This window comes from Artibeus jamaicensis, unplaced genomic scaffold, assembly GCF_021234435.1.
Source record: "Artibeus jamaicensis isolate MK-2021 breed Jamaican fruit bat unplaced genomic scaffold, CSHL_Jam_final contig_465, whole genome shotgun sequence".
NCBI classification, from domain to species: Eukaryota; Metazoa; Chordata; class Mammalia; order Chiroptera; family Phyllostomidae; genus Artibeus; species Artibeus jamaicensis.
This window is the reverse complement of record NW_026521843.1, coordinates 17,122,294-17,391,757: the sequence shown is the minus strand read 5'-3', so window position 1 is coordinate 17,391,757 and position 269,464 is coordinate 17,122,294. Positions and strand designations below refer to the sequence as shown.

General features: G+C 44.0%; 1 protein-coding gene and 1 long non-coding RNA gene across 7 annotated transcripts; one reads left to right on the top strand and one right to left on the bottom strand.

Moving 5' to 3' along the window:
- Positions 1-44,921: 44,921 nt before the first annotated feature.
- LCLAT1 (lysocardiolipin acyltransferase 1) lies at positions 44,922-201,343 on the bottom strand. 6 transcript variants are annotated; one of them, XM_037146602.2, is made up of 7 exons: positions 201,191-201,343; positions 164,092-164,186; positions 142,192-142,360; positions 132,299-132,497; positions 111,718-111,864; positions 105,265-105,381; positions 44,922-48,687 (listed from the first exon to the last, which is right to left on the bottom strand). In XM_037146602.2, the coding sequence occupies exons 3-7, from the start codon at positions 142,354-142,356 to the stop codon at positions 48,185-48,187; spliced, it is 1,131 nt and encodes a 376-aa protein (XP_037002497.2). In that variant the 5' UTR covers positions 142,357-142,360; positions 164,092-164,186; positions 201,191-201,343; the 3' UTR covers positions 44,922-48,184. The 6 variants fall into 6 exon arrangements, with proteins under 6 accessions (XP_037002497.2, XP_037002496.2, XP_053523169.1 ...); XM_037146601.2 differs by lacking the exon at positions 164,092-164,186; XM_053667194.1 differs by lacking the exons at positions 164,092-164,186; positions 201,191-201,343 and adding an exon at positions 184,322-184,570.
- Positions 201,344-235,277: 33,934 nt separating this feature from the next.
- LOC128627681 (uncharacterized) lies at positions 235,278-243,202 on the top strand. Its single transcript, XR_008391955.1, has 3 exons — positions 235,278-235,480; positions 235,658-235,721; positions 243,017-243,202. It is a non-coding gene; the product is annotated as an uncharacterized LOC128627681 (long non-coding RNA).
- Positions 243,203-269,464: the final 26,262 nt, after the last annotated feature.

Below are 269,464 nucleotides of genomic sequence, written 5' to 3'. Positions count from 1 at the left end.
GCAGATTATTGTCCTACCTCACGGGGCTGAGCTCGGGGACCAGCACTGGATTTTCTCCTTAAAGGAACAGGATACAAATGCGCCGGTTGCTCAATGATTCCAAAAGCTGTCTCACAGCTGCACTGGGGCCAGAGAATGCAGGGACGCTCTGCATGGCAGTGGCAGAGGGACCGGGGCTGGGGCGGTCCTCGTCTCTGTCCCCTGCTAGGAGAGGAAGTGGGCATCCTTAGCCCCTGCATAGGGCTGACTGTCTAGCTCATCCTAGGCTGTACCTTCTCAGAGATCCCCACGCCCTTCATCCGAGGCCCACAGAGGCCTTCCAAGCAGGGCTGATGGCTCAGACCCCCACCCAGCCCCTCCAGCCTCCCACCTGTGGCTCCTGGAGCAGGTTGCATTGTTCCTGGAAATAAGGGCAAGCCCTACCGTGGGTGGCAGACATGGCGGGGAGGGGTGGAGGCCTTCAAGGAGGACCCTCCTCTCCATTTTACAGATGTGATCCTGGAGGCCCAGAGCAGACATGCCTACCCCATTAGAAGTGGCAGGCGCTGGACTGAAACCCAAGTCCCTTGCCTTGGTGACTATGGCCTCGGCAGCGACTGGATGTTAGGCTGGCCCGAGGCGGGGACAGTCCGCATCCCCAGAGTTGAGGGCTCCCTGGACCAGGTGAACATCTGAAAGCATCAGGCGGACTGCACGCACGCACGCACGCACGCACGCACGCACGCATGCATGCGCCCGGGACGCTGAGGCCCAGGAAGCAGCTCTGTGTGCACAGCGTGCTTTAGGAGTAAACTGTTTTGCTTCTCCCTGGAACAACAGTGGGCCCTTTTCCTGATGTGGTTCTTGGTACCCCCAGGCCCAGGGGCGCAGAGGCAGGATTTCCCTCAGTCTGTAGAGGGCGTGTCGTGCCTATGCGCTCCCTTCCCCCACTGTCCCCCCAAGTCCCTCTGCTCCATTGAGGGCCCTGACCTCCTAGGGCAGAATGTACAGAGGCAACTCAGTTTAATGGTGAGAAGGGAGGGGGTTCAACATAAAATGTTCAATGTACCTTTGTTTTCAATTAAGAGTGGAGATAATAGAACGTAACCTGAACTAAACATTGATGGATGGATGATGGGGGGGGGCTGATGGGTGGATGGATAGATTCAGGATTGGACATAGGAAGAAGGAGAGAGGGTGGAATAGAAGAAGGAAAGTGGAAGGGAAGGACAGAACGTGTCAGGCAGGAAGATGAAACCACACAAGATTTTCCCAGACAGGCATTTACCCAGGGGGTTGAGGTGCTTACAGAACTTTTGGATTGGCTAGGGGAACACAGGCCAGAGAAGTGACCACTAACTCCCAGGTGCACCACTAGCTTTTAGCTCCAAGGAGCTGAGGCTGCTGCCATCCCAGCCAGACACTGCAGGGACCTGCCAGAGATGGTCCAACTGCCGGCAGCCCTAAGGCAGCGGCTTCCAGGAGCAGCCGTGCCTGCCCACCTGCTGGAGGTGTGGTGTACGGCGCTGCCTCTCTTTGGCTTTGCAAAAGCCACATATGTGTATCTCTGGTGGGACTTAAAATGTATCTAAAACTCCTCTGGCGTGATAGTTCTCAGGCTCCCAGCCCCTGACAGGAGAGAGTGTAGAAGGGGGTGTACAGGTATCCCGTGACAACAGATAAGAGTCAGCAGAGCGAAAACAGAAAAATGGAGAGGAGGGAAGACAAGCAGATGAAGATGAAGAGCTGTAGGCAGAAGGAAGACTCAGACAGGGGCACACAGATGAGGCGAGGGAACAAGGTAGATGAAGTAAGGTGGGAGCACAGAAACCAGGGGACAAGACAGAAATCAGCAGGTTGAGGCGGGAGGGGGAAGACTGGTGTTCGGGAACGCTGCGGGCAGTGCTGGCCACAGAGCCCGGTCACCTGAAACCCCCCACCCGTGGAAATGTCCACTTGCACAACACTGATTGGTGCTGTGGCTGTGATCCTCAGACTTCACTGTGCCTAAAAATTAGCCGCAATCGGCATTGCAAACAAGCTTCAGAGAGTCTGACCCAGGAAGTCTGCGGCCAGGCCTGGCTGTCTGCATTTTTAAAATTCTTCACGTAGCGCCTGTGGCCCTTGGGTAACATTTCAGGAATCACACTGCTTTTGTAACTTCCCTGAACCATGGAGATGCTCTGGGCTGCAGCACCCTGAGCAGTGATGGACCGAACGCCTAATGAATTCAAGCTCTAGGCTTGCCTAGGGTCAGAGGTCTCCCACCTGCCCCACCCCCAGTCACGACGCTGCCTGGAACATCTTCAAGATCTCTTCCCACGTGCTCCTGCCTCCCTCCCTGGCTTCCTTCCGGCTCCCAGAGAACTGATGTCCTCGTTGGTTCTTACCTCTAAACAAGCTAATTAAGCAATATTCCTAGAAGAATCCATCACTCTGACAAGGTGGTTGATTAACCATCCCCCGGTTGAGCCAAAAGTGCTTAATATCCCAGCAGAACGGTCAATAATGAGCACGGCAGCAGCATGGTGCTGCTGCAAGCCAGGTGATGGCTGTATCTGCGGAGACAGCTGTGGGAGGGGCCCAGGGCCCTACGTTACACGGAGGTGGACTGGCTGGAGGCTGCACAGGCTGGGGTGTCTCTAACCAGATTCTGTGTTTCTTGCTGAGAATACCAAATGCCTCCAGAGAGTTTCTAAGGTTACGAACAGCTCTGGGCCAGGAGAGAAGGGCCCTCCCTGTGAAAGGAGCTGGGACATAAAGACATAATTCTCCAAGTTTACAGCTGTGTCAACTCTATAGCTGCTGGAGTGAGAGACGGGCGAGGAGGAAACGACTGCCTTTGAGAAATCAATTTCAAGTCCAGACTGATCTTTTTCTTTTCCACACTTAGATTGTTATCTTAAACACCGCCCCCCCCCCCGCCCCCCTTCTTAAAAGATATACTTTCTTTACTGCCAAGAATATAGCCCCTTTGACCAGGCAGGATGTCGTACAACACTGCCCTCTGGTGGTCACAGTTGTTGCGGCTTCAGGGTATCCACCTGCTTCATGAAGAATCTATGATTCTTTCCCATCCAGTATCCAGGGTGGGCCCAGAGGCAGGAACCTGCAGCCAGCCCGCGGAGCACCCACCATCTGGGCTGCCACCTCTGGGAATTGCCCTGTCACCTGTCTGACTCCCTCTCTGCCTGAGTTCTGGTTGCATTTTTGCTGTTTTGAACAAAGAGTGGATGATGCTGGCAAATACCCTGGACCAAGAGGAAAGAAACTGACCCCCAGCTGTGCCACCCTGACTTGGTCATTGATGGGCCCTGTCATCTTACGCTTTTAAGTGTTTCCAATGGCGTCCGGCTGCAACAAAAAGAAAATAGCGTATAGTCAGTGCCCAACCCGTGTTAGGAGGATGAATGAGGACGTGGGGAGTGCAGAGGCAGGGAGCATGGTGAAGTGCGTGGCGCTCCGGCCAGGACTCTGGAGCCTCACGTGTGAGTCCCGGTTCTGCCTCACCCTGCTGTGTGTGCCTTGGGGGATGGCCTTCTCTTTCTCTAAAACGAAGGAGCTGAACTCGAAGATCTCCAAGGTCCCTTCCATGTCACACACTTGGAGAGGGTGTTCCTCAGAATGCTAATCCACAGTCATCATTAAAGGGCGGCAATTAGCCAGGTAAGGCACAGCCAGCAACGCAGCAACAGCAGCTCTTCCTGGGACCCACTCTCTGGGGCAGTAAATCAGACAGTGATTTCCTCCCCGGCTCAGGCTGGGAGTTGCCGCTTCTTGTAAAGTGTTTGTGACAAGGGAAATTCCAAAGCCCCTTCACTCACCCCAAGTTGGTCATTAGCATTGACCTTGCCTCGGGGAGGTGGAGTCAAGCCTCAGAGCAGCTGCAGATGGTGGTGAGAAAGTGACACCTAGTGGTCATCTCCACTAATCACAGTGCCGCTCAGCGTTCGCCCAAGTCTCCCCTGCTCCCCAGGGCAAACGGGCTGCATTAACCCACAGCGGGAGTAATGAGTAACGCAGGGCCCTGGGCTGTACACTCGTCTTGCAACTGCCTCTCTGTCTGACCTTAGTTTCTTCAACTAGGAATTTGGCCCTTACCTTCTTCCCTTGCAATCGCCTGTTCTCTGTGACTCTGCCCTGGCTTATGGGGAACAGTCAGGGATCCTGGGCCCACGTGGCAAGCAGGATATCCGGGTAGAGCCAGGCAGGCGCAGCAGAGAGTTCACCCGGGCTTTTCTGGGGGATATAGTTGCCCACCCCCACACACCCGCACATGTACCTCCGCCTGCCTGTGAGACAGGACCACACGGCTTCCCTGATCGCTGGTGTTCCAGGTGAGGCCGGCCTCCCTCTCGCTGCACGAGAAGAAAGTGACGGAACCAGCCGAAGGAAGCCTTGTTGAGTAGCTCTGTGTTCATCTGGTGTCACCCAGCCTGGGTACCAGAACCCTGCCCTATTGGTGGGGGCCCTAGGGTCCACTGTCCTGTAAAGGACGACACAGATGGGTTCTTTTAACTCAGAGAGTGGAAGGAGGTCGTACGCAGAGGCTTCAGACCCTCCCTGTGGGGCCCAGATGCTCACCCTGTTTTAGGGCGGCTGAGCACACAGAGCCTGAGTTTGTCTGGTGTCTCTTGAGCCCCACGTTGTCCTTACCCCAGAGGAACGGGGCTCCCTGCTTCTTGAACCATGGCCCTTATCACTAACTTTTGATCTGTGCTTATTAATCTTTCTCAAAGTATAACCTTTGATTGCTGCGCGATTTCCGTAGAAGATCTTGGCGTTTTCCGATAGGCAAACTGCAAAGATGCTGCATGAGGCTGTTCGCGTGACTTTTACTGCCCATGGCCTCCCCGAGAGGTAGACAGTGCTGACAGTCTGGGGACCCTCGCAGAAGGGGGTCGTTCATTCAGGTGGAGGATGTGAACTCTAGAACCGCCACAGCTGCTGCTGCTGTGCAGTCATTTTGTTCCTTGCCATTAAATAATGGGTGTAAACATACTTTTTTGGAGATGGAGAGCAGGTGAACTATCATTTTAAAATACATCTATTAGTCAAGGTCCAGTCAAGAGACAAATAAAATAAAATAAAATAAAATAATAAAAATTACACCAGCACTTTGAATAGGGAACATTTATTTTATTTTTTATTTTATTTTTTAAAGGTTTTATTTATTTATCTTTAGAGAGGAAGGAGAGAGGGAGAGAAACATCAGTGTATGGTTGCCCTTCGTGTGTCCCCTTCTGGGAACTGGCCTGCAGGGAACCAGCCTGCAACCCAGGCATGTGCCCTGACTGGGAATTGAACCGTGATTGTCTGGTTCGCAGGCCCGCGCTCAATCCACTGAGCTACACCAGCCAGGGCTTATTTCTTTTTTAATGTACTAATTTGATTTATTTTTGTGTGTATTCCCATAGTGTTTCTTTTTTTTTTTCCATTTTTAAATTGTTGTTCAGTTACATTTGTCCCCATTTGCCCCCATAACTCTCCCCGCCACCCACCTCCCACATTCAATCCCCCCCTAAGAATTATTACTGGTGCAAGGTAGTTAACCTGGTGAAAGACCGATGTAGGCAGTGAGTCTGATGCCCTGTGGGTGCCCTAAGGCAGGGGCCCCCACAGAGGAATCACTGGGTTGGTGAAAATGGAGGCTTCTGCGCCTAGTGCTGCAGATTTCAAGTTAGCAGACTGGGGACAGGGGCTGGGGTCTGCATTTAGCAAATTCCCCGGAGTGCCCGATGCACCCCAAGAGAGGAGTGTGGACCTCAACTGGGCTGGAACTGGCAAGTGGGGAGCCGCTGGCTGGGGACAGGGGAGGGGTAACTGCATGCTAACAAGCTCCTCTCAGCCCCGGGGCCCCATGAGAAGGTCAATATTGAAACCTGGCTTCTGAAATGAAAATCAAACAGGGCACATGGATCTGCTTTATGGGTGATGAAGTTGTAATCACACTAACAGAGGCAGGATTGATTCCCGTTTGTCAGCCAGATAATTGGAGGACGGGCTCTGGGGGTCTTAGCCTCCCTGCCGGGCGGCCCCTTTGATTATATCCTCTGGACAAGGAGGTATTTGGGAGCTAGAACGTGCCACAGGTGTTCCCTTCTGGCTCAGGAAAAAGGGCCACCAGCTTCTGAGGGCCTACCATGTGCCAGGAACTGTGTCCCACAGTCTCCAACCCATTAAGCCTCTTGAGAAGATGAACACCACAACTATCAGAGGGGGAAACTGAGGGTGTTGCCCAAGGCTACACAGACTCAAGGAGCAGGGTGGGAATTCAGGTGCAGGTGGGGCTCTTCGCCTGGGCTCACTTGGCCTGGGGGAGGAACCAGCTCCTGGTGCAGGGTCCCTGTGGGAAGAGGGCCAGGCTGGTCTCCCAGGGGGCTGACCGTTTGCTGCCCTGGGAGGCTGGTTCAAGTACTTGGTCCAAGAGGGCCAGAACTTGGGCCAGGGGGGCCCAGAAGTGCCTCAGAGGGGAGAATGGGATTCTGAGCCAACTCAGACACCCAGATATGAGGTGAGAGCAATCAAGGGAAAGGCAGGGATGTGGACCTTTTAAAAAACAGTAACCCAGTTCACCAGTCATTGGGGCCCAGTGAGGTTGCAGGATCTGGTCCGTTCTCCTGAGTCACTGCAGAAATGGCCTCTCATATAATTACATCCAGGAAGGGGACACTTCAGAAATGTCTCAAGCGCCAGCCTGTTGAATCCTACGAAAGGGTGAGAACAGCTTAAGCACATCCGTGTGACCCGGCCCAGCCAGAGCCGGATGTGAGGTCGGCCAATGTGGCTACAAAGCGGAAACCAGCTGAGGGGCATCTGTGACGCCCTCCCTTCCCGCCCACCAGCTCTACCTGCTCAGGTCTCTCTCCAGTGGCCAGCTTGTGCCTGCTACATGGCAGGCCATCCCTAGCAAACTGAGTGGCCCGGTGGAGTCAGGCAGGTCCCGGCTCAGATCCCTACCACCTCTCGGCCATGCAAGACCCTCCAGGGCTCGCCGCCCTCCTCTGTAAACAAGCACTTAAAAACACCACTTCTCCACCAAACCCATGGGACATACATGCAACCGCAACCGTGAACCCTCATGCGAGCTGGGGGCTCCAGGTGGTGAGGTGGTGTCACTGTAGGTTCACCAGTTGTAACAAGTGTGTCGCTCGGGGTGGGATGCTGGTGGTGGGGAAGGCAGTGTGCGTGGGGCGGGGGCTGTGGGGCATCTGCTGTCTCCTCAAGTTTCCTGTGAACCCTATGCGGCTCTGAAAAACTAGTCTGTTTAAAAGGGGAAAATCGCTGGCTCTTAAGGCTGCGGCGAGAATTCACTGGGTAGGGTCATCAGAGGGCCCCATGTGGGCACACAGTGGGGTCCATGGTGGCCACATGAGGGGCGTCCCCTTGAAAGCGTGGCACAGACCCGGGAGGACCACCCTCTGTGGAAGCAGCCCAGTCTCATCTCCATCACCACCTCACCTCCCTCAGGGAGCCTTCAGGCAGGGGCAGGTACAAGAGCAGACTGGGCCAAGTACCTTGCCAATAAATCTGGAGAAGGGACAGCAAATATGGCCCAGGGGTGAGTATAATTAATAACAGGCCCAGGTCCAGGATCGGTGAGGTCAGCTCCTCCCTCTCTCCAGACTGACCTTCCTGTGGCCAACATAAGGATGGGAAAGGACTGGGCACTCTGGCAGCAGCACGTACCTGGCTGGCCACTGCCCTGCTCCAAAGCTCTCACTGGCTCCCCAGTGCCTTTGCCTGGCATACAAATCACCCCCCACCCCCAGTCGCTCACCCCTGCAGCCACTCTGCGTGCCTGCCACTCAGCGGAGCAGAAAGAGAGCAAGTGCGTGTCCAGAGACCCAAGGTTTAGAGCCAGCTCTGTGGTAGCCGTGTGACCTTGGGGATACCTCTCCCACCCTCTGCGCCTCGGGGTTCCGCAGTCCAGGTTCCTCCCCCCCCACTCAGTACACTGCTGGGTGCCAGCTACGTGCTGGGCAGACCTTACGCTCCTTCCCTCTGGGATACTTTTCTCTTCTTTTTTGTTTTTGGTTTTTTTGCTTTTTTGGGTTTTTTAAAGGATATTTTACTGATTATGCTATTACAGCTGTCCCAATTTTTCCCCTCTGTCCTCTTCTGACCAGAACCTGCCTTTCCTCAAGGAATCCCCCCTTTAGTTCATGTCCATGGTTCATACATATAAGTTCTTTGGCTTCTCCATTTCCCATACTATTCTTAACCTCCCCCTGTCTATTCTGTACCAACCATTTATGCTTCTTATTCCCTGTACCTTTTCCCCCTCTTCTCCCCCTGCCCCCTCCCTGCTGATTACCCTCAGTGTGATCTCCATTTCTGTGATTCTGTTCCTGTTCTAGTTGTTTGTTTGTTTGGGGGGGTTTGTTTTGTTTTGTTTTAGATTCGGCTGCTGATAGTTGTTTGTCATTTTACTGTTCATAGTTTTTTTTTTTTAGTTTGTTAATATTTTATTGAGAGATTTTGTTCCTACAGGCTCAAGTTGCACTGGCTCAGTTTTATATTCTTCTGCTCTCCTTTTTTGGTTTTAGCATTATTTTAAACTCTTTTATAAAACTATATTTTATTGATTGTGACATTACAGTTGTCCCATTTTCCCCCTTCATTCCTCCCCTGCACACCCCTCCCCCCACACTCCCCCCTTTAGTTCATGTGCATGTGTCATAAGTTCTTCAGCTTCTACATTTCCCACACTACTTTGCCCCCCTGTCTATTTTCTCCCCACCATCTATGCTACTTATTTTCTGTACCTTCTCCCCCCTTCTCTTCCCTGTTGCTAACCCTCCATGTGATCTCCATTTCTGTGCCTCCATTCCTGATCTAGCTGTCTGCTTAGTTTGCTTTTGTTTTAGATGTGGTTGTTAATACTGCGAGTTTGCTGTCCTTTCACTGTTCATATTTTTAACTCCTTTTTCTTAGATAAGTCCCTTGAACATTTCATATAATAAGGGCTTGGTGATGATGAACTCCTTCAACTTGACCTTATCTGGGAAGCACTTTATCTGTCCTTCCATTCTAAATGAAAGCTTTGCTGGATAGAGCAAACTTGGATGTAGGTCCTTGCCTTTCATGACTTGGAATATTTCTTTCCAACCCCTTCTTGCCTGTAAGGGCTCTTTTGAGAAATCAGCTGACAGTATGATGGGAACTCCTTTGTAGGTGACTGTCCCCTTATCTCTTGCTGCTTCTAGTATTCTCTCCTTCATTTTAATCTTGGCTAATGTAAATATGATGTGCCTTGGTGTGTTCCTCTTTGGGTCCACCTTCTTTGGGACTCTCTGAGCTTCCTGGATTTCCTGGAAGTCTATTTCCTTTGCCAAATTGGGGAAGTTCTTCATTATTTGTTCAAATAACTTTTCCACTTGTTGCTCTTCTTCTTCTCCTTCTGGTACCCCTATAATTCTGATGTTGGAACATTTAGAGATATCCTGGAGGTTCTTAAGCCTCTCCTAATTTTTTCTGAATTCTTGTTTCTTCCTTCTTTTCTGTTTGATTGTTTCTTTCTCCCTTCTGGTCCACTCCCTTGATTTGAGTCCCAGTTTCCTTTCCATCACTATTGTTTCCCTGTGCATTTTCCTTCATTTCACTTAGTTTAGCCTTCATTTGTTCCTCTAATTTGTGACTAAAATCAACCAGTTCTGTGAGCATCCTGATCACCAGTGTTTTGAACTGTGCATCTGATAGGTTGGCTATCTCTTGGTCATTTAGAAGTATTGACTCTGGGCTTTGAGCTGTTCTTCTTGAACCATAATGTTGTGGTCTGTTCGCGCCTGTTATGTATGAGGGGGAGCCTTAGGTGTTCACCAGGGTGGTGCAACCCAGGTCACTGGGTTGTGACGCTGTATGTGGGGGTGGGGTCAGAGAGAAACAATAGTGTTTGTTCTGCTCTCTCTCAGATTTTGGTCCCCTCTGCTGCTTCCCACAAGCAAACTGGGCCCTTCTGGAGCTTCCCCTTTAGTTCATGTCCATGATTGGACATGCTTCCCAGGTGTGTGGGCTTGTGCACCCTCCAGGACCCTGCGGGTCTCTCCAACGAACTCTCTGTGAGGCTGGGAGCCTCTCCTGGCACCTCAACTTTCGAAAGTTTTTCCAATTGGTACTTACATGCTTTATTTCTTGTCGCTGGGGCCCTGGGTTGTGTAGTCTGTCTCACTGCCCTTTTTTTTTTGCCTGGTTTATCTGCACGCGACTGTGTGACCACAGTCAGCCAGCTGCCTTGCGCACCTCACTGGGTCCACCCAGTTCCTCCCAGAGCCTGGGGTGTGCCGCCCACCGCCTTTTCCTGCCAGGACCCCTCTGCCAGCCGCTGAGTCCCCCCCTCTTACTGGTCTGGATGAATGGTTCATTGTTGTCGGACTTTGGTACAGTTCAATTTTCTGTCTGTTCTGGTTGTGTTTTTGTTTCTAAATCTTTGTCGTCCTTAAATTTGTGCAAGGAGGTATTTCCACCCACACCTCCATCTTGGATGGAAGTCTCCTTTTCATAGTTTTGATCTTTTTTTCTTAAATAAGTCCATTTAACATTTCATATAATAATGCTTGGTGATGATGAACTCCTAAAGGAGTAAGCTTTAATTTACCTTGTCTGGGAAGCACTTTATCTGCCCTTCCATTCTAAATGATAGTTCTGCTGGATAGAATGATCTTGGTTGTAGGTCCTCCCTCCTGGCCACCAGGTGGCAGCATGAAGCCGTGGAACCAGAGCCCTCTTCCTCTTGGGGCTGCCACCTCACAGACTAGTGTGTTGGTCTTTGAGTGACAATACCCACAGGGATGTTGATTAAGCTCGTACCCCACACGGTGCATTGGGGGCACTTAACAAACACTTTGTAAGGTCATGGGCGGGGGGTACAGCTATCCACCTTGTATGGGGAGGAAAATGTGCTCCAGCAGGAAGAGAGCTAATGGGGCAGAGCCAGGACTCAGGCCCAGTCCCCTCTGCTGGGGCACCAGGCGCTGGCCCACTGAGCCAGGGGCCCTCCAGGTGGGTTCTGAGATCTTCACTTGGCAGAGAAGGCAGTGAGGCCCCAGGCCTTGGAAGCCAGGGCCCAACGCCCAGGAAGGCGCCCTTGCCCACACAGCCTGGCATCCAGATAGTGTCTCATCAGTCGATGTCCCCGCTGCTGCAGTGCCAACCTGGGCCCCTGTGGGACACGGAGAACCCCAGGAAAGCCCTCGCCCATGTCTCCTTATCTCTGTCTCATCTAACAGGACCTCTTCAAACTCCCAAGTAACTTTGCCTCTGGAGACACAGTGATTTGCAGGAAATGCCCCCCAAACCCTGGTGAATCCCCCTGGAGTGAGCTCCTTCAGCAACTGTATTTCCGGATGGTGGCTTCTCATTCCTTTGGACCCACATGTTCTCGGGAAGGCACACATGCAGACGTGTGCCCTGCTGGGCCCCACAGCCCACGGGTCTGAGCCAGAGGCCGGAGACCACCAGTGCGTCCCCTCAGCGTCTACCTCCTTTTCTCCCCACTGGGGGTCTCACTGATGGCAGCCAAGGAGAACAGGCTGCCCCACCTCTCCACCCCGAGTGGCCCTCAGAAGGGCGCCCTTGTTAGACGTTAGGGTCTCCATTTCCTCCTCTCCACCTGGGGATGTTGACGAGGGTGCCCTAAGGTGAGCTAGTGAGTGAGCTGAAAGCTGATGGTCTGGTAACGTCAGGTCTGACGTTTCTGGTAACAGAAACGTGTTGCTCACAACCAAACTTCACGCAGGAACCCCAGTGTCTATAAAACAGTAAAAACAGAACTGCATGGCTGAGTCTGCCCGAGGCGGAGGGAAGGAGCGCTCTGGGTCCTGGGCTCAGATTTTACTGCCCACCCTGCCCCACCCCTGTCGCCACCACACACACCGGCAACTCAGAGGGATGGAAGGCACCCAGGGCCCTGGGGAAGGGAATGGGAAATTAAAATGTCTCTTCAACCAATGTCAGGACATTCAGCTTAACTCTTAGTAAGATAAACGCTAATCAGAACTGCACCGAGTTCCTCTTTTGCTCCATCAGATTAGCAACGATCCAGTAGGTTGGGAATGCTCCATTTTGGCCCCCGTGGAGGAAGCAGGCACCCTTACTCTTAGGCATTGTAGGTGAGAATCTCACCCAATGCACCATCTGTCTGCAATGGCAATGTGGCAATATCTGTAATATAACGCACATAATCAGAAGTTTCACAGGCAGGACTTTATGCGGCAGCTAATCTCTGCACAAGGAACGTGACCTTGGGCATTGACTGTGAACAAATTCAACCTCCGTCAATGTGGAGGGTGAACTGAATGGTGTGCCCATTCAACGGAGCATTTCCAGTCCGCTAAAATGAGGAAATCTTTTATGTTGATCAGGAAAAGATCTCCTAAACGCATGTTAAGCAAAATCAATCAATAAATCAATCAAATACTTTCACAGCCAAACACTTTTCTAAAAGAAAGAGGTTTTTTTCTTTCTTTTTTCTTTTTCTTTTTAGTCAAATGCTAGCCAGAAAAGGACTGGCCCCTGGGGCACGCACGTCTGAACCCCCAGCAGCAGGCGGGGAAGGAAGGACAAACATGTCCTGGAGCCCATCCTAGAGTGAGCGGGCTTCTTCATTATATATTCGGTTTTGGGGAGGAAAGATGCATGTGTTTTGAAAGAATTTACACTGGCTGCTGGTAAGGGGGGAAGGAAAAGGTACAGTGGGGGCAGTTCTCTGTTAGGTGCACAGTCTGTAAGGAAGACGTGTTTACTCCTGTGATTGGACGTAGGCAGCAGCCTTGAAAGTCGAGCGGATGCGGGATGCAGCGGCCTCTGGTGGCTGATGCAGAGGTTGCTTCAAAGCTTCCCACACACCTCTAGGCCCTGTGAGCGGGCTGCTGCGGCGGTGTCCCCTGTCTGTACCTGGGTGTAGCTGCCTTGTCTCTTTCTCTCACTCTGCAGCCAGCTGTGATTTAATTTAGGGCATCTCAGGATTTTTCTCTTTTCACGCACATTGCTAGGTGAAGAGGCAAAGTCACAGAACAGTGTGCAAAGCATGTTGCTGTTTGTGTGAAAATAAGTGTGGGAAGAATATGAAAGTATCATTTTGTAGTTACATAAAATATTTCTGAAAGCACAACCAGCAACTTTAACTCTGGCTTTCTGTGGAGGGAATGAGACGGTGAGGGAGAAGGGGTGGAGGAAAACCTTTCATTGTATGCCCCGTTGAATTTTGAACTGTGTGATAGTATATCCTATTCAAAACTTGAATTTTAAATCATACAAGAACAAAGAACTAAAAGAAAAACAGTTTTATGAGCTAAAACTAAGACTGGTCTTAGTCTCTTGCTTTAACTGTACACGGAGTGATTTGTACTCTCAAAGAACCCAAAGTCAAGAAGCAAATTCTATTTTTAAATACTTTCCAATGTTGCTCAGTAAATAAGCTTCCAGACTTCTAAGCTCAAAGACCTCTAGGACTCCTGGCTCCTGCTGGGAGCACAAGTAGTCTGCAAACGATCCTTTTCTTGGACTCATCAAACAGCTGAGACCCAAGTTTATCTGCCCAGCAGGACGGGACACAGGTACTTGCTTACCTGCTGTAGCTGGGAAGAAGAATGCCGCCCAACTTTTTAAGGAATCGTCATTTTTATCACATGCTAAAGGCCAAGGAGGGGACCTGCATGAATGTATAAATCCCTTGGGAGATGAAGACATGAGGGAAAGCCACACCCCCCACTCTCTTCTCCACGGACCACGCTGCACGTCCACAAGGACTGTGGGGGTGGGAGACACCTGAGGTTCAGGTCTGGGGGCTTGGGGGGAAACCAGTGCTTTCAGGAAATGCACGAAGTTCCACATGGATCTTTCTCCCTAAATCCCTTGTGGAAAAAAATAAATAAGCCTTTGGGAAGAGGGCAGCAAAGTGCGTTGTCCTTAGAGCCCAGAAGGAGACCTGCTGCAGCCGGGACCGGAGGGGAGCAAAACCCTCCCTACCCTTGTGGGGGGGGGTGAGGGGTAGAAATAAACACCTCCAGACTGTGAGTCTCCTGCAGACGGAGGGGGGGGGACAGCCCCTGAAACAGGCCCCCTCCAAGACACAGGGACACAGCAGCTGCCTAAGAGGGAAGCCAAAGCCCCCGCCTCCACCCCAGCCCGGAGCCCAGGCAAACAAGCGCTGAATAGTGCTAACAGCAATCTATCACTAGGGGAAGATCAAGGGCGTGAAGAGACATCTTCTCTAAGATACGGGCACAAAGGCAGCCCTAAAATTTGGGCTTATTAAGACGTCAGGTCACTCTGAATGGATACGTACACTTAGGTTAACTGCAGTAAAACTCCCTGCAAAATTATAATGGAAACCGATGAGCTAGTGGCCACACTGATGTGGGAAGGCAAAGGGGCTTCGGCGAAGCCTGCTCTCCCGCCCTCCCCGGGCTCCTCACACCCAGTGGGTGTTCCGTGTAGCTGGAAGTTGAAAGTTAATAAATGGCCTTATTGTATGAAATGCTAAAGGGACTTATCTAAGAAAAAGAAGAAGATCCGAACAATGAACAGTAGTAAAATGACAACTATCAACAACCAAACCTAAAAAACAAGAACAAAAACAAAGCAAACAACTAGAATAGGAACAGAATCATAGAAATGGAGATCACACAGAGGGTTATCAGTGGGGAGGGGAAAAGGGAGAATGGGGAAAAAGGTAGAGGGAATAAGAAGCATAAATAATAGGTACAAAATAGACGGGGAGGTTAAGAATAGTATAGGAAATGGAGAAGCCGAAGAACATATATGTACGACCCATGCACATGAACTAAGCGGGAAGAGGGAATGTTGGAGGGGAGGCGGGTACTGTGTGGAGGGGGAAAAGGGGAGAAAAAAATGGGACAACCGTAATAGCATAATCAATATAATATACTTTAAAAATAAAATTAAAATAATTAAAATCTTTAAAAAATCAATAAATAACCAAACCCACAGCTTCCTCAGTGCTTTTCTCTCTATTCCATCTGTCTAGCCACCTTTCTGTCTGTCCAACTTGCTACGCAGGCCTGAGTGGACACCAGAGGGTCTCGGGTGTTACTGAACCGAGGTCGGCCTCCCCGCGTGTGAGCGTGGGTGTACACATGTGTGCCTGCATGTGTTTATGGCAGAAGCAGAGACAGGCAGAAATGAGTAGAAATGAGAAATTCTTTTCTTGGAGGGGAAGAGCCAGAAATGACATCTGTTCAGAAATATCCTGCCTCTCTCACAGATAAATATAGCAATGTGAGTACAGGTGTGGCTGAACAGCACTCTCCAAACAAATCTGGGAAGAGCCACTTGAAGGGGCGGCCGCTGCTGGCCCTCGCCCTGCTCTCCTGTCCCCTGTGTTCCCAGACAGTGGTCAGGAGGAAGAGTGAGGTGGGCAGGGGTCAGGCAGTGCTCTGCGTCCTCAGAACCCTGGCAAAGCAGAAGAGCAGCAAGAGCAATCACGCTCCTTAAAGGGCTGCTGTCCAGAAGGTCCAGGTCACCAGATGTCCCTGTCTAGGAAGAGCCCAGAGGTCACTTGTCTCTGTGACAGGGAAGCACATCACAGGAGGCTGGTCCCACGGAGCTGTATTCACCAGGTGCGATGGCTGGAGCCGGTCACTGGAGCTAAGAACGAGTGACTTGAACCCAAATGTGCCATTAAAATCATTGGCCACCAGCACAGCAGAAGCACCTGCCGGCCAGAAAAATGGACTCAGCCCTTGACAAAGGGCAGAGGTATGGTGGCCACAGCATTTCCTACCGGCTGAGACTCGGCTCCCCTCAGAACCACATGCAATCGGTCCTTCCTGTGAGGCAGGCATTGTCGTCCCAGTTTTCAGATGGGGAGACTGAGGGCCGGAGCGGTTCAGTGATTTACCCAGGGTCCCACAGCCGGTCGTGGCAGAGCCGGGCTCGGCCTCTTCTGGGACCGCCAGGGAAAGGCCCCTGGCCTGACGGCTGCTCCACAGGAAGGGGGGTGAGCCCGCTGATGCCTGGGTTCAAGCCTGCCTGCCGGTTAGCTGTGGCGGCCGACAGGGAGCCCCTGGTCCAACTTCTTGCGGGAACAGAGTTGTCGGACTGTCACAGGTCCTCTAGGAGGAAGCAACTGTGAGCTCCTCCAAGTCTCAAGTTGCTCTCGCCCACACCTCAGCCTGGACCCCTCTCCAGCACCCAAGCATCTGTCCCTCCACCGCCACCGCAGGCCCAGGACACCTCTCTTGCCTGGCTAAGCAATAGCACCTCGGCTGCTGGGCTCCAAGCTCTGGCGAAAAGCTTCTTGACATCTTCTGGACCTGTGGAGTCGGACAGGCCTGGGTTCAAATCCCACCTCTGCCTCTCTCCACATTTGTAGCCTTGGGAAAGCCAATGCCCTCCATTAGTTTTCCATTGCCGTTGATGTGAATGACCACAAACAGTGCCTTAAACGACACAATGCATCGTCTCAGAGTTCTGGAGGAAAGCGGCCAACACCAGCCTCCCCGGACTAAGATCGTGGGGTCTGTCTGCAGGGCCGTGCCCCGCCGGCCCCAGGGAGAGCCCCTTTGCTTACCTTTCCCTGCGTCCGCTGGCCCATGGCCTCACGTCACCGGGACATCTGCCTCCATCATCGCTCCCCGTTCTCAGACCCTGGGCCTCCTGCCTCCTGCTTACAAGGACCCCTGTGACTACACTGGGGCACCGGGTAACCCAGGATACCCCTCTTCCCCAAATCCTTAATCACGTATGCGACGCCCCTGTGTCATGTCTGGGAACCTGACATCTTTGGGGGCAGCATTATTCAGCCTGCCGCACCTCCACGTCCTCACCTGTACCCCGGGGAGGACAGCCCGGACTTCACAAGGGCAGAGGGAGCACATTCTGGGTGGTGTGCAGTGCGCAGCCCACACCCGGCGGGAAGCTGCAAACGGGGCGTGGAAGGCGGCCCCTCCCGCTCCGTGTTGCTTTCCCTGGAGTGGCCGGTGCCTGTCCCAGACCCGGCTCTCAGCGGGACTTCCAGAATCTCCGCGGAAAGAAGACGCCCGCGGTGAAGCAGGGCTTTGACCCCCAGCTGCTGGGCGCGGCTGTGTGCTTAAAGGCTTCTAGGCAGCGGTGGGAGGGATTTGAGCGAAAACATGGAACGGTATGTTCAGGGACATAAATTCCAAGTGATTCTTGCTGGGAAAACTGAACAGAAAATAATTCCATCTGTGTTCCCCCATCGGAGCTGCTCTTTCCCAGGTCGGCTGGGTGGAGACGCCTTCCCGCAGCCCAGCCCGGGGCTGAGGTGACACCCTCTGCGAGGGCCTGAGCCCTCAGTCTCCCAGCAGTCAGTCATCCTGCTCCAGATCTGGGCGTGGGGACAGGGGCTGGAGCAGCAGGTGGCTAGTCCAGGAGCACAGACCCCATCTCCCGGGAAGGGAGTCACAGCCCGGGAGGGCTGGGTCCTGGGGCAGGGGGCAGGGAGGGCCCGACCCCCCACCTGACGCTCCCTTCACAGGGAGACTCCTACTGGTCAGTGTGGACCCGTCTCCATTCGTCCCCCTGCTTAGCAAAACACTTTCCAGCCCTTCAAGAAACGCTGGTTCATTTTCAGGTTGTGTGGTGTGCACTACTGCATGGATATATCATACACGTTAAAACTTTCAAAAATATAAAAATAGTAAAGTACAAGGCTATAAATAAACATAAATAGAAGATCGATAGTTTGATCCTGCACTGGAAGCAATGAATGGGTGGGCGTGCCCCACTTTGAGGCCTCTGCTACTAAAAATGCGCTTGCCTTCACTGCTCTGCTGCTTCCCTGAACCCGGGGTCTTCGCGTTCAGCTGAGTGCTCACCTCCCCCACCGAGCAGGCTCGTGTCTTGCTTCTCCACCTGGCTTACGGAGTTGCCAAAGGCTAAGGGCCAAGCACATGGCCCCCAGCCGCTGCCTGAGAAGTCAGTCATTCAGGAAATGTTTTCTGAACTGCAAGCCCGGCTCTGTGGGAGGCTCTGTGGCCCCGAAGAGCAAGGCGTGGCCCCACCCTTGTGGAGGGAGCTGCACAGAGTGGCAGGGTCTGAACTGGGCTTGGAGGCGGCTGGGCCATTGGAGGCACATGAGCAGAGGAAGAGAGGCGAGCAGAGGAGGAGCACGAGCAAAGGCCCAGCGGCCTGCAGGGGCCTGATGTGAGCCTGATGCGTTTCGGGTGTGGCCACTGGGCAGTTGTGGGCTGACTCGGTCCGGGGTGGAAGGGACGATGAGAGAGAAGGCGGTGCTGGGCGGGAGGTGGGCCACTGCGGCCTCGGGAGGAACAGTCTGAGGTCAGTCCTCCTCTGTGGCCTTCCCACCCTCGGGTCCCCTTGGAGGGTGCTCCCCTCCACCCTCCCCAGCACAAGGGTAGGAAGGGGACCGGAGGGCTGGTGAGGAAGCACCTCTCAGCCCTCTCCCCCTCCAGTGAGAAGGACGCAGGGCGAAGCCTGAGGCTCTGAGGTCTGAGTTTTCATCATAGATAGGCAGGCCCACCATCCCCACCGAGCCCCCAGTAACTGCCTTGTGAAGCCACTGGGGCGTCCAGGTTTGAACAAGGGGCCGCCACCCAGCTGCCCTCACAGTTCTGCATGGAAAACTTGCTTCCAGGCTGGCGGCCCCCACCTCCCCACACCCCCATGGATCCCAACCCCTTCCCCACTCCCCGAGGTGGGGGCTTGTGTTCTTTTCCGCTTTGGGCTCAGAGCCCTGGCAATGCCCCAGAGCTGGGAGCATTCCCAGCTGAGCTGGCCACATTCACCTTGAGTGAAGGAGCTTAAATGCTTTTGGAAGAGGCCAGAGGCTGGAAGGTCTGAAGACACTGGCCCCTGAGGCCGGAGGTGGGGGCTGCCCACAGGGAGAGAGTCCGTAAGGAGGGAGACAAGGTCCCCAAACCATTCCCCTAATGCACCAGAGACCACCTGCCTGGGGCCCCAGGCCTGGGTGCTTTAGGCCTCAGCGTGGGAGGGAGTGGACGGGAACTGGACACAGGACATCGGATTTGGGGAAGTTGAGAGGAAAGTCGTTTACTGTTTTTTCTCAGATCCATGAGACAGAGGAGCACAGAGGGGGCAGGAGCACCGCCCGGAGGTACCTGCTGGGGCCGCATCCCAGCGAGCAGTGCGCTCTGTGTGGTCAAGGATACGCAGAGAGCAGATTGCAGGTGGCTCATTGAGGGCTGCAGGAGTGTCGCATGTGAGAGAAATCGGGAGCAAGGGTCAGTGCAGCGCATTGAAAAGCACAGGCTGGACTGGCCCGCGCTGGTCGGCTTCAGAATACCCCCGCCCCACACACCCCGAGTCAAAGTCGCCCCTGGGGGTGGCCTCTTTCTGTGCACTGGGTCCGGGTGCTGCTGGCACAGGGGTGAGGAGGGCTTCCGACACCACTGCAGGAACACTGTCCCTCCACCTGGGCCGGGGCAGCTGACACGGGGGAGCCTGCAGGCGGACTCCGGGGTCCCCTTGTTCAGAGACTCAGACGCAGGAGCCACCACACAGCCCAGAAAGTTCACTGAGCCTCGGGGTGGGGGGTTAGGGGGCCCCCAAGGATGGGACTGGGTCAGGCAGGAGGAAAAGGAGTAAAGGCTGCCAGCATTGGCCCTGCCCCTGGTCCCCTGGGACCCGGCTTTGGGCCCCTTCCCTGGGCAATGACGAGGGTGGGCTGCGTGCCCTCTGGGTCCTTCCCAGGGGTTCTTGGCTCCGTCTGGGCTCGCCGGGCCCTGCCCTGCCCTTTTCATCTTCCAGCCTGAGCCAAGAGCCCGCTAAACCGTGCGCCACCTGAGAGGGGATTGGGCACCACCAGGGGGCTTTGGAGAGACTGCAAGCAAAGAACAGCCTCCTGCCTGAGGAGGAGCAGAGGTGCGCTGGACCCTGGGGCCAGCCCCACCCTCCCTGGGTGCAGGGAGACTGCGCTTTCCTCTCTGCGGCTCTGAGGCCTCCAGGGCCTTCATGAGTGACTCCGAAAACAAACCATCAGAGGGAGGAACAACCAGCCGCTGTCCCAAAATAGCTCCCCGAAGCCCTGCGACTGCCCAATCCCACGCCTTGGCAACAGAGTGGCTATTCTGACAGAGCCCAGCAGGCCACCTGAGGGCCAGCAGCGTGCACACGGGGGCTGGCTGGGTCAGCGGTGAGGGTTTGGTCTTGGGGCAAAGCACCAAGTCCTACGGACCCAGGATGGAACGCTGCCAACTTGCTTTTGCAGCTTTCCCTGGTGGTGGGACAGATAAAGGGACAGACTCTGGGGCTAGAGGCCCTTAGATCTTAATTCAGTGGGAAAAATATGAAGAGACATCCGCCCTTGCTGGTCGCCAGGCCTTAGAGCAGAGGATGAGCACTGCGGAGCTTGGCGGAGCCAGGCCACCGTGTCCCCTGCTCTGCAGGAACAATCAGGGAGGAGACCCCGAGTGCCCGAGATGTGGGTGCCGATGGATTTACATCACAGCCCACGGGGCAGGAATTCAAGGGGTCTGCGAGCTTGGATGGGAAAAAAATTTCAAATCTGCATTTTTATTAATGTTCAGCCAAAACTTAGCATTTCCTGCTATGAAGACTGTGGGCAACGAGCCTCAGACATTTTAGCAGCGTCTGGGACTTGTCACCAGTGGGAATCACAGACACTTTTTCATGTCACGGTGCACTGGTGGTAGATATCTTCAATTATTGTTTAAACTCATCACAGCTTTGGAATCATTGGTGGTTGGCAGACCTGTTTCTGGATCTTGCTGAATGTGTTAACGAAGCACGTGAGATACAATATGAAAAACTGGAGAGTTTAAACAATATTTTGGTCATTGCATTTCAATGTAATTCCTTTCCTTTGCAGTTCTATGTGTATCTTCTTTCGTGCATTTAAGCACGCTGCTCTGAGGAGGGGTTCAGAACTTCTTCAGGCTGCTTTAACGAAGGTAAGGATCCACTTTCCTGTATCCTATGGCATCACACTCCAACCCCACCAGCCAGCGTGCTGGGTGTGGGGCTGGGAAGGTTATCTGGTCCTGCAAACCAAAGTGTATGGGGAAGCTCAGCCCCTCCCGTGGAGGCTGCTCTGGCTGCATTTGGCAGGTTGGGTTTCTTAGAGCTACCTTACTCTACCACCCACCCCTGCCCTTCCCACCTTCTCGGGAGAGCCCCATGGACTTCTAGGTTTGCACGGAGCACCTCTGCAAATCATCAGCCTAAAGCAGCCCCTTCCTGGGGACCAGAGGGGCAGTGCAAAGCTCTCAGCTTGCAGGCGGCACACCTTCCCGTCCCGCTCCACCCAAGGAAGTCCTGCCTGTGGTCGGGGTCAGGGAGAAATCAGTTTTAAGCTCCAGGTGAGGCCTCCTGTGTGTGCTGGAAATAAACCAGGAGAGAGAGAGAGAGACCATGTCCTAGCCCGGGACACTCTTCACTGGGAGCTTTGGGCTCAAATACTGGTTCTACCACTTACCAGCTGTGTGGCCTCAGTTTTCAGCTGTTAATTTGTAATAATAGTAGCCCTCACCTTAGAAGGCTGTTTGGGTGGGGCATTCAATGAACTGATGCATGTGGAGAGCTTAGCTGGCTCAGTAAACTCTTTCTGCAACCTGACCCTTTTCTCCAGGAAAAAGGTGGGCACCCCCCACCTCCTCCACCCCACCCACTCTCCCCAACTCTGCCTCTGAAGTATCTCCCTGGCACCAGTCACCTGTGATCTGGTCTTCAAGGTCCAGGCCCGAAATACTTAGTCCTTCCCATCTTTCCAAATACGTCACCTGCGTTCACAGGGTGTTTTGGCAGCAGCTGCCGCTAACCCAGACAGCACACACTGTAGCTATTATCTAATCATCTAATAATTAGCCTGACATTTACAAAGGGCCTCGAGGGCTTGGGGATGACAGCACTGTTTTCAAATGCAAGGGTTCGGTAATTTCGCACCTGTGCCGGGCAAGATGCCAGCAGAAGGGAAAAGTGACCCAGGGTGTTACGTGCCCTCAGCAGTCCTTAGCCCGGTTAGGCCGCGGCAGAATATCAGGGAGCTGAGGGAGCCGAATCTGCAGGGGTCCTCCAGCTCAAACCCCCGTGTTCTCGGTGAAACGCGAGAAAGCAGTGCAGGTTTGCATGTTTTGTCCAAAAGATGCACTCCAGAATTACATAAACTCCACACTCTCATCTGACCCTGGATTTAAAGCCGGCCTTGGCTCCCGGGTCGGCTCTGCCTGGAAGCGGACCCTGCCTATTATTTCCAGTTTAAAACTGGCAGATAGATTTGGGGGTGCCAGTCACAGAGGGGGTTGCCTTGTGGGCTAGAGAGTTTGGTGATTTGTTGGAGCAGAACGGAGCCTGGGACTAGGGGGCCCTCAGGGAGTCAGAATTCCCTGCTCTGCCACCTGCTGGCAGGGAGGCTTGGGTGCAGCCGCGTAACCTCAGCCTGGGAGTCCCCCACCACAAAATGAACACTCTCCTTCAAAAGGCCTATGCGGCCCTTCGGTCACTGCCGCGTTGTTTACAATAGCCAAGGCCTGGAGGCAGCCTAGGTGTCCGCTGATGGAGGAACGGGTAAAGAAGGGGCAGCGCACATATGCGATGAAATATTACTCAGCCTTAGAAGAGAGCGAAATCTTGCCATTTGCAACATGGATGAGCCTGGAGGGTATTATACTAAGTGAAATAAGTCAGACACAGAAGGACAAATACCACATGATTTCCCTTACATGTGGAATTTTTAAAAATCAAAACAAATAAACGAAACCAAACCAAAGCAGACTCCTAGAAACGAAGAAGAAGCTGCCGGTTGCCGGAGGGGTGAGGAAGGAGGGCTCGGTGGGGAGGGGAAGGGGGATACAGTCGATGCTCGTGTGATCGATTTGCACAGTGACACCTGGTTACTAGACCTGGTGTGGTGGGCACATTGTAAAGTGCATAAGTGTCCGCGCTGTGTCGTACACCTGAAGCTAATGTTGTGTGCCAACTATAATAATAATAATAATAATAATAATAATAATAATAATAATAATAATAATATGTGATTAAGAGACCTGATGTGCCACAGCACGGGGTCGATGAAAAGAACAGCTGGGCTACCTGTCAGCTCACTGAGATGATGGTGTTGGTGGTGGTGCTGCGTCACATAGAACGTGGATTTAGGGATGAAAAAGCCAGAGAGAGACTTCCTTCCTCAGCCTTCCCCCCCACCCCAACCCAGCAAGTCTTAGAACAAGGAGCATCGCTCATTGTGCCTTACTCCGCTAAGAAATAGAATCAGGAAAACCCGAACGCCCCCCTCACCATCGGGACCAGCAGCACAGGGCCAGGAGGAGAAGGCAGCCAGAGTCCTCCTCCAGCCTCTCCAGCCGCAGACCTCGTGGAGCAGCCCCTGGAACCTAGCATCAGGGAGCAGGGTGTGGTTCAGCCAGGACTCGGAGGACAGAGGTCAGAGGTGAACAGACCACAAGGAGGCCTGGCTCCGTTGGTATTTCTGCTCATGGCCTCGCACCCCAGCTGCGCTCAGGCCCCACAGCCCTCTGACACAGCCTTCTCCCTCATTGTCCCCACATGTGATCTGTCGTGAAGTCCGAAATCACCACTTTGGTGTCTGCTGCTGTGTCCCCTCCTCTCTATTTCTGCAGGCCATCATCCACTTCTTCTCTGGCCAAGAGCAACAGACATCCGATCAACGCAGGACTTCCAACCAAATAGGGGCAGGTTTGCTGAGAGTTCCATCTGCTTCACCCTCTGGTGACCAGGCTGCAGGCGGGGGGGGGGGGGGGGGGGCGGGGGGGAGGTGTGATGCTAGAGCCTCTAGACTAGCATTTTGCAGCCTTGGAAGCCTTATTTGTTCATCTCAGTGTGCCATTCAAATGTCATCATTTTTCATGTTGCTTCCATGTGGGAGATTTGGGGAATCACCGGTCTCTCAAGTGGCCCCCTCTGCCCCCTCAGACTTACCCTGGGCATTGGGGTCAGATTCTTCTAATAGACTCCAACTACAATAGGGCAGCTGACCTTCAAGAATGGCCATCACCTTGGCTGGTGCAGCTCAGTGGACTGAGCACCGGCCTGCTTATCAAAGGGTCTCTGGTATGATTCCCAAGTCAGGGTACGTGCCTGGGTTGTGGGCCAGGTCCCCAGTAGGGGGCCCGCAAAAGGCAACCGAGTGATGTTTCTCTTCCTCTCTTTCTCCCTCCCTTTCCCTCTCTCTAAAAATAAATAAAAATAAAATCTTAGAAAAGAATGGCCATCAAGAGCCTACAGGATATGGAAGTTACTGGAAGCCACCAAGGGCAGGCAAGAGGAAGCAGCCACAGGGTCTTTCCCACAGTGTGGGCTGAGGAGCTGTGAGAAAGGCATCCCTGGAGGGTGTCTGGGATGGGGGTCCTCAAACTGTCCGGTGTCCAAGCACCACCTGCTACACTTTCAGGAAATGGAGATTCCAGGGCCTCTTCCTGCCCCACCAAGACGTTCAGTCAGTGTGTTTACAAGCAGGCCCCGCAGTGTGCGCCTTTCAGGAGCAGGCTGGTTGCAGACTTGGGGCTGTACGGACCCCCACTCTGAGACACAGTGCCCTGACGACCTTAGCTGACCACAGGTTTCACCCAGGTGGCTCATAAGAGAGGAAACAATGGCACATGGAAGGAATTTGTAGTAAAAATCTGTGTTTCAGCCTAAGTCCTCCAATCAAACATATCACTTTATATATTTATAAATATTATATATAATATAGATATTTAAATATATAAACATACACACATATATAGATATAGATATATATGAACAAGGGATCCTTAAAATAGGAAAAGGGGTTGGAAGGAAGACCATCTGGATGAACCAAAGTGACCCATCTCTAAGAACACTCTCCCAGAAAAGGCGCATGGTGTGGAAAATGCCAAGTGCAATCTTGAAGAAAATCTTAAAATCCTGGAAAGAAGTCATTTATCAACTATACCCCGGGCAGCACATTGGGCAGGCAAACCAGTCAACGAGTGCAGAGGTGGAAGGTACGCTGCAGACGCGGAGCAGTGCGTGGGCCGAAGGCTGATTGGCCGGGGCTGCACGTGCGCGTTCTTTAGGAGGTGCGTTCCTTAGGAGGCGTCCAGGGTGGAGAGAACTTATTTGAAGGCACTGCTGCCAGCAGGGCAGGCAGTGCCTCACCAACAGTTCCGGCTGACTCGGGGACCTGCCCTCACTCAGCCAGGTGGCTGCACAGGCCATCGGGACTTTTTCTGACTCCCAGATGCAGAAATGGTCTGGCTCGCAAGAATGCCGCAGGCACAGCAGGCCAGTGGCACTGGACAGGTGAAATCCAGACCCCTTTGAAAACAGGAATCCCCCGTTCACTATGATTTTGACAGGATGGGGCATCTTCCAGGTGATGCTGGCCATCCCTGCGGTTTGTTGCTGCTGCCTCTTTTATACACTGCATGGACCCTTTCACCACAGTTCAAAACTCCAGCCAGACCTGGAGTGGAGCCGAAGGCTCAGGTGTTCATGGGCCGTAGCTAAATGGGGACCCAGTGGCTTCCTTCAACCAGGACATAAGCCGTGGTCATTCCTCAGCTGGAGGAAGACTGGGAGGTGGTTCTGGAAGGGGCAGCTCCATCTGGCTGGGCCAGGCTGCTGCCATGCCAGCGGGACAGGCGCCCACGGACAGTTGCCCCAAGGGAACGTGGGACTGCTGGGCTGGGTTCCACAGTGATGATCCAGGAGGCGGCTGAGAACCAGCTCGAAGACGCGATTAAAGAAGTCTGTTCTCAGCTCTTCGGTGAGGCTCTATTTTTAACTGCGATAAAATATCTGTCAAAGAAAGAAACACAAAAGGCTCCTTTTAGAGACGCACCAAATACTCATGTTGGCCCAGGGTAGAATGGCCAAGTATTTGAGACCAAACCAGAGCCAAATATTGCCACCGTAGACATTCTTTGGGGATGCAATAATAAACACAAACTTATTTTACATGTGAAATTAACGCTGCACCTTAGTGATTTGCATGTTTAATAGTCAGGTGTTTAGGTCGACTTTCTGGTGCAGGAGCAACGTCTCGGCCTCGCTGTGATGATGTGCATGTGTATCTCGCATAGACACTCGTGCGTCTGAGGCCACTGCCAGTGTGGGCTGCTTGTGGTAGTGACGTTGTCCAGGCTAGAGGGCTTCCTTTTCTCTGGAACTATAACGGACTAACGACAGCTCTTAGATATAAAGAAGTCTCCACCAGGATTTCTTGAAAGATTCATGGACCATATGATCTATTATATCAAGTAACTAAAAATTAAGTGTGACTTTCATATGTTCATTTGTTGATTCAAGTGCTGCTTCCACCATTGAATTCCATCAGGGTTAGAATTGCAATCTAATCTATGTTATTCTGCCTGGTGTCACCGATTTACTTGCTATAAATTGCCCTACAGGTGGCTACAATCAATCCCTACTCAAGATCGTTCCCCCACGTGGAGCCCCGGGCAGGAGCACGGGGTGAAGCCTGGGGGCGGAGTCTGGCATAGGCTCGGAGCACACAGCCCTACCTCCTGCCGGCTGCTGCCACCATGTTGCAGGTGAGAACTCGGGGGGCAAAGAAGCCAGGGCTTGTTAGCTGTGGAGTCGGACAAGCAAGGGGCCCCTTGGGCTTGTCTAACACAAAAGAGCTGCCGCCTTTCTCCTGCTAACCAGAGAGTTGGTTTTGACTTCAAGGTGAAGGTTTTGGCTCGTTTGTTTGGACTTTGTTTTCTTTTGAAAAGGCTATTGAAGGAGGGAAAGGGGAGGGAAAGAAAATTACTTTTCTTCAGTGGTAGGACTGGTCCTGCCCTTCAATCCAGGCAAGAAGCCCCAGCCCTGGGCCACACCCATCAGGAGGACCCACTGTGGCCTCCACCGGCGGTCAGGACTTGATTGTGGATTGGATTCCACAATCCAATTGTTGGTATGGCAAGTAACCGCGACCGCAGTGGCCTAACGGGTCACGAGTTCATTGTCTTGGAGCTCGTTGGGCAGAAGTCTCATGGCACCAACAGGACTGCAGGCCTTTTTAGAGGCTCTTGGGAAGCATCCATTTTCTTGCCTTTTCCGGCTTTTAGAGGGTGTTGGTATTCCTTGGATTGTAGCCTCCTCCATCCTCAAAGCTGGTGTTTCTGACACAGCTTCGCCCCGACCTTGTCTTCTGTCTCTGTCTTCCACTTTTAAGGACCCTAGTGATTACACTGGGCCCACACTGGTCATTTATGATACGACATCCCCATCCTCAAGTCAGGTGGTTAGCAACTTCCATTCTGCCTACAACCTTAATGTGATATAGCACATTCCCAAGTGTCTGAGGTCAAGACTTGGGCATCTTGGTTAGGGGGTGAGGCACTATTCTGCCTACAGTTGCCAAAGGCAGAGGATAGGATACACTTTACTAAACAATCTGTCAGTGTCGCTTCTCATGTTAAGTATTTGGAGAGATGGTGGGTGGCCTCCCTGTGCGCTGGTGCCCCAGGTCCTGCAAATGTTAGGGCTGCTCTGGTGGCAGCTGTCACAGCCACGGTGAGTGGCACTGCGGCACTCAGTGGACTGAGGGACCTGAGTCCTTGTCTCTGGCCAGCAGCCGGCCCCTCTGGACAGTTTCCAAGGCTCCCCCGGCCCTGGGGGCCTGCTGAGGAACACGTCATCTTCATCGTCTTCCTTCTGATTCAAACTCCCAACACCTTGCTCTTCTTCCAATAGCATTCCTCCCAAAGAAGGTGAATTTCCAGTTCTTTTTGCTTTTTCCTTTTTATAAAAAGGAAAGAAGCAAGCAAAGGAACCTCCTACTCATCCCAGCCCAGCAGAGCAGACATATCAAAGGATGCCAGGCCCCTCAGGAAACCGGAGTGGCTTACATCATCCTGCAGCACATCGCTAAGCAACTGTGGGATCAACATCTGTTTCCATGGAGATGTCACTTCATCACCATTCTCCAGGCGGAGCAGAGAAGTGCATCTGGGAGGAATGAATATGCTGGGCTGTGCCAGAGAATAACACACTCCAGAGACCAGGAGCAAAAAAACTATAATCAAAATGAAAGGTTGATGAGAGAGAGTGGGCTAGAATGAGGAAGAAGAGGGATGGGCGTGCCCCGGATGTGTCCAGCGGGAGCCATCTGGCCCACCTGTCTCAATACACAGAGTACCCGAGGGAGGCCTCAGACTACTGTCCAGTCTGGAACAATGGTTCACAGGCTGAGCTGGGGCCAGAACCCAGCTTCATGCCTCCTCGGCCAGGATTCATCCCACATGGCGGGAGGCGCTACTAAGGAGCAGTAATGCTCCTCCCCCAGTTGGATCCAGGCAGGCAAAGACGGTTCTTGCTCCTTTTGCTCCAGCCTTACTTTGGCCTGCCTAGCACAGTGCTTTCCAGGGACAGTGGCTCCCACTCCCCTAAGACAAACCTGGTGGCTACAAGGCATGGCCTTCTGAAACGACAGTGGCAGGGGGAATGGAAGGGACCGCCCAGCGCTCACCATGTGCTTCTTACAAACTCTCTCGACTAATCCTCCAATTCCCACTTTGGGGTGTTACAGATTCATTCTATAGGCAAGAAGCTGAGGCTCAGAGAGGTGGCTTATTCAAGGTGATGATAATAACAAACTTTTAGAATTCACTTGCTATGTGCAAAGCCAAGGTCCTGGCCCCAGCTTGGCCTTGTACATGATGGACCATTGTACATGATGGGGCAGGAGTGTGAGGCCTCTCTCCACCCCTCTGTGTATTGAGACGGGTGGGCCAGGTGAAGTATCCCAGGGTCTGCCCCGTGACTCTCTGCTGGACGCATCCTGCACCTGCGCTCCCTCTCGTTCTATTCTCTCTCTCATCAACCTTTCCCCTTGATTATGTTTTTTTGCTCACAACCTCTTTACAAACACTAATTCATTTCATCCTCACACCGAATCTCTGAGAAGGTATTATTATCTATCAGTCATTAAGCAGCAGAGCCAGGCTTTGCAGCCTGGGATGCTCTTTCCACGGAATAATCTGACCCTGTTATCCACATCAAGGGTAGCAGGTCAGGAGGGGACACACAGGAATGAATGATGATGGACTGATGTTGAAACAGGAAGCCTTCTGTCACTTGCTTCTGTCACTGAGCATTGTGTCTTCAAGACTCCTCCATGCTAAAGAGTGATACGCTTGATTCATTTTTACTGCTGTAAATGAGCTATTTCGGTTAATGTATCCATTTCCCAGTGATAAGCATTTCAGTTGGCTCTGATTTTTTTTCCCCCAATCTCTTTCATGCTGCTTGTGCCGATGTACAAAGCTTCTTTGGGATCTACACTTAGGCACTGAATTGCTGGGTCAGGGCATGAGTAAGTGCAGCTCCAATTTCACAAAACAATGCCAACTTGCTCTCCAAATTCCTTGTGTCGGTTTATGCCTCCACCATTAGGGTGTTTGAGTTGTCTTTCCTTCACATCCTCACCCACACACGGAATGGGCAGAATTGGTATTTTTGCTAATCCGTTGAAAATTGAGTATCTTGTGGTCCCAAGTTGCATTCGTCTGAACACAGAGTCTATGCATTTTTTATATACATGTGGCCACTTAGGTTTCCTCTCGTGCTCATTTGGGAAGTTACATTATTGTTGATTGATTTGTGGAAGTTCTTTATTCTGGATATTAATTCTTTCTCAGTTTAATGGGTTGAAAATATCCTCCCTCAACACGTAACTTGTATTTGCCTTAATTTTGTGTTTTTTGAGCAACAGAAGGAGTTAATTTTCATAGAACCAATTCACAGTCTTTAAAGTTTGTGCTTTCTGTGGCTGATTGAAGAAATTCTTTCCTGTCTCAATGTGATATAAGATTTATAATGCTTTTAAAGTTCTGCTTTTCACATTTGGATCTTTTAATGCATCTGGAAATTATTTTTTGGTAAAGCAGGAAGTAAATATTATTTTCCTCTGTTCAGATAACCAAATGTTTTCACCACTTTGCCACTGCCCTGAAATATCTCTAGTTGCCACCTGATTATTGCTCTATCCATGTGCTGATACCACACTGTTTAATTACTGTGACTTTGTAAATCTTGTTATCTGGTCAGAAGAGTTCACCCATTCCTCTTCCAAGTACCTTTGCAATTTTGGGTCCTTCGTTCATCCAATTAGATTCTACAATCTATTGTCAGTTTTCATTTAAAAAGGGGGCTTTTTATTTGGATTGTATTGAAAATATAGATTAATTAGGAGATATATAACATTGTTAATATACTGACCTTTCTCACCTATGAGATATTGCACAAACTTCGTTCGGTTGATTTCCTTTCTCCAAGCTAGCTGATCATTTTTATTATGAATGGGTGGTGAGTCATAGCAAGTGCTTTTTCTGAGGCTTTTGAAATAACGACATGCTGTCTCTCTTTCATGTTTTTATGTAATAAGGTATATTAACACCTTATCTAATATTAACTTACCTTTATAATCCTGGGCTAACCTTGGTCATAAAGTGTAATTTCATTTATATATTAATTAATTTTTTAAAAAAGATTTTATTATGTCTAGAGAGAGGAGAAGGGAGGGAGAAAGAAAGGGAGAGAAAAATCAATGTGTGGTTGCCTCTCTCACGCCCCCTACTGAGGACATGCCCTGCAACCCAGGCATGTGCCCTGACTGGGAATTGAACTGGCAACCCTTTGGTTCACAGGCCCGTGCTCAATCCACTGAGTTGCATCAGGTAGGACATGCATGGATTTTTAATCTAATATTTTGTTCAAGATTTTTGCAACCATGTTCATAAGTGATATTGAGCTATAATTTTCTGTTCTTTTTTTCTTGTATTGATGACAGGTTCTACTGGCTTCATTAAGGAGCTCATCCCCATTTTAGGACAATTTGTGCTTTAAAAAAGGGTATATCTAGCTGTGGAATTTTGTATGTGTGGGGTGGGGAGGAACTAGCCTATTAAGCCAACTGAATGTTTCTTTTATTTTTTTAAATCATTATTTAGTCACCAATTTAATTTATTTAAATAAAAATTCAGGTTTTATGTTTCTCATTAAACCATACTAAATATTTTCTCTAGGATATTATCTATTTTGTCTATAATTTTAAATTATTCACATAAAATGATTAGTAACACTCATTTTTAACCTTTTTTCCCTAATACTATATATTTGTGCTTGCCTCTTTTCTCTCTTGATAAATCTTGCTAGAAATGTTTTTATTTATCTGCTCAAAGAACCAGATACAGGCCTGATTCTCTCTACCGTACATTTCTGTTCTATTGTATTAATTTCTGCTCTGAATGCTATTGTTTCTTTCCTTCTCTTCTCTATTTAAATTGATTGTATTGGTCTCAGGTTGGATATCTTCAGTCTTTTGATTTCCTAATATTAATATTAGATTCCACTGTAATTTCTGGCTTAGCTGCATCTCACAAGGTTTTGGTGTAATATTTTTTACTGTGGTTAAGCCATAATCATTTTCTAGCTGTCATTTTGATTCTTTTACCCGTGACTTGTTTAGAAGTGTCTGTGTGCCTGTGTTTATTTCCGGATACATGAGAGGTTTTGTGTTACGTTTTATCTCTGATTTCTCACTCATAGTCTGTGTGATGCTGGTCCTTTGAAAGTAGTTGAAGCTTGATTGGTTCACACATAGCAAATTTTTATAAATATTCTATATTGATATATGGGTAGATGGATAAATGGAAAGAAAGAGAGAAATAAGAGAACTGAGAACAGTACAATTTGTGCTAAACATGTTTGAGAAAAGTGTGTATTTTCTGATTAGTAAGAGGCAAATTCTACTTTTAAATCATGTCTGTTACTGAAGCTGTTTAGATCCTCTGTATCCTTACCTGTGGCTTATCTTTATGGCCTAACAATGTGACAGGAACGTGCTAAAGTGACTTGCTGTGACCATGGACTTGCCGGTTTCTCTCCTAAATGCTCTTCGGCTATTTTTCCAGCAGGACGATGGTTACATAAGATTTCTCTTTGCGGGATTTCACTGGTATACATTCTTCCATCTTTTCACTTGTATCCTTTGGCGCCTTTATATTTTATATTTTAAATACACTTCTTTGGATCCCTTATATTTTTTATATATTTCTTGTCAACAGCATATAGTATTATTTCTCTCTTCCAACCACTCCAACAATTTCCATTAAAACAAACAAGTTTAATCCTTTCAAACTTTGTGAGATGATTGATATGTTCAGATTCATTTCTGTCAAAGCTAAATTGGTTTATATATCTATATGTATATTGCTTCTTAATTTAATTTTGGTTTTTAAAGCTTTGCTGAGATGTAACTGACATACAATAAGCCACAGGGGGAAAATTGGCAGGGAAGGGTGGCTCTAGATTTGCAGAGCCAGTGAAATAAGCCATCCATCCTTGTCCCCGGAGACCAAAAGGTGTAGCCAGGCGGGGATCCCTGTGTGGAAGCCCCCCCTGCCCACCAGGACCAGTCAGCACACTGGCCTTAGAGGAAGACACCGCGGCCCACCGTGGACCCCCTGCCGCTGCTCTCTAGGCTAGATGCTCTCTCGGCCCTGCCTAGACCCCCTGTCTGCCTGGGGTCCTTGCCCAGAAATAGCACTTGCTCTGCTCCTTCCCCATTCTTCTGCTTCTAGGGCTAGATCCCCTGCAGGCCTTTGTCTCCTCAAGAATGACATAACACCCAAGAGACCAGGGGTCACACCAGCAGCCCCAAACCCGAATGGGGAGTCCACCCGACAGAGAGCAGACTCTAAGGGCCAAACATGGAACAGCAGCCCCACCAGGTACAAGGCCAAGGCTGGACAGAAAGACATGAAAGAAGCCCTCCCGAGACAGCTGTGGAATGCTGTGATTAGTGTGAGCCACGCTGTAAAAGCCAAGGCCAGGGTAGGGGTGGGGAGAGAAGGAAACTGAAAACATCTTCTTACCCAAGACTCCTATCCCCAGCCACGTGTCCAGGAAGCAAGCTCTAGTACCAGTGTTGTGTGAGTTGTCTTTCAAAGTTGTTCTGTACAGAAAGCAGCATACGCAGGGAGGGATAAAAGGAGGTTTACAGTTGTGACGATGTGAAATGCAGAGTTTCTTCCTGTATTGTCATTTATTAATTATTGCCTCCTTTTCCACACTAACAGGGACAAACCTACTCTGCCCCACCTGTACATGTGTATAAACAGGTTTCACGCACCCACCCACACATTCTGTTGGAGCTTCACCCCAAAGGGAGCCCCTTGCTCATTTGCTCACTTTAAATGCACGAGATGCTAAGGATGCACGCCGTCCCTGCTATCACAGAGTCCAGCAGTGGGTACAGTCACCAAAGAACCGCATACGTGAAGGTATAATCCAAAACTGGGATCCAGCGAGGGATGTGCGTGGCTCTCTGAACTGAGAAGTCCTCCAGGTGACAGTCACCATTGTTTCAGGGACAGTCACCAGCAAGCTGGGTGCCCCAGACCTGGTCTCTAACATGCTTCCAATCAAGAGCAGGCGCCCTCATCTGCCGCCTCGGCTCCCATGACTCAGAGCTCCGCCCCCTGCCCCCCTGCCCCCGGGACTGCAGTTTCAGAGCGACTGGAGACCAAACCATTCCCTGTGACTCAGGCAGAGAGAGGTGCAGCTTGGCCTGGCTCCCGCCCACTGCTCCCTCCCTGCCTGAAAAACGGTGGTGGGCACCGCCTCTGAGTGACACGTCCTTTCAGGGATGTGCTGACAGTGACAGTCCCTTCCTGGCAGGTGTCCTCAGAACACGGGCAGTGATTAGGTGATTAATTGCCCAGGCAGCAGCTGAGCTTGCCAGGGGAGAAGTAAGGAATCGAGTTCAAGTCCACCTCTCGCGGCTCAGAGTGCTCCTGACCTTTCTGTCGAGGGTCCCCAAGCTGGGTCTCTGGTGCCCTGCATGCCAAGGCTGGTATGTGTGGGGTTTGCGTGGGCTGCCCCTGCCCCACCACCTCAAAGTCCAAAAACCTGAGCCCAGCTCACCACGCTCTGCCAGAGCCCAGCCCTGCCTGCCCCCTGCAACTCCTCCTCGAACAACTCCCCCTGCCACCCCAAATCCTGGCCTTGAAATCCTGGGGTTCGCTTCCACTCCTCCCTTGCCCTCCCGCTCATCGTCCCAGTCTTCCCCTTCCTTCCATTCTCTCACTTCAGCCTTCTCTCACGCCTTTTCCTCCACGAGGGCTCTTTTGGGAGCTGTTCACTAGCCTTGACATAGTTTCCATAGTCTTGGGGGCAGTTCTCCAGCCTCAGCTGGCATCTCCGCAGGGCCTGCGGCAAAGTCCACAAACTCACAGGTCCACGGCGGGCAGACAGTGACAGGAAGGAGGGGAGCAGGCTGAGGGTGAGTAGATATGGGGCTGCAATAGGGAGTGGTGAGGACTGGGGAATATTGGAGAACGCCTATGTGGGACGGCCACCACCAAGCCACAGCTAAGCAGAGCCACAAGGGAGCCAAGGTCCCAAGTTGCTGGACCTCCAGGAGTTTCCTAACAACCCAGCTTTGTTTACAAAACCTCCTACTTCATGAAAGTCGGTAACGAATTCACATCTGAAGCACCGAAAATTTTCCTTGGTCCAGCATTTGGGAGCATCCTCTGACGGGACCCCACCTACGTTCCAGCACCATCGCCGCAGCCCTTCCTGGGCAGGGCCTAAATCACACCACACTCCAGGACACTAGGCTACAGGTCACTTCTGCCACACTGCCCCACTCCTGCTGATGCTGCTCCTCGCACTCTGGTCCCTTAAACATCGGTCCAAGTCCTAGCCGCCTGGGAAGGGTCAGCTAGGCCCCCTGCCTCAGCCCCACGGCCAGTTTCCCTGACCTTCTCTGCTTCGTGCTTCCCCCACGTGCTGCACTTCTGTCCTGGTGCAAGGCGCAGTCTTGCCGTGTGCCTGTGCTCCCCACACCGTGGGAGACTCTTAGGTAAAGACTCTGTGTCTCATTTGCAAACATGGCAGGCAACCACCCCATAGATAGCTCAGGAATCGTGCTAATCGGAATGGAGGAAGGTGAACTAACACAGTGTGTGTTTGGGGAATTTGGGGTGTTGGTGTCCCAAACCCACTGCACACCCAGGGCCTGCCTCCTGGGCTGCACCCCAACTTCCCCAAGGCCTGCAGCGCTCAGCCCCACCCCAGCCTGGCGGGCGTGGAGATCGGCACCTGTGGAAGTTCTGAGTCACCAGCTGAGCTTCGGCCTAATGCTCTTCGCAGGCCCTGTCGTTTGTAGCCTGGCCTGCTTCTGCTGCGCAGTCCCCCCTCCCCGGTTTATAGCTGAAAACATCTGCATGAAAACGGGCCTTGGCCCAGTGTCTGCACTTACTTCCCACCCTCCTCCCGCACCTGAGGTCCTGGCCCGCTTGCTTCCCGCTCTTTACGATTGTTTGCTGTGGAAACGGCTGGCTTCAGGGCCCGGGAGGGAGCAGGTGCAGAGGAGCCCAGCCAACCAGTTCCTGCCAGTCAACAGCCTGCTCCTCCTGGTGACCCCAGGGTGGGCGGGGAATGTGGGCCTGAGCAGCTGGGAAGGATGCAGAGCACAGTGAAAGGTGGGCTGACTTCCTGGGAGGTGTGAGCTGGGTGTGAGAGGGCGGGACATGCCAGGCTGAGTGGTCCCCTGACCACTGAAGCTGAGCTTCTAGCAGCCTGCCTGTGGGAACCCGAGGGGCCCTCAGGAGGAGGCAGCTCTGCTCATTCCTTTGCACACGGGCCTGTTCTCACTGCCCCTGGTGCCGCATGCAACTGCTGGGCCCTGGTGCTGACGCAGTCACATGGGCCGTTTAGATGTGAGCATCCAGAAAGCCACAAAAAGGTCCAGCCAGGAGTCTTAGTCATGACAAGCTTATAATCCAGTTTGAGATGAAATTGCTTTAAGGGCTACAGCCATGAGAAAGGGGCTAGGGAACCCATGAGGATGGCAGACGAGGAGTCTGAGCCTCACTTGCAGGTACTGGGGAGGGGTGTCAGCAAACAGAGTGCAGAGTGGCAGGGGGTGGAGCTGGGGGAAAGATGGGGGGCAGGGCTGGAACACCTGAGGAGGGCCTGAGAAGACTGCCTGGCTTAGTGAGTTTGGGAGTTCGTGGGAGTCCCTGAATGGTCATAGTGGTCAGTGAAGGAGCTGGCTGATGAGAATGGGGTCTTCTCCTTTTTGAGCCAAGAAGCTGTTTTGTTGCTGACGTGGAATCACAACCCAGTCAAGGACAAATGAAGGACTTAGATCCCATTTGCAGTATCTGTTTTGGAACTCCAATTGTGCTGGCCCCTTGGGACGAGGGTACTAACCAGAGGGTCAAAGCTAGTCCCTTCATCTCCTCCTTCGAGAGATCAGTTGCCAGGCTTCTCCCCCATAACTTTGGCCTTGACATTGCCAAGATGAAGGAGGTTCTCCTCCCAAGAAAATAATCATCTGGTCTCTATAGTTAGAGCCTCTGTAATCTCATAAAAAGTCAGGTTTCCACATGGGAAGCTAGACATTGGCCTGAATTGTTTTTATTATCCCTTCTCCTCAAGGCCAAGGCACTGGCTACACAAGAACTTACCCAATTTCTCCTTGCTAATTAGGAATCATCACCTTGAACAAGGCGGAACACACGTAGTCAACTGCTTCCCACTCCCTACCCTTCCACCCCTCTCTCCCTCGTGGTGAATTTCTGCCTCCTCTGAAGTTCTCCATCTCTACAAGTTGAAGAGCTGTTTTCGGTTGGGCTTGGGAGGGGATCCTTAATTCTCGCATTAGAGGGTTTAGTTATTGCTTCAAAGACTCCTTCCCAAGGGCTCCCATAAGGCCCAGGAGGTTTAATCAAATTCAGCTCTCCCTCCAATGTCCTGTCCCTCACCTCATGCCAGACTTCTTGGGCAGTTTGACAGATTGGGCTCCACTTTGACCCAAGGCCACACATCTGAGGAAGAACAGCTTCATGCTCTTTTACTTGATAAGCCCCCCAGCTCCACTAGTAACAGCTTTACCCAAACAGATGCCTCATGTGCCCTGAACTAACGAGTGCAGGACCACAGCTTCTGGATCAGAGGCCTGTGTTCTATGCAGACCACGTATTTCAAGAATGCTCTAGATCTCAATTAGCTGCTTTTGAGATCAACTGCATGTCAGAGGGGACCAGGTGCTTTTCAGAAGGATCCCCATACCCTCAGAGAAGCGAGGGACACTGACTTGCGTGTGTTCCCCATGAAAGGTTGTGTGTGACTGAGAGTCTGGGAGGGACAGCGTGCTGCCCGCGTCCATGACACGGGCCAAAGGAGTCATGCGTATTATCAGCCCCAACTTCCTGCCATTTACATATTCTTTGCCGATGCCCTTTTCAGAGTCTGGACTGCACTACAATTTGGATGAACCAAGACCATAAATTAAAAGAATTGCAACCCTGGGCTGAAATGATACCAGAACATGGTTGTCAGACCACTTGGGGGCCTCCGATAAAAGGGAGAGTCAACGTTCGCTCCCTGGAAGCACCCAGAGTGTGAGCCGGTTGGCTGGATGGCCCACAGGCTCCAAAGCTCTGTTCTCTGGGGTGGGAAGGAGTCTTGTCTTCTCCCCGGCCCCTCTCGGGCTTCCTTGAACACATCCATGCAGCCCATCCAACCACACCTTTCATGATTTTCTTTTCTCTTGACCATCGCCCTTCATCTTCTTGTCCCTAAGGCCCTAACTTCTCTGGGTGAGAAGGTACCAATTGGAAATTCTCTACGAGTGCACGCGGCCAGCCTCCCTAGTGGCCTTTGAAAGTCTCCGTAGTTCTGTGGGCAGGGTGCCTGGGCATTGTCCCAGCAGGAGGAGAGACAGAATGTCCAAGGGACAGGATGCCCGGCACTTGGAGGAGCCCAATAGAAGTTGCTGCCGCGTGTGTCCTTGGGCAAGTTGCCTGCCCTCTCTGGTGCCAGTTTTACCATCAGCTCCGGCTTTTGCTAATAAAGACAGAAAGGAAAGGAAGAGAACACAAAGAAGGCTGCGGGGGAGGGGAGACATTGCATGTGCTCAATTCAAACTGACCTCTACAATGCACCCAGCCCACGTTTTAGTTGTAGGGCTAAATCCAAAATTCTAGAGGGAAAATCCAGAGCCCGTGTGAAACTACCAAAAGGTAGGGGCAGGGAGCAGCATTTCCTCATCACACGTTTTACAGTTATCATTTCATCATCCTTCTGGTGGCCCCAAGCTGAGTATTAATCATCTCTATTTTCCAGTTGAGGAAACTGAGGCTCGGGAAGTTTAGGCAGCCTTGAGCTTCACTCAAGCTCAAGCAGTGGGCCCGCAATGACCTTGGGGGTAGACCCAGATTGGCCTGTGCCTAGAGTATGTGCCCTCCCCACAGCACCAGGCTGCCCATGGGGAAGTTCCACATCCCACCCATGACCTTTAGTCTCTGCTGAAGATCGGCAGCTCTCGCCTGAGCTTTACTGAGACCTTCCTGGAAGGTCTCAGGAAGGACAGAGGTGTTAGTCACCAGAGGGCAAGCTGTTGTGAGTGGTCAAGGGTGCAGATGAGGGCAGAGACACAGAGGCAGGATTAGCATGTCACATGCTGTGAGTCACTGAGCATTAGGACTCTGCTCCTTCTATCAGTGGTGGCTTGAGCATGAAGCTAGGAAAGAAGCCAGCCTTGCAGCCCGCTCTGTGGTACCTCATGGCATCCCTGAAGACTTTGCAAGTGAGAACATGTCTTTCCCCTTTGGTTTCCCAAGACTGCCCAGAACTTCGGAGATGCTAGCCATTGTGGGTTGTCCCCAGGACTTCTGCCATCAGTGGGTGGGGTGGAGACCAGCTGTGGGCCCAAGGGCAGTGTCTGGGGCCCGAGAGCCCTGTCGACAACCCGTGCCTTTGCCTGAGTCTGCACAGAGCAGACCTTTGACACGGAGGAGGAAGCTGAATGGCTGGGAAGATGGGTGACATCACCGGGCCACAGAATGAGGAATCTATGGGAGAGATTCCGGAGCAGGTTTGGCAGAGGGTAGGAGAGTATGAGATGCTGGTGCTCCTTATATGTGGAAAGCAGACGCCTCAGCTCAGTGGCCTCCCCTGAACTGATTGACAAGCTGATTTCCTGCAACCCAGCCTCCATGCAGCACTAGGGGAACCTCTTTATTTATAACATAAACCAGATTGTTTTTCCCTGTGCCCACTCTCCAATATGCAAACGCCACTCCACGTACATTGTGCTGTAACCTGCAAGGCCCTGCATGGACTGGCCCTGCATCCCCTTCCCTCCACCGCTCTGCACCTCAGTAGCTTTGCTGCAGAGCCACGGCCAACCCCACCACACCGGGTCCCCAGGAGACTCAGTACACTCTGGGAGTGAGTGAGTGAGCAAGTAGACCTGAGCTGCTGGGTGGATCTTGTCTGCCCTGCGATCTTTCCTTTTGCAGATCTATGGAGATATTATCGATGGATAGCATATATAAGGTTAAGGTATAAAACGTGATGATTCAATACACATGTATATATTGCAAAATGATTACCACTAAGGCCAGTTCACGTTTCCATCCCTTCACATAATGCCAATGTGCATGTGTGTGCATGTGTGCACGCGTGTGTGGCAGTCACATCTAAAATCTATTCTCCTAACCACTTGCAAGTATATACTGCCACGTTGCTCCTTACGGTCACCACGCTGCACATTCACCCCCAGATTTTACTTTTCTTACAGCTGGAGCTGTGCCCTCCCACAGACACCTCCCCATTTCCCCAGTCCCCAGCCTCTGGCAAACACGGCTGGACTCTCAGTTTGAGTGAGTTCACCTTTTCTGGATGCCACATATAAGTGGTGTCACGTGGTACTTGTCTTTCTCTGACTTGTTTCACTCAGCATGACAACAATGTCCCTTGTCACAAAAGGCAGACTTTCCTTTTTATGGCTGTGTAGTATTCCATCATGTGTTTCTGTGTGTGTACCTCACATCCCTACCCATGTACCCCTCAAAGGCACCCAGGTTGCTCCCACATCTTGGCCATCATGAACGATGCTGCAATAAGCTTGGGGGTGCAGCTCAGTGAGTCAGTGCTTTCCTAAGTGGGTTTGCTGGGTCATACAGCAGCTCCATTTTTAATGTTTTGAGGAACTCCTTATTGTTTTCTGCACGTTTATCCTCCCACCAGCAGTGCTCAAGGGCTCCCTTTTCCCACATTCCTGCCAACACTTATCTCCTGCCTTTTTGGTGGCAGCCATCCCGACACCTGCGAAGCAGTGTCTTCTCGTGGTGTTCATCATGGGCATTCCCCTGACAACTAGTGACGTTACACACCTTCCCCCGCGCCTGTAAAATGGGAGTGTGCTCTGTAAGGTAGTTCGTATTATGGCTCCCTGTTCATTTCTTGGATGTGCTGTGCTCTGGTTATGCACGATGGTGAGGTTTGGGGGATCTGTGTGAAGCGCCCACTCCTGCCTCAACATTCTTTGCCCTGTGGCTCCTTCTGCCCAGATGCCTTTTCCCCAGATAGCCGCACGGTTTGTTCATTCATCCCCTTCCTGTCTTTACTCAAGCATGTGGTGGCCTGAAATGTCATCGGTGTTTCCACGGTAGGAGGATGTCGTTCAGCCAAGCCACGCCCTTCCCATTTACTTTTTAGGAAATAACCCCACAATCCTCCCATTGAGACCAGGAAGGAAAACATCAGTGGTGGGGGAGGCTGAGTCAGTGAGTCATCTTTCTTTGCTGGAATAAATGAAGGTCAAGGGTAGGAGCCATGAGTGGGGCCTGCCAACGTCCAAAGGAGGGTGTTGTTAGGCAGGACAATAGGCAGCTGCTGCCCACCACTGCCCTGCACAAGGGCTGGCCAATGACTGAGGCCCGTGGCGCCCACTGTCCCGTCACCGCCAGGGGTCAGATGTTCCCCGACACTACGTGTTCAGAGGGCGGGGCGCACGGGTCCACTGCGCGCTCTGTCCCATGCAGGACCCACGCCCACCGCGGGGATGGGAGGGGGCTGGACCCTGTCAGAGAACTTCACAGAAGGCTGCTGAAAACCCTTTACCCCTTTCCATCCACTCTTTGATTCGAGTCTCACAGCAGTTTGTGATGGAAGGACGCTGGCCCATGAACATTTCCTCCATTCTCAGATGTGGAACCTAAGGCCAGCTTTGGGTATTTTGCTTAAGATCACACAGTCAGGAAGCTATCCCAAGTCAGCTTTTAATCAGGGACCACGACGCCTCCACACTGTTGCATTTCTTCCCAAGACTAGTCGTTGTTGCATGTGTGGACGTGTTCGGAGTTCAAGGGCAGAATACTTGGAACATGGGATTGTGTGTTTGAATCCTGCCTCAGCCACTTAGGAGCTGAGTCATCGTGGGCATGGCTTCCCCTAAACCCTTTTGAGGTTCATGCTGTCCTACTGTGGGGAAAGTCTGAGAAAGTGCTTTGCAAACTGCAAACCGTCTGCCTGTTGCTCACTAGTGGCTGTGTGGGGACAGTGAGAAGGGTTCGTATTCCACGGCTCGTTACAATTATCAAATGGCCACAATACAAACAGCAGCTGCGTTACGGGTGTGCGGTGCGGTGCGGTGCGTGGCTGGTGGATTACCTCCTTCAGTTTTCACTATAACTGAGCACAGTGTTGGGTTTTCTGCTGCTCTGTAACCAACTTCCCAAGCCCTGGCGACTTACATTCACAACAATCATGCATTCTCTCTCAGCCCCTGCCTCCTGCCAGCCCTCGGGATGGAAAATTCCACTGTGGGTGTGGTCATCTGTCGTTTTACAAGGGTTTCTGGAAGTTGCACCACCAGCTACTGTCGGCAACTCCTACTTAGCCATGTGCAGGGACAAAGTAGCCCCAGGGCTGGTGCCCTCTGCTGGCCAGCTGTGTGCCGGTGGCCTCCAGCCCTGGGGCACCCGCACTTTGGTGCCAGACATAAGCCTCTGCTTTGGACAGGACAGGACAGGACATTCAGTCTTACTTACCTTCTTCATTTCTGTCTGTTGGCTTCAGACCTACAAGGTGCTGCTTCTTTCTTCAACAGTGTCGTGGGTTTTTTGTTTGTTTATTGTTTTGTTGTGGAGGGAAGAAAAGTGTGTATGTGAGCAGGGAGGACAAAGAATAAAGCACACTTTGAGCCAAGTTTTTACTGTTAAAAGTTCATATACTAATATATTTTGGTAAATCATATTACTAGTCAAACATAATTTGATTCCTGTAAAAAAAAAGTCTAATTATTTTCTAGGCGTGGATGGATTTGCATCTCCATTTTTGTTGTTGTCTGTTATTTTAATTTGTAAATCTCCGCACCCAGTTCTAGGCTAGAAAGGGACCCCTTTCTGAGTGACTTCCAGGGAATCACTGTTAAGAATTTATTGTGCAAAAAGAATGACTAAGATGCTGGGCGGAACAGTTTGGGATCAGAGAAATGTGAGCCATCCTATCTTCGCTTTCCAGAACCTTATCATGCAGCCGAGGCACAAGACTGAAAACCAACTGTAACACAAGACAGAGTGCAATCCAGTCCAGCGGGAGTTGCCAAGGAGTGCACCACGACAGGAGGACACTGCAAACTGGACCGGTCAGGAAAAGCTCCAGAGAGAAAGCGGGATTTGACTAGACTGGGGTTGGCGGAGGAGGCGCCTTTCACAGGTGAGGGGGATATGAGCGAAGGTGGGAGAGGGCGTGGGGCACACGAGGTTTGGGCAATGATGAGATCTGCTCGGTCAGTTGTGTTGGTACAGAAAGGTTCACCTTACCTGGGGACATCCTGGGTCTGAGATTGGGATGGGTTGGGGAGTAGCTGGGATAGGTAGGGTGCGGGCTGCCTGAGTCAGCAGGAAACCACTGAGAGTGTGAGAAGAGGGGTCCCTTGATTAATCCGGGGGCCGTGGTGGGACCAGCTGGGGCTTCGGTATGGAGACTGGCACAGAGGCCCAAGAGCTGCCCCTGCAGAGGACGGCCCCGGTGGGCCACACCTTGACTGTCAGGCAGGTGAGGGAGGAATGGGCAACACGGCAAGATCCTGCGCCTGCACAGCTGGGAGAGGAAGTGCAGCAGCGACAGGCAGAGACGATGGGGCGGCAGCATTTATACTGGAACAGATCCCTGTGGGAAGAACAGCCTTTCTGCTACTGTGGTGCTCACGTCTGGGTGAGCCGGTGGAGGCGATGGCTGACGGACGCAGGTGACCGACTGTGGGCGAGGCTGTCTGTGTGCAGCCTGGTGTTGATGGAGAGTGAAGCTGCCGACCTGCTTTGTGGCGCACTGTGCAGGGGTCGGGGACCCTCTGGAAGCCACGCCGATATTCTCCAGAGTCCACTGGGGGGCTGGGAAGTTCCACTGTTCAGGTGGACATCTGGCCATCTGCATCATTTCATCCTATTCTCTTAAAATGACCTTAACAGTCTCCTTGAAATTCATCCCTCTCTTGCCCTTTGCCGCTGGTTGGGGTGGGGGAGCAGCGAGTAACCCCCATTGTATTTCTGGGCAAATACACAGTTCAGGAACGAGCACCGAAACCCAGTTTAGGATTTCTCTTGTGCCACTTGGGAAGCAGCCTTTCTGGCTCTTTCCCACTGGACTTGAACCTGGGAGGACGGAAGGCTGAAGGGGCTGCAGGCGTCAGGCTACACGTGGATCCGGCAAGTCACGTCGGCACAGCCCGGACACCCCAGGTGTCTCTTAGTAATTTACTTTCAATCGTTTCCGCGGGAGCACGGCCTTGTCTGTGCGCAGAGCAGCATCTGTGCACCTCCCAGGGCTTTCTGACCGGCACTGGAAGCCCCCTGGTCGTAAACCCACCCTCCACAGGGAGGCACGTGAGCCCTGTGCGCAAACTCACGGGTGGAATGAGGAAGGTGGACTACCCTCTCCTCTCACTCCCTGTGTGAACGGAATGTAGAAATCCCGCCAGCCCCATGGGCCAGTCCTGGACACGGGCTCTGCGGGTCTGTGCTCCTCTGGCCCAGGTGTCCGTCCCTTCGCCAGAGTACGACCCTGTGGGCTCCCCACAGAGTGCCTCTTTCAAGCCAAGGGCTTGCTGCAGAACCAGAAGACAGTGAGCCTCGCAGAGCTTGTAAGAATAGGTAACGTTGGGGAGGGAATTGCCCCTCCAGCCTTCTGAGCTCTTTGACTCAAGCCGCCTGTGGTAAAAGACAGATTAACAAGAGAAAAACAAACAGAAGTCTATTAACACGTGTCCCTAAGGTATACATGGGAGAAACTGGAGAGGACATGAGTAACTCCCCAAGGTGACATCAAATTCAGGATTAAATTGCATCTTAATAAGGGAAGGGGAAGTAGGCTCTTTGGGGAGACACTGACTTTTAGGAAAGGTGAACGAATGGGCCCTTGGAAGATGGCACGGCTGATGGTTTGTGACCAAGTGTGTCTCAGTGGGGTGTCGACTTCAGGTCTCCTCTCCTGCGACAGCGTCAGTCTTCCCTGGTTGATGAAACTCAGGGACGGGGCTGATGGCGCTCCAACTCCTTTCGGAGGATCTGTCTAGTTTAGGCAGGTAAGCGAAGATCAGTGAAAGCCTCTCACAGTATTTCCTGTTTCTCAAATGCCTGCAGCTCAAAATAATGTACCAAAGTGGCTTGTCTTGGACTGGTGTGCCCTGAGCTCCTACACACGTGGTTTGGGGTGTCATATCCTGCTACCCCCCAGTTCCATGATTTCTGTGTGTGTGTGTCTGTTTGCTAAGCACATTTTTATACATTTTTCAGGTGTGGGTTCAAGATTTGCTTTGTAGATCAAGCCCCTGGTAGCAGGGGGACGGAGTGTACACAGAGTCCCCATTTACCTCGTACAGCTAAGTGACGCTGATGTGACTGTGAGATCCCTGCACTTGTGGAGCCGTGAACTTGCCCTTGGGCTGAGCTGAGAGAGGGAAGGCGTCAGGTTCTGATAACATTCACTACCCCTGAATTCAGCTGTGACCTCTGGACCGTCCATCAGGGAGGCAGCACATTCCCTCCCTGCTCAGACACTTTTTAAAAATGCATCTTTGAAAGGGTTCTAACTGACTAGCTTTTGGATGACTGCCTATTGTAAGGGTAGAACAATGCATAGAAACAAAGTAGCACCATCATCCCTGCAAAGACCGAAACACCACACACACGTAAAAACAAACTCTGTTCAGTTGGCTCCACTTTATTCTGAGGTTTACATTACAGATAGCACAACTCACAAACGTACCAGTGGACACCGAAAACTAAGGCCATTCTGTGAGTTATTTTTAAAATTTGGTGTTTTGCACATAATGATCCTTTAAAAGACAAATTACCAAAACTAAGATTCTCTTCCGAAGTAAAAATGTAAGATGGGCACAGACCACTTCACAGCCATATCCAGTCTGAGGCCCCCCCACCCCCGGTGATGAGACCCCGTGCATTCTCGACAGCACACCTAATGGCGCTCAGGCGGCCGCTGCCTCAGCACCGTGCTCCCCTCTCCGAATGGCATCAAAAGTGGTGTTTACCGCAGTGCCCGGCGATCCATGAGCTGCTCCCCATGGGCAGCAAGGAGACTTCTACCTAAGAAACATGCTGCAGAATTCTTGGAACAAGTAAAAGAAAGGGACCTGTAACTAAGGCACTGAAAGCGCATTATTTATATAAAGAAATGTAAACAATTGAACACCATCAAGTTCCCTCCACTTAGTCTCTATTGGAAGCGTGCGGGCGTGGTGGTCGTGCGGGCGTGCGCGCGCAGTCCGGGCTCGGCTCCCACGTGCAGCTTCTGGCGAGGTGCTACGGAAGGAACCAATTTCCCAGTGACTCGGGAGGAGGCTGCTATTTCCCCCATCTGTGTTTTAACCGTGTAACAAACAGGGAAGGGTTTTCGCAGGGGTTTTACATTAGAGGCTCTATCACATGTTTCTCTAGTTAGTCTTTTACCGTGTTTGTTCTCCTACCGAATCTCCAGGTCCCCGGGGCTTGTTTCATCAGAGATGTCTGGTGCCCTTCCTCGCGGGGCCCTGTTTTCAGTGTAAGGGGGTTCTGGTCCTACATCCACCACACTCGCTGTATCTAAAACGTCCCTGCGTGGTCAAGATTTAGCAGGCGCACGCAGGGCAATGAGCTGACCTTCCAAGGCCTGATGGGAGTCGAGTGTGTGTCCCGCGCCTGCTGATTCTGCAGCGGTGGCCCAGGAAGGTATGGAGGGGTCTCTGCCGAGGCCCATGACCACGCTGAAGCTAACTTAATTCCGCTATTTTCCTATCGACTTTAGATAGCTTTCACATCATGAACTGCATTATTTCTTTCAGTTTTTTAAAAATAAGTACACGTGTAGGAAAACATATAAGCAACTCTTTTTTCTTTTTGACATTATTTCTAATTCTTATAAGGAAGTACATGCTCTCTCTATTCCCCAGTATCACTGCTTATGAATTTGGGGTAGGTAAAAAAAAGTTTGCATTTTATCTTAAACATGTTTGTCATGGTCAAAAAACATTTTTAAAAAGAAAAGGCTTTCCCTTGTGCCAGCTCCGACAGCTAAAGAGGACACAGACCTCGAACTGTGGGGCTGCAGGGAGGGCGGCAGGCTGCAGCGTGAACACCTGCAGGGCGGGGGCCCGGCTTTCCTCCCGTGTCCCGGACACACAATCCCGAGTGTTAGGACTAGTTCTGTGTTTCCAAATAAAACCAAAGGAGGTCCGAGAGAAACCTAAATTACAAACCTCCTTTATTCAGAAAAAATTAAAATAAAAAAGACACCCTAAGAAACCTATAGTCCTACAGCTGCGTTTGCAGCAGATGTACCCAATAACTGATTAGTAGCTCCCAGCAAGATTGCAAACAGCCCGCAGGCCGCAGCTACCCGTGAGCTGGTGCTGGTGCGTGGGCGTAGAAGCACTAGTTAGTCCTCTTCCAACAGGGGCCGTGTGTGAACAGCAACTGCCGAAAACAGCACTTTCTGAAAGAAGCTGCCCGGTAAGTTTGGCTCACAAAGTGCTTACCTCTCATGTTAACGCGCGTTTCGCTGTGGGGTCAAAGTCAGTGTGGAGCAAAATGAGTTGTAACGCAGGGGAAGGTGTTCACGCCAAAGCGCTGCATGAAGCAGAAGTGGCTCTGAGGCTGGGTGAGGTGGGGGTACCGCCGGCAAGTTTGCTAACAGCTAAGACTTTTAAAGGCCTCGGATTTTCTGCTGCTCTGACCAGCATCCTCATTACTGTCACCGAGAAAGCAGTGCGGGGGGGCCCCCAGCAGGGTGGAACTGACCCCGGTTTCTGGGCCTCAGCAGGAGGTCGGTGCTGTTGGTTTGCTGGGTTTTCCACTGACTCCAACTAACAGGAACATGTAGGTGAACTACTGGTTGGAAATGTTTAAATTTTACTATTGAAGGAGGAAGCCTGGGGCTAACAGTGAGACTCGCGCCCTGTTGTTAGAAAAGAAGGACCCGCTTTTACATCAGTTTACTTGGGGGGGGGGCAGGGACGGGGACACTGCAGAGGCTGCAAGGGCGGTCTGGCCAGGGTGAGCTGCTGCTTGGCTGTTGCCGCCTTCACGGTGGGAGTGAGAGCACCGCGCGCGTAGAAAACATATTCACCTCCCTTCTCGGGCGGGTTTCACAGAAGTATTTCAAAAGACACAACTTCAAAGGAGGGTTTCTGACTGCAATAACAGAATGTTCCATGCTTTCCTTTAAAAATGTTAAGTGGTTTTTACTGTTTTTAACAGAGAAGGGGCTACACCTGCCCACACGCCCTAAAGACACCAGCACTAGGCATGCGAGATTAAGTAGAAGAACTAGAATGTATTAATTTCCTACCTGTAAAAGTTCAAACTAAGGTTTCCAAGTGGGAGCCCGTGGCTGCCCCGAGACATGTCCAGGTCTCATTTTTCATGTGAGAACAGGGCACAGGTGGACTTCCTGTCAAAACGTTCAGTCAGTTTAAGGACAAGAGATGTCTGGTTTCTGGTCTTAAGGAAGGATGCGATGGTTTGACTGGCATGGCGGAGCTGAGGGGGCCAGGGCGCAGGAGGAGGGCCTTCACCCTGGCCTCGGACAGCCTAGCACCAGCATCTGAGCTGGGCTGGTGCTCAGAGCCCAGACCTGCCTCTGGGCTGGGTGTTGGTGAGGAAACGGGATGGAGCCCCTGGGAAAATCTTGTGTGTGCCTCGTCTGTGAACGGCCTGGTGATTGTTTAAGAATACTCTGGCCCGACTTATGTCATAGCGATTGCTCCCCGCTATGCGTATTGAAATTACATTAAGAGATTTAAGGGAAAAAACGTGTGTAGCAGTATTTTCCCACAAAACTAAGTGCAAAATATCTTTAACAAATAATGATGGTAGTAAGAAATATTTGATGTAGTCATGCAAAAACCCATCTTGGTTTACAAAGGCTTACACTTCCCAAGTACTCCCTAGCTTGTCACGCTGCGAACCTGATCTTACTCATCCTTATTTGCATTTAACTGTGACTGTTTGTGTAAAAGACGGTAACACGCAAGTTCGATGATCTCCAGTCCACCAAAAATTCTCTCTTGCAGCACGAAGATGACAATGGTGATGACAAAATACCACCGAACAAAACTGTACAGATAGATGAGGAGGCACATTGCAGGGCTGAACAGGGTCCAGTACAGGATAGAGAGACATTTGACCACAAGGACCCTGGGCTCAGACTTGCAAGGTGGAATCACGGTCTGTCCAGTGAAGTAAAAGTCCTTCTCCCCTTGGTAGAAGGAGCGCAGCCTCTCCTCCTTCTCCTCCCACCGCTGGTGGCACCAGACCTCCAGGTCCTCCTTGGCCGCGGGCAGGGTGTCCACAGGGTAGCGGCGGATGTGGAAGTGGATCTCCCTGGGGAAGTCCCCTTGCAGCAGGTGCCTCTCCGTCTGAGGGATGTTGTGCGGGTAGGCCACCGTGATGTCGTGCACGGCATCGAGGTTCCTGCCTGGGTTTGGAAGAGAGAAAAAGCAGCAGGGCTGATTCACACTGCAAGGCAGGACCAGAACAGGGAGAAGTCGGAACAGTGTGAACCCTGAGGAGCAGGCAGGGCTATAAATACTGGTGCTCTGGGCACTTGGGTCAAGATTTACCCGTCACTTGGGGGTTTCATCTGCTTGCTAATTACCACAGGGACCTTCCGAAAGAAATGGTCTTCCTCTGTAGAAGTGGTAATCTGCATTCTAGAGCTAAATAAGCACGTAAGTCAGACCTGAGACAGAAATGAAAGGGCACAGGGCCAGCTCTTCTACACCAATAGGATTCATGCTTTGAGGCCCCTATTCAAACACGCTTCTCTCCAAATAAAACACAAACTTTCTCATTTTTAACCCAATATTACGATGACAGCTATGGAAAGAAAAACTTGGAACCCGGCCTGATGAAATGGTCAGAAACTCATAAAAACTTTGTGATTTAAAAAAAATTTTAAAAACATGTTCACAGGAAGTCCGAGTAAGACCCTGACCTGGTACCACCATCACCTTTCCACGCACAGATACATTACTTGGGAGATGTTTCCAGCAAAGTCACATGCTTGATGCTGGAGAAAAAGAGGGGGCCTGACCTCGCTCAGGAGTTTGGGACCCAACCAGGGAGACAGGCACACGCAGAGCTCTAAACAGACCACAGAGCACCGGCGAGGAGAGGGGAGGCTGCCCAGGGGCAGCGTGCACCCCCTTGGCGCGCAGAGCGTGAAAGCAGGCCGGAGGCACACGGGAAAGGCCTCACCGAGAGTCTGAACCTAGCGCTGTAAGGTGGTAGAGAAGCCCCTCATATGGTGCAGAACCACTTCAAGATTTTTAACAGAAAAGGGATCAGATGGTTTCATTTTAGCAAGATTTGCCTTGAGGGCAGTGACAAGAATGGCTTAGAGAGGACCCAGGACAAGAGAGGCAGGTAGAGTGAGCTGAGGGTCATCACGAGGCAGGAAGGCAGGAAATAAAGAGCAGGTAGGGGTGGAAATGCCAGAGCCAAAGGGGGGAACGGAGGAAGGTTTTTATCCACGGTGGGGCCAGTCCGCTGTCCTGGTAACGCCCACACTTGTCCCGAAGTAAACGAAGGTCTCCAGACCACACAGAGCTGCAGGCAGCGCTGTGCTGTGGGCAGGAGAGCTGACTTCTGCGCTCATCCTATGGTGACCCCTGGCCCCAGGGCCTGTAGCCCGGGGTAGCCATCACCGGACCAGTTAACCTCCTCCTAGGAGGTGACCAGGCAGGGGTTGGCGTGGCCGACAGGGCTTGGTTCACATTTGAGTGACAACGATGAAATGAATATTCAAAAGCTGAGATGTGCCTTTATTTCATTTACCAATATATAGTGGAACTAAAAAGAGGCAGTAAAGAGATTCAGAAGAGAGAAATCCTTGCAACTGCAAAGGATTTATACTGTCTTCAAATCTTTCAGTATGAAAATAATTGACTTAAAGATGCAAATAAGTGGCTACCCTCAGTAAAAGCCACTTGAAAAGATCTCGTTGCTTTGTAGACAGTTTAAATTACAAATCTAATGCTGTCTGGGCACTTGTCACCCGCTCACCCGGGGCTCCGACGTGGATCTGTTCTGCTTCCGATACAGTGTATGGATAGGCTCATATTTTACTACTGCTTTGTAAATCCACCATCCTGTTGGGACAACCGTGCTCGCTCGGGTCCCCGGATTTTTCTTTTCTCCCCAGAGGGACTGAATGAGCACTTGCTCAACGCGTGTGTTTCAAATCTTAACTTTTAGTCTTGGACTGAAGCTGAGGGGATTCTGAATAGGTTCATCCTGTTTCATTAACCAAGAGAAGCCGAAAGGTATGACTGGAATTTACCAGTGTAATTACAGGAGGGAGTGTGTCCGGGCAGCCCAGGGGAGCCCCCTGGTTCCTGGAAGAGTCCCGCCTGATGAGAAAAGCTCCCTGGGAATGAATGGGAGGCAGCCAAAGCCTGACACATTCGTATGTTCAAAACGAAAGGACAAAGGAAAGAAAGCCTGGTTTGCCCATGGCTGCTAGAGAGCAGATCCAACTGCATAGTTCAGTGGCAGAGTAAAAGAAATGTAAGCTCTTCAATTTATTTTTAGCCCAAAGTGATCAACAAATTTTGATAACTGAAAATTTCCCCATTCCATAATTAAATATATGCTGAAAATGTAGTTTTTTGGATCTCATTTTAATAGCTGCTTTAAAAATTAAAAATTCTAAGCCTATTTTCTTTTTCTTAAATTTTTTTATTGATTATGCTGTTACAGTTGTTCTATTCCCCCCTTCATTCCCCTCCACCCTACCCTCCCGTCCCCACCATTACCCCCCCTTTAGTTTATGACTGTGTGTCTCAAGTTCTTTAGATTCTATATTTCCCATACTATTCTTGCCCCCCCCATCAATTTTCTATCTACTGTCTATGCTACTTCTCCCCCCTTCTCCTCCTCCCACTCCCCTCTTGCTAACCCTCCTTGAGATCTTCATTTCTATGTTTCCACTCCTGATCTAGCTGTTCTTTTAGTTTGCTTTTGTTTTAGGTGTGGCTGTTAATAACTGTGAGTTTGTTGTCCTTTCACTGTTCATGTTTCTTTAACTTCTTTTTCTTCGATAAGTCCCTTTAACATTTCATATAATAAGGGCTTGGTGATGATGAACTCCTTGAATTTGATCTTATCTGAGAAGCACTTTATCTGTCCTTCCATTCTAAATGAAAGTTTTGCTGGATAGAGCAATCTTGGTTGTAGGTCTTTGGATTTCATGACTTGGAATACCTCTTTCCAGCCCCTTCTTGCCTGTAAGGTCTCTTTTGAGAAATCCGCTGACAGTCTGATGGGGACTCCTTTGAAGTGACTGTCCCCTTAGCTCTTGCTGCTTCTAGGATTCTCTCCTTCATTTTAATTTTGGCTAATGAAATTATGATGTGCCTTGGTGTGCTCCTTCTTGGGTCCAACTTCTTTGGTACTCTCTGAGCTTCCTGGATTTCCTGGAAGTCTATTTCCTTTGCCAGACTGGGGAAATTCTCCTTTATTATTTGTTCAAATAAGTTTTCCACTGGTGGCTGTGCCTTTCCCCCTTCTGGTACCCCTATAATTCGGATGTTGGAGCGTTTCAAGATGTCCTGGAGGTTCCTAAAACTCTCCTCATTTCTTTGAATTCTTGCTTCTTGACTCTTTTCTGTTTGGCCATTATTTGCTTTCTTCTGGTCCACTCCATTGATTTGAGTCCCAGTTTCCTTTTTATTGCTATTGGTTTCCTGTGCAATTCCATTCATTTCAATTAGTTTCGCCTTCATATGTTTGTCTAATTTGTGGCTATAATCAACCAGTTCTGTGAGGATCCTGATCACCAGTGTTTTAAACTGTGCGTCTGAGAGTTTTGCTATTTCTTCATCGCTTAGATTTATAGGCTCTGGGGCTTTGAGATCTTCTTGAGCCATTTTTGGTCTGTTCGTGCCCTTTAAGTGTGAGGAGTGGAGCCTTGGACTCCCAGGTCGCTGGGTTATGATGCTGTATGTGGGGGCGTGGTCGGAGCAGGGAAATGGCGGCGCCCTCTGCTGTTTCGGTCGCTGGGTGAGGAGCAGAGGCTTAGGTGGTTCACCAGGGCGGGGCCACTCAGGTCGCTGGGTTATGACGCTTATGTGGAGGTGGGGTCAGACCAGGGAAATGGCGGCGCCCTCCCTGCTGCTGGCCGGGGGGACCTGCTGGGTCCCGGTCCAATCGCCCACTCCCTCACTTGTCTATCCACGCACAAATGCACGACCACAGTCAACCCGCAGCCCTGCTCCCTCGCTGTTTCTCTGCGGTCGCTCGCTTGGTCGCTCACTAGGTCCAACCCTGTGCCTGGATTCCGAGAGCCTGAGTCCGTCCGACTGAGTTTTCCTGTGCAACCCCACTCCGCCAGCTGCTGGTTTCGCCCCTTACCGGTCAGGCTGAAGAATTCGTTGTTATCAGACTTCCGAAAAGTTCAATTTTCTATGTTCTGGCTGTGTTTTCTGTTGCTAATATTTAGTTGTCTCTAAACTTGGTTGTGTGAGAAGGCACGGCGTCTCCACCTATGCTTCCGTCTTGGCGAAAGTCCTATTTTCTTTCTTTTAAAAAAATATTCTATTTATTTACTTTTAGAGACAGGGGACGGGAAGGAGAAAAAGAGGGACATCAATATGTAGTTGCCTGTCACATGCCCTCTACTGGGGACCTGGCCTGCAACCCAGGCATGTGCCCTGACTGGGAATCAAACCAGCAACCCTTTGCTTCACAGGCCCGTGCTCAATCCACTGAGCTACACCAGCCAGGGACTAAGCCTATTTTCTATTAGTCACATCCAAATCCATAAATCTGACTATACATTAATATGTAACATATTACAGTTTTAGATAAAGCAGCATTGTCATCTAGGATGCTTTGCATGAAAGGAAAATGATGAACACTCAGCTAAGGGGTTAGTTAGCATGTTTCTCAGATATGTGCACTGTTTTTAAGATTAAAAAAGAAAAGTACCCCAATTGGATAAAAGTTGGATTTAGTAACTAAACAATTACTCACTGTGACCCTTTGACACTGACATATAATAAATAGTGGATGGCTAATAAGTGTGACAAATCGGCACCACTCAGCACACTTTGGGGAACAGCTTTGAATAGACAGCTTTGGATATATTTAGACAAAAATACCAATGAATAAGACAACACCAAGCTTCAGAATAAAAGGGCATGCATGAGCCACTAAAATCAGCTGCTACTAGGCTCAAACAGCACTGTCTTCTTTACCAGAGGAAACAACACTGTTTCCTACCAGGAACACTCACTCCTTTTTCCTTCTGTGTCAGTTGTTGGATCCTCGAGGAACAAAAGGTGGAGCCAGACAGCTCCTGGTCCCGCCCCCTGTTGGCCGTGATCTTGAGGAGCCCACCCTAAACTCCCTCAGGATTTGGGAATAACAACACCTCCCCTCACAGGGCTCTGAAGATGAACTGGGATAAGGACTACGAATCCTTACAGAGGTGCCCGAATACTTTCTAGTTCATGGCAGATTTTACAGTGTTAACTATGATGCTGTTTTTAAACTGGAAGTCTGAAATGCAGTACTGAATACTTTCTCCATCACTTCCGGCTGACAACTGACACTTCATTGTGCATGCTGGAACTCAGCCTCCTCTTTAAGTCAGGTATCACTGCAGGAGCATTTGTTTCCCCATCAATTCTCAAAAGCCTGGCTTTAAATAGAACTACCAATTCCTCAGCGAAAACCTTGTAATTCTCCACTGTGCTACTTTTTCCTTTCTGCCCCTGAGAAACACAGAGTTCCCACTAGCTGGAAAGCACTCTCCCAGAGCTGGCATTCCCATCAGTGCAGAACGTGCTCTGCCACCAGGAGTGGCCCCCTCACTCACACAGCCCACCCTCCCGCTTCTGCTCTGCCTCTTCCCGGGGTGGGGGTGGGGAGTCTCCTCAGCAAACCCCCGCAGCTTTGCCTCAGTCACAGATCTGCACCCTATCGGTCCCTGCGGCCTCCTAAGCAGTCCAGCAACAACCCCCTCTGCTGACGGACAAGGCTGCTCAGAGCCCCTCTATCCCTGCCCAGACCTGTTAAGAGTCTCAGCCTGACCTGGTCTGAGATCCTCAGCTCCCAGTCCTGACCCCAAAACACCTTCCATCAGCCTTTGCCCAACCACTGACTCAGGTTCCTAGAGTACCACTGCCCTCACAAGAGAACATTTCGTATGGAGAAGGGAAGAAGCAGCACCCTCCGGAGCCTGGCACCTGAAGGAATGAAGTCGGAACTGGGGGCCTCAGGAAGTTCAGGATGCGAGAATGCCCCTCCCCTCGCCTGGCACTTCCCCTCTTCTTCGATTGAGAATGTCCTTCACCCTCTGCTCACAATGGACTCCCCTGATGTGCCACAAAAGCTAGCTTCAGTGTACTTGGGCTGTGGCAAGTTAGAATATATACTTTGGCTTCATGTGGTTAATTCACGCAGCTTCAGTCATTCACATGCAGAAGGTAAAGCAAACTTCACACACACACAGTGGGGAAGGCAGAAGGAAGAACAGACAAAAAAGGAAAACAAAAACCTGGACAAAAGGGTCAGAAGAAAAAGGCTAAAAAGTGTGCGAGCAAGTTGTGCGGCTAGGCCAAATAAAGGGAGGGAGGAATGTGGGGAAACTGATTGGGAGAAAAGGGAAAAGACCACGAACAGAACTCAGTGCCCGTCATCGAAAACCAGAGGAAAAGCAGAAGGAAGGAAATGGGTCAGGAGGCAAAAACAGTCAAGTCCAAGGAGTTAAAAAAAGATCTGTGGCCACAAAGATGGTCTTAATATTCCTAATCCTCTGCTGTAAAAACAATTTCCAGCAGACTTTAATATAAAAGTGGATCAATCATACGAAATCAAATCAGTCTGTACTTGGGGAGCTGTCTTAATCAGAAAGAGATTTAATGAAAAGCCTTAGCTTAGATGACTACTCTAATTATTACAGGCTAATATTTGTCCACAAAGAAGGATTTGTTTCGAGATTAGTCAGAGACCAGGAGAAGTCAGAGACACCGATTCAATAATGGAATGCCTAATTAAATGATAGCAGAATCCTAATGATAATGTATTGCTTTCCCCTGCACACGATTTATTTACCACAACCGATTTTCACTTGGTTCATTACAGAAAACTAAATAAAATGCAATTACTAAAAATAAATGGGAGAAGAAGAAAAGAACTGGTAAATTGAAACTTATTTTAATATGGAGAAATTCGGATGTAACAAACTGTACGGTGGCTAAGGAGCAGGCTGCTGTGACACGGCTGTGGCCAAGCCGTGCGTGGAGAAGCCGTGCGTCTGGCTACCCACCTCCTTCGGAAGCCAGTCGCTGCCCTTACGTGCTCACAGTTCTGTGAGGCGCTTTCAATGCAGCAAATCACAGGTGCTGACGAAAAGTCCAGGGAGCGCTCACCAGACCACGGTGACGGTGATGACCACGGATCCTGCACTGGCTGCGGCTACCGTGGGGAGTCAAGGACGGGAAGAAGTCCCTGCACTTTGGAAGTCTATACTCCAGTTCAAACACAAGACCTAAACATACGAAAAATTACGTAATAACACGTGAAATGATCAAACTGAACATAGAATTTTGAGAAGTGACGTCAGTGTAACAGAAAAGTGCTGTGAGCGAGTTCAGAGAAGGGCAGGATCACTGTGGGCCGGAAGGCCTGCCAGCTCTCAAAGCGAGAAGGTCGCCATCCTGATTCAGTGTGTGCGTACCTAAACTACCTAAACTACCTAAACTAGTTTCTTGAGACTTAGAAGAAACAGGGACTTCAACACTGTGACTAAATTCTAGGAAAACCAAGTAGTTATGGGAAAACAAACATCCTACAAGTATATCTTTAAAAAAAAACAAACTAATGCAACAGAACAGAGTTCAAAGCTATTCTGATGGGCATAAAAAACTTAATAGACAACAAAGGTGACATCACAGATCAGTGAAGGAAGGACAGATTGCTCAACACACAGTGTTGGAGAAAAATAAAGCTGGGCCCGCACCACCGACACACTTATTTAAAGGAGGGTTCCACATGGACAAAAACTTACATTAAAATGTACTTAGATAATTGACTGAAGAAAATGCTGACTGTTTTGATGATCAAGTTGCAAAAAAAGTTTTCTTAAAAATCAAAAAACTCTAAGAGCATAAATTATAAGGCAAAAAATGTATGATGTTGACCACATTAAGAATTTCTGTTCAATGAATATGTAATAGAGTAAGAGAACATTTACAATGTGCCAACACTAAACAAGGGACTGATATCTACAACACAAAAGAACTAGTGCAAATCAATATATCACTAGAATAATCTCCATAAAAAACTGGAAGATACAGGGTAGGGCAAAAGTAGGTTTCCAGTTGTGAGTGTGTGAAAGTTTATTATGCATTAATTATTGTACTATTTCCCACATGAACATAGAAAGAGGAAACCCGGAAACCCAACAGGCACATGAAAATCCTTGGTAATCAGACAGAAACAAAACAACAAGGCATTACTTTACCCATAGTCCACTGGCAAGAAGTAGAACTGAGTAACAGCAAATGCTGGTAGGAAAGGGGGGATAAAGGCACCCTCCTGGATGGCTAGTGTGAGTTTACGGGGGGATAACCATTTTGGAGAGTAGTTTGGAGTTGGTCAAATTGAAGTGACCTAATCCTGTGACTCAGCAATTCCACTCTTGGGCATGCACACTGAGGAGATGATCACACAGGTACGGAGAGCATCTCTGGGGTGTTCACAGCAAGTCCTCCCATGATGGTAAGAGTTGGCGGCTACCTGCGTGTCTGGGAGCCCCAGTAATTGAAACGTGGAAAGGACGCACCACGGAGAAGGCAGTAGTGGGAAGCCAAGGATTAGAAATATGCATAACAACGTGAATGTATTTTAAAAGCAAAAGGCTAAGTCCTAGGAACAGCAAGAAATAGAACAAGATACATAACAGTCCTAGTTATGTAAACTTGACAACACAGGAACATGAAACAAAACAAAAATTTGCAGGAACTCACAGAAGCAAAAAGATGCACCTTAAATGTATCAGAATGACCCCCTGTGGAAGGGGGAGGAAGTGGGAGCAGGGATGCAGGGGGATGCAGAACAAACAACGAACCAGAGAAAAGCTTTGCCGAGACCCACGACAGATAACGCTCTGTGAACTGAGGAGTGTGATCAACTCCATCCTCTGAATCTGAGCTCTTCATTAAGTAATAACATATTCTTAAATAAGTAATGACACTAGAAAACTGAAATCAGCCCGTTTAAAATAACAGCCTCCCCAACCCCTTCATCTAAATTCAGTAGCTTTTCCAGTATTAGCTACTGAAAAAACAGCATATTTAGACAGAAAGAGCTAACAAAAATAATATGCAAAGCAAAATCCCAGCATCAATCCCCACTGCCAGGGGAGCCCTACAGTGTTCATAACACGCGTCCCGGGACGGGACAGGGAGGGGGGCTTTGTCTCGCCAGTGAAGCCTACTCCAAACCGGGTGCTGCATACAGGTGCCGAGGACAAGGCTATTCAGATCTCTCTGGTATTTGTATGCATCCTTGTAGTTTCAAGTTGTAAGTCAAGCAAAACCTGTCAAAATATTTTAAAATTCAGGAACAGCTCCGCGGTGACCACTTAGCTCTCCCTAATTCTCATATATAAACCTAAAACAGATCTTTACTTCAGCTACCTTAATCTTGAAAGAATGTATATAATGTGAGAATCTATTATCTTTCGTCTCATTTTCAACTTTCACTTTGAAATAATTCGGGGCTTATAAAAATGTTGCAAAGTACTAACAAGACTTTCAGTTAACTTAAACAAACCTTAAACAAAACCAGATTAACATCGATACTTCCCTATTAGCTAATCTACATATCAAACTTCTTTAAAATTTCGCCGACTGTTCCACTATGATCCTTGTTTTGGTTCTGGATCAGTCCAGGAACTAATGTTGATGGCTGTTTTGTGGCTTTCTCAAGGTGGCTCCTCCGACGTGTCCTCATAATTAAATCCAAGTCAGGCCCTTTGGCGTGACTACTTCAGAGGTGACGACGTGCCCTTCTCAGTGAGTCCCTTGGGGTCTACTATCTTTCGGGACAAACCGACGCGGCACAGGAGGGACACCAGTCACTTCCTGTGTGCACATCACCACGGCTGGTGTTAATAACTGCACCATCCGAAGTTGTTTCATTTCTTCCCAGTCACCGGGACTCGGGGATCCCATGATAATACATACGCTGTCTCTCTTCCCTTTTCCTAGTTTTTATTAAGTGTTTATGTCATAATCCTATCTCTTGGATTAGATGACATATTCCTGAAGGGCGAGCTGCATGTCTTTCTTATCTTTGTACTCTCCACACGGCTATGAACATACTAGTCACAGAAATACCTGTTAGAGAGAGAAACACACAGAATGCCAAACAGTACGTAGGTACTTTTTCGTATTATTTTAGTCAATGCAATAACCCCATGGAGGGGATCTGGAGGTCCAAGTGGACTTCAGCCCTTGTCCGAGGCTACAAAGCCATTAGGGGCGAGGGATGGTTCTAGCCCAGTCAACCCGATTCTACAGCCCTGGGGTTAGGTTCAAGAATTTCATATCGGGAGCCAGTTCAGCACATCTCATTTTCAGTTTGGTAAACTGAAGATGAGAGAGATTAAGTCATTTTTCAAAGAAGCTTAGAGCCGGCTGAATAAAAGGTCTAAATTTAGAAGCCAGTTTTCCTGCCTCCTAAGCTTGAGTCAGCTCTTTCCATTGCATAAAAGAGCTGGAGCAAGGGCCCCCAAATTGCAATTCGGCATTCTCAGTGAGCACAATTTTTAAAAGTTCAAACCTGGAAGAACACAATTGGTCTTTACATTATCTTTTTAATAGTCTCTCAATATGTGAAGGTCAGCAGCAAAAGCCTTTTAGACAAACTTAAATATCTTAATTTAATTACACTGCAAATATAACCAAAATTCTTTCCATTTCTGAAACATATTACAAACAAAACACCAATTAATCAACATTCGCCCACAGCGGAAGAAACACACTGTTCTAATTGAGAATGTGTCCACTGGAAAAGGGCTGAATTACGGTATGTTTTCTTGCATATGGTTCTTAAATGGAAAATTTTCCATTACCCTTCTAGGTATGGCTATGAAAACCTAATTCTATTTGAGAGAATTATGGCTCACAGGTGAATTTTTAAATGCTTCCTTCAACCACCTGTAAAAAAGTGAGAACTGGTATATCTATCACATTCCTGGGTTGAACCAGGTTACCTTTTATTCCAGTGAATTGATGTTGCTTAGAGTAAATTTTCTATTTAATAATATGAATAAACTTTCTTTTACTAAGTATCTTTTATATCCAGCCTGACAGAGAACACTAAAGGTTTGTGAGTGGAATGACCGTATAAATGAATGTCCTCCAGCGGTTCATTTACCTCTGCCTAAAGTTCTTCCTTCATGGTGCTGCTACTGTTCATCATTTTTACGAAATCCATCAGTGACTCCTGGGGCAATATTTCTTTTTCTCTCTACAGACACAGAAGTACTGTTACAGTTGGCTCAGCTGGAGTCACGGTATGACTTACAGTCTCTCTGACTTGTCTGTCTTCAAAGTCCTTCTGGATGTAACCTACCTTTCTTAACCACTGCCATAAATATATAAATATTGTGCACACTGAGAAAGTTAGGAAAGGCAACGTGATAGCAAAAGTAAATTCAGTAAGACTCTCTCAGAAACACTAGTTTGCATATTTAAAGTGAATGTGAAACTCATTCTGGTGTATCTTTCAGTTCAGAAACAGCTCAATTATTCTAAGGCTAATTTAATTTGTCTCATGTACTGTTGTGCCACAACTTATTCTCACTTAACTGTGTGTGTGTGTGTCGGGAATCCTGCCGTAAGTGCCAAGGTCAAAGTCAGTTTCAAAGTCAAACTGAGCTGTCCCTGCTCTGGGGATGGGATGAGTTCCCCGAGAAGACATCATTCTTGACCCCATTAGTGTTTAGAAAGCCTTAAAAGAAGTCTCAGAATCAATAGCCCTGGCTGGCGTAGCTCAGTGGATTGAGTGCAGGCCTGTGAACCAGAGTATCTCGGTTCGATTCCCAGTCAGGGCACATGCCTGGGTTGCAGGCCAGTTCCCAGCAAGGGACGCATAAGAGGCAACCATACATTGATATTTCTCTCCCACTCTTTCTCCTTCCCTTCCCCTCTCTCGAAAAATAAATAAAAAAAAAATTTTAAAAAAAGAAGTCTCAGAATCAGCGCCGGACTCCTGTGCAAATAGGAGAAATGAAAATTAACACTTGAGACTTCCGAAAACTGTCACAGACCTTAGAAATTCACCACTGAGTCCTAGAGAAGCAGGAAGCTTTTAATCTCAGACTTTCTCCACTGTTTTTGAAAACTCATGAACTCAAACAAGAATTCTGCGAGACTGTATAGGTTTCTTAAGAGTAATGGGTATTATACTTTTGTATGTCCAGCAGCACTTGGTTCAATGCTGTCTCACTGAACATTTAGTCAATCAATAAATATTTCCTGAATAAATGGATAACTGTCATACTTGGCTTAATAAAAATGTCTCAGCCTTGTTAACATTTTCATTGAAATGTCAATGAAATATATTAAACTTTGTCTTAAAATAATGAATTTAAATCTAGGTGTCTCTAACTCATTATGAATTAGTGATACTTGTACCGGATTGGCCAGAAAACTGGGTGCTCATTTTTTATTGCATCCGAACTGTTGCCCCAGCGCGTCTGAACCTCGGTCACAAACCTAAAGCATGGCGGCACGAGCCACTCACCCGGGGAACAGTGGAATGGCGCTTGCTGAGCTATTTTTAAAAGTAACCAGGGAAGGTCTGTGTGCAGCCAACAGCCCTGGGGTGATGACTTGGCCAAGAGTAATTTCAGAGTAATCATGTTCCTTTTAATAAAAACTTCAAATGATCTGCAAAGTCTTGATCGAATTAATGCCCCACCCCCACCCCGGGGCCTCATGACCAAGAGCATAAATGTCTGCGTGGAGCTCTGGTGGGAGCTGAGGGGCACGACCGAGGACCAGCAGTAATTTCTGGGTCATTATTAATGGGAATAGACTCTTCTGGGTCTGCTTGGTCTCAGAAAACCTTAACTCTCCGACTGGCCTAGTATAAGACAATATTTGGCTTTCCTCAAAGGCGACAGGTTTGATTTTCTACATGAACTCTTTGCGGGCCACCTCCCGGAACATTTCTAGCTTGAGAGCACATAAGGATGGAGTCACGGAGCCAATGGAAATGGAGACGTTGGGAAGAAAGTGAGTTTGGGACTGGACCTATTTGAGGTGACAGACATGAATGAAATGATCCACTCCACTTACTGGAAGCACAGGCCAGACAGACCTCAGAGGACGCAGAAGGAGGGGTAGCCACGGCGTGCAGGTATATTCCAGGGAGAAACGAATACACTACAATGAGAAGAACCAAAAGCAGGCGACAGACTTTGGGGAATGGCTTTTCCACTGGAGACCAGAAAAGGAAGCCAGCAAAGGAGACTCGAAGGGAGAGAACAGTTACAAAGAAACTCAGCAAGATGTAAGGGTACTGGCAAACACATGGAAGAAGTCCAAGCTACCCACTGGGTCTGGGCGCGTGAAAGCGTTTTGAACCCCCTGCAGCGCAGCCTTTCTGATGACCGGTTCGGGGCCCTGACTGGGAGCCGCCGCTTGGCCATTTTTTTTGGTTAACCTTCCCTTCTGGCCAGTCGGAATTTAAGATTTTGGGAGTGAAAAATGGGAACCTGGTATTTAGGTTGGCACTTTCAAAACCTAAAGGATAATTTAGAGGGCAGGACAGGATATAAAAGATTCTGCGCGTCCATTTTTTTCTGCCCGGCACCATCTAGATTCCCTCTGACCATTCACTGAAACTGCAACTGAATCTTTATTTTTTTTAAAGATGGAGCTTCAGAGCTACGGGGAGGAAAAAGTAGAAGGTATGTGAGTGATAAGGAAAACTGATTTCAGAATCACTTTTAAAACTTATTTTGTTAGGCTGAAATTGCCTTAAATATCTCTAAAGATTTTAGATATTTGAATACTTAGAAACACAAAAGCAATTCCTAGAATAGCAATGCACAGAAATCTAGGGAAATAAATATACTAAAATGAGACATGCAATTTGGTCTTCTTAGAATAAATCTGCATATAGTGTCCTGCAATGAGTGGCAGACTTGACAAAGGAAATTAAATCCATGAAATTAACATTTTAATGAAGCAGACAGACTATTTACATCGAGACTGCCTACTGAGTTCAGCTTCCAGGTGGTCTAATGAGATGAAAATGAAGTCTACACCTTCAGCGAGTCTAGGCTAGGGAATGTTGGGAAGTTAGGACTGGATTTAAATTGGAAAACACTGCTGTGTACAAACACGTCTAGGCTGGCACGCCGTCTCTGCCAGCCCTGGCACCGCAGATGCTTAGTTTAAAACACCTACGGTGATACACACGTCTGCCTTTCCCTGAGAACTGTCCAAAAACCCATGGGAAGGGGCCGTCCTGTGGAGAGCATCAGAACAGCTCTCTCGGAACGATCCAATGAAGCTGTGTTACAGCACCAAGAACGTAAGAGTTCAAAGGGGGGTGTGAGGTCCAACCCGGTGGGATCTCCCACCTCTGTGTGACCACTGCAAACAGAGGGACACCCCGAGGCAGTCTTCTTCATCACAGGTAGCTCTGATTTGTGGAAACTGTGGGTACATGAGGAAACCTGAGGCTGAAATCGGTCCCCCCGACGCCCACTCTTCAGTTTCAGTGTGGCCTCCAAACCCAGCAAGGCGCCCTCCGCTTCTGTGCACGCAGCCCTTGAACATTCAAAGCAGGGCCAGCACCCTGAAACCCAGGAGCCAAAGTCCACTGTGTTTGCGCATCTTGTGAGCTAAGAATTTTTTCTTTATTTTCAAATGATTGAAAGCACTACAAATATATTTTATGGCACATGAAAGTTCTATAAAATTCAAATGTTGGTGTCCAAAAATGGAGTGTAATTGGAGCACCGACCTACCCACTGACCCGCGCTGCAACAGCAGAGCCACACAGCTGCAGCGGTGACTGCGAGGCCTGCACAGCCTAGACGATCTGGGAAAGTCAGCCGTCTTCTCTTACTCCTCTCCTCTCTAAGCGAAGGAGTCAGAGTTCTAAAGAACACAGGAAAGATTTCCAGACTGCTGGATGCACTATGGTTTGCCCTTGTCCCTTCTAGGTTGCTGAGGCACAGGAAGAAGGTGTGGAAGGGTCACACCATTGGAGCCCAGAGGTGACACCTCACTGCTGCTCTGTCTAGGCCAGAGCTAGTCACAGGGCCCCGACCAGCTGGGAGGGTGCTTGGAAGCAGTGTGCTTCCATCTGCCCAGGAGTGAGAGAAGGTGAGCATCAGCGATGTTTGCTGTGGCTTCTGATCACCACCAGAAACAATCATCGCTCAGTTGGTTGGGAGACATCCCACAAAGCAAAGGGTTGCTGGTTCGATTCACAGTGAGGGCACATGCCTGGGTTGTAGGCCCGGTCCCCAGTAGGGGGCACGTGAGAGACAACCACACAATGATGTTTCTCCCTCCCTCACCCGAAGAATAAATGAATAAAATCTTTAAAACAGCAATCACCCTCCCGATTTCCCCCTCATCTATGTCACTTCCCAAAGACAACCACTTCCAGCCTTTTAAATTGTTTATTGTGTTGACCTCCACATAGCTAAATAATAGGCGGACATGTCTTAATTCTATTTTCGCTTTTCCTGTCATCTATCAACTTCCTACTACAAGAAAACTAAGATTTTTCTCTTACATTTCTCCCCGTATCCCCTTCTTCCATAGTCCCAAATTAGTTATACCATAGTTCTCAGTGAGTGTTTGGTGTTCACATTACACTATGAGGCAGATATTAACAAAACAGCTGCGCGGCAGCTTTTCAGTGCTACTACCTTGGCCTGGAGTTAACAATGACCTCATCGTTCTCCCTGCGTACTTTTCTAAAGGCCGGCTACTAGAAACTTAGCCGGACTCAGCTGGAAGGGTAAACCTCCTTCCAGGACATTCGTGCACATCAGGCAGTCTATCAGTTTTGTCACTTGGTGACGTTCTTCCAGGAACCCGCCACCCTCTTGCTCCGACGGGACGAAAGTCACCAAGGTCCATGGCACAGCCGTTTTCCCGGACCTTTCACCACGTTCCTGGGGACCCCCTTCCTGGGGGGTTTCCCCTGTTCCCTGTATCCTCTGTCTTTATTTTTGGTTTACTTCTATCGTTAGGACTGACCCTCCAGTGGCCCCAGAGGCAGGCGCATGAGAGGTGAATTTTGAGATCAGGACTGTTTGAAATGCCTATTCCATCCTCTCACTTGGTTGAGAAGGCAGGTGTATTCAAGATTCTTAGTTGGAACCCATTTTTCTTCCCCAAATTGAAGGACTTCCTCCACTTTTTCTACCAGTGTTGCTTTGGGCGATGTGATGCTATTCTAATTTTTGATCTTTTGAATGTTATTTCCCCTCTCTGGAAGCTTTTAGGATCTTTGCTTTGTTTTGCTGTTGTGAAACTGAATAATGAGTATGATGTGTGGCAGTTTCCTTCTTTCACTGTAATGTACACTCACTAGGATTTCTCCATCTAGATATTCATGGTTTTTAAAAAAAACCTGGGATCATTTCTTGAATAATTTCTTTGATCATTTATTCCCTGTGGCAAAGACTGAAACTTTCAGGAAATAATTTTGTGTTTACTCTGAGCCAGGTACTGTTTCTTATGTATTTTGTTTCTTATGTGGTTTGCATTATATATTAGTGCTAAGCTTCTTGTATGTATATTATTTCACTGAGACAACACAGTAAGTATTAGGCAAATCTTTATGATCTTCAGTTAACAATGAAGTGATAAGTAAATCTCTAAGGACACACAGCTAGGAAGACATGGAATCAGGATTCCAGCTCAACTCTTTCTTAATTGAAATGCTCTTTTTCAATTGTTTGTTTTACTGTGCCTGATAGAAAATTGTAGTCTCCACTTCTAGAGATCTTACCTTTCTCTTAAATTTACACATGATCAGCCCTGCTGGGTGGCTCAGTCGGCTGGAGCACTGTCCCACGTACCAAAAAGTTGTGGGGTCGATCCCCAGTTAGAGTGCATGCGTATAGGAGGCAACCAATTGATGTTTCTCCCTCACAATGATGTTTCTCTCTCTCAAATCAATAAACAAACAAAAATATTTAAAAAAAAACAGATACGTGATCAAATTAAAAGACAAGGGATGCGAAACCAGGGCTGCCCTCACAGGGGAGTCAGTGATCGGAGGAGCACCACACGGGGACCAGCAGGCCACCAAGGCCTCCCTCGTAGGTGGCTGTGATGCTTAAACCTTCCACCGTCAGAATGTGCATAATACACAGGAAGGAAGAAGAAAGGCATTTGGGAGAAACAATGGATCGGATTAACTGTATTATGGAAAGCTCTCAGAGAATGAGACACAGTCTGATGATTTTGGGCAAGTCCAGGGGACAGGACAACCCCCAGGCATGCGTGTCCAGGGAAATGCCTAAGAAGGCCGAAGAACAGCAGGACCGCAGTCCAGGGAGGGGAGCTCTGAAACACACCTCGCCTCTTCAGCCGTTTTACCAAAGACTGGCATCACGAAAGAATACTCCAAGTTCTAACCTCGGAGCTGAAATCCTTTGGACCTGGTTGTCTGGTGCAGAAGGAAAGAACTACAGACTCTCCCGAGGGGCATTTTCCAAGTTGCTGGTGAGATCCAGTGAGATCCACTGTAGCAGAGACGTGCTCAAGGCTTGAGAAGCTCAGCAATCTACTTTGCTGTACTGTTAACACAGCTGCGAGCAAAATCCCTCTCAAACACATGATCGGCCCATTATTTCCCAATGACAATCCTACACGTCTTCCATTTGTCTATTTGAACCTAACTACTGCAGCAAGAGAGATCCTTCTGGGAGAGAAGCTGGGTGGATAACAGACGACCCGCTCCCTGTGACCAACCGAGAGAGGTCTGGCAGCCGCCCCTTCCCTCGTCACTTACATTCATCCTAACAGCTCACTGTTGAAGTTGGCCCCAAATATGTCTTGTTCTAAACCTTTGCTATTCCTTCCTTCTGCATTTTTGAAATTCATAGAGTTTGACAATTATTTTACTTGCTGTACCAACTGAATTAATTATACTACTTACAAAGAACTTATACACAACATTTATATCACTGTTGGTATGTCTCTGGCACTGCATAAAAAAAAAAACAGAAACCTTGCCAAATAACTTAAATGCTTTCACTGAAATGTATTATTTTATGCATTTGCTAACCTTGGGATATGAAGCTTGTACCACTGACCATGATAAATGGGTCTGCGTTGAACTAGTCACATTCATGTGAATATGGAAAGTATTCACTGGTGGGAAGTTAACTGGCCCGCATGGGATTAAACCTACCATCTTGGTCTTACTGGTTTTTAACCAAAAGAAATAATATACTGAAGTAAAGCTAGTGTTCTGCTTTGGTTGTTGTACCACTTTAGAAATGATCCTCACTCGCTGAGCAACTCGGTGCTGAAAAATTGCCCAGAAATATTACAACAGTTCTTGGCATGCAGTAAAAATATTTGAAAAGTGATAACATACCACATTCAAATTTAGAATCCCAAAATTCAGGCTCACTTCTGGAAAACTATGCAGACCTATTATTTAAAACCCTTGGTATAAATATCACATTGATATAAATGAATAAATAAAGCTTTCTAACATTAGTTTTATTTTTTCTTTCATTTTTATTGAATTCATTGGGGTGACACCGGCTGTTAATAAAACTGGATAGGTTTCAGGCGTACAACCCTACAACACATCATCTGTATGTTGTATTGTGGGTTCACCACCCTAGGTCAAGTCTCCTTCCATTACCATCTATACCCCATATCATCTTCCACCTCCCCCGCCCCCATTCCCTCTGCCAATCACCATGCTGCTGTCTGTGCCTATGAGTTGTTTTCCTTCTCTGCTTAACCCCTTCGCTTTTTTCACCCAGCCCTGCAACCCACCTCCCCTCTGACAGCTGTCGGTCTGTTCTCCGTCTCTATGAGTCTGTTTCTGTTTTGTTTGGTAGTTTATTTTGTTCATCAGATTCCACACATGAATGAGACTGGTCTTTCTCTGACTGGCTTATTTCACTTAGCATGCATTACTTTTTAATGTACCGACTAAGGTCAGTAAAAGCTCCAAGTAGCTGGGTGCTGAGGGATGGATGAGAAAGGCATTGCAAAAAAGGGCTACTGTTCCAGGTGGGAATGGGTGCACTGCTCTCAGGAGGCACTGAGACTCTAACTTTAGCAGAGCAGCGATAACATGGAGGTATCTTTGTGTGGCTCCAGTGAGTGCTGGCATATAACTGCACTCAATACATTAGTGACTTGAATGAGTAACTAAAGCTGGGTCTCCTCTGGAAGGCAGGGTAAAGATGGACCTAAGCAAGAGACAAGGAACAGGCAACCACTCGAGCAGGGAAAAGGCAAGGAGGGCTGCTGTACACCAGTAATAATGTATAACAGAGCAGTACCCAGAGAGAAAGACGGTAAAAGATGAGGAGGATTCAGTGGTAAGAACTGAGTGTATTCCAGACGACAAAATGAGAAATGATTCTCTTCAGGTTTCAGGGAATAGAAGATACCTAATAAACCTCTTATCACAAAAAGATTATAATGAAAACTGATCTTTAAAGAATATAAAAGAAGGAAAAAGGTCAAAGACAAACCAATAAAATCTGTAGGCAATCATTTTTGAAAACTAGCATAATCAGGGTTAGGTTCATGATTTATGGAGGAAATATATATATATATATATGTGTGTGTGTATAATATTTAATGCTTGGTTACAATATTTGAGAACTATATAACAAGATTCCAATAGAGCATAAACTTAGTAGAGACACCTTTAAAAATATCCAATACACTTTGCTTCATTTCTTTGCCTGGAGAAGAGTTAATTGTGTACTGTTCCATATGAATTAAAATGGAATTCCTGAGATGAGTAGACTAAGAAGGGCCATCACACTGTCACACGCTGTGCCGAGAAGTAGGAGACCTTGGATGTGACTGGATGCTTTGGGGCCGATGCCTGGAAACTCTGATTCTGGAAATGTGTGCGCACTCCTACAGACACTTGCGTGCACACACACACACACACACACACACACAATATTAAAGGCATCTCAGTAAATAGGACTAAATGGAAGAGCAATACAACTTGATGCACATTAAGAAAATTAAGCCAAAAAAAAAGAATTCAAAGAAGATCTAATCAGGGATTATGGTCAACTAATCAATTATCTAGCAGATATGTGATCAAGAAGAGTAAAATGTTTAGGGTAGAATCTAGATGGTAAGTGGAGAGTGTTCACTGTAAACTTCTTTGGACTTTGCTGCATGTTTAAAATTTTTCATAATAAAATGGGGAAACAACAGGTGAACTGGTAGGACTATGTGAATACAGAGAAAAATATGTATCTGTTATAAATAAGTTTACGAAGTGTTTGGGTTTTCCCTCTTAATTTTTATTAGAATAATGTATATGCTTAGATTAAAAAATCAAATGGCACAAGCCTTCTAATGAAAAAATAGCAGGCCCCTACTGTGTCCTGAGTTTTCCGGTCCTAAAAACACAGGGTGAAATTATTAAAACTGTGTTAAAATATAAAGCCTCTTACAGCCTTTGTGTAAGTTTTTTTTTATTTTTAATGATTGTAGGGGGAAATAAAACAAATGGAGAGTCATGGAATAACAAAATTTTAGAATTTTATGTATTCCGACGAAACACAAAACTGTCTTCTAAAATAATGTCACAGAAATGTCTTCTGCATGTAACTGGAATAGGATGAAGAAGTCGCAGTGAAACACAGGGAAACTTGTATGGCCAGGGTTTCTTAGTGGTGCTGCTTATACCTTAGGCAAGAGAAAGAGGAGAAAGCTCAGCTGATTAAGAAACCAGAACAACTTAATTATTGAGACTTGAAAATTTACTCATTGTCCAACCAACTGATGAAAAGAACAGCTGAGTGAAATGCTACATGAGACGACTAGGTTAAATTTCCTTGAAATTTGTGTTAGGCAAAATTTTCTACTCCCCACCTAGATAGATGCTTGGATTGATCCCAACTAAAATATAAGGGTGATAAGCCATTTTGCCAGAATTAAAAAATTTTCTCATAGTGAAGTTTGAAAACATACTAAGATTTAACTAGTATAGTCAAATTCTTGATTAGCTTGCTAGGGACATTCTTTTTAACAAGTGATATTAAATTCTAATTAATTTGTTCTGCCAGTAATTGAACAATTCACCGAACACAGGAAAATATTTCCTTGAATGTGACTTTCTTTGGAAAGACAAAATATAATCAATCTGATATTTAACTGAAGTTTCAGTCTAATATCCTCTTTAGAGTGTTGGCCTTCTCCTAATAAAGTTTAACACTTCATTTCACTTTGCCTTGGGTAATTTAGACAACCGGAAATAGCTCCTGACTCCTTGGCCATCCGCTTACATGAACCGAAAGGAGGGAGAAGAGAGGCTGGGCAGGCAAGTAGACGGATGTGAAGTTAAGTAAATGGAAGTCCAGGAGAGTCACAATAGATGGCAGCTCTACAACTGTTCTTTTTAATCTACTCCAACTTTGTCATGTAAAATAAACCTTTTAGTATAAATGTAAAATATACCTTAGTTTTCAAATAACAAATATGGTTGGCCAGGAAAAACTTCTTAAGAGATACAGAGCAGTACCCTAAAATATTTAATTTTGTTATATAGAATCATAGAAAGGTCAAATCAGGCAACATTAAATAAAAATGAGCCATTAGTGGTAAAAGCAATTCTCTTCCCTAAAAGGAACTGAGACCTAGATCATTAATTAATTTCATCTCACAAAAAGTAGGTTTTGAAGTATTGAAAATAATTCTTGAATAAGTTTTATGAGATACATCTGCTATAGTCCTTATAAAATAAACCATCCCTGCCTTGGTTGGTATGGCTCAGTGGACTGAGTGGCAGCCTGTGAACCTAAAGGTTGTTGGTTCGATTCCCAGTCAGGCCATGTGCCTGGGTTGCAGGCCAGGTTCCCAGTTGGGGGTACACGAGAGGCAACTACACTTTGATGTTTCTCTCCCTCTATTTCTCCTTCCCTTTTCCTCTCTCTAAAAATAAATATTAAAAAAAATTTAACCACCAATGAAAGCTTATCATAAATACTGAATATAGGTTTTGAAGGGATATATGGAATCTGTGATCCATATGGCAGAATATACTGATAGATTGGATTTGATTGTAAATTAAGAAAGTCCTTCAACTAAATCTTTATTCTGTACCCACTCATCACTGAGGGTAGGAAGTTCAAGAGCTCTTTACTTCGGATTAAGTGGAAGAATGGGAAGTCTTCCACTTCAGATTCCTTCAAGGGCATTTTCATTGCTTCAAGTGTATTTTGTTGAAGAAAACTACTGATACCAGGTTGGAAATAATAGCTCCTATTGGATGTACTGATTATTTTTGTTTCTTCCCCCAGCTCACTCACTTGCTTGCTTTTTTACTTGGTCTTCTTTTGAACATTAAAAAAATCTTTACTGTATTTTTTTCACTACCATTTAGTCCTCTTATACCCACTCCCTGCCACAATCACCCCACTGTTGTCCACGTACGTGAGTCCTTTTTCCTTTCTGCTCAATCCCTGCACCCCGACCCTCCCCCCACTGCCCTAGCTGTCACCCTGCGCTCCAGCTATGAGTCTGTCTCCCTTTTCCTTGTTCGTTCATTAGATTCCACATATGAATGAAGCCATGTGGTGTTTTTCTTTCCCTGACTGGCTTATTTCACTTAGCATAATGTTCTCCAGGTCCATCCATACTGTTAAAAAGGGTAAACTTTTCCTTTTTATGGCTGAATAGTATTCCACAGTGTAAATGTCTTAGTTGTTTTATCTACTCATATGCTAATGGACACTTGGGCTGCTACAGTATCTTGGCTATTGTAAATAACACTGCAATGAACATAGGGGTGCGTATGTTCTTTCAAATTAGTGTTTTGGGTTCCTTCAGACAAATTCCCAAAAGTTGGATGATGGATCAAAAAGGAAGATCCCTTTTGACCCTTTCGAGGTATCTCTATGCCACTTTCCACAGTGGCTACACCAGCCTGCACTCCCACCAGCAGTGCTCCACTTTCTCCACATCCTCGTCAGCACTTCTTGTTTGTTAATCTACTGGTGACAGCCGTTCTGACCGGTGTGAGAATATCTCATTGTGTTCTTAAATTGCATTGCTCTGGTGATTAGTGACATAGAGCATCTTTTCTTATGTCCATTGGCCATCTTTATGTCTTCTTTGGAGAAGTGTCTATTCAGGTCCTTTGCCCACACTTTAACTGGGTTGTTTGTTCTTTTGGTGTTGAGTTTTGTAAGTTCTTTATAAATTTTGGATATTAACTCCTTATAAGATGTATCAGCAAATATGTTCTCCCATTCTGTGGAGTGTCTTTTTATTTTGTTGATGTTTTTCTTTGCTGTGTGAAACCTTTTTAGTTTGATGTGGTCCCATTTATTTATTTTTCCTTTTGTTTCCCTTGCCTGGAGAGAGATATCTGATAAAATATTGCTACAAGCAATGTCTATGGTTTTGCTGCCTATGTCTTCTATGATTTTAATGGTGTCAGGTATAAGATTCAAGTCTTTGATCCATTTTGAATTTATTTTTGTATGTCCTGTAAGAGGGTGGTCTAGTTTCATTTTTCTGCAGGTATGTGTCCAATTTGCCCAACCCCATTTATTGAATGAACTACCTTTAGTCTGTTGTATGTGTTTGCTTCCTCTGTTGAGTATTAATTGACTGTAAAGGTGTGGGTCTGGGCTCTGTATTCTGTTCCATTGATCTATGTGTCTGTTCTTATGCCAGTACCATGCTATTTTGATTACTACAGCCTTATGGTATAGTTTGATATTAGGTAGTGTGATTTCTCCAACATTTGTTCTTTTTCAGGATCACTGTTGCTATGCAGGGCCTTCTGTGGTTCCATATAAATTTTTGAAATATTTGTTCTAATTCTGTGCAATACATCATTGGAATATTGATAAGAATTGTGTTAAATCTATAGATTGCTTTGGGTAGTATGGACATTTTAATGATGTTAATTCTTCCTATCCATGAACACTGTATATGCTTCCACTTATGGGTATCTTTCTTCAGTGTCTTATAATTTTTCAAGTACAGGTCTTTTACATCCTTAGTTAGGTTTATTCCTAGTTTTTATTGTTTTTGAAGCAACTATGAATTGAATTGTTTTCCAAATTTCCATTTCTGTTAGATCATCATTACCATATAAAAATATAACTAATTTCTAGATATTAATTCTGTATCCTGCTACTTTGCTGAATTCATTTATCAGTTGTAGTAGTTCCTTGGTGCAATCTTTGGGCTTCTCTATACACAGTATCATGTCATCTGCAAATACAGTTTCACTTCTTCCTTTCCAATTTGGATGCCTTTTATTTATTCTTTTTGTCTGATTGCTGTGGCTAAGATTTCCAGTGCTATGTTGAATAAGAGGTGAAAGCAGACATCCCTGTCTTGTTCCTGATCTTAAGGGGAATGCTTATAGTTTTTGCCTGTTGAGTATGATGCTGGCAGTGGGTTTGCCCTGCATTATGTTTACATATGTTCCCTCTAATCCCACTTCACTGGAGTTCTTATAAATGGGTACTGGATTAAGTCAGCTGCTTTTTCTTCTAGTGACATAATCATGTGGTTTTTATCCTTCATTTTGTTTCTGTGGTGAATCTCATTTATTGATTTGTGAATATTGTACCAACCTTGCATTCCCAGAATAAATCCTACTCGATTATGGTGTATGATCTTTTTGATGCATTATTGTATTCAGTTTGCTAATATTTTGTTGAGGATTTTAGTGTGTATGTTCATCAGGAATATTGGGGTATAATTTTCTTTCTTTGTAGTGTCTTTATCTGGTTTTGAAATTAAGATATTGCTGGCCTTGTAAATGTGTTTGGAAGCCTTCACTCCTCTTCAATTTTTTTTGAAATAGTTTGAGAAAGAGAGGTGTTAGTTCTTCTCAGAATGTTTGGTAAAATTCACCTGTGAAGCCATCCAGTCCAGGGCTTTTGTTTGTTGGGAGTTTTTTTTTGTTTTGTTTTTTTTAAATTAATCCTTCAACTTCACTAGGTGTAATCTGTGTATTCAGATTCTCTGATTCTTTCTAATTTAGTTTTGGAAGATTGTATGTTTCTGGAAATTTATCCATTTCATACAGGCTGTCCAGATTGTTGGCATGCAGTTCATAATGTTTTCTTACTATCCTTTGTATTTCCTTGGTGTCAGTTGTTATTTCTCTTCTTTCATTTCTGATTTTATTTGGGTTCCTTTCTCTTTTTTTTCTTGATGAGTCTGGTTAAATGTGTGCCAATGTTTATCTTTTCAAAGAACCAGCTCTTAGAAACATCGATCTTTTGTGTCACTTTTTTACACTCTTTTGTTTATTTGTCGTAGATCTTTATTATTTCCTTTTTTCTACTCACTTTGGGCTTTGTTGTTCTTTTTCAAGTACCTTTAAGTGTAAGATAGTCTACCTGAGCTTTCCCTTATTTTTTAAAATGCCTATAATGCTGTGAAATTCTCTCTTAGGATTGCTTCCCCTGTGTCCTATAGATTTTGGATTGTTGTGTCCTCATTTTCATTTGTTTCAAGGTTTCTAATTTCCTTGATCTCGTTGTTGACTCATTCGTTGTTTAATAATGTTATTTAGCTTCCATATCTTTGCATGTTTTTCAGTGTTCTTATGATTGATTTTTACTTTTATAGCACTGTGGTCAGAGAAGATGCTTGATAAGATTTCAGTCATCTTAAATTTACTGAGACTTGTTTTGTGTTCTAACATGTGGTCTATCCTAGAAAATGTTCATCTGCACTTAAAGTATGTATATTCTGCTGCTTTGAGGTGAAACACTCTAAAGATATCAATTTAATCCATTTGACTAAATGGAATCACTCTCTCCTTGTTGATTTTTTGTCTGGAAAATCTAACTATTGAAGTCAAGGGGTGTTAAAATCCTGGACTATGTTTGTATTTCTGTCGGTCTCTCCCCTCATGTCCATCAAGGACATTGCTTCACATATTTACGTGCTCCTGAGCGGGGTGCAGAGATGTTTACTAGGGTTATATCCTCTTGTTGGATTGTTCCCTTTACTGTCAGGTACTGTCCTTCTTTGACTCTTTACTATAGCCTTGGTTTTAATGCCTGTTTTGTTGGCTGTGAGTACTGCTACCTACCCCAGCTTTTTTCCTTTCCATTTGCATGAAATATCTTTTTCCGCCCCTTTTAGTCTGTGTATCTTTTGATCTGAGATGGCTCTCTTGGAGGCAGCATATACAGTGTCCAGCAGAAGTAACACCATTGACTGTGGTTGGTAGAGTATGTGACTGTCTCACATGAGATGAACAGCAATTTGAACATTTCATCTAAAATGTCATATGGTGTGCTTGAGTGTGATATTGTTATGTTACAGAACTACATGCTTATGGGTTTGTAATAAAAGACTGGGTATAGATTGCCAGTTCATAAAAAAGGGGCATTAGTGGTGCTGGACCCTGTATATGAGTCTTGTTTTCCTATCCACTCAGCTACCCTATGTATTTTTATTGGAGCATTTAAGCTATTTACATTCAAGGTGGTTACTGGATACTTATTTAGTGCTATTTTATTTTTACACCATTTTTCTCTATTTTTTTTCTCCATAAAGCAAGCCCTTTAACATTTGCTGTAGTACTGATTTGGTGTTAACAAACTCTTTTAGCTTTTTCTTGTCTGGGGAGCTCCTTATTTCTCCTTCAATTTTAAATGATAGCTTTGCTGGGTAAAGTAGCTTTGGTTGTAGATCCTTGCTTTTCATCACTTTGAATATTTCATGCCGCTCCATTCTGGCCTGCAATGTTTCTGTTGAGAAATCAGATGACAGTCTAATTGGTGCCCCTTTGATGTAACTACCTGTTTTTCTCTTGAGGCTTTTAGGATTCTCTCCATGTCTTTAATCACTGTCATTTTAATTATGATGTGTCTTGATGTGGGTCTCATTGGGTCCAACTTGTCTGAGACTGTCTAAGCTTCTAGGACTTGTGTGTCTTTTTTCTTCACCAGATTAAGAAAGTTTTCCATCCTTATTTCTTCAAATACAACCTCAATCCCTTTCTTGCTCTCTTCTCCTTGTAGAAGTCCCCTGATGCGGATGTTGTTGTGCTTCATGTTTTCCAAAATGTTTCTTAAGCTCTCCTCATTTTTCAAAATTCTTTTTTCTTTTTGTTGCTCTGCCTGGGTGTTTTTTCCTACCTTGTTTTCCCAAATCACTGATTTGATCCTCTTTTTCACCTACTGTTTATTTCTTCCAGTTTATTTCAGATACTGCATTCTTTATAACTTGTTGTTTTTCATGGTTTCTATGTCTTTTTTCATGGTGTTGAGTATCCTTATAATCATTACTCTAAACTCTCTATCTGATAAATTGCCTGCCTCCATTTCATCTAGTTCTTCTTCTGGAGAACTCCCTCGTTCCTTCATTTGGGGTCTGTTTCATTGTCTTCCCATTTCGGCTGCTTCTTTGTTTCTATGCATTAGGTAGATATGCAGACTCTGGTGTAGGCCTTTGTCAGATGCTGCTTGTGACTTGCCCTGGTCACCCTGTTTGTGTTCAGGAATAACCAGGCTGCACACCAAGGTGGGCTTTTATCCACACCAAGCCTTGGGGGGGGTCAGCTGAAGTTTCAGAGCTCCTAGAGATGATGTGCCTTAGTTGTTAAACTAATCAGTAACATAGCCTCAAGCTGTACTCAGCAGCCCAGGTTAAGCTCCACAGGGTAGGGCTCTTGGTTCCCCTCAGGCTGATGCCACTTGGAGGGGAGTGCTGTGCCTAAGAAAGATGGCTTCTGCAGTGGGGTGACAACTCAGCACAGGGATCCTGGCAGCTGTTCCTTCTATTTTCTTCCCAGACTCTAAACTCTCCTCGAATGTCTCTAGTCCACTCTTCCTTCCGTCAGAGCCCAGGGTGTCTGCCAACGTAATTTTGGCATTGGCCCTTCCAGAGGCATCTCCAGCCGTCTTTCCCTGGCAGACAGAAACCGTGCTGCGTTTCACAGCTGGATGTTATTTTAGTTCCTTTCTTGCTTTAGTGCTGTAGGCTGGGGAGCCCAGCTTGGGGTTTAGATTCCACATTTCTCAGGCAGAACCCTGCTGGCTGCTGAAATATCCCTCTGGCACTTAGGCTGCCACCTGTGGGAGCCCAGCCAGCCCTCTCTCGCCTCTGCACTCCCTGGAAGTCACGTTGTGGTGAAGTGGTTTCTTCTGTCTGTCCTTGGTTATGAGGCTCCTCTCCAGCTGGTGTTCAGTTGGCTACTCAGATGATTTCTCTACAATTGAGTTGTAATTCCTGGTTGGTCCTGGGAGAAGGTTATGTTGCTTCCACTTACTCCTCCACCATCTCGGGACCCCTACTAGATGCACTTAAACAGATGACTCTTATTATCATTTGCAATCAGTCAATTAACTGAATATATTTAAATGGATGCTACTAAAATGTATGAAATGGATGACACGAGCCTCCAGCAGTTTTATGCACACTGTCCTCTGCTTGGCAAGTCCCTTTTCACACAAGAAATAGTGATATATTTCAGTCCTGTTCTATAAACCATGTAATTCATTCTAAATTGAGAATGTCACTTTAATAGGCCTTCACTATACATGAATGCAACTATTAAGCTAGAAAAATGTTTTCTTATTAATCAATTTGTCTATTTGCTATTCCTTTCTATTAATGAGTTTTGGTTCATTTCTTTGATGTTCCATTGCTTCTTTTCAAGGTGCATGTTGGAATATGGGAAAGGGATTGGAGAGGGAAGAATGGACAGTAACTATTCATCCCTATTTAGGAAGTGCTTGGTAGATACTAAACCCTGTGCCTGCAGTTAGGACACAAAGATGAATGGAAGCTCATGACATTAACAGTCTGGTAGGAGAGATAGGCATGTAAATAAGTGAATTAGTATGCTATCAACATAAGAATGTAGAAGTTACAGAAACATTCAAAGGAAGGAATGAATAACTATGGTGATGGGGGTGCAGAAGAGAAATTTTTTTTTAGTATATTTTATTTTTTTAAATTTTTTATTGATTATGCTGTTACAGTTGTTCTATTCCTCCCCTTCATTCCCCTCCACCCAACCCCCCCATCCCCACCATTACCTCCCCTTTAGTTTATGACCATGTGTCTCAAGTCCTTTAGATTCTATATTTCCCATACTATTCTTACCCCTCATCTATTTTCTATCTACTGTCTATGCTACTTATTTTCTGTATCTTCTCCCCCCTTCTCCTCCTCCCACTCCCCTGTTGCCAATCCTCCATGTGATCTTCATTTTTATGGTTCACTCCTGATCTAGCTGTCCTTTTAGTTTGCTTTTGTTTTAGGTGTGGTGTTAATAACTGTGAGTTTGTTGTCCTTTCACTGTTCATGTTTCTTTAACTTCTTTTTCTTCGATAAGTCCCTTTAACATTTCATGTAATAAGGGCTTGGTGATGACGAACTCCTTGAATTTGATCTTATCTGAGAAGCACTTTATCTGTCCTTCCATTCTAAATGAAAGTTTTGCTGGATAGAGCAATCTTGGTTGTAGGTCTTTAGATTTCATGACTTGGAATACCTCTTTCCAGCCCCTTCTTGCCTGTAAGGTCTCTTTTGAGAAATCCGCTGACAGTCTGATGGGGACTCCTTTGTAGGTGACTGTCCCCTTAGCTCTTGCTGCTTCTAGGATTCTCTCCTTCATTTTAATTTTGGCTAATGTAATTATGATGTGCCTTGGTGTGTTCCTTCTTGGGTCCAACTTCTTTGGTACTTTCTGAGCTTCCTGGATTTCCTGGAAGTCTATTTCCTTTGCCAGATTGGGGAAATTCTCCTTTATTATTTGTTCAAATAAGTTTTCCACCGGTGGCTGTGCCTTTCCCCCTTCTGGTACCCCTATAATTCGGATGTTGGAACGTTTCAAGATGTCCTGGAGGTTCCTAAGACTCTCCTCATTTCTTTGAATTCTTGCTTCTTGACTCTTTTCTGTTTGGCCATTATTTGCTTTCTTCTGGTCCACTCCATTGATTTGAGTCCCAGTTTCCTTTTCATTGCTATTGGTTTCCTGTGCAATTCCATTCATTTCAATTAGTTTCGCCTTCATATATTTGTCTAATTTGTGGCTATAATCAACCAGTTCTGTGAGGATCCTGATCACCAGTGTTTTAAACTGTGCATCTGAGAGTTTTGCTATTTCTTCATCGCTTAGATTTATAGGCTCTGGGGCTTTGAGATCTTCTTGAGCCATTTTTGGTCTGTTCTCGCCCTTTAAGTGTGAGGAGCGGAGCCTTGGACTCCCAGGTCGCTGGGTTGTGATGCTGTATGTGGGGGCGTGGTCAGAGCAGGGAAATGGCGGAACCCTCTGCTGTTTCGTGTCGCTGGGTGAGGAGCAGCGCCTTAGGTGGTTCACCTGGGCCGGGCCACTAAGAGTCACTGGGTTATGACGCTTATGTGGAGGTGGGGTCAGAGCAGGGAAATGGGGGCGCCCTCCCTGCCGCTTGCTGGGGGTACCCACTGGGTCCGGGTCCAATCGCCCACTCCCTCGCTTGTCTATCCACGCACCAATGCACGACCACAGTCAACCCACAGCCCTGCTCCCTTGCTGTTTCCCCGAGGTTGCTCGCTTGGTCGCTTGCTTGGTCACTCACTAGGTCCAACCCTAAGCCTGGATTCCGCGAGCCTGAGTCAGTCTGACCGAGTTTTCCTGTGCAACCCCGCTCCGCCAGCTGCTGGTTTCGCCCCTTACCGGTCAGACTGAAGAATTTGTTGTTAAGGGACTTCTGAAAAGTTCAATTTTCCGTGTTCTGGCTGTGTTTTCTGTTGCTAATATTTAGTTGTCTCTAAACTTGGTTGTGTGAGAAGGCACGGCACATCCACCTATGCCTCCATCTTGGCCAGAAGAGAAATTTTTAAGAAGAGCAAAAGCCAAGCTCAGTTTTCAAGGTGTATAGGTAACATCTCCACGCTAATTGGGGTATTCAAGAGAAAAAGAAAGATGAAATGATGTCATGTGTTATTAATCATTCACATGTTTCTCTCCCTTTAATTACCTGTAGGCTTTAGGCTTTTAGAGAAGATAGGTCTATGGTTTATTAGCTATTGTTGTTTCAAAGCCTGATTATAGCAGGTGCTCAATAAAACTTTTGGAAAATTATTTCCTCCATCACTTAACATTCCAAATCTAACACCTGTTTTTTCATGTCTGTAGATGATAACCCTAATTTAAAAATTAATAAAATACATTGTTTACTTAATGCAATAAAAAGTTCTGAATGGTCTTTCATGTGATGACCTTAAAGAATGCAACATAAATATTCTATTTAAGTTCAATGCTAAACTCAGAGCTCAGCAGCTGAAATCCATACTTGAACACATAATTAGTGAAATTTGTAACGATTTATTCATGGAACACTTAAGTATGGTCCGGGCACTGAGCTGAAGCCCTCTGCATGGACTATGTCAAGTGTTTCTGACGATAATCCTGTGGGGCAGGTATCCGCACTTCGCAGACCTGATGGAGATTAGCACTCTTCTATCTGATAAGTGCAAAGCAAACAGAGTGTCAGGTATCCAGTTCTGCCTCTAAGTTGAAGGACTAAACAGAAGGGAAGATTTACACCTTAAACATCACAGCACTGATGTCTCAAATCCTACAGTGTATTTCACTTGTGATATCTAGACAAGTAATGGGTGGCATACTAATTAGTTTTGGCTGCGCAGATCCTTACTGGTTTATTAGTACTTACTATATTTTCTCATTTTAATATAATATTTGGCACCCTTGAACCTTGTTTTATTTGTGTGAAAATAAACCGACCTTGCCCATCTGAGTTTTCTGTGTATATTTAATATATTTCCATGTCACTACCTGCTGCTAGATAATTAGTTCCCGAAATTCTTACTGAGTTTCAAACAGTGAAACCTAAGATGATTTGTCTTAATGTCAAGTTTCCTTTCCAAAGTAAATCTGTAATTTGCTTATTAATTTGCCTCCTTTGTGTATGAGCCATGGCTCATCACTCCCAGAACATGTACAGGCCTACCTTCACATAAGAGCAGGTAATAGAACACTGACTCTCAGTTGGGCAAATCAAATCTCTCATCCTTTGTAATGCATTCTTCACTTAAGAAATCAAGTGATTTTTCTTTGCCACCTATAAATTTAGCTTTAACAAAAGGATAACTAAGCAGCTTTTTTTCCTACCTGAAAGGCAATCTCTCAATCACCCTAGAGTAATTATAATGTCAATGATGGAAGTTTAAAGTAAACATCCGGCAAAAACTATTTTTAAATTTCTTCACCCACAAATGTTCTACAATCACTAGGAGTTTGTTTGGATGAAGGCCCTTCCTATGCAGAAGATTCCAGAACTCTTTATAGACACAGCAGGTTCCAAATGTCTTCTCTAGATAAAGTCTAAGAGTAAAATGACTATATAAGTGAAGTCAAATGCACCAGAAGGGCAGCACTGAAGGCAGATGCCCTCAAACTCTTCTTGCTCATAAGGAAATATAATTATTACCTGTTTCAAAATAATTCAATAAAATAAAATTGAAAATGTCACACAGAAGGCAGAATGCTTAGTCTGAATCACCTCTTGGACGCTGCTGGGTTTTATTACAAGGGACCTTTTTCAAATGCTGGATGAGCAGCAAAAAAGAATCCTGTTGTTTTTTTTTTACCAAATATTTATCAAAGACAACAAAAGGGACAGAGAAACTTGTAGGAACAACAGCAGACCCAAAGGGCACTGCACAATTACTGGGTAAAAGTTCATCCTTCAGAGCAGGATACTTGAACATGCTCTGAATAACAAAGATAAACAGCGTTTATTTATAGTTGTATCTGTGTTTTCTCCTTTACATGGTATCCCCTGGTTATTCTCCAGGCTTAGGATAAATACATATTTCAGTTAGCACCCTTTCCTCAGTGCAACCAATTAAAAATAAAGCAAGTTTAGTTTCCAGCTATGCTGGAGAGTGCTCTAACATTATATCCCAACAGAACTACTGTAATTGTGTTGGGTACATTGATTATAAACTTCAAGGCAATGATAACATTTTGTCCTCCACAAAACTAAATGTGGAACAATTATTTCAATTGGGAGACACCACATAATAATTTTAGAAGTGTTCTGAAGCTCACTGTCATGAACAAGCTATGGCAGTAGGAAGTCCCAAGTGACCTGAGACTTAGCATCTGATGAACTGGCCAATGTGCTAAAGAATCCATGTGCCAAATAACCAATTTGCAAAATTTACAAAATGTACTGTTTACCAAAATCTTGTTTAACTGCCAGTTAATGTTGGAAAGGAATCATTTTTGAAACAACATTTGAAGATTCCTGCAGTTTTACTTTACAGGATATCATGGGTGTTTTACTGATCTGTGGCAGCTGGAAAAAACGAGCGGGCGGAGGGGCTGGAGGGAAGGAGAGCCTGAAGCCTCAGGATCCCGGGGCTCTGGCCTCAGACAGTGTGCTGCCCTCTCTGATGCCTTTCCATCCACACATGCTTCCTCCCACCCCCTTCGTGAGCACGGATAATAATATGGCAGTGCGGACAGGCCTCTGAGTACGTTCAGGGCCTGACACAGGAGCAGAAATGGTAAAACGTGCAGAAGAGGTGGGCGAGGGGTTTTCTCCCGAGGAGTAGGTCTGAGTCCCAGGAAGGGAGAAGATTCTAATTAAAAGCTGAAGGAACTCTTTCTAGGAGGGACTTCCATTGGGGCAGAGAAGTATAGGGCCACCCAGCCCCTGGCAGAACAGGTGGCAGCTGGGCAGCACGTGAAGCCCTATGCAGCAGGGTCTCGTGGCCCGGGCCAGCCACGAGACGACATGGTCAGGGTGGCTTTCCTGCACGGGTTCCAGAGCAGACTTCAGACCAGGGAGACAGATATTTGGACATTATTGGTGGCCTGTTAGGAAAAGATGCTGAAGCTTGCTGGCCAGGTTGGACGGGGCTTCGAGACAGGACTTTTTTGGTATTAACAAGATCTCATCTGCACGTTCAGGCTAGGAAAGACTTGGGAACATTTGGGATGACTACGACAAGACTAGTCAGTTATCTTGTAAACACTATTCTTGGATAAAATCAAACTCCATTTCTCATAGAGGTAAACTATTTATCAAAAAGTAGAGCTGTTTAAAAAAAGCATTTACCATAAACAACTGCGTTCTTCATACAACAGATATCTTTAGAAAAGGGAGAGAACTGTAAACTATTCAAGTTTTGCTTAACTCTTTTATACCATTTTTCATTTTCTCTTATATTATTACCTTGTTATTCTACTCTTTTTGAAAAATTAAATTGAATAATAAGCCTTTTTATAGGTATACAAATCTTACATTATTCTTGGCTGGTGTGGCTCAGTGGATTGGGTGCCAGCCCGAGAACCAAGAGGTTGCTGGTTTGATTCCCAGTCAGGGCGCATGCCTGGATTGAGGGCCAGGTCCCTGGCTGGGAGTGTGTGAGAGGCAACCAAATCTCTTGCACACTGATGTTTCTTTCTCTCCCTCTCTTTCCCTTCTCCTGTCTCTAAAAGTAAATAAAATTAAGTATAAAAAAATCTTATATTACAAGAGAATTTTTCAGCCTTCAGAATTTTAAAAGATAACTTTACACACCAAAGTCTGTATCTTCAGATCTCAGAATTCTAAATTCAGTACAGCAAGTTTCTATTTAAAGTTTCCCCAGTGTGTTTTCTGAGAAATTTTATAATAACAAATACTTACTAAAAATAACCTCTTTGAAATTAGAGTAACCGCATGAGAAAGATGATGCATTCTATAGTTTCAACATTATTTTTTCAAAGCACTACTATGTTTAAATAACTACAGATTGCCTAACTGTTTTATAAACAAAGAGAACTGAAATTCCTGAAATCTCAGAAAAATTGTCAAATCTTAGAACTAGAAGAGGTCTCTGAAATCTTGTTGTTCTATGTAGTTCATTCCCAATTCTCCCTAAATTCCCCCCAAGGCAGGGGATGTTTCTAGAGGAAGGGACTGTCCATCCGGGTCAAGTGACAGTGGAAGGAACAAGGTCTGGGTTTGTGACCAGGAGGTCACTTGAAAGACTGTTGGGTTCCGTGGAACACCGCAGGTGGCAGACTGAGTGCACGGCCTGGGAGCTACCAGGACACAGGATGTGGTGACAGGGAGGTGACATCCCTTCTGCGGAGTCTGTGTCGGTGGGGGAGGAAGAGGTGGAATGAGAGCTGGAGTAGCGGTGGAGAAAAAAATTCTCTGTAGTTGTACAGTTTTCTCTTTGTCTTTTTAAAGACTGAAGATATCTGAATGACATGAAGTGCTGAAGACAAGTAACCGTTAGTAAGTTAAGAAGCTTAAAGATACAGAAAAAAGGGGGGGCACAAATTTAGAGGGAGCTCTCCCGAGGGGACATGCGGGTCCAGCCTGGAGGTGGGGAAGAAAGAACAGGTGTCGATTCAGGTGATCTGCAGGCCTGAAGAAAGGGAGGGGTTCTGGTCGGATGGTGTCTGATTCCTCCGGAAGAGAGATGGGTGGAAGGAGGACTGACGTGCCGAGGAAGGGCGAGGCGGCGGGGCACTGCGGGCAACACTGAGGGTCCTTCTGAGATCAGCAACTATACTGGACTGAAAAGTCTCTCTCTCTCTCTCTCTCTCACACACACACACACACACACACACACACACACACACACACAGAGTTCAGGCCCACTGAAACCTCAGAACAGGACCTGATTCGGAAAGAGGATCTCTGCAGAGGTAAGCAGTTACAATGAGGCTGTCCTGGATGAGGGTGGGCCCTAAATGCAGTAGGAATGCTACCTTTATAAGGAGAGGAGACACAGGGAGAGTGGAGTCCAGGCATGGAGAGTGGAGTTACGTTACCACAATCCACGGGTTGTCTGCAACCACTAGAAGCCAGAAGTGTCAGGGAAGGAGTCAACCCCAGAGACTCCAGAGGGCATGGCTATGACAGACACCTTGACTTCAGGATTCTAAACTCCAGGCTGTGAAAGAATACATTTCCGTTGCTTTAAGCCACCCCACTTTGTGGTAATTTGTTCCAGAAGCCCTAGATAACTGATTTAGCAACCAAGAACTGACTGTGGCAGAGCTCTGCATGGGTGGGGGCATTTTCTCCAGCAGAGCTCAAAGCCAGTGCAAGTGCAGAGAAGGCAGCCTCTGGCTAGACCCAGGTCCTCTGCCAGGTGTGGGCGACAGGATACCGACAAGATGTGGTTTTAAAGGATGGGCCTCAGAACGTAACTGAGATGGGAGAAAAGAGGGAAGGCAGGAGGCTGATTATGAATGGAGAAAAAGAATAAAGGCAAGAGAGATCTTAATGAGACTAAAGAACAGCTGTAATATAAGAGACTGTGGTCAGAGAATGAGGTGTTTAAATTTAACATTTAACAGATCAGTCACAGAAGACAAAATTCAAAATATGAAGCAGTGTGGGTAATGGGGAGGTCACGGAACCGGGCTAAATGCGTCATCAGGAATGAGAGGCCGAGCCGAGGGCTGTCTCCGCTGTCCCATGAAATGAGGGCTGAGGCAAAAGACGAACAGCAGGGTCGACTGACATCCGAGAGTAAGTGAAGGTGCAGTTATCAGATGCAAAACACTCAGAGCAGGGTACTTTCTCAACTCCAAAGTACAGAAGTAAGAAGTGAGTTAAGAAGATCAAAAGGTAAATAAGATGTAACAATAAACAGCTTTCATTTAAGGACGACAGGGAGGAAGCATGAGAGCAGCAGATGGTTTTTTAATGAAGACAATAATGCCCTGGCTGGTGTGGCTCAGCGGACAGAGCGGCGGTCTGCAAACCAAAGGGTCGCCAGTGAAGTTGAGTCAGGGCATATGCCTGGGTTGTGGACCAGGTCCTCAGTAGAGGGTGTGTAAGAGGCAACCACACATTGATGTTTCTCTTCCTCCCTTCCCCTCTCTAAAAACCAATAATTAAAATCTTTAAAAAATAAAATAACAGCAATAAGGCAGACAAAATGGTCAACAGAGGGGCAGTTGTTTGAAAAACGACCCATCCCCTAATGATTATTTCTTATTTCTTATCTTACCACATCTTTCTTCTATAAATGTTGTAACTTGGCTATTACAAAGTTACTCTGCTGTTCATGTCCTTTAAAGAAGCCTAGAGTTTTATAAATAGAGCGATGTTGGTTCCTCAGTCAGGAGAGCAGTCGGTTCTTCATTTCCCAACCCCTCAGTTCGTGGGTACCAAATAACACCTGCTGGGAAGATCACTGATGCTTTGAGATGTGCTTGAGAAGCACAGGACGCCACTGAAGTCAAAAGACCTTTACACGAGAGTCCAGAATACAGCCAGTTCTAATGAATTCTAATCATTACAGAGGTCAGATGACCCTAAAATAGAAAACAGTCAGACTAACTAATTATCAGCTTGGAAAGATTTTTTTTTCTAAGCTGAATCAGCAACTATGACCACATTCTGCTACTTGGAAAGGTCACTGTCCAATTACAGACAGTAAACTAGAAAAATACAAGAAATCCAGAGAACCTTCCAAAATACTGTCAGGGTTTGTATGGCCATATGCTATTGATCTGTGAAGTATAAAAAGCAGTGGTCCTCTTTAAGACTGTGGCATCTAGTCCTGGCTAGTGTGGCTCAGCTGGTTGGAGCACCACCTCATAACCAAAAGGCCGCGGGTTCAATTCCCAGTCAGGAATTGCACATGTCTAGACTTCAGGCCTGATCCTCAGTCCAGGTATGGGATCCTTAGATTTTCAGATGGGACACAGCCAAACAGTGCTTCTCTCTTACATCAATGTTTCCCTCTGAAGGAAGTGTCCTTGGGCAAAGATTAAAACAAAGAAAGAAAAAAGAGACTGTGGCATCTATATCTACAAAACATATCTTGAATGAATTCACTAAAATCACCAAGAGTACACTTTAATATTACTAAAACCATCCCATATAAACTGGCCGTGCAGACTAACAAACAAGAACAACAATCACTACGACAAAGCTCATTTGGCTCTATGTACTGAAAGTTGGAAAGGAAGCGAGAGCAGACCAGCCGACAGGCCAGTGGTGCAGAGAAGCCAGGTGTGGGAGGTGCCCTACTGGAGCACAGTCAACTGCTAGCGGAACTAGGGGAGGGAGAGACTACTTCGGGCTGACAGCAGCGGGAAGTCTCCTGGAGAAATGGCTACAACTAGTAGTTAGTGTTTCTCATCTTTCTGCCCATTTCAAATATCCCGACATACATGGGGTCCTGTTTGAAAAAACACTCAGGGTTTTATCACTGTTTTGGTTTGATTTTTTCCCTATGAAATTGTTTTACATACATACCAAGCCAGAGGAATGTGAAAAAGGCAGTGAGTGGAAACTTAGCACAGGCAGAAACTGCCCCGGAAATGATGGGAGTTTACGTGGCAAGACTTTTTCTTCTTTTCTCTGCACGTTACTCCCTCCCACCGAGAACACACTGCCCCACTCTGGACAACTTCAGCAGACACACTTAGAATTAAGGGTTTTATCTGTCCTCAGCATCTTTCCAGAGCCTGTGCTGGGGCTGAGGCGACATTCCCTGGGTGTAAGTGGATAGATCAGCCTCACTGACACGAGGAAACTGTTCAAGTGTGTGCTCTCCAAGCCCTGGGAAGGAGCAATGGCAGTCCAGGGCGAGGCCGCTACCTTTGTGTTGATGCAGAAAAATATGCCTTACTGCACTTTGGTGAAGCAACGGTGCCCGTGATCTTGGGAGTTCACAGCCACGGAGCTGAGTGATGACTGCTGTCTGTATTTCTACACCCAGAATGGGAAAGAGGCACCTGGAAGCCTGAGAAACTCCCCGTTTAACTCCTCAACTGATTCACGCAAATACAGTTGTCATGCAAAACTAAGATCTAAATGCTAAGTTCTTTTTTAACAAAGAGCCATAATAATAACGTCCTTCTAATTAACACTCAATAAATAAGCAGTTATTTCTGCTGGCTAATTTAGCTGTATCTGAAATTTGTATGGGCCAACACTTTCAATAAAAACACCAAGAGAAATAGTTAGAATATACATGAAGTGATCTAGTTCTTAGGGCAGAAAAATGGTCAGCAGAACACATATCTGAATTATTAGAAATCCTACAGTGACATAAAAGAGATGACCTTTACAAGAGAGAACAGCAGTCTTCGGGTTGTGGAAATGTCACGAGCTCCCAGACGACAGGGCTCAAGGCCCCGGCGAGCCAGGAATGCTCAGGCCGCTCCGCCGCGTCTGGCTGGGCCCAACACTGCCATGTTCTGTAACTGCCACCTCCCAGTTGTTCCCACCGTGAGTTTCCTGTCCCGACCAAACGCAGCACGAGATGTCACACTGGCACTCAAGGTTCCTTCAGCACAGCACAGTGAGTCACTGAGTAAGAAACTAAAAAGGGATCTGAAAAGGAAGTGGAATCTTTGGGGGTGTGGCGCGTTCCTGGCACAGCGTCTTCGCCATTAGGAAAGCCAACACGAGAGCTGCATGATGAAAAAAGGTGGACACGACAGAGACTGTTCGGTGTGAGCTCTTCATGCCTAGGAGAGTACAAATATGCCAAATACTAAAAAACACGAGCCACCAAGCTGCAGCAACCATCTATAAACACAATATAACTCACTGCTACTGTGAAAGGGGTGCTCAACAGGTACACAAAATAGTATTTTTAAGTTGATGCCTGTGGATTATTGACCTGATAAAAAATTCGGACAAACTTTGCCTTCCTATAGAGTCCACTGCTCGCTCATACAATTTGGTAGCAGTGGATTTGCTTTGCTCATTAATTTAGTTGTTCAGTATTTAATGAACGTTATAGCAGCACTGCCCTACACAGAGAGAGAGAGAAACAGACACTAGAAAAGCCATGATTACTCCCCCAAAGGAAACGACAATTTAGGAAGGAAGATAAAGTATATTTGCAAATTCTGTGATTCTTAAGAGGGGTCCAGTTGCTGTGGAAGACTGGAGAGGGCACTTCCAGCGGAACAGGTCAAGAGTTAACGCACCTGAGCTGGGCAGAGGAGACCAGGCAGGTTCGGTCAAAGGCGGAAGGAACTGAGTGTTGCGGGAGTGTCCTGAGGGGGGGAAGGAGCAGGGCAGCGCGGGCCACATGAGTCACCGCTCTGGACGGAGCTGACAGCTGGTGGGAAGTCAGCCTGGGCCTGGAGCCTGAGTCAGAGAGCCCAGCGATGCTTTCACATGTTTTCATCAGCTTCCTTTTCTCATTTCCCCAGCAACTATTCCCAACTCTCATGGATCAACCTGTCCTCCACCCACCCAACCAACATCATCCGGTTACGTAACCTCTGATCCCACAGAGGGAACAGTCTTCCAATCAAATAACCCTCCACGTTCTCACGTACCTCCTCCCCAACCAAAATATGTCATTTATTTCTCCAGCCTTGCTTTAGAAAATGAGAAATTCCCTTGTTTCTATCCATTCCTAATTTCTCAGAAAATCTGCTCCATCATCAGTCCATTTCACTTTCAGCTTGTCCTCCACTGAGTTTTCTCAGCCTTTAAAAACACCCACCTCCCTTAGTCACCCCTGAGACAGCTTCTTCCTGGGGCTACTCCGGTTCACCCCTGAGACAGCTTCTTCCTGGGGCTACTCCGGTTCTCTCCTGCCTTTTGGCAGCAAACTCCCTTCCTACCTCAACGTGCATCAGTCTTCACTCCACTCAAATCTGGCTTCTGGCACCCCCGTTCCTGGGTACCTGTTCTCTGCAAGATCAACAAATACATCCCAGTTGCTGGACCCACGGACTCTTCTCAGACATTATGTCCAAAAATTCCACTGGCACCTAGAATTTCAGATTCATCGCTGATGTTTTAGTAAATGAATCTATAAAGTCCATGAGTATCTGACTTTGCAAACAGGCCAATACCACTGAAAGAGATTAATTTACATCAAATCAAAATCTGTAAATATCAAATCAAAATCTGTAAATATCAAATCAAAATCTGTAAATATAAAATTATGACCATTTACAGCCATACACAATTTTAAAAAAAAATTTTTTTTAAGTCTCAAAGCCCTTTTTTAAAAACAGAAATAAGATATTTTTTCCAAGGGCTTCTTCCTAGGAAAAAGCTTTGTAATTAGGATGAATCATACTTTTTCCTACTATATGCCATTATACAGTCTGTAAATATCTCACTTGTGGATTAAAATATATAAAAAAAACATGAGATGCAATTACTTCACTGTCTTCCTTTGACCTGAACATAATTAATGCAGAAATCTCAAAAGAAGACTATTTTGGGACGACTGTAATGATGATAAAGCCAGAAGAACTTAATCTATCTGAGAACAAAGTAGTTAAGTTGCTTAGGAAGACAATCAACTCTCTCAGAATTCTAAAAAGAGAACAATGCGCTCAGCAGTCCTAGAGTGTTCATAAACTCATAGACGCCACCTCACGATGGCCATGGAGACCCACGGTGCTGCCACTGAGAAAGGCGAACACGGCTCCACTCGGGGCGGTCTCCACTGGTGGATCTGCAACGCTGACTGTACTCGTCCGATTTTTTCAACCAAATCAAATCCTACCATTCTTCAAGATCTAGTTCACGGTTCAGTTCCCCACACCCTCCCCCGTATCCCACTGCTCACTACGACCCTCCTCTGCCTCGCCCTGCTATACTGTCTCTGTGGTACTTGGTCCATGAGGATGTGGCACCGGGCTCACCATAAATCTGCGGCCGCCACCCGCACGCCCTGATCGCAGAGTATGAACCACAAAACACAGACCTTCCCTAAGATTCAGATTATGTGCGTTTATAAAGGTGACGTTTTCTTTAGAATTTTTACATACCAACACCTTTAACAGGCACAATTTTGGTGATAGTATGTGCAAGGCAAACTCTGTCTCCCTTGGAGTAAATTCTGTCCGTCTGCGAGGTCTAAGCAGACGTCGGCGTTGCCCACCCAGTCTTCCCGATCTCCATCCTGACCAGTGTCCATCCCTGAAGTGCTTCAACGTGCAGCTTTCTGTGACTTTACGATGGTGCAGAACCAATACAATGAATTGCACAGGATGCAGCACTTAAAACAGGGTTTGTAGCAGATGACTTTGCCCAACAATTGGCTAATCTAAGTGTCCTAAGCACGTTTGTGGCAGCCTAGGCTATGGAGTTCTGCAGGTTAGGTGTATTAACTGCATTTTCAACTTACGGTATTTTCAGCTCACAGTGGGTTTATCAGGACATAACCCCTCAGAAGTCAAGGAGCAACTGTACTGAAATGTAAGCCTTCATTTTGACTGATTTTGTAAATAAGAAGTAGCTATGGTCTACCTGAATTCCTAAAGAAACTAATATTGGAACCAACACATTAATGATGTTTTCCCTGATCAGAAAGGTTATTTATTAGTAATCTCTTTAACAAAAACTAATTGGTAAACCATGTGAAAACTCTGTTTGGGTTTACTATTCTGAATCTCTTGTGGTTGCCAAAATTCAGTTCTAGATGAAAGTAGGTCTTGTGACCCAGAACAGAATGTCCAGAGCACAGCAGGTCTTCAAATAATGTCATTTTGTTTGTTGTTTTGTGAGGACACTGGTAAGAGCTTACCGGAACTTAAGCCTTGTTTGTATCAATTGGCCCACGGTGAAACTGGTTTGTCATATATTGTCCTGCCACACTGCCAAGAGTCTAGTGACAATGTTAAGTGAGGACTTCCTTTACTCTCCATGTACTCAAACCAACAGTGTCAAGTTCCTCTCCTGAGTGGAAGTGTATCATGGCCAGTGGTAGACCTTTTACAAGAATGACATCTAAGAGCAGTCTGTGAAAATCGGAAGTTTGTTGTCTAGATGTGAGCAATGCCTGTCAACAGCACTCGGTCGGATCTGCTGCCCCAGAGCAGCAGTGGCTGTGCCTTGGACGGACGGCACTTACACTTCTTCCACTATAACTGAGCTCATCACCACTGCAAATCACCAAGAACTTAATGCAATGAGTAAAATGTAGGAAGACCTTGACCTCTAAGAAGGTCACCGCTAAGGTTCACAGATGACTACAGCAGCTTTTCTTAGCATGGGTAGGAAGCCCTACACACACATCCTAGTACTTGACCTTGGCAGTGTGAGCCATGTTCTCCTTACTTTATCTTCTGCTAAAGCCACTTCAGATCAGTGAGGGAGCAGGGAGGATGTAGACCACACATAAACTAGGAATACCGGAGTTTTAAACTTTGGCAAAACGTCAAAAGTTCTGTCAAAGTTTCTACGTGGAACCCCAACTACTTTCAGACTACATTTATACAACACAAAATTAATCCAAAGAATGGAGGGTTTTGACAGATAAACTCTATCACTTCAAAGAACGCAGCTATTAACCTGCAAAAATCAGTGATAATGCAGACAACACTCGACGCAAATTTCTCACATTTAACATCAAAGAAATTGTTCAGCACCCTCACACTATCAAAGGCTGGTGGCTTAAAAGTCTAAAAATCTCCACGCTCTATAGTCTTTTAAAATGTTACACATAATAAAAAGGAATCACAAGACAGCTGTATACTTAACAGCACTTAAGTATTAGTTAGAAAAGTATCTTGATTCCCCACAAGCAGACATGCAACGCAAACAACAGAGTGAAAAAGACAAAGACACAAACATGATGCTTGTCAGATGTAGGACAGAGATTTGTTTCATGTAAAATGTTACAAAGGAAATAACCCAACGCATCAGATTCCTGGTAGTTCACTGCATTCACATGAGACTCTAACTGGAAAAGGTACTTTACAAAACAAAGACTGAGAAATAAATGTGAGTTCGTGGTTATATTACTTTAATTTCTCTTTCAATTTCCATTCCCTGTGAAAAATATGACTAAGCCACAACGCAAAGTATCTGCATATGTTGCAAACGTCAGAAAATAAACACACTCAAATCGGCATGTCGTGTGTTACACATGCTCTGACAGCTCCTCCAAGTCAGTCTACCGTGTAAGAGGACACGTGGAATCGCTCTACATGGGCAATTAACACTTAGGGGCAGAGAGTGGCAGTCACTGGAGACACGTATGCTTTCTTCTCCCACACAACCTCACTGGGGGAAAGCAGGTGAACGGGAAAGTCACTAACACACTGTCGACACCCTGTGCTTCCTGAAACTCTGAGCAGCCAGCTTACGACAACTGCCAGGGCCTGTTCTGCTCAGCCCAGATTCCAGGGCACAGCGAGTCTGGGCACTGTTAGCAACTGAGCATGAGTGTAGGGCACCTGTGTTATCACACATATACAATGGTGTTAGCTATACCCATAATCATGTAATAATTTTATATGTAAAATTATGCAGAACAAAACGGAGAAGACAATTCACTTTAGAAACTGTTCAAATAATTTTCAACATTAAGAGGTAACAATTTCTATATTTAGTTTCATGTTCTTATGGGACTACCTTTGATCAGAATATATTTTTAATAAATAAAGACACAGGAGCTTGTTTTACACGTGCACACACACACACCCCGGCAAGGTCAGTATCGCTTTGATGATACCCTTGAGGTACATAAAACAAACATCAATTTAGTTCTTTTTTTTATGCAAAAGGGCCTAGCAACTGGAAAAAATACAGAGAAGGTATTCCAAAAGAGAAAAGGCACAACTTCTATAAATAATGAAATGGATACATGCCCAGAATAAAGAAGAAACAAGGTAATGCTTTTTTGGACAAACCCAAAAAAGAAACATAATATATACACAATGAAATTGTATACTAGATAAAAGCAAAAGGCAAGTGTACGTTCCTGTTCAGATGAATGTCTGTATTCAAGGATCCAAGGGGTTTAGATTCAGGCCAACGTCTCACCTTCAGTGAGAATAAATTTTGATTTTTCATATGAACAGGACGCTAGAGCATATTGTTACATACATTTTGCACACACACTGGAACGCGTGTCCTTGGTTTCAAAGCGGCATGACGAGGACCCAGGGATGTGAGTCACCGCACCGGCGGTGTGGCCGGCACCCCCTGCCGTCTCGGCGTCACGTTCAGAGGGAAAACTGACGGAGTGTCGAGTGCATGTAACAATATCCTTTCTAGTCAGTATACAATCTACGGACGGGTGTCACTCAAAAGCAGTTCCACAAATTTTACTTACAAAGCTGCTTCCACAATCCTGAGATTTTAAAATAAACATATTTTGTGTCAGTTATCAACATTTTTCAGCATGTTACTCAAGAAAATATATAAACAGAACAGAACAATTTTGAAGCACAGACAACTCTTTCAAATGAGCAAAATACATGTACCTATGTCCGCTCATCTATGAAAATAATCTAACCAAAAGAGAATGTGGTTTTGAGACTTTCTTACTAATGGTGCCATGAGACACGCGCGCGTCATCACCGAGGGCCCCCCGCACACTCACATTGATTCTAGCTGGGTGAGGTGGCAGACAACTTCAGGAAAAGGCCTTTCTCCCACTGCACTCACTGGTCCAGGGGGGCACAGGCTGCGACTACTGTCTCATTAGCACTATTTTAGAATCAAAAGCTCACCGAGTAGAATTATTAATGAACCACAACTCCACACTGACTTTTACATGGTCAAGTGACAAGACCCTGTTCAATTAAGTTATAAATACCATGCTTCTGTGGTATCTTAATAGTATAGATACTATTAAGATAGTATAGATGCTTCTATACTATCTATAAATTCTATAGATAGTATAGATACTTCTATACTATCTTAATAGTATAGATAGTCTAAAACACAAACAAACAAATCACCCCTTGCCCTTCAGTAGTTAACAACAAAGAGGAGACTGTCTTGAGACACCACTCTTGATCACGTGAGCACCTGCCTTATGCGGCCCCTGAAACTGCCATAAGTCTAACATCTGGGACAAAGAGGGTCCGAGTGAGTGACATCTGCCAAGCACCTGATGTCCAGGCTGGAGGCGATGGGGGCCTTACTAACCAATATGCACGTACATGTGAGATGTGAGATGCTGAGACCAGGTCACCTACAAAGTGTGTGCAGACCTACACGGAGCACCGAGTACCAGCATATTCATGACACCGTCCCAGAGCCTCAGATACAGAAACAAACAAGACACAGTAGCCACCCTAACGGAGCTCTGAGTCCAGGGGAGAGACAGAACAAAAAATTCACTGATTATAAAAGCATATGAAAGAAGTGACTGAGACAAATGCATAAAGTATGATGAGAAAGAAGAAGGAAACCCAGTGACCTGGAAAGGGCAGCGGCTGTTTTAAGTGGAAAAGCGACGGAACTGTCTCGAAGGACCAACGGGATCTAGCCAGATGACCGGGAACAGTTTATAAAGAGAAACGGCATGAGAAAGTGCATCCACCTAGTGGACTGAAGGAAGGTACGGAGTCACAGCAAGAAACGAGACCGAAGGGCCGCACCGACGGGATGGAGCCGGGGCGACAGGACGCGGTACGCAAGGCCACAGTCTGCTCAGCACTGCGCGCGGCACACAAAGGCGCGTCAGCCCCAGTCGTTTTCTGAGGGTCCCACTGGCCGACCTCGGTCAGAGGTGAGGAGGCCTTCGACTCACGTGCGCAGTAACAACAGGCTCTTCAACTGCCCTAAAGGAATCCTGCTCCCAGCTCCACCCACAGTAAAGCCCCTGGCACTGAGCTTGTGACACAAATATCCTGTAGGGAGAGTAACCAATTCTCACCCATGCAGTCTCTCCATCACCTGTAGAACGGGGCTACTTGAAGTCCACACGCTGTACAATGTTTGGACTCCTTATGAGGCGGCTTTTGCTGAACTCCTTGCTTTTGCTCATTCTGCCATTACCAACATGGACGGGGACCCTGGGGCTGCGTGGAACACATCACGGGAAGATGCTGGGGGGGATACCAACCAGGACAGTGCAGTGCAAGGAACTGTGGGACATCTTTCTCTCAAGTCCTTCCGGAACGGCCACGCTCTTTCTGAGCATGTGGTTTGCTTTAATTTTATGGACTTTGTCAAAGATACCCTTCAGTTTCCCTCTACCGAAGGTGCCGAAAAGCTCAGGGCCAATTTCTGGACCTGCATTTTATAGGAATATAGAACCTTGTAACACATATATTTTGCATATTAACCCCATAACATGTACACCAAGCTTGTAACACACATACTAACCTTACGTATTTTATGTACTAGCCCCACACCCTTACTTTACCTAACTTTCCTATGTTATGGCGCTGCTGTTATTGTAGCATCCATATTCATGTTTAAATCTTTATTCAAACTTTCAACCTTTATTGGGACATAGCAGGGTATAAAATTACATCAACCAAATGGCTAACCGGTTCAAAAACTGTAAAGGGGCCCTGGCTGGTGTAGCTCAGTGGATTGAGCACGGGCCCGCGAACCAGACAATCACGGTTCGATTCCCAGTCAGGGCACATACTGGGGTTGCAGGCCGGTTCCCTGCAGGCCGGTTCCCTGCAGGCCAGTTCCCAGCAGGGGATGCATGAAAGGCAACCATACATTGATGTATCTCTCCCTCTCTCCTTCCCTTCCCCTCTAAAGATAAATAAATAAAATATTAAAAAAAAAAACAACTGTAAAAGGTATTTATTATACGCCAGGCCTGTGTTGAGGGCTGGGGATAAAACCTGCCAACGGGACAGACTTGACGCTCTAGACACTGAGTGGATGAAACAGACAATGAAACAAGTGATAATACTGTAGGAAAAGCATTTACATAGGACAAGCGTAGTAGGAGATGCATTCACACAGGGACATGGGGGTCTGAAATAGCTGGGAAGGCTTCCCAAATGAACTGTGTCCTGAGCTGGGACCGAGAGTGTGCGTGCGAGAGAGCGGCCGTGCTCAGGCGGAGAAGGCTCGGGGACTGTGCATTCTGGGAAAGGACAGGTCTGGCTGGGACGCTGGGAGCAAGTAAGAAGGAGGGTGGTAAGGCCAGGGGGAAATCGAGGACCAGGTGAATCGTGTTAAGGAAAGTGGGTTTAGTCCTCGAGCACTGTGAAATTCGGGAAAAGTCTGGCTGGCAGGCAGTCGACCCAATCAAATTTGCCCTGAAACATTTACTGAGTGCCTGCTGTTTTCCAGGACTGTGCTAAATGTTTTACGGACATGACTGCAGTGAGTCCTCATGAAGGTCCCACAAAGCCATGTGCAGTAAGCACTATTATTATCCCTTCAATAGGTGACGAAATGGAGGTTTGCTCATGGCAAGTAATCTGACCAGTCACCTGCTAATCTTGGTGAAGCCGGGCTTCTAACTCAGGTCCTTTGATTGCGGGGCCTAAGTATGTATCTTAGTGCGCTGCCAACCACCTTTAGAAAAAGGCTTGATATTCTAGGTACCATGTGCAGAAAGTACAGGTTAAGAAGAGACCAGAACTAGGAGGACCAGCTAAGCAGCTGTATGAGAATTCAAGGGAGATATGATGACAGTGAGAATAAAAAGAAAACGATTAATTCGAGAGATATTGAAGAGACCATCAAAAGCCTTGGTTGGGACTTTAGTGTATATGAGAAAGGCAGAGAAGGGTGAGGCAAGAATGACTCCCAGGTGCATGGCTGGAGCAACTGCGTTAAGGATACATTAACTCATTAACCACATAACATAGTGGTTAAGACCAAGTCTCTAAAACCAGATTTCCAGCTCTGCCATTTAAAAGGTGGGAATCTTGCCCTGGCTGGTGTGGCTCGGTGGATTGAGTGCTGGCTGGAGAACCCCAAAGGGTCACTGGTTTGATTACCAGTCAGGGCACATGCCTGGGTTGTGGGCCAGGTCCCCAGTTGGGGGTGTGCAAAAGGCAACCACACACTGATGCTTCTCTCCCTCCTGTCCCCTCTCTCAAAAATAAATAAATAAATAAAATATTTAAAAATAAATAAATAAAAGGTGAGAATCTTGGACTATTAGTTAAATTCCCCATCCTTCAGTTTCCCGCTGCATATAATAGAGATGATAATAATCCCTCCTCCAAGAATTAAGTAAACTGATTCATGTGAACCTCTTAGAATAATACCAGTAAATGAACACTCGATATCACCATTACCGCCACCGCCACCATCACCACTCCATGGTGTAGGGATTATAGAAGCAAAAAGCAGAACAAGTTCAAATTGAACATACTGAAGTTCAGGTACCTATACAACCTTGAAGTGGCAACAGTCACATTTATGGCTCCAAACTAAGCAAGGGCTTTGGACTGAGAATTTAAACTTCAGAGTTACAAGCAGGTGGATGGTCATTTAAGCCACCAAGCGGAATGACATGGCCCAGGGGGAAAGCGTGCAGTGAGGGAACGAAGGAACCCAGGAGAGCCTTTGGAGGGACCTAGATGTTTAAGAGACAGATAGGTATAAGAACCTGGAAGAGTCTTGAGAAGTGACCAGAGAAGTCGGAGAAAAAACAAGAAGCTAAAGGGAGAGTATTATTTCAAAAAGAAGCAACAGTACCAAATGTTGCTATGAGGGAAATAAGATAAGGACGGAAAGGTATTCATTGGATTTAGAAAGAAGACCCTTGCCTTTCATGATCTAGGCGACATGGCCACTGCTGTCCTGTTAGGAAGGTAAAATGCAACATGTATTAAACAGCTATTAATATAAGGTCCGCTCTGCTAAGGCCTATTAGAGAAGAAAAAGATCTTCGGTCTAGATGACTGCCAGCTGGGGGAAAGAGGGGTGACCTCTTAGAAGATGATCACGAAAAGAAGAGCAGTATTTGCAGTTTAAAGAAACCATCAAAGCACTGCAGGTTTTGGACTTCACAGACACAACCAGAGGCAAAATTCAGAAAGTGTAAGGCGCAGTCAGGAACAGTCAATTAATTCAAATAGGCTGGCTCCCACTGCCTGAAGGGGGCTTCTGAGTGGTTCTGAGTGGTAAAGTTTAAACAGCAGACAAAACCATCATTAGACAAAGCCCTGACCAAGGAATATGGAAGCAATGCAAATATTTAAATGCCTTTCCTCCCTGGAAAACACCTAATTATTCCTTTAATTCTCTGCTTACATGCTGCCTCTTTAGTGTCAATCTAAGCAAAGATGAACTAACCTTTCTTTATGTCCTCGAGTTACTTGCTACTCAGATCTCTTACGACATTGCATGTAATTATGTTTCCTCAATCTTCTGCTACTCAAGAGAATGGGCTGTGCCCCGGTATTTCAGCAAGTCAGACAACGTTAGGGTGGTGCTTCGAGAAGACGGACAACTATGTGCAATATGGATTAGCCAGGGGGAAAGCAGAGGCGGGCCAGTCAAAAAGCCAGGAAGAGTGACAAGTAACGAGATCCCACCTGCGGGGCCACTGGGGAAGTACCGGATGGTGGGATGTCTCTGAGAGATGCTTCCAAGGCAGTATCAGTAGAATTTGGTGACCAAATGAAATGGGACAGAGCATAAGACTAACAAAGCATACCCCCCGGCTCAGTAATCAGACCTGGAACTATATCCTAAGGAAACAATTACAGAGAGTCACACATACTTGGTATTATTTATAAGGGTGAAAAACTGGAAATAACTTTAGTTTTGAACAACAGAGGATGAGTTAAATAAACAGCGGTCTCTCTAGCTGACAGACTACCGTGCACACATCAATATCACACTTACAAAGTTCTGTGAGTGAGAACATGTGCACATTGTAGTGAACCATGAAAAACTTTATGCACAAAACATACAATTGGGCCCTAATTTTGTTTGATCTGTATAAAAACGTGGAAGAACACAGGAAGACTCTATGTCAAAGGCAGGCACTGGATTTTTCTAAGAAGTGACTGACAAGGCTATAAATGTCTTTTTCTTCTTCGTAATTAATTTTCCAATTTTTTAACAATAAATATGTTGTTTTTATAATAAAAATGAAATATCCTTTTTTTGTAGGAAGTGAACTCATGTAAGAAAACCAAGTTGTCAGGCTATTTTTCTCTGAGAGGTGGTGGGGAAAAAATACAACCAAAATTTGGAAGGATAGCTAGTCTGAGCATCATGTTTGTTTTTCTTAGATTTTGTTTTACTTTAAGGATTAGAGAAATGAATGAGAAGCTAGAAAATACAGGATCCAGAAAAATAAAAGAGACACTTACAAAAGGATATCCTTGATGTAATTTTCCATTTAAACAGAATGTACAGTACAGCCAAGGACACGAGGGAGAAGTCTTGCAAAGAGAGAAAAACCCTACAAAGATGACATTTCTGGAGCATTTGAGATAGAAAACCTGTTAACTCATTACAGAGTGTGAAAAGCCCTGGGCTTTGGCATCCAACAGACCTGAGTTTAAGGCATGACACCTCTACCTGGCAGCCATATGACCCTGGGCCAACTGCTGAAGTGAGTCGGTCTCCTTGGGTGCAGCACGGCGCAAAACTGCGTCTAGCACCGTGACGAGAACTAGGTGGTCTGTATGGAAGTGGCTGTTGGGGTGGCTGTGAGCCCAGGACCCCGTCACCCAAGTGTGACTCAGCAGGTCTGAGACTGACCCTGAGTGTCGGTGTTTAGGTTTCCTGGGTAAGTCTACTGTGTGGGCAGGGGGAGAAACGTGAGAACAACTCCGTGCCTGGCACATGGAACAACGTGGTAAATGTTAGATGGTCGGTTCTGTGTACAGAATACAGGACTTCTAGCACTTTTTTGTGAGGCTGTCACGACTTTTTTAATTAAACAGTGACAAGATCTGTCCTGGGTGTCTCAGACTTTTTTGCTGAGGGAAGGTGGGTGGAGAATGAACCGAAACAAACAATAAAACAATGCAAACGCCATTTATGGTCCAGAACAGCACCACAGCATTGGAACACTCAGTATGAGTGACTCCGAATGTCTCTGACACGAGGTCGTGCATAATCCTGCTGAAGCGTATCTGAGTCATCTCTGCTTCATGATGCAGAGGACCAAGTCACTTAGTCCATCCGTATGCTTTCCCACTAATCAGTACCCGAAGTTCATTTAGGTTTGGCTGTATTCTGTTCATCACCAGGAACAGAGAAAAGTATCACTCTTTGTAAAATGGCCTGAAAAGAGAGTCTACCACTATGCAGCAGATGTATCTGCAAATTTGGGGAAATGTGAAAGGTCTCAGAAAATATTCAAAATATTCTAGAAATGTCAAAGATCTACTATACAATTGCATTTCTTAACATAAAGGAAAGGTCTCATCCTATTTCATAAATAGTTTCTAGCAATAAAAAGTCACATGAAAAGGTCAGAGTACACGGCATTTAGTGCACCCAATAACTCAACAGTTTGTCTGCCTTTCGGCCTGGCCTCCTAGAACAAGCTGGCTGTTCGAGAGGATCACGGAAATGCAATCCTGGGGGAGGCTCACCAGCTGAGACGAGTGCAGTGTTAGCCACAGAGAGTGGTGGCTGCTGGCCAGCTTCACTTCCCACTACATGTAGCCACTGTAGGCAGGAGACAGACTGAGTTATCAGTAGGTACTTGTGTATAAAGCAGAAACTTCAAGAAATTAAATGGTCTAGCCATGCTGCCGAAGACTGAGCTGTCTATCATCAGTGCCCTGCGTTGCCTTCTTAGGTCCCAGCCAGCTTTTTCAGAGCAGATGGGAACCACTGTCGACCAAAATGAGGGCACCAAAGACAGTACGATCAGATACTGCGTCTGTAATCTGGGTGTTAAGTCAGCAATCCTTTCTCCCTTGATATAGACCAAAGAATTTTGATCAGATGTGCTGACCCAATTTACCTAGCAGGAATCTATTTTTCTTTTAGTGGTTAACCCTCTGTCACCTAGATTAGTGGAAAGACAGTATCCTTCACACCTTCATATTTAGAATTTAGGCATATGAACTAAATATGGATTGAAATATGGACTGTTCTACTTTAAATTCAAAACCATTTTATTTATTTCAAACCCTAAACCCATAAATAGATGCATATGATGTTTTAGTCTTAATACATGAGCTGACTTGCTTGAGTGGCTTGATCTGGAAATGGATAAACTAAAAACATGACTATTCAGGGAGGGGAATTAAGTTTTTCCAACAATGATGGCCCCACACAACCTTCTTAAATGTTGTATGTTACTCTACACCACAAGCCTTCAGCTCAGCGAGACTGGTTCTGCCCAGCTGACTGCTCAGCTCTGCACAGGCCCAAATTCTGTGCCCCTTCTTAAACTCTTCTTTTTCTGCCCTCGGCCTTACTTGTTTTTTTTTGTTTTTTTTTTTGCCTACCCAGTCACATAGTCTCTGAGGTCTAAGGAAAATTCAGCTTGAGAAAGCCTTACCCGAGTAGTTCAACACGATCTGATCTCTCTCCACTGAACACGCCTGTAACTACTCAGCCACATGTCTGTATGTCACAGACCATATGTTAGTGTGTAATTATAGTGTCTTACATTAGTCTTCAGATTTTTCCCACGTGTGTTATTATCAATCCATGAAGACAGTAAAGTTCTTGAGGGCAAGGTCAATCTTAAACAAGACATACCTTCAAACAAGTACCATGTGTTTTATCTTTACTCCCAACTACTTGAACCTAATTTCAACCTGTTTCAAATGTGCACACTTGTGCCGCCTCACGGTAAAGGTAATTATTGCATGGTTACAATTAATTGGCTTACAAAACAGCAAACCAAATTAATGGTTGGACCAAATCATTATTTCTATAAAATGAAGGAAGAATAAAGCTACTGTTGTTAAAAAATTATGAAGCACCAGAGGTGAAATGAATATAACAAATTTTTGGTGCAGTAAAAGTTGATTATTAAATGTATAATAAACAACAAAAAGGTCTCTTTTCTCTAAGTTAACAACTTCCTTTTGGGTTTGGGTTAATCTTACTGAAAAAAAGTTACATGATCACATACTGAAATGCCCTATGATTTGAGGTATATGTGAAATAAACCATCCACGACAAATGCGGATCTCGGATACTGTGCCATCTTACTTTTCAGATAAAAGAAAATAATGTTCGACTCAACGAATACTGATTCTCTCTTATGTGCAGCGCGCTGCACAAGCTTGGGGTGGTCACGACCTAGGAAGAGCACAGAGCAAGCGCACTGACGATGGGGAGCAAGGCCCTTGGCTGGGGTGGGGTCTGTACTCTTTGCAGCTATTACTCCAAGAACAACATATCTATGTGGTTATAAAGGGTTTTCTGTTTCAGGGTGAGTGTATATTTTCCAAATATTCTTCATCTCAATAAAGTATATTCTAAATAGAGGAACAGAAACTACTTTCCTTGTTTTGCTTTTTCTTTTCTTATCCAATCCTTCCTAGTAAGACCTTTTATCCTTAACCTCTCGATGTCATAAATTCCTCATTTTCCCGTTCGTTCTATCCGATGTCAACACCACTGAATTCGGTTATGTGTGGGCAGTAACAATGTTATTTAATGATAAATGGTTTTAGGATGTGGTCTCCGGGGTTCCATTAAGTATATTTATTTCTATTAGTCATTCGTTTTAACAGCAAGCTTCTTTTCTTCTTTTTAAAAAAATGTTTATTGAATGTATTGGGGTGTCATTGGTTAATAAAATTAAAGGTTTCAGGTGTATCATTCTATTTCAAATTGATTATCAAAAGCAGATCTCAGGGGCCGAAAGATCGGGAAGTGGTGCTGGGACCTTCTTTTCTGACAGGATATTCTGGCCTAGGTGACCTCCTAAGACGCCCTTCACCCCTGACTCCCGATGCACTTTGTTCTTCCCGTTCCCTTGACGTCCCCCTGCCCCCAACCCTCCTAAAGCACAGCCGCCCTCCCACGCTGCCAGATGCGTCCTTGGGCTGCGCCTGCTCCCCTCGCCATCTCAGGCAGCTTCAGAACCACCTGCCTTGTGACCGGTATCTTTTTTTCTTTTTAAAAAATCTTTCCTGAAGAAAACCACCCAGATCACTATTATCGCAAAGGTACTCTATTAACTAAAATCACACTACAGATACAAAAGGCACCAAGTTCCAGTAAAAAGAACACGGCTATTCAGTCAAATTATATTCCAATAACTTCGACAAGCTGCTTCACCACAATTTCCACTTCATTTTTGCTCTACAAGTTAAATATTAATAGTAGAAACTATTATGAGGGATTGTTGTGAGGACTGACAGAACATTTAGCATAATGCCTAGTATTTAGCAAATAATAACTGTTAACTGCTGTTCCTATAATAGTTATCATCATCATATCTCTTACGTCTATTATAGTATTGAGGCCCCGTTATGCTTTTCTAACTAAAGCAAATAGTCATCTGTGTTTCTCGTTTTACTGATATAAGGGCAGTGGGGGGAGGGGGCAGATATGCCAGTTTTGGCAGGAAAAATTGCACACTGTGGTTGCTGACTAGTACTCTGTGTGATGACTAAGTAATACGCATTCTCCAAAGTTACAAATCAGTTCTCTACTAAAATATTTTCCAGATTTCAGAACTACAGATATACCCTTATCCACTATAAAATGATCTCTCAATTATCCCGCCTACATCTAGAAAGATTTTTATTAGCCAAGGATGTGTTCTAACAGCACACTTGTGTTAACAGAGAAATCCAGTAAATAGATAAATGTGTTCCCTGATGTCAGAAATGCCTTTAATAAAATCATGAAATACTATGAAGTATTAGATGATGTAAGGAAATTAAAAAACACATTGCTAAATGAGAAGGGGAATTCTGAATGGGAAGCCACCGTAAGTGGTGCCACAGTGAGAAACGAGAAGCCTCGCTGCTTCAACGACTCTGTGCCTCCCACGCCTGTCCCGGGCACGGAGGACACGTGTGCTGCCACAGGCGGGCGGGCACGCACTCGTCACACACACACAACTGCCAAGTCCATTTCACATTCATTACAAACACAGAATTCCAAAAGCAAGCCAGCCACGAGAACAGGGACGACATTTTCAATTTGTAATGTAATTTTGGACTGACTATATTTCTCTAAAATTGTGGGCACTTAGTTATAACCATGCTTCATCTTGGCAAGGTTCATTAACTAAGGTTATAATGTACTTAGTATCTTAAAGCACATTAAACCCTAATGAAACAATAATGCCATTTAGAGAAAGAAGAAAGAACTTTATACTTACATAATGTTAGGAATGATCAGCTTTGTGGATTATTCTTGTGCTAGGTGACTTTGGGTTTTGAATTTCCCTTGTGATACTAATAACACTTCAGCATGTTTCCTCTTCAAATACAGTGATGTATGTGCTATTCATTTGTATGTACATGTGTGTATGAATACATACATATATAAATCTGTAGCTATAATAAAATGTAAAACTTTTACATTTAAAAATATCAAATAAAAATATCAAGACATAAACATTTGGGTGGGTGGCAAGTGTGATACCGTCAGTGGAACCACCTTGTCCCCACAGGCTCTTCAACAGACAAGGCCCTAGAAGGAGGGAGTGGGAGGCGGGTGGCAGTTTGAGACACAGACTCGGAGGAGAGCAAGGTCCTGTCCCCGACCTACGAACATGTACTGACCACCCTAGATGGCAGTTCCATTTAACTATAAAAGGAAGGTGGCATTACTGCCTTCCTACCAACCAGAATCATTTGTTGGAGTGACTAGAACAATAAATGCAAAACTATTTTTAAGCTATAAAGGATTAGAGTGCAAGTAATAAGATACTTTCAGGACAATTTTGCTGCTTTGAGAAACATCTAAAAATGCAATGACTGTTTAACTGTATACATCATTTTGTCTATTCCAAAAAAGGGGGAAAAGTGTTGTTTTTATAAAGACATCTTTTCTATTTCTAAAGAATATATAACAGAACATTTTAGTGCATGGGGTCAACTTAGTATAAAAATACAGACTCTCATTTCTTGAGATAAAATACAAAAAAGTGCTTTGTAAGTGCTATATATATATATATATATATATAAAGTTTAGCAATTTTTGCCACTTATATAAAAAGTATACTTTGAGATGGGTGCTTACCTTCTCTTAGACGATCTACCACAAAAGTAAAGCCTGTAGTTCTTGGATGTAAGACATACTCATATTTCTGAAGTCCATTCTTTTCAGCAAAATCATTACTCCGAGCCTTGCTGTTTTCTAAACAAAACAACAGAAAATCAGAAGCAATAAATAAGGGAAGATAATGTGAGCTAAGAAAATAATACAGAATTTCTTTGATAAAAATGGCAGTTAATTTTTCTGTAACTACTGAGTATGTAAACTGAGTCAAATAAGAAGATATAAACATTTATGTAAATCCCTAACAAAGATCTCAGAGTATGTATTTATTGGGATTTTGAAATTTTTTATGAGGTATTAACAGACTTTTTATAATGCTTTATAAATTCATACTCAAATCTTTAAAATTCTTTAAGAGATTTCATAAAAGTCAATGCACAGTGAAAACTAAAATGCAAATAAATTCCTAATAAACTAAATTTTCATAAAATCTTTACATAATAAAAACTTAAATGCTAACTATAAGATGCCAATAAAATAAAACTAAAATAGTATAAAACATAAGGAGATTTATACCTCCAGAAGAAATAACTAGTAATTTGCCATATATATCAGATCAACATTTTCTTTAACCCGGTAATTTAGGGCTTCAATGCAAAGTGAAGTATCTCCCTTGCCCAGGCACAGAGCAGGCTAACATCACCAACCAAAACCACGCCACAGCAGATCGGGCCCGTGATTAGCACATCATGTACAGACATCTGAACATGGTTTGGCTGAGCAGAGTTACAAAGTCAAGTATATGTTCCAAATTTTGGCAAAAACTTCTTTTTCCATTCCATGAGGTAAGTTTATAAGTTCCAAGAAGAACCAAACCCATTACTCAGCAAATATATTTGGAAAATGTAAAGTGTTCAGAAATCTGGCCTCAACCCCTGGGGGAGATCATGAAATAGCTTTTGATGACAGCAGATGTTAGAACATGCAATCCTCAGCTGCATCCTGAAATTTATAGACTACTCTAAGTCGCAAGAAAAAGACACATATATTTATATAAACACAGCTTTCCTAGGAGTAAATTTAAGACCCTGGAACCCTCAAAACCTCAAAAAAACCACAGATGGCTTCAAAATATTCAAAGAACACTCCTATAAAAGAGGTTACTTTTTTATTACTATTACAAGGGAGGAACTGAGTCAAAGAACTAAATGCCCACAGATCCCCAGCAAGTCAGAGTAAAGGCTCTACACATAAAAAGTAACAAGCTCCTTTCACATTCATTTGAGGAGAATACCCGGCCCGGGAGTACAAAGCAGTCCTTTACCGAGGGCGGACAGGACCTGACACAGGACGAGGAAGCCCCGGGACACTAAGAGATGAGTGTTTGACTGCTCTTCAGGTTGCTCGTCCAGCTCATCGCTGACTTTATGGAACTGAAGACTGAAGTAAACCTGCTGTGGAATGTGTATGCCAGTCCAGGCATCTCTAAAACACAGCCACAATGCGGAAAGGCAGAAATGATGGGAGACAGCCAGATGGAGATGCAGGCTTTTCCCTCCACGCCCAACTCACTTATCCACCCCTGGACTCTGTGGTGACTGGTAACTACACAAATACCCCACTTTCTGCCCACAGTCTCCTGTCTTGTCAGCCCACTCCCTGTAACACTCCAAGGCCGGCGCTCCTTCCACTCCAACGGGCCAACCGGCCACTTCGCTGTTCTCAACAAGTCAGGCATGTTCCCACCTAAGGGTCTGTGCATCTGTTCTTCCCTCCACCCAGAATGCCTTCTACCCAAATACCTGCATGGTTTTCCACTCTGTTCATTAAGTCTCTGCTTAACTAGAAACTTACAGGGCTTTCCGTAACCCCGCGTCCCTGTAACAGCACCCTGTGTCCCCCTCTTCCGTTACCCCTCCTCATCTTTACCTTTGTGCACAGCACTTATGAACGCTGGGCACAGTTTCATTAACTTATGTGTCTTTTATCTATTTTTCCTCATAGAGTTTAGGCTTCATAAAAGTAGGGCTTTGTTTTGTATATGAAGTTCCAGGCACTTATACACTAAACAAAGAAGTTTTATGTACAAGGGTGATTAACCGCCCATTAACAATTTAATGTTATAATTGTTAAAACCTAGAAAATCTTTTCAAATCAGAGAAACAGAACCCAGAATTATGGTATGCCAATTGTGATGGTAAATTTTATGTGTCAAATTGGCTAAATGTTATTCCAGATACTTCTGTGAAGGTATTTCTGATGAGATTAGTATTTACATCAGTAGACTTCAAGTAAAGCAGATTACCCTCCATAATGTGAGTAGGCCTCGCCTCTCTCTCCCCACCCCCCCCACATACACCCTTTTGTTGTTTTTCAAGACAACCCTAACCAATAACCAATATAATGAAAAATAAAAACCTACCCAATCTTTAAATCATGTTTTCAAAGAATATAATGTGAGAAATTACAAGTACAAGAAAAACTATAATTCTAATTTTCCAATTCTGTTTAAAGATGTATGCGTGTGTTTATGTGCCATACACATGCCTATATGTATGTGCACACATGTGTATGTATGTATGTGTGACCAAAAGACACAAAAGCAACAGAGTAAAATTAGAACAGGTTTTTTATGGGCAGTAGGATTAGACTAGTTCTTGTACTCCTATACTTCTAAATTTCCCCAAATTAATATAAATTACCTCCATAAGCGAGAAAAAAGTTACAACTAACAATAACATTTAAAGACAGAATATATGTAAAATGACATTTAAATATACCTATCTGAAAGTACGTAAGCAAGCTGGGTTCAGAACTTAGAGGATTACAAAACTTTCTTTGGCCTTAAAAGACCAAATTTAGAGTTAACTGTGGTTAACTAAAAACACCTTTGGCCCTGACCAGTGTGGCTTCAGTTGGTTGGACACCGTCCTGCAAAGCCAAAGGCTGCTTGTTCAATTCCCAGTCAGGGCACAGGCCTGAGTTGCACGTTCTGTTTCCAGCTGGGGTACATACGAGAAGCAACCAATCATTTTTCTCTCTTTCACTGATGTTTCTCTTGCTCTTTTGCTCCCTCCCTTCCCCTATCTCTAAAAAAATAAATAAATAAAATCTTTAAAAAATAAAAAATAATTTAAACAACCCTTCAAATTAACAGACGCTTTTTCGAAATTGAAAGTATATTGGTAGCCTATTTAAAAACATTTTTATCCCAACTTTAAACCATCTGCATAATGCTATGTTTTTTAAAAGCTTTTTAAAGCTTCAGGATTGCTCTGTTTTCTCTATTTGGCAAATAGTTTGTACATGCCATTTTAACTTAGAAAATATGCAGCTACATCACGTAATGGTGAGTACTCTGGACCCTGAAAATATGCAACTAGATGTTAATTAAGTTCATCACCTAAAAAAGACACGAGAAAAAACAGAGTGAAAAAAGTTTTAAATATATGTGTTTGGCTCTGAAGGTCTAATGCATGAAAATTCTAAGAACAATACAACAAAAGTAGCAGCAATCTGCGAACTTTTACCCCATTAGCTTCTAATTACTAAATAACCCCCAAAAGTGCCACTGCTTACTTAGTGCGCATTATGGCATTCACAAATATAAATTAACCTATCATTTCAGTAAATCACACACTAATATAGCTGCTATTTCAATATCCAAGTTTATGTACTATACTTTCTAAGTATTACAGAATTTAAATATGGCTCTGTTCATTTTAATTTCCCAATGACAGGTTAGCTCTGGTGATCAATCAAGTTATATTTCTAAGCTTCAACAACATGCAGACAATATTATCCATTAGTGACCAACTACTTCTAGAATTTTAACCATAAAAATCAAGCATATAGTATACAGTAAGCATACATTTTAGTATACAATGCTGGTTACATTAAAATCGCCATAATTCATCTGACTCAGTTCCATCTGCAATAAATGAGTCAAAGATCTCCTCCTTGCTAACAGTGTTTCCCGAAGTACTTTGAGTTCCCGCATTCACACACTATGGCCTAGTCACCCACACAATTACTTAAACAGTTGTGTAATTTGTATTTCCATTACACTCTCTTTGGTGCTGGCTCCATATACCGCTATGTCCAGAGAGTGAATCAGTTTGCTCGTTTACACATTCTCCTCTCTTAAACTCTAAGTGGTACCCTCTTAGTGGCTCTTAGTGGCCTGTATATGGTATTGAGGATTCAAAAGACAAGTTCACAGTCCACCTCTCCACACTGTGTGATCATTAGATTTCAGATCTGTCCCACTTCAGTCTGTCTCACCCACAAGATCCTTTTCAAATTCTGCTCTTTCTTGAAGTAAAAAAAGTTTTTAAATTTTGCTTTTCTGAGTCTAAGAATTCTACAGAACTTCTCCTGCAAGCTTGCTCCCCCACCCCTACCCATGTTCCACCACAGCTCTTCCTCAATCTGCCCTAAACCCTAAACTACAACTGAAGGTTTCATCTACAAAACTCACCCACAGTTTAAAAACTTGTGAAGAATATTAATTTAGCAAGAATGAAAGACTCTATTTTGTTTTTAATCTAAAGAATTCCTTGAAATCCAATGGCATTCTTGGCCTATCTACTATATAATGCTCAATTTTTGCCCAAATTTCTGAGGGAAAAATAAGTATGCACATTATATATAGATAATACTAATTCCGTGTATATATACATATATATATATATTTTTTAAATTCTTTTATTTATACTTTTGTGTTAAAAGAATAACTCTAGAAAGCAATACCTGTATATATAATAATACCCTGGAATATGATAATCAGCTTTGTTTCTAAATATATATAAATAAAAAACTGAATTATAAAATTAAAATATTTTTCCCTGAAAGTTTTGGCCAAAAACATGGGTGCACATTGCTGAAAACTGCCCTGCCTGGTTTCAGAAGCTGTAACCCGGCCATGGCTAGGGCTGAGAGAGACTTTGGGACCATAAGCCACTAAGGAGACAAAGCTTATCTCCTTGGCAGGGGGGCTGCCTCTGCCCCCTTTTAATTCACCCTGCTTGGCCCTGGGCTAATGACCAGTTGGCCAATGACGGGTAAGATTCCTCAAGGGAGGGATGACATAAGACAGGTGCAGTCACAAAGGGGCCGTCAGGGAAGGACTTGGGAGGCTATAGAAAAAAGGGGTGATGGACCCTCAGCCCTTGGCTTTGACATAGCCCGAGTCCTCTTTCTGTCTGGGAGAAGCATCCTAATCTCTTGGCTGCCTTACTTCCCCTGCCTGACTTAAGCCTAAAACAATGCCAGAGGTGGGTGCAGCCCTGGGCAGGAATGGGCAGTTCCCCGGGCCAATCAGGCCTAAGAAAGAATGCATTAAATCTTGTGAAACCTGCTTTGCTAAGAATGCCCTCAATTTTCTGATAAGGGTCCAAGCAGGAAAGGAGTTTGTTTCCCAAAGTTTTATAGCCCTTTAGCTAATTGACCCTGACTCAGAATAAGCCCTGGTAATTCTTGGTATGTTATCTGATGGACCTGGTTTGATCATTACTGCCTGACAATGATTGATGAGCTTTACCTGCATTCCTGTGCAAACTGAACCCAATCAAAGCCCACTGAGGAACAGGCTCCTGGCCCTTCTCCTCTGATATAGTTCAGCCACCTTTCCTCCCCAAGCACATCATGTCTTGGAAGACATATTCTCATCTGTGGCAGAGGGGGGGGGCTCTGTGGGCAAAGCTCCCCCACAGCACATTACGCACGGCAAACCATGACAGTTTAATATCTTGGGAGGTCGAAAATCCTGTGTCCTTCTCTGTCTCCTCCACAACTTAATTATGGCTAGTATTCTTGAGAAAGGACAGAGCCTGTCTTGCTTATAATAAAGATAAGGCTTTAAAATACCAGGAGAAAGGCAATATATTAACTTAAATCAATAATAAATGAGGCTATCCGGTGCTTTTCTAATAAGGAAGAAATTGAGGAAAACAGGTCTAATAGGTGAATATGTACCTGGGAAGAAATCAGAAAATATAAAGTACAGAGAGAAGGTTCTTCTTTCTCAAAATTGCTTTGGCTATTCAGAGCTTTTGTGGTTCCACACAAATTTTCAGAAAGCTGATAATTAACATACATACTGAGACTCAAAATACAAAGGTCTAGGATGGCAAGCAAAAAAAAAAAAAAGTAATGATCTCTCAGGGTTGCCCAGCATAGATTTTGTGGGTTGGAGACCAGGAGTGTTGGGTTCTGGTCTCCAGAATCCAATGTGCTACTGGGTTCTGATGAACTGAGTGACCAGTTAATCAGTAACTAACGACCAGTCAATCAGTAACTGAGTGACCAGTTAATCAGTAACTAATGTGCTACTGATTAACTGAGTGTCCTTGGGAGTGGGACATTAATCTTGTTAGTATTCAGTAACTTCATCTAAGAAATAAGTTTAGACTAGATGATTTCTGAGCTCCTTCATTTTTAAGAATTCTGTGATCCAAACCCAGGTTACCTTACCCGTGAGATCAGTCCCTTCTGGGAATATGAGGAGTTGAAGTGGTTCACGGATGTCACAGAAGTAATCGATCATGTCTTCAAAGTGGCTCTTGTCATCCTTCCATTTCCTGTGAATGAAGATATAGGCAGCAGCCTGCATGGCCCAACCTAGGATCAATTTAACAAGTATTTACACACAGTTTTACTCCAATATCCTATTATTGAATACAACATTTTAGTGTTTTCATTTTACTATGAATGATTTACCATCATAATAAAAATCTCATAATATAGCTTAAAGTAGCCCTGATCTTGGGTTAAAAGCAATATACCAGAGAATATTCTTAAAGGAGTTTGCTAAATTCTGGGGTTTACAAAATTCTCAAAAGCCTCTTTCAAGCCAAGTCTAGCTATTAAAATATCAAAGAGCCCTGGCTTCTGTGGCTCAGTGGATTGAGGACCAGCCTGTGAACCAAAGGGTCACTGATTCGATTCCCAGGCAGGGCACATGCCTGGGTTCCCTGCTAGGTTGCCAGTTGGGGGTGCATGAGAGGCGACCACACACTGATGTTTCTCTCCCTTCCCCTCTCTCTAAAAATAAATAAATAAAAATCTTTTTAAAAAAATAAAAAAAAATTCCCTAACATTTACCAATAACTCATCTGACGTTTTTACAATCCCAATTAAACAGGCACTTTAACCAAGCTACCTGTAAGAGACAGAAGACTATGTGTTGTCAGGCTTATAAAGCAGTAAGCAAAGGACTGTTCTCCAGTGAGAACAGTTGAGCATGTTTTACTATTTCCTTTCTGTACTATTCCACTATAAATCCAAATGCTATTTTCAATTCTAGCCACTTCTTTAGATTTTATTTAAAAGGGAAAACGTGCAGTGGCTATAAACATGTTAGCCAGAGTATAGGCTGTGACCGCATTCCCTTTCTCTAGGGCAAATCAATCTTGTCTCCAAAGAGGTAGTCCCTAAGAGAGCCATGTTTTATCCAAGCAGCCATCCCTCCCTGGCCAGAAATGACCAGAACTGCTGCAGTGAACACCTGTCTTAAGTCAGCCAATCAGCAGTCTAGTCCATAGTCTACGGGGCGTGAAATGCATGGCCCAAACACAGTAACTATCTTAGCCAATTAAATGTTCTCAGAAATTCTACCTGGGATCATGGAGACATCAAGTTGGCAATTTATATAAATGCAAATGGACAGACGAAAAAGCATGTAACAGAGACAGCAGCAGCTGAGGCGAGACAGAGATAGTACACTGTAGTAAAAAGCTTAAAAAAACAATCTTGCAGCTGAGGTGCCTAACGCTGCTTTTGACTGCGAACAAAAGACAGTTTTAGTCTCCACAAGCACCGGCCAGTCTGTGGAACCACCTCTTACACGTTGCTCAGAGTCCATCCCCCTAAATACCCAGTGTGTCTTTACAACGATCTCCCACTATTTCAGCTCACGGGGGTGAGCAATTGTTTCTTACAGACAACGCAACTAAAACAAGAGCTATCAGCATTCTGTGAATATAGCAGCATCTGAAAATACATAAAATTATCAAATCATCTCTGAGTGATTAGAAAACTACAGAACTTTATTTGGTTTGAATAAGTTCAAACTAGAATACAGATTCCTACAAATATAAATAAGCATATACCAAAAAATCCACTTTAGTATAGGTGTTGCTGTTATGCATCCACTCTCACTGCTCACCCACCGTCTGCCAGTCACATCTATCAGCACTGGACCTGACCCCACACCAACCATCCTGCACGGCTCTCCCCCATCCTCGGACACCCAGGCCAACAGTGCAGTGTTTGCAGGCAGGGCAGCTCTGGCGTGAGGTTGCCTGGGTTGGAGTCACGACCCCACCAGAAGCCAGCTGTTCAGCCCGAAGTCTTTGTCCCTCACTGACCCCAAATGTAAAAATTAGCCTAATGTTGTAACAGTATTTACCTGACACTATTACATGAAGTAAGAAAGATTATTTAGCACAGAGTACTCAATAAATAATAGTGACTAGTATTATGATTAAGAAGTTCCAATAATACAAAGGATACTGTATCAAGAAACCTAAAAATGTAACAAAGATTCCATTCACAATAGCAAAATAAAAATGTAAAAAACCCAAAACCTGCACACATCACATGAAGACAACTACAGAACCGGGCAGAAACTGGGATGTACAGGGGTTCTGAACTCAACCCACATGCCAATGACCTCCAAATTTATAATTTACTAGTTTCATGTAATTACAATCGAATTCCAGTGGCATGAGGGTGTGTGAGAATTTGGCTAGTTGATCCTAAAGATTGTCTGTAATAACAAAGAGGTGAGAATGGCCAAGATAATTTTAGAGAAGAATAGTAGGAAAAGATTCACACTATTAAAGGTATTCACTAAATGTATACAAAGCAACAATGATCAATTCAGAACAGTATATCTGCAAAAAGAGACACCTAAAAAAGAAGGCAAGACCTAGAAGAAGGCCCTTGAATATGTGAGAAATTTGGTATAAGATAATGACAGTTTTCAAATCAGAGGACAGAGAATAGGTTGGCTGGCTTTGGGTTCCTTTTTACATTTTCACTGAGGTGTGACAATAAACAACACGTATACTAAGTGTGTAGGTGCAGAGCTTAATAAATTGTTACATGTATCTATGTGGCCGCCATCCAGATTAGAACCTTTCTGGCATCCCAGAATGCTCTTATGTGCCCTCTGCCAATCAATGCCACCCCACCCCAGCACAGGAAACCATTATTCTCCTCTTTCCCCATAAATCACAAAAGTGAAATCACGCAGCAGATATTCTTTTGTCTTTGGTTCAATATTGTGTCGATGAGATTCATCCACATTATGTTATGTGTAGCAGTATTTCCTCCTCTGCATTGCTTTGTGGTAGTTAAATACATGAATATATTACAACTTATACTCTTGATGGAAAGATTCTGACATATGAAGAACAGAGTTTATACAGACATTCTCATAGCACTCTTGCTGACCACAAGCATTCAATTGTATAGAGTGAATACTCAGGAGTAGAGCTAGCTACTGCATCATAAAATTTCCAGCTTTGGCAGACGACACATTTCCCAAAGTAACTCTACTCACTGACACTCCCACCAGCAATGTATGAGACTTCTAATTGCTCTTCTGGTAGCCTCACCAACACTAGGTCTTATGAGTCCTGTTAGTTTTAGCCATTCTGATCCAGGTTCAGAAGTTTTCATTTGCATTTCCCTTATGATTAATGATGTTGAGACCATTTCCATTGCAAATTGGCCATCTGACTATCTTCTTTTTGAAGTGCTTCTTCAAACTTTTTGCCCATTTTTAATGGAACTGTCTTTTATTACCTTGTAGGATACAAAGTTCTTCATGAGACACATACATACACAGGAAATAGGTAATTTTAGGTTTCACATATATTGAACATATTAAATATCTTCTTCAACCTGTAGCTTGCATTTTCTTTCCCTTAATGGTATCTTGTTATGAACCTAACACTCGGTATTAATGAAACCCAATATATAAATCTTTTCCATTGTGCTTGGTCCTTTTCGTATTCCATTTAAGAAATCTTTGTCCACTTCAAATTCATAAAGACATTACCCCAGGTATTCTCCTAGGAGCTTTACTGTTTTAGCTTTCGCATTTTGGTTTATGATCATCTCAAATTAATTTCTGTATATTGTGTAAGGTAGGTAAAGGTCCTTGTTTTCCACATGGATATTCAATTGACAATACCACTTATTGAAAAGACCCAGAGGTTATTAATTTAAGTAAGACATTACACTGCACCGTAGGTGAAAACAGTGCGGTGAAGTGTATGGACTAGAACACGGAAGCACTCTCTTATCTCCCTGCCCTTCAACCCCAACACACCAACATCATCTCTCTTTTGTAATCCTGGTTAACAACTGGATGTGAATTGTTCCATATTTCAAAATCTGTTACATACATGATTGGCGGTTTTTAAAAAATACAATGAATCATACCATTACACTGTTCTATTATTTGCTTTTTTCCATTTAACATGTCTATAAATATAGATCTATTTTTTAATATCTGAGTTGTATTCTGAGAGTGCTTCTCACACGAGTTGTTTTAAATTCTCAAACTATTACTGACTGACAGTCCTGTAAGCTACAATAAATTATCAGAAAGACGATGACACAGGAAGTTGTGACAGTGTCACAATACTACAGAAGTTTCCAGCTACTCTAGTTCTGTACTTACGGTGGACTTGTAACAGTTTGCTAACTGGCGCTGTTACACAGACCACGTTTTAAGAAGCACAGTCCTACCATGCAGCTATGGAATGACCTGGTATCCTAGTATTATCTACAATATGTCCCATCTGAGAGTCTGACTTTAGCGAAAAAGTTTAGTCCATTCATTTTACTAGAACTGTTTCTTTTTCTTTTACTGACTTTTTTTGTTTCCTATTTGTTAGACTTCTTTATGGTTTTTGGCCACCTTTCTCCCCTTCTGTGTTTCGTTCAAATGACATTTTCTTTACCCCCTTCCTTTGTTCTGTGGTGCAGAGGCCAGCAAAGCACAAACCAAATCCACCACATTATCCACTCAGTTTCTTTGGCCCACAAATTAAGGTGAATATTTTGAACTATGTGAAAGTTATGTGAAATCAAGTTTTATTGTTCACAGACAAAGTCTGATGAAAACTTAGCCACACTCATTTGCGTATGTGTATCATCTACGGCTGCTTCCATGCTGCGGCGGCAGAGGGGACAGGCGCAAGGGGACAGCACTGCCCGCAAAGCCCCAGCCTGTTACCACCGAAAAGTCCGCCAACCCCAAACAAAGACGTCTGCTTTCCTCTGTCCCTCTTCAGAGATTTACAGAAATATCCAATAATTCCTCAAAGTTGCTGCTGTTATTATTACTAACACATTCCTTATGCTTCACAGAACAATTTTTAACTATTTAGACTCAACCCTGAGTGTGTTGGCTTCTTTGCTTATCGGCATTTCTTGTATCCTACGCTCTCCTGTTAGTCCTCCTGAAGGAATCTCTTTCAAAATGTTTGTCTCTGCATTTCCGAAATGTATTGGTTCTCACTCGTGGAGGCCACTAGAGCTAAAAACGGAATTAGGGATTCCAAGTCATCTCCCCTCAGGATTTCAAAGCTATTTTCCCAGTTTCCTATCATCTAATACGGCTCATAGAAGAAGTCTGACATGAGACTGATTTATGTCGATAACTTAATTCCTCCCTCGGGAAGCTTCAACGACGCCTGGTGTTAGGGAGTTGCACGAGTGTCGGTGTGGAACTTCATCAGTTCTGTTCAGCAGTGGGTGTGCCGTTCCCACCCGCGTCTTTAACACTGGGAGTATTCCTCCCATTCTTTAATGTAGTTTTCTCCCCTTCATTCTCCCAGCCTTTCCGTCTGTTAGATGCCAGCTTTCGTTAGTTAGCTGTCAAACTCCTGGGTCTGTTCTCTCATACTTCCCACCTCCTTTCACTTTACAACATGTCCAGAAAAAATCCCTCGTCCTGACTGGCCCGCCCACTAATCCGGTCCTCACTGAGTATGGCCTGCCAACTGAGATTATTTCGGCAATCATATCCTCAGTTTTCAATATTTACAACTGGTTCTCTTTCATGGCAGCCAGAATTTATGAATAAATAATAATGAAAGTTATCACAAATATAATTAAAATGTTTATTGAATGATTACTATGTGTCTAGTACTGTTCTAAGCATATTTCTTTAATTCAACTGGTTCTCAAGACAAGCTTATGAATTAGGTAAAATTATTATCCCTAGTTTATGGATGAGGAAGCCAAGGCACACTGAGATTCAAAGGACTAGCAGATAGCGAAGCCAGGTTTCACATGTGGGCAGCCAGGCTCCAAGGCTGATGTTTTACGCAGTGTACTAAACATGCTCTCTGTGATATATTCTTGCTTAGAGGGTACTTCCTAGTTAAACATAATTTAGATTTCCCTCAGAGAACTCCTCAGAGGCTATACTTCGCATTTTTTAGTACCAGGCTATCTTTAAAGTGGTGCCTTTTCCTAAAACGCTAGTTCTGAACTGTCTTCACGTCTGTAAAGGATGTTCCACACGGAACAGCCCTGGCAGGCAGAACGCTGTTCCAGTCCAGGAGCGGATGTCCCTTGCTCCCCTGCAGGAGGGGCCGAGGTGACACCTGTGCGGGGCACCATCCAACTTTGCTGCGTTCTGGTCCGTGGGCCTCAGAGATCTCAGAAAGGGCAGCTCAATGGCTGCACCTGTCGGCCTCTGGGGCCTCCCCTGTGACAACATGACGGTCCTTCCCCTTCGTGCCTCTGCCTTGTCACGTTCCTCTTATGCATCCTCGTGCTTTTGAATTGTTGACTGCTTTTAGCTTAAACATTTTTCTCCCTTTCATAAAAGTCACTGGAACACCTTGTGAGGTTTCCCCCATTTCACTATCAAAGCACGTTTTATTCTTGTGACATTTATTTCATATGTCTGTGAACTGACAAATGACAGTGCAAGTGATCGTGTCACCTGAAACTAGGCTGTGTAACTTTTTGCTTTCATACTTTTCCACCGGCGGACATTCTGTTTATCATCTCAATTTCTCAGACAAGGGCTGGGCATCTGGCAGGCTGATAAAGACAGGTTCTGCGCATGCTGGCACGGTGCTGCTACCACTGTCTTCTTTCTGAAACCCCACTGACGTTATCGGCACTGCCGTCTCAAAGCAGACAGGAGCAATCCCTGAGCAAACTCCACTGCTCAAATCTATTCCATAATTTTAGACCCTGGTTTGCCTTGGCTTTAATTCTTTCTTATCAAGTTCTAGTGGTGGCTGTAGAAAAAAGGCAAACCTATTTACTTGAGTATATTTCTAACATTCGTTCTTTCTCAATAAAAAGTAAACTATTTTTATCCTTTTTCATTATCATGGAGAGAGATGTAGTTAAGGGAATCATAAAAATATCTGCACTACTTACCTAATGTTGTACAAGCTGAACTTCAAGGGCAGATTAATCTGATTTATCACTGTTGTCCACACAGATTAATTCATTGTCGTATCTACTGTACTATGGGACTATGAATACAACACCAGAAACAAAAACCAGAGTGGAAGACACAGACAAGCAGTTCTCTCCAATGTATTTTCAATCCTGAATACTGGGTGCGGATGCAACCAAGGAAACGCTACGGTCAGGCCTCCACTAAAGGAGAACGAGTGATAACATTAATGGATACAAATTTTATATAAACTTGTATCACAACAATCGTGATCAAACACTGTACTTAGTGAGTATATACAACAGTAATCACCCAAATAGCCCTGACTGGTGCGGCTCAGTGGGTTGGGCATCATCCTGCAAACCAAAGCATCACTGGTTCAATTTCCAGTTGGGGCACATGCCTCAGTTACGGACTCAATTGGGGGCACTCGAGAGGCTACTTGATCATTGTTTCCTTCCCATATCCATGTTTTTCCCCTCTCTTTCTCCCTGCCTTCCCCTTGATCTAAAAATAAATAAACTTTAAAAAAATAGTTACATAAATAAATCTAGAATAAGTAATGACATTTCTCAGAATTTCAACCTCTGCCGGAGAACTAAATGCTACACAAAGTCAGGAAAATTCTATCTTTTCTGAACTCTATTCTAGATTAAGAATGTGCTCTACAGCCTTCTCCTAAGATGATTAACTTCCACGAAGGCTCTGGCTTTTAAACAATGCGAGGAGGCAGACAATCAATTTCGTTAACTCTTCCTGCACAGCCTGGACAGGATGCCTCCTGTCATTAGGTTTCAGATGTGTCTGCTGAGAATGCAAGACAGAAATTGAAGTGTAAAATATGAGCAGGCAATTAAGTAATATTCTCAGTAAACTTAATTCTAACTGTAATTTCAAATCTGAAAAGCCAAAGAATGGAGAAAAATGGATAAAACCACCCTTAAGGCAAACATCACTACACTCCAAGAGATTCTACTGTCTGCAGGTATGTATGGCAAAGTCTTGCTTCACGCTGAAGAAATGCCTGTTTATTGGTGGGTTCTGGTTGACGAGATGAGGCTTCTTGGTTGTGATCACAGTTCTGAGGTTCACAACATTACGGGGCCAAAACCGATGTCTCATCCCATGTGAGATTTGCCGTGGAATCACTTTCCTGACACACTGCCATCTGAGATACCTCTGCCCCTGTTGTGAAACTGACCCCTAAATTAAGTGTGTTACCACCTCTGTATCCCAAGAGGGTTGATGCCTACTAGCAAGTGGTAAGCAGATGTCTACATACCTAATCCCTATACCTTGGAATAATACGTCGCAAGGCAAAGCAGCTAAATTTAAGATACAGACATTATGCTGATAGGCCCAACGTAATCACAAGGGTCCTTAAATGTGGAAGAGGGAGGCTGAGAAAGACTCGGTGTCAGAGAGAGGTCACGTGAGAAGGACTCAACTAGTCCTGGCTGGTTTTTAAGATGGAGGAGGGGAGCCAAGAGCCAAAGAACTTGGGCATCCATTTGAAGCTGGGAGAGTCAAGGAAATGGATTCTATTAACACACAGAGAAAGAATCCAGTCCTGCCCACGCCCTGATTTGAGCCTAATGAGACCCGTTTCACAGTAACTACGTGTTACTGAAACCACGCCATTCACGGTACAAGCAGCCAGAGGAGAGTGATACGGACCATAATCACAGCCCAGATCTTAGTTTCCACTATTGTTTTCTAGTAGTTGGTGTTGCTTTCATTATTGCTTTCGGGTTTTTTTGTTTCAATATTCCAAAACTTTAATTTGCATTGTATTAGTTAATATAGTAATTTTTACTTTTATTTATTTTAAATTTTCGCCTGGCATACAACATCAGTTTCAGGTGTCCAACACAGTGATTAGACATTTGTATTATTTACGAAGTGATCACTGATAAGCCCAGCGCCCGCACCACCACACACGGTTACTACACTTACTGACTAGACTCCCTATGCTGCAGGTAACTGCCAGTGTGTACCCCCGGATCCCTGCACCTTTTACACCCAACCCCTCAGCCCCTCCCAGCTGGCAACCATCGGTCTGGTCTCCGTGTCTGAACTTGTTTCCGTACTGCCTGTTCATTTACTTCTTAGATTCCACCTTTAAGTGAAATAATGTGGAATGTATCTTTCTCTGACTTATTTCACTTAGCATAATAGCCTCTACATCCATCCATACTGTTTCAAATGGCAAAGTTTCATTCTTTTTATGGCTCAGCAATGTTCCACTGTATAAACTCTTATGTACCACCTCTTTCCTATCCATTCATCTATGGACAGACACTTAGGTTGCTTCTGTCTCTTGGTTGTTGTAAATAACACTGCAATAAACATAGGGGTGCATATATCTTTTCAGTTAGTGTTTTGGATTTCTTTGGTTAACATCCAGCAGTGGGGTTGCTGGGTCACATGGCAGTACTTTTCGGAGGAATGCCGTACTCTTCCCTAGTGGCTGCACCAATTTACAATCCCACTGAAAGTGTGTGAGAGTTCCAGTTCTCCACTGCCTCTCTAACTCTTGTTTGTTGATATATTGATGACAGCCATTCTGACAAGTGTGAGGTGATACCTCATTGTGGTTTTAAGTTGCATTTTCCTGATGACTAGGGATGCTGAGCTTCTTTCTATATGTCTATTGGCCATCTGTAGGAGAAATATCTGCTCAGGTCCTCTGCCCATTTTTTAATCGAATTGTTTGTTTGGTGGTAAGTTGTAATATCCTTATTTTTTTGGACATTAACCCCTTATAGGATGTATCCTTGACAAATATCTTCCACTCAGTGGGTCATCCTTTCATTTTGTTGATTGTTTCCTCAGCTGTACAAAACCTTTCTAGTTTGATATAGTCCCATTTATTTATTTATTCTTTTGTTTCCCTTACCCAAGGAGACATATTCAAAAAACATTCTAAGACTGATGTCAAAGAGTTTTCTTCTGGGAGTTTTATGGTTTCAGGTCTTACATTTAAGTCTTTAATCCATTTGAGTTTATTCTGGTATATGGTGTAAGAAAGTGACCCAGTTTTCCCAACATCATATAGGCATGGGTTTATTTCTAGGCTCTCTTTTCTGTTCCATTGATCTATGTGTCTATTTTTTTGATGCCAGTACCACGCTGTTTTCATTACTACAGCCTTGTGGTATAGTTTGAAATCAGGTAGCATGATACTTCCAACTTTATTACTCTTTCTCAAAATTGCTTTGGCTATTTGGGGTCTTTTGTGGTTTCATGTAAATTTATTTGTTTATTTGTTTTAGCTCTGTGAAGATTATTTGTTTTAGTTCTGTGACAGATGCCATGAAATCTATAGCTTGCTTTATGTAGCATAGACATTTTAACAATGCTAATTCTTTCTATCCATGAGCATGGTATACTCTTTGATTTATTTGTTTCCTCTTCCAATTCTTCAATGTCTTAATATTTTCTGACTACAGGTCTTTTACCTCGTTAGTAGAATTTATTCCCAGGTATTTTACTCTTTCTGATGCAATTTTACATGGGATTGTTTCCTCAAATTCTCTTTCTGATAGCTCGTTATTGGAAAGCTCAGATTTGGCACTGGCCTCTCACTGGCAGGCTGGATGGGAGGAAGCTTCAATACGGGGACAATGGCCTCTGCTAGAGGTTCCGTCTGGGAGAAAGCTGCCCCTCCAGCCCTCGCCCTAAAGCTAGTTGGTTTAGTTCCTCCTCGTCTGTCCATGGTTCTGAGTTGCTGCCCCTATGCTGGGGGTTAGAGCAAGTGAGTTTCTGAGCAGCTGAGTCCAAGTGTGACCCCTTAAAAGAACTGCCTAGGTCTCCAGAAGCTCTCCTCCTCACTGGGACATAATCCCTGCTGGTTTTCACAGCCAGAGTTACAAGGAACCCTCTTCCCAACACTGAAGCCCTGGGCTGGGGAGCCTCATGCAGGGCTGGGACTCCTTGTTCCTTGGTGGGACCACCACAGCCAAGACATCCCTACTGATTCTTAACTGTCCCACCATGGCTGTGGGGCCTGCCTGTTCCACTTCTCTGTCCCTCCTACCCATCTCAACATGGGTTCTTCTTCATATCCTTAGTTACAGGATTTCTGTTCGACTAGTTTTCATGTGGTTCTCACTGATGGAGGTTTATAATCTAGTTGTAGTTCTGATGTGGTTGTGAAAAAAGGCAAGCACAGCATTTACCTAATCCGCCATCTTGACTGGAAGTCCCCCCCATGCCATTCTCTAAGAAAAGGAACTAGGGTTCCTTAGAGAAATGCTGAGCCCAGGCTTAGGGCGGGGAAAACACAGAGTCTTGTACCAAGAGAAAATGGGAAGTAGTTCGAAGAAAAAAAAGATGGGGCCCAAAAGGACAAAAGAGCCAACTTGCAAGGACTCCCAGTGGCCAAATCTGGAACATTTCAGCAACAAAATAAATGACAGTTCTGGATAATAACCCAACAAAAATTAATATTGACAAGTTTATATTGCCATAATTAATTGAATCAATCAACAAACGGGAAGGGACAAATCCTTACAGAATTGCAAATATGTTGACAGTCCCCACTCCAGGAGGTAAAGCTTAATTCTCACCCCACCCAGCCCTTGTATGTGGGGAGTCCCTAGGGAATAAAATACACAGGGGTGGGCAAAAGGGGGTTGATACCTGTGAGTACCAGAACCACAGAGTTTATTTTGGCATCAGTATTTATTAATTGCTGTATTATGTATTTGCATTACAACTGTAAACCTACTTTCACCCACCCCTGTATACAGAAAGGAGGACACGGAGCAACCTGGCAGCTGCCACTTTCACCAAATGATCACTATTACCGTCACCAGGGAGGAGCCACACTCACACTGAGGGACAGTCTACAAAGTGTCTACCCAATATCCCTCAAAAACGCCCAAACAAGGGCAGACTGCCACAAAACAGAGGAAGACTTGGGACACATGGTGACGAAAAGAAATACAGGATCCTCAGCTGGACCCTGAAACAGAAAAGGGACATTAGTGGAAACACGGGTGAAACCTGAGCCAAGTCTGGAGTTCAGTTGGTAGCTGCACACCCACGTTCTTCTCTCTTTCTGACACACGTCCCCCCACTATGCGAGAGGCTGAGGCGAGGGGAAGCAAATAGAAATTTTTCTATACTATTTTTGCAGGTTTTCTGTGAGTCTAAAATTATTCCATATAATGTTTAAGAGCACCTATTTGTTGATGCAAACCTCCGCTTGATTAAAAAATACATGAGTAATGAACACTTTACATTCTAAAATCAAAGACCTAAATATTCTTACTTAGGATTTATATACTATACCATTTACTTGATTGTAATAGTTACTAGTATTATCAACCGTTCTAGGGTGTACTTTTGGTACTATTTTTATTGAGGAAGAACACTTTAAGTTCTTGCCCACATAGTATGTCCCCACCAGGTATTTGTCACACAATCGTGTAACTCAGATATACCTGCTTTAAGCACACAGAAAATATTTTCTGTAAGATTTACAATAAGCCACATAGGCTTTTAAAACTCCCCTCTGAATACTGTGTATAATACATACAACAGCTAGGTCAGCTCACCCTAGTAGCAATGTTGCTTCCTCCTTGAAAACGCCATTACCACTTTGCGGCACTTTTTTATCACCACAAGACAACCAAAGGCACTGGAGTCAAATGATCGACTGAAATTAAGGTAAAAAAAACAGACTATAAGGTACACTGTGTCCCTCTCTCCTATCTTTTTACTATTATCATAAATACCCTTTTCAAAGTTGGCTCAAACTGATCACTGTAAGATTTATTCTATTTTGTTTGTACCTCTTCACTCAATGCAAAGTATACACAAAGCCCTGACGTTACCTCAGAATTATTTTACTGCTTTCTCCTAAAATTACCCTGCTTTAAAAGCATTCCTTTTAGGTAATTTTTAGAATCTACTTATTAATTTAGGCAAAGAAATTCCCTAATTTACGGCAGACCTGAGGGTATGGAAAGGCCTCGGGTCGAAATGTGCCTCACAGCTGACACCTGGGATGCCCAGCAGCCTAAAGCAATGCACATCTGACTGCAGCATCAGAGCAGCACACACTGATGTGATACCCAACTAAGGAAACCAATTGTATTAACTTCAGTAAGTGACTGATTGGATAGCTTCAAAACCCAGAGCCATTTCTCTCAGCCAAAGAAACTGTCAACTTCCATGCAGCTCAGAGCTTGAGATTTGTCAAGAAGTCAGCTAACACATTCAAAACAAAAGCTTCATTTAAATTACTTAGCTCTCAAGGCAATCCTAAAAAGTACTTGGTTCTCAATGTAATCCTAGAAAGAAGTGTAATCCTGGTATACCGCCTGACACGTGATTTAGCTGAACTGAACCTTTGCTCCCAATGCGTTTCCGCCCCCGAAGGAAAAATAAAAAACTGAAACTCATCTCAGTCAAGCAACTCTGGCAACTGAAACTGCAAAAGCCACAGTTACAAGAACTTATTTTTCATCTGGCAGCAGACCTGCGAAGATGAAACTGGTCTGTGCTGTGTACCTGAAAATACACAGAGGTGTGTATGGGATTATCTAGCCACAGAACTAAAATGTGCTCAGTATACTCTATGGTGTTTCATTTGAGAGTTTTCATTAAAATCTTGATTCATAAGCATTCAGGACGATTTACTGAGTCAATCAATCACTAGATACTTTTCTGTATAGATTGGTGGAACGGGGGAACACAGTCATAGCAGGACGCTTTTGGCTACAAGTAATGGGATACCATCTGAAAGTCACCTAAGCAACCTGGGTTCGCGTTTCTCACACAGAACGAAGCCCGGCCCGAGGCTGGTTGGGGCGCCAGGCTCTCACATTCTGCCCTGCCTTCCTCTCGGGCTCCAGGTGGTTGCAGCGGCTCCAAGTATGATGTGCTCTCACAACAAGGTCCCAAAGCAGGGAAGGAGCGCATCCACCCTTCAATCAACCTTTCCCCTTAGTAAAGTGGAACATCTGCGTCCTGGCAGACTCCGCATTAAGTCCCCTCTGGGAGACTAGCCAAGGGGGCTCAGAAGGCAGGATCGGGTATTTTCACCCACAGTTTACAATGTATCCAAAATTCACTGCTAAACTTAGTAAAACATTCAAATATGCTCACTGTAGAGTCCTTCCAAAAAGGCCCAGGCAGTTCAGTTCTTAGTTTGGTGATGAGAATCGCTTACCTAATGTTAAGTAACCAAACTGATACACCTTGGCTGCACCAAAGACACTGACGAGGGTGAAGTGGTACTGGAACTGAATCTTGTGGAGAGCTTTCTCCAATTTAGAAATGTATTGGTCTTCTTTTTCTGAGTTGTGAAACAGAAGAGCAGCATAAAATGTTGTGAACTAAAACAACAGGTCTACCAAAAGGATGGCGTCTGTTACTTGTAGCGAAAAGCGTCCTGCTGTGACTTGTGTTCCCCCGTTGCACCAATCTATAAGACTTCTGAAGTCTTATAGATTCACCAACTGAAGACTTCTGTGGCTTACAGATGGTTCTACTTTTAGCGAAGGTCCAATTTAAGTAGGAGGAGCTACATGGAAGAGGGAGAGTTTTCCTTCTCACAGTAAAGTCTGCTATTATTATAAACTGTAAATATCTCAAATAGAGAAACATTCATTTTTATGCTTAATATGCAGTACATAACACAATTAAGTGACTTCGATAAACTTAGTATTAAAACTGAGCAACAATATCTTTAAATACATCTACGGCTTATGAACATTTATAAATACATTCATGAAATACAATTAAAGCTGCAAATCTGAACACACAAAGTGGACGCTCTTTCCAGTCAACATATGGTCCCCGTGTTGCACCAGCTTCATGTTTAATAGCAACACGCACTATCGTTGTTTCCCCAAGTGTTCTGGTGAGGTAGGTACACAACAAATATGGACCGACTGGAGTTTTATTCACGATCTTTAGAAAGAGAAATGCTTATAAAATACCAAAGACGTTTAAAATAAAATCCCAGTTATTCCTGTAAATCAAGTGTGACCGAAATTTTTTCAATGTTTTGGCAGACAGATGGTACTCTGGGAGACTGAATTTATGAAGAGCCTCCTACCCAGTGTCAAACATGCTGCTAAGGCGAACAGCGCAGGACCTCATGTGCACACACACACACACATACACACACGCACGCTCTAGCCGCCTTTAACAAGCAGATTCACAGAGGGCCACCCTGGTACTCAGACTTCTCCCTGACTCATTCCAAACACTCTGGATGTATTTCGGAACTGATGATTTTCCTGGCTTTCACCATTACATTATGTTGCAGTTTTAGAACTGAGTTACAATTTACTTTGTCGGGGAGATTTTTAGCTCAGTATACGATGTGGCCACTTTTTAAATCATAATCTCTTTAATTTTACCACATTATGCTTTCTAAAAGCCTCAAACTCCTCTGCTACTCTAGTGTGATTAATTAATGATCCAGAAAAACCAAAAAGCCACAAGCTGGGCGAGCACAAATGGCACAGGCATTTCCTAGTACAAGCTCAACAGGCAAATGGACTTTTTATGACACCTTTGGGTTTAATATTTCCCTTCATTAGACTTTGCTAAGTGGTTACAAAGTTGTTTAAAAATAAGAATCTATGTGTATGCCACCAATGGAAACAGCTGACATCTAAGCATAGGGCATTTTTTTTTCTTAAAATCTAATTGCATATCTCTTAGTTAACTTACTAAAACTCTTTGAAACTTGACCTGGAATCTAAACACTCTTAGTGATTTCTTTCCTAGCTTGCTACACAAGTGTGTTGCTTTTATACTTTAAGAACAGAATTTTCAAATTCCCAACTCTCTCATCCATTCCCCAACCTGGTACTATAGACATAAAATACTATTTTCTTTAGTTATTATATTCCAAATATCTGGTAAGCAATATTTTATTTAAAAATAATTATAAACAGCAATAGTGAATACTCCCTAAAGTCATGCTAAAAATGTCAACAAACTAAGTCTAGCATAGTCTGAAGCCAGACAGAGCTGTGACCACTAAGACGCATCCTATTTTCCTCCTTTTCTTTCATTGCTTCCTGCAAATTCCAACTGTAACACTCTCATTGGCAAACGAACTTTGTTCTGGGTTGGTTTTTTGCTGCCTACACTGTTGCCTTGCTCAGTTTACTTTGCACTGATTCACTGTAGAGATACTAAAATCTTTTCTCTCCAATCAAAAATTGGTTCTCATTAGTGGTTTGCATTTTCATGAAATTCTATCAAGTCTGCAAATATTTAAGAGTCTACAATACGTAAGACATTCGAAGATGCTTATAACTCATGTGAGAAAAGAAAGTAGGCAAATGGAAAAGCTAAAAACGGCGTACTTGCATGGAAACACATGGTGAGAGAAGGGACAGGTTTGTGATGGTATAGATGGCTATGCCAGTGCAGAGTACGTGGAAGTAAAGATGAGAAAACCGAGAGAACACGAGTCTGTGAGACACTGGAAAAATCAGAGGTCTCATACGGATCTCCACAAGGCAAAAGGTGGATGCTTCAAACAGAACTACAGAAGTAAGAGGCAGTAGCAAGTAGTAACATCGTACTGGCATTTAACTTAATCCTCACAACCACCCAGTAAGCAGCACTACTCTTTAAATGTTGAGATATAATCTGATATATAACATTATTAATTTCAGGTGTGACAAAATGATTCCATGTACTATTGGGCAAAAGTAGGTTTATAGTTGTGTGTGTGAAAATAACCTAACAACTCTTCGTTTCACATACTCGCAACTGTAAAACTCCTGTTGCCAATCCCATGAGCACACAGCAGTGATTTCAACCATTTCCTCTCATGGCACACACGAACCAGTTACTGAAATTCTGCAGCACACCAAAAAATGTATTTTTGCCAAGATGACCAAAAATGGGCATAATTTTGATTCATTCACACCCAACAAGTGCTGGCTGTTGTCATTTTTTTATCTGACAACCCAAGAGAAAAGAGGTCAGTCCCACCGACTAAAATGTCAGGTGTTGCATGCTTTGAACATTCTTGTGGCGCACTGATCGAAAATGACTGGCATGCAGGGAGACGATCACCACAACATGTCTAGTTAACACCTGTCACCACACAGGTACAAAATTGTTTAGGATGAGAATTTTAGAACCTACTCTCTCAGTAACGTTCAAATACACACTACAGCGTTACCAACTGTGTCACCATGCTGCACATTACTCCCATGACATTTATTTTATTCCCAAAGAAGTTTGTCCTTTTCGACCACTTTCACCCATTTTACCCACCCCACTGGCCCCCAGCTTCTGGCAACCATCAATCTGGTCTCTGAATGTATGAATTCATTTTGTGTGTGTGTGTGCTTGTTTTAATGCCACACATAAGTGAGATCATATGTGTATGTCTTTGACTTACTTAACGCCCTCAATGTCCACCCATGTTGTCACAAGTGGCTGAGTTTCCTTATCTGTTATAGCTAAATATTCTCTTTTGTGGGTGTGCATGTGTATACCACTTTTATCCATCAATTCACCTATCGAGTGGCAATTAGGTTGTTTCCATGTCTTGGCTATTGTATATAATGCTGCAAAGAATAAGGTGGTACAAAAATCTTTTTGTGTTACCCAGAAGTGGAATTGCTGGATCAAATGCTAGTTCTATTTTTAATACTTAAAAAATTTTCTTCCATATTGTTTTCCATATGAGCTGCAAGTTACATTCTGTCAACAGTGCATCAGGATGCCCATTTCTCCACAGGCCTGCCATCACTTACTGTATTTGTCATGTATAATGCACACTTTTTACCCACATTTTTGAGGGATAAAGATGCATGTTATACATGGGCATAATGATTACATACCATGGCTATAATAATCTGGTGTATAGTGCACACCAAACCATGGGTGCATATTATACATAGGAGGACATTATACACAGCAAAATGCGACATTACTCCTCAAGTGTTTGAAAACAGCCATTATGAAAGGTGTGAGGTGATATTCCATGCTGAGGTTCTGATTTGCATTTCCCTGACAATTAGTGATGCTGAGAATCTGTTCATGTGCCTGCTGGCAGTCTGTACGTCTTCTTTGGAACACTGTGTATGCAGATCCCCTGCCCATTTGGTCATCAGATTCTGTTTTTTGCTACTGAATTATACTCATTCTTTATATTTTATGGATATTAACCTCTTATCACATACAATTAGCAAATATTTTTATCTCACTCTATAGGCTGCCCTTTCATTCTGTTGATGGTTTCCTTTGCTGTGCAGAAACGTTTTAGTTTGATGTACTTCCGCTTATTTACTTTTGCTTATGGTGTCAGATGCAAAACGCATCACCAATCCAATGTCAAGGTATTGTTCTCTTTTAGGAGTTTTATGGTTTCAGGTCTTACATTCAAGTCTTTAATCATTTATAGTTAATTTTTGTGTTTGGTGTAAGAAAATGTGTCCCGTTTCATTACTTTGCATGTGACTGTCCACTTTTCCCAACACCATTTATTTAAGACACTTTCATTTTCTCACTAAACAGTTTTAACTCCTTTGTCTACATAGGTTTATTTCTATACTATATATAGGTTTATATATAGGTTTATATCTGGCATCTCTACTCTGTCCCATTGATCTGTGTGTCTGTTTTTATGCCATTCCCACACTATTTTGATTGTGATAGCTTTGTAATACAGTTTGAAATCAGGACCAATTATACCCCCACCTTTGTTTTTGTCTAGTCAGGGTCTGATGTGTTTTTATACAAATTTTAGGACTTATTTTATTTTTGTAAAAAAAAACTGCACTGGAACTTTGGTAGAAATTTCACTGAATCTGCAGACCTCTTTAGAGAGTCGGAACATTTTAGCAATGTTAATTCTTCCAACCCATCGACACAGAATATCTTTCCATGTATGTGTGTCTGCTTTAATTTCTTTCATTAATATCTTATAGTTTTCAGTGTGCAGATCTTTCTTTCACCTCTTTGGTCAAATTTATTTCTAAGGTATTTTATTCTTTTTGATGACACTGTGAATGAGACTGTTTTCTTAATTTCTCTTTCTTATAGTTCACTGTTGGTGTACAGAAACACAACATATTTTTGAATATCAATTATGTATCTTGTAGCTTCACTGAATTCACTTATTATAGTTTTTTGGTGGAGTATAGAATTTTTTATATATAATGTGATCTGCAACTAGTGAACAGTTCTGCTTATTTTCCATTTTGAATGCCTTCTGTTTGCTTTTTGGCTAACTGCTCTGGTGGAGACTTTTAATACTGGGTTGAATAAGAGTGACAAGAGTGGGCATCCTTGTCTTATTCCTGATCTTACAAAAGAAGCTTTCAGGCTTTTACCACTGAGCATGATGTTAGCTTGTCATATGGCTTTTATCATGCTGAGATACATTCCCCCTATACCCACATCACTGAGAGCTTTTAAAATAAACAGATGTTGAATACTGCCAAATGTTTTTTCTGCATCTATTGAGATGATCATATGATATTTATCCCTCATTTTGTTAATGTGGTATATCACACTGATTGATTTATGAAAACTGAACTATCCTTACATCCTAATTGATCATGGTGTAATTTTTTTCTCAAGTTGCTTGAATTGGAAGGAAATAATTAGAACTTTCATTATTTGCAGATGACATAATACTGTATAGAGAGAACCTTAAAGCTTCCACCAAAACTATTAGAATAAATGAACTCAGTAAAGTAGGATATAAAATTAATATTCAGAAATCAGTTGCATTTTTATACACCAATAACAAAATAGCAGAAACAAAAATTAAAACAATGTCATTTATAATTTATTCATCAAAAATAATAAAATATCTAGAAATAAATTTAACCAAGGAGGTAAAAAACTTGTAGTTGGAAAACTGTAAGACAGTGAGGAAAGAAACTGAAAAAGATACAGATAAATGGAAGTATACACATATACACTTCTCATGGATAAGAAGAATTAACATCATTAAGATGTCTATACTACCCAAAGCAATCTACAGATTCAGTGCAATCACTATAAAATACCAATGGCATTTTTCACTACCTAGAACAAATAATCCAAAAATTTATATGGAACCACAAAAGACCCTGAATAGCCAATGCAATCTTGAGAAAAGAAGAACAATGTTGGAGATATCATGCTACCTGATTGCAAACTATACTACAAGGCTACAGTGATGAAAACAGCATGGCACTGGCATACAAACAGACACACAGATCAACAGAATAGATACAGAGCCCAGGAACAAACATACACCTAGACTATTAAGTAATCTATGAAAAAAGGCAAAAATATTCAAAGGGGTAAAAACAGGTTCTTCAGATGGTGGTAGGAAAACTGGATCATGTTCTTACACCACATACAAGAATAAACTCAAAATTGATTAAAGACAAGTAAGCAGTTTATTCTCTCTTTCAACGTTGTTTCAAAAAAGAGACTCAAATAAAATAATCTGTTATGATCCACTAAGTAAAAAATGAAACTGGTGATTGTTTTTAGGCCAATAAAGAAAAAACGGTAATGGCTCTTATATCCCAGTGCATTTTAGTAAATTACTTTTTTAAGTTGGTGTATCGCATATAAAATGAATGAACAACTTAATTGCGAATAACTTACCAAATCCAGGGACACTTTTGAGACTGGCTTTGAGACACACTTTCTCCAGCCTGAGGTAGCTATACCTCACCAGACAGTTCCACAGGAACATCCAGTCCATTCTCGTCCGATGGTTCATGATAATGACACTTCTTTCTCCAGGAATAAACGCGTCACCTGTTATAGTCACTTTTACACCAAATATGGTCTCCAGCAATGCCTAGGGCAAAACAAAATAGATACATAAGAAATTAAAGTTATTATTTCCCATATGTAACTAAGTCAGAAGCATAGTGTTTCCCATAAGTCTTCTGTGATAAATCAGGAAAAAGAAATTAATCTGGAAGAATGAGAATGTGAAGGCACCACTTCTATTTTGAGTTTTAATTTAAGTGCCTGACAGTTTCCCAATTAAAAAGTGCTAACTTTCATTGAAATCTTGATGATACTATTTTAAAAAGAAAAAGACACACTAAATTCCACTGTGATTTTTTAAGGGTAAATGGCTGAGGAAACAGAAAGTCAAAATTTTTATTTCATACCTTCTACACTATGATCTTTTTAAAAACAAATACATACCTGTTTACTTTAACACTATGTAGTGACTAAAAAATGTATTTGACTAGTCTTGGCACTTACAGCAGTGCCTGGCACAGAAAATACTCAAATATTTGCTGAATTCTTAAATGAACTTTTCTGATTAATACTACGAATAAAATATTTAAAAGAAAAGTCTCTTACAGACTGGAGTTCTCGAAAGAAAAATAATAGATACTAAGAAAACTTGATTGCTAATTTCAATCCCCCGTTAAATCTTCAAATAATTTTAAATTTACTAGTTAATATTTGACTTCACTACTAATAGAGAGAAATCTAGTCCAAGGCTGATTAAAACAAAAGTAAATTACAATTTCCTTGGCAGTATCGCGAAAACCTTGATCAAACTGTAGCGAGTAGCCTGCGGTAGAGTTCCACAATGGACCACAACACAACATAAGGAAATGCGGCTACCTACAACGATATTGGTAACACACAAGCATCGTACCAAGAAACAGAAGCGAAGCAAACGAGAAAGAACACGTACAGTAAGCACCCACACACAAAACTCTGTAACTCAGATACCGACAGTAGCTCAGATAGTTCAGGGGGAACTTGGTGGGGAGTGAAATTATAAACATCAAGGAAATAACTGCCTTACGAGCCAGGCTGGTGGCTGCTTCTGTCCGACAGCAAGGCGGCTGCCGGAGGGCTGCCAGTGCGCTATTTCCTGACCTGGCTGGTAGTTATACTTTAAAACTGGATGTTAAAGTGTGCATTTATGTTTTACTAACTTTTTGGTATGTTTGCTCTGTTTCACACACAAAAAGCTATTTTTTGAAGAATATAATATAAAGAAAAATAGGACTTCAACAACATAAGAATAAATAGGATCAAGAATAAAAGGTTAAAATGAATATTAGCTAAAGGAAAAAAGAAACGTGAAATGCTGTATGTCCAAAGCAGTGCCGAGTCAGAGTGTTAAGACACTAGCAGGTGAAAAGGGGTCGTTTCGGCTAATGCAGCCATTGATTTCCCGGAGGTCCCCTGAAGTTACTTTCCCTTGGCTGAGAGTCGCTTTAGGGCCTGGCTATTTAACCTGGCATTTATTAAACCCTAGAAGAATGGCCTACGAGAGGTCAATAAACACGTACCTTTCTTGAAATTATACACAGAACGTTGCTAGGCAAAGTGGCTATAGTATGTATCAGATTTCCAAAGGGGTCCACAAACATTCAAATAATTATAACCCCTACGCCAAAGTCTCCGGGAAGGTCAGTCCCTGCGTAGAAGACTATGTGACGGAGAGAATCGTGGCAGAGACTGCTGCAATGAGACACAGCTCTCTTTTTATACTTTCTAAGCATAAAGGATCATCAACCACCGAAATGAGTCACTCCATTTTATGTCTTAGCCAACAGGGTATGTGTGACTTCACCACCCAAGGTCACTGTATTTTGCCGTGTGTAATGCGTTCCAGTATATAGTGCTAACCCGAGTTTTAGGCTCAAATGTTCAGGAAAAAAATCTACCGTTTTGTTTAATTCAATTTTTTACTTATTTATATATAGAAACAAAACCAATGATCACATTCCAGGGTATCAGCTTGCATATAGATATGGTTATTGCTTTCTAGAGTTACAATTTTAACACATAAGTGTAACTAAAAGAATTAAAAATATTTACATAGAAACGGAACTAGTACTATCCATGCATCCTTATTTTTCGTTCAAAAATTTGGGCAAAAAAGTGTACACTATACGCGGTAAAATACAGTACTTTGCATCAACTCCACTCTACTTTACAAATATACTTTTCAGATTTGCAGGGAAGTGAGAAGCAGATACCCTTCCCATTACTGGTGGAAAGAGGGACTTGAATATCCATTGTGGCCTATATACACCCAAAGCCTCAACTCTAACCTTTTATGTGCAATTTCTAATACACGTTTCCTATGGATACCCCCAAACAGTCATTTGCTTTTCATTAAGAAAACGTCAAAAATAAAAAATCCCAGACTGTTTTTCCAGGAGCCTATCATATGACATTTTCTCCCTTACCATCTAGCTCTCTATCAGAGTGTGCCTGCAAGTTATATATAACCTTTTGGGCAGCCCAGATCTCAAGCTCACAATAATCATTTTTAATACCAGACAAGACTTACCTAGTCAACATTATTTACAGCTCCCCTGCAAGGCGGAGGAGCAAATGTACCACACAGAGATAAGTTGTAACATCTACAAAACACTCCAGGATTCAAATAATCCATATTCAAAGCTAGAAAATGGACACTATTCTCATGTTTCTCATATTTGTAGCATTCCTAATATAGAAGCTACTCTCAGCAGTTAAGAAACTAACCTTATAAAATTTTATAATGCTTTGTTTCTTCTGCTGAACTAAGAGCTACCCTGTCATAACTTTAACCTAATTGGACAAATATTTCTGCTAGAATTAGAAATATAAAGGCAATTTCTGAGTAGCTTTTATAAAGCACTATTTACTACCTCCAAGAGTTCCACCAGATACGAAAACAGTAAAAGGAGAGGACCCCTCACGATCAAAGAATGGGTTTTTACACCCTGCCCGAGGCGCTCACTCATCATTCCAACGGATCTGCCTTAAGTCGAGGTAAAAACAAGTAAGTTCCTCATCTGCTTGTCTTTCCAGACTTGGCTGCAGCCTGGCTCCCCAAAACCTTAGCTTTTTAAGGCCTTGCAGTCCCAAGTCACTCATCAAGAGCCAAGCACCCCCTTTCTGAAGAGAAGCAGGCTAGACAGAAATGATATCCATTAGCCTGTGTTTGTGGGACACCTGTTTGTTCTGGGACTGGAATGAGGCCAGCAGGCTGCGGAAGAGACTCACATCCTCGGTGGGGAGTTAGAAAATGACCTCTAAACTCCTAAGTTGTGATTTCTGATGAATGGACAGAACTCTAAGTCATTTTCATAATCCCAGGTAATTAACTAACACTGAACTGCTAAACAGCCTCAATTTTGAAAAGCAAAAACTGCTCTGGACACATGCAAGGTTGGACCCTGTTAGTACCATGTTGAATAGAACTCTCTGAAAATGAAATAAACGGAGACACGCACACCCCACCCCCATTGTAGAAATGTTCCAAGAGAGACCGAAAGGTTCATACACACACTGTTCTAGAAAGGGTTCTTGCACACACAGGTAGGTCAGGCTCCATAACTTCTAAGTTTCCTCTAAGATGCTAAAAGTTTTACTGTGGTACCCTCATTGAATACAGAAAACGTGTTCTTTGAAAATATTACAGCAAGAAAAATCTTGCCAATGAAATCATTTTAATGCATAAAAGCTTACAAAAGTGGCCATTTTGTGATTATTTCCATGAAAAACAGTCTAAGTGCATTTACCCTAATTTATCTGTAGTGGAAATGGTTTTTAATGCTTTGGGATTGCTTAAAATAAAACACACCTACTACAGGGGAATAATGATTAAATTCCTTCTAAAGAAAAAAATGACCTATCTGCCTCAAAACAAAAACTCCTCAGGACTTTATAAAAGTATGAAATACACAGTCGTAAGAGACAACCTGACAGTTTTGCTCCGTGTCTTTGAACAGAGGTGTTCACTATCTCAAATCTCTAACATCAGTTTTCTGTAACCAGCCATTGGTTTGATGGTGATAAATTTCTTAACTGACTCCCCATCTGTTAAGGCGCTGAGTTAAACAGCCAGGTAACAGAAGTTTTGCAAATACAAACCAATACAAGACTATGATGGTGGTTGAATCCTGCCTATGTGTTATGTTCTCATATCACGTGATAAGGCAGAAGTGAGGAACAGGTGGAATTACCCGTGAAAATCTATGGGAAGGTGCCTCACAAGAAACCAGCACACTGCTGATGAGTCCAGCTCAGCCAGCTTTTTCTGAATGTTGGACTCGATTTCTGCAGCTGGCCACTCAGGTGAAGGGATTGGTCGCTTGCTGTTTTCACCACGAGTCATACTCAGCACAGGCCCACTCACAGTTCCCATTTCACCTCACATGGAGTGGGGGTTCGGGAGGGACCCTATATTCTCTCTCCACTTTCCCTCACCCATCCCAGCATATGTGATCGAAGTTGTATTGCGTAAACAGATGCACAGTGTAATTCTGTGGTAATAGTAACAGTACCAGCAGTAGCAGCAGCTGCGGCAGAATTTGTCAAGTAAATTCCAGCATTTCTTCCAGAACAATACAATGTAAATTGTGTGCATGACTGACTGGTCAGGAAAGAAGAGACTATATTTCCCAGATTCTGTTACAACTTTTAGCTGTTCTCACCAATGGGTGAACAAGAGAGACATGCGTGCCTTGTAAGGCACTGGTCTAAAAGAAACGTGCCCTGGACTTCTCCCCTCCCCACTGACTGCAGAGTGGAGACATGGCCGGCCCTGACCACACACAGTAGGATAACTATGCCAGGCTGGGTAGAAGGAATCTCAGGAATCTTAGCTCCCCGACATCAGGGAGCAGAGCAACTCTGCCAACCTGGACCTGAGGATAAATAAAGTTCTATCTTACTCAAGCCACTGTATTTTAAATTTTTTCTCTGATAGTACAGTTGAGCCTACCCCTTAAAATGAAGACAGGAGCAAACATTTGCTGCACAGTTTACAAAGGCTTTATTAGCACCCCATTTAGTTGTCAAAATCACTCTCTGAGGTGTGTAGATAGTATCAGTACCCTTTTTTACAGTGAAGAAAGAGAAGTTTAGAGAGCTAAGTAGCTTAGCCAAGTTTAAATAGCTAGAAAGCAGTAAGGCCAATAGCGAAACCAAACATGCCAATAAGCACTCTGCTTATATTGGCTCTCCAAGGAAATCTGACTGGACACTGTAAATCATTATAACTGCAATGAGTTCTACCATGTAGCAAGTACAAGATCTCAAATCTCTTCAGGTTTTGGTAGAGAGGTTCAGCCACAAACATGAGATTCAAAACCAAAAGATTATATACTAGAGAAAACTGATGACATTAAAGAAAATGAAGTATAAGAGCAAAATAAGACTGTTACCAAAAAATCATTTACCTCCAAATGTGTGTTTTAGAAACCTATATATAATGTGGAATCTGCATTGGATCTCAGAGATTACCTACTCTGAATTCCTTATTTTACCGATGATGAAACCTAAAAAAATGTTACATAAATGACTTAAAAGAGTTAAACATTTTCAAAAGGAAATGTCTATGGTTTTATTAATGACTATAAGTGGGGGATAACTGAACATGTAGACAGCTTGTAGGTGACTTTTTAGAAAAACTACTCATGACAGTTAATTTTATGTGAACTGAAAGTGTGCTTGTTTTACTTAATATAAACATTTTATAGAGAAATACTCTGTAAATAAGTGAGGGACAGTGCTATACAATACAAGGTAAATATTTTATATTAAATGGTATGTATCTGCTATGAAACAATGGACTTTGTCATTCTAAAGGTGATTTAAAAATCCAACTCTAAGAATCCATGGCCTAGAGAGTCAACTTCTGTCCTCTAACAAAGGAAGTCGTAGTCTTTCAGCCGAATATAAGCCAGAAAAGAAGGTGGTCGAGCTGAGTAAATCTAAATTTGAAAAGACGTTTTAGGTGGAAGGACTACTACAGAGGTCCTGTCTGTCCTGTTCGCCACTGCATCCCAGCAAAACGTCCGGCACATGGCGGACACTTAACAGTTGCTGGGGGACTTGGGATCCTGCTGACTGCTTTTGCAATAAACAAAAGTTACAACAAAACATCCTCCCATTAAAAAAATAAAACGAAATTTCACCTAAAAGAATAAGAAAGATCCATACCAAGAGCATAGGGATAGTACAAATATTCACTGCAAAGTTTTTCCTACAGGAAAGGAAAGGGGGAAAAAAGCAAGGACTGCTTCCAGCCCCGGCAGAGTAAGTGGTACCAGACTCTCCGCCCGGCTGACTTATGGCACATATGGTCGTAACGAATAAATCGAGGAAGAACCTCAAGAAAGTCATGAAATCAACACGGAACAACAAATTCTAGAATTTAAAAGTACAGTATTTTAAACAGAAATGCACTATGAAGAAAATAGGAGAAAGAGTCAGAGAACTTGGTATCCTGTGTGACACTATTCCAATATAAGAAATCTAACATACAAATAACTGTAGTCCCAAAAAGAGAGAAGAGAAAGAATTAAAAAAAAATACATGAAGAATTAATGACCCAACTTGGAGGAAACAAACTAAGCTGCAGATCCAAGGAGCCAAATGAACACAACAAATTAAAAATAAAGAAAACCCTATGTATCATGATGAAATTGCTAAAATCAAGGAAATCTTGAAAGCGGTCAGAGACAAATGACACATTTCATAAAGAGAAGCAACAATATGTATGATGGCTAATCGTTCATAAAATATCAAGGGAACCATAAGACGGCAGAACTTTAAAGTATGAAGAGAAAAACAATGGTATAGCCAGCAACACTAGCCTTCAAAAATGAAGGCAAAATAAGGAAAAACAATGAAATGAAAACAGTTCACCTACAGGAGCCCTCACTATAAGAAAAGCTAAAGCCGGTGACGTAGCTCAGTGGATTGAGCGTGGACCTGTGAACCAAAGGGTTACCAGTTCAATTCCCAGCCAGGACACATGCCTGGGTTGTGCACCAGGTTCTCGGTAGGGGGCACGTGAGAAGACACCACACATCGATGTTTATCTTCCTCCCTCCCTTCCCCTCTCTCTAAAAGTAAATAAATAAAATCTTTTTTAAAAAAAGCGAAAGGGAGTTCTTCAGGTTGAAGAGAAACGACACTAGATGGAAACTAATATGCAGGAAGAATAAGAAACACTAGAATGGAAAACGGTTAAATAAATGTAAGAGACTATATCTTTTTCCTTCTGGTTTCTTTAAAGGACATGACAATTGAAAGCAAAACAAAGTTCTAACGCTGCAGTTTGGAGGCGAATATGTGACGCACAGATGCGGTCAGATAAAGCAGCACAGAGGACGTAAGAATAAATGCACTTCACATCCACATGGCTCTTACATCTTACATGACACAGGAAATATTAATTCTAAGGTTGCATTAGGTAATCCCTAAGCCATGACTAAAAAAATGACAGTCACACCTCAGGACGCGTCAGATTCAGCACTTGTCAAACCCTGTCCTGGTCGCATCTGGATGAGAAAGAAAGGTTTCAGCACTCGCTGGACTCACCGCCCCTCGGGGGGGAAAATGCTTCATCACTGGCTACCTGAAAAAAACCTCCGGTACTTGTCGGTTTCGGCACTCGTCATGAGTTCCAGAACAAATGAACAAGTACTGAGGTACCACTGTGCAGAGATGTAATTTTCTTTCAAAAACAGAGGAGAGAACACTGCACAACTCATTTTACGAAGCCAGCCTGATTCTGACACCAAAGTTTGGGCAGTTTGACCTTGAAACTTCTTTATGTTTGCCTACTCATTCAACAAATATTTACAATACCTTGTTCCAGGTATTTCAGCAATCTGTGTCTTTGGCTTCTCTACCAAAAGGGAAGGCTTTCTTGCCAACTTTCCTCTTCTTCTGTGATGGAGTCGCACATTACTGAGACTGATTTTATTACTAGTATCGGTCTCTCAGATCATTTTTCTCGCTAGGCACCCCTGGCTCAAAAGAACTGCAAACCTCCTTTTGAAACAATCAGGAGGTACCAGTGAACTTCTTACCCCTGGGGAGTTGTTAAGGCTCCCTGAGACTCTGACCAATCCTATCACCTGAGGCTCTAAAGGCAGCAGACAACTTGGGTTTAATCTCGGCTGTGTTTAAATAATTCTCTTCCGTGTGTGACCTTGGGCAAATTAACTAAGTTCTCAAAGCTTCTGTTTCCTCTTCTGTAAAATGAGGGTAATGGTCACACCTGGAATGAAGCCACCTTTCCTAAAGCACAGTATTTGCCACACAGTGTCAACAGCCAGGATCATCATTACCCTGGGTTTTTACTTTGATTTTTTCCTTTTTAGGAAAATCTTCTAATTCTTCCCCTTGTATCTGAATTAAATATGCAGCCACACCAGTTCGCTGTCCCTTTCCTTGTGCTGGTAGAACAGGCAGCCTTGAGGGCACACGCAGAAGAGAGGGGAGAGGAACGGTGGACAGAGAGAGGCGGGGGGGGCTGCTTTTACTTTAACAGTATCACATTTCATGAACATCTCTGTGAATAATAATTTACAAACAAATTAATCTTGTAAAGGGGAACAAATGTAATTTCTAAAATTATTCACAGGATTCCTTTTTAAACATGAAACAGGGTAAACTGTAAAGGATTTATTAAAATTCCATTTACAGGATACTTAAGAAACATCTACTCCATCAAGACAGGTCCACCCATCCCTGTCTCTGGAAATATCCCCCCCTCGGTCTCCCCGAGGGGCCATATCATGGCGCCACACTCTCCTCTCCACTGACGACACCGTGGTGGCAGTCCGCCGAGGGAAAACAGACCACCCACCTCAAAAGAACAGGGTAAAGAGGATCCTGGGGCAACTGGGTGAGGAGGATGCCACCCTAGTGGTCTTCACGTATAGCCTCCACCATAACGAGTCGATAAACCAGTAAACACTAAGCTCTGGGTGTTGCTCAGGAAAAGGAAGGAAGGTCACACTCAGGAAATACAGCTCGTTCGAGGTAAAGGCAGCTGCATGCACAGGCCTCTGTTTTTTGAGGAGGCCCTGCAGATCAGCAGCGAGAGAAGGATGGAAGCCCCTGCAGCCCCAGACACAGAGGAGTCTGGTGCGGGACCCTCCTGGACCTCCCCGGCCGGGATGGCGGGGAGTGTGCTGCCGGCAGTTTGTATGCGCTGGCCCGGCAGGGAGAGCCTGGCAGCTCCAGAAACCTACCACGCACTGTGTGTGTGCTTTTACTTACAGATGTTGTTAACCTAGCCTGCAGACAGGAAACCACTTTATTTCTTATTCTGTGCTTCCTGGGAAGAATTAAATCAATCACATCAATACCACAAATTTTTATAAGTTTGTTACTTCAATCTTAATTTCTGTCGTTGTTTTGTAAAATAAAGGGAAATGCAAAATAAAATTAATGATGCAAAAAAACCCTTCAATATGTATCTTCAGATTTGCTATTTTGCTAGACATAAAGCACACCTCAATGCAAAATTTTTAAAAAGAAAAAATTTAAATGACAATATAAAGAAACTATTTTTAAATGTCTCTTACATGTTTTACTTCAAAGGACATAAATTATTTTTATTTCCTGCTAGCTCCTCCCCCCCTTTAAATTCTAATGCACCTCTTGTACAACAGGGAAGACTTCTGAGGTCTAACATTGGACTGAATCCGATTCTCACAAAGTGAAACTCAATAGGTCAGGCCACTCTCCCGCTCTGGCGTGTAGCTTACCATGGGAAGCGTGAGCCAGGTTGCCACGAGGCGGTTGTTGATCCAGCGATACCAGGATGGGTTCACAACCATCAGAGGTAAAAAGGGACCGATCATGAAGATGCTTCCAAAAAAGCTTCCCCAAAACAGAGTAAGTATGAAGTAAATCCCTTTCCATGACACCATGATTCTGAAAGAGATAAAAAGAAGGTACATTTTGTTACGACACATAACTGCCCAAATTCAATTTCAGAACGACGCCTACACAATCTTTAATTACAGGGCCACAGCACAGGCTCTGACAAACGCTGTGGGAACGTGAACACCGCAGAGGTGACCCTCCTACATGACCGACTGGTCTAACAAGTGGTGAGTGCGTTCGAAATTCACATTTCTGAAAGAGTAAATGGCCCCCCAAAATAAAGCTGGTCCAGTTTATGAAGCCTGTGTTTTCTGTTTATTAGTGTTAACATAAACCTGTATATTTTCCTTTCCAGGATATTATCCAACACAAAATCTTAAAATAGTCCAAAACTTTTTTTATATCCCACTGTAACAAACAGACTTCATGGACTAAAAACTGCAGAACAGCTTCCTAAAGGTGACTATGCCTAAAAGTGATGACAACTTTACAGCGCGCTAAAAAGTTTTTTGATCTAGAAATGTTAATTATTTACATTAGAATCTGAAAGTATATCTTTGGTCAATTAGTCTTAGACTGGCTCTTCATGAGCTAAAGATTAAACAGAAGTCGGACTCCTCACTCTCTTCCCTAAACTATTTGCCAAAGGGTTATAGGCAGTCATCCATACCTGCAGTACTGTAACTGTAGACAGAAAATATCTGGGGGGAAAAATGTTACTTTGTTGCTGAAGTACACAATGTAGTTAGTTAGGCCCGTGATGGTTGTGTCTGTATCAAACAGGCACAGACTTCTTCTTCTTGTCATTATTCCCTTAACAATTCAGTGTTAATAACTATTCACATAGCATTTACACCGTATTAGGCATTATAATCTGGAGATGACTTAAAGTAATGAGAGGATATGTGTAGATCACATGTAAATACTATGTCATTTTATCTAAGGGGCTTGAGCACCCTCAGATTAGTGGGAACGAACACCTATGGATACTGAGGGACAGCTGTGCTTTTGTGTAGCCGAATAACCAAAAGAACAGAATATTGGTGTTTTAAAATGAACTATTGGAAACAGTCTAAAATAAGTAATCAGACATTTGATTTTACAACCTGAACTATATTAGGGCAAAAATATGTTTGCCTCAGAATAATAAAACTATCGGAAATATTAAACTATGAAAATAATAATGATTAAGAGAATAAATCCTAGGAATTCTCATCACAAGGAAAAAGAAAGAAAACAAAAATAGCCTGAAAATTTATGTATTAAAAGAGGTATTCTAGCAATCAAGACCTCTGAATATTTAAAAAGAATCACAGCAGGAAACAAATAACAATTTCAAATGCCATGGTGCTTTAAATAATGTCAGACAAACAACAAAATAGACCAAATCCCTTAACACAGAATAATCAAGCTTATCTGGGTACTAAGTATATTATCAAATCTCTACCAATACATGTATACAAAACGGGCCAAAGTACAAGCAGAATAAACATCTCACGAGAACTCCTTTTCTATCTCAGAGCTGAGATGTGCGGGGGGAGAGAGAGAGGGCAGAGACACAGGCCACTGGAAGGCAGTGGCCAAACAATGTGTTCACACAAGGCCCAGAACTGTCGGTGCCCCTGCACTCCCTCGGCAGTGCTTTCTCTGAGGCTCAGGCCCTCCGCTTTGCATTGAAAGATGTTATAGGCTGCTTCTCTCCAGTCTTTAGATTAACTTAAAGCTTTTCTTAATAGGGAAAAAAATCTTCTAAATTCAGCACTCTCAACCCCTAATTCCTTTTATACCCTCAAAAAAAAAAATTCCAGCACTGCTGCCACTATATATTTGAAAACCCATAACTACCTTTTTCTATCTTTGCTTGTTTCTGCCCATTGCTCATTAGCTGGTTCTATACTTAGACATCCCTGAACTCCCTGTGAGATGTAAGATGCATTTCACAGTGTATTCATAGATAACTCTCCCCACCAGGCCCCATCAAAGGCTCTGACATGCTTCTTCCTCACCTACTGAACAATTTTGTATTTGATGCCATTACAAAAAAATATATATATATATGTTGGGAACCGCCCTTTCCTGGTTTCAGAAGCTTTAACCCTCCATAGCTAAGGCTGAATGCAAGACCTTGGGACCATAAGTCGCTAAGGAGACAAAGCTTATCTCCCTGGCAGGGGCACCACCTCTGCCCCCATTCCTGCTTGGCCCTAGGCAGATGACTGGTTAGCAAATGATGGGTAAGATTCCTTAAAGGAGAGACAACCTAAGACAGGCACAGCCACGAAGAAGGCCTCAAGGAAGGACTTGGGGGTCTATAAAAAAGGGGGTGATGCACCCCTATCCCTCAGCTTTGACATAGCTTGAGTCCTCATTCTGTCTGAAAGAAGTCTCCTAATCTCATAGCTGCCTTACTTCCCCTGCCTGACTTAAGCCTGAAACAATGGCAGAGGTGAGTGCAGCCCTGTGCTGGAATGAGCGGGTTCCCCGGGGGGGCAATCAGGCCTAAGAAAGAATGCATAAAATCCTGTGAAACCTGTTTTGCTAATGTCCTCAATTTTCTGATCAAGCATGAAATGAGTTTGTTCCCCGAAGTTTTACAGCCCTTTAGCTATGTGACCCTGACTCAGAATAAGTCCTCAGAGTTCTTTGTATATTATCTATTCTTTGATCCTTACTGCCTGACAATGATTGATGAGCTTTATCTGTATTCCTGTGCAAACTGAACCCAATCAAAGCCCATTGAGGAACAGGATCCTGGTCCTTCTCCTCTGAGAGTTCGGCACCTTTTCTCCCTAAGCAGATCATGTCTTGGTAGACATATTCTCATCCATGGTGGCTGGGGCTGGCTCTGTGGGTGGAGCCCCCCCATTTACGTGTGTGTGTGTGTGTGTGTGTGTGTGTGTAAAAGGAGCTGAGATATAATCTAATAAAATCTTTTCATTTTTACAATAATGAAGCTGAGGACCAGGAGATGACTTTCCTAAATCCATATAACAAGTTAGGAGCATCAAGTCTTTTTTTCTGCCTTGTGCTTTTTCCTGCCAAGGGGCTGGGAGTGAGAGAACGGAGTCAACTTGAAACATATATTTAAACACGGACTTAAAGGCCTGTGTCACATGAGTATACTGGGATTACTCACATGAAGTCTAATCTAAAATTATTTTCCATCCTATTCCTGTTTCTTCCCTAACCTCTCAAACATTTGCTCCTGATTCAATAAACATACACTAAACATACCCACCGTGTACCAACTACTGTGCTAGTCATTTGGGGATACAAGAGTGACTGACAGACACACCAGCCTCTCAAAAATCTAATGGTCCCTCCACCTCCTCCGTATGAACACCTCCCTGGTTCTGCATCTAACCTAGCCCTAGTCTGCAATTTCTCCCAAGTCTCAAGGCTCTGACAGACAAACATGGTTAAGAATTATGCTACGCACTTATTTAGGGTAGCTAAAATTTTCTTAAAAACGGGCAATATCAAGTGCTGACTAGGATACAGAGCCGTCAGAACTCACATATATATTGCTGGGAGAAATGCAAAACGGTATGGCCACTCTGGAAAAGTTTAGGCAGTTTCTTAAAATGTCAACTGTACATTTACCCCAAATTGCTACTGCTGAATATCCAGGACAAATGAAAACTTATGTTGAACCAAAAACCTGCACATAATTGTTTATAGCTGTATTATTCACAATTGCCAAAAATGCAAAGAACCCAAATGTTGGTCAGGGATGAATGGATTAACAAATTGTAGTAAATCTATGGAATGGAATACTATTTAACAATAAAGACAAACTGCTGATACAGACAACAGCTTGAGTGAATCTCACATGCATCCATCAGGCTGAGTGAAGGAGGTCAGACTCAAACGGCATGACTTCTTTTTTACTGATTTCATCAGATGACTTTCTGGGAAAGGCAAAACTCTAAGAGGGGGGAACGGATCAGCGGCTGCCAAAGGCTGGGGGTGAGGAGAGGTGTGACTGTGAAGGGGTGGCACCAGGGAAGTGTTGGGGGTGAGGAAACAGTTCTTTTTCCCGATCGCAATGAAGTTATGAGACTATGCTTTTGTCGTAACTCGTAGAATGTACAAGTGATTTTTTTACTGTATGTAGATAAAAAAAAGTTTTAAAATTATGCTATGTGAGCTTTTAGATTATGCCAGGCACTGTCTCACACTTCATATCTTTTCCATGAGTGAGCTTGTTTGACACTCACAGTAATCCCCTGCTGTATGCATTTTCATTGCCCCACCTTTGATACATAAGGTTACTGAGACACAAAGTGATTAAGCAGCATCTCATGATTGATACAGCAGGCTCAGAAATGGCAGAGCAGGGATCTGAACCCAAGAATTCGGTGTCCAAGTCCACCTTCAGTCTACAATGCTAGACTATGTTTCTTTTTCAAGAATAGATTACTTCTGTAATCTATTAGACATGCACACTTTAAAACAATTGGTCTATAAAATAAGATGTAACAATTCTAAACAAAATTTTTAATGCCTCGTGCAAAAAGTATTTCATATTTTGGAAGCTCACGGGGACTTAGTGAAGAAACCTAATGCCTTTTGTACATTAACATCCCCGGCACCTAACATAGTGTCGAGCACATAAAAACCTGGGGTGTCGTGGGGGGTGGGGGTGGAGAACTGGGGCTGCCAGCTTCTGCTGGGAAAAGAATTCCATAATTGGTAAATTAAACACCTCATCTTTTTAAATCTTTTAAAATTAAAAAAGAGGTTATATCACTGAGAAGTAATTACAGTCACTGCAATTTCATATTACTGTGTATTCTTTGTATAATGCTATCAGTATTCTCATTAAAAAAAAGCCATTTGGAAAAGAAATAATCCTAGTTTTAAAATGGCACATCCATTTTATTGCCCCAAACAGATACAGACACAAAACTCTCGGTCACCTTGAAAAGCTACGCCTACACCTCAGTGTAGCCCAACAACCGTTTCCGAGGCACTGCTTTCCCTTCGGTGAGTGAACAAGCACTCTGACCCCGCCAGCGCCTTAGCTCACCCTGTGATTCTGATGCCGATGCTTGCCCATGCTGTCTAACCATCTATGGTTCAAATGCTCACAACACCACACAGAGGCGAAACAGAGTACAGGAACCACAACAGCCCCCTGGACTTCTACTTGAGTCTCGTATGTTATCCCAGAAGTATGACCGTGTGGGATACTCCTTGACAAGGATAATTGGAATCCACTGGGAACACTTCCAGTTCCTGACTCGGGAAGAAAACCACATTCACTTCGTAAAATCTTATTTTATCACATAACAATTCCAATATTAACCACTATCGCTCTTACGGTCTAATACTGAAGCTACGTATGCTAAAGAAGTATTGTAATTCAATGTGATACATGCTGTAATAGAGGTATAACAGAAGTATGCAACATGAGTAAGAGTAGATCAAAGGAAGACCAGATGGACTCTGCTAAAAGGGATTAAAGAAGGCAACAGACTCTTGGAGGATAAGAGTTTGGGGGAAGGGAGAGAATATTTCAGGCGGTAACACGTGCAGAGTCGGAGAAATCTGAAAGGGCATGGCCACAGCAGGGAGCTGCAACTCATAGATACTGAGGTATACAGAACACACCCGGAGCTGCAAGAAATCAGGACATGAGTCCTAGGGACGAAGTGCACACACCTGGGCCGGGATAGGACAGGAAGACATACGACTCATGTTTGGGGATAAATGTTAAAAGTAATATGGTACACATAAGCATGGAGTCAATCAGCACACAAACTAGTTTTAAAAAGAGCTTTAAGAGCAAAGAGCATCTCTGCCCTTCAAAACAGACAGTGCACGGGCACGTGGCAAAAACGCCAGCACTGACGGACCTGGTATCAGGGAGGGCTGTGAGGGCTCTGCCGCTCAGCAGCCTGATGGCCGTGGCCCGAGTCTTATCTTGGGGGCTTACAGATGGGAAGTTGGGAAAACCACGTCAAAGGCCGACTTTCTGGCCACTTTTTAAGCACCTGCTATTTACATACTAGGCACATTATGGAAGGCTCTTGATATTTATTCATTTAACACCTAAAAGGTCAACTACCCACAAAACAACCCAACAAAGGTCCGTGACATGTGAGTTATGTGTAATTTTGCTGAAATTCAAAGTTGAAAGCTGAACACTGCAAGGCTGGTGTCAAAAAACAAATCATGTCAGCATTGGTGGAAGAATGGTGAGCACAGCTGCCTTCCAAAAAAGAAATCATTAGATAGTAATAATCTGGCCAACTGTCCAGTATCCGAACTCAATGGGCCTTTATTCTGTTTTGCTTACCTTATATGCACTTGGGTTGGGGGAGTGATATGCCACAGATTTGTAAATTCGAGCTTTTAGAAGGACCCAACCAACAGCTGCAGAGCCCTACCAGACACCCCGACTGCAGTGCACTCTTCCTGGACTGTGGATTTCCAGAAGTCATTTACACATGAACTTGACCACTGCCTTCCCAGAAAAGGATCTTGTCAACCCTCTGGGAGGCTGAGGTCAGACTAGCACTCGGAAACTCTGTATTTGTAAAAGTCTTCATCTAATAATAATGGCAATGTTAGCTGGATTATGCCTACTTTTCAAGTTTTCAAGAAAAATTATAAATAAATTGTGTAGGGATACACACATCTATTTGAGAATATGATACAGACTTCTAAAGAAAAACAACGAGTAACAAAAGAACGGAACTTGTCATGGTAGGAAGACACAGGAGGCCTCTCAAGGTACTGGAAATGCTCCTTCTTTTTTTAATATTTATTTATTTATCTTTAGAGGGGAAGGAGAGAGGGAGAGAAACATCAATGTATGGTTGCCTCTAGTGTGTCCCCTGCTGGGGACTGGCCTGCAGGGAACTGGCTTGCAACCCAGGCATGTGCCCTGACTGGGAATTGAACCTCGATCCTCTGGTTCGCAGACCTGTGCTTAACCCACTGAGCTACACCAGCCAGGGTTCTGGAAATGCTCTTTCTTAAGGACAGGGAACACTTATGTGTTCACCAACAGTGACTTTTAAAGTATTCCATCAAAGGCTAGGCTTAGACGTTTTTGCCAATCTGTACACATGCCATGTACCACAGGCTGTTCTAACTATACGATACATTAACAATGTTTTTAGTGATTACCATTCTTGGTAATAGGAAAGGAACAGAGCTTTTACTTTTTAATTCATGTACTATTATATTACTTTAATTTTTTATAAAGACTAAACATGTATTACTTTATAATTAAAATATTTTAATTATAAAGTTTTTAAGAACATATTCATTAATCCAGGTGAGAAACAATTACCTCTCTTTGTTTTAAAGCCTAATTAAATACTTCACCATAGAAAACAATCCTTGGGAATCAGATGAAACACACATACAAGTTTTTTCCAACATATACGAGACAAGTTTTTTCCAACATATACAAGACAAGTTTTTTCCAACATATACAAGACAAGTTTTTTCCAACATATACAAGACAAGTTTTTTCCAACATATACGAGACAAGTTTACTCCAAAATAAACAAGTAACATGTTGATCTCAATTCAAATGCCAAAATCAAATACATACAATAAAAGTGCAAAAACTAATGTCAATGACTGCATATATGCACATGTAATAATAATAATCTTTATTATTATTTATCCTCACCCAAGGACATGCTTATTGATTTTAGAGAAAAGAGAAGAGAGAGAAAGAAGGAAAGAAACATCAGTGTGAAAGAGAAACACTAATCAGTTGCCTCTCATACACGACGACGACCCTACCCAGGGACCGAACCCACAACATGGGCATGTGCGCCAGCTGGCCATCGAGCAAGCCCATGACCTTTTGGTTTGGGCGACAATGCTCCAACCAACTGAGCCACACCGCTACACCTGTGTATGTAATAATTATTGCAGAGTGGTCACTTAGCAAGGAAAATAAAAATATTTTAACATACAGCTAAAACAATTAACCCTGATTATTGAGATTACACAATGTGGAAGAATTTAACTGTGTTCGTTACTTAAAGAATTTAAGTGACATGCTCTTTATGCATTACTCTTGTAAGCTAGACGGATACTTAACACCCAGACACAATAACACTGATTTAGTTTTTACACAAACATTAGTGAAATATTTGAGCTAATTAATTCCTTTCAAATTGATATATTTTTAAATCCCTAAATGCATGTTAATTTGCATGTCCTGATTCTGATGAGCATTTCTGCATTTTGCAGAATTCGGTAACATAAGCACATCTGTCTGGCCTGATGAAGTGCTATGCCTTATTTTCTCACAAGCACTGAATTAGTTTTCCTTTCCAATCTCAAAAGACAGTGGCTCACAGATAAATTTAACATTCAATTCCAGAAGCAAAGATTATGGTTATTATTATCTGTCTCCTCTTACAATCTTTTATTTGTATTCTTATTGGCATTATCGCCTCTGTCTTTCATTGCAAATCACTTTAAATTATTTTATGGAACAGACTATTAATTTAAAATAAATGTAAAAGAATGCCACCATTAGTAACTGTATTCATCTTTACTTATTTTACTAAATTTTTTAAAAAGTCTCTTACCACAATAAGAAAAAGAAAAAAAAGTCTCTTCTAACCCATGTCAGAAATTTACTAAAAATTTCTATTTTAGAATTTATGTAAGAGATATTCTGAAGACAAAAAGGTACACTCCTTTAATAAGTAAATCACTAAAAGAAATAAAAAACAAAAATAAGCCAGAAAGCACTTAAAAGGCTTTTCCAAGCCCACTAAGGATTTATAAGACAGGTGGCTGGGCGGGGCGGGGGGGATGCTAATGTACGAAGTCTGCACGGGCACCTTCACCTGTTTGGAAAATGACAGCAACAGTGACGGGAAAGGGACAGACCACACGGTTTCATGCTTTCTGAAGCAGCATCAGAGAATAGTATTTTCCCAAGTACAAGAAGAAGGTACAAGGTAAGCAGGCATTCTAGTTAGAGAGCACTAGACAAAATATAACCACAGTTCACCAATTTTGATAAAACACGAGACAGTTAAAGAGCAGAAGGCTTGGTCTGACCGTTACAGAGCAGATCAAACCTCAGATCTACCCAAAATTAAGCAAGGACTTTCAATAATCCGCTGGATTTCAGTAAACACGTGTACCAACTGCCAGGGGAGGGGAGGGAGTCCGCTCTGACAGTTCTTAGAAGGGGGTGAGGACATTGAGGGTGATACTGGGTCGGCCAAAAGTCTGTTTAGTTTTTTCCATAAATGAAAGACACATCTTTCATTTTCACCGATAACTCGATTGATTTGGGTATTCTGAGTATTTCACTATCTCCTACTATTGGCTTCTAGTGGGTAGAGGCCAGGGGTGCTGCTAAACATCTTCCAATGAATAAGACAGCCCCACGGCAAAGAATTGGCCGGAATGTCAATAGGACCAAGAAACCATTTAGACACGTTCGATCAGTCACAGCACTTTCTCCATACACCACACAAATCTTTTTTCTGTGTGTTTCAGTTACATTTTTACCTTTCTGGAAATAAAGCATAATATACCAAAAATGTTGCATATCTTCTTCCGTCCTCAATATTAAAATGGCTACACAAAAATTCACCACTTTGATAATTTTCTTTTAAATGCATGTTGATGTGAGACAGCTGTCACGATACAATCTAACAAAACTGTTTTGAATGAAGTTAAAGACAACTAAGCACTACTAGAGCCATCGTACAGAAAAACCCTCAACCCTCAACGAACTTTTTGGTCAAGCCAATATGAAACTAATCTCTTCAAGTTTAGTGAGAGAAGAAATTATCTGTATCAATAGTAATAGTTCTCTGAACTGTGATGCGATTCTTAAAATGTATTCAAAAGTTAATACATAAAAGATGAGAGTATGTCCTGTATGATTCTATTTATCTAAAGTTCCAAAACAGAGAAACTGATGTACAGTTAGAAGTAAGGGTGACGGTTGTCCCAGGAAGGGTGGAGCGGGGCAGTGACTGCCAGGCGCACCAAGGGGCGTCAAGGGTCTCGGGGAGGCTCTGTGCTGACCTGGGCGGTGGTTACACATGGCGCAGTCACTCAGTCGAGAGTCACCGAGCCGTGTGCTTATGATTTCTGTGCTCTTCTACAGGGAGGTTATATTTCAATATTTACAAAAAGTTGTATATATAGTAATTTAAACTGGGTACTTTATAAGTAATCCAATTCAATATATACAGTTAAAGGAAGAAAATATAAATGGTCAGTAAACATAAAGAAATCTTCAACCCCACTATTTTCAGAAATGTAAATCAAAACAACAAAACACCATTTTTCCTCACAGACTGGCAAAAAAGTCTCACATTTTTCTTTGCTTTTCTAAAAATCGTTTGTTGATGCCTTTGCCGTCCCAGCTGGTTGCAGTGACACTTTATGCTAAGAGGCTGTGCTGACGAGAGCTACTGTGACTGCCAGCACACCCGCCACCACGGACTCCTGCCCAGAGTCCACCTTAGAGGAACTCGCGACTGACTGCAAGGATAGAGAGGTTTCATTTCTGCATTGCCTGTAACAAGAAAATCAGAAACACAAATGTCTATTAACAGAGGAACAGCTAAATAAACTGGTACATTCAACATTATGAAACACTATGCGGCGCCAGAAAGAGGAAGGTCGAGCTGTATTTTCTAACATTAACAGCTGTCCAAGACTCACTGCTAGGTAAAAGGAGTATTTACCATTTTTGGAAGGGGAGAACCATATCCCCTGCCCCCACCAAAAAGCCCTATGCTATATGGTCTGTACGGATAAATGTAAACACGTAAATCAGTGTAGAAGGATTCACACCAAGGTTATTACGGCCACCTCTAAGAAGGTGGAAGGGCTGTGACTAAGGATAGTGGTCAAAGAGGAACAGACCTTTCTGTAATGTTTTAAAAAGAGAGTATTTTCATTTCATTCTTACACAGTCTAAAGGAAAGGGAGAGAGAAAAGAAGGAGGGGAAAAGAAGCTTAAGCAGAGCCGAAATGCATCAGCTGGCCAATAATGCCAGTTATGCCTGTTTCCCCATTATCCCACGACCAGAGATAGAATGGTTAAATGTTGAGGCAGAAATAACCCATACCTTGGAGGTGCCTGTGGGCGAATTACTGTTTGCCATACTTTAAACTCAAAGTAAGTTTTTACAAAGTAAAAACACAAATTGAGATAAGAATGATAAAGTACCCTGGGAAAACTAAAGCACACCGGCACCTCCAAGCATCCTTGGCCTAAAAACAGTCTCTTAAAACCATCATTCAATTTACTTTGGTGCATTTATCTCTGTTAACTTGACGTTTAAGCTCATGTTTTGCTCTCCCTTCATGAGACACATAAGACAACCCCACAGGAATATACTGTATATAATCGCACAGGATCAATAATGTTCTAGCAAAAAAGATAAGTCATTTTAACTCTGTTTATTTTTAGAGAGAAGGGAAGAGAGGGAGAAAAACATCGATGTGAGAAACATCAATCATTTGCCTCTCGTACGCACCCCGTTCAGGGACCAAAACTGCAGCCCAGGCGTGTGCCCTGACCACCAAGAGTCAGACCAAGGGCCTTTCTCTTTGTGAGATGACACCCCATCACCTGAGCCACACCAGTCAGGGCGATAAAAGTGGTTTTAGAAGTCAGCAAAAACAGAATCTTCATTTTGAATATACCCATGTCTGGGTATAGTTCAAAAGCATGCTGATAAAAAGAGAGAAAAGGGGAAAAGTGAAAATATCTGCCTAAATTTACCAAGTTACTTCAATCATTTCATTTAAACAGAAAATAACTACCAAGTAGAATCATTGCACAGTCCTTAAAAACCCAGCACTAACCATCTTCTGGCAAGGCACTATGAAGGGTGGTATGCGGCTTTCCCTCCTAGAGCATTGCACCTAGGTGTAGAGAAGAAGAAATTCGAAAAGAAGGGAGGGAAGGAGGGGGGCGATACAAGAGAGTGTATAAACACCGAATCCATGAAAAATCAGTATGCATAACAATCATTGTGTCACTCTCAGAAGTCTAGAGCTGGAATTAAGATCACAGAAACAGACTCACGGATACAGAGAACATTTTGACAGTTGCTAGACGAGAGCGGGGTTGGGAGACTGGATGAAAGGAGTGAGGGATTAGGAAGTTCAAACTGGTAGTTACAGAACAGTCACGGGGATGTAAAGTAGAGCACAGGGAACATCGTCAATAGTACTGTATTAACTATGTATTATCTGGGTGATTACTTTGTAAGTTACGTAAATGTCTATGCACTGGGTTGTACACCTGAAACTAATATAATATTGTATGTCAACTGTAATTGAAAACTAAAAAAATTATTTAAAAAAAGATCACTGAGCTCTAAACATCTGTTGGTTAAACAGGTGATTCTCTCGTTATACCAGGGAAGAGAAAGTGGGGGACAGAAAAGATGAGGGACCTGGCACGTGCTCTCAGTGGCACAGCCTGTAGGGACACAGAGAGGCCAGGCCCACCCACCTCCAGTTACCGGCTGAGCATTCTTCCCATTAGGAAGGGATCGGAGAAGGCTGAGATGCTCAGCTAAGACAGGCAGAGGGACTCAGATGCCAGCAAACCCGGCCCGGGCAGAAGAACTGCACTCAGTCACGCGGAGACAGAAGAGAAGGACACAGAGGTCGATCTCTTGACATTGTCTACTCTTCAAGGGCACTCTGTCCTGTCACTGGTTAAAGTCTCGGGATTTCTGTTGGGTTTTGTTTCTTCCCAATTGTTTCCAACAAATGAATTATTAACAGCAAGCATTTTTTAATGAAAAGTCACCATTTTTTTTCCGAGTAAATGGCAAGCACATTCACTATATTTCAACAATTTCCTGTTATTACATAAGGCTCCCCTAGAAGACATAAAAGTTAAAACCACATACACCCACACTAAGTGGAACATTACTACATGAAACCGTTTCAGACAGACTGGTTAGCAGAAGTCTATTATCCCTCCTACCTGTTATTCAAGACCACCTTCCTTGTTCAGATTACTTGTTATAGTCCTTCAAGTGTTAAATATACCATACAACCCAGCAATTCCACTCCTAGATACATATACCTAAATTAAACAATAATGTATGTCCACATAAAAACATACACACAAAATGTTCACAGCAGCACAATTCATCATAGTCAGAAAGTGGAAACAACCAGAGCAGTCTTCATTTGAAAAATGAATTTAAAAAGTGGTACAGCCATCAGTGGGTATCACTCAACAAAAAGGAATGAAGTACTTGACAGAGGCTACAGCACAGAGGAACTGACATTACATTAAGTGAAAGAAGCCAGTCACAAAAGTCCACATACTGCATGATTTCCCTTACATGAAATGTCCAAAATAGGCGCATCAAATGAGACAGAAGGTAGATTTGTGGTTTCCCAGGGCTGGAGGCAGGTGGAATGGGGGTGACTGCTAATGAGCACTGTTCGTTTTGAAGATTAAAAAAAAGTTCTAAATGTTGATGAAAGGACATCCCCTTTAAGAAAAAGTCTTAGAAGAGTTTATTTGAGCCAAACTGACAATTGCTGGGAAGAAAATTCTCAACAGATTAAGCAAACACTTAGGAGAATGGCAGTTTTACATCTTATTTTATACACTGAAACCAAAGGAGATGTAAGGGGGTTACACGAAATCCGCTGGTGGGAGATTAGGGAGGTGGAAGAAAGAGAGCAGGGAAACCTCTGGGACTGAGGAAAGAGAAAACATCAGAAAGACAAAGAGACACTTCTTTGACATCGGTGGGTACAAGACAGTTAACATCGCAGCACGCAGAAATGGTATGTGGGCAACGAGATAACAAGGGGTTCGGTGCTCTCTTGCTCTGATGGGCGGCTGTGCTCTAAGGGGTCTGGAAAAAAGGGGACTGGTCTGACCTTCCAAAGGTATGTCTTAGATGCAATAAGACCACACACAGGCTCACTTAAAGACTGACCTTTGTCAAGGAAGCTACAGACCCAGAAGCTACAAGACTACCTGCTATGACCTGCCTTTAGGTAGGAATCCTTCCGTTCAGACCACCCTGCGGTAGGTAACACAGGCCTCCCTTGCACTAGTCAGGTCGAGCGTGTGGTCCTCTGCTGTCCACACACTGTCAGGTAATGGTGGTGGCTGCACAGCGGCGAACGGTCCAACACCCGCCACCTTGTGCACTGCAACTGGGTAAAGTGTGCGCTATGTGATCACAGCTCCAAACAATGAATCACCTAGAGGAGAGGCCACAAAGACCTGAACAGCTAACCCACTCTACGCTGGTGGTTACAAATGCTGATGGAAAACAGACATTGGAAAAGAACAAACACAAGCAAAGCCCGAGAACGCCGGGGTCCAAGCTACACAGAATGAATCACTGAACAGAAAAGAGACTAGACAGAAATGTGTCAAAATGTTACCAATAGGGGCAGAGTAAACCAGTAAGGAGGAGCACAAAATATGGATTATACAATATCAATGCACTGGTCGGCTGTCTTTCATATCTAAGAGTTAATACTCTGACATCAGTAATTTTCCCCTAATATAAATTATGGTACTCCCTGGAAGGCATAAAATACCACTGTTTATGGGGGCATCTAACAAGTAATTTGACTGGACAAAGAATAAAATGTCTTTCTTCCTATTTCACTTTACACTTTGTCAAAACAACACAAACTGATCACATTATTTCTAAATTCTATGGTTATATCATTACCTTTCTCAGACTTTTTAAAGTTACAAATTAATATAAACTGAATGAAACCACCATCATTTTGTCAAATAGTCAACTATCATTTATAGTATTTTTTTCTTTTAACGGCATAAGCACAATGAAGACGAAATGTAAATCAGTTTCTTTCCTACAATGTAGTCTTCACACGGAGCAAAGGGCAGTTTACCCACAGATGATTCATGGAATGTATTTAGTGGGTTAATAAATCCACTAAAATTGTATGCTACATATATATAAAAATATATAATTTATATGCATATATATATGTGTATTTTTCTGCAGAGAGAGCTACCAACTTTTATCAGAGGCATTTGTAACTCGAAGAAAGTTAAGACACTACTGCTTTAGAGAAATAACTATTCGTAGCCTAAAACGGTCTTCTGTTGTGAAGGAAGTCTGGAAATGCCCTTCATTCTCAAGAAATTATTTTGTGTAATTTTCATTTATGAAATACATTAATGAAATATCTGGGCAATGAGACAGAAGCAAGGATAAATCATATACAGTCACTATTCTTGAAAAAAACTTTTAAGCTGGGAAGTGAAAAAACCTACAAATTATTGTAAGCAAAGGTAGAAGTATTATAGATTATAGTATTACTTTATTTGTATTTGTTTGAACTAGGCTTTGTCTTAAAAATGTTTGAGATGTATTTATTTTTTAGTATTTCATAATATGAATTAAATAATTTTTATTCAAACTGTTTCATATTGAATCCATTAATACTACTGGTATTCTACAGCATGGAATTCTGGGTGAAGGCTACAAAATATAAAAGTTTTTTTCTGACTTATTCTGAAAAACAATCACTGGGTTTTGGTTCACGTGTAAAAATATATTCTGTACAAATAATAACACAATTATTATCTGGAATATCTACTCTGCTATTAAAATATTGCTTCTGTGACCTTTTTCTTCCCTAAACTTGTAAAAGTTAAAATAAATAACAGGTGAAGGAGGACTCTAGTACTCTCCCCATGTGTTCTAAAGGGTTTCAGGTAGCATGTTCTCACCATCAATAAATAAAAACACAGATGGAGAAATATGAATGCCAATAAAAATATTTCATTTGATAACAGAAGTTCATGAAGACTTAAGAACAGCAACTGATAATAATACTGATTTCTTAAAACTTTCTATAGAACTTATAAATGTAATTAGTCTATTAGATGAACAAAAGAGATAGTTTTTTCAGAACAGTATAATGCATAAATTACAGTATAATGCATAAATCTATGCATAAATGCATAGATTTGTAATCTCTAAAACCTGATTTTAATATCTCACTGCCTATCTCTAAAACCTGATTTTAATATCACACTGCCTATAAAGTCATCTGTAATGGGAAGTCGGTTGAAGGGGTTTTTGAGATAACTTAATTCCACTGGCTTGCAAAGTTTCCTGATATTCAAATCCTTCACTCTAAAGCCTCACCGAGACACAGGTGCCTGGACTCTGAGGGACAGGATGGAGGCTGCCCTGTGCTGTCCACACAGGCCATCGTTTGATGGATTCCGACTGGCTAGTCCCCATTTGTTTTTACTGTACATTTATAGTAATCAAATCATGCAGCCCCCCCAAAAAAATTTTTTTACCAGAAGTCTCATATATAAAACAAGAGCAGAGCAGCTCCGTTCTCAGCTGTCCTCCACCCCCAAACCTGACCTCTCACCCTGACCTGGACCTCTCCTCCCTCAGGGACACTAAAGAACAGCATTTGGAACCAGTGGCCCAGGCAAGCCCTTTATGTCCCAGACGATGCAGTGGAGGTCTAGGTTCACCTTTCCTTACTGCGAAGAGAACCCGGTGCGTAGACTGCCTGGGAGTTTGTTGGCTCTTCAGATGATTTTCACATGAAGTTAATCACAAACTCACATAATTTCTGAGATAAAAGGGGCCTTAGCACAGGCCAGGACTTCTTGCTCTCAGTTTAGTCCATTCTGCTTCTCTTTTTCAGAGACTGCTAATACACATGGGAGAGAGAGAAACACTATATAAAGTGCTTTATATAAAATATTCCTAACCTCACAACTCTGGAAGTAGGTAAAAGTACACCCATTCTACAGCTGAATAAAGTGAGCTCAGAAACATTCAAACATGCCCAGGCTATAAAACTGGCAAGGTTGTGGCAAAGCTAAGATTCAAACCTGCATCCTTTTCACTCCAAAGCTTGTACTCTTTCCAATAAAATGCATTATGTTTGGATAGCACAGACAACAAACTAAAAGAGAAAGTGAGAATCCATGAGCCAGGCAGAGGAAAACACCCAAACAGTACCAGAGTGGGAAGTGCCTGTTCACACAAGCACCCTAAGTTAGCAGCACTGAACTGGGGTTATAAAGAATGTGGTTGCCAACACATTAAGAAAAAAAAGAAATGAAATAACCTTAAGACCCACAAAACAAAGCCAGGTTTCAATTAACGAGGCATAGCTGCTGAATGTAAAGAAAGCTTCATGAACCATACTGAGAAAATTAATAAGGAACTGTTGCATTTAAGCAAAAGCATGAAGTCCAAAAAGAAAAAAACTACAAAGTCAGAAGGCTGCCACAAAAAAGTAAATTATACTCTTCTTTAAAAAAAAATTACCAAAAAATGTCTTTCAGATGTTTAACAGAACACCACAAAAGTATTAGTTCATAGTGCAATGTCTACCATTTAAATAAACAAAATTTCAGTTTTTCTCTAAAACATCACTGACCTTGATTACCTGGAATGTTGATGAAAAAAGAATTCAGTGTATATGTGCTACATCAAAAGCATCAAAGTTAAGTCCCTAGAGAATTCATTCCACCTAACTGATAAACTTCAAAAGCAACATTCCAGAAGTCAGAGGGGACAATGCTCCTCCCAGGAACTCAGTGGTGCGTGCAGAGAGAAACTGGAACCGGTGCTGGAGCACGTGGGACTGTGCCCCATCCACTCCAAGCACCTCTGGGACGGCAGGATGAACCCAGCGCTTCTCCCCGAGTCCGTTTCCATGTATACTGAAAATAATATTTTTACCTTCAACACAAGCCCACGTGGTAGATTATAAAATTCTCACGGCACCTATAGTCCGCAGGGGAATCAAGTACTCAGATGTGTAAACGGTTATAATAAAGGCTATGAGAGAATATAATAAATGCTGTTTATTGTATTGTATAACATATTATATTATAAAAATTTCTATTTTGTATTTTATTGTATAATATTATACTGCATTATATTGTACATTATATTATTATATTACATGTTGTGCTCTTCTAAAAGGCCAGACAAGTCCTCCATGACTAAGTAAAGTAGTGAGGCTAAAATAGAAAACTTTTGTATTGGTTTTGGCTCTTTGGTTGTGCGTTTACCTGGGGAATGGAGTGAGTGGAGGCAGGTGCTGGGGAAAGGACAGTACGTGTGCCACCCATGTCTCCAAGGCAGGAAGGTGTTTTCCGGGTTCAGCAAATGAAGTAAGATTCTCATTAGAGTTTTCATTATAATAACATACCTGGGTATATAATATAACTATGATGTCAGATCGGTAGGAGGTTCATCAGGGTAATCACTTCGTAAGTTACCTAAATGTCTAATCACTATGTTGTACACCTGAAATATCACTTATAATTGAAAAATAAATTTAAAATTCATAAATTAGTAATAACAATCATATACAAACTGCAGAGTATTAAAATAGGACCATCTTCTCTTTATGACCTTGGGGAGGGAGAATGCCAGGCTTTCAGCGAACACAGGCCCGTTGAATTTGGGGATCACACAGCACGATATACCGCTTTCCTTTGCATTCCTGCGTCTGACACTGTGGCAGCCCGTGAGAAAGAAAAGGCAGGAATTTTACAGAGGAAGCAATGAGTTTAAGCCCCAGGTCAATAAAGCCAGCACACCAGAGCTCTGGAGGTGGCTATGAACCTGTAGGATGTCCTCCAGAGTTGTTATACGGGTCCGCTCATCTACTGCCTACACACTAGCCAGCAAAAAGACCCCAAGTAACCCTGCTCACTTCCTGGGAGGCCTGTGGGTGCCAAAGGTTAAAGACACAGTGGTGCTGTCACTGCATCACACACGGCACTTCCCTCAGCCAACTAATTAATTCAGTAAGAGCAGCCCTGATACCTGATATGTATCTCTGCAGCAAGCGGCAAGTCAAGAATATTACCTCACTTAAAAACAAGAAACGCTGTCACATAGTTCATCAGAAAAACCGTGAAACAAGTTAAGTTTCCTGCCTACTGACGGCTCATATACCGCCCCTGGATTCACCGCGCCCAGGGTTCATCCCCTCTGACAAAGAGGGGCTTCAGAAACACCAGCCAGAGCAGCAGAGCAGCTCGCAGAACCTGGGTTCCCTGTTCAAACTCTACTACTAACCACACTTGTGTAATTCTGAGAAGGTATTAATCCCAAGTCCGGTCGTCCAACACCTCTCCTCTGCTCTTCCCCCACCCCTTCCTTCTTTACTCACGAAATGGGAAAACTGGGTCTCGCTTGTGGTTGTCCACGGAACAGCGCTTGCCCAACAAGCATGTTAGAAATGTGTTGTTCTTTGTTTTCTGTCTTCTAGCATACTCATACCTCATACTGCATTTTATTGTCCTTTATATTACAGTTTGGGTATTATATTGACTTATTTAATTATGTGGGTAAAAAAATCAGTAACTGCCCTGGCTGGTGTGGCCCAGTGGATTGAGTGTTGGCCTGCGAACCAAAGGGTCATCGGTTCCATTCATAGTCGGGGCACATGCCTGGGTTGCAGGCCAGGTCGCCAGTAGAGGGAGCACAAGAGGCAACCACACATTGATGTCTCCCTCTTTCTCTCCCTTCCTCTTTCTCTAAAAATAAATAAATAAATAAATATCTTAAAAAAAATTTCATTAACTGTGAATTTCATTCCAGGACACTAAAAAAAAAAATCACAAAATATTTATTATGAAGAGGGGACTTTGGGTTAGATAGAATTAAGAATTAATTGACTAGAAAATCTCAAAGGTTCTTTCCAGTCCTATAATTTACTGATTCTATTAATACTCTGAACACTAATAATGAATGATAAAGTCAGTGTACATTATGATTTGTGGGCAAGAACAAAAAATACTAAGTCTGTCTCTGCACTTGATTAAATAATTAAATTTGTAGAATAGCAATTCTATGACATTATCTAGGATGTTATTTATTGCAATACTGTGTACTTTACTATTAAGAAAAAGAAAAAGAAAAAACAAGGTTAAAAAATCACTATTACTTTATTTTTAAGAAAAAGAGAAAATGGTAAAAAAAAATCAGGTTAGCGATACAAGTTCAAAAGGAACCCCTGCCTTGGCCGGGTGGTCCAGTTGGCTGGAGTGTCATCCCGCACACCAAAAGGTTGTGGGTTCAATCCCCGGTCAGGGCTCATAGGGAAGGCAACCCAGCAGTGTTCCTCGCTAACATCAGTGTTTCTCTTTCTCCCTTCCTCTCTCCACAATCAATAAACATGTCCTCAGGTGAGGATAAATTTTTTTAAAAGGCCCCAAGTTTGATAAAAATTCAGCCCATATGTCCAATTATCAATTTAAAAAGTATTTATTAAAAAAAAGTGTTTTATGAAATGGACATAATGTGAAATGAATCCTGAAATATCAAGATAAAGTTGCATAGATTTGGTTTATTCTCCTCCTCCCCAAAACAGAGAAATTGTGATATATTTCAAATGACATTTATCAAAAATTATTAAAACAGAAAAGTGATGCTTTATGGACCAACCCTCCCGCCACCAGAAGCCTGGGCGTGGGAGGAAGGGAAGAGACCCAGACAGCAAGAGGACATGGTATCCATTTACCACGCCTCTGTGAAACTTACTAGAAACCATAATTTTTATAAAGTATATATTCTTTAAGAATCGATAGAATATCTACTATGGGCCACGCCACGCACACATGTGCAGAGACACACACATGTGCAGGTGTATTTATATTTTTATATATGATCCCATTTGGTTGCCATAACAACTCATCGAGGTAGATTTTGTTGTCCACTTTTTCTCATGAAGAACAGGAGGTTAAAAGACATTAACTAACACAGAGACTTCCAGCAATCAGGGCCTTGTGCAACAAAGGCCTTTTGAAAATAAGCCTAAAGCTCTAAGTCAGGACAAAAAAGTTATCAAAGATTACACAAAGCTGACCCCATAAAAGAATCAGTTAAGCTTCATCCACGACTTCATTTTATTTATGTAACTATTCTGTATTAAATACTTCATGCCTCTATATGCTAAGTCCTTTCACATACATTATCTTACTTGATATTTCTTGTATTTTATCTCTGTTGATATACTTGATAAGATATTTATCTTTTGATGGCCTCCACTAATCCAAACATAAGGATGGAAAGAAAAACAGCCCAGTGGTCGCTACGGGTCAGGGAAAGAATGTGACGTGAAGAGTTATGGGCCCAAGGGAGTCTGGGTGAGGAAACGCTCCGATACCCCACTGTGGTGGGCGCTACACAACTGTACGCATTTTAACACTCGCAGATGCACACCAACAGAAAAAAAGGCAGTTAAAAAAAACTTCCACTGCATTTCCTTAACAGCGTGACACGGAAAATGGTAGGTACAGAACACGTCTCCCAGACTTCACTTCCTTTCAACGCCACGGAGGATGCTCCTACTTCACAAGATAAAGTAACTTTGTGGAAACACTTCAGTCCTTAGTTCACTTTTTATGGAGATGCTAATGAAACAACTACAAACTTATCTTCTTTAAATCATAAGTTTCTCTTGATGTGAAATGTCTCTTAACATTTTTAAAAAATCAAGTTGTTATAACAAATAAAGACTTTATGAAAGTAAATGCCTTCCAAATTTCTTTATGAGTTTCACTTCATGGAACTTGGTATTTAAACTAAGTAATAAGTTTCTACTGACGACCATTTCAAAGTCAGGAAGGAGTAAGAAAAAAATACTGAGTATCTTCCTCTACAATGTGCCAAGTACAACTGCGTACTTTTGAAACTGTCTTATCTCACTGGATACTCTCTTGATCCCTGGGAGGGAGAGATTTTCCCACTTTTGTGAAGGGAGAATACGGCACTCACCAGGTTAAATTACGCAGCCCATGGCTCCGGGGCCGGTGAGACAGTGGAGCCGAGACAAACCCGAGCTTCAAAACAAGAGCAAACTGCAGTGTGCCCTGTGAGGGGACAGAGTCACAGTATGTGGAAATTTATAAATGGCATTAATAACCTGTGCAAAATACTGATTTCTCATCTCTAAAATAGACAGCTGTCAAGTATTTGCTATGTTACATAAAATTCTCCCAACCAGGAAGTCTGAGATGATGCTAACAAGCCAATTTCATGTACTGGATTTGACTGAAAAAAACAAAACAAAACAAGCTCTCCAGTGTTTCTTGTTACCAACAACTAAAAATATCTAGCATTTTAAGTCAAGAACATAAGTTATTAGTGATACCCACCACAACAGCAGTGACTCAAGGGTAAAGTGTCATAAACCCCAAGCCTTTTCTTCTCCCTTCAACTTGAAAACTTTGAGTCTTTCAACTCAAAGACTCCAAATTCCTAGAACACAGGGTCTTCCACAGTCTGCCCAAATTTCCCCAGCTACCCAGCTTCCTAATGCCCCACTATAGCCATGGCCGGACTCCTCCTGCTCACTAAACTCAACGTGTCCGTCTTCGCGTCTAAGTGTCTACTCAGATGCCCTCTTCACTGCACTTAAGGGAATTCACTCCAGCTTACAAGACCAGCTTAGTTCTCTCTCCCTCCAGTCACCCTTCCCAAAGATTAGTTTAAAACAATTTCCTCCTTCCCGCAGGACTCCCACAAGGCTTATTTGTCCGTCCATGGTAGACACAGTTATTGAATCAAACTAATACTTATTTCATTTTTTTCATGTCTGTATTATTTCTACAGGACAGAGACCTGTGAGATCTATTCTTGTATTATTTATTTACAGCATCTCATACCTACTGGTAGCCAGAAAATACACACATTTCTTAACTTAAGGTTACAAACTAATTAAGGATGGTACCTAAGTGTATATATATCATATATGTGATATGTATATATCTAACTAATGCTTATTAGGCCTAGACAAAGCATCATAGTTTCCCTTTCAGAAAGAAAACTTACAGAACAGGTTATTGTTCTGACAGCTGACACCTAAATGACAGCCTCTCAGCAAAGAAAATCCAACATCCAATTCCATATTTCCTTTTGACACCACTCATTTAAATTGTAAAAACTTCACTGGTTGTCCTTTGGCCATATACACTGGCCGCAGACATTCCTGCCCACTGGGGCCACACCCTTCTCTCTCACGTATGACTCTCCACGACAACACTACCCAAAAAAACAGAATGTGAGCCATGATGTAATTTGTATAGGAAAACTGATAAAATTAATTTTAACAGATTAACCAAATATCTAAAATACCATTTCCACATATAACCGACTTAAAGCACACTATTACTAAGCCACTTTACATTCGTTTCTTTCACACTACATCTGTGAAATCCACCGTGCTTCTCCATCTGCACCAGACACGTGACAAGGGCTCAGTGGACACCATCTTGGGCTGTGCAGCTTAACCCGCTTCTACACTCAGGAGTGTGTCGTGCATACTGACGACTACGAGGGGAGATTGGATCTATAAAAAAAATTTCATGCTGCATTAAAATAAATCTGTTGAAAAGTAAAAAGAATAATTTAGGATACATTTGTGAGTTCAAAACCTCAGTCTTGTTCAACAGGAAGCACTTCAAGGTCCCAGTTTCTTCAAACTCTTTGTTACAGATGAAGAAACCCAGAAAAGTAAAGTAACTTGGTATATCTGTATAGGACCTCCCAGGAAAATCTCCTTCATGGCTCCCAGGCCACCTAACATGAAACATCAGGCTTACCCACAATTTAGCCAAACCCTGATTATCTGGGTTTGAATGCCAGATGTGCCAGTTAATAACTGTGAAATTTCCAACGGGCTACCGCTTCAATTGTAAAGATAGGGGCAACAGCAATACCGGCCAAGACTTGTGAAAATCAGGTGGGTTAATTCATGTAATATGCTTGAAGCAGCAGTTGGTGGGCACACAGCACACAGTAAATCCTGGTTATTATTATCACTACTAAAAGTAAACTGATACAGCTAGATTAAGATCCATCACATAAATTAGATGCAAATGCTTCATCTGAAAGATAACAATGTGACCAGCTCCCTGCAACATTTTAAGAGTAATGGCTGGTTTCTTGTGCACAAGCAGGTGGCTCTCTTCAGGGCAGGAAGAGGCCACAGGGCACTCGCCAAGCCCTGCCGTGGGAAGACCTGCAGGCGGAAGGACCCCTTCCTCCTTCCCCGAGGCACCCTGCCTGCGTGGTAGGAAGCTGTGAGGCTGCTTCCTCCATGGAGCAGAAACCCATTCTTTTCCTCCCTCGTGGGTCTTAGGGAGGCAAAGAAGAAACACTACATTTGCTTTTATTTTACTCACTCCTGTGAATTACATTCTCTGATTACAATCCATTCACTTAGAAGGAGAAAAAATATAGCTTTATCAGATGTACTTCTGAAATACAAAATTCATTTTTGCTCAGGCTAAGATACTTGCCAAGGTCACATAATGACTTAGTGGCAGAGCTGGACCTAGTACCACAAAGTCAAGTGTTCCCAACTCCAAACTACAGTGGGCCACTTCATGACTTATCAATGCAAGGGAAGACTGCTTGTGTGGCAAAGAGTAAGTACAGATTGAGACAAAGTGATTTTGATGGTTTATTACATGAAATACATATTTAGAATCAATGATTTTAAACACTGCAATAGAATCTAAAGAATCTCCTTAGGGTCAATGGGATGCTGCCTTTGATGAGCATTATTTAGTCCCTTATGGAAATACAGTAATGGCATTAGAAAAAGACACTGAGGACACAATTCAGGATGTTGAGAATGTAATACTAGCAATGCAGTGACTAGGTATATAATTCCATTCGGAAGCTAACACAACTGTGCAGCGACTAGTTATATAATGCTGAACTCTAAGACCCTTTCTAGCTCTAAGAGATCTCTTCCTAGATACTTAGAACTTAAGTCCATGCGGCCTAGGTGGGTGGGATCCAGTTAGACTTGGGGCACAAAAGACACACTCACTGAGAGCTAAAGATTGATTCCAGAGGGGAAAAATGGAAGATGATATCTAAGAGCCAGAATCCGAAAAGTCAGGAGCCAGGGAGGCAGCCTAAGACGGCCGCTCTATTTTGAATATAAACTATGAAAAGGAAACAGAAAGCAAGTGTGACGCTACGGCAACGCTCTCAGGCACCTGCCATGTTGGCGGGCCAGGCGGTGGCAGAGTCGGCACAGGCTCGGCCCCCGAGACTGTGCATTTATGAGTGTGAAGCAAACCTTACCTTTCTCCCCAAGTGGATAATATTATTGCTTTAGCAGCAAACAATGAAAACTGCATATACACGAGCAGATTTTAGTGTTGGAATTTTTACTTACAGCCAAAGTAATCAGATACGAGTTTGCTCATATTCTTAATGACCGTTGTGCTTCGCCGTATCCAAGTCTACCCGGACAAGATGGATTTGATTTGCTGTAATAACTGCGCCCACATAACCGAACCCTTCTAAGGAGAGAGCATTAGGAATAAAAGGGATTTTCCGGGGCTGATGCTGAAGACCTTTAAAAGCTTTGGCGGTTTCGTTTGCGGTGGTTTCATTGAGGTATAATCCACACACCATAAACTTCATGCACTTGAAGCCTGCATTTCAGCAGTTTTAGTAACTCACAGAATAGTGTGACAATCACCGCAACCAGTGTCAGTGCGTTTTCACTGCTCTCTCCTCTGGCTGGAGGGCACTTGTGGTGTCTTCCATTTAACAGCTCTTTTTGCGGTAAGTCACACATTCCTGTTCACCTGACTCAGGTCCTAGCCCAAAGTCACTTTCATGGAGAGACCTCCCCTGCCCGCCCAGCTGAGAACGGGGACACCAACCCAGGACAGCACACGCACCAAGCATCAAACTCCCACCTGCCACCCCCCCACCCTCAACCCCCACTTTGTTTTTTCCAGATGTAGATCACACTCGGCATTCCAGATGTTTGACCTGTTTACTGTCTGTACATTACAAGAAGGCAATTTTGTCTGTTTTATTTACTGCTGTACCCCCAGGGCCTAGAACGTGACAGGTTATAAAAGTCTAATGTTTGTAAAAGGGGAAAAAGGGAGAGGGAGGTGAGAAAAGGAAGTGGCCTCACTACTTCGAATTTCACTAGTTTGTAAGATCTTTGTTCTCATATATTAAATCATGGGTTTTCTATAACATGTTTCTCCTTTAGAATGAAAACCTAACCAGAGACAACAAAAATGAATGAATTTAACCAAATTCAACACCAGTGCAGACACCAGTATCTCTGCCTTATTTTAAAGATCTGTTGCCAGCGTTTTACTCCTGTGGTCTTTGCTGAGTGCCTAACCTGTGCACCAAAGAGAACACAAAAGAAACACCAGACACAGCCACTCCAGACACGCACAGATTAAATGCATGTTGCCTTTTTTATGTGAATAGCAAATACCTAATAAGTACCATACAATTTTGAGAAAAAAAATAATCGAAGTGAAATGGAATAGTTAGAAACCTCCTCCCAGAAGTAAGCACTGAACAGTATTATTAAAGCAGGTAAAACTGAGGTAACAAATTTCAGAACCCAACTTAACACAATAGTTTATTTCCTGCACGTGTAACAGCAGAGGGGAGGGAGGAAGACTCAGGCTGGTGGGCACTCTCTCCCACACAGTTCTTCAGGAATCCAGGTCGCCTCACTGTGGCCCCGCATCCCCCATCCTCCACACTGTGGTGCCCATCCAGCAACAGAAGAGAAAACACAGACAACCACCACCTGCCATTTCCACTCACGTTCCACTGGCTAGAACTCAGCCACATGGGACACAAGAGCTACCTCCAGGTTCAGGAAGAGGAGGACAAATTTTGGTGGACAGCTGGTAGTCTCTGCCCCAGGGGGATCTGAAATGAAGCAGGAAGGACGGGCAGAATGGAACCGGGAGTGAGGGAACCACATGAATGAAAACAAGCAAGTCAAAACCAAGCAGAAGTCTACTGGCTACATTCCGAAGAGCGGTGAGAGAAGACGAAGCTGGCTGGGTCGACGGTTCCCGGGTGTACACGGAAGACCAATCCCAATACATGTCAGTTTCCATAAGGAAGTGAGAAAAATAACTGCAAGTTGATGACTTGTTAAGAAGGCTAAATTCACTGTATTACAATTCAATTTTCTGCAACTTACATACAGTGTGATACCATAAAGTTACAATTTCATAATTTAATTTCTACAATAAAAATGTTTTTAGACATGGCGGTTAAGGCTATCTACAGTTCTAAGATAATGCTCTTTCCTTGATATAACAGATTCAGCCTTTGTCCTGTAAGCAGTGGAGATTTACTTTCACTTTTCCAGTGTTTTTGTATATTTTTAATGCTTTAATATTTTCTAACAAACGTGTATTGCTTTGGAAACTAGAACGGACTTCTTGTCCTAAACACATAAGGGTTATGTCTAAACAAATAAGGCTTAAAATATAAAAAACAGGAGCTACATGAAAGTGGGCAGAAAGTTTAACATATGTAAACTATGCCCAAAATACATGCTCCAAAGACTGAAAAAAACCCAGCGGACTCTTTGGTACCCAAGTACTAACTTTTAGATAAAATATATAACATTCATTAGAAGTGTTAAACTCAAAAGAGGAATTTTTAAAAAATAGCAAACAATCTGCTACTGCATTAACCCCAAATGTTCTTTTTTGAGTTAAGTACTTTTAACCTAAAAATGGTATAATCTTTTATTCTAATTTATTTAATATAAATTGAGGGACTGTGAATTATCATTGAAAATAGCAATAAAGCAAATGCTGTTTTTACTAGAAAAATTCAAATGTCATCATTTAACTCTGAAATAGCAATAAAAATTTTATTTGGAATAAAGAAGTGTTAAATTTAGACACTAAAGAAGTGCACAGTCAGAAACTACCATGACCAATGGAAATATGTGCTTATTAAAGACAGAAAACTAATTCCCAGTCTCTACCAAAACCAAAGCTTTATAAAAATCACTTTTTCTACCTTGGCCCCTATATATTTCTTAATGGCAAGAGTTGAAAAAGACGACAGATCACAGCATGCCTCCTTAAAAATGGAGAGAGAGAGAAAAACAGCTGTCAGAAGCATTTAAAGGGTGCATATTCCGTTTAGCGGAAGCCGGCTTACCAAGTTCTCATGAAGGTCAGCCACGCATCTTCCCCGGGAGCTCAGACTGACTTATGCAGCTAAGGGACGACTAAACCAAGGGAGAGCAACCAGGCAAGGAAAACGTCTGCTGAGAAGTTTGAAAGTTAACAGTTTCCGATAGTAGCATGTATCTCTCACAATAATGCTTCCCATGGAAAATAGTCAAGTATTCCTGGTGAAAGATCAGCCTAAGTTAAGCAGAATTATTATCAAAAACCACTTCTACCACAGAGCAGTCTGATAATGTTTAGATAACATAATTAGTCGGCCTCTAAAGAACTTTCCACTTAACTGAGTTACTGGTTTTTTTTTAAATTTTAACACACAACATGCTATTACCATAGTAAAAGATCTGTGAAGTTATTTCTACAAAAAGAAAGAATTTCAGTTCACGGAAATCCAATTTGCCACACATCTGAAAAATGAAATAGTATTTGATGAATAATTCAATTTAATTATTTTAAAATGAGCCACTTCTTTTAAAATGTCTGGCAAATGTTACTAAATGTTACAGCCTTAGGCAAACATGCACATATTAAACACCCTTATCCTACCAGTGGGAATCATATTAAAATGGGTGACTAAGATTTACTAAATGTATGGACAAGCTTTAGCTTTCCCCTAAGTTCTGGACAGAGAATTGAGATCTGCTGTCCTAGTGCCATTATCTTAAAATTACAGTAAAATAACACTGGCTAATGGCAAAGCTATGAGTTATATGATACTGAGAAAATACTAAATCTTAAAATAAGAGTCTCAAATCTAGGGTCACAGAGTACAATCGGAAGTCCCATAAAGTAAATCAACTTGAAAAAGAAAAAGAGACAAATAAAACAGAAGTCATCATTTCCAAATGAGGCCTGTAGGCGTCAGAACACCTGACTTGGGAGGCTCCGATACTCGCTCCGACCGGGCTGTTAATGCTTAATATAGTGTCAAAAGTCCTTTCTGGAAAAGTCCCTACAGAACCTTCCACGAGCACACTCCATTAATTACCCTCAATGAATGGTAACACAGCTTCAAACTTGGAAAGCGAACTTCGATTTTTGAAGCAATTACCAGTCACACAGGCACTGCTCTGTGAGAATATGATGGATCATCAAGCAGAGTAATGAACTTGGTCAAAACGAGAGGTAAACGTATGCGATGACAGTTTTCTTATGAGGCAACCCTGGAAGGTGACACTTCCCAAAGAGACTGCTCTCCGCACACGCACACTTCACAGCTGGACGTCAATGTAAATCAGCTTCACCACAAATTATCACTCAATCCAACTCTCATTTCACCAATGAAAAAGCTAAGTTTCTAAGGTAAAGGAAATTGTCCCAAATTACCTAAGTATTTTATTTAGAGCCAAGCTAAGGACTAAAAGTCAGGTCTCCTGAATTGGCAAATTAATCACATTTGGAAAGCAGACCCTTCAGTAATACCCCAGTAGCGACATTAATACATGGTGTACTCCAAAGAATATATGAATGTGCTGTCATGGTACATTATGGTACATTACCACATGATTCTAAAATGTAAGTAACAGCATCCCCAGTGACAGGACCAGACAGGCACTGCATTAACTTCTCTCTAAGCAGCCCTGCTTTCCACACTATTATGGAAAAACAAACTAGAGAATTTTTAAAATATCCAAGTAATTCCTATTTGCTTTCATTTAACAACAGGAGTGCTTACAAAAAATTAAATTTATTATACACATTTTAGGATTAAGTTGTAGCCAGTGCTAATTATAACATGCCTGGGAAAAAAGATTAGCCTACACTGATTAAAATTCTATTTATAAAGGAAAAATCCAAAACCACAGAACCAGTGCTCAGTTTAGAACAAGAACATGCACATAACTGCCAAATGTAATCCCTGTTTAGATGTCTCTCTTGCTGAAACACTGTAATTACAAAAAACCAAAATGAATTTTTAAGTGTTTCAAAATGAAACAGTCCTTGCATGATTTTCAAGGCTTATAATTACTTTCCTGAAAAGGTAAACACTCCAAGTTCCAACTTAATATAACACTAACTCTAGAGGTTAACACAGACTGCACCTTCGATTCTACTCTAAAATAGAGGTCAGCTATGAAATCCAGAACCATTTTAAATGCACAATCGAATGTTAACTAAAGAAAACACATTTGGAAGCAGAGGCCCATGCTAACTCCCCGCTGCCATTTATGGACAATGCAAAACCCCCAAGCTTGCTGAAAGGGCTTCTAAGACTGACTCCTCATACACATCAAGTGATTGTTTCCATCTGGCTCTCATTACAACTTGCAATTATTTTATTGGCTTGTCTGTTCTCTCCTCTTTGGCCTGTCCGTCCCCCTGGAAGTTTAGTTCTATAGCTCTACAGTTGTGCAGACCATGCTGATATCGTTCACTGCCACAGCCTCAACGTTAGACCCAGCACATTTGGCAAGAACGTGATTACTGCTTGTTGAATGGCTTAGTATTAAAAAGGAGAAAAGGCAAATAAACTGCCAGACCATTGTATATTTTTTCAGGAATTCGAAAGCAGTTATAAACAAAAATGTTTCAGTTTATGAAAATGTCTTTCAATTACTAATCCTTTTACTACTTTTAAGTTGATATGGGGTCCATTCTATGTGAGAGTAACAGCACAACACACATAAAAGGAGTATAATAAAAATAATGCTTCAGAGAGCATTTTCTAGTCTCCAGTGTGTTTCAAATGCTTACCTCAACTGAAATACCAAAGGCAGGCATTATTGTGATTTTACAGATACAATCATTAAGATTCACCGAGGTCAATGAATTGCCTAAAATGGTTTTTCAGTCAAACAGATGAGGCTTGAATGCAGTTCTCCTGGTTCCCAGTCCAGTCAGTCCTTGTTTCTTTTACTTTTTCTATTTTGTGTTTTCTTTAGGTGCATAAAAATTTTCAGGCTTTTTAAAACTAAAAAAAAGAATAAAGTGTACAAATCCAAAGTGTGTAGCTTGACGAATTTTACACAGTATACCCACATCAACACAGAACATCGCTTGCGACCCAGAGGCCCCCCTCTCTCCTGCCGCCTCCCAGTCATTAACGACCTGGAAGGTGACCACTAATCTGACTCCCAAGACCACAGTTAGTCTTACCTGGTTTTTAACTTTATTTGAATGGAATCAATAAGTATTTACGCTACTGCATCTGGTTTCTTTAATTCAAAATTGTGTTTGTGAGATTCATCTATATTATAAAGTATGGCAATGGCCCATTCTTTTTCATTGCTGCAGAGTACTTCCTTATATAAATGTACCAAAATTTACTTATTCTACTGCTAGACATTTGAGTATTCCAGGCTTTAGCTGTTATGAATAATGCTGTTATGAACATTCTTCCTTTGTAGATGAAGCAGCTAAGGCCCAGAAAGGAGAAATGACTTAGTCAAAGAAACACGGCAACTGGACAACCCGGCCAGACCCCAGAAGGCCTCATTTTCGCTTCTCTACATGAGATGGCCGTCAGAAGTCTGTCTAGCCCTTGAAGACTTCTGTTTAACACTCACACTGTGCAACAGCACGTCTTTAGGCACAAACACTGTGCCGTATGTCACTGTACTTTCTGATGCCCAGTTACGTCTCTGCAAACTTTAAAAATAAATGGAATCTTCCCTAACTTCTGTCGGTCGGCGAGAATATCATATTTGGGGTAGAGGTTGCTGATTTTCATACATATCATTATTCCACAAAGGTTTTATCTAACTTACAGTCAAATAAAAATTTGCTTCCCAGATTAGACATGTCCCACACTGGGAATTCTATCAAAATATGAACAGAGGCAATGGTCCCAGATTGTGAGCAGGTAGAATTCCAAAGCTTTGCATTTAAATCAGCTGTTGGGAACTCAGAGGCATTTTCTTAAATTATATGCTACATAGTGATAAGGGTTTCAGATAAGCCTACAAAAGTCAACTTCACTCAAACGTATCTGAAAATAGCACTACTAATAATACAGCCTTTAACCACTGTGAGTAAAAACCTAGTTTGGAGTAATGATTTATAAACTGTATCTTAATATCCCAATCTCTTGTATGAACTCTCATAAACTGTGGGAGACCCACTCCAATCTCCCTGGCTTTTTTCCATATACCCTGTGACCAGCTTATGCCTCTATTTCCATCCCTCACCAATACTCTTCACTCTATGCCCCCAGATTCTGGGCCACAGGATTCAGACCATAATTTATCCCATAATTCCCATCCCTTAAATAATCCTTTGAGATTTTCACTACTAGAAAACCTTTGGGAGGAAAAAGGTAGAAAAATAAAAACAAACAAATAGGAAGGAAAAAAAATCACAACAATCTCAATAAATCCTAAAAAGTAGTTATTCTGTTTTCATTGAAAGGCACAAGAAGCCACATGGAATTTTTCTAAGCCCCTACTTTCACCGAAATAGCCCTCTACACTTTTTAAAATGCTACACTAGGCACCTTTAAGTATCTCCCCTTCAAACAGTAAAGTCTGCTATTTCATTCTGTTCCACATTCTCTCTCATTTCTCACGGGGACCCTAAATGGAGAGATGGAGGGGCACGCTGACAACGCCAAGTCTTTGCGTGCACACTGAACCCAAATACGGGGGAGATGGGGCCTAAGGAGTGGTCAGGCCACTAGGGTTGCCGATTACATCTGTAACTTACTATATGCAAGTTGGGGACCACATAAAAATGCTCTGGAACAAAGAAATAGGTTCATAAACTAAGACCAGACAAGTTTCCAGAAATTAAAAAAAAATAACTACCTTATATCATACCTTATAAAATCCCTTTGTGTTTCTAGCTTACCCTATCTTTCCAATAAACCGACCGCAGACGTATCCTTCATTGTCTCTGTACCACTGTCACTGACCCGAGTACAGATGAGGAGAACCTGGGGTTATCAAAACCCAGCTCCTGATCTGATGAGCTTAACGCACCAACAAATGGAGAAATCAACATCTACCTAGTCTTCGTGATGAAAACCAAAAGGAAAAGCGCTACACTGGCCTTAAAATCCAATGAAGACAGTAAAAGACTCTGAAAGCCAAAAGAAACCTAAGTCATTAATGCCCTCAAAAGAAGTCTCTAACACAGAAATGAGCAGTAGACTCTCTAACCTTTAAAAAATGGATGTTTTCCAGAAAGTAAACTAGGAAGGTAAGACTGTATCATTCCATCAAATAAGTCTTAAAATAATAAGTACCATATGGGCCAAAAATCTTACGCAGACTAAAAAAATTAGGTACAAATTATTAAACAACCACATCTGTGATCGAAGGTCACAAGAAACCACATACTTAGTGCTGCAATGTAAAGATAATATATCCAAAAGTAATTATTATAGCTTGATACAGACAACTAAGTGTCCTATCAGAGAGCTGCCAACAACTAACAATGACCTTAACCTCTCCACTACTATCTGATACAAGCTGGTCCTGGTCCTACCCCTTACTGTAGGACTTGGGGCAAATTATTTAACCTCTCTGGATCTCAACTGCTGGAGCAGTAAAACAGAACTAAAGACAGTAGCTACTTCATGATTTTGTGAAGATTAAATAACAAAGGCACACTGTTTTGAGCAGCAGAAGAACAAAATAAATGTTCAATAAAGGTTACCCACTGATGGTTTCTCCAAACTGATGAACACATGTTACTTGAAGTCGCATCCATGACTTAACACTACCTTGGAAACTTTCACACCCTCAGACTGATGGCTAATGGCTCTTATGAATCTAGAACCTCGAAGCTGAAGAAAACTGTAGACGTCCTCTGGAACAATTACACTTTATTCAACAATGAGACTCCCGAGAGATTACTTCCAGGGGCAGAGACTCGCCACCTCAACAACACACACAGGAACAGTTCTAATTACTGGAATGTTCTTTTTGAAGATTTCATTGTACTGATTACTGCCTCTCATAAACTTATATGAAGGCTGAATTCACTAGAGGGCATCACAATATTAGGAAAAATTATCTATTAGACTGAATCACGAAAAGGAAAGAATCATTTAACATTTATTCTGTCTAGTAGAGAAATACCGCATCCAGTTGTATAAAGCATGCATGTTGATTTAAAAATTATTCTGTTTAAATATACATTAAGATGTTCAAAAAGAATTAAAAGTAGATTAGGTTATAAAATCATAAACACTTACATGTCCTTATATATATGATGATTCAGATCCTTATAAAGCTTTTTCCAAGCCCACAATAACGCCTCCCAATTTTAAGCAAATTAATCATCATATACTTATTCAAGCAAAGCATACAAAACCAGATTACATTTATTGTTGCTCCTTGTGGTATACTGCAAGTCAACACCAGCTTATCATAAAAAGACCCAGTGGCAAAAAGAAAATTTCCAACTTCTGTAAGAAAAGCCAAACCTGGATCTCTGTATAACCAGCTATTTAAATTACCCACTTAAAACCAAATTATCTTAAAATGTGCCATCACTTTCAAAACAAAGTCATGGCACAACTGTAAAGGTTCATCAGGCTTCAGGAGGGTCCAGAAGAACTGTCCTCGGACGTCCTCTAACTCCTGCTTGTCACTCCCACCAACACGCCCAGGAAAGACCGCGGAACAGCAGGCACTGTTCCCTGCGCACCCTTTCATCGCGTCCGTTCCGAGTCTTCGTGAGGCCGCCCAACTCTCTAGTTGTAGGTAACAGGTGTGCGGACCCTACGCCGTCAGGCAGAGGTTTCAACTGACTTCTCTGACTGCTCCCTGGGTCCCCCTCCCACAAACCATTTCTGAATTTATTTCAACATTCCTTAACTTCATATAAATTTGTGGGCTATTTTTTTTTAACTTTTCCTCTGAACCAGTTATACCATTTGTCTAATTCCCTCATTATGAATTAAATAAAATCCTCAAAGCAGCACTGGCTGGTATAACTCAGTGGATTGGGCACTGGCCTGTGAACCACAGGGTCACCTGTTCGATTCCCGGTCAGGGCACATGCCTGGGTTGCGGGCCAGATCCCCAGTTAGGGGCATGAGAGGCAACCACACAACCACACACTTCTCTCTTTTTCTCCCATTTTTTCCCCATCTAAAAATAAACAAATAAGATCTTTAAAAAAATCCTGAAAGCATGTTTATCTTTACGCCATTATATTATCTCTTGGCACATTAGTCAACTTTCTTACCACTGTTAAGACATTATTCAGTACTTAGATAAGACATTATTCAGTACTTAGATTACCAACACAAAAAGATACTACGAACTGTGAAGATGAACTGAACTGGAAAGGTCCATCTCTCCATGTAAATTAATAACCAGACCCCGGGCTTCTTTAAATACCCATCCCTTCTGAATTTCTAGGGCATGAATGAAGTCATGGGCACTGAATGAAGCACGGGAATCAGGTTTCAGAATCCGCAGAGCTGAATGCAGACCACAGATAATGGTGAAGCCAAGGAATAGCAACCACACCTGCTGCCGTTCACCTCCACCATCCACCTAATCATCCCCTTGAAAGAGTTAAAACAACTGAGGACAGCAGTCAGTTTAAAAGCAGAATTCGTGTGAGAAGACACATGAAGAAGCATGGTCATCTGCTGAAAGTTTCTGAAGTTTGCCAACACTCTGAACAAGTCCACGTTCCTCTCCATCCATAAAAGTAGGGCATTTTCACGTCACTTCAGAAGAAGTCAACACAAAAGTCTCTGTTTAGTTTCATAAGTTACCAGGAATAATTTATGTAAAAGTCTCCTTCTCCACCATCGTGGTCTGTGAGGCTGATTCATCTTTGCCATGTCTTTTCACAAGACCTTCAGGATCATGAGGTTCCTGGCCAAGAAATTAAAGCAGAATCAGCCCACTGCCCAACGATTCGGGTGAAACCTGGCAATACAATCAGGTACGACTCCAAGAGGAGACACTAGAAGCACCAAACTGGGCCTAGAAGGAGGGCACATCGGAGCCGGCCGACATGCTCTCTCCGTGCTGCCTGCCTCTGGAAATCACTGAAAAAATCACTACCGTCTGGGCAGTTTGGCGTTTTCGTTGGGAAATTACTGGAAAAATGATTTTTCTCTGCTGACTTTTTTTCTGCAGTAGTAGTTTGGTTCATTAATAAATGTGAGGGCACTTTAAAAAAATGTATGTAAAGGGATGAGAAATATATAACAAAGTCAAAGAAGATGTTCCAGATGCAAGTGACCCAAATTCAGGACAACTGGGTGGCCTCTAAGTCCACCAGATTCTTCTCCATACACCTGCTCGTTTATCCCTGAGACACTAAGTAGAATAAAATAAAAGAATCCTAAAATATATATGTACACACACACACCCCACACATATTAGATAGAGAGCGAGACCAGGCAAACTATTTTCCAAGAGAAAACCCCGCTCTCCACTGACTGGTGAGGCCATGGGCGTGCGGTACACAAATGACAACTGGTCGTTGTTATATTCAGAGATAAGAAATCGCTTTGCAATTTTTTCAATTCCAGAGAGAATGCTGAGAAAGGCATAATTCTAGTTTGTTTAATGCAAAAGTGGTTTTAGGCAACCCAGCAATCCAGAGCCTCTCTCTTCTCCTCGTCTCTGACACGAAAGTCTCATTTAACATATTAACCAAATATGACATGAAAGAGTCCATTGTAAGACAGGAGAGGGGACAAGGCTGCCAAGGCTTACAGAGCAAAATTATTCTAATAGGGCTCTTGGGTTTTTCCCCCAAAACATACTCAGGGAAACTTAAAATATCGGAAATGAGAATGAAAGAACACAGCAGACTGCCTCGCTGCAAAATATATTTCTAAAACCTGGCCAATCAAAAATATTTTGCATAAAACTTACCTGACTATCATTATAATACCTATAAAGAAGACAAGTAATGAAGACAGTTTACCAAATGCAAGAATAATGTGCATTCTGACTCTAGGAGCACTTCCGTTTTTTACAAGAGAAGAAAACAGGCTTTCATTTTCCGGAGCAACTTGCAGCACAGCCATTGGTCCATTACCTTTCCTCCTGTGCAGGCCTCAGAAAAAGAAAATTATATTTACAAACATTTCTTTCAAGTCAAGGAAGAAATGAACACATGAGAAGTTATTAAACTTTAAAAGGCACGATCTGAGCTAACTCTGTTTTTCCACAAGCCAATGGTAAAAAGCGAAGCCTTGGAAGTAGACGGAATCATCAACTGGGACCCTTCAGAGTCTGAAGGCTCCGTCTCCCTCCGTCCCTTTCTCCATTAAGGCGTTCTGTCCATTCCTGACCACGAAAACGCTAAATGCAAAAATCACTACCATCTGAACATTTCTGCTGTTCTCAAATTTGAGACTAGTTCCCATAAATTAACAAAAATGTTATAGTTTGAAAAGTCCTTTGGTCAGCTCAGGTGACACATTAAAAAAATAATTCTTGATCTGTTCACAATACCACCTTTCAACGCAGGCCCGACAATCTCCGCCATTCCTTTGTACTCACAGGCTCCCTGCCTAGAACGGTCCCCTCCCCAGCCACGACAGTTATCGCTACCCTACCACTTCCTCAAGACCTACCTCAAAATATACCTGCTCTGTGAAGCTGTTCTTCTTCTGAACTTCAGACACATTCTGATTTCTGTACAGCTCACTAGGTTAGCACGTGCTATTTTTATGCTGACGTTCTTTTAATCTATTCTGACTTTCCAATTACAGTTTACAATGAACTGGAAGATATACCTTCCATCTCCAATGCAGCTGACTGGAGATACACATTGAATCGTTCATCCAAGAAGCACAATAGATATTTTTCTTCTATACAAAAGCCTGGAATAGTATTATTGGTTTGGACTTGATGGACTATGGTGAGCCTTGAATGGCTGCCTAAGAAGTATGGGTGTTATCCTGCAGGGATGGAGAACTGAGAGTCCTTGAGTTCAAAAATGATGCGAGGAAAAACAAAGTGTTTCAGAAAATGCAGTCCTTGGGCCCCAGCTGCTAGTGGGAGGTGGGGGAACGTGCGGCAGGAAGGCAGTGGGCTCAGCACACGGGGCTAAGTAAGGGCTTTAAAGTCAGGAAGCACTGGGTTCTCCAACCCTTCTAGCTCTGTGACTGAGTAAGTTATCTGTCTTCTAAAAAGCTTCATTTTCTTTATCTTATAACAAGGATGATAAAAATAGAACCTACCTATCTAGCTGTGCTGAGTACTACATTAAAGAAAACCTCAATTCCTGACAAAGGGTAAGCATAGTGCATTCTGACACCAATTCTCTGACACCAACTGGGTGTCCTACAATTCAGTTCTGACAGTCACTACGTGCATTAGCATCAGATCTCACAAATTAAAGCACAATGTACCAAACAAGTCTGCCCTTGCTTCAGACCTCCACAAGCTATCAGAATTTCTACCCAACTTAGCTACAAATTCAGCATTCCAGCAACCCTCCTTCAAGTATGATAATGTGCTAGAATGACTCACATGACTCACTGAACATGCTATACATCAATGATAGTTTTATTACGAAGGACACAACTCAAGAACAGCCAAGTGGAAGGTGTGTGGAGCCAGGTCTAGGAGGAGAAGACGAGGGGACTCTGAGCTTCCATGCCCTCTCCAAGAAATTCAGGTGTCACCCTCCCAGCAGACCCGTAAGTTGACCAACCTGAAACTCCGCTGTCCTAGAGCTTACATAGGGCTTTTATTACAGAGGCGCGATTAATTAAATCACGTGAGCGAACTCAGTCTCCAGTCCTTCTCCCTGCCCAGAGATAAGGGGGCAGTCAAATTCCGACCCTCTCTTTCTGGTGTGCCTAGCCCCCAGCCTGGAACTCCCGTGGAGCCCACCCTGAGTCACTCTAGTAGTGTAAACTCAGGTATGGTTTAAAAGGGCTCGCTCTGAATAACAAAGGACACTCCTCCCACCCAGGAAAGTCCAAGGGTTTTTGAAGCTGTGTATCTGGAGACAGGGTCAATGACCAGATACAATTTTTATTATATCACATACACAATAAATGAAAGCTGTCATTTTAGAAAACGAGGAGTGAGCTATTAAAGTAACGCAAGCATAAAGACGAGGAGAGAAAATCATCAAAAGCATCACAAAAGAAGAAGCAGTGGAAAAAGAAGGAAGAGTGGTCATATTGAGTATGAAGGTTCAAGTCCAAATAATTAAATAGGTGGAAACAGACACATCCAAGCAGAAAAAAAAAATGGGACTGAGGATGAACTTGGTGCGAGCCCAGCTAGACAAGAGGCAAAGACCGGGGATTGTGAAGAGACACTGGACAGAACATAAATCTAGAGGTGGGAGAGGTCATGGCCAGAATCAGGTGTCAGGGTTACCCACACAGTTAAGACACCCGAGGCCCCCATGAAAGCCCTCACTGCTCAAAGGGTACAAGCTAACGGTGTCACATAGTTAAGTAAGAACAAGGTACTGTATACAGCATCAAATGTAAGAGCTGAACTCTAGAACACATTCCCTTTAATATTTGGGAATCTAAACTAAACCTTATTTTTAACGTCAATGTTCAAAAAGAATCACATGACCAAATGCCAAACAGAAATGCCAGATTTTGTTCTTTGACAGAAACGTATCATTTTCTTTATCAATAGGAAACTTACAATGCATCTCTGTAATATCTCTTTAACTTGTTTATTTTTCAAAGACAAGTTTATGAAACAACCATAGAACATTTTAACAACACAACAACATAAACAGAACTGTGTATGATCAATTCACGGAAGCTTCCTGCTCAGTTTATGAAACAGGATAAACACCTGAGGCATAGAAACCATCACAAGGACTTACTCAAAGCTTTCAGGAAGTATATTCAATAACTAGAAACTGCCTTGTTAATTGTCCATGGTTCAGAAGCATCACAATTTGGTTTTCCCCTCAAGGCACACATCGTCTCATCCTTTTGTTGCTAGATTCCCAGAAAGCCAGTCCCAACTCTTCTTTTAGCCAGTGAAGGTGACAAATGGGAGAAGAAAGGGAAAGCAGAGTATGGGGGACAGCATACTGGGCTGGTCAGATGGTTCACAGTGTAAAAGGCTGTAACGGACCCACGGAACTGACTGAGACATTCAAGTACTGTCGGGATTAATTAACAGGCTTATTCACTCAGGAAGCCAGGAGGATGCTAAGGGTCAAATGCTTGGGACCCGAAGGCCGGAAGAGTGCAGTGAGAGCCCTATGTATGCCATCCATCCATCAGCCTCCCCATTCCTGTCTCCCTCCCCTTCCCCATCGCTCCAGGGGGAGCAGGAGCCAGGTCCCTGGAGCAGCAGCTCTGCCCCCCCCCCCCCCCCCGCAATACCCCTAGCCAGAACAGGACAGTGAAGGCAAAACCTGAGCCCACAGGCCACTCTCCAGAAGAAAGAGAGTAAGGGGCGGGACCCCTCCCACACTCCACAACACCTGGAGCATTCAAGTTCCAAAAATGGCTTACAGGAGCTCAAAGGCTTTCCCTGAAGAAAGCAGGCATGATTCTAATTTACTCGGATTCTAAAGCCAAATTACAAGAACCATCTTATTTTCCCTAAGACTTTAAAGTATGTCTGTATTCGGCAAACTGCTGCTTTTGTTTATAGTAGTACTTACTTTTGTTTTATCAGTTATAACCATAGATTATCTACCTATGTATAAACCCCTTGTGTTTACAAAGTAGACATTTTCCACTGGGGCTTATTTTCGTTATCCTATACTGATAGCAGCTGAGGGCACCCCGGATTGGACTATCCCCCAACTTGCTCCAATTAATACACACCCCTCAGAAGGCCAGGGTCTGCCCAGATCACTGCTAATTCCCCAGAAACTTAAATTCTCTCAGCCTCTGAGGATTCCCTCTTCTAACTCAACCAATTCACCAATTCTACCATGCTCTCTGTCTGTAATGGGGTGCACAGTGGGGGGGTCCCCACAGTGGGGGGTCTGAAACTATCAGACCCCAGAACCCGTGACTGGGGGAAGTGGATGACAAAGCAATTAAGATACTTTGCATAACAATGGCAAGTTAATAGCCATGCCTTTCCTGAAGGAAGAGGACTGCCACCCAGGGCTAAAGGTGTACGTGACTTGAAGAGAGTACACTGACTGGTGGCCTAGACGGGGAAGCAGATGCCCACCCTGAATGTCCGAGAGTCACTGGGAACTTCTGCCCCAATTAAAAATGGCAGCCAAAAGAAAGCAAAAGATACAAGTGAACTGGCAAAAATGGCAGACACTAACACACCATTCGAGAGGATGGGGTCACATAGGAAGTTCCCAGCCAAGCTTTTAAAGGAGGACAGACTGAAAGAGAAGGGGGTCTGCCAGGAGGTCTGGAGTGAGGAAGAGGAGGCCCTCGGGGAAGCCTGCCTGGAGAAGCCAGGGGCAGAGCTGGCAGAGCTGCATGGCGACCCGCCAAGCCAAGCAGGGATCGGTGAGGGATGTCGGACGCTGAACTGGGACCGGGAATGCTGAGCTGCAGACTTCTGCTTTCCTGAAAGACGTACCTCTGACATACATTCTAGACCTGGCCTGGTTTTGCAAAGAGAGGCAGGATTATGTGCTTTGGGGTGTTTTAAAGGGAGTGGGGCTTGATGACAGAAATCTGCCATTATTCCAAACCTGTATAACCTTTAAATAAATGATCCCTTTTGTTTTTCACCAAACTCTTGCATTAGAGGTCACGCTTCTTGGTGACAGGCGATAGAACCCCACAGCTGTTCCAGAACAGCACTGGTGAGGTTCTGTAACATGTCCACTCTCAACCTCAAGCCCCCCCAAAACACCCTTAAGTAAAGACATTTGTAAATACTTGGGGTGAGAGAGAACAATCAATTTAAATAAGATCCTTGAGCCATTTTTCCTGCCCTTCTCCCTTCTTCAATCACCCCACATCCCTACTCACCTAAAAATTGTCCTGGAAACTCCCACTGCTTACCCCTAGGTTAAGCAAAAACCAGCCCTTTCCAGGTCATACTCCCTGGTGAGCATGCCCACAACTACCAAGGTGCTCAGCTCTGAAGCCTTGCATCTAACAGGACCCACTCTCCAAAATGTTTAAGGCAAAAAGACAATTCTGTTACCCTGTGGAGTCGCACGTCCAGCCCTGATGCTTCTTCCTCATACAAAGGCAGGCAGGGCAGGGTCTTCTCCATCGATCACCATGCGTGGAGCTGAACGGGCAGGCTGCTGTTCTCACTAACCGCTCGGCAGATCTAACTGCATTTCCCTTTCTCAGAACGGCAAGGTCACTTGCAGGTTAAAAATGTTCTCCCCTCCAAAGGCAACTATCCAGTTACCTCCATCGCTTCTTTCTGGTTATTGCCAGGGAAACTTTGCATCCTATCAACCAAGTAAAAAGTTTCTTTTTTTTCTCTCACAGATTAAGATATTAAGTCTCAGAAAGATAAAATGAGTTGCTCACAACAACAACTACAACAGACAGAGTTCTTACCAAGTATGCGGTACAGTGAGGAGCGCGCTGTGTGCGATGTCCTTTCTGGCCCCCACCACAACCGCAGCGGAGGCGCAGCACTGCGACCCCTTCCCACCGCGGGCAGCCAGACTCCGGTTAAAAAAAAAGATTCCCTGCTCCAAATCAAGTGCTGCACTGGGATTCAAGCCCATCAAGCTAAGTTCAAGTTCTTAAAGGGTAATTTAAACAAAAAGACAACACTGAGTCTACCATACAAATATAAAATGAACACCTACCTATGAACTCACTAATTAATTATAAAACGAACAAGATGTTCCATCACATTCAAAAGTTAAAGGGCACAAACATAGAAGCGACGGGGAATGACGACACCGGTTTGCTTCGCAGATCCAAAACGAGCTTCTTCCACAAAGGAGGAAAAGGAATCAACTGTACCTGCAACCAACAAAATTCATTTACGTGCCTAAGGACAGGAATTGTTTGCAATGCTGTCAGTTATTCACAATTGATATAGTTGTAACAGAAAACTTAGAAATAGTAAAAGCTGCAGACTAATGATTAGATCTTCAGGAAAAGCACTCCGGACACCACCCAGTAATCCTTTTGCACACTTCACAGATTTTCACATATTCCCCTTATATTGCTCTTCGTCACTATGAACAACACCTTTTTCTTCGTTTAGAAAAGAATCCAAGGCTTCAAGATCTCTGACAATCACTAGAAAAATAGTTAGTCTCGTACGTAAAACTAATCTTTCACTAAGATAAATTTTTCTCTTATCACATACTAAGCCAGAAATTTAAGCTTACTATGAATTTATAAATAAATGCAGATATGAATTAATTCATTGGATAGTGAAATTTCCGAAGAGTCTTAAAACAAATAAGCATTTGGTTTTACAGTATAACAACAGAATTACTCTCTGGAGAAATAAAGACATAGTTAAATGGTCACTTACAAGTAACAGACCCCAAAATTAACTTCATTAGTGTCTTAATGGCCAATTTATGCATCTTAATTTCCAGTTTTCTTCCATAAGAACGTGTAAAGAACTAGTGAAGGAAAACCGCATTTAAAGTGACCAAAAGTGGGAGCTCTCACGCCCTACTCTACAGTAAAGAACAGGAAGACCTCTTCGTAACAGCCCTCCCAAGTTCCCCCCCCCGCCCCCACCCCCAGAAAGGATTTCCTCCACTTTAGCACCCCTGCAAGTGGCCCACCATAACTGCATATTCCAGATGGTAACTCTCCGTTGTTCCCAAATAAACCCATTTTGCTGAAGAAACATATGGCTGTCTGTTTAAGGTTCACAGAGAGTAACCCCAGTCTAATTTACACCTCCAGTAAAATCAAGTAAATGTACTTTCCCCCACGGCTCTGCCTCAGTGCAACCCGCGACCTTGAACATTACACACAAAAAACAAACAAATGACTCTGAAGCTGGAGAGAAGGCAAACTGGCTAGGGGTCTTGGGAACCACACAATGACACAATGGTGAGTTCCCTGGCTTTTCCTTGGGCATCAAATACCACATGGACACAGAGCTCAAGAAGCCAGTCATGCAGAAATGCCAAAAGGGGGTGATTTAAAAAAGTCCCTGCTCTGTCAAAGAACCAAGAAAAGAGGGGAATAGCGAAACAGAAAACATTTATATAATAACCACTGCACTTCTGAGAAATACACACACACACACACACACACACACACAGAGCAAGAATTGTGGTCCGCCCCTACTGTGACAGCAAAGGCCAAGTAGGGGTGCTAAACTTTCATTCTCACCAGGCTGTAAAGCCTGGTGCCCTCATTGTGCCCCACATGACCCACCGGAACCCCCCATCCCTGCAGGGGCAATATCAAAGGCCAGACCTTCCCTGCCAGGTGGTAGGTAGTAAGACCCACTTCCCCTGCCACCAAGTGTCTATGGAGACCACCTGGAGAGCCTGGACCTCATGCCTAGTAATGCGTGTAAAGTACTGAGGTGCCCCCCTCTAAGCCTCATGGGGATGGCATGAGACAAGGCCGAGCAGAGTACGGACTTTCACGACCTCCCGAGGTTAGGAAGGCCAGCAGAGGCCACGTGGAGGGCAGTAAGACAGCAAGGCGGCACCGGGGGAGGGCTAGAAAGAAGTTGAAACTCCCACCCCTGCCTAGCAGCACTTCCTGTGTCAACGGACCAATTCCTTGAAAACTCACAACTTACTCAAAATGAAAATAGATCATCTGAATAGCCCTGTAACAATTAAGGAAATTGAACTTGTAATTAAAAACTTCCTAGAAAAGATATCGCCTGGCCCACACTGTTTCATTAGAGAATTCTACCGTTTAAAGATTAATGCTATGTCTTCCAGAAAACACAGTAATACAGAAACTCCATTCACTTTATGAAGCTCACATTACCCTGGCAAAACCTAGAAAAAGAGGGTCCCAAAAATGAAACTACAGACCAATACACGGATAGAGACATCAAACTCCTTAACATAACAGCCAACGTAACTCAGCGTATACCAAAAGCTGAAGTTAATCCAGGGATGCAAGTTTATCTCAATGTTCATGAATCCATTACTATAATCCACAATATTAACAAACTGAAAAAATATTTATATGCGCATTATGCATCTATACAGAAAAACTATCTGGTAAAATTTAGTGTCTGTTCCTGAGAAAAAAATCTGAGGAAAAAAAGAAAAATGGGAATAAAGGGGAACTTCCTCCATCAGATAAAGAGTATCTACAAAATCGCCCAGAGTGAACGTTACCGCGCTCAGTGACACGAGACGAAACGTGTGACGCACGACCTGTCATCAGGCGCAGACAAGGGTGCCCACTCCCACCATTCGTGCCTTACTCAGCAGAGTACTGGAAGTTCTAGCAGTGCAAAAAGGCGAGTAAAGGAAACAAAAGCCCTGTAAAAAGAAATAAAACTGTTCCTATTTGCAGATGGCATACTATTTATATACAAAATCCCAAGAATTTTACCCCCACAATCCCCTAGAACTAGTGAGTTCAGCAAAGTTGCAGACACAAGATAACATTTTAAAAAAAGAAAGCACCTCCACATGAAGTGAAAAGACATCTTACAGAATAGGAGAAAGCTTCTGCAAATCATATATATGATAAGGCATTTGTATCTACAATATATAAAGAACTTCTACAACTAAGTAATAAGATGTACAAATGGCCAACAGATGTATGAAAAGATGCTCCAATTCACTGGCTATTAGAGAAATGCAAACCAAACTACAGTGAGATTCCACCTCACGCCTGTTAGAATGGCCATCATCAACAAGACAGGCAATAAGTATGGGAGAGGTTGTGGAGAAAAAGGAACCCTCATTCACGGCTGGTGGGAATGCAAAATACTACAACCACTAGGAAAAAGAGTATAGAGGCGCCTCAAAAAATTAAGAGTGACCATATGACCCAGCAACACCTCCCCTGGATATCTACCCAAAAACTTTGAAAACACTTATTCACAAAAATATATGCACCCCCATGTTCACTGCAGCATTATCCACAGCGCCAGAGACACACGAAAACAACCAAAGCGCCCTTCAGTAGTGGATAATGAAGAGGTGGTGCATATACACGAGGGAATACTACTCAGCCATAAGATTAAATAATGCCATGTGCAACAACGCGGATGGAACTTGAGAATATCATGCTAAGAGAAATGAGTCAGACAGGAAAAGTTAAGAACCATATTGTAGTGGCCTGCCCAGGAGGGGAGCTAGCTGGTGAGTCAACAGGATCAGGGAGAGCAAGTAACTAAGTAACTGAGGAGTAAGAACAAAGAAATTCCTATTAACTCCTATCAGCAGCTCCGCTTTCTTGCTTCTGTAAGCTGCTTCCTGCTTTCTCACCAGAAGTAAGGGTCCGAGTGACAGACTGCCCCCCTCACCCTATATAAGCCATTACTCCCCACTGATTGGGGCCCAGAATTTGGAGACTTACTCCTCTGGGTCTGCGCTTGAAAATAAACTTCCACTCCGTACACCCAAAAGCGGCTGAGTTGTTTTCTGTAACAATATGACTTCAATCACTGATGGGATATAAAACTAAAAGCAACACATGAACAAAAAGAAGAACAAACACTCATAAACACAGAGAGCAGTACGGTGGTTATCCGAGGGAAGTGGGGTGAAGGTCGTAAAGGGGTCAAAGACACAGTGATGGAGGATTTGATGTTGGGTGGTAGGCATACAATGCACAACTTACAGATGATATACCTTAGAACTGTACACTTGAAACCTATGTAATCTTATTAGCCACTGTCACTCCAACAAATTGAATACATAAAACAAGGAAAAAAAAGGCAAATAACCCAGTTAAAAGATGGGCAAGGGATCTGAATAGAATTCTCCAAAGAAAATAAACAAACGCCTAATAAGCACAGAAAAAGATGCTTAACATTATTTGCCATCAGAGAAATACAAATCAAACACCAGAGTGAAATACAATCTCACACCCAACAGGACGTTATGATATTGGGCTGGCCAAGGAGCCAGCTTAGTTTCTGCAGTGCCATGGCTTCAGCAGTGCTTACCTGTCTTTAACTTCATTGGAAACAATTTTGTTAGACTGTATTGTAACAGCTGTCATATCAGTGTTCATTCTTAAAAAACATCGAAATTGGTGAATATTTGTGCAGCCATTTTAATACTGAAGATGGAAGAAAATAAGCAACATTTTTTGGCATATTATGCTTTATTATTTCAAGAAAGGTAAGAACACAACTGAGATGCAAAAGAAGATTTGTACAGTGTTTGAAGAAGGTGCTGTGACTGATTAAATGTGTCCAAAGTGGTTTGCCAAGTTTCTTTGTACTATTGACGTTTTAGTCAAATAACTCTTTGCTGTGGGGCTGTCCTATGCATTGGGAGATGTTTAGCAGCACCCCTGACCTCTACCCACTAGAAGCCACTAGCGGGAGATAACTGACATACTCAAAATACCCAAATCAATCAAGTAATTGGTAAAAATAAAATATGTGTCTTTTATTTTATAGAAAAAATGAAACGGACTTTTTGGTCAGCCCAATATAACTTCTCTAGGATGGCATAACCAAAAAGACAGATAATAGCCCTGGCTGGTGTAGCTCAGTGGATTGAGCGCAGGCCGGCGAACCACACAATCGCGGTTCACTTCCCAGTCAGGGCACATGCCTGGGTTGCAGGCCGGTTCCCTGCAGGCCAGTTCCAGGCAGGGGACACACGAAAGGCAACCATACATTGATGTTTCTCTCCCTCTCTCCTTCCCCCCCATCCCCTCTAAAGATAAATAAATAAAATCTAAATAAAATAAAATGCTGTAAACCTTAAAAAAAAAAAAGACAGATAATAAGTGTTGGTGAGGGTGTGGAAAAATGGGAACCCTCAATTCCTTGCTGAAACAACCTGGAAAGCAGTCTGGCAGTTCATCAAAGATTAGACGTATAGTTACCATATGACCCAGAAATTCAACTACTAGGTATGTATCAAAGAAAACTGAAAGCATACATTTACAAAAAACTTGTACATGAATGTTCATAGCAACATTATACATTAGAACCAAGAAATGGAAGCCACCCGAATGTCCATCAGTTGATGAGTAGATAAATAAAATGTGGCCTATCCTCCATAACTGGTGTGGCTCAGCTGGTTGGGTGTCATCCTGCAAAGCAGGTCACCAGTTCAATTCCCAGTCAGGGCACAGGCCTGGGTTGCAGGTTTGGCCCCCTATCATGGCGTGTACAAGAAGCAACCAATCAATGTTTCTCTCCATCTCTTTCTCACTCCCTTCCCCTCTCTTAAAATAAATCCATAAAAAAATAAAAATAATTTTTTAAAAAGTGTACTATTCACACAATGGAATGTTATATAACCATAAAAAGATATTAAGTACTGTTACATGCTACAACATGTAACCTTGGAAACATGCTAAGTGACAGAAGCCAAAAACTAAAGGCCACATATTATATGACTCCACTTATATGAAATGTCCAGAATAGGCAAATCTGTACACAGATTAGTACAGGAGTTGCTTGGGGCAAAGGAAGAGGGGGGAGAGAATGAGGTGTCACTGCTAATGGATACAAAACTTCTTTTTAAGTAGATAAAAATGTTCTAAAATTAATTGTGGTGATGCTTGTACAGCTCAATGAATATTTTAAAAATCACTGATATCCATGGCTGACTTCTTTGTAGAAATTCACAAGCTGATTCTAAAATTCATAAGGACTTGCAAGGGACCCAAAACAGACAACATAATCTTAAAAAAGATCAAAGTAGGAAGGCTCATACTTCCTGTCTTCACAGCTTACCACCCAGCCACCGTACTTAAGGCAACAGGGTGCTTACCATAAGGACAGACTTAGAGCCCAGTGGAGTAGAACTGAAATTTCAGAAATAAATCTGTGCGCCTACACCAGTGACTTTCATTCAGCCTTTTTCACCTCATGGCACATCTACTAAAATTCTGTGGCAGCCCAAAGAATGTATTGTTTGGAGATCTGACAAGAAAACATGCATAATTGTGATTTATTCAGACAATCTAAGGGAAAAGAGGTCAGTGCCCCTGACTAAATAGTCAGGTACTGCATATGCTAAAGATTCTTGCAGCACACCAGGTGAAAATCGCTGGCCTACACAACCACCATTTGAGCCAGCAACTGCAATCCTCGGCATTTATCCCAGGGAAATGTTTACATAAAAACCTGTTCATGAATGTTCACAGCAGCTTTATTCATTATAGCCAAAAACTAGACATAACCCAAGATGTCCTTCAGTGGGTAACTCCATACCAAAGAATAGGGAAGAAAGTAAAGAACAGAAGAGAGAAACAAACTATCGATAGATGCAACAACTTGGATGACTCTCTGGGGAATTTTGTGATAAATGAAAAAGACAATCCCAGAGGTTACACACTGTATAATTCCATTTCTATAACATTTTTGCAGTGACAGAATTATAGAAATGGAGGACATATTGCTCACTGTCAGGGGTCAGGGAAAGGAGTGTGTGGCTGTCAAAGGGCCACAGAAGAAATCCTTATGGTGAGACTGGTACGTATCTTGGCAGTACCAAGTCAATATTCTGCTTATAATACTGTATTGTAGTTTTGCAAAACGTTACCATTGGGAAAACTGGGTAAAAGGTACATGGGATCTCTCATTTATTAGAGCAGCATGTGACTCTACAATTATCTCAACATACAGCAATTTTTTAAAACAGGAATCCCTAAACCCTGCTGTATAACAAATCTACGTAAACAAAGAGTATTACTGGGTTGGCCAAAAGATCCCTATGGTTTTTTCCATAAACAAAAGACACATTTTTTCATTTTCGCCAATAACTTTATTGATGTGGATATTCTGAGCATGTCGTCTACGTCCTGTGTGGTATAATGGTGATTGTTCTCAGTTAATGTCTCGACTTGATCATCATCAACTGCGACCGTCCTACCCAACTGCGGAGCACCGTCCATTGAAAAATCTTTAGCTTGAAACTTCACAAACCACTTCTGACCCATTCAATCAGTCACAGCACCTTCACCACACACTACACAAATTTTTTTGGAGTTTCAGTTGCATCTTTACCTTTCTTAAAATAATAAAGCATTATATCCAAAAATATTGCTTATTTTCTTCTACCTTTAATATTAAAATGACCACACAAAAATTTACCACTTTAGATAAGTTTTTCTTATCTAAAGAAAAGATATAACATGCTGATATAGCACGCTGATATAACAGCTGTCACTATGTACAATCTAACATAATTGTTTCCAATGAAGTTAAAGACAATTAAGCACTACTAGAGCCATCTTACGGAAAAGACAAAATGAACTTTTTGGCCAACCCAGTACATTTTTCCAAAAGGAGGTAACTAGTAGGAAAACACCAAGGGAGAGAACAAGAGATTGATTCTAAGCTCATAATTTTAAATAATTAATCTAATCTCTTCACCTGTAAAACACAGCTTAATAAATATCACAACTGAATAACGACCTTCTCAAAAGATACCTTGGAACCTGTAAATGTTTACCTCATGTATTTTGGGGAGGGGACAGGAGAGGGGCACCTTTGTATATATGATTAAATTAAGTGTTTCTGTAACAGGGTGCAGCCAAGAGGGGGGCACCCAAAGAAAGGGATTTGAAATGGGGTCCAGAACTCAAGGTGTCCAAGAAATGTTAGAAAGACATATAAGATGCCCTCACCCTGTACACACCCCCCCCCCATAGGTGTCAGTTACGGGAAGGGCCATAGAGAGCTGTTTTGTACAGCAAAGGCTTTGCAGATAATCTCTAGAATGGTCATTTAACATATCTATAACCTTTAACTGGTTTCATAGATATGTTAAATAGCTGTGGCCATGCTTTGAGCCAGGGAGAAGGGAATGACTTCCACCCAGGATGTAACTGGGAGGCAACACTCCCTCCCAGCACCTGCGTGAGAGCTTGGCGTTAATTGGCTCCACGCCATGGGGCCATACCTGCCCAGACTCACTATGGCAGCCCAGTAAAGCTGGGATATGTGGGAGTCCTGGCAGGTGTAGCCAATTGTGGAAGGAGCCGGAAATGGGGCTGCAAAGGAGGATTGGTGCGAGGATTTAAACGCAGATGCAGTAGCCATTGAAGAGAGAACCACGCACTTTTGGCCAGAATGGGGACTCCCGCAGCCATGTGAGAGAGAATCACCATGTAGCTTTAGCAAAGAGAGCCACGCAGTTTTGGCAGAGTGAGGACCTCCTCTTGGCCATGTGAAAAGAGAACCATGCACTTTCGGCCAGAGTGGGGACCCCTGCAGCCATGTAGAAGAAGGAGGAGTACCATGCAGCTTTGCCAGAGTGGCGACCCTACCCTCTCTGTAGCCATGTAAGAAGAGAAGAAGAACCATACTATTTTGGGCAGAGTGCAGACCCCTGCAGCTTTGGTAGAAGAGGCCCACGTGGTTTTGGGGTGCTCCCTTTGGTCGAGTGGCCTGGGAAGCAGGAGAGACTTTGCCTGGAAAAATGGGTGAAAGAACTCTTTGCCAATAGACCATGAGAAGGTGCCACATGACTTTGGAGTAATTAGAGATCCTGCCTGGATGGCGACACAGCTGACAGTGCCAGCATCCTGAAACACCGACAAGTGCTTCTTTTCCTGAGACATACGGTACCCCGAATTAGGGCAGGGGGGAAGGAAGCGCTGTGGGCGTCTGTGGTTATTCTAAAGGACTTTGATATATTAATGGGGACATTGGGTCACTACTTTTAAGTCTGTATAGCTTTAAATAAACCTTTCCTTTTCACGAATCTCTGGCATTGAGAAATGTCTTTCCTCTGGTGGCGGACAGACGAGCCCAGTAGGTGGTCAGGACAGTATTAGTACACTGTCCTTGGGAGGGGCCCTGTTGTTCTGTAACAGTTTTTGGCATCCCTGAGTGGGCCAAATATTGCCCCCCCTTGGACCTCTGTTCTGTAACATTTTGAGATGGGGGGGCTTAACCTGGATTATCAGTGTGGGCCCTAAATATAAATATATTGTAAATAAAATAAAGTAGATATTATAAATAAAATATAATAGATTGTATAATACTTAGATAATAGAATATATTATATTTATATAACCTATAAACGTTATAACTATAATATATAAACATTTAATATATGTTTAATATATGTTTATATGTTCCTCCTTTTAAGAAGGAGCCCAAGGGAAATTTGACCACAGACAAAAGACGACAATGTGACCACAGAGGTGGGAACTGGAGACTGCTGAGCTTTACCACAGACCAGGAATGCGGTAATCACCGGAGGCTGGGAGCGGCCAGGTTCTCCCCCACACCCTCTGAAGGTGGAACCGCCCTCCAACACTCTGATCTCGGCCCACTGATCTGGACTTTGGACCTCTGGCTGCAGAACTGTGAAAAAACTCATTTCTGGTGTATGAAGCCACCGAGATGGTGGTGATCTGTTACAGCAGCCACAAGAAACCAATACAAATTCTTACCCATCCCCTGAAGCGTTGCAGTAAACAGCTAACAAATAGGCATGGAAAAGGCCCCTGAGATGTCTTAAGTATAGTGCAAAAAGAGAAAGCCAGATACAGTATCAGAGTTCTCGATTCAAAATAAGAATATATAGCGCCCCTAAGACTGGAGGGTCAAAGCAATTTATATACAAGGAGAAATAAATATGACTTGGGGAACAATCATATCCAATGTAGAGTCGGTTCACCAAAGATTAGCATCACTTTGACAGCAGCTGTCGCAAAGATCCCGTCTTGATTAGCTCTGACTTCTAGTGTGTTTCTTCTCTGTTGGGACAAACACAGTCTACAGTGGGCTGGGTTCACTGCTCCCACAAATAAACTCCTCAGTGCTCTCTGGTCTACTCTAGATTATTTCAACCTGCTTCCACACTTCTCTCCCATTCTTACAGAGATCAAAGTAAACATAATTCTTCCTTTAATCAGCTGGTCCTAATGACCAGACCCACTAAATATACAACTTAAGTTCCAACCTGCAGTCATTCACACTAATGAGTATATTATTCTGTTAATTCACAAACTCTGGTTTGAATATATCATAAAATGTTAGTACATATATGTTCACAACAGAAAAATTAAAAACCCAGTAACATGTTTAATGAATTTCAGAATGCTATAATGGGACATGCAAGAGTATGAAAACAGTGCCGAAACAATCATGTTAACACATGGAAGCTGAAAAGGGCAAATGGACGTCTCATTTAAAACTCCATTATAGAGAGAATCACCCTAAGCAGCTCTAGGAAATTATATTCAGCATAGATATTCAGAAATTTCGGACATAACTTGTAATACAAGGCATACTCTTCAAATAATTAATCTCTTATACTTAAAGCCACATCAGTACAGTATATTTTACATCTAAAGTGAATTAAAACAGGCATTTTGGTACAAAGTCTGGAACTAGACTACCCAGGTTCAAATCCATGTAACTTAACTTCCCTGGGCCTCTGTTTCCTCACAGATTTGCCTCATTGGGGAAATTATGAAGTTGTTAAAGGAGTTAAAAACTTAAGGCACTTAGAACTGAATGTGGTATCTAGTGAGCTCTCAGTAAATTTTGGCTGCTATTATTATTATCTATTAAACTAGAGGCTCACTATTACCACATATGGACCTTATAATAGTTTCACAACTGCCATGCGTACCTTGTATCTTAGGAAACCTATTGTGACAGAATTTCATCTCTGTACTAAAGGCACTGCTTTGTTTACACCCCCTCTAGATGGTAAGCTCAAGAACAGGAGCCATGTCTTATGCAACTCTGCCGGAGATACCAAGTTCATGGTAAGTGTTCAAAATGTTTGCATTAAGTCAATGAACATTTATTTCCTTCAAGCCACTCCAATTTACCATAATTTTCCTTCCTAATACCAAACAGGCAAAACCTTTATTTAAAGGCTGTACAATGTAAAGAAAAAATAATTCTAAGAAAGTATTTGTATTACAAGAACAGGCCAGCAGAAATAAAGAGTAAGAGCCACAGACAAGGGTACCTTCCCCAGGATACCCAAACATTCCTGTGGGGGAAGAGTCACTGTCAGGGTTAAAACAACCCTTTCACCCCACCCTTGAGCCACACAGCAGTAAGAATGGGCGCCACCACGCACCCCTCATCACTCCTGTATTCCCATCTTTTATCCATCACTTGCTTTGTGACCCCACTGGATACCAGCTCACCAACATGCCATCTCCCTGCTTCACAAGTTCTCCCAAGAGGATCAACTACATATGTAATAAACAAAATTGGGGGTGATCCCCTATTTAAGACGGAAGACTCAGTGAAGCATAAAACTTCCCTTTACTGCCCCCAGAACAGTGATCTACTTCCTCTGAGGAGTGGACAATGAACGTTTTCGGAAACCTCAACTGGGAAGGACTGCGGGTCATCGTTGCACTGACGGCTGCTCCTGAGAGTCCGCTCCATCGCCTCCCCGTTCTCACAGCAGGATGCCCTACTGCCAGGTGTGGAGGATGAGGGAGGGAGGGAGGGAGGGAGATGCAGTGGGCACTTTCTGTCCAATCAGACTGAAGCCCGCAGAGGCCTTCTTCGAGCTTTACCTCCCTGCTACAGGAAACCCACCAATGGCTTTTCTTCGCTCTACTAGAACTAAAATCTTGCAGCCAAAGGAACTATCGCGAGTCCTCGTTATCCAAGAGCAGTCGGCATGGTAGGTGAAGAGGGAGTGATTTCTCTTAAACAGGGACCACATTTCATAATGATGAGAAAGAGATTTGATTAGTTCCCCCCCCAAAGAGCAAAATATTAATTTATTTTCATGATGTATCTTATATTTATCAAAGTTTAGCTTACACTTGCAACCATGCACTAACTCTTAGGATAAGAAACTAATCAACTGGTAGAATTTGGGACATAATTTTGTGAACTGTACACAAGTATAACATGATGAACTTGACTTCACATTTGCCTTTTGCAAGACAATTATATAAAAGTCATTTTTTACCCACAACAATTTAGTGGACTCTGCTTTTGTAAACAAAAATAAAACTTCTAAAATTAAAAAATAGAAATAGAATAAAAGTCATTTTTGAAAAAAAATAGATACATTTCATAATGTATTCCTCCGGAGCCTCTTGTACCACCTCTAAAAAACATTTTAGAGTACCTAGATCATCACCCTAGTTATCCTTACCAAAAGGTAACTGGTCTAACATTGCCAAATTCTCACAAGAGCCTCTTTATAACAGTCAAGTACATGAACCTCAGGTGTGAAACCTGAATTCCCACATGAACATACACCCCTTAACCACCCTCAGCTCAAGACACAGAACATTTCCAGCATCTCAGAAAGTTCCGTCATGCCTGTTCTTGGTCATTACTGCCACACACACCCCCCCACACACACACACAGGAGCCACTATTCTGTTTCTGAACTTCAGTGAAATGGAATCACACAGTGCTTATGTTCGGAGCGGTTCTCCTCCACCTTGCCCTGAATTCATGAAATCCTGCATCTCTGTGAGGTTTGCAATTGCACCTGGCAGTCGATTTGGAATGCATTTGTTTTATTCTGCTGGGTGCTAGACTACTCTAGTGTTACAAGTGTTTCGGTAGAGATCAGCTTTATAATTAGAAGTTTCATTTGTGATTAGTTCTATATTAGAATGACTTTTGTATACATGTACTAAAAACTTAATGTGGAAAAAACTCTAATACCCATTATTCTTGCATTTTACCCCAAACATGACAGATAATTCTTCCCACTCCTTTTGTGTGGCTTCCTTCCAATCTCCAATGGAGCCAACTTTACACTAGACACTGCTGACTTTTGATGATATAGTTCAGTTTTGTACAGTCTCAGAAATCAGAGGTCTAGAGGAAGTTATAAGTCTGGTTTTGTGACATACTATTTGACCCAACAACCTTAAAGAGTTTGTAATTCTCCCAAAACCCAGGAACAAAGACCTACCTGCTCTATCCTTTTTCCTAAATGAGTTAATATCATCAATCTCTAAACATATAGCTATCAAAAAACAAAACAAAAAACTCACTTCATTCCTCTTTACTGTCAACAGCTACCGGCTCCCCTCCCCCACCTCACTATTCTTCACATTCAATCTTCATTCAAAATATGTACTGTGGACTCTGAACACAGCCAATGCCCTGGTTCACCCCCTTATCATCTCTTGTCTGGAGTATGGAAACTGTCCTCCTTAACTGGTCTCCTCCCTACACTGTCTTTCACCCTGTCACCAAAGTCACCACTCCAGAACATGAGGTTGACCATGTTATTCATCCGATTAAAACCCTTCTATAGGTCCCACTGTCTATGGGATACAGTCACTCTCTTAGCTGAAAATTTACAACCTGGCCCAAACCCTTCCTGGATTCTTTCTCAGCAACTCCTGCAAAACTCTGGTTTGACCCCTGGACACACAAGCTCTCTCACTCGCCTTGACCCTGCATTGCTTCCTCCTTTGCTAGAAGCCCCTTCTCCCTTCATCCTACAGGCAGCTCCCTCACTGTCTCAGCCAGGGCCACCCAGTAAAGGCAACTATTCCTTTCGTGCATCCCCTGCTGGGAACTGGCCTGCAGGGAACCTGCCTGCAACCCAGGAATGTGCCCTGACTGGGAATCGAACCACGATTGTCTGGTTTGCAGGCCAGCGCTCAATCCACTGAGCTACACCAGCCAGGGCTAAGGCAACTATTTCTTTGTATGTGTTCCCCAGCCCTCCGCACCCACCGCAACTACATCACACTGCATTCATCATTTTCTTTGTTTGTCTCATTCACTGATTCATACACTTCTAGACGCAGGGCACCTCCCTAGACTCCTCAAGGACAAAGTCAGGATTTAATCTTTACATCCCAGGGACTTGGGAGGACAACTCCATTAAGGCTCAATGAAAAAAAAAAATGAATGTCCCAGCCTCTTTGATTTATGTCACCTTTTTTTCTGTAAGTAGAAACTAAAAAAAAATGGTGCAGATACATCAAAACAATAAACCTAACGTCTCTTTTAAAAGTCACCCAGCAAATTGAAGAGTTTAATAAAAACTAAAATCTCTCCTAATTATTGATTTGTGCTTCCTGTTAGAAATCAGTCACAGCTCTGTTTTAAAATACCTTTTAAAATAATGGACATCAAAGTTAGAATGAATAATGCCACTTAACTAAAGTAACTGTAGTCATCACCATATAAATCCCTATTGGATACCAATAGAATGAATCATAGTTATTTACACAACTAAAAGATGACAAACAAAATTGCTTCACTGAAAAACTTGTTCATATATATAACCCTTCAACAAATAACACTTCTGCATGGTGGTTAGGAACATCAACTGGAATCACAATGCTAATTGTGTGACTTCGGGCCAATAACCTAAATTTCAGTGTGCCTCGGTTTCCTCATCTGTAAAACAAGGACAATAAAAGCGCCACTTCACAAAGTTTCTGGATGACTGAGTTAGCACACAAGGCCCTCATGACAGTGCCTAGATGAGCAGTGATAAATGCCAACTGTTAACATAGGGTCTCAGATACTGCTCTTTTCTCACAGCAGTATAATGAGATTGGACAAACATGCTATGCCCGTGTCAGAGATAAGGTACTAACAGAGAGGTTGCTGGACTTCCCTAAGCTATTTCAAGTGGCAGAGCTGGAACTGGAAACCATACCTAAGCCCAGGCCAAAATGAGCAAACCTCCGCCAATCCAGTTTGCAAGAAAGGTCCTTTTTGGTTTTCCATACTGTTTCCTTTAGTTTGTCAGCAGCAGCCACCCTTAAAACCCAGAGAGAACAGATAGACTACCCCACTCGCTCAAGTTCAAAGGTAGGAGCAGCCTCTAACACAGAGCAGGCACTCCAAAGACAACAGACAGCTCCTGATGACTGAAACACAAAGCACCACTGTGCTTTCTCAATAACAGAACAAGGCACTCCACTGAAGCAAGCCTGCTACCAAAAGTCCCTTAATATTATGCTTATCTGTCCCATCAAAGTACAATGTGGCCATACAAACTTAAAAAAGAAGAAAATAGTTTTTAATGAATAATCTTCTTTTACCCTCAAAATTATAAGTTTTGCAAAAAGGACTTTCATCAAGACAAGTTTTCAAGTTTTTTGAAAACCCAAAATGTCTTTGCACAAATAAGTGGCTGACATGTGAAGACAGTATTTCTTCTCCATAAAACCTTTACCAGTACTTACTTGCAATACTTTCCTGGGCTTAATCTGAATTCTAAACCTTAGTCTTAATTACAGCCACGTGCACATGTAATATAGTTAATGAGCTTAGAAGGCAGATGCAATGTCCCTGATGAACCCACCTGAATTAGGTTAAGTACAGAGACGCAAACACCATGAAAACGAAACCTCTCTTCATCTTTCTTCAAATGGGCAAGCAGAAGTTAGGATAGACCTTACTTCTATCAAGGGACTTGCCTTGAGCCCCTGGGAAAGGTCTACCTTTTCTGTTATGGTACTGTCACTCTGGCACCTACAGGTAGGTATCTGGTACCTGTAGAATACACAGATAAGGCAGCTCCACGCCCTGTCTGGACAACTCGCGTCCAGGACTCACACCCGGTGGTCTCTGGGGATGTCTTGCACACGTGATTTAAAAAATGCAGAGCTCAGACTGTGTTCGGGCGGTGCGACTCCCAGACCCACCCAGATCTGGCGCAGGAAGGTGCTGATGCTCGTTTGTAAACAGAGACGGGACACCAGGTCCTCCACATCCCACAGCCACCTTGCCCTCGCGACCACGCATGCACGCCCCGACCCTGGACGCCTCAGCCTGCCTCTGGGAGTCGCTTCCCCGCTCCTCCTCTTAACTGAGCCAGCGACTCTGCCTGCTGCGTCGTCGTGATCCCAATTCCCGGTCAAGCGCCCGGTACCCGGACAGCAGCCTGAGAGGCCCGCAGCTCAGGGGGAAGAGCCTGTAGTGCCGCTCCCCCTCCAACTCGGGGATCCCTTGGCCGCTGCCGCCATTTTCCCCACGCACCGTAACCCCCACCTGACCATTCCAGTCTCCCACCTGTGACCAGCAGGGGAAAACGTGCGACACCGTGGAGGCGCGTGCACAAGCCAGGGGAATCTGTCGGGGTCACAACCTCTGTGCAGAACCCGCCGCTAATTCATCCCGAAGCGGGAGGCAACCAGGCCGTCGCCGTAGTAATGCGTCCGGACAGGCTTCACACTGATTGGCTGCGAGCTTCGTGACGCGTTGGCGTCTCCGGCAGCTCGGGAAGCCCAGGTCCTGGGGTGCCCCACCCTTGCCCCCCTGCCCCCAGCACCCTCGGTGAGTTGTAGAGGGCTTCCTTAAAGGGTCCACACTCATTTTCTCACCTGGCTTCCGGGCCAGGTGGGGCGGAGTGAGCGAGGCTTGTAGGGGCGAGAAGCAATAGAGGAAATCTCACAGAGGCCACTGTCCCAGTGAACTGAGGGCCCATCCAACTCCTAAAGTGTCGGATTGGAAAACAAACCTGGGAGGTTTAATTTACAAACCTGATTTACTAGCACCAAGTCACGGGGCAAATCAGAGGGCGAACCAGTTCTTGAACGCAGATTTTCGATGCGCAGTGCCAAGCTCTCCCCAGCACATGCAGCATTTCCCAGGGCTGGGGACATGTTCCCTACTCCGGGCTCCCACAGCCCTTTCGTCAGACCCCTGGATAGAAGGTAGCCAGTCATCACTTTCTGCTGTGGCATGTGGGTCCCTAAGCTGCTAGACTTTAAAGTTCCCTAATGGTGGGAACCAGTTAAACCTCTTTATGTTCTATACAGTGGCTTCGTCCTGCTGACCTTGGACAAAGATCCAGTGAATTAAAATCTTTAAAATAATGAAACAAGCCACACATCACACACATAGCCTCTAAGACAGTCATATTATATTTATGTATCGTATTTGTTTATTGAACAAGGTATGCAGCGAGGGTTAATTTTTTTTTAAGTACAAGGTTCATTTCCTCACAAAATTTATGCTGTAACAATAATTCTAGGTTAGAGATGCATAGCTCCAACATAGCTAAATTATATCTCCAAATTCTCTGTGAATCAAGTTCCTGTGCTCTTAAAGTTGGTTTCATAAACTCTCCAATTTTGTTCAGAAATATTGAAATATTTTGGATGTGCTAAAATTGCATCATTAGAAAATGAAGCTAAACTCTAAGAGAGGGAAATGCCAATTCAAAAGCCAGGTACCTCTGTGAACTTTAACCACATTTTTATCTTTAAAACGAGATTTCGAGCATAAAAGATCTCTAATTTTCTTTCCCCTGCTCCTACAAGTTTTTAAGTTTCTTGATGTCAGAGACCAGGGGAAAAACGCTGAAGGCCCTGGAGATGGGTTTTGAAATCTGAAATCATGTAATAGCTTATCTCTGCATCTCTATAAATGAATAGACCTGCCAACTGAGAAAAAGAACTCTATGTATTTGCATATATAGCGGATGTCGAATAAAGGTTAACTGACTTGAATGAGTCATCCTGATTTCTTCATTTCACCTTTTGCCGTTGGTCTTTTTTGGGGTGAAATGGTGGAACCTGAAGGAAAGGATGAAAACTGTGGAATCCAAGGGTTTTAGCTGTTTTTTGTACCCCAAATACTTCTGACACCCACCACATGTGCAGGTTTTCTACACCAAGCAATTCTCCAATTCTCTGCAGACACCAACTGGGCGTCGTACCATGTAATTCAATCTTGCTGCTGACGACTCTGCAGACCCCACAGGCTCAGTCCATCGTGTCCCGCACTCCACACACTACTCTGAAGTCCAGGCCCCAGTGCTTCTGGCCCACCACCCATTATAAATTGGGTATTCCCCAGACACCCTGCTTGGGTTCTAATTTGCTAGAACAACTCACTGAACTCAGGAAAACACTTTACTTTTACTGATATTAGAAAGAATTCAATTTTTTTTAAGAATATGATTTTGGAACAACCAAATGGAAGAGATGCATAGGGCAAGGTACCGTGGGTGGGAGGGAGTGGGGAGCTTCCACACCCCCGCAGATGTGAGCCCTCCCAGCACCTCAATGTGTTCAGCAACTCGGAAGCTCTTGAAATCCATTGCTAGTGTTTTTTTCATGGGGATTTCATTATATCATTGGCCATTAGTGATTAATTCAAACTCCGCTCCTCGCCTTTCCCTGCAAGTCTAACTGTGGGGTTCAAAGTTTAAACCCTCTAATCACAGAGTTGGGTTCTTGGGCAAGCAGCCTCTGCCCTCAAAGAGTCATGAGCATAAATTCAGGCTAAAAGGGGATTGTTATGAATAACAAAAGATCCCCAACCCTCAACAAAATTCAAGAAGCTTTGTGGGGACACAGAATCACAGAATTGGGACAAAGACCGAATATATATATTTCTTTTTTAAAGATTTTATTTATTTATCTTTAGAGGGGAAGGGAAGGAGAGAGGGGGAGAAATATCAATGTATGGTTGCCTCTCATGGGTCCCCTGCTGGGACCTGGCCTGCAACCCAGGCATGTGCCCTGACTGGGAATTGAACTGTGTCCTTCGGTTCACAGGCCCATGTTTAATCCACTGAGCTACACCGGCCAGGGCTCAAAAAATATATATATTTCTTATTATATCACAATATTACAGAAGGTACAAGGGAAAAGACTGCAGTACAAATCCAAGGAGTGTGGCGTTCAAACACCCCAGCTAAGTCTCAATGAGGTATGACCAAATAGAAGCTCAAACCATCTTACTGCAATTTGGGTAAATTTATGCTGATGTCATCCAGAAGATTGGGGCGTGGTGTGGGCGGAGTAATCTGGAGGCCCCTACAAAAAAATGTACCCTCACGGTGCACAACTGACCTTCTGAACATTTCCTGTAATGTGCATCTGCTGGGATTTCCCATGTTGACTACTTGTACTGTGTGCTCCACATGCTGTTAAAATACATGAACATATAACCTGGCTGGGTTTTCCAGTCATTTGGAGTGTTCTTCCCATACATCAAAAGGTTACAGTTTCAATTCCCAGTCTGAGCACATACCCAGGTTATGGGTTCCATCACCAGTCAAGACGAGTATGGGAAGCAACCGATCAATGTCTCTCTCTTTCACTTCCTCTCTTTCTAAAATCAATAAACATATCCTAGGGTGAAGATTAATAATAATAATAATTTAATATGTTAATTTATAATACAGTTGGGGCATGGGCATCTCTGATCATAAACTTTATAAGTTAGGTAAATGCCAAGGAAGCAAAAGAGTTCAAATTGTACAGAAAACACCTCTGTCCCACATCAGGCGATACCTCTATTCATAATTTACTGGTGCTTGGTAAAGGAGGTCCTTTGCATTAAGAAGGAGGGTAAAACCATTCTCAACCCCCTATCCCTGATGGTGTGGATGAAGAAAGGGGTTCTATGGAAAGTAACCTCACAGGGTGATCTGATCATACATTCCTAACTGGGCAGGTCACACTGGGTAGTCACGCCCCAGGTCTATAACTTTTGTAGTAAAAGGTTTATGTTCGCCTCAGGCAAGCCCTGTCCATTGTTTTGGGGCATCTGAGTTAACACACCTTTGAAATAAGCTGAACTTAAGAGAGCACATTGGTAACTGTCCTGTGATCCGATTTCCATCTTGCTTTCTTCCACTCTCATGTAACCTTCTTTACATTCTCCTTAATATCAAATGCATAAAAGAAACTACAAAACTGTCATTCTCTGGAGCATTTGTGATCTTGCTTCCCAGCAACTGTCATCAGTTATGTCTCAAACAAACTCTTATTTAAATTCTATACAGGTTTGGATATTCTTACACCAACAATGGAATAATAGTTTCTTAGATTTTTTTCCCCATAGAATTTCCCTAAAATGAATTCCATTACCAATCCTGCTCCTACTAAAAGCACATTTCAGTAGCACAGGAAAAGTAGCTTAAACCTCATCTGTTTTGATATAGCTTTAGACAGGTCATGTATGAGCTCTGATACTCAAGTTCCTTCATCTATAAAATGGGAGAATAATCTTTCCTTTGTCCACATAAGAGCATCCAAACCTGGGGAGAATTTTTATGAGCTTATTTGAGCAGGAAGCAAAAATCTCCAATGCTCTAGAGAATGAATGCAGAGTTTTGGAGTGCCTTTCATGCATTTGGAATTAATTATGTGCTCCTTGGATGCTGATTAAGCATCCTCAGGAATCTAAAGGAAGAGGATCACTCTGGCATTTCAAAGGTATGTAACCTACCTGCACAAACAATAGACAAGGCTTACCTGAAGCAAAGAGAAATCCTTTACCAGGGAATTAGAGGCCTAGGGCTGACCACTGACCTTAACCTACCCTGTTAGGAATCTGGGATCAGATAGTGCTGTAAGGTCACTTTCAGTCACTGAGCTTGTCAGGTTTATAGATCTTCCCTTCCTTCAACCCTTCAGAATTGTAAAGGAAAGAATTTATCCTGTGCAGCAAGCCTTGGTCTTCAGCTCACTTCTAGTGCAGTTATTCTGAGTCAGAGTGTTAAAGCCATACATGGACTTAGAAGCCAAACAGATCTTAATTTGAATCCTATTTTTGAAACCTGGTAAACTTAAAATATGGTTAAGTCACTTAATTCTCTTGGGCCTCAGTTTCACATTTAAAACCCTTGGCTATTAGTGCTTACCTCTCAGGACGGTTGAGTATATTGGATGAAAGAATGACTACCTACCATTTATTAAGCACCAATAGTGTGCCAGGCACCATGTTGGGCCTTCATGCACATCATTTAATTCTCAAAACATCCTTTTGATGGGTGCGGATGATGAGAACTTAGGAAGGTCAAGCAACTTTGTCCACAGTCTCGCAGGTAATGAAGGGCAGAGCCAGGGATGTAACGCAGGTCTCTCTGACACCACAGCCCTATTCCTCACTCTTCTCTCAAGCTGTATCAAATGCTCTTTGGGGATGATTAGCACATCATACAAAAAAACCTCCCAATGTCTGCGCACTCTCTTAGGTCTAGAGCCCAGGCCTGCTTGTCTCTAGTCTTCTAAGTTTGCTCCTTCCAGACCCTCAGTAGCCATCCCAGCCATTTGCTACTGACCGTGTCCATGTATATCCTTGTCTTGAGCCTCTCTCTTCTAATAAGGCAGAGAGACCCACTTCTGCGGGCCCAGGTGGCTCAGGGGACTCCGAGGTTCAAGGTGCTCAAGTCTATCTACTCAGACATCCCAACCCCAAATCTCCAATTTCTTCCCCTCCCAGTCTTACTGAGTTATAATCGACATATAACACTGTCTAGGTTTAAAGTATACAAAGTGATAATGTGATATACCGATATATTGTGAAACGATGGTTTGACATATGACTGTATCATGAAATGGTTACCACAGTAAGGTTACTTAACACATCCATCATCTCAGATAGCTGTGTGTGTGTGTGTGGTGAAAACTTTTAAGATTACTCTCATCAACTTTCACGTACAGAGTACAGCACTGTTGGGTGTGGTCACCATGCTATTCATTAGATCTCCAGAACTTACTTATCTCAGAACTGGAAGTTCCCCCCACCTCACCACCTTCATCTGTTCCTCCCACCGCACCCCGCCTTCTGCCCCTGGCAACTACAGTCTACTCTGTTTCCGTGATATGTTTTTTAGATTCCATGAAGAAGTTAGATGACACAGAATTTGTCTTTTTTCTCAGGCTTATTTTACCTAGCATAACACCCTCAAGGATCATCCGTGTTGTCGCAAATGACAGGATTTCCCTGAATAACATTCTACAATGCACATATGTGTGTGTATACCACATTTTTAAATCCATTCATCTATGAATGGACTCTTAGGTTGTTACTATGTCTTGGATATTATAAATAATGCTACAGTAAACATGAGAGTACAGATACATCTTCAAGATAGTGATGCATTTTCTTTGGATGTATAACTAGAGGCAGGATTGCTGGATTATGTGGTAATTCTAGTTTTAATTTTTTGAGGACCCTCAATACTAGTTTCCATAGTGGCTGCACCAATTAACATTCCCCCCCCAAAAAAACCATACACACACACACAATAACATTCCCACCAACAGAAGACTCAGGTTCCTTTTCTTCACAGTCTCACCAAAACTGGCTACCTCTCGTCGTCTGAGTTCTACTTCTTCCCTATCAAGGCCATGACTTTGGCATTGGAGATTTGCCTAGGCTGAGAGTTCAGCTTTCTCTGAAGTTCTGCCACTATGACAGCTGAGTCCTAGGTCTAGTCTTCAGCTCTGGCTGCCCTCTGCCTGCAGATGAGAACCTCTGTAAACGCTGCTAAAGAAGCCTTCAGACCTTCACTCATTGCTTACCTAGCATCAGTCACCCAGTTCCACAATCTTTATAAATGCTGCTTTCCCTGGTACCTCTAGAACAGCAGAGACTTTGCACCTGCCAGTGCATCCTCTTTGGTCCACATCCTTTCCTGGTTCGCCAAGGGTAATCTGCCACCACGTACCAGGAGCAATCCATTTTCTTCTTCTTACTGGCAGTGGGGTGGATCCTCATGGCCCACCTGCCATCAAATGATTTCTCTTCAGAATCCCATCTTTGGAGTCTGCTTCCCAGAAGCAGCTACGCAAGCAAAGACTCTGATGCAGATGAATTTTTTAAGGAAGTGTTCTCAAAAGGAGAGAAGTGATAAAAGCAGGATGCGTGGCAGGAGAGATAGATTAGGATCTGGTGACAGCTGGAAATTTACTTCAGCCTGATCTCACGGGAAGCTCTGAAGCATGAATTATACCACTTGAGACGAGGGAGCCAACCTCTTGTACTCCCAATCAGCCCGCTCTTGGCTACAGGCTGCCTGGGAGGAGGCACGCTTCATGAGTGGGCCAGAGCAGCTCCTGTTGGGTTGAGGGGGATCCTTCAAGAAAGGGGGCAGCTACATGCCATCAGCTACAAATGCTCACAGCAGTGGGGGGGATGGGACCCCATTTGGGAGGGGCACCAACAGCATGCACCACAGACACAGCATAAATGCTAGTAAATCTCCATTTTTTCAGAGACTGCTTATGATTGTACATGCCTAGAACATCTGGGAAGGCTACGCAGGAGAGAAACCACGGCAGTAGTTGCTTCTGGGAAGAGAAATTGGACCTCTGTAAACTGCCACATAAAAGTATTTCCTTCTGTACTGTCTGAATTTTAGCCAGATGTAAGAATTACTCTTTTAATTTGGGGGAGAAAAAAATTAAAAGCTTCTCTGAGGCGCCAAAGAGCTTCAGCGCTGGTGTTAACCTGCTCTGCTGCCCAGAAGGGTAATTTCCCACATGGCTCTGAACCTCCGGACTCCTACGAATGGTTCCACTTCATGAGCCATTGATTTAACAGTCCCATTTAATAGGGCACTCTCTGCGGTGCTCAGGGAGACACAGTGACAAACAGGAAACCCCAAGTCCTCGTTCTCATTGTGCTTTTATAATTATTGGGACACTCTCTCTGCCCATGTCATCGCTTCCTCCTCTTCAAAATGTGATATTAATAAGGTAAAATGTGTCCTCAATAACGGATCTCAGAAAAGAGCCAAGGAAGCGCTGCCAGAACAATTGGAACCACTCTGTTCAGTGGCAACACGTGGAAGGAGCGTGAGGCCCTCCGCTGGCAGAGGCCCCGGCCCCGAACCGCAGGCCCGGGGCTCCCAGTTCTGACAGCCCCCGTTGTCCCTGTTGGCAAAACTCCCCGTGACTGACACGGAGCGCACTCTTATTACCCAGAGATATTCTCGAGTCCCAGAGGCATTTGAAATGAAAGGTTTTGATTTCCTGAGAGGCAGTCTCATCTTCGGCGGTTCAGGAGTCTTCGCGCTAGAAGGAAAGGCTTAGGCGATGTGACCAATTTGCGTTCACACAAACCGGTGGCGGCATCAAATTCTGATTGCCCTTTGGCCCCTTGTCCGCCACCACCCTCACACCCCCTCACACTCTGTTCTGGCCTGTCCAGCTCACTTCTCCTGGCTCCCGACCCTTGGTCTCTGGCAGGGTTCAGCCAGTGGGAAGGCACCGGCGGGCGTCCACAGAGTGGCCCGAGGAAGAGATCAAGGAGTTTGGCCCCACGCCGCACCCCCACGGTGGGCCGTAGGGTGACTTTCTTCTTCATCGGGGCCCGGCACACTGAGTTCTCGGGCCCCCTCGCTCCCCTGGCCCCGCCAGGCGGGCCCACCCTGTGGGAGCCTCGGTATTACATCTAGCCCCGGAGTGCTTCTTCAGCCTCTGTCAATTCCCCTTCACCCTGACCCCTCCTTTGCAACAACCCCGTTTGCCGTCACTTCTGAATGTTCCCTTTGTTTCTTGCCAAAACCCTGACCGATCCACTGATGGACCCAAATTTCACTCAGGCCAAAAAGATAAAAATGCCAGAGAGTAAATTTAGAACCCTGGTGACCGAGCAAGTCAACCAACATCAACACATGCGTTTCCCCTCATGGTAGTTAACACAAAATCTCTCCTTCGCGTGGAATGCCTTCAACTTTAAGTAACAGTAAACTCGATTTACAATGGCTTAAACCTCAGGGATGTCTACTATTACTAATTCAAAGTATAGAGGTAGGCAATCTCGGAATTCATTATACGACTCAAAAACGACGCAAGGACCAGGTTCTTTCCATCCTTCTGCCCTGCCTGCCTTAGCATATGGACTTTAAATATTCATGTTTGTTGCTTCACAGTCACAAGAGGGTTGCCACAACGCCAGGTATCATGATTGTATCAAAAGGCAGAAAATGGTAAACTGAGGAAAATGTATTTTTTTACTGATGTTTTATTGTTTTATCCTGGAAGAAAAACCCTTCCCAGAAATTCCTCCAATAAATGTCCCTACTTGTCCTAGAACATGATCACATGTGTGGGGGCGACTTTCCTCGCAAGTCCCCCCATGTGCCACGGATGAGAGTAAACATGACTGAGACATGATGTGATCTGCTTGGGGAGGAGAGGTAGCCAGTTTCCCAGAGGAAAAAGGCCTTGAGCAGTGGCCAGTTTCTCAGGGGAAAAGGCGTTGAGCCCCTTCCTCCAAGGACTTTTATTGGGTTCTAATACACAGGAATAAAGGGTGGCAAGGATCAAACAGTAGATAACATTTTTTAAAAATCTGAGGGCTTAGTTAGAGTCAGAGTCTGTCAGGAACAGAGTTTCAGGGTTTCCTGCTTGAACCCTTAACGTATGAATGAAAGCACTCTTAGCAGAGCAGATTTCACAGGTTTATCAGGAAGTCTTTGTGATGCCAGATTTTTCCCCAGGACACACTTTAGCAAGGCAAGGAGCTGCACCCCTTCCCATCAGGTTTTCAGGCTTAAGGGGATTAGAGCCAGGAAGCGCTTCTCCCAGAGTACATGGGGACTCCAGCTTTGTCAAAGTCTGGGGGTGAGAGTCCATTGCTCCCTCTTTGTCCCAGCCCCCTGAGTCCTTCCATGATGGCCTCCCAAGTGGTCGTGTCTGGCCTAGGTTGCTCCTCCTCTGAGGGGTCTTACTCATCAAGGACTTCTGACCAAGCTTTGGGGGCAGGGAGGAAACTGAGGCAGCATTTGCTACCAGAGACAAGCCTTGTCTCCTGTGGCTCACATTCCAGAGGTCAGTGCTCACTCATCCTTAGCCACAGGGGGTAGAGTTACAATTTCTAAACCAGGCAGAGCGGTCCACAACACACATGACCATCTTTATCTGCAAAATAAAGGTGAACCCTTGAGCCAATTGTCCCTCTCTGACAAGTTATTTCTGCTGTCTTCCAATAACAGATGTTTGTTAGACTGACAGCTGTCGGAGGGGCGGGGGGTGGGGACTGGGTGGAAAAGGTGAAGGGATTAAGAGCAACTCCCAGAGAACAGGCGAACGGAGAACAGAGAACGGTGTGGTGATTATCAGAGGTAAGGGTTGGGGAGGTTGTTGAGAGTAAAGGAGGTCAAATGGTGATGGAAGGAGGCTTGACTTGGGGTGAACACACAGTGCAGCATACAGATGATACATCATAGAATTATACAGCTGAAGCCCATAGGAATTTATTAACCAAAGTCAGACCAATAAATTCCATAAGAAGCAAAAAATAAGAAAAGGAAAAAATAGCCCTGGCCAGGTAGCTCAGTTGGTTAGGGCATCGTCCCGATGTGCCGAGACTGTGGGTTCTATCCGCAGCCAGGGCACAGACAAGAATCAACAAATGAATGCGTCAATAAGTGGAACAACAAATCAATGTCTCTTTCTTTCTCTCCCTGCCCCTCTCTCCTCCTTCCTTCCCTCTATCCCTCTCTAAAATCAATAAATTAAAAAAGAAAAGGAGAAAATAAATTAAATAAATATATCATCCCATTTTTTAAATGTCTGTCACCTCTCCCTTGTTGTTTCCCTGAATGGAAATGAACTTTAAGACTCAATTCAACATCTGCCTATGCCCCCACTGAATCACCACTGATGTCCACATCATCTGCCTGGGACGGCCACCCGGAAAAATGCATTGACTATATTTTCTTATTTCTATAACTACTGATTCTGTGGCATCTGGGTTGTCAGTCCCAAGAGATAGCAAACAATTGCCTGGGAATGTGCCTTCCTTATGCAGACTAACCTATCCAGAGCCACACACAGACACACACAGACAGACACACAGACACACAGAGAGACAGACACATGGGTGCACACACATACCCCATCATTCTGGCTCTTATAATCGGGCCAATTTTCCCTGCCCAAATCACCCAAGGCCAGGTACCAGACAACTGGAAACAGTTGCTATACCTCAGAGCCTGCTGAAATTACCCAAACTAACGAATCCTAAATCTGCGTACTCTGGCTCACCTCTTCCTCTCCCTGGAAACCACAACAAAGGCTTTCTCAGTCCTCTGCCTCCTAAGTGACCGGGGCTTCCCTGTGGGCAGCCGCCTGCCCTCCCCGCCCCCACCCCGTGGTGTGTGCTTCCCCCTCTTGGGAAGGGTAACAAGCTATCTTTTCAATGGCAATCTTCTGCTCTGTTCTGCTCTGTTGGCTTCCTCTTACCCGAATAATAATAAAACTTACATTGTGAAACAAAACCCTTCTTCGTAAAGTACTTACCTTGGTGTTTTTTCCCTACCTTGGTGGTTTATTTGCCCTCTCTAGCTAGGGACCAGCTCTGTACCCGTGGGTCCTGGACTCGTTTGTCAGGCCTTACTGTCCCTCCTAGAATGAGCTCATTTGTCCCCAGAGTTCCCACGAAGCAAACAAATCTCCCTGCTCGTATTGGCCACCTCTGTTAGGACCACTTAAGTTATGACAAAGACCACATGATTCAGGGTTGAAGAGAAAGGAAAATAAGGGATATTCTAGGAAAAGAACTCCATCTGTTACAAACTAAATTATTTAATTTTTAATTAATTAATTATTTAATTGTAATTAAATTATTAAATTTATTATTTAGGGTGATAATTTAATGATATGTTGTTCTGATTTTACAGATGTAAAACTGAGGCTCAATGTGTTAGTTCCCTACTGCTACTATAACAAACTACCACAAACTTAGTGACTTTAAAAGAATACAAATTAGCCCTGGCTGGTGTGGCTCAGTGGACTGAGTGGCATCCTACGAACTGAAAGGTCGCCAGTTGGTTTTCTGGTTGGGGCACACGCCTGGGTTGCGGGCCAGGTCCCCAGTTGGGGGCGTGCAAGAGGCAACTGATCTCTGTATCTCTCACGTGGATGTTTCTCTTCCTCTCTTTCTCCCTCCCTTCTCCTCTCCCTAAAAATAAATTTGAAAAATGAAAAAATGCAAATTCATTCTCTTACAGGTCTACGGGTCAGAAACCCAGAATCAGTTTTGCCCTGCTAAAGACACGGTGTTGGCCGCCCTGGTCCCTTCTGGAGGCTGTGAGGGAAACAATCCATTTCCTTGCCTTTTCTGCTTCTAGTGACCATTGCTATCGCTTGGTGGGCGGCCCTCTTCTCTGTCTGTAAACACACCACTCGGATCTCTGCGTCCAACATCTATCTCCTCATCTCCTTTTCGTAGCAAAATCTCCCTCTGCTTCCCTCTGAAAAGGACACTTGTGAGTACATGTAAGGCCCACCCAAGTAATCCAGACTGATCTTCCCATCTCAAAATTCTTCATTTAAGTGTCACCGAAAAGACCCCTTTACCATATAAGGTAGCAGGGATACCTGACAGGAACGAGGACCTGGGTACTTTTGAGGACCACGGTTCAGCCTAGCACACTGGGTTTCCCTGAGCTAAGTAAGGGGATCAGCACTCCTGTAGGCTACAAGGCCCGCATTCTTCTGGAAGTTCTAGGGGACAATTCATTCCTCTGTCCTTCTCGTTTCTTTTTTCTTTCTTTTTTTCTAATTGTAAGAGAACGTTTATTTAGGAAGTTACAGGGGTAGTAGAAATGAGCCAGCTGGGCTGTGTAGGTTCAGGAAACAAGTTACAGACGCAAAAGAAGGCCCCGTGGAGCTTAGGAGAGAGAAAGGCAAAGGTCGCAGCCTGCGGGGAGGAGGAGGGGAGGGAAAGGCGTGAGCGAGCTCCCAGGAGAGGGAGAGCGCTCCTCCCTTGCCTCTTCCAGTTTCTAAGGACCCCTGAATCCGTGGCTTCTGGCTCTTCCTTCATCTTCACATCTCCCACTGACCCCAACCCCTGCAACCCTCATCCCACTTCCTCTGACTCCCCCGGCCTGCCTCCCTCCCTCTCCCCTTATAGGCACCGTTGGGATTACAGGAGCCCAGGAAAATACCATCTGCAAAGTCCACTTTTCCATGCAAGGTAACACTCACGGGTTATCGGAATTAGGACATGGACATCTTTGGGGGACCCATTACTTCTGCCTACTGCATACGAACAGAGAGCTGCTCCATGTTGCTAGGGACAGGGGTGAAGAGGAGGAAAGGGAGGGCCCGCCAAGGAGCAGGAGAAAACTTTGGGGGTGATGGTTGTGATGACCTTCACTGGGTGATGGTTTCATGGGCATACACATACAGTGAACCTATCAAAGTTCATGCTTTACCTAAGTATGTGGAGTATTAAAATGTTATACGTCTATTCCTTAACGAAGCTGTTAAGTTAAATTAGAAAAAAACCCTGGTGCTCAGAGACTGGGCAGCAGGGATGCACAGCCAGGTGAGTTCACCTGTGCCTGCGATAAAGTGCCATTTCCTTTACCCTCCCTTCCCTACCTCGGGGTTGGTAATACTCGCCCCTTAGAGCTGGGAGTGCACGGTTAGATGCCCGATATATGGGCACTTCCTCGCCTTTCCCCCTTTTAGACTTCCTGACAAGCCAATGTTTCTGAGTAACCCAGAGTACATTCTGTTTTCTAGAACCTGGAAATCAGCATTTTCTTCACTGGAGAGGGAGAGAAAGACATCTGAGAAAAATGCAGAAGGAAGCCAACAAGGTAGTAAACAGGCCTCATCTTCAAGGAGGCCATAAGTATCCCAGACTCTAAAACGCAAACCAAAACACAGGATATTGGTCATAAGTGTATTATTCAGGTTTCTCGGAAATCCAGGCTGGTTCATTTTGTTGATTAGTGTTGAGAGACGATGCTCAGGAACCAATAAGAATAAGCAAGCAAATAAAGACTATATAACAGGAAAAAAGGCAAAGGAATAAAAAAGAAAGAAGGAAGGAAGGGAGACAAGCATGGGGAAGGTTTCCCATTATTACAATGACAGGAACATTGATTGTTGCACCCAAGGTCACAAAGCCCTTTTCACTGATGATGCACTGTGCTTGCTCCATTTGGGTGAAATGAAACAGAAGGATGCTCCAGGCTGGTCAAGAAGCCCGAACCTGTTCCCAGGGTTTCCTCAAGAGAAGAAAATGTACCCACATTGCCATCATTTATGTGTTTGTGTATTTGAAAGATAGTATCTTCTGTTCCTAGATACATTTAAAAATGTCTTAAGAAAAAGCCCACATTTCCGTTTTTCTTTATGGGACACTGTCTACTGGGGCGGCCTCGCCCCCAATGGTCTTCAGCTTCTGATTCAGGTTGTGAAGTTCACCTCCGGTTAATCTCCATTTCTTGATCTCTCCATCTACATTTTCCACCCCAGGCCATGCGTATTAGATGATCACATCCAGCTTATGTCAGTCACATCAATTAAATTAAAAAATAGAGATGAATAAATCAAAAGTAAGATGGGAAAGAATAGCAGATGCTGCAATCCTCAGTTTGTCACCAGAAAGTACTGTCCAGTAGCTGAGTACTCAGCCCAGCAGCTGAGTTACCAGTATATAGTCAATTTAGCCCCTGGCTGGTGTGGTTCAGTGGATTGAGTGCCAGCCTATAAACCAAAGGGTCACTGGTTTGATTCCCAGTCAGGGCACATACCTGGATTGTGGGCCAGGTGCCCAGTAGGGGCATGTGAGAGTCAGCCACACACTAATGTTTCTCCCCCTCCCTTCCCCTCTGTCTAAAAATAAATAAAATCTTAAAAGACTTATAGCCATGGTTTCATACATGGTAAATATAGCAGAAAGAGACAGACACATTTGAGTTTCATTGCTACTCATCAACTCTATGACTTGAAGCAAATTAGTTTAACTTCTCTGAGCCTCAGTTTTCTCATCTGTAAAAATGAGGGTGGTAAATAGTTTCTGCCTGTGCAGCTGTTGCAAGGCGCTACATTCAGTAAATGCTTAGCAGGTGGAAATTGCTTTCTTCCCCTCCTGTCCACCTTTATCTAATTTAGCTTATGAATTTGCTCTAGCTAAATGCCCCTGCGGAGATGAAAATGTCAACGTCAGTCAACCTAGAAGGAAAGTGCTAGTGCACTATGACCCGCGGTGAACCACTGGTCCTCAAAAGCACTGAGAGGAGGCAGTTTTGGCCAGCAGCCACGTTTTGGCACTGAATCATGTCCTGTTTTGCACTGTTCTCTAATTGTTTCAAGTCATTTCCTCTCTCTGGGATTCAATTTCCTAGCTAGTAAAAGCAGAAGATCCTCTTTAAGCCTCCTCTAGTTCTTCTCAGTTCCTTCTTCTACCCATTTATCTCTACTTACATAATAAAAACTCAGAAAATAGCAATGGCAATGAAGAACCAAGTGAAGTCCGTATACATAGAGCAAGTTCTCTCTAGCGTGAGGTTGAGGCATAGATTGGGGCCTCTGGCAGCCGTCCAGCGCACTCGCTCTCCTGGACTATCCTATTTCAAAGTCATTACCCACCAGACTCAACCTAGTTCCCACCACTCAGGGAGTATCTGGTGGCAAAACCAGTGTTCAGAGAAGTCTTGTTAGGATTAGGTGGTTCACAGATATTTGCAGCTTCCCAGAAGGCAGCTAAAATGCTCACCCTTCGTGCTTACTCTTAAGAACCTTGGTTCTAAACTTTAGCTACACATCACAATAGCCTGGAGAGCTTTTAAAATAGCAGAGATCCTAGTTGTATTGGTTTGGGATGGGGCCTGGGCACTGATAGTTTTAAAAACTACCCAGGCAATTCTAAGTTCATTCAAAACTGAGAATCACTGATCTAGGTCAGAGACTAGAATATAGTTATTGGGGCTCATAACTGATTATCTGAACACAGGAGGGTTGAAAGTGTAAATGCCTTTGTATCTGAATCCTGGTATTTAGCATGCTGCCTCCCATGTAGCAGGATACTCAATAAATGTTGGGGAAATAAATGGATGAATGAAAATAACAAGTGTGAGATAGTATAGTAGAAAGAGTATTAGACTAAAGGCCTGAAAATCATGTTCCCAATTGTGATATTTTGATTTAGAATAAGAAATGTATATTTAATCTTTTTTCCTTGTATCTGATACACAGCTCCTAAAACCCTTGGAATCTTTTTTTTATATTAATGAGGTGGTGTCTTTGAAAGCCCCTAGGTAATCTAAGGATGGGGGCTCATGGCCAGGGGAATCACCCTTTGAATAGAGGATTGGAATCTCCAGGCCCACCCCCCTGAGGAGGAAAGAGAAGCTGGAACTGACCTCAATCACCAACTGCCAATGATTGAATCGAGTGTGCCCGTGTAATAAAGCCTCCACAAAGACCCAAAACGACAGGGTCCAGAGAGCTTCCTGACTGATGAACACGTGGAGATGTGGGAAGAATAGCACGCCCAGAGGTCGTGGAGATTTCAGGCCCCTTCCCACATACCTCGCCCTATGCTTCTTTTCCATCTGTCTATTCCAGATTTATGCCCTTTATAATAATTTAGTAAGTGAGATGTTTCTCTGACTTCTGTGAACCACTCCAGCAAACTAATTCAATCCAAGGAGGGGGTTGTGGGAACCTCTGATGTATAGCCAGTCTGTCAGAAGTGAAGGTCTGTCTGGACTTGCCGTCGACAACTGGCATCTGACATGGGGGCAGCCTTGTGAGACCTGTTGGAGCTGCTGCCATCTCCCGGTGTATCAACCCCCTGGGGCTCGAGGTATTGAAAACAACAAGTCGGACCAGCCCTGACCCAACCACTATCCAAATACAGGCAGTAATTTTCTCTGAACTTCCATTTACTCTCCTGTGATAACAGTAGGATGCTTTATCCTACTCACAACATTATTGTGATGGTAATGTATGCAAAAGTGCTTTGCATATTGGTATGTTATAGTTTTAAGAAATGTGTAGAAATGAAACATAACTGTCATCCTAACCACCTGGTTTTTCTGACAAACCTAGCAACGTGGCTTAGTGAAGGAAGTGCTATGTGAAGGCTGGACCATGGGAGCATCCCGGTGGGGCAGACCCTCACTGCCGCTGCATGGTCCCTCTTCCTTCTAGGTGGAGCCCAGCATGACCCCTCTTCTTGGGGATCTTGAAACCATGCAGGAATGACCTACGACCCAGCTCTGTCAGCAAAACTTGCACAGTGGGCCCTGCCCAGGGCCACCCTGGTGCCCTTGCTCCATTCGCCCTGGGTCTCAGCACAGTGCTGGCTCAAAGTGAGCGCTCAGTGGAGAAATGAATGAATGTGCCTGGCTCCGAGTGCAACTTTAACACAGGCCTCTGTCTCTTCTGTTTCGTCAGCTCTCTGGCCGCCCATGGATGGTTGAGGACCGCTAGCTCCTCCGTCTGGAGGTCCCCTGCTTCAACCTGGGACATATTCTCTCTCCACCACCCACAGTTACTGGGGCCCCCCACCAGCCCGTCTGGCCCTTGGCCTTTCATGGTAGGGGTATTTGGAATTCAAAAACATATGGTGTTTTTGAATAGGATCTTGCTGGTTTTTACTTATGTTTTTAAGTAACTTGTTTTTCTTATTATTACAAAATAACACATGTTAGCTTGAAAAAATTTGGAAAAACCAAGCAAGCAAAAATAAAGAGTATAAATCTTTCATAAACCCCCCAGTCTTAGGGAATCACTGTCTGACGGTCCTAGTTTTTGTGTGCTCGGCATACGCGTTTGGAAAAAATGGCGCCAAGCCGCACTCGGTGATTTGTAACCTACTTTGTTCACTTGACAATATCTTGCTGCCTTAAATGGTCATCTTGGCCTATTATTATCCCCACACCCGCTTCTGTTGTCATTAGTTGCTTATAGTTCTTTGCAAAATGGGCAACATTAGTCACAACAGCCCACATCAGCCCTCAACGGAGGGCTTTGCTAGCTAACCGACGGGGTAGTCATCTGTGCTCTGACCACTGTTGGAGAGACCCTGCAGCCTGTAAAGTGTTTGTTTCGTCAAGAGCTCTCGGGCTAAGGCTAGCACAGAAGCAAAGTTTACTGAGCAGCCATAGCCTCAAAACTGCTAACGTTTCTATGAAACTGGAAAATTCCATTGCCATAGCCAATGTCAACAGCACAGGCAAGAAAGGAATGAAGGAATTCAAAGGAAGGGAAGAATATGATTAAGAGAGACTATGGGTAACTGGCAAAAATTATGAAAATGACCAGCGGGCTTGGCTTCCAGCATCGGCGTCCTGAAACTGGATTCAGGCACTGGCCTTCCCTGAAGCGGGAGAGGTAGCAGTCCTGTAGCACAGGGTTGTGTGAAGAGTGAACCTAGGCTGGGCTCCAGCCCGATGTCACTAGCTAACAGCATTGGTGGGAAGCCCCTACATGCCCCCTGCCGCCACCTTGGGGACTGGTCCCTGATCTTGCATAGCTCTTCTGCCAATTGCCTACATGTGCATGACTCAGGTCACCTCATGATCGCTACACAGGCATCAGAATGTGAACCTGGTGGCTGGCAGAAGAAGGGCGGGGGGAGGTTCGCAGAGAGTGAGGGGATTCAGACTGAGAGAGAAGGGGGAGGTATCGCTTGCATCACACATCGGAAACACGGAGCAGTGGCTCAGATATCCTCTAGTTTCCTCCTCACCAAGGTCGTGGCAGCAGTCTCTGCACTGAGCGCCCTTGTGTCCCGACGCCATTCTTCTCGGTCCAGTCACCAAAGTGCCACCAGCGTAACGTTTACAACCTAATGTTGTACTTTCTTGTTTAAAACGTTCTCTTCTAATAGTGATGAAAACCAAATAATACCTGCACATTGTTTAAAAAACAAACAGAATGAAAAGACCCATGAGGGAAAATGTGTCACTTGCGTCCACTCGCCACCGGTGCCCTGTCACACAGCCCTCCCCCTCCTGCCCGTCCTCCGGGCGGCTCCTCTGATGTGGACCCGGGGTTGCCGGGGTCTTGTGTCCTCCTTTTCTGGGGTTTACCCATCAGTGTGATGGAGCACGCCCATAGTAACCATCTAACCAAGGGCACTCGCGGGAGGCAAGTCTCCTGAATTTTTGCGTTTCTGAATATACCTCGATTCTGCCCTCATACTTGGTTAGTAGATTGCCTAGTTACAGAACTCTAGGATGAAAACAAATTTTTCTCGCCAAATTTTGTAAAATTTATCAATTGTGTTCTAGTGTCCCCAGTTGCTCTTGAGAAATCCAATGCCTTTCTGTGGATCCTTTAAAACTCATTTTTCTTAACATTCAATGGGACTTTTAATTCTGGGTATTTATGTTATTCAGTTCTGAAAAAAATATTGACTAATTTGTTACCAACTTCCTTTTTAAATTTTCATTTGTTCTATCTTTACCAGTAGAGTGGCCAGATGAAATACAGAATTCCCAGTTAAACTTGAATTTCAGATAATCAACAAATATATTTTTATTATAAATATATTCTGTGCAATATTTTTCAGGGTAAATATGTTCCAAGCAATATTTTGGATATACTCACCCTAAATAATTGTTTATCTATAATTTTTAAATTCAAAAGTAACTGGGAATTCTGTATTTTTATTCATTTAATTTGGTTGATTTATTTACTAAAATTCTTATTCAAATGTTAATATCAGATTCTTCTTATCAAACCTCCTGGGATGATGTTCATTTATTTTTTTCCCTCATATGTCATTGTCTTAATTATTTTTTCAAATCTTCAGAAAGTGAAGATTCTATTATTTTCCAACTTTCTATGCAATTTTTTCTGCAACTTCTGAATTTTGGGAATTGTTTCTTATTCTGTGATCTCATTTAATTGCATCCTATTCTTGTTTTATAAACTGTCTTTTCATGTTTTTTTAAAGTTTTCCTCTCTATTCTATGAATTACCTCTTTTTCTTCTGAGCTCCTTTTTCTGTGAGTTTAGTTCATCTTTTTTTTATGTTGGTGCCTTCCTCAAGTGTCAGTTGATTCTTGGTTCAATCACCAAGCAAATAAATATTCTCGATCTGTCCATATTTAAGAGGAGGCAGTAAAAAGCTACTGGACACTCTGAGGGATGATAGTGATGGATGGGGAGAGATTGCCTTTTATTGACAGGGCAAGAAGCCAGTCACTTCACCAGTACAGTGGGGCCCCCCTGTGATCAACTGGTGGGGGTTTCGGGGGCTGTTCTTTGGGTCTGAAGAGGATTCTTTGAGATACAGCCTGGAGGTGAACACCTGGCAGCTGATAGTATCCCATCTCCCACCACTTCCAGCTGTTTTGTATTCCAGTCACATCAATGGATCCATCTGCACACAACCTCGTCCACTTGCAGGTCATTACGCCCAGTTCTGTAATGCTTTCCCTCTCGTGTCTTCACTTGACAAAATCCCGCTCATTCTCCAAGATACAGATACAGAGCACTCTCTTCTCTGCCTCTTTTGTAAGTGTACTCTCCACCTGTCCTACCCCATTCAGGCTTGCTAATTAGTTTCTGCTTTTTGTTCCCCTTACCTTTTGTTTACATCTTCACCAAAGCATGGTCACAGTCTGGCTGGCCGTTAAAGAGTTTTCAGCTGTGTCTATGCAACTTCCCACCTCCACGCCCCAGGAAGCCAATGGCCCTCCCAGGCAGGGAACCATTTGGTCTCATGATCTCTGAATCCTTCCACATCTGTGAGCCCTTTGCACAGAATCTTGACTCTAGAACACAGGTGGCAAACACAAGGCCCTCCACCTTGTTTTATCTAGCCCAGCACCTTATTTCTACCCAGCGGCAGCACCAAGCTCCTTGCTCCTAGTTAAGGAATAGTTGCATTCCTAAAATTACATACAGTCCTAAAATTACATTTGGCCCTTTGAAGGCAACTGCAAGGCTGATGTGGCCCCCAGTGAAAATGAGTTTGACACCCCTGCTCTAGAAGAACCCAGAAAACATTAGTTGAATGAAATGAATTGGTTGCTGACACGTCAAGTTGATCTCCTGCCAAGACTGTACCTGATGGGGCCTGACCAGCTAAGAGGAAGGAATGGTGGAGAGCTAATACTGGAAACCAGAATCAGGGAAAGCATGTGGACAGCAGGGCCAGAGGTCAAGGGGATGGAACGAAGTGACGGGCAGTGAAAGAATGATCAAAAGATAGCGAGGAAGGGATGAAGATGCCTAACGGATGAGTAAGAAGTCAACACTGTCGTTCCTCCAGGAAACGCCCCGTTTTCTCCACTCTGAGCCTGGTGAGCCCCTGCCCGGGCTCTCAGCCTCCTGTGAACATTTCTGCTAGAGCACCAGACCTCCTGCTGGTGTTCTTGTCAAGGAGATCATGTGCTCCCTGAGGCAGGGCCGGAGTCTGGGTTTGGTTTGGTTTTGTTTTCATGCTTAGCGCCTAACACAGTGCCGACTCTCTAAATGTTAGAGTAGATGGACAAACGGGAAGGTCAAGGCTGCTCTTCTGGGAGGAGACGGGGCTGAGTCACACAGCTGCCCGAGCTGCTGTCATCACCCCCCAGCCGTGGGGTCTGACAGGGGCCCTTGGAGAAGGGTCAGATGGAGAACTGTTGGCTTAAAATGGTTTGTGTTTAGTCAGCTTGTGTCCCACAATCCACCTATATGTTACCAAGTCTATGTAACAACTTGAAAAATGCATGCCATACAATGTTAAATGGAAAAATGTAGGGAACCGAGTTGTATGATTGTAATTATATAAAAAAATATAGAGGCATAGGGAAGATTCATGGAAGAAAATACTGCAGAGTGCTGACTAAGTGTTGTATGTATTCTGTTGGGATTGGTTTTCTTTTCTTTATTTTCTAATGTTTTTATAATGTAGTTATATCAAAAGATAGTTTTTTATAAAAACTTACACCATGTGCCAAGAACCGTAGATTATTTAATTTAAATCTTATAAAACCCTACCAGCTTTGTACTTTTATAATTTCCATTTCAGGGACAAACAAACTAAGAATTAGAGAAGCTAAGTGACTTGTTCAAAAATCGCACAGCTAGTAAATGATAGACCTAAACTCACTTTATACAATTTTATAATTTTAAGACCAGAATCCATGGGTATTAGTCTCATCATAATTGCTCAAAGTTAAGCTTTATCAGGGTAGAATTCTCACCAAATATATCCAACCCTCCACCTAGCTCCAAATTTTATTTTTTTAATACTTATTTTTAGATTTTATTTATTTACTTTCAGAGAGAAGGGAAGGGAGAGAGAAAGAGAGGGAGAGAAACATCGATGTGCATCAATGTACGGGGATCGGTTGCCTCTCACACACCCCCAACCTGGGACCTGGCCCCCAACCCAGCCATGTGCCCTGACTGGGAATCAAACCAGCGACCTTTTGATTCACAGGCAGGCACTGAATCCACTGAGCCACACCAGCCAGGGCCAGATTTTCTTAGATAAGATAACCAATTGAAGAAATACTAGGGACTGAGAGAGAGAGAGAGAGAGAGAGAGAGAAGAAAAGCTTCAGAAGAACCTGTAGACCGGTCCCTAGGCCTGCACGGCCCACAGAGGCCCTTCACTGTGGGTCCGCAATGCGGGACTGTGGTTTCTATGCTGTCTTGTTTGCTTTGGAGACATCAACACTAGCAACACTATTTTTGACTGGGGGTGGGGAGACAACTTGTAGAGTCAATCTTTTTCCTTGCTGATGAAGTCTGTGTGCAGTTTCAGAGGTTGCCACTCTGCTTGAGGTTCCCAAAACACAGGGCCTTGAGGATCATTTCCTGGTTTCATCGGACCTCCATGAATCACCTCCTGCACTCCAGGGCCCCTCCTCCAAGCGAGACGAGGACACTGGCCTCCAGGGCGTCCTGCAAGCAAACTCTTCATGTTGAGAACAAGTTCTCCATGGAGTAGGTTTAAACATGTGAGCACAGCTGTGCTCCTCAAGGTTACTGGTAACAGGAAGTACACCCCACCCGCCAACAACAGAGATTCAGGAAGGGGAGCATGTGTTTAGGGGCTGCCCAAAGTTACCATTGCTCCAACTGGATTCAGAGAAGTGGAAAGTTCCAGTCTGTGTCAGAACACCTCTGTGAGGACGGGAAGATAGAACTGGAACTTCAACTTCTGTCATGATACCATTACTTCCCAGAAACTGTTTGCTAGTTAGCTCCCGAGACCCAAGAGATGGCTTCAGATTAAAAGGAGTGCATAGCAGGAGGCAGACTGGAACTCTTGCAGATTTCAGGTGTACAAACAAAAGCATTAAGCATTGCTTCTGAAAATCAAATCAGAGAGAAGGGGTGAGTGACGGCAAGCTGTGGAATTTCTCCCTCCTTTCTTTCATCTCCATTAATAGACAAACCAAAGAACTCTTTCCTGATTAGTCAGACTTTGAAGCACAAACAAAACCAAAAAATTCTACTAGAGAGAATCTGAACACAAGGCAGGACACTGAACAGAAAAGCAATTCTGCAAGTGACAAAGCAATGGGGGACTGGGATAGCACGTGCAGGCATGTTCATGTCCCAGGACTCAGAGCTCTGTATCTGGATGAAGAAGGCAGAGTAGTTATTGCCTGGGCTCGGCCATCAAGACAAAGGCTGGCGGGGACATGGCGGAAATTGCAAGCAAAATATTGCAGTTCATTGAGGGTCTCTGCCAAAAAGCAGACAGGACTCAGTAAAGCATGTGACTCTCCTATCAGGGCCCGAAATGACAATGGCCTCTAAGGTCAGATCTGGGGGGCAAGAGGAAAATTGGCGCCAGCAGAATGTGGACTGGCTAGGGGACAGGAAACAAAGAGGAGTCATCAAACTAAGCATTTCAAGGTAGGGAGAAATGGTTGGTGACGAACTGTCGGAAAGAGATTTGGGAGAGCGTTTTATTACTTGAGGATGCTGACAGCCAACATATCCTATCCAAGTTTTTTACCACACAGTAAAAACAAAGGCAAAGCAATAATCAAGGACGAGGCAATCAAACTGAAAAAGAAAAGGTTTATTTTATGTAGTTACTAGGGTTGGCAAAGGCAGAGGTGGTAGGGTGCAAATAAATGGTGGCAACCGTGTGACTAGAGTTAAGGGGACAGCATGCTAACCAAATTGGAAATCTGCTTATGCACAGCAGGGTGAGGAAAGGCAGGGGTTGGGATGGGTAGTTTGGTCAAGGAACAAGAAACTTTTGTGAGACATTGGAAAATCGAAAGCATTTGGGGGTCTTGGTCCTTTTCCAGAAAAGAACCCTGTTGCCCTTTACCACTGTGCCTGTGAATACATGCAGGGCCCCCAAAGCCAGAGATGACCCAGAGGACCCTGTGACAGCCCTGCTGAATGCCACACACGAATGCACTTTTGACATCCCGAAGCTTTGCAGTTCTCATGTGAGAACAGCAAGGAATTTGCTGATCAATCTCAGCAAGTGGAATTAAAAAGTCAGCCATTTTACTCTCTGGAAATTGAACCTGTGAGATTTCGCACAGACTTGAACTCTGTATACATCTGTCTTGTCTGGTCGCCATCTTCCCTTTATTCAGGTCTTTGCGGAGCCTCTGGCTGCACAGTGGTCATGACCTCCCCTCACCGGCCCTGGACTCCATGTTTCTAATCCCACTTTCCAGATTCTGCTCTCAGCTGTTTGGTGTCCCATCCCAGGCTTATCAATTCAGCATCTCCACCACCAATGAATACTGGGTGACCACAAGGTACAGGACCTTTCGGTTTGCACGCTGAGATAGAAAACAAAAATAAGTTTGGGAAGAGGATATACTTGCAAACAGATATTTCTCCCATGTCACACAGAAAAATCAAGGACCTCCTCTTTTTCCCACCACCACCACCACCATCATCATCATCTAAACAGATATGGAATACCCATGACTCCACTGGGCTAAGAGCTTTGTATTTAACACATTGTACAATCTTCATCTTGATACAATGAAGAAAACACTATTATCATGGGGAGTAAATGCAGACAACTGTAACTGAACAACAATAAAATAATTAAAAAAACACTATTATCATTCCCATTGTACAGATGAGGGAACTGAGGTTTAGTTTGCCCAGTGCATGTGAGGAGTGGCAGTTCTGGCCTGCGCCTGATCCATTAGGCTACACTCCTGCTCATAACTCTCCTTATCATCTTATTTTTCCTGGTGAAAAATAAAGTTATGAATTCCCCTACAGGTTTGGGCTTGGCATATAGTAGATGCTAAATAAAGGTTCAATGTAATGGAAACCAATGAGCCCTGAGCTCACTGGTGCTCACAGTTGCATTATAAACCCACTGACCCATGGATCCTGCCTTTGAGGGTGTTGTTACGGCCACCTCTTCCATCAGTTCATGTCCTTCAATCAGCCGGCCAGGTCTGTGTTGTATGAGGTAACACTTTTCAAGTCTCAAACCCTGGCCTGCTGTGACCCAGTGAGGGAAGAGGCGCAGGGTAAATTCTCGTTACTGGCAATTCCGGACTTTACCCAGAGGGGGAGGGCAGACGCTAAAGCTCAGATGCAAGAAGGCCGTCTTGGCATTCTTAGCGATTGTTGCGGAAAAGCTGAATCCAGAAAGAACATCTGCCCAGGCTAGTCGGAAAGGAAACAGCTTTTGGTTAGCTAATTAATCGCTTTGCATCTACATCAGAGGGTTCTGTTTTAGCTCATTGGCTTGAACCCAGGGGCCTGGGAGCCTGGATTTACTTCTTCACATTTTATAGGTAGCGCCTCGGGTCATTGGACCACTTAGTGCAGGTCCAATCCCATCTGGCTGGGAACTTTGGAAGACGAGGATCTCACATCTGTCTGGGCTGACTCAGGGGAGGTATTACTGAGCGGTGCTGCCCATGTGCCCCACCCAGGCTTCTCTCAAGCTACTCCGACACTTTGCTGCTTTTATACCTTTCTATCTGCATTCCACATTTCTGAGGACTATGGCTTATCTGTCCTTGTCTGGCAAGTAAAAACGCTCAATGAGTGTGCATTGAATAAATGAATGAATGAGGACATCATTGGAGATGAGGGTGAATAAGTTGGTTGGTTCTAGAATGAAATACGTCGTAGGTGCCAGGCTTTCTAGCTAGTTCTGCCTTCAGATGACTGGGGACGGCACCTTGGGCTTCCATTAATTTATTCAACAACCATTTATTGAAAGCCTACTATGTTTCAGGCACTGCATGAAAGCGCAGGATATGACAGTGATTAAAGCAGATAAAATTCTGCCCAGGGAGAGCCTCCATTCTAGCAGGGGAACAGGCAATCCCACCTGTCTCCACAATTTGAGAGGCCCAGTACCAAACAGAAGTGTGGCCTCTCCTTCCAACAGCAGGGAAGAAGTGTTAGAGGCACTGGAATATAAAGTTTTGCCTTTTTCCTGTAGTCCCCTTCTAAACTTGCCATGACATTTTCAATTTAATTTCGTTCTCAGAAAAAGCATAGTTTAAAAATTACCAGCATGAACTTTACCATCCATCTCTATATTGTACAAGGTCAGTTTTAAATACAAGAGCATTTTACTCAATCATGAAATTACATAAGAAGTATTTCATAGCTCCCACTTGCATATCTACTTAGCTTTTCTAGGATAGTGGAAATGCTACATAAAACCAATTCCATTATTTTTATTTCTTTTTTTTTTAAGAGGGAGGAAAAGCCAGGAAGAAAGAGGGAGAGAAACACTGATTGGTTGCCTCTCACACGCCCCCAAGTGGAGACCTGGCCTGCAACCCAAGCACGGGCCGTGACAGGGAGTGGGACGGTGACCTTTCAGTTCACAGTCTGGTGCTCAACCCACTGAGCCACACCAGCCAGGGCCAATTATTTTAATTTCATTTCTTTTTCTAAAAATTTTCTTTCTTTATATGTGACATTTTACCTTCAGGTTACCATTGAGTAAGGAAGGACTAAAAGGGAGAAAAAAACGCTATAGCGTTCACTATGGGCCTCCTTCCTTCTCGGTCAGTGTGTGTGGGGTGTGCAAGGGGCACTGGCCATCCCCAGAGGCCACGCCGGCCCTTGCCTTGAGTGCAGAAAGAAGGCAACGGTGTTTTAAGAAACACAGACGGTCAAGGAACCTACCATGTCCTTTCTACTCACGATGCACCCCCTGCAGTACATTAAGACTGGGCTGGAATGTGCCTTTCAAGAAGCATTGGGTATTTTAAAAGAACCACAGAACCTGTGACCCCTCTCCCACTTGGTCTTTTCCATTATGCTTCCTCATAAAAGAGAGCTCTGTGAAGCGCACGACAGACTCGCGGATGTTCCTTCCAAAAGCCTAGACCCTGAGCAGATGCTCACTCCCGTGGCTCAGCGGCACAGGAGTCATGGAGTTTCCGGAGGAGAAGGAATGTGTGTTTGCCTTGCGGCGACGTTGGTGGGATGATGCCGGAAGGTATGTGCCGACGTGTGTGGGTGGCGAGCACGTGTTGTGTCTGGGCGATGTGTGTTTGTGTGTGTGTGTGGTAATTGTGACATGTTTTGTGTGTCTGATTTGTATGTAGGGTTTGTGGCATGTTTATATGTGTGCCATGTGAAATGAATATTAAAGTTTTCCCAGCAAACTTTTCCTCTGGGCTGCAGAGCATATATCTTGTGCTTTCCCCTGAAATGCCAGTCTGTTCTCATGTTCTTTTAAGTAAAATAACATGCAGCTTTTTGACATTCACAAACAGAATCCAGAGGTTTTTTTATCTGAGTCAAGTGCTCCCTGGGGGCTTTGTGTTTTTCCCCCCTCCTCCTTCCTGTAAATCCGTTTTATGCATTGGAGTTAGAAGATGACATCTTGTTACATCATGTTAGACAGCACCATAATTTTTTCCAGCAAACTATTTCCAATCTGGCGAAGCAGACAGAACTGAACCAAGACAGATAACCCAGCATAAATAAAGGATCAGCTCCTGGCCCTGTGAGACAGGCCGAGAGCAGCATTGTCCCTAAGTCCAAGGCCGACGCACTGACACTGGAGTGGAGAAGCCCATGCAGGCCCACATCTCTCCCAGCGATGTGACCCCGTCTCCCTCCGCTGGAGAGGAGGATGCCTGTTGGGGGAGGGGTGCTCTGTGCACCAGAGCAAGACTGATGCTTTGCCCGAGGTCCTCTCTCTACTCTGCACAGGTCTGGACTGTCTTCTGCCTTCCAGCTGCAGCTGCTATTTATAGTCCTGTCTCTGTGTGCCATGCTGCCTGCGAGCCCTGTGGTAAGTTCAAGGTTTGTGTTTAAAAAGAGGTGCTCTGCGCCCAAGTGCAAGCCCACTACTGTGGCTTTTCTTTAGCAATCTGCCATCTGAGACAGTGATGAGTGCACCCAGGGCTGGCCCCACACTCTGGTAAGCCATGTATCAGATTAGGGGTCTGGGTTTGCTCAACCCTGCCATGCATCTATACCCACAGCGTGTGTTGTGGTCAGAATTAGTTCTGGGTGGGGAATTATGCTGTGTCTCACAATTCTTATTGTGGGTGATCTGCCAGAATGCTCCTTCTAAACGTTTCAACGTGTCAGCCTTTGGTCTGGAAATATGGACTGACTCACAAGTTGTACAGCCGAGATCACTAGGGCACAAAACCTTAGGGTCTATAAAATCAGTGGTGTGTAAGAAAATTGGACTTAGGACCATGTGACCTAGGTTTGGGCCACAATTCCAGGCTGTGTGACTCTGTGCGAGGGTATGAAACTTCCTGAGCCTCCTCTTCCCCGATGCGAAGAGAACACCTGCCTCGTGGGGCTGCTGCAAGGACTGAGAGGCGATCGTAGATGCGTGAAAGTACTGTGGAAACTTCCCTACTCTCCTATCCCATTGTTTCAGCTTCAGGCACTTCTCAAAAGAACAGGCAAGAAACAAAGGCGAGAAGGAATTGAGAGACTCTGGAGATAATAGGTATAACTCAATCAGCCAGCAAAGTTGACTTTTCTTTTTAAATTAACAAAATACTCTGGATTGAAACTTAGAATGCTATTATTATATACTGTCAATTTAATACAAGTCAGTAAAGATTAATTGAACACATACTACATGCAAGTCAATCTAGTTGACACCATAAATACCAAGAGAAACAAATAGGTATGATTAAAACAGACTGATTTTTATTACAAAATAAAAAAAATGGATCAATGAAACAGAAAAAAATCCAGAACTTAATCTATTTAATATGTGATAAGAGAGTAAGATTTATTTAGTCATACATTTAGAAAATGATTAATTTTGACTGATACCATATATCATATCATAAAGGAAACCCCAGTTTGACTAAGAATTATATATAAATAGATAAATTATGAGACAAAACTAAACATCAGCATAAAGGCTTATCCAGATCAATGGAGAAATAGCTTTCTCAATTTTGAAGCAATAAAACAAATCATCTAGACTGACAGGCACAAATAAATATTTTAAACCTTTAAAATAATGAAAAATGGTCATTAATATTAAATGCCAACAGAAGGCTGGGGGATATTTTTTTTATCAAGCATAGCAAAGAGCATATACTGATACTTTAAAGTTCCTCCTTAAAAACATAAATGAAACATTAATAGGTGAATGAAAAAACAAGATGAAAAGCAACTTACAAAAGAGAAACAAGAGACTGCCTACAGCCTCAAGGGAAAGAGTTTATCTTTATAATTAAATACATGGAGATGAAAGCAACACTGAAGTCCCCATTTACACAAGTTAGATCAGAAGTTAAAATAGAATGTGACGTCCAGTGCTGGTCAGGTGGTGAGTGACACTGGAGATTCCTACATTACTGGTGGCCATCTGAATTGTTATAAACCATTTGGAAAGAAATATGATGATGCATATCAAAACCCATAAAAAATATTCATACCGTCTGAGCTACATATTGCTCTTCTAGCAGTTTATCCTATAGAAAGAAATTGACAACAAAAAAAGCTATATGATTGGTGTTTCGGTTTTTGCATAATAATCAAAAACTGATAATAAATGCTGAAGAAAAAGATACAGTACAGAGAAGTTTCATGATCATAAACCAGAATTAAAATAATTATACTAAAAGATTTATATAGAGAAAATTTTTATAGTGAAATGACAAAAAGGACAACATAAAATTTAATATTGTATCAAGATAATAATTATAATTATGCAGAATGAATTATACCTTTTAACAAAAGAAGAAAGGATGCAAAAGTATGAAAATATTTGTATTGGGGTATCATGATGGTGACTTTTAAAATAAAAAGTCGATTTCTTAATTTTGTTATGTTAATCTCTGATTTGGATAAAAATATTAAAAAGAAGGGAAAGCCTCCTCATGTAGATTTTAAGTTAAATTCCGGGTATATTTCTATCTTAGCTCTTGTGACTTCTACTTGGACCTGCGACTTGTGGACAGACTGACCCGTTGTCCATCCCCAACTCTGCTACAGGGCAAGCTGCAAACACCTGGCTGCCCCATGGCTCCCTGATGTCACTCCTGTGCCACTACCCTGGCAGAAAACGAGGAGGGACATGGTTCTGCCGGCTCCCCGATTCCCCCTTCCTGTTTGAGCACAGCATCCCTCTTGGCTCTATAGTGCCTGCTGAGAACAGCACACGTCCACCCCTTGAGACGTGCCCAGCTGATTCAGTATAGTGAGAAGAAAGTCCAGACCAGCTGATTACAAGTACAAAGTGTGAGCTTACACAATTAGCTTGGAACAGATCGAAGGAGGATGCCGCTGGGAACTGTGTGCTCGCCTTCACCCCTCTCCCCTTCCATTTCCTAGTTCCCTTCTTAGGGCCAACCTCTCAGTCACTGTTTTCCTGCAGGTTGACCCTACTTTCACCTGCAATTCAGTTCAGCCGTCTTCAGTGCCATATATACTGTCCCAAGCCCATGGCTTTCAAAGGCAAGGTCCCTGGTCTCAAGGAGCTTGCTATCCAATGGGAAAACAGACATTAAAACCCCAAAATGTTCCTGTATAAATGTGATAAGTTTTAAATCTGACATCTGGCAGCACACTCAGGGAAACACAGAGAGGGTGCTGGAAGGTTAGAGATGCATTATTGGGGGTTAGCTAGATAAAGAAGTCCGAGGGGGAATCTTGTAGGTTGGGGTGGAATGAGATGGAGGATGCTTGAGGCAGAGGGGTTAGTATCAGCCAATACCAGCCTGAAAGACAGCAAGACAGTGGGCTTAAGAACTACCTTGCAGCTCTCTGATTATTTTAGTTACTTAGTTACTTTAGTGTCCAGGATCCACTCCTTCTAATCATACTGTTATGCTAGAGAAGCCCCTCTCTCAAACATCACACTTGGAGACCCCCAGTTCTTGGTCCATTTTTTCTCTCCTGTTCTCATCAGTAGTCCTGTCATTGCTCTTCCCACTTCTCCCCAAGGGCACCTGCCTTTGCTGCATCTTTCTTTCTGACCCCACGTTTAAATTTCCCACCACCACCCCACCACTCTTCAGCCTCTTGTCTATACCTGGGTTGAGGCAGGGACAGGGAGGGCAAAGAATTTTCTGCAAAGCAGCTCCCAAGGTCAGAGCTGACAGCCAAGGAATGACTCTCGTGTTGCTTGACTTAGGACATATTCTAACAAGAGGCACCCACTTGTGGAGGGCTCTCATAAAGGACCCACCTCAGTCAGCTCTCTTCCTCCCAACTGTCCATGTGCTCTGCTTACCAAGAACAACCCATGAAATGAACCTTCTTATTCCCTTTGTTTTACACTGCAAGTTAAAAGTCCAAGCAATGTCCACTTGTGGAAATGTGTGACCTTGGACATTGTTAACTTTTCCCGAAATGGGTTTCAAGGCATGTAGAGGAAGTCAGGTTATGAGTTGCTACACTCAAAAAATGGTACTATTAGGTTTTTTTCATATCCCAATGACCTTATTTCCAGTGGTAGATTCAAGAAAGTAACAGTGCAACATATGGGTGAGCAACTGATTTCCAACAAAAGTCTGAAGACCATTCGATGGGGAAAGAATAGTTTTTTTCAATGAATGATGCTGGAACAACGAGACATGTACATGCAACAGAATGAATTTGGACCCCTACCTCAGGCCTCATAAACAGTCAGCTCAAAATAAACCAAATACCTAATGTAAGAACTAAAACTGTAAAACTCTCGGAAGGGATCATAGGGCTCAATCTTCAGGACCTTAAAGTAGGCAGCGGTTCCTGAGATATGACACCAAGAACTCAAGTAACAAAAGAAAAATGAAATAAACCGGACTTCATCAAAATTAATACCTCTTGTGCCTTGACAGTCACTTCTAACAAAGTGAAAAGACAATCCACAAATTGAAGCAAATAAGAGTCTAGCGTACTGAATATATAAAGAACTCTTACAAATCACTAACAAAGATGCAAACAACCCAATTTAAGAATGGGCAAAGGACTTGAATAGTTTGTTAAAGAAGATACACAAACGGTCAATCAGGACATGAAAAGATGCTCAGCATCACTAGTCATTAGAGAAAATGCAACTCAAAACTTACAGTGAAATACTACTCTATGGCCATTAGGATGGCTATCATAAAAAACATAAAAAGTAACAAGTATAGGCAAGAACGTGAAGAAATTGGAGTCCTCATATGTTGCTTGAAGGAATGCGAAATGGTGCAGCCACTTTGGAAATGTCTGTTAGTTCCTTAAAATGTTAAATAAGTATAGTTACCATATGATCCACCAGTTCTATTTTTATGAGTATATATACGGAGGAGAATTAAAAATATATGTCCACACAAATTCATATAAACAAATATTCATGGCGGCAACTGAAGATCAGACAAACAAAACGTGGTCTGTCTGTGCATGGAAGTGGTGCAGGGTGAACCTTGGAAGCTTTGTTAGAAAAGAGGCCACATGCAAAGGGTCGCATATGGTATGATTCAACTTATAGGAAATGTCCAGAAGAGGCAAACGCAGAGAGGTGGACAGTAGGTTAGTGGTTCCCTGGGGCTGGGGGAGGGGATAGTGTGGAATGGCTATTTAATGAGTATGGGGTCTCTTTATGGGGAGATACAGTGTTTAGAATTATTGGTGATGGTCGCACAGCATGGCGAACATACTTGTACTAAAAGCCACCAAACTTTATGCTTTAAAGTGATTAAAGGGGTGAATTTTACCTCAAAAGGGAAAAAAAGAATGAGAAAGGTCCTATACACATCACCACACTACGCTGAAGCTGGCATTTGGGACTCCACTGTGACCCATAAGTGAAATGATTCGACCAGACAAGAGCTTTTTGTGCTCGGTTCTGGGAGTGGGTCAGACAAAAATACAAATAAAACACAGGCTCTGTCCCCAAGGCTGCACAGTCTCTTGGAGGACACAGGGACATACTTCACGAATCGGAACACATTCCAGAAGAGGCGAAGCAGCACAGTGGAGAGAGGCGGTTCTGGGGGAGTGCAAGGGAAGGAGTGTTTATGCTGAGTGAAGGAATACGGGAAAGCCTTAGAGAAGAGGAAAGGTTGTAACAGAGTTTTCGAGGAGGAGGAGGAGTTTGGGAAAGCAGAGAAGGTGGTGCATTGCAGATGGAGGGACCAGCTCGAGCAAAGGCCCGGAGACGTACAAAGCACACCTCAGAGATACGGTGTGAGCTATGGTTTCCCTCTGCTCCTGGTATTCTGCCATTGCTTTTTGTTAAATATCACAACCATTTCCACTTTGCTCCTCAGTCCTTGCCTCACAGACTATGAGCTTTTGATTTGAAAGGAAAGAAATGGAAATGTGGGCCCTGAGCCTTGGTGGGGTGTAGCAGGGTCCCCGAGGTTCCCTTGCTCTGTCCCCATCCTGCCTGTGGCTGCGGGAGCGCCTGGAGTCCATCGGGCCTGCAGCTCTGCCCCTGCCCTCTGTGTCTCCCACCTGGGAACCCGTCTTTGCAGCCCCGACGGACTCTCCCTGCCAGATGGATGGGCCCTGCTTCCCTCTTCGAAAGCCTTTTGCCTGATGGTGGCTTCTGCACTCTAGCCCTGCCCTCCCGCAAGGTGGAGGGAAAGAGGCTCATCTGTTTCCATCATGACCGGTCATCCGGTCTGGCCCCCTGGGCAGCTGCTTTTGTTGGGCTTCTATTCAGATTGTGAACCCATTGCCTCCAGTGGAGGGAGAAAAATAAGCCCTTAAAACAAGTGCTCTTATAGGAGGAGTTTGCTGCTTAATGAATTATTCAGTGAGGAGGGCTAAGCACACAGCATTCTGGAAGGAGAGGCATTTTCACTAGGAGTGCTGAGCCCCACAATGCCTCCTAGGTGATAAAGCTAACAGAGTGGTCCTCCAGAGCGTGTTTGACTGATATTTGCTCCCTGGTGCACTAAGCATAAGCCTGGTTTATTGTGTTTACATTTTCGTATCTTCAGAGCATGGCTGATCTAATGTAAACAGGAGGGTGCTGGACAGTGGAGGCATCTCAGAGCAGGCTTTTCCCCTAAAGCCAGGAATAATCCCCTGCCCCAGAGATCCAGTCTGAATCCAGTCTGATGAAATATTCAGTGTTCCCAAACCTCATCTGCTTCGGGGAGATCAGGACCGGGAGACAGACGTCTGGTCGCAGGCAGCTCTGCTCAGGATAGACTTGTCCCGCCCAGGGCGGATCTCCTTAGCAAATGAGGCCTTTGCGCCTGCCCTGTGCGTGCCAGTGACGACTGGGCCTGCCGCCCTGTGACCCCTGGGTAGAGAGTTGAGACCCAGGCAGCCTTGTAAATCTGCTGCCCCCAAATCCAGATGAAAAGAAACACAGATTTAACACTGACTTCTCCTTGAACCAGCTGATAATTTTTTTTAATGAACTTCTACTCCATCGTCTCCAGTTCTCCAAGGAATGAGTGCTCTGACAGCGCAGACAAGGACCAGATGTCCGGTGGAGGGTCAGTCTGTGCTGGTAGGAGAGAGGACACAGGAGGGGCAGCGGGCCTGAATGTCATTACTTGGAGGGGTCGGGGGGTCAGTGACAGTGGCAAGGAACAGATTTTTCCAGCCGCTTTCAGGCTGAGAGTTGAACTGCATAATCTGAATGCTTTTATCTGTTTCTGAAAATAGACAGGAATTTTTTCCACAGCCTGCTCCAATCTGGCCCTGGAGACGTGAGGGAGGATCGCCGGGAGACAGTTGTATGTAGTCCAGTAAGTACGTTGTGTGACGCCCCCCCCACCCCAACCGCCACCAACAAGCACTGCTCCGTGTTGGCAATATGGAGCCACATTTTCTTAACACCCCTCAAAGCAGGGAGTCTACTTTTCATTTTAACTTTTGTATAGCTTGTGATGGGCGGGGCTATCGTTTCTTACTTTTACTGAAATATACAGGTTAGATGGTTTTTGTGAGGTCAGGAGCACCTGTCCAGAGGGGCTGGTTCCTTAAGTCTGCACAGAATGACCTATGTGAGAAATGTAAACAAGACAAATGAAAAGAAGTGGTTTGACCAGAAATGACAGGTTATGGTTGTTAGCAATTCCACAGATCATACTCCCCACCTTTGTCCTGGATTCAGATGACAAAGAAGCATCACAAATTATCCACCAAGATTTTCTGGAAGGTTAACACTGGATTAAATCAGACTGCATCTCTCAGCAGCTGGTCCCTCTCATCTCAGATCAAAAGGATCTTGAATCTTCTAAGTGAACTGCTGTCAAGCAAACAGCAGGGGAATCTCTAATACTATTTACATAGCATTTTCTTTTCTCTAATTATGTATCGGTTTCTTCTTGGTACAAGACTATCTATAAATATGGAAACCAAGACACAGAAAAAGAAAGAAATGTTTAGGGTCGCACAGAGGGTCAGAAGTGAAACTCAGATCAGTGTATCTAGACATGGCCTCTACTTAGTTCCACAATCCTTTCTGCTCGCTGGTCACCCTCCTACCAAGAACAAGGAGTTATTTGTGCTAAGCATTAAGTGAAGCAGGCCAGTTTCACTGGTGTTTGAACCTGAAGAGTTTTGTGGGCTCAGAGGAAGTTGGTACCAGTCTTTGAGACTGGAGTTTATTTGTAAAGTTCCTCTAAAAGGAAACTTTGTTGTGAATAGAAGCAGGAGAAGAGCATGGGATTAATCCAGGATGCTGCCAGTATCCCGTGTCTCTGGGACTCCTTTGTGGCCCTCGTGACCCAAATACTCCATGGTTAACTCGGCATCACGAAGAGGAAAGAGCAGGAACGGAAACTCCCTCAGTTGCTTCCTGCAGGCTGACGGCTCTTCTCCGAGACCTCTCCTGTTGGGAGTCGAGTTCTTTCAGCTCTAGACCATGCTGAGTGTCAGGTGGAATGTCTCCATTGTTGCTCCCCTCCGCCCCCCACTCTGGTTCTGCAGTACCACAGAGACGGCCGCAGTCCACAGGAAGTTGGTCTCATCTTGCCGCGCGTACACAGTGCTGTGTGTCTCTCCAGTTGGCAGCCACCCGATCATCAAGGAGAAGAAGGAGTGGCATAGAGATCAGAGGGAGAAGGAGAGTGAGTGGAGAGAAGAAAAGAAAGACGGAGAAGACTCTAACAGAGAGGCAGGTGACACATTTGAAAGTAACAAACTGAGCCAAGGAGGAAAAGAGAGCAGGCTTCACAGAGAATGTGGCATACGGGCCTCTGTGCTGACTGTCCCACCAGGTGTGATAGATCAGGACAAATAGCCTAATCCTCCCAGGGACAGTCAAATAGGACCAAACACGGGGCTTCAAAGGAAGGAAAAGCAGGAAGTCCATTGGTTTCAGATCCTCAGAAAAGAAGTGGGCTGGCATCTGACGTACCCTACTAGGCTGCAAGCCCCACGCACTCATGGAAGCCTCCCGATGAGGTCATGTGACTGGGACTGGTAAAAGGCTCTAGTTCGGTGGCACAGGGACCAGAAGCTTTATCAACATTATTCTTCACTTTTCTCAGCACAGCCTGAGATGGGGTAGAATTGCATTCTTTTACAATAAGTAATTTGATGGACAGAGAAAAATGTACAGAGAGAGGACAGACATTAAAAAGATACTCAATGAAAGAAAAACAAATGAACGAACATTGTTCTCCTTGATTCATTGAGAGACATATGGTGTGACGGAAAGCGCGTGGGCTTTGACACCAGAAAGATGTCCTGCCTTGGCCACTTGGTGACCTTGAGCACCTGCTTTAACATTTTTGATTCTTGGGGGGTTTGTTGTTGTTTTGCCCACGAGGGAGAATAATACCTTCCATGCAGGTTTTTGTAAGAACGGGCAGTGACCTGTATGGTACTTGGCATTTGGCAGGTCAGTAACTTTTAGCTGTTATTTTTTCCTACTGTCTGTTAGCTCCCACCAGCTGCAGGAGGACTAACTTCTCCAGGGAGCAGATTTTCTAGAAGTCCCACCTCTTTAGTTATATCTGTTCTGAGGTATTTTGGAAAGGTACCAAGAATATTTGGTCAAAGCTATTCCTTTTTTGGTCCAGATAGGTGAACAATTGGTTCAGAGTTATGATGGATGCAAACTGGTGGCAGAGATGAGACAGGGACAGCTGGGTCCCTAGGCAGCCCTCCGCCCCTGCCTGCCTGTGTGCTGGTGATCCTGATATTATTCCTTGAACACAGTCAAGTGCATTTTTGCCACCAGATTGACAGCTGGGTGGCACTTCTTAGCGATAACTCTTCAGAAGAAGAGTTACAGGTAACATAATGGACTGGAGGTCTCCGCTCCTTATTCCTCTCCTCTCCTCTTACCACCCCGGGTCATGGTGCAAAGCAGATAAGCCATCTCTTGGGGACAAACAGGGGCAGCGGCGAGACTTCTGCTCACAGTGCGCTGGCGGCTCCCTCAAGCTTTTGAGTGAGCTTTGCCTGCTTCCTGGGAGGAGGCAGTAGCAAGGACTTGCCCTCTGAGAGGCTTTGTCTGTGGGAAGCTGCCCCATGGCCGAGTAGGAAGTCATCTAACCCCTCTCTGCCAGCGAGCAGGTTCAGAACTGGCCAGGACCTCGGGGCAGCTAAGCTATTAACAGAAAGGAAATTATGCCTGAGGCCCTGGAAGTTCCTTGTAATATAGAGTACACTTCCGTAGACCTTGAAGCACTTCTAGAAAGCCTTGTGGAAAGAAGGGAGGGAGAGTTAACCTCAAACTGGGCTAGTTGTAGAGGTGGGATCTGTATGGTATTTCCCCTTCTTTTTTCAGGGTCCAGAGATCCTGGGAGGTAGACGTCAGGAGGGCAGAGTATTTGAAATAAAAGGAGAGAAAGTTCCCGGGGCCAGCCCTGGGCTCGATCTTGCCTCAGGACTGAGTTCTATCATGGGCCTCCCTCTCCCTTCAGTTACTAAGGAGAGAAGAGAGCCAGAAGTGGGTGACAATGGAGGAAAACCTCTGTGTCCTACAAAAAGGGGTCTCTTCTCATGCCCAGGCAAGACTTGTCTTTTCGAAAAATAGGTGCTTGGGTGCTGATTGGGGCAGAAATTATTTCCTGATGACAGCTCAGAGTGTCCAAATGGTCTTCCCTTTTTCATCCGGGCATGGAGCCCTTTGCGTTGGCCAGATGTTTTTCGAGGCTGTGATGGGGCGTCCTACCACATCTAGGACAGAGGCCTCCTTGACCTCAACCTGGGAGGACTTCCTGTGTGTTTATGCAAGGGCAGGTGCGGCCACCATGGGGACGGCCAGGGGTCCTTCCTGAGCCAGGGCCCGCTAGGGTTCCAGGCCCTCTCTCCTCCCTTAAGGGTTCCCTCAAGGATCACCTCCATGCCCACTTTCCCTCCACTAGCTCACATACGGTGCCAAGCTCAGGGCCTGCAGCTGGGAGGAGGACCACCTGCCCACTCCTCTTTTTCACACACACATGCTTACTCACTCACAGGTCTGCAGGATCTCCATTCTCAACCGGCTCTATCAACCCAGCCTCATTTCCTTCCACAGCAGGACCCTGGAGCCCAGCGCCGGGCTGGTGTGCACTCTAAAAATAACTGTGTCCGAGGTGATGAATGGCAAGGCATTCGCTCTCCTTTTCCTGCCTGAGTGCCGGGGCCTGAATCATGTTGGGGAATGACATTCTGTTAACACAAGCACTTTTGTTTCCTCCCTTGCTCTCTCACCATCCGGTGGGGCCCTGGGCAGGGCTGGCGTTCAAGTCTTAAAGCTTCCCTGGGGGCCCATTTAATACCTCTATCCATGGACATTAAGGAAAGCTGTAGACAGAAATGGAGCAATGCATCCTGGGCCTCCCCGGGGGGTACTAAGGATGGGCTGTGGCACCGACAGGTCCCCACCTAGACTCACAAAAAGTGGTCCAGGGCGCTAAGCGCCCAAGCCAGCAATGCCCCCAGGGCCAGGAGCCGGCCTCAGCTTAGCACCTGACTCAGGTAGCCACTCAGGGAGTGGCTGTAGAAGGAAAAGCGAAGGAGACTCAGACAGATGACTGAGAGGAGGTAGCCACATGCTTCCAACAGAGGGAGGCTCTAGTGCCACCTGCGATCAAACTTGCTGGAAAGTAGACTTCTCAGCAATGCAGGGGAAGCATTTTGGGAAACATTCTAACATTTCCCAAATTAAAGAAAGTTTGACTTCTTTAGACCTTGTTCTAAGTTCTAGGAAACCAAGGATCCTACTCGGCTTACCTTTGCATCCCCATGAGCCCCAGCCTTGGTGCCTGACTCAGAATAAATATTTAGTAAATTTTGTTTTGAAGAAATAGCACCTACAAGATCTCAATAGGAGAACTAGGGTCATTCACCCTTGAAAGAACAAAGAGGGGGCTTCTGGTATCTAGAGATTTAGGCAAGGTGCACAGGCTAGGCCTTGAGAAAGATCATTCCTTATAGCCTGTCTTTCAGCCTTGAGTCCATCCCAGGTCAAGGCCACTCGGGGGCCCATGATCCTCCAGAGCAAAGGATTTGACAGCTCATCCCCCTCAGACAGAAACCAGCTCCTCCTGTGAAGCCTTACTTCTCGTTTCTAACTCTCATTTCTATTCTTCTGTACCTGGATTTGTTTGGGGTCTTGTTTTAATGGAACCTGTTTAAAATGACCTTTTTGACCTTTGGTTGAATAGAACCTCTTAACCTTTAACCGATTCTTAAGCAAAATGACAGAACTTTGGGCTTAAGCAGTGAAACCATAATCAGACGCCTAGCAAATTCACATTTCTCAGTTCCGAAAGAGTTTCACTGTTTATTGTTGGAGTAGAATAGAATGTAAGCTGCGCTCACATATGTGTTACCCATAGACCCACATGTGGTCATCTCTCCCATCTGTGTGTCTGGAAGGCGGCTGGAGATGGGTCTTAGCAGTTGCCTGCGTGTTCTCCTGCTCCCTGTGCACCCCCCACCCTGCTTTTTCTCAGAATTGCACACATTCCTGTCCTGAAATGAGAAGAGGAACATGTGAGGTGAGGACGTTTGGTCTTTTTCATGCCTGAGACCCAAAGCATACACCCCTGAGGAGACCAAGAGAGGCTCCTGAGCTGGCGGTGGAAGACGGCAGCAGACTGGCCCCCACTAGCCAGCAGAGGCTGACACACTGAGCCCAGGGGACGCAGACGTGCTATGTATAGCAGGAAAAGACACAAGTCAGGTAGGCAAGAGGCTGAGATGGGAGGATCTTCAGGGCAGAGAGACAGGCAGACACCATGGGAGACTCTCGGATTCCAGAAATGGGGGCCTAGACACACATGCCCACTGAGGGTCAGAAATTGGTGGAGGGGTGGAGGGACTTGGGACTAGGGGAGGAGGACCAGCTGGGGCTCTGCCCCCAGCTCTCAGGGCACCTGAAGCATCTTCACTGGTAAAATGAGGAGGCAGGATGGGTCTCTAATTCTGCGAAGCTGACACAACATGCTTTTGTATTCACAGCCCTGGAGGGAATCTGTCAACAGAAAGAAAAGAAGAGCCTCTGTGGCTCCCCAGGCTGGTGGTGGGATGGCCCACGCGGATCCTAAGGAGAAGGCTTCCCTCTGCCCTTTCGATTTGTTGATGCTTTCTCCACAGCCCTTTGGAATGGGTCAGAGCTCTTTCTCCTAAGGTGCATGGACTCCACTTCTGTGGTTAAAGCCCCATTAAATCCCCCATACCACCTCCTTCTCCAGTCTTATTCTTGCCCTCTTCTCCCAGGTGTCCTTAGACTGGCTTTTTCCCTCTGACTTCCCTGGCTACAGAGTGATTGGGAACCCTTCCTCCAGGTTCCCTGGGCTCTTGCTAGAGGTCAGGTGTGTACTGACTTCGGAATGCCCCCATGCCACCTGAGCAGTGGGCTTTCCCATTCTCCCACTCACAGGCATTCCCCTGGTGGTGCGCCCCTAGTCTGGGGCGTCCCTTCCCCAAGTCAGTTTCTTGGAGGGTCTCTGGGGTCCTGCCTGCTCTCCAAACTCTTTCTGTGGCCATTCCCTGAAGGCTTTTACTGAACCCACCCATTCCCAGTGGGTTTTTTGTTTGAGCACATGACTCTTTGTATCTCTGCCTTCTTGGTCTTGCCCCTTCTCCAAGACTTCAATTTTCTATTTTTACTGTAGCTCTTACACTAATGGCCAGAGATAATATAGAAAGGTATCACCAAGGACCAAGAGATCATTTGCAACTGAACGCCCCATTCCCCCTGCTCACCCCAGTTATCTTGTTTGAGAAAGGGTCACCACGCAAACCCTAAGGGTCTGGGGAAACTCAGCCCCTGCAGGTTAAGAAGGTTAATAGATCCCAGGGCCGTTGGCAGAGTGGAGCCAAAACTCATCTCCCAGATATTTCTACAGAGGCGCTTGGAAAGCTCCGGCACTGACGAATGCGGTGCATTTGCACGTGGTGCCTTCTTCCTTCTGCGAGATCTGCTCTATTTGTAGAGTCACTGCCTGGCTGAGGGTTGGCTGCTCAGGAGGCTTTTGATCTGCGTGTGAAAGAGCAACCACATCCAGTCCAGCAGGCAGCCCAGGCAGCCAGCTCTCTCTTTTTCTTCTGTTTCCAGATAACATCCAAACAGCCCTCTTCGGATGGGTGCCAGAGAGTAACTATTCTAAAATTAAGGGCGAGGATGGTCTTTTCAAAAAGTGTTTTGAAACATGGGCCCTGTAACGTAACCTTCCCCTCAGTGTGGCAGGCCTTCTAGGGTATAGCCTGTCTGCTATCCCAGTTTCCTTGCTGCAGAGAAAAATGAAAGGCCAAGGGACTGTGAGAGCACCTCCTGGGGCTGGGGCTGGTTGTGTGACAAGTCATTAATTTCAGGGCACAGCCTGGCCGCTTGCCAGGCCCTCCAGTGTAAGTCCAGCCAAGGAGAAACCCGAGCAAGGTGGATGCCCCCCAGCATGGGTGCCCTGCTTCCCAGCCGGAGCCTTTTGGCATCTTGTGGATGTGCACGATTAATAATGCTTTTGAGGACAATGATTTGGTCTCATGGAAATAGGAGAACTGGTCCAGGATAACATCTGGTAAACTTTGATGTTTCTCCCCAAAGTTATCTTACACTCACATAGGATCACTAAACAGCTGCATGATCTTATTACAGAATCTTCCTCGAGAGCCAACTTGTCATGGATTCCATCCCCAAATTCCAGAGTTTCTCAAACAAAAGGAGCCCTGGTGAGAACGGAGCTGCAATTGGCCAGTGGGAGAGACATGGAGATCGCCAAGAGTGGGAGCACCCTTTCAGATGGTTCGGTCCAATCCTCCTCATTTTGTACATCAAAAAAAAAAAAAAAATCCCTGAGATCCAAAAAGAAGACAGAACTTCCTAAGGTCACCCAGTAGAAGCGCTGGGATAAGAGAATGAGACCTTTGAACCACAGAACACGAAGGCCCAGGTGTCTCAGGGACACCTTTCCTTGAAGAAACTCTGGGGGTAAGATCCTAGGTCAGAGGGGCAGTAAGGAAGCTGTATCAACAGAGTCAGCCAAGAGGAGAAATCTGCCAAGAGGAGGAAGAGGTGGTAGCAAAGTTCAGCTTTTACTAAGCCATAAATACAAAGTTAAAAGAGGTGAAGCAAGTCATCTAGGTCTGTGACATTACTGAGAACATGTACCATTGAGGTCTTTTTAGAGGATCAAAGAGAAAGAGCAAATAGTGTTAGTCATGTAACAGTCTTAAGCATCTACTTTGCATGGGACACTGTGTTAGGTGCTACAGGGGATCGGGGTAAGCGTGGCCGAGAGCAGTGGTTCCAAGAGCTCGTCCGGTGCCTGTCAATGACAATGTTTTTACAGGGACTCACATGCGCACGTGTGCGGTAAGGAATGGAGCATTCATAAATTTATTTTCTTTATTCTGAGATCATGTCTGTCTTTCTGGACTGTTGTGAGTGCAACTTTCTCAATTTTAAACAATATCCTTTCAATAAAATGTTGGCACCATAATCAGGGTTGTCTCAAGTGTTTCTGAAATTATTGGTTGATGAAATCCAAAAGTCTGGTAGCCACAGTTGTGGTCAAAAGGGCATGGACTCTAGGGACAGACAGATGCGGGTTCAAACTAGGATGCAGCTATTATTAACTACGTGACCTTGGGAAAACTTCTCAACGTTCGTTTTCAAGTTTCCTACCTGTGATACGAAAAGCCCCCAGAACAGTGGGGGCTTCCTGCGGAAGTCCTCGCAAATAGTCCCCACCCCTTAGACGCATCCATGTGTTTGCATATGCACGTGTGGACCCACAGTGTCCAGGGTGCTGCGTGGGAAACAGGAGACCTTTAGTAGCCTTTGCTTTCAAGGAGCTAAAAATGTTGCTGGTAGAACAGTCTACCTCACCAGAAATCATGGGGGAGACCTAAAGTCCAGCATATCTTTCCTCTTCTCCTGAACAGTTTCTTTAGTTTGGTAACAGTGACAGAATTTTCAGATACTGCCTTCGAAAGTTCACATTATATTGTTTTTTCCATGGCTGGTTTCAGTTTTTACAAAGGTTCCCTCAAAACTCATAAAGCTCTCTTTAGAACCTCATAAAGTTTCACCTGTGGATGTTTATTGCCCACAGGACGTGAGCTATGTCCGTTTGGTTTTGATAGATTTACCATGATTATACTTGGGCCCCCATTTCCCAACCAGCCTTGTAAAAAATGGCTGCCTCTGGATTGAGCGCAGGGGCCTCTCTCTTTTGTCCCCCAGTGAGCTTGGCTTATGGGCAATGATTCTAACTCCCACGCTTCTGAAGTCCAGCAGTTTGCTAGTGTTCTCCGTGAAAGCCACGCCAAGCTCATTCTGGTCTCCCCAGGCCCCTCCCAGGTGCCATTCCCAGGAATCCATCCACAAGAATTTGCCAGACTAAACAGGGAGAGGACTTTGAGAGCAGACAAGGATGTTAAAGACGTTCCCGCTAAAGTCAAGGGCAATTCTCAAGTGCGTAAAAACAATCCAAACTAGTTCCTTCCCCTATTGACCCAATTCAAGTCCCTGGTACATTTACCCATTGGCTCTAGTCCTATGTGAGAGCCCTATATTTATAGAAAGACATCATGTCTCTCCTTAACCTCCTTTTTTTCATGTCAAATGCCACCCTACTTCATTGAATCTGACTTTAAGGACATGGTCTCCAGGCTCCTTGCCATCCTGGTTGGTCCCCTTTGAGGTTCCCATTTGGGTGTGTCTGAACCACACTGGAGTTAAGAAGCTTCTTTAGGGGTTCTCAACTCCAGTGTGGTTGTTCCCAGGATGAAGGGAGGCACTTCAGGGGTAGCCAGACAGAGTCCAGAGCAGAGAACGCATCGCAGGCTGTGGGGCCAGGCCACTGAGTCAGAATCCAGGACCAAGTACAGAGATGTCGGCTGGGATCAGACAGAGAGGTCACTGTGAGTGAAGGCAACTCAAATCTTTAAGCCCCATGCCCTGGGGGTATGGGTCCTGGGTAATAACAGTGATGTGAAGGAGGCCAGAGAAGCAGTCTGACTTGCTTGAACAATTAAAATAAATTAATTAAATATATATATATATGAATTATTTGGGGATTATTTCATAATGTATATAAATAGTGAATCACTAGGATATACCTGAAACAAATAGGATACTGCATGTCAATTACACATCAATGAAAAAGTAAAATAAAATCTTAGCACAGGAAAAGTGAACAGGAAGGAGAACAGTGACTGTGGGCCCGAGGGGCTCACTAATGAAAACCTGAACCTTATGACCCCAATTTGGGCTGTTCAGAGGACTCGTGACTTTTTCCCCACTTGTGCTTTTTTTTAAAATTTTTGAATGTTTCTGACAGTTGAAGTCAATATAAACATACTACTGTAAACATAAAATAAAAATAGATCCAAAATTTGAAAAAAATTGTTATTTAATTCTAAGCTTCAAGAGAATGTTGACTGATCCCCTGTCTGTTTTCTCAGGACTCCTCTGCCTGGAAGGGCAGACGCCCACCCTGCCTCATCTTCATTTCAGCACAAAGGAAACTTACTGGCTCGTATAACTCCAAGGTGCTGGGACCGAGAGCAGCTTCTGCTTCAGAAACTGTTGGACCCAAGCAACTAAGCTGCTATTCCTCTCAGGCAAATGTTTCCCAGGGGGAGTGTCTAGCAGCTTTGGTTCACTTCCTCCCAGCTTCATATTCAGCTGAAAAATGAGCTTATGTTTCCTAAGAATCCCAATAATAAGTCCCAGAATTGGGTCATGTGCCTATTTCCAGAGCACAGAGGTGGACCTCTTACCATGTAAGTCAGGGGCGGATGGAGGGAAGTGAGATCCAAGGGAAGCATAGATGGGAGGTGCCCACTGCTCTGACTCACTTCAGATCAGCTCTGGATTTGGGGACATCAGACCTGGGGTGGAGCAATGGGAAGAGCAATGAGTTGAGGGTGTCTGCCACCTGGAAGACCTCTTTGTCAAAAGTCAGCCCAATACTTCAGACATGGTCCAACCAGTGAGGGGCATAAAGGGATGATCTGGCCTTTAATGAAAGCCCTGGCCTGGAATACTCATGACCTTCTGAAGCTTCAACACAACTGCTGGGCATTCAGGTAATGCCTTTGGAACCTCTGCACATGAACTGTCATTAAGGCACTTGGTCCCCATCCTTTCTCAGTTGAAGTGTTATATAGATTTTGCTTGCAGTTCTGTCTCTTTCCAACTTCAGGGGACATTTTCTGGGATGAAAAAAAGAACACTTAATGCAATCTTGCCTCTCTTCATCTTTTTCTTCCTTTGGAAATAATCACAACAAAGCCTTGTCATAATTTAAAAATTCAAAGCTTGGCTGGGCTCAGAAAGCCAGGGTCTAACTTGGACTTGGACATCAATGCCAGCCTGAACTCAGCTCAGCCTGGATCCTTACTGAGTTGTTTATCTTCTCCTGATCTTAATCTTAACACTCTTGTGAAGGCTTTTTGGGAGAGGGTCACTCCTCAGAAAGGGGACTTCTGGAGAGGCCGAATGACTTCATCCTTCCTGCCCCCAGGCATCCTGCTTTCTTCTTTTTGGACCAGAATCCTACCCTTTCCTGTCCTCCCTTTCAACCCTCCCACTTTTTGAGCTGGAAATTTTCCTGACAAAGTCAAGTCATAGGTGACAAATCATATATGGGTCACATTCCCGAGTCTCCTCCTCCTCTTGGCTACCCTTAGGCTAGGGAATCTGGAAAACATCAAATGATTCAGAAAGTAAGCTGAATGGGTTCTTCATGCTTCACATTTAGTGCCAGGGAGGAAAGAAGTGGCTGATGCAAGAATTGGACACAGTAGGAGTTGAGCAAAAAGATAAAAAGAACCCAACCATAGCTAAGTACCCCTACATAAAGTACTTAGGAAAAGTACTCAATGGAGACCCATGCATGGCTGTGGATTTTTAGTTGCTGCTCTCTGCCTGTAAGATGTGATCAAAATCTATAGAACTTCTCTCCTCGTGACTAGGGCCACTGAGGAAGAGAGTGATGACATAGGCTTTTGGGGCAGCTGGCTTTGGGCTCAGCAAAATCTTAGGGTTGCACAAATGTCACTTATCCCATCCACCAGTGACAAGCATGCAACTAGGGAGGAAAGGCCCTCATGGGGCAGCAACTTGCATCCATACTATTCTTCAGCATGAGTGGTGACAGCAGCCTACAGGCATGGTCTTTGGGAGTGAGCAGCCCTCTGTCCTGTCAATGGAGAAGACTCACCGAGTCCCTGCTGACTGCTTTCTCCCAGGACCACCTCTTCACCCCCATGTCACATCTCTCCAGTCGGTCCACTGATCTTTCCAGGATCCTGCTCCATCCTGTTCCCACCCAGCTCTCAATGCGGGGGACCTTCTCTGGTTTCTCTGGGGCAGGGGTATCAAACTCATTTTCATGGGACGCTGCATCAGCCTCATGGTTGCCCTTGGAGGGCCGAATGTAGAGCTCCGTGCCCCTAGTTAAGGAGTAAGTTACATTTATATTATTTCCTAAAATTATTTTGGCCCTTTGAAGGCAACTGTGAGGCTGGTGTAGCCCCCGGTGAAAATGAGTTCGACACCTCGAGTCTGGGGGAAAGGTCTAAAGTGGGGTGATCTGGTCTTCCCATGCTCTTTCCAGTCAATGTCTTTAAAAACATTATTGATTGATTTTAGAGAGAGAGAGAAGGAGGGGGAGAGAGAGAGAAGGAGGGAAGAGAGAGAAACATCAATTTGTTGTTTTACCTGACATATAGGGACAGTGCTCTACCCAACCAAACTACCCGGCCAGCGCTCTCTGTCTTGTTCCTGCAGGGCTGCCCTCTTTGACGTCATGGGCCTTTTCTTCTTTCAATAAAACTCTCCTTGTATAATTTTTAAAAAATTAATTTTCAGCATTTTGAAGTTTGGAAGTAAAAAAATAAGCATTGTTTTTTATTTCCCCTTTGCATTCCTGTTTGAACAACCCTGATTATCCCCAAGGTGACACGGCTGCCTTGAGGGGAGTTAAGCCTGGGACAGTGGAATAGAAAAGCACAGACATTGATATTTCAATATGTAATTACATTTTCTTCTCATTGGTTCCTTGCAGCCAAATAATTTGGTTGCAGAAAACTGACCTCTACAAATAATCCTTCTTTTTTAAATAACAATTTTGTTGAGATGTTTTCCACACAGCATACAATTCACTCACTTAAAGTATAAGATTTGATGGTTTTCTAAAAATTATATTCATACATTTTTTTCTTAAAAATTATTTGCAACTAGCAAATGACTTAATAGGTAGCATCTTTACATTAAATGCTTTAAATATATAATTAATATTCAGTTTTAATATCTGTTAAATCAAGAATGACTTTAATATAGTCATGATTTGCCACAACATCCTTAACTCTAATGCCTGGACGGGCCGCATTCTAATCTGTCCCAATGCCATAATCTGCATTGAAGCTTATCGAAACACTCCTAGCTCACATAGTCCACAGGGGTGCCAGGGTGGGGCGATTTACCAGTACTGCCCAATGATGGATGCTTTAAAGACTGTGTAAATGCATTTTGTTTTAAATAAAAGCAAAATCTTTTATGTAAAAAATTCATGTTCAGGGTTGTCACAAGTAATCTTTCGATACAAGCAGCGCTTTGGGAGAGTAGATACTGGGGCAGTAGGGATTTAAAAAATTCTGCAAAAGTCCAACTCAAACATACTAAATTGCCCCCCCCCCGAGAAAATCCATTCCAGGTGTGTTTGTGGGTACCACTGCTGCATCTGCCCCACTCTGGATCGGGGGGAGGGAATTTATATTCATTAGTTAGCTCAGCCCTTGACGTAGATTTTATTACGTAATCTTCACAAGAAGCTTCTTCCTATAGAGGAGAATCAGATGAAGTAGCTGAGTTCAAAGTCACCTGGCTAGTGAGTGGCAGAGCTGGAGGCTTCAGTGCAAGTCTGTGTGAGTCTAGAGCCCTTCTGTTCATAGCTCTTTTCCTGCCTTCGGTCACCTTGGAGAGCCAGGATAACATGGGAGCTATTCTAGAAAAGTTTCTGAACTTAAATACTAAATTTCTCTACCTTTCTGGAAACTCCTTATTGGGAAGCTAGGCCATTGGCTGGTGTTTACAAAATGTGGTTTCCAAGGCACTGGTTCCTGTGCTGTGGCCACAGGTGGACACTCTGGAGTAGGGAAGGCTTTTGCCATGGGCCTCCCTCAAAAGGAACAGATGACAGAGCCAGAGCAGATTGGCTAGTAAACTGAAAGCTGCCGGACCCCCCAAGGCCTGGCACCTGATTTTGCATTTGTAACTTTGTAACCTTTACCTTAAAGAGCATCACCCAAATGGCATAAGCTTCAAACTCTGCCAGACTTGCCCCAGCTCCATCCAGAGCACCTCCCTCCTTCTTCTCTCTTATAGGCCTGGCTTCTCCCACCCCTTTTCCTGAGGCTATCTGTCCTTTCCTAAGTGCCCCTTTAAATGTCAGGTTCCTTGGTTCTGAGTGTCCCCTTCATCAGTCACTTTAATTGTCATCTTCTGCACCTCAAAGCAATGTTCCCCAGGAAGGTAGATTGGGTGTCTGGGGTCTCCAACAGTGTTCAAACGTTTCGGGAAGCCGAGGGAAGAAGAACATTTATCTGTCATCAGATCTCAAAGGTCAACTGAAATGTCAGCTGGCGTTGAACCAGGCTCAATTGTACCTGCTCATGTGGGGACACTGAGTGCCTTGTGCTCATCAGAAGCCTGGCTGGCAAACACACTCATCTATGATTAATTAGAACATGGAGAAACAAAGTCATTTAATGGGTCATTTAAAAAAAAAGAAAAAAATCTTTGATTGCTTGGAGACCAAAGCTTTCCAAAGCAAATGTTTAGGGAGAGGTGCTTGGAGGGGAAAATATCGGGAGTCACTCCTTTAAACATTCAGTCCCCAGAAGGATTCACCTTTTCTAAGAGCAGAGCAGATCTGGGAGCCAGGAGGGAGCAATTTGAAGACATCAGGTTAGATTGAGCAGAAAACATGTCCAGTGCCGAAACTGCCGGCATAGGGCTCCCAGAAGACTCTCCTGGAGGGAGACTAGTGGCGTTTATTTTAAGAAGGCCATCGCTGGAAGGCTCCTGCAAATACCCTTCTGCAACCCTGGCCTCTGATCGCACAGCCTGACCCTCAAGGTGGTGGGAGAAGCTGCCTTTGGGTGGCGTCTGATTCAAGAGGAGTTCATCTTTCTAAAAATCTCATATCTTAGCCCATCTCTCACATTATCTACTCTGAAAGTGGTAATTGGCCAAAAGAGAAGAGAAAGGAGGAAAACAGAGGAGCAAAGTGAGAAAGAGTATGTATAATGAAAAGCAAAGGGGAACGTGAAGAGAGGAAAGTAAAAGAGGGAAAAAGAGTTAGATTAGAAAAGAGAAAGAAAAAGAAAGCATATGACCAGTGACACCTGAAAACCAGTAAGGCCATGCAGCCAATTGTATCTTTTAGAAACCCTCAGCAAAGGAAAGGGTGCCTTCCCTGCAACCGTAAGGTCCCTCCTCTACCCCGGGCCATGGGGATCCTCTCGCCTCCCCCTTCACTTGCAGGGCCCACTTCTCCATCACAGGGTGGTAGCTTCAGAGAGTCCTCCGAGATGACTTAGTCTTTCAGGATTGTGATGGGATTTTGCAAACCCCAAACAACACATAGCAGAGGAATTGCTCAACCGATTCCTCAAATACCACCACCTGGGGTGACCGTGGGCCAGCTGTTGAACAGCTGCACCCCATCGGCACTCAGTGCCAGAACTGGGGAGGAGCAGTAATTCAACAAGATAAAGAGAGGCCTGGGGCAAGACATGTGCAGGGAGAGTGGCCACAGAGCCCGAGGAGCATCAGCTCAACCCATGGGTCTGGATTTTCTTTCTCCTTTTATTAGAAGTACACTCATATAAAAATAAGTACCACTCCACTTTCATATAACACTTTATAATTTAAGCATGTCCCATGCATTATCTCTTGGATCCTCTAGCATTTAAAATTGTTTAAAAATTAGCGAAATGTTAAATGTGTTTATAATTTTTCCTATCCAACTCACATATTTTCCTACAAACATTCCTATCACTGTCTTATAAATGCAGCACATGCAAAAAAAAATTCCTTTGACCTTTTTTTCCATCTTTTCTAAAGCAGCCTTTCCTCCTCTGGCAGTTCTCTGGATACCATAATGATAGGGTATTTTTTGTTGTTGTTGCAATTCTGCTTTCCTGTTTACATCTCCAACATTGTAATCCTTTGTTCCCTTTCCCACTTACCTTCAGAACAAGGTTTGTTCTTTCTACCTATGGCTGCCCCTTTGCCTCCTCCTCCTGCATTAGATTAGCCAACAGTCTTTAAAGTCTTTCATGATCAAGGACAATTAGAGGCACAAAGATAGGTGTTGCGGAATCATCTCCTCTCTCAGGGGTTCTGCTCCTAAATATTATATTGTCTTTAATCCAGCTCTTTCCTTACTAGCTTGTCAGCCTTGGGAAAGTTACTGAGCCTCTCTGTTCTTCTGTTTCCTCAACTTTAAAATCGGGATACTTGTAGAACCATCCTCATAGGTTTATGGTAAAGACTTAAAGAGATAATGGTGGCTGGGTATTACAGAGCCTTGTGCCTGGCATGGTGTGGGCCCTGCAAATGTCAGTTCCTAAGCTCCCCATTGCACTTTCCCCTTTTTTCTCACCAACCTGGAGTGGTTCTCTTCTCAAGAAGAGAAGAACACATGCTTGTGGAATCCAAGACTTATGTTTAATTCCAGCTTTTGCCTCCTTGGACATTCACCCTAGGCCCATAGTGCATGTGCATTAAATGGTGATAATAAAAATCTTCCATATTGTCAGTCCACATGGCAGTAGGACTCAAACAGAAGGTGTATAATAGTGCATTCTAAATTAAAAGGTGCTCTGCCAACACAATTGTTAATAAGACATTCTGAATATAGTACTGTTTTGTCATACTTTTAAATTTTTTCTGTAGCTTCCTAAGGAGCTTAAAATAAATAATAGCAGTAAAATACAAATATAAACTTTCCCTCTTAATCATTTTAAGTGTACAATTCAGTGGTGTTGAGTGTATTCACATGTGTGTACAACCAATCTGAACTTTTATTTTGCGTTTGATTGCAGTCCTTGTACAAGAGCAGGGATATTACATTTTTTAAGTTAACAACCACCTCCTAATAACAGGTTCCCTTGAAGCATTCACTTAGGAATGGGCAAGGAGCTGGCCATTTGAGCAGGGGAGAGCTGAGGTGCTTGGGGGATTGAGAACATTCTGTTCAACCAGAAGCTGTTAGTTCTAGAAGACAAGAAGTTTGTCTTTCATGCAGGAGTCGAGGTGAAGATGCTCCTTGGAAGGTGGCCAATCTTACCTTTTGTGAGAATAGGGCTGAGAAACAAGTGTAGAACAATGGACCAGCAGAGCAATTGTGGGACTGACCAACTCCTGAATGCAGTTCAGAAAAATGGAGCAAGATGAAGTTGAGTTGAGTTGTGGATAACACTAAGGTGTACTGCATACTCATTACACTGTAACAGCCACACCAATCCAAGCTTTAGGAATCTATTTTGATGATCATTGTATTTTTGAGTATTTGAGTTTATTTTTTTCAAATATTCTTGGTCTTCTTTGTAGGTTCCATTTGAAAAATGTCAAGTGTATCTCTTTTCACAAAGAGAAAAATCCATGTTGTAAAGACGTTCATGGTGCTGCTCTCGACCCTCCCAGGTAAAGAAAGAGGGAGAAGCCAGTGAGCTGGAGCAGAGAAGCAGAAACTCAAAGGATAGAAAGACTGGAGAGATTCTGTGTCCGTCTCGAGTTTTCAACAACTCTCCCTCCTTGACCCACTGAGTTCCTTCCCAACATCATGTCCTTTCCTATGTCATTTTAAATGGACACCACCTGACTGCACCCGTTAATCATTTTGCCAAAAGTATTTCTCTATACTTTGCTACATTTGTGGGAAATCACGTGGTCTTCAGCAGTGGGGTTATGTGCTCAGGCACATGTCCCTGTCATCAGCCTGATGGTGCCACTTCCTTGAGCAGTGGTGTCTGTGTGGTCCTTTGCAGAGCTGTCCCGTGAGTGGCTCTTGGGAGGCAGACTACATTCGGGACCTCTCCCTCCTCTGTGCCACACTCCATCCTTCCCCTCATCCTCTAAGGTGGATATATGTATAGTCCTTGCCCATGATTAACATTCTCTATCTGCACTTATCTCCAAGACCCTGTTTATGAAGACTTCCCTCATTCATTCTTTGATTTTTGCTATTTCAGTTCCACTTTCTTCACCTTTACAGGAGGAAAAAACATACTCTGCATTGATCATTCCTGAGCAAGGGGACAGCTATTCTGTTATTTCAAGACCTTGGCCCGATGCCTCCCCTTGAGTGTGTGTGTGTGTGTGTGTGTGTGTGTGTTTAACATGTCTTACTTGTTCGTGGCATCTTGAAAAGAAAGTCTTCCTCTCCTTAATGATCACTTTTATAGTTCTAATTTCTTCCTGTTCCAGTACAAATTTGCATATTCTCTATTGCGTGCGTCTTTTCAGGTTTCTAGAATTTTGAGAATTCCATTTTGATCAGGTGAGAGAATCTTGCTCCCCTTTCCTGAGCCATGTGACTTTAGGTCAATCACTGAGCTCTGTGAACCTCCGTTTTTCCACTCAAAGATAAACATTCTTCACCGAATGGCAAAGTTGATCGATAAGACAATCTTCTCAGCATCTTTACTGCTCAACACCTGGACTTCTCTGATCAGAAAAGTCAGCTTTTATTTTGTAATAAACTTCATTTCTTGCATATCCTGTTCTTTTTATTAGCCTATTTCTCTCTCACTTTTCTTTTAGTAAGTTTTGTCAGATGATTGAGATAATAAAGTTTGTACAGCACTTTACAGTTTTCACATACCTTTCATATGCAATCTCTAGCTTTGTTCTATTGCTAGCACATAATAAGCAACTATGTGCTTATTGTAACTAATAAGCAACTATGTGCTTATTGTAACTAATAAGCCATGGATCCTGGATCCTTAAAAATTGTTAGGTTAATGTATGATCAAGGTATGCTTTCTTTCTGTCACTCCACTTTCCCCCATAACATTATATCAGGAACTCGGATAATTAACATGTGTAGCTTTAGTCATTCTTTTTAATGGCTGCTTAGTATTCAACTGTATGGATGTACCATGATATATCTAATCATTCTCATAGCAATGAGATAATTAGGTTATTTTAATTTTTTTGCTATCATACATAATACTGCAGTGAATGTGTGTGTGTGTATGTAAACTTTATTTAATATATAGGGTCTGACACAAATAATGCCCCCTTTTACTACAAAATGATATGCATGTAATTCTGTAACATAACAATACACACTCAAGCACACCATATGACACTTTAGGTGAAATGTTTAAATTAAAACTACAAATGATTACACTCATATTATTACCCTACCAACCACACTCAAGCAGGTGGTTACTTCTGCCAGACCCTGTATTTCCTAGGGATAGAATTATTGCTTCTAAGACATGCTCACTCTTAGTTTAATAGCAATGGTCCCTACATCTTTGCACCCATACACTGCTCTTTATTTTTAATGTTTAGTCCTATCCCTTTTCTTCCCAGCAACTGGATTCTTCCCTCTACATTTAAAATATGGCATTGTGCTAAATTATATGTCCTTCCTTTGATTAAAAAATTCTCATTCTGGAAATTTATCTTACAGAAATAGTTAAGGGTGAGCACATAAATTAGCTATAAGTGTTTTTAATTATGAACTTTATTACTAAGTACCTATGATATACACAGGCACTGCATAAATTGTTTTAAATATATTATTTTACTTAATTCTAACAATAAGTTTTGGTGTTGATAATATTATTAAACTAATTTCACAATGAAGAAACTGTGTCTTAAAGAGATTAGCTTCCCAAAGCATACAGCCAATATGCAGGGAATCTGGGAGCTGATGTTAGATTGTCACTGGGTCATATAAGTTTAACCACTACACAAACTTTGACAGCACAGTGTGCAATAAAGTATGTTGGAAATAACTATCCTATAATAAAATAATGGTTGAATAGATATGACATATTTATACAGAGCATTATATATAACCATTAAAATTGTATTACTCAAATTCATTCATTGTTACCTATATGACAAAATATTCCTGACATGTGGGTTATCTAAAAAGACATATTGCAAAATGGTATTATGATGTTCCCATATCTGTTTTTAAACAAGGTGAACAAACCCAGTTCCTTCTACATGCATACAAGAGTTAGAAAAAGAGCTGGAGATTATTTTGGGATTCATAAAATTAAGAGTATTTTTAAATATTATCTTTTTTTGGCTTGTTTATCTCTTCTGATTTTTTTCTATAATGAGTATATATTACTTTTGTAATAGGATTAAAACTAAGGCTTTAAAAATAATGAAAAGGAGATCCAATTTTGCCAAAGAAGTTTGATATTAATAAAATGGGTTTAAATTTCTAAGAAATTTATTCCACTTGTCTGTTGTTTTAACTTGTTCAGGTATGATCCATAAATTGACATAAGATAACCTTTCCATTTTCCCCCTTTTGGGGGAGAAAAGTCATTAACATTTGCAAGTCTGTTCTCTTACTTTCTCTTTCCCTTTTACTTTTCCCTTTCTCTTTCACGTTCATTCATCTTTCCATAGCTGTTGAAAATCCAGGTCCCTCTCAGGGCCCTACTTCTACTTTGGAGACACGGGGCTCCAATACATCTTTGGCCTGTCGCCACTGTCTCCCAACCCTGCAGAGTTTCTATGGAACCCCTTTCTTCATTTCGTAGGAAACTATTCCCAGTGACTGTTCATTCTTAAATAGGGTTTTAGTTTAAAATGCTTTCACGTGCATAGTCTGATTTGATTTGGCCAGTAGGTCTTTACAGAAAATAGCGAAAAACCTTTAGAAACCCATTTTATAGGATTGAAAACTGAGCTTCACCAAGATTGACTTCACTAAACCACATATCTATCAAGTGGCAATGCTAGGAGAAGAACCTCAGTCTCTTGACTCCAAGTCCAGTACTTTCTTTCTACCGTCCTATACCACATCTGAATAGAGTCACCCAGGCCACCAGATAGATAAGAACTATTCCCCAGATCTAAAGACTTATACCCTACCTGGGTGAGCAGATCCTTTCAACATCCAAAATGGGATCCAGGCGGTGCTACCCCTGAAGGTACCATTGTGTTTATAGGCCTGCTTTTCCCAGACACAGAGCAGGCACAGAGCTCTCCATGGTCCTGAGATCACTTGTCCTGAGCCCGCACTGACCCCCAGTGCTCTTGTCCATTGGACTCATTCATTACTTGGCCACTACTGCAATATTTATTCTTTTGAATCTCGCCGACTATTCTGCCTCATGTTGTTTCTATTTCTCTTCTTGGTTATCATTTCAGCAGGTCTCAGGATATGCAGGGTCTGTGGGTCCAGAGTTCCATACATGCTCCATAAAAGCTTTTTTCTACATGTTGCTATTCTTGAATCCAGGAGTGAACCCAGCTCCTTGACAAATAATGAATTTCCATTCACCTTCAGCCTTGAAAAACAAAATCAACATGCATCCATTTTTTTCTTTTTACCTGTCTGCTTATTTATGCTATTTGTTCCATGTATATATGCTTTCCAACTTGCTTTACCAATATTGTGTTAATGTCTTTTCTACTTCAGGTCCTTTTGATTTTTTTTGATTGTCTATTTTGTCTCTTTTTTTACTTCTCAAGCTTCTATTGCCACTTCCTACTTCTAGGGCTTTGGTTCAAGCAATAGTTAACCGATATGCTTCTTAGTGTTAATTTGTCTTACCTGGCTTAGTGTTTCTCCAAAAATGACCCAGAATCTATCTGAATCATAATCCTCTGTGGCTATCACTGACATTTAGATTTCTGGGTTCCATTTCTGACTGGTTCTCCTGCTTTGACCTGGGATCCTTCTCCTTCTGGTTTCCCTTCTTATGGACTGGGACACCTCTGTCCCCAGCAAAGCCCTGGGCAGCACTGAGAAAGTAGATCTGAGCTCTTCCTTTCCCAGATCCCACACCGCATTCCTATCGGTGACCATTTCTACTGTGCTGTCCTCTGGCCCCCACTGAACCGTGTATGGTTTGTACCACACTACCTTCTAGAATCTATCTTTTCCTGCTTCTCCTTCCTCCTCATCCTTTTCCTTGTCCTTCACCTTAACCCCATTTTGTAAATTCTTCCTCTTGGGTAACCTGTTTGAATTGCTCTGGGGTTTCCTAAAGCTCTAGCATCTAGTTTGAATAGTTCCAGTATTCCTATAGTATTTCCTCATTTTTTGTCATTTTTAGAGCACATGTGTTTTTATCATAAAAGGTACCATTTACAAGGCAAAGCTAGTTTGGTTCTAAGGACAAAATTGTGGGAGAAGTGAAATATATATATATATATATATATATATATATATATTCATTTCTTTTTTACAGATACAGAAACTGAGATCTGGAAAAGTTATGTTCAAGGTCAATGACAGAGGTGATACTAGAAACATGGTCTGAAGATGTTTATAGAGCAATTCAATTCCACAAATACTTCTTGAGTCACTGCTATCAGCAAAGCACTGAATCAGCCATTAGTGATACAGGATGAAGAAAAACTGCTCTCTCTGGTTTCCTGAAGTTTGCTGTGGTTAACAGGAAGTTAAGAAATGGTCAAATAACAGTACCAGATGCTATGTGCAATGATTCAAGCTCTAAAACATTTACTCATAAAATATGAGAGCCTAGAGGAAGGAAAGAATGCTTGAATGCTTTTTACTAGGAGGTAAGGAGAAATGTCAGAGGGAGAAATTCTTGGGCACATGGAGTCTGATGTAGGCATTGAAAATCATGTAGAATTTCCAGTGGAAATACGCTGTGTGTTTGGAGAACACCCTGAGGGTTTCAACCTTCGGGTTTACAAGATTTGAGAAGTTTAGAGAGTTAACTTCAGGCCACATCATGTAAGAACTTCAATGCAAAACTAACTTGGACATGGGGAAACTCTGTATTTCATATCCTTAGACTAAGCTGCCTTCACACATCCATGAGATAAACAGAATCCTAAGTATCATTTTGCAAATAATAGCACAGACTCGTGCGTGTGAAATGGAGAACTTGACCAAATGGAGGATGCGGCAAGCACAAGAGTCCTTGAGCAAGGTGGTGGCAGCCACTTGGAGCATCAAGTGGAAATTGACACTCATGGTTGCCCTGGAAAGGGCAGTCCTCGGTCTCAGAGAGAAAGCTGCCCCTGGCCGCCTGGGACTTGTGTTGGCTTCCTCATGAGAGTCCTGAGTCTGAAATAGAGCATTCACAGCCTAAATCTGAGGGTCTTCATTGTTCCTTTCACACTGTAGTAATGGTAAATAAAAATTCTTGTCAGTGACTCAAGCCACTTCAGCAGTGAAATGGGGGAGTATGGGAAAAGGTGATGGTTAAGTACAAGGTGAAGAACTGACTTTTCTAAAGCATGTCTTAGCAGCATGTGGCTAAAAATAGCCACCTGTTCCAGGTCGAATTCCAAATTGGAAAAGCTCTTCACATACCATATTCAAAAAGCCTCTGTCACCCAGTAGCCATGGCAACAGGCATCCCTGAATAACTGTAGAGAGATGTCTTTGGACTGAGGCTGGTAGAGAAAGTTGACACAACAGCCTCTGGATAAGGGGTGAGCCTTTCTGCTTCTTCCCTGAGTTGAAGCCTCATCTTTCTCTCCAACTTTCTGGCCCTTCTAAATTTGCTGTCATTGGTTCTTGTTTTCTCTGAAAAATATTTTCCACAGTTAGTACCTTTGCAATGGGTTGGACTTGGGGAGAAGTGAGAAAGTAGGGTCGGACATCCCACTGGCATGAGGACAGGGGTTGGGAGGTCAAGCTGCTTGGGTGAGCCTTGGGAACTTCTGGAGGATTGAGTAGCTCAGCATCTAATCTCTGCTATATTATTTTGCTTTTGCCTATTTCCTTTGTCAATGATCCCCTGAAAATATATTTGTCACTTCATGTTGATAATATTTAATGCTGTGGATCTTTTTAAGAAATTGTTGTTCAAATATAACTATCTCCATTTTCACCCCACCACGCCCCCACTCACCCCTCCCATCCTCGAACCCTCCCCCTTTGGCTTTGTCCATGTGTCCTTCATACATGTTCCTTGATGCCCCTCCCTTATTACCCCCTATTATCCCTCTCCCTCCTCTCTGGTTACTGTCAGATTGTTCTTTATTTCAATGTTTCTGGTTGTATTTTGCTCACTTGTTTGTTTTGTTGATTATGTTCCACTTATAAGTGAGATCATATGGTATTTGTCTTTCACCACCTGGCTTATTTCACTTAGCATAATGCTCTCCAGTTCCATTCATGTTGTCAGGAAAGGTAGGAGCTCCTTCTTTCTTTCTGCTGCATAGTATTCCATTGTGTAAATGTACCATAATGCTATGGATCCTTTTGTGTCTGTCGATTTTTAGCCTTTATAAACCCCTTGAAGGCAGATGGTCCTGTCTTTAGGTCCTCACACAACACCAGAGCACTCCTCTACTCTGCTGGTGTAGCTTGTGCGATACAGCAACATGGGATGCTCGTAGGGCTCAGGACACCTACCCAAAGGCTGTGTTCAGCTCTCCACTTGTCAACTGCCAGGGTCCCAAATGCTGACACCTGGTTGAACTGTATTAAATAAGACTCTCTTGTACAGATTGTCCTGGAAGACAGTTGTAAACTATGAACTAGACCAATCCAAATCATTATGCACAATTAACACTCTTAAGTGTATGCGTAAATATAAATGAATAAAGATGCTTGGGATGACTTTGGGGATGAGGGAAGAAATGTGAGGACGAAAAATAGCCAGGATGTCATGATTGTGTTCTTCAGGTGACTGGCAGCCCAAGTAGGGAAGGCATTTGGGCCCTAGAGACAGAGGATAAAAATCAGATCACTAGTCAGATAAGGAGTCAGCATGTATTTTCTGAAAAGTCGGGAGTCCTGGTTACTTCATGAGATCTTCACTAGACAAAATCTGAAAACTACGTAGCTTCCTCTAGGAAATGCTCTTCACAAGCACAGTTCTAGATCCTGGCTACCAGGCTTGCTAAGGCTCTCTTTCACTCTTGCTTACCTGCAGAAAATAATGTATTTATTGAGCACCTACACATATGTGTCCTTCACAGAGAAAGGAACTCTAGGCTCAGCAGGACTGGGACCGTTCCCTCATTCCCTCGTTCCACAGATCTTCCCTAAGGGCAGCTGTGTGTTGGGTGCTACCTGGTCCCTGCCCTCCCAGACTTCACACTTGCACAGGAATAAGGCATTGATTGCTCTCATGGTTTCGATGGTTCTTGGTAATCATTCCAGCTATGACAAGAGGCACAGGGCAGCCCGGTTTAGTATGTGAGCATATTAAGTATATTTTATTATTTTCTCTATTCTTGATGCTGTGGCTTGTGGGGCCCTGCTGATCCTGGAGAAGGGCCACCCAGGGCTGGATAGTGCCTGAGACGCAAATGATCCTCTGTGAGCGCACCTTTCATAGGCAAACCAACCAATCCAGCGCCCCAACCTGCCAACTCTCTCCTTCACGGAGCTCTCACAGGTGGAGCCGCTGTCCCCAGCCCTATCAGTCCAGGCCAGAAAGCAGGCAACTGGGGGAAGCCCCTAATCCAGTAGCTGTGGTGGTGGCGAGCTGCACAAACATCATTTTTAATGGCTCCATATCATCCCATTGGTGGCTATATTAAAATTTATTTATCTATCTCCCTGCTACTGTACATGTCATTTGCTTCCAGATTATATTGAGATGCTATCATGATGAGCAACCCTGTGCATAAAGCTTTTTTCCCCTGTAAATTTGAGATTATGCAGTCCAAACACTGGTGCGAAGGGTAGCAATGAATGATGAAACCAGAAGGAGCTGGTACCGATACTTCCTCTCCTATTTGCAGTCCCTGCTTCCATTCCTGCCTCAGCAACAGCAGCCAACAGCGGAGCTCCACCCTGAGGGTATAGGCACATTTAAATTGCTATCATGTGCCTCTATTGCCTTGAGCAAAGGCAATCTGGAGCTGGCGGCAAAGGCTGTCAATCAGCTGAAAGGGGAGTGGCTCAGGACTGGCCGAAGGAAGCTCAGATGACTCTAGAAATTAAACAGAGGGTGGAGACCCTGACAGCGTTCCTCTGCGCTGTAGGACTAGGAGTCGCTCAGGTTCAGCAAGAGTAAGGCCTATGAAGAGTTTTTTAACGTCCTGGCTCATGTCACAGGAAATCAGCACTAATACATGAAGGGTTTGCCCCAGGGTGTCGGAATTGTCCAGAAAGGAGCCGGTTACAAATGCTGTTCTAAATGGTAACACCTGTTGCATTTATAATATTTCCACTGGCTATCATGTCAGTGAACTCCAGGGGTTCACTTTCTTTGCAGCTCGCATAACATTCTCCGTTCTTCAGGTATTACGGATCAGGCTTGTGAGCCAATCAAAATGATATTTGTGATTTCTATTATTATTGACTGTGCTCTCACAGCAAATTGAATAAAAAAAGAAGATGAAAAATGTTTACAAAATTAATAACAAAATCTGTGTTTACTCTTGGGCCAATTCATCATGCCTCATCCCCTTCATTGATGTTGTTTCATTTTCATCAAAGTTACACCAGGATTAAAGAAGCCAGCAGTTCAATAAGACTTATAAGAATAATGACAGTCCCCCCACTCGTTCCCGTTCCCCTCTGCCAGAGGCAACTGTTTTCAACTCCTTTAGCTGGTTATTTTGGTATTTTTATATATATCTAAATAACACAATTTTATTGTTACTTCTCAATGTTAAAACTCAGGAGAAAAGAGACCCAAAAGAGACAAGACCTCCACCTGCCTCTTTCCTTGACTTCGCCAATCAGTGATGTTAGGAGCATCCTTCCCTGAAGTGCCTGGCCCTTGGGAGAGGAGTGGGTGTTCTCTTCCACCATGTGGGACATGCAGTAGACAAGCTTTCTGTCCCAGTGTTTGCAAAGGGTGAGGTAACATGGGAGAAACATTCCCATTTTAATACTGAGTGAGAAAGGAAGCCAGCGTGATTGCTACACACACAAGGATCAAGGGTGAGGAGAAGGAAAACTAACATCAAACAAAGGTAGTTTCCAGGTGGTACACACATGGGTGATGTCTCTTTCTTTTTTTTCAAATTTTTCTTAAATTTCTATAGAGATTACTTCTTTTATTGAGGGTAAAATGTTTAGTTTTTAAAATCTGATGAAAATATATTTTGCTGGTTAATAATTGGTATAAGACCACACCTGCCTAGAGCCCAGAACATCTTACTTGGTTGCCCCAGAACTGGCCATGCTCTTTCCGGGCTGGCCCTGACTGTTTCCGTGGGCTCGACTCCTTGCAGAATGGACAAGAATGTGGATACTACAGCCACATCCAGAAGTGGACCACTGGGGTGCCTGAACTGCTCTTGGGATTGGACACAGCAGCATCTGATTAGAGAAGCTGCAAAGCCTCAGGAATCAGGGGGAGGGCATGGTCAACAGGAAGTCTCAGCCACCCAGACCCCGGTCCACTCCAACCGCCTGGTGCCTCAGTCCTGCCCTGGCTCAGCTGGGAAAGAAGGAAGGGTTCTGGCTGGAAGAACTGTGCAGGCAGGTGAAGGGCTGAGGCTTGTGGGGACACGACTGGCTGGGAATGTGGTACGTGGAAAGAGGTGCAAAGGAAGTTCATAACAACAAGGCAAATTAGGCCCTGAGAAGGAAAAAACCATAGCTTAGTATATCAGCTTGGGCTCCCCCAGAAGCAAACCCGAGGCAAGGATTCAAGGGCAAGTAGTTTACAGGGCAAGTACAGGACATGCTTCCCACGAGGAAGTGGGACATGGGAGGCGGCAGCTAGTGGAGGGTGTGATATGAAGCAGCTGCTGCTGTGGGTGACCGGAGCAGAATCCTGAGGGGAAATTCTGGGAGACAGTGTGGAGCCCGGCTCTCTCCCACTGCGGGGGTGAGGATGCGGGGCTGTGTTGCACACAGTTCCCCTTCCATCCCTGGCTGAGGGCTGCTCTGGGAGATGTGGGTCTCGGGCATTGTCAGCGGGTACGACTTGGCCAGAGCATCTCTCTCTGGTTTATGAAGAACTCAAGTAGACAGAGGTGACTACTGGCAGTGGGCAACCCGGAGGGGCGAGCTGACATGGTAAGGCCCGCGGGGTGGATCCTGCTACCCCTGGGTCCAGGGTATCATTTCCCGTCCAGTGAGTCCAAAAAAGTTCAGTTTGTCCTCTCTGTATGGTGGGCATCTGATTTATTATTCAAACCAGGACACTTTTACAGTAAAAGGGGACACTATTAAAATGGATGTTAGGAGAATAGGTATAAACAGTGACTGTCCGAGCACACAGGGTATGTAGTCATGCCAGCTCTCTGGGTATCCTCCTGGTCTGGGCCCATCTCGTATACTAGTTAGAGCACAGTATCTGCATTTAGCCTTACAGCAGCTAGTCAAGGGCTGAATTCAAATGTTAATTCTATTGACACGTGTGCATTAGAGCTTCACTTCCAGACTAGTGGAGAAGAAGGGTATTTACCCAGCGAGTATGATGGAGAATGATGAGCGTGAGGATGGAGAAGCTCTGCTGAAACAGAAACACACAGTAGGTGCACCCAATCCTGTTAAAGGTTGGGAAGGGTTTCCCAGAACAAGGAGTGTTTAAGCTGACCCATGTGCTGGAAAGCTAAGATTAGGCAGGGCAAACTGAGAGGTGCAGAGACAGCAGGTTTAGACAGCAGGTAAAACAGATGTGGAAAATGTTGCCTCAACAGTTTGAAGTACTAGGGTATGAATCAGTCCAGGAAGGCTCAGGAAGGAAGGGGTAACATCATAAAAACAAGGCATCAATAGTAATCTTTCCAGGGTCTCATCATAGCACTTGCCGAAGAACGGGGAAGTAAGCGTCTGGTGATGGGCTCATTCTATCTTCTAGATTTGTTTCTTCTAAACCTTTTCAGTCTTTGGCAGTCTTGAAGGCGTCAGGAAGTCTTTATTTAGCACTCAGGTGATACCCCCCCCAAGATGGGCCAGAGCAGAAAGACATGCACCTAGGAACTCGTGCAGATCCGGATGGTGGCTGGCAGGTGGGATGATCCCAGGACCTGGGACTGAGACTAGGAGATCAACTAACTCAACAGAATCGTCCAGGTCACCATTACCATTTGCCAACCCTGAGACTGCTCCAGGGACCCTGAGCTTTTGCCTAGAGAGGGCAGGGGTCAATGCAAATCAGACAGATTATGGGTCCAGACCAGAGCAACGCCGGGGCCAAGAGCCCCCAAAGCTGAGAATCTTCTCCACTGGCCTGAAAGCTCCACCAGGGCAGGGTCTGGGGTTGTCTTTCTCACCGCCATTTCTCAACACCCCACACACTGAGACTCAGCACACTTTGGAAGATGGATGAATGGTGAGTGGATGGATGAGGGAATGGGTGAGTGAATAGGTGAGCGAATGAATGAATGATGTGTGTGTGTATGTGTAAGCAAAATTTCTGGTATTCTGAGAGAAAGGCAGTAGAACTCCACCACTGAAAACGCCCTTAACCTCTGCTTTCCTCACCAGCACAAAAAAGGGCAAAGCCACTAATACCCCCAGAACACGATCATCACCCTTGGGTGATGGTGACACCCTTGGGCTGCCTGCAGCAGCACAAAGGACAGCAGGGCAGTGCTCGCCTGCTCTCTTCCAGCAGAAGTTCCAGGACAGCCCTCGGCAGGGCTGGTGCTCTGCAGACTGAGTCCCACGACAGAGGCTCAGAGGGGCGGGCTGGGGGCAACCTCACTCAGGGAACCTGGATCAGGGCACTGTTTGTATCCCTTTTGGCTCTGTTTGTATCTCTTCCTGCTTCCTCCCCAACAGCTCATCCCAGCTGGATCGTAAATAAGAGAACAATATAGCCACATATTTATAGTCTCTGTGAATCACTGGTGACTAATTTTTCCCATTTTGTAACCCCAAATAGTTTTCTCTTTAGACTCCCCATGAGGGCATGAACCAGCCAATCATTTAGATGACAACACAGACTTTTATTTCAGAAAAGATCCCCTTCTTAGCAGGGGACAGAAGGTTTGCAAATACAAGCATCTAACCTAACAATTACAGCTTTGTCTTTCTGTGAAAGTGATATTTTTATCTGCACCCAGCTCAGGGGAGTTAAAGAGCTTTCTCCACTGATTTTTTTGACTCGGGGAACTTTTCGGGGCTCTAGATTCTGTCCTTTGAAAAATAAAGAAACTCCCAGAGTGAAAGGTATCTCTCCTATTTTTCCACTGTGTTTGTTGGCTGGGTCTCCTGGGCAAAGAAACAGTCTCCCAGTATTTTCGTTCCATATCATTATGTTCCATTTAGTAAGCCCCACTTGCAAAAGGAGGCAGTGGCAGCCAGTTTCCAATGCCCTGGTTCCTCTGACATGTTCCCATTCAATACTGATTGCTCCCCGTCGAATTTGGCCCCTTGAAGTTTGTTTTTCCACGATTAGCATTCTTCAGCGTCTCCTACCAAAAGGCCCCATCACTCATGCGTATCTCAGATAATTTACTGCATTGCCTCTGAGGAATTTATTTCCATGGTGTGTTTCTCCAAAACTCATTCAACTCCTAAGTCAAACAATGGAGGGCCTGAGGGCAGGGGAGGGAGGCCTGGAATGGAGATCTGGGCTGAGAAAAGAAGGTATCTGAGGGTGTTGTCTAACCAGAGAACAAGACTCTCTGCACTTAGCATGATGTTTGAGAAACCAGTGGTCCGAGGTGTTTGGTCCAGGAGCGAGTGTTTGGCAGGAATGGGAGCAAATGTAGACTGAGAAGGCATAGAGAGGTGTGCGGTGGGGCCCAGGCAGCAGAGGGTGGCTGGAAGAGACAAAATTTGGGAGGCCGGAGGGCTTCTGAAGGACAGAGATGGTAGGCTCTGGGAGGCCTTGGGCTTCTCTGACCTGGCTGAGGCCCAGTTATAGCACAAGGCTGGCATCCTGCATCTTCCCCCCAGCGACTCCAGCTAGGACTGGCTGCCTCTTCTGAATTCCCATTGCAATGAATGTGTTTGCAAGCTGGCACTCTGTAATGATTGCAGGCACACTGGGTCACTTTGCCCCAGAGAGCTGAAACCTGCTACTTTGGGTTGAGTTAGTTTCTTGCTCCCAGAAGCAAATGACTTTTCACCTCTGGTTCTCTACTCCAGGCATGTTTCAACCATGGAGCCAGGCAGCCTCTAAGAAAGCCAGGCTTTCCTGCCTGCCAACTGAGACTTGCCAGTGCTGATTTTACACATTCCTATTAGTTTTTAACGAGTATTTTGTTTTCATTTTAAAATCACAACTACAGGGCCATAAACTTACAGGTCATGTGGTTGGAAGTGCATGCTAAAATTTTCTAAGAGTGTGTATGTAGAACTCGGTCCCTAACTCTTCATTTACCCCTATCTTGGGTCCACAACTCGACAAGTATTAATTGAGCACTTACTGTGTGCACAGCCCCATGCCGGAAACCATGGAAACCATGAAAAGGTCAGAAGAAAGTGAGGGAGTGAGTATTAGTCAACACCATCTAACCAAGTGCACTCACTCACCTCATGGATCCTCTTACCTCTCAAACCTCGCCTTCCTCCACCCCGTCGGTGCTCTAACCTTGAACATCTCTCAGGTCCCAGCAGGTGATATCTTCTCTCTGGTGACTTATTCATATCTGCCGTTTCCTTGACTTAAAACACCAGTTTCCCCTCAACTGCCACACTCCCCAGGACATCTTCCCTGACCAAGCCTGACTACCCCTACCTCACCAAGTGTTCCTGATACCAGAGGCTTCCCAGGTGGGATCACGATATCCATCACACTTCATAGTTCCTTGTTTATTGTCTGTAACTCTTTCCAAGCTCTGAGAGGGCAGGGCCGGTATATGTCTCATTCACCATCACACCCCGGTGCCCAGCGCTGTGCCTGGATCCCATAGGAAGGACTCAGTGAGGGTGTCTTCTCCCCGAGGTAGATGGAGAGAGCCTCTGGAGCAGCTCACTCCGTGGCCTGTCCTACTTTGGAGGAACCTTCCAGGTTCATCTTACCCATTTTGATTTCAGAATGGTGACAGCCCTCTTCTCCCATCACATCCCATGGCTGCGGGGGTCTCACATGGATCTTCCCCCGGCCTGGCTGGGTCAAATCTACGGGGGCGATCTCACGCCCCAGACACTGGCTCAAACACCCCCTGAGCAACCCTCTGTGAGCATTATCCATGAGTCTATAGATCTGTGGACTGGTCAGGGGCTGATGTGTATGGTCAGAATCACAGGTCCAAGAGGGAGAGTCAAGTGGAAATGGGATGAGGGTAAAAGTGAGTTGGAAGTAATGGCGTGACCCCAGGCAGCTGCCTGGAATGCCAAGTGGTGGCTGGTGAGCCAGCAGGGGTGTGGTCCATGGGTTCATCAGGCTGGTTTCAGTGGCTACAGGGAAGGTGTATAAAATAAGACAAAGTTCATGCCCTTAATACGTTTAAAGCATCAAAGGTATAAGAGGAGTTTTGAGCCTAAGTAGTTATCACGCAAGAAGGGCCAGGAGAATGCCATCTTGGTTCAGGAGATTCTAGGAGGTGATAGCATTTTAGAGGTGCCTTAGTGGTGGAGGCTGGATAAAGAACATCTGGTGGGGGTTCAGGCATTTCAGTAGAGCTAAACGAATACAAGCGCTCCGGTGGGCCGGGGACCATGTTGGGAGGAGACTGAGTCCTGTTAAACCTGCTATTGATGCCAGAATTGATGTCTCTCCTGGGACAGAATTCACTTCTAGTTAAGTTCGGATTAAAATTGATTCGTTTATAGTACTTGTTAGAATTCTCACCATAACACAATGAAAAATAAAAGAGTAATCCTGTTTTAGAGATGAAGATGCAGGCTCAGAGAGATGAAGGACATTTGTCCAAAGGTCTATGACGTCCTAGCTGAGTGTGGCAGGGAGAAAAAAGTTGGGATGGGCCGTAAAGAGACCTGAAAGTCCAGAGGCTTTTGATTTTTTTTTCTGTATGATTGTCTAAGACATTTCAGAGCCTGGGACTGGTGCTGACCCTTTGCCCAGCTTTTTCTGGGGGATTCGATATGTGAAGCCATAATGCCGTCTGATTCTTTCCCACATAGGCAGGAAATGGGTAGTAGTCTTTAAAAAAAGCTACAGAGCAAAGACACCAAGTGCCTGGCTTTTGAGGCCCAAGGCCTCCCTCCAGGTGTGAGCCAGGAAAGATGATGAAAAGATGAGATATGAGATATGAAAATCATTTTTTTAACACTCTCCTCCATCTCCAACTAATATGCTAAGCTGGAGAAGAGGAAGACAGTTTGGAGACTTAGATGCACCCTCAGGGTTTTCTGGAGCCCTGAACCCTGTCCCCTCCTGGGTCCTGGGTGGGGGAAATGACAGAACACTCCCACAAGGGTGGGGACCCTAGGTGAGCCTCAGGGAGTCCCCTTGGCCACCATGGTGTGCTACAGACTAGAAGTGCAAGTGGCAAGTCTAGGCAAAGAATGCCTCTCCCTGGGCCCTCCTCCACCCCAAGTTTCCCATGGCTCTACCCAGGGGAGTGGAAATGAGACTAGAGAGGGTGACCATAAGGTAGCTGCAGGTCTGCAAAGGGGTCTAGGTAGGAACAAAGGCATGGTGCAGGGAGTTGTAGCAGCGTGGAACCCTAGGCCAAGGGCAAGCCAAAGCGTGGTGGGGGCATGTATACAGACCAGATAGGGACACGTGACATCACAAAGCAGGTCTCAGGGCAGAATGAGCAGAGAGGCACAGCCTCCTCCTCTCCACGGAGTCAGTGGGTCCTGCACTTAGCCTCAGCTCCAGGGTGGGAAATGAGAGTGAAAATCCTGAATTTAATAGAGCTGAGCACTAAAATGTTTGAGAAAATGACTTAAGTGATCAATTTACCTGAAAGTAACTACATTAGTTTTTCTGTATCAGCCAGAATAGGGGCTTGAGATACAAAATAAACCTAATTACAGAAAAATAAAGAAAATGACATCGTACATGCCAGTTGGCCAGCTGGGAAATTCAAACTCTCTGCATTTACTTC

Bases quoted from the DNA above. Each gene is read 5' to 3' on its own strand.
- LCLAT1 (XM_053667194.1), bottom strand. From the start codon at position 184,362: ATGAGGAAGAAGCATCAGGGCTGGACGTGCGACTCCACAGG. The intron at 132,498-142,191 runs GTAAGCTACACG...GTTTTGCCCTAG, and splicing joins CCTGGCTCACGCTTCCCATG to GCATTGCTGGAGACCATATT. The intron at 111,865-132,298 runs GTAAGTTATTCG...AATTGATCCTAG, and splicing joins CAAAAGTGTCCCTGGATTTG to GTTGGGCCATGCAGGCTGCT.